This window comes from Euleptes europaea, chromosome 6, assembly GCF_029931775.1.
Source record: "Euleptes europaea isolate rEulEur1 chromosome 6, rEulEur1.hap1, whole genome shotgun sequence".
Classification (NCBI taxonomy): Eukaryota; Metazoa; Chordata; class Lepidosauria; order Squamata; family Sphaerodactylidae; genus Euleptes; species Euleptes europaea.
Window position 1 is genome coordinate 81,007,230 of NC_079317.1, and position 256,681 is coordinate 81,263,910.

Genomic DNA, 256,681 nt, shown 5'->3' on the forward strand with positions numbered 1-256,681 from the left:
ACTATGCAGCAAACCAATTGAATGCTTGTTTACCATATTGACAGGCTGATCCCACATTAAGCAGGGGGTTGGACTAGATGGCCTGTATGGCCGCTTCCAACTCTATGATTCTATAGAAAAACCATAGTTTTGGCAAATCTTAGAGCGGGCCCATATTGCTACTTCCAGTTTTCACCAGAAGTGATGTCAGTCCACTGGTGCAATGCTGATGCATGCCCCTACTTCCTCCTTGATGCGCCAGCAAGAAACAAACTGGATTAATGGAAGACCTGGTAACCCTGGTTTGCCAAGACCCCTAATTGTTTGGACAAAGCTTACATACATACCCTTGCACATCTGAGAGATCTCATTCAAATACTAAAATGGCTGCTGTAATTGATAGGTCAACAGAATATTTCTGGGACAGAACAGACTATGCAGGTGTGATATGAGTTGCTGCTATGACTGAGCTCTTCAAAAACCCATCACTTGGGAGGCAAAGCACTGAGCTTTACTTCAGCATCCTACAATTAACAATAAACCTGTGCTCTAATAAACAAATATTCTATTGCCTGTCTGACTAAACCTAAATGTATTGTGACATCAAAATTGATACAGCTCAATATTGATACAAACGTTCTAAAGGATTGATACAAACGTTACAAAATAGTAGAAACGAGTTCTGCATGCAAATGCAGCAAAAATGAAAGTCCATTAAGAAATGAAACCAAGGACATCGTCCTATAAAGTAAACATCTCCTAAACTGGAGAAAATTAGTGTGGATCAGCAGTTGCCCATATGGTCCAAGATATGGGAAGGGAACCTCCTGTGCTGGAGATGGCAAGGGCATGTGGTCGATCCCAGTTTATATGTTTCAAACTTTCTTCAGCTTGCCAGTTAGCATTTATTTTTCCTTAGGAATAAGACTGCTCTTCCACGTTCTGAGTCAATTTAACTTAGTCGTTCTGTACAATCACGCATTGTGCTGCTAGTCTGGCTGCTGCTCTGTGCGCTGTAAGAATAAACACCTTCCTAATATTTGTGTGTGTCTGTTAAGTGCCGTCAAGTCACTTCCGACTCATGGCGATCCTATGAATGAAAGTCCTCCAAAATGTCCTATCTTTGACAGCCTTGCTCAGATCTTGCAAATTGAAGGCTGTGGCTTCCTTTATTGAGTCAATCCATCTCTTGTTGGGTCTTCCTCTTTTCCTGCTGCCCTCAACTTTTCCTAGCATGACTGTCTTTTCCAGTGACTCTTGTCGTCTCATAATATGTCCAAAGTACTACAGCCTCAATTTAGTCATTTTAGCTTCTAGGGTCAGTTCAGGCTTGATTTGATCTATAACCCACTGATTTGTTTTTTTGGCAGTCCACGGTATCCGTAACACTCTCCTCCAACACCACATTTCAAAGGAATCTATTTTCTTCCTATCAGCTTTCTTCACTGTCCAGCTTTCACACCCATACATAGTAATAGGGAATACGATGGCATGAATTAATCTAGTCTTGGTGGCCAGTGACACATCCTTACACTTCAAAATCTTTTCTAGCTCCTTCATGGCTGCCCTTCCCAGTCTCAATCTCCTTCTAATTTCTTGGCTGCAGTCTCCCTTTTGGTTGATGTGGAGCCAAGGAATAGAAAGTCTTGAAACATTTCATTTTCCTCATTGTCAACCTTAAAGTTGTGTAATTCTCCTGTAGTCATTACTTTTGTTTTCTTGATGTTCAGCTGTAGTCCTGCTTTGGCACTTTCTCTTTTAACTTTCAGCAGTAGTTGTTTCAAATCTTCACTATTTTCTGCCAATAATGTAATGTCATCAGCATATCTCAAATTATGAATGTTCCTCCCTCCAATTTTCACTCCACCTTCATCTAAATCTAATCCAGCTTTCCTAATTATATGTTCTGCATATAGATTAAAGAGATAGGGAGATAGAAAACATCCTTGTCTGACACCTTTGCTAATTAGAAACCATTCCGTTTCTCCATATTCTGTTCTAACTGTGGCCTCTTGTCCAGAGTACAGGTTGCGCATCAAAACGATCAGATGTAGTGGGACACCCATTTCCTTTAAAACCAGCCATAGCTTTTCATGATCCACACAGTCAAAAGCTTTGCTGTAATCTATGAAACACAAGCTGATTTTCTTCTGAAATTCTCTCATATGCGCCAGTAACCAGCGTATATTTGCAATATGATCTCTAGTGCCTCTTCCTTTTCTGAAACCAGCTTGAACATCAGGCATTTCTCGTTCCATATATGGTAACAGCCTTTGCTGTAAGATTTTGAGCATCACTTTACTTGCATGAGAAATTAATGTGATGGTCCGATAGTTGCTGCAATTTTTAATGTCTCCTTTCTTGGGAATTGGAATGTAAATTGATCATTTCCAGTCTGTGGACCATTGTTTTGTTTTCCATATCTGTTGGCATATTCTTGTCAAGATTTTGATGGACTCCATTTCTGTGGCTTGGAATAGCTCTATTGATATCCCATCTGCTCCTGGTGATTTGTTTCTCTCGATTGCTCTCAATGCAGCTTTCACTTCACTTTCTAAAACTGTAGGTTCTTCTTCAAAAGATTCTTCTTGGAAAGAATCTTTTATCCTTTCATCTCTTCTGTATAGTTCTTCAGTGTATTGTTCCCACCTTTTCTTTATTTTGTCCTGTTCAGTTAATGTATTTCCATGTTGATCTTTCAGCATGCCTATCCGTGCTTTAAATTTCCCTTTGATTTCTTGGATCTTGTGAAACAGATCTCTTGTTCTTCCTTTTTTGTTCTCTTCTATTTCTTTACACTGGTTATTATAATAGGTCTCTTTGTTTCTATGTGCGAGTGGCTGGAACGTTGCACTTAGACTTTTGATTCTATTTCTGTCACCTTCTACTTTTGCTTCTCGTCTATCTCTGGCAATTTTAAGAGTTTCCTCAAACATCCATCGATGTTTTTCTTTTCTTTTGGCTACAGGAATAGTCTTTGCACATTCTTCCTTGATAATATCTTTAGTTTCCACCCATAGTTCTTTAGGTTTACATTCACTTGAACTCAGTAATGCAAATCTGTTCCTTACATGGTCTTTAAACTCTTCCGGAATATTGCTTAGATTGTATTTTGGTGCTATGAATGTTTTGGTGTTTTTCTTAAGCTTTATCTTGATTTTCGATATTAACAATTCATGATCTGTACTGCAGTCGGCTCCTGGTCTTGTTTTGGCTGAGAGAAAAGAGCTTCTCCATCTTCTGCTTCCAATTATATAATCTATTTGATTTCTATACTGGCCGTCTGGTGATGTCCATGTATACAATCGTCTATTTGGTTGCCTGAAACATGTGTCTGCAATGAACAGACTGTTGTCTTCACAGAATTCTACGAGGCATTCTCCTGCTTCATTCCGTGCTCCTAGCCCAAATCTGCCAACAACATTTGATACTGCTTTGTTTCCTACTTTTGTGTTCCAATCACCTATGATTATCAGCATATCTTGTTTAGGTGTGTGATCAATTTCTTCCTGAACACTGGCATAAAAACGTTCAATTTCTTCCTCATCAGCATCTGTAGTTGGGGCATAAACTTGAGTGATGCTTATGTTGATAGGCTTTCCCTGAAGTCTGATTGATACTATTCGGTCAGACTTTGCATTATAGCTCCTGACTGCCTTTGCTACATCTTGCCTCACTATTAAAGCAACTCTGTTTCTTCTCTTTTTGTCATTCCCTGAATAAAACCCTTTGTAATTTTCTGATTGAAAATGTCCTAATCCAGTCCACTTTAATTCACTTACTCCCAGGACTGAAATGTCCATACGTTCCATTTCTTGTTTAACAATTTCAAGCTTACCCTGATTCATGCTTCTCACATTCCATGTTCCTATTATATGCATCGAACAGCTTCAGACTTTCTTTTGCATCTATTCATGTAAACTACTGAACGTCCTTTCGGCTTTAGTCCAATCGCATCATTAAGAACAGCGCTACTCGTGCTTGTCCTCTGCTCTACCCCAGTAGCAGATTGAGTGCCATCCGACCTGGGGGTCCCATCTTCCAGCACTATATCTTTTTTTCATTTTGGATTGTCTCATCATAGGGTTTTCAAGGTAAAGGTTGGTCAGAAGTGGTTTACCAGTGCCTTCTTCTGCACAGTACTAACCAGGGTTAGCTGTAGTGGCACTGCCGTTGTCTACGAAAGATCCATTGCCAGTGTCACCTTCCACTACTGCTGCTGCCAGTAGCTAACCTTCAGGGATTCCTCTGCCCCCATCCCCACTGGAACTGCCTGTTCTCTTCTGTGGATGTGGCCATTGATCCCTTAAGGATCCTAATATTTACACAAATAAAATAATTTTTACATAATTACATACTGACTATGTAAGGCTCACTTACCACACTTTTCTGCATTTGCATGCAGAACTCGTTTCTACTATTTTGTAACATTTGTATCAATCCTTTAGAATGTTTGTATCAATCTTGAGCTGTATCAGTTTTGATGTCACAATACATTTAGGTTTAGTCAGATAGTCAGGCAAAAGAATATTTGTTGTGATTGATTCTGTTTAAGAAAAATATAAAATTGAATACACAGTAAGTGGTTGAAATTAGTTCAGCACCCAGAAGATGTATTTAGCAAACCAGTAAAATTACTGAGACAGCAATATTTCCCCACACAATCAGTATAGCTGGTTGGTTTGCAAGTTTGCTTTAGCTGGTACTTCTGAGAAAAGCGTGCTACGTTAAACCCAAAATGACTTTTCAGAAACTCAATCTGAAAAAGCAAGACTCTTGAGAATTGACAATAAATAAGGGCTTATGGAGTGTTATTAACATTTACCTAGAATATGTTTAATTTGAGAAGGCTGGTACTCAATTAACCTGAAGTATAACAGGGCTGGGAAATGCTAGTTTAAACAAGGCAAAATAAAAGAAAGGTTTTTGAAATGTGGAAGTAAGTCATAGAAAGTCTTTATGCTTAACTAGCCACCCCCCCATTTATATGGAAATTATTTCCTCAATCCACTTATATCACCAAAATCCTCCCATTTTAGATCTGTACTTATTCTGAATACTTAGGGTCAAATTCTAGGAGCCCCGTGGCGCAGAGTGTTAAGCTGCAGTACTGCAGTCAAAAGCTCTGCTCACGACCTGAGTTCGATCCCGACGGAAGTCGGTTTCAGGTAGCCGGCTCGAGGTCGACTCAGCCTTCCATCGGTGAAATGAGTACCCAGCTTGCTGGGGGTAAAGGGAAGATGACTGGGGAAGGCACTGGCAAACCACCCCGCAAAGAAAGTCTGCCTTGGAAACGTCGGGATGTGATGTCACCCCATGGGTCAGGAATGACCCGGTGCTTGCACAGGGGACCTTTACCTTTAGGGTCAAATTATGTGTTATGGTTTTTGACGTGTTGTGTCTGGGTTCCCCGACATGACTTTGGCCTTTTATACATGACTGTTTCCCTCACTGTCACCCAACCGACAACTTAGGTCAGAGCTTGCCTCCCTCTCGCCCTGCATTTCCCCGCTTTTTGCTCTCGTTTTCAAATTCGAGATAAAACAGGTCTCTGAAAAAGCAGGTAAAATGCAGGGAAATGCAGAGGGAGTGCAAGGCAACCCCTGACGGTCGGAAACGGCATGCATAATCACAACAAAGACCCAAAGTCGTCAGAGGGCATCCAAAATACTTGGATGGGAGACCACCAAGGAGACCACTGAAGCGGGTCGTGCTGTTCAGATGACAGGCTCTTAGAATGTTTCACTTACTGAGAAGTGAAGGTATCTTATTCAGCCAGTCATTGATTAAGCAGGATTCAACAACTTTACTTACTTTTAAAAAGCAAGTCTTTTTATCGATATACTTCTAGTAAAATATGTGTAAATGCAGATTATCAAGTCTTTAACACTTCTATAAAAACTCTTGTCAAATTAAAGGTATGTATTACAATGTATGCAGTAAAAGCAAGCAAGTCTTACATACTATTCAGTTTCAAAATCCAACTTCTAAAATATAACAGTCAAATTATTCTGATTCAGTTCAAAGTATCTAATTCACAAAGTCTAGAGTAATGTATTTAAGCCATACATACCAGTCAGCCTTTTCTGAGAGCCTTTTGGAAGGTTCTGATTCTCTGGCTGTACTGTGGCTGTATTTATACTGTTTCAAACTCATTAAGAGTGAAGGGGGATTTTTATTCCCACTTTCAGACAACATTTTCATCCATCAAAAGGAATACCTTTTATTCCCTCTATCAGATATCATGAGCAGTGCAGTAATACCATAGTTACAGCTGCTCAGCTCCCCATGACCATATATGGGCTTCAGTCTATTTTGCTTAAAGTATAAACACTCATTTCTGAGTTTCATGATCACATTATATACTTAATTTTTAGATCATCCTCTTCGTTAGGACAATACGCATTAAATGAGACTACTTAAAAATCTGTAGCACAATATTTAACTATATAACTCATAAAACACAATTATTGCTTACATTGTCACTTTGTGACCATCTGTTCAGTTGAGCAAGGCTACAGAAAGCAAGAAAGCTTATTATTCATGATAAGGACTGCAGGAATCTTTAATGCCTTTAAGTTATAAAAAGCAAAGTTTAAGCTATTAATGCACTCTCAGTACATTAAGATATCTTCAGTAGACCTTGAGAAGGGCAAAACTGTTCTGCCTTTGAGATTCAGCTGACAGCTGAGTCAGAAAAGGTGATTTTAGTTACATCTTACTGACAGATAATGAAAAGTGCTCTGTTCTTCTCCCTTCAAGGACAAGACCAGTTAGTTATTAGTTAGCTCTTGAAATAGCTGACCTTGAGAGAATTCTGTCAGCCTGTTCTAAGGACATTTGCATTACACAGGCTTTTCATTACACAAACCTCTGCAGCTTGTGGCTCAGCTTGCATGATGTGTTCAAGCTCTACAGGGAATCAATTCTGCACATGTACACAAAATACCATAATTATGTCAGAGACCGTGACACCACCATCTTCAAGTACTTGAAGGGCTGTCATATAGAGGATGATGCCGAGTTGTTTTCTGTTGCTCCAGAAGGTCGGACCAGAACCAACGGGTTAAAATTAAACCAAACGAGTTTCCATCTAGACATTAGGAAGAATTTTCTAACAGTTACAGTGGCTCCTCAGTGGAACAGGCTTCCTCGGGAGGTGGTAAGTGCTCCTTCCCTGGAGGTTTTTAAGCAGAGGCTAGATGGCCATCTGTCAGCAATGCTGATTCTATGACCTAAGGAGGTTCATGAGAGGGAGGGCATCTTGGCCATCTTCTGAGCATGGAGTAAGGGTTGCTGAGGGTGTAGTGGGGAGGTAGTTGTGAAATTGTGCAGGGGGTTGGACTAGATGACCCTGGTGGTCCCTTCCAACTCTATGATTCTATGATTCTATGGGGTGACCATGAGGGAAACAGCCATGCATAAAAGGCTTTTGAATCAGTCAGACAGACACGTCTCTGCTACAAGTTTCTAGCTGGGAACTCACATTCCCTCAGCCACTCAAAGAGCCAGTTATTCATCCCCTACTTAAAAAAACAACAACATCCCTACAGAAAAATGATGTGGCCAATTATCGCTTGGTCTCTAATCTACCCTTGCTGGACAAAGTGATTGAGAGAGCAGTGGTGATGCAACTCCAAGTCTTCTTGGATAACTCATCTGGCTCAGACCCTTTTCAGTCTGGCTTCAGGCCAGGCTATGAGACTGAGACAGCTCTCTTGGCTTTAGTTGGTGACCTCTGTTTGAGTGTAGACAAAAGCCTCCTTGTTGCTCTTATTGGATTTATCTGCAGCCTTTGATACAGTAGACCATGCCATCTTATTGAGGGGCCTGGAGGCAGAAGGAGATAACAGGGGATATGTGTTGAACTGGTTCAAATAATTCCTTATGGATCGGACTCAGAAGGTTGCTACTGGAAACCAGTTGTCATCTGTGTGGGACCTATCTTGTGGGGTTCCACAGGGCGCAGTCCTACACCCCATGCTTTTCAATCTCTATGTAAAGCCCTTACGACAAATCATTTGTAGCTTTGCTGTTGGTTGTCATCAATGTGCTGACAAGACTCAGCTGTATATATCCTTATCCAAATCTCCTGGTGATGTGGCAGAAGTCCTGAATCACCGTGGTGGTTAACTGGCTAAAAGGGAACAAGTCGAAACAGGGGTAACGGCTGGTGGAAAAGAAAAGGTCTTGAAGGACATTATTCTCCTCACTTTTGATAGAGTTCAACTGACCCTTGCTGACTCATTCAAAAGCCTTGGGGTCATATTGGATCCAGCTTTATTACTGGAGAAGCAAGCAAAAAAAGTCTTTCTACCAACTCAGCCTAGCCTGTAAGATGGCCCTTTGCCTTGATACAGCTGACCTGACCAACTGGATTCATGCCACAGTAACATCAAGAAAAGACTACTGTGATTTACTGTTCATTGGTCTCCCCTTAGAATCAACACAGAAACTCCAACTAGTCCAGAATGCCACGGCCCAACTATTAATGGTTGCTAGACGGACCGTGCATATCACTCCCATTCATTCTGCTGTCACTCCGTTGGCTGCCCATCTGTTATTGAGCTCAGTATAAGGTATTGGCAATCACATACAAAGCCCTTCATAGTCTCGGCCCTCCCTCGTTTTTGGTCTGCCAGCCCGAGTCCCGCCCCCTAGCCACATCAGGCTGCACCTGATTGGCCTGAATGGAGGGGGGGGGAGTGCTGGGGAGTCCTCGCCACCACAGAGGCTTCCCCTGCCATTTCCCAGCTGCACAGCCAACCCCAGCGGCCAGCAAACACTGTGTTGCCCTCCTCCCGTTCCCCATGTGCCCACAAATGGGGCCCCAGGTAAGGAGAATAATGTCCTTCAAGACCTTCTCTTTTCCACCAGCCATTACCCCTGTCAAAGCCTGTGTGACAAACTTGCGTGGATAAATGATTAGGGACTGTGGTCTATACTGCTGTGTATAGCTTATTGTAAGTAGGATCCTATTATGTAATTTCTTTACTGCCTAATGTGTCATGTGAATACCTATGCTACGCTTCAGTTATTTCTGGTGGTTCCAGACTTCTAAAATCCTAACACATTGGTTACTGAATGCCCTATTTTGTTGATTAAGGAGCCCCATGTGGTAAGTCACAGTACTGCAGTCCAAGCTCTCTTCACGACCTGAGTTCGATCCCGACGGAAGTCGGTTTCAGGTAGCCGGCTCAAGGTTGACTCAGCCTTCTATCCTTCCGAGGTCAGTAAAATGAGTACCCAGCTTGTTGGGGGAAAAGTGTAGACAACTGGGGAAGGCACTGGCAAACCACCCCGTAAACATAGTCTGCCTAGTAAACGTCGAGATGTGACGTCACCCCATGGGTCAGTAATGACCTGGTGCTTGCACAGGGAACTACCTTTACCTTTTTATTTTGTTGATTGTACTGACTCACTGTGTGTAATCCACTTCAAGTCCCTGTGAGAAAGGTGGACTATAAAGAGCACAAATAAATGAATAAAACACTGAAAACATTATAGTAACATTATAGAAAACATTACAGTAACATCAATATAATGTTATTCTAGTGCCATTTAAAAAAAAAAACAGTGGCCAAGGGAAGAAATAGCTGCTGCAGGGACAGTGTCAGGGGAAATGGCTGTCATTTGTGTAGGAAAACAGAATTTTTTCCACACATACACACAGCACTACAATTTTCCACAAAGCTTTTGAGCATAGCAGGTTTGAGAGAGAACTGAGAAAAGCCAGAGCAACTCCGGGAGGTGCACCATGATGCTGTGGGGAAGCAGGAAAAAAATCCCGCTTTCCAATAGCATTGATACTCAAACAGATAACCCAGGTGGAAATGGCCTAAGAAGGTGGCCTAAGAAGGCCTAAGATGGTGCACCAAACTAAATTTTAATATACAGAATTGTATCTCTATGCAATTGAACATATGGACACAAGATGGAGCCAAACACTTCATTTTCTAGACTTCCACAGTTCAGTCACTTATTTCAAATTCAAACAACTCAGGGATGATGTGTGCTTTTGTTTTTGGTGAGAAAAAGCTACTGTGAAAAATTAAGAAGCCAAAGTATTCCTTTTGCAGGAAAATGTCCTTTCCCCAAAATTGCAATCCCCCTCCCCCAGCATTTTCACTGCCGTAAGGATTGATACATGGAATACAGTTACATCAGTACCTTGCAGAACAATGGGCGCTCCTTGCATGGTGTCTGCAACTTGGCTAGTAGCAATTGGCACGGTTCCTCTCCAGCCGTTTTCACCGTTTCATGACTTTTAAAAAGTTTCTTTTTTAAATGCTCATCCAGTTCTTTAAATAAACATTAAAAGTTGCCGGTATAATTCAATCTTTCATCTAACTGCAGCAATGCACTTTATTTTTTGTTTCATTTTAGAAGCTCTGTGCATCCTTACCCAGGGCTGCAACCAGGACAGGTTCGAGGTATGCCTGCTGTCTCATTAGGCCACCCCAAGCAGCTTCTTGGCTCCAGCTGCCTTCTCAGGCTTTTCTTGAAGAGACCAGTTTGTATCATTATGGTGGCCAACAGAAGGAAGGTGCAAAGTAGAAAAGGTGTGTGTAAGGACTGATATGTATTTTTCAGCATTGAGCAGAAAAGCCCTTCGATATTGCACTTGTTTTCAGGGTTTGGGACAGAAACCACTTTAATTGTAAGGTTGCCAACTGGCAGGAGGTTTTTGGGGCAGAGCCTGAGGAGGGTGGGGCTTCAATGCCATAGAGTCCAATTGCCAAAGCAGCCATTTTCTCCAGGCGAACAGATCTCTATCAGCTGGAGATCAACTGTAATAGCAGGAGATCTCCAGCTAGTACCTGGAGGCCTTCTCAGTTGTGGCTCCTACTCTGTGGAATGCCCTGTCTGATGACATCCATGCCCTGCCAGACTTGTTTAGTTTCCACAGGGCTTGCAAGGCCGAATTGTTTCAGTTGGCCTTTGGAGTGTAATCCACAAGTTTGGGGTGTTTTATTAGTGGGATGGTGGAAGCTACATATTTTAATAGTTTAATATTTTAACACTAGTATTTTATATCTGTTAGCTGTTTTAAGTTGCTTTAAACTCATTTATACTATTTTAATGTTGTTGAGTCACCACGAGATGCTTTGGGTTAGTGGCGACTAAAAAAATCAAATAAATAGATAAATAAATAATGTCAGCAATGGGTCAACAGAATTATGGTTTGCCTTCGCAGATGAGATAGTAATAATTATAGCCAGTATGGTGTAGTGGTTGAGAGCGGTCTTCTACTGTGTCGTGGTGGGCCTTGCCTTAGACAAATAAATGGTCCCATCCCTGTTTTATCTTTAGCTATGGGTGGAGGGAGTTACCAAGTCTGCCCTGACTCCATCCTGGCTAGATTTGCCTTGGCAGCCATTTCAGGAGCTAGCACTGCCTTGCTTTGCAAAGGTGAGATCAAGGCTGTCCTTAGGCTATGCTAAGCAGTGGCCAAAACCTTCAGTGCGAAACTGATTCACTGAGGAGACATGAACATGCCTACCTATTGCTGCAAGGGCTTGCAAAACCATGCACCAACATAATTTCATCACCAAATGCAAAATCTAATTACGATCAAGCAGCCAGGTGATTACCTTTTACTGACCTTGCCTGAATGTCTCCTGGCCCACCAGCCTGCCTCAGGCATGGGTGAAGCCTCCACCCTACCAGCCTTTTGTCCACCCTGCCTAGATGCAGTTATCTTTTGTTACCTTTCTGGGAGTCGCTCCCTCCACTTGAACTCAGTCAGAGCCAGGAAGTCCATGAATTCTCATCCTGGACTCACCATGAATTCCTGAACCTTACAATTATTTCTTTGATATTTTTTTGTGCTAGCTTTTCAGCACTGCCAGCCAAAACTGTGCAGTCTCATTTTCTCTACTTGTGCATAGGCTGCCAACTCAATTTTTCTTTATGTGTTCGGGACATTTCCCAGCCTCACAGAAGTATCCCTCTGCTGCCTTACCTTCTTATTTTTTCCTTGAGACCTTGGGAAGGTCTACCTAAAGTCCCTGCTCTCAATGTGTTTGGAACATCAACACATGAACACATGAAGCTGCCTTATACCGAATCAGACCCTTGGTCCATCAAAGTCAGTGTTGACTGCTCAGACCAGCAGCGGCTCTCCAGGGTCTCAGGCAGGGGTCTTTCACATCACCTACCTGCCTATTCCCTTTAACTGGAGTTGCCAGGGATTGAACCTGGGACCTTCTGCAGGCCAAGCAGATGCTCTACCACTGAGCCACAGCTCAGCAGACTGAGGACAGGTAAACCCCTTGTCTCTGCTCAGTCCTTTTCTCTTACAAAGTCTTCTCCCTGCCTTCTTTAAATCCTTCTCTCTCCCATTCCTCCCAGCAGCTGTTCCCTGGCACAGAATTTCATTCAGCCAGAGGCCTGACTCTCTTTTTCTTTCTCTCCTCACGCACACCTCCTTCTGAACACAATAATTTCACAATTCCTATGCTTGAGTATCTTTTCGATTCCTGGACCCTGTATTTCCCTAAATAAACTCTAAACTTTGTTTTGGAAGGTTATTTCATGGTTACTGGTAGCCTAATAGAGGTTGTTGGAGCTGCACACTATCCAGGTAACGGGCCCTAAACCACATGTTCTGCTCCCCCCCCCCCCATGACAACTGTGACAGTTTTCTGAGTTAGTCAGGCTGTAGAAGTGGGAAGAGGTTTACCCCTGTCACTGAGCTTAATTCCCCCAGATTGGTTGGGGTTCTGGGTGAGTGTCCTCACCTGAACCCAAAGTAGAGAGTCCACATGCGTTTGAGGATATACACGAAAGGAAGCACATGTGGTAATGGGGGGGGGGGACTGGTTCCCCAAAGGTGGCAAGGATATTCTATTACCTTCTTTAAATAAAGCAACATTTGTGTTGTGTGTGTGTTGGGCGGGGGAGCAGAGGCCTCTGGTTCAAATGGTGGAAGTTAAGTTGATTTTGGTACCCTGAAACATGCAGCTTTAGAGAATAAGAAATGGAGGAGATGGAAATATTTCTGTCTTTAGCCATTTTTTTGTCTCTGTGTCTGTATATGGGGGAGGGGGAGATAAAGCTGGTTCCCCAAAAATGGAAAATTAGGTGATTCTGCTCCCCTGGATCCTACTTCAACCAAACAAACGCTCCCATATTTTCAGGCCAGGGTATCTGAGAAGCCAGTATTTACTCTGGATTCTGAGATTCATGTGGAGGTTCACACTGAATGTCCAATATGTTAGTGTTGTAGATGTTAGAGTGTTGGTCTAAGAATGGGGAGACCAGAGTTCAAATCCCCTGTTCGCCGTGGGCCAGTCACACACATTCAGCCTAATCTGTTGTGAGGAAAAGAGAGAGAAGGAAGAAGTATTTCCTTTCATATCCAAATGAGATATTTACTCTATTTGTCTCAGTGAAGTTTGTAATGTCTTTCCTCTCCTCTTTCTTTGACAGATTTCAGACAATTCCAAGTGATTTTTTTTTAAAAAAAACCACATGATTCTTGATGGCAGGTGGTATTTGGTAATATAAATAATGTCATATTGAAATAATTTAATATAGATTACTAAGTATGGGCCTGGGCCAAGTTCAAACCCATGCTTCCCCCCTCCCCACCACCACCCCAGGAAATTGAGGAGTGTACACCCCTGTCCAATGATGGCTCAGCTAAAATAATTTTGCTCCAGACTGTGTTCAAGATGCTGGCTCTTACCTTTAAGCCTCGTACAGGCTTTATCGTGTATCTCACAAAGGGACACCAGTCATGGTTCCTCCTTGGATTCTCAAACCCGCTCAGTTTATTTTCCTTTAGGGTGGTTTCCACACAGGGATGGGCTTGTGTGGTTTCCCCATTGCTGGTGTGGCTGCAGATAAATTGCAGTGGTAACAAGGCTTCCATGTGGCATATTTTCCCACAGTTTCCCCGTTTCAGTCCACCAGTAATGGCCATTCCCCCTCCCATGGGAATACATACACAAAACCACAACAAGATATGTAATAGAATCTCTGGATTTCCAACTTTGTTTTTAAAAAAGTAGGTCTCTAGTTCCTTCCGTTGCAGAGATATACAAGGGAAAGAGCTAGAGACTTACTCCCCGCCCCCAAATCTAAGCTGAGAGTTCAGAGAACACATATTGTTAGCATATTGTTATAATGGTATATTGATATAACAATGTTCTAGTGCCAATTTAAAGCATAAAAGCCCTCCTGTAATGGGTGTGTGGAGGAAACAGTTGCTGTAGGGACAGTGACAGGGAAAATGGGTACCATTTTTGAAAGAAAATCTAATTTTTTCCATCAATACAGCAGCCACTCAGGCTTTACTACAATCTTTCTCAAAACTCTAGAGCAAAGAAGGTTTGAGAAAGATTGGACAATAGCCAAAGAAATTCTGGGAGGTGGACAAATGAGCCATGATACTATGGGGAACCAGGAAACAAAATCTGCTTCCTAACATCATTGAACCTGGGGCAGATAACTTGTGTGGAAATGGCCTAGAGCAGTGACACCCAACATGGTGCCTGTATTCATTTTTTTTCTTGTGCCTATTTCCTTCTTCCCCAAAGCAAAGAGCCAGTCCCGGCTTTCTTCTACCTCACTGCAACAGAAAGCATTTCAACCACCCAACAAGACTTCCCAGTTCTCTCCTGTGACAGATCTTGGTTACATAAGGAAGATATTTCCATAAGCTATCCCAAGTTGTGACAATTTATTTTGTTTTATGGATCCTGATTTATAAACTAATTTTCTGATTTTAACAAATGTTTTATATTACCTTGTAAGATACCTTGAGGTTTGGAAGAGAAGGTGCCCAATATAGGAAGCAAATGAATAAAAATGTAGAAATTTAATTTATTTTTTAAATCCTAGAGACATCGCTTAGATTTTCTTTTGGCCACCTGGTTATTTAACAGTAGAATTAGTCTAAGACAGGGGTGGGGAACCTCTGGCCCATGGGCCATTTAAGGCGCACGACATCATTTGGTGTGGCCCACGGACTCTCCCGCGGAAGCCACTGCAATTGCCGCCGCAGGGCCGCGCGCGTGCATGTGTGTGTGTGGAGGGGGGGGAGCCAGGAAGGCATGTGTGTGTGTGTGTGGGGGGGGAAAGCCTCCCTCCCTCTCTTTCCTTCCTTCCTTCCCTCCTCTGAATAGCCTCTCCTAGGGTTGCCAACCTCCAGGTGGTGGCTGGAGACCTGGCAACTCTAGCCTCTCCCCCCCCCGCCAGGAGATCTACACCTGGTATGGCCCCCGAATGATGTTATAAATGTGCAAATGGCCCTTGGCAGGAAAAAGGTTCCCCACCCCTGGTCTAAGATGTAGTATGTAGTTCCGCATTTCACTGTAAAAACTAACTTTTTGCACAACTTAAACTCCAAGATATAATTTTTAACAACTAAAGAGAAATGTTAATTGATCAGGGAAAGGGGGGAAAATTTTGTCAGTTCCAGTCTGTTTCTCCCCCTGTCTTATAACTCTCCTTAAGACTGAAGTCTGCGTTCTAAATATGACCCATAGTTACTGGCAAAGAACAGAGTTCAAATACAGAAGTGTCTTTGTGACATTATTGTGTCCACTAAAACAAGCCATTCTTTGTGAATGGGAAGGGATTTCCAGCATGATCAGCCAACAGTCCAGGACAGCTGAGCGAGTGGAAGGTCGAAGGACAGCTGAGCCTTTAATCATCGATGAGTAAAAGTGTCATACTTGAGTACGTATTAAACAACAAGCTGATTTCACCACTATGGCTGGGCTTCTACATGTCAGCTGCGTACATTGTACACTGAACAAGAGAGTGTACTGCAATGCATCACTGGATCTCTGCCAATGGACTCACAGAATTACAGAAGGGGCCACTCCGCCTCTCCCAAATGTGAGCTTCAGTTAACCTAAGCTCTTTCAGCCAACTAGCAACTGAACGAGGACAGTATTCTTATCTACCAAAACATGGTTTGATAACCTAATGCAAATGCTTGGGAGGGAGCCAGAGCTTAGCGGCAGAGTACGTATTTAGCACAAGAAGATTCCAGTCATGAGTTTAAAAAGGGATATTGGGTAACACGGAGGGAAGGGCCTCTGTCCGAAAGCCAAACTAGATGAGGTCTGCAAATGAATCTCATGTTTTGTTTTCTTTGGTAAATAGAGCTGTGGGTTTGGATAACAGGAAGGACAAGGGTTAACAAACAAACATACATACACAGCATCTTTTCCCAACTTCATCCTTCCAGAACGACTATTTGCCCTGTTGAGCATACCAACAACATACAGTCAACCTGTACATTCAGCTGGTCGGTGCAGGACGAAAAGTGTTGGTGGTTGTGGTGAGGTAACAGACAATTTGGAAGACCTTTTGCCATGCTATATACCCTTAACGGTTTTATCCTGACAGATTTTACCCTTACAACCTTTTTGAGCCTTTGGGCTCATCTAGAATTCAGACTTGGCATGGTGGGTGCAGAAACAAAATGGCTGCCACAGAATGGCTGCTACAGGAGGTAGTGCCAGCCGCAAAATGATTGCCACCGCTTAACTTCAGTAACACAGTGGAGATTCTTGTGCTGTGGTGGCAGCTGCTGCCAAAGCAACATTAAAAAAAAAAAAAAATCTGCACAGCCAATCAAATCATTAAAAGTCAATCCAGAAACCTTGCTGGGCAAAAGCCCTACCTGGACCCACTCACTTTCCCAAAACACTTGGCCGGCACCACAAAAGTTACCAGCAGGTGCTATGGTGCCCATGGACACCACACTGGGGACCTTTTCTCCAGTTTATGGCTTTTCAGAGCAATTCATGTCTTACCCGCTTAAGAATCCCCTTCTTCATCTTCACTGTCCAGAGGAAGGTAGGAAGCTGATAACTGTGGCTTAAGTTGAGATTACTTTTAGTACATGCTTTCGCCCTGCTCTGTGCTCCTGGCCAAGAGAGATCAGCCACTACCTTCCCTACCACAGGAACTCCTTATAGCCTTCTGCAGCTTCTCCCCTCCCCGCACACATTTATTCAAACAATAATTGGCTTACTCTGGCAAAATATTACTTTTGACAAGGCAATATCTGATCTGCAGTGAATGGTTAGCAAAACAAAAGGCTGGTTCACGTCTGCTTTAAGATTCTCATTTGCTGAGTGCTCCGAAGTTGGTTTCCTCATCCGAGATTAAGCTCATTGGCTCCCTCAGTTTAGGAGGACCTGATTTTCAGTTGAAAATATTTTTCATAGTGCATTTCTAAAATGCTTCAAGGCTGCTCAGAAGCATAATTAAAAACATCATGCATCCATAAAAGCCCAGTAAAACACGGGTGCACATTAAATTAAACCCATACAAAGTGGAAGCAGAAGTTGAGTCAAACATCCTGACTGACAGCCCACCTCCCAAATTTGTATCTTTACTGTAAAAAGCTTGTTTTAAAAAGTGGCTTTGAACTACTGCCTATCACCATGCTGGTTCCTGAAGGACAGATGCAGTCCCTTTGGCACCAAGCCCTCCCACTAGCTAACAATAACAAGAATTGGTTTTTATACCCTGCTTTTCTCTACCTTAAGGAGTCTCAAAGTGGCTTACATCACCTTCCCTTCCCCTCTCCACAACAGACACCTTGTGAGGTAGGTGCTGGGGGTGGCAGGGGTATCTTTATTTACTTCATTTATACCTCATCTTTCTCCCCAATGGAGACCCAGTGGCATACATCGTTCTCCGCTCCTACATTTTATGTGTTACACAAGCAAAACAACAGATGGCTTGCAAAAATATAAGGGTCGGTGACTTCACCTTTCTTCCAAACACTAGCAAAATGGGTTGGAACTACTTAATCTGTGCTAGCCTCAGCCAACATGAAACTCCTGGCAAAAAAAAAGTCTAACATGAATGTGTTAGAATTTGCTCTGTGAGTAGAAGAATGGGTATGTTGGACCCCCTCTGAGGTTCCTGGGAAAGACTGGCCCCACAACAGTGAGGGGAAATGACTCCTTGGTCAATCTGCATGCCATTTTCATGGAGTTGGTATACAGGAGAGCTTCTGCTGCCCCAAGGCACTTGTGGCAGCAACCAATGGAAATGGAATGGAAATGTTTGCCTAAGAGTAGGCGTTGCTACTCCCAGCGAGCCTCACAGAAGAACTGTGTTCTTCTCTCCACCAGTGGTATTGACTCTGATGGCCTGATATTTATTTGTGAATGTATATCTTCCTTGTCGACCAATGCCCTCCAAGTTATTCTTTATATCATATTTACGTCATATTTTCATTAACGCCTCCAAAGATGGACCCCCTGGAGTGAGTTAATAGTGACAGAAGAGGGGGGGGGGGAGAATCTACCGCTTCCATTTGCTCTGCCTGTACACCCACCACAAATTACTATTTATTTATCCCCTTTTCTTCGCAATGGGAACCCAAAGCGACTAACAACATTGTTTTTCTCTCTTTCATTGTATCTTCAAAAATCACCCTGTGAGTTAGATCAGGCTAAGCGAGTATGACTGGACCAAGTACACCTGATAAGCTTCTTTGGCAGAGTGGGGATTTAGATCTCCCAGAACCTAGTCAAGCACATCACTCTAACCACCACTCCATGCTGGTATGTAGAAAAGAATATTAAATTGGCATTAGCCTGAGGGGACCAGACAAATGTTCTGAATTGTAGAGTTGATGAACTGATATGAATGGCCTCTTGTCTGTTTTTATATATTAAAAAGTAATACTGCTGCATACCATAAAATAAAGCTCAGACACTGTGGCTTTTAAAAATTATTGTTTTAAAATATTGGAGGGAAGGTGTCCTATTTTTCATTTTATTTGACACCAGGAAGCCTGCTTTTGTTCTGATTAGTGGCACTTCCAAGCATATACAGGAGAGACTGTCTCACCTCAATAATCATTCTAGATGCTGTGTATGTATGTGTTTGTTTGTTTGTTAACCCTTGTCCTTCCTGTTATCCAAACCCCACAGCTCTATTTACCAAAGAAAACAAAACAGGAGATTCATCTGCAGACCTCATCTAGTTTGGCTTTCGGACAGAGGCCCTTCCCTCCGTGTTACCCAATATCCCTTTTTAAACTCATGACACCCCGATTTATATGCCAATCCCAATCACCCAGAGCCACTCACCCCAAGTCCGTGATTGGGCGGTTGTGGTCCATAATCCAATAAGAATGCAGGTGAAGCCAAGTCCGTGATTGGGCGGCTATAGTCCATAGTCCAATGAGAAATGCAGGTGAAGGAGCCTGGGGAAAACTTCAAGCTCACATGAGCCTTGCTTCCAACTGCATACATTACACAGGTAACTTTTTTTTTGTATTTTATTAAAACGACACCTGAAACAAATTACAAATTGTGCCCCTATTTATACACAGTGTTGTAGAGTGGTTAGAGTGTCAGAAAAGGATCTGGGAGACCCAGGTTTGAATCCCTACTCTGGCCCTGGAAGGTTCCTGGGTGACTGGTCACACACTCTCGGCCTAACCTACGTCACAGGGTCATTGTGAGGATAAAAAGGATGAGAGAACAATGTAAGCCACTTTGGGCCCCACTGGGGAGAAAGGCAGGGTATAAAAAGTAAATAAACAAATAAAAATCATATTTGCATCCACAGAGACACAAATTACCATCTTTAGCATATTCACCAGAAGGTGAGTTCTAGCACAGGTCAAACCCTACAAGAGTAAAACATCTGCTAAATAGCAATGAAAGGCTATTGTAGCATCAATCCTAAGTATACTTACTTGGTAAAAAGGCCTTTTGAAATCAATTGGACTAGCTTCCAAAGCCCTGTAAGAGTCACACACAGAGAGACACACACACAAAATACCCCAAAATTGATTCCATTTTTTTTTAAAAATGCTTCTTTTCCTAGAGTCCTAGTTGAACTTAGTTTAAGGGACATTCTTGTCACATTGCTTAGCTTTGCTTTTACAACCACAAATGCTTAGGCAGTAATTTTACTTTATTTTTAACTGAAATAAGAGATCCTTATGATCTCAGCAGCTAGAATTTAAGAAACCATGTAAAATGGAAAGGCACAGTTCGAGGAATTGGCATTTTCAGCTGGCAACATTTAACTATAAAGTCAGTGGAATTTTTAGTAACGGTGGATTGTGCTTGCTTAATGACAAATGGATGCTACTTCTTCCAAGCAAACCCCGTGGACTTCACAGTCACATAACAGTTCGGGTTACCTAGTTCACAGTAAAATCTCAAACAGTGTTCTAAATTCATTAAGTCTATTAAATGCTTAGAAGAGCGTAACTGTGTTTCAGACTCTTAGATTACCTAAGGCCTGCGAATGCTTCCTTGGGAATAAGCTCCTCTGTGGTCACTGGGACTTTATGGCCATTTATGCAGGGTCGATTTTGATGCTCGCTCAAAGCTGCTTTTTTAAATCCGGCTTTTAAAATGACTATTCACAGTCCCGATGCAAGACAAGAAAGTCAAACAAATTCCACCCCCACTCGCCTTCTCCTTTGTTTGCATAGCCATTAGCAATGACTGTTTGCATAGCTAAGTGGCGGCGGCTGGGGGGGATATATATATATATATATATATATATATATATATATATATATATATATATATATATATATATATATATATATATATATATATATATATATATATATATATATATATATATATATATATATATATCTGGATGGCCCAGGCTAGCCTGATCTCGTCAGATCTCAGAAGCTAAGCAGGGTCAGCCCTGGTTAGTATTTGGATGGGGGACCACCAAGGAATACCAGGGTTGCTATGCAGAGGAAGGACTGGCAAACCACCTCTGTTAGTCTCTTGCCATGAAAACCCCAAAAAGGGGTCGCCATAAGTCGGCTGCGACTTGACGGCACTTCACACACACACACACACACACACACATATATATATATATATATATATACATACACACACACACACACACGGGGTACTTCAGCCTGCAACATGCTGCTAATTACCAAACATAAATGGCCTATGAGTAAGCAAGACTACCTCTCCAAATGTACCCTGCTGTGGCAGCTCCATTCTTCAGATCAAGCCTTGCTTAAGGTGCCATCACGTAGGCAGATTTGGTCATCGTCTGTCTGGCAGCTTTTTCTCTATTGGCCCCTGCATTGCAGAATAGCCTTCCTGAATATGCCAGGGAGGCCCCTACTTTGTAAGTGTCACTTTAAGATAGAGTTATGTAGAGCAGCTTTTCCAGTTAGCAGCTATTAAGGGTACAATCCTAAACAGCTTTAACCTGAATTGTAAATCCCACATTTATCAATCCCAGGAAAGTGTCTTTAGGACTGCAGCCTACGTACTGTATATTGTATGGGCTCTGATTGTTTGAACCACTTTTACTGTTGTTGATGATTGTATTTGTTGTATTGAATGTATTTTCAAATAACACTGGAAACTGCCTTGAGGAGAAAGATGGGCCAAAATGCCATAAAGCTAAAGATAAAATGCCATAAACGCCATCATATATTATACTATTATTTGAGCCTCTCTGAGTCCAGCCTAGGACAGGGTGGGCGGGCCAGAAATTTAATAAATAAATAATATTTAGCATTGGGCTGCAAGTCTGCAATCCAAAACACATGCTTGTAAAAATTCAAGTTGCAAAGAAGGGAAGTTATCCCCAGCTGTAGCATTTTGTTATGCAATGCTACAATTCAGGGGAGAATCTGCACCTATTAGAATACACCTTTCCATGGATCACTGACAACCTCTAAGAATTCAATGGGACTCATTTTCAGCGGGACTTACAGTGCAATCCTGTGCAGAGGGACTTTTCTCTAAGCCCGCTGAAATCAATGGGTCTGTTTAGAGTACCCCTGTACAGTTAGTATGTATGCTAGGGTTGCCCACTCTGGGTTGGGAAATACCTGGAGATTTTTGGGGCGGAGCCTGAGGAGGGGCGGGGTTTGGGGAGGGACTTTAATGCCACAGAGTCCAATTGCCAAAGCGGTCTTGTTCTCCAGGGGAACTGATCTCTATCGGCTGGAGATCAGTTGTAATAGCAGGAGATCACCAGCTCGTACCTGGAGGTTATCCAAAAGTATGGCACCTCTGTGTTACACAATGGGTAGCAACCAAATTCAACACAGAAGGGCTTACAAAAAAATCACAGGTAAAGATTCGCAACAAATGTACATTACAATTCACTTCATGCATAAATACATTAAAATTCACTTCACATGAAAGAATCACTACAATACTTCTTTTTATTTTTTCCAGTGATGAATTCAAGTAGAGTCCCTTATAACATAGGGAGTATGCCAATAACAACAAGCAGTCAATAGTTATTTTCCTTCTTCCATAGGATCGGTTTGATCCCATGGAAAAAGGAACAGAACTATTGACTCTGCTTGTTGTTATTGGTATACTTCCTGTTATAACTTTATATTATAATAATATATTATATTATATAATAACTACATATATATGGTTTTATTTATCTATTTTAACTTTATATTATGTGTGCATGCATTATATGTTGTTAGCCACCCTTTGCCAGGAAAGGGTGGGGTATAAATCAAACCAATCTTTTTTTTTTAAAGTATATTGAGGAATTTTCTTAGCCATAGTGGCTTTGATTTCCATACAGAAATTTCACTGGCAGCTCAAGTTGTCAGTACCTGGAGGTTGGCAACCCTACTGAGACTGCCTATAGCACCAGCCAGGGGGTTACCACACTTGTATTCCCAGCGACTTATTAAGAGTTTGAAAATGGGGGTTACCGCACTTGTATTCCCAGCGATGTATTAAGAGTTTGAAAATGTTATAAAAAATACTGTTCGCACTTTCTATGAATTCCCACCGATTTATTAAGAGTTTTTTACAACATGTGCAAACTCTAATCCATCGCTGGGAATACAAAGTGCGGTAACCCCTAATGTTATAAAAAATACTGTTCGCACTTTCTATGTATTCCCGCAATGTATTAAGAGTTTTTTACAACATTTGCAAACTCTTATCCATTGCTGGGAATACAAAGCATGATAACCCCTAATGTTATAAAAAAAATACTGTTCGCACTTTCTAAGTATTCCCACCGATGCATTAAGTTTTTTACAACATTTGCAAACTCTAATACATCGCTGGGAATACAAAGTGTGGTCACCCCTAATGTTATAAAAAATACTGTTCTCACTTTGTTTGGCCCCTTTAGCTGCGAAGACATCTTCCAACCATTTATAAGCCGTGGTATCCAAAAAACCTTTTAAAGCGATGTTTTTACAACATGTGCAAACTCTAATACATCGCTGGGAATACAAAGTGCGGTAACCCCCCCCCCCACACACACACACACCCAGTCAAAGGGATGTCCCTGAGATCGCCGTGCGTGAGAAAGGCGGCCTACGAACGCGGGGCCAGAAGCAACAGGCAACGGGCAGCAACGGTTTATAACCGCCGCCGGGACTCTCTCCCGCCCCCCCCCCCCGGCCTGCCTTGCCAGTCACGTGGGAGGCCTGGCCGCCTGCCGGCCCCGTCTCGAGAGCCAATGGCTGCGGCCGCTCTCTCGCTCGGCCAGGGGCTCGGGGACGGCTAGCGGGGCACGAGAGGGGTTGGCGGCAGGCACAGGCGGCGCGGATCCCTCCGCGCTGTCCTTCCCCGTCCTTTTTTTCCTTCCCTTCGCGCGGCTCAGGTCAGTACCTGCCGTTCGGCTTTCCGCGGCGGAGGGGCAAAAGGTTGGTCCTGAGGGAGCCGCAGGTGGGGGGCGAGCGCGCTGACGGCTCTGGCCTGCTGGGGAACTGGGGAGGGGGGGTGCGGCGGCGAACGAGCGCGAGGTGTCCCTCCGCGCGGCGGAGGACGGAGCCCCTCTGCGCACCTGAGTCGCTCCCCGTCCTTTGGCGAGTCGCGCGGCGCGGCGCGGAGAAGAGGGCGCTCGGTCCGCTCCTCTTGCCTGGCGAGGGCAGGGAAGGAGGCACCTGCTCCAAAACGAGCGGGAGGGGTTCGCCTTGGGTTCGCCGCTCTCTAGACGCGCGTTTTCCCCCATCTGAATTCTCAAAACTCTGCATGGGGGGGGGGGGCGCGGGGGGCTTATTTTTGAGTTTTGAGAATTCGGCTGGGGGGAATGTGCACTGGAAAAGCTGCAAATCCAAGGCCATTTAGGCATGGGTGGGTTTGTGTGTTTTTTGCCGCTCTCTAGATGCACATTTCCCCCCATCTGAATTCTCAAAACTCTGCATGGGGGGGGGGGCAGGGGGCTTATTTTTGAGTTTTGAGAATTTGGCTGGGGGGAATGTGCACTGGAAAAGCTGCAAATCCAAGGCCATTTAGGCATGGGTGGGTTTGTGTGTTTTTTGCCGCTCTCTAGATGCACATTTCCCCCCATCTGAATTCTCAAAACTCTGCATGGGGGGGGGGGGCAGGGGGCTTATTTTTGAGTTTTGAGAATTTGGCTGGGGGGAATGTGCACTGGAAAAGCTGCAAATCCAAGGCCATTTAGGCATGGGTGGGTTTGTGTGTTTTTTGCCGCTCTCTAGATGCACATTTCCCCCCATCTGAATTCTCAAAACTCTGCATGGGGGGGGGGGCAGGGGGCTTATTTTTGAGTTTTGAGAATTTGGCTGGGGGGAATGTGCACTGGAAAAGCTGCAAATCCAAGGCCATTTAGGCATGGGTGGGTTTGTGTGTTTTTTGCCGCTCTCTAGATGCACATTTCCCCCCATCTGAATTCTCAAAACTCTGCATGGGGGGGGGGGGCAGGGGGCTTATTTTTGAGTTTTGAGAATTTGGCTGGGGGGAATGTGCACTGGAAAAGCTGCAAATCCAAGGCCATTTAGGCATGGGTGGGTTTGTGTGTTTTTTGCCGCTCTCTAGATGCACATTTCCCCCCATCTGAATTCTCAAAACTCTGCAGGGGGGGCGGGGGGCTTTTTTTTTGAGTATTGAGAATTTGGCTGGGGGAAATGTGCATTGCAAGAGCTGCAAATCCAAGGCCATTTATGCATGCATGGGTTTGTTTGTTTTTTGCCGCTCTCTAGATGCACATTTCCCCCCATCTGAATTCTCAAAACTCTGCATGGCGGGGGGGAGGCTTATTTTTGAGTTTTGAGAATTTGGGGGTTACCACATTATGTATTCCCAGAGTTTGTAACTTATAAAAAATACTGTTCGCACTTTGTTTGGCCCCTTTAGCTGTGAAGACGTCTTCTGACCATTCTTTAGCTGTGGCATGCAAAAACCCTTTTAAAGCGATGTTTTTTTATAACATTTCCAAACTTTTAATACATCGCTGGGAATACATAATGCGGTAACCCCCTTTGGCTGGGGGAAAATGCGCGTTTAGAGAGCGGCAAACCCAAGGCAAAACCCTCCCATGCGTTTTCGCCCTCTCTCTCTCTGTGGGGTTGCACGTCTTTAAACCGTGATGCCAAACACTTCCGTAGATCCCTTTCAGACCACAGGGCTGGTTGTTGTTCTGAATGTTATTTGTGTGTGTGTGGCCATTTATGCACGAGAGGTTTTGCCTTGGATTTGCCGCGCTTTCTAGATGCACGTTTTCTCCATCTGAATTCTCAAAACTCTTAAGTGCCTCAAGTCGCTTCCAACTCATGGCGACCCTATGGCCATTTATGCAGAGGAGGTTTTGCCTTGGGTTTGTTGCTCTCTAGATGCACATTCTCCCCATCCCAATTCTCAAAACTCTGCGCGGGGGCTTATTGTTGAATTTTGGGAAGTCGGATGGGAAAAATGTGCACCTAGAGAGCGGCAAACCCAAGGCAAAACCTCCTATGCATAAATGGTCTTAGTAAGCATGTTTAGGATGCACCTGTTGAAATGGGCTTAATTTCTTGAAGGATGAATACTGGAGGCCAGGTCTGCCTGGAGTTCCCACACTTGTAAACATTTGCTTTTAACACCCAGCGTGTGGTGCTGGTGAAAGAAGTCCAGTCTGCGGTCTTAGGTTCAATACCGGGCTCTTCTTTTCTGAGCATTGTAATTCCTTCTTCTGGCAATGATCATGTTCCAGCAGTAAATGCTGATGAGGCTTGACTCGAATTAAACTCTGTTTCAAATCTTTTTTTTGTGTGTGTGTGTGGGCTTTCTTTCAGATAAACATTTAGGTAGAAGGGTGCTAAAAACTTTAAACAAGTAAATGTTGCAATCTGCCACTTAATCCCGATGGAATCTTAGGGAAGCGCTGTTTAAATCCACCAGTCTGCTAAGTAAATCAGGTTTTCTCCATTATGTCTTTGGGAATTGTAGGTAGTAATCCCATGGGACCGTAATAAAACCACCTTTACAGACTGTGTTAGCTAGCATGGAACAATTAAGTTGATTTGGGTAATTTGCTTTCAGAAATACACCCCCTTGGGTGGTATACCTTCGGTTGCTTGTACTTAGATGTTCTAGGACGCCCCCCATAAACTAAGTGCTGGTTGTCTGAGAACATCCTTTTTTTAGTGGCATCTTATAATGGCATAATGCAGGCTGTGAATTTTACATGTCCTTGCAGTAATTTTTGGTTTCAACAGTTGCAACTGGGTTTTGAAGCCATCTGGCTTGTGCAGAAATCACAGGTATGGATGCTAATCATGTCTGCATGGCGTCCTCTCAACCAGGGAAGCTAAATAAACTGGTAGTCAAACATTTAAATGAAAGTAAATTGCATTGATGCTAATGGAACTTGATTCCTGAGAATGTACTTTGGCTTTCACTCTCAAGGCAGATTTAGACAACAGCCCAATCCCACTGTGTTCAGTAGTGTTTACTCCCAGAAATAAGTGCAAGGCTGGGATCCTATGTTCGCTTATTGGAACATTGAACACAATGAGTCTTGTGTGTGTGTGTGTAAAGTGCTGTCAAGTCACAGCTGATTTATGGTAACGCTAGCTAGGGACTTTCAAGGCAAGTGAGAAGCAGAGGTGGTTTGCCAATGCCTTCCTCTTCAGAGTCTTCCTTGGTGGTTTCCCTTCCAAGTACTGACCCTGCTTAGCTTCCGAGATATTGGGCTATACCATGCCGCCTTGCCTCCCACAGTAGGTCTTGTTTACATGTAAATACATGTAGGAACAAGCTGCAAACTTATGCAAGTATAAACCATTTGGAAGGTATTGTTTCTTGATTTGTCGTTGGTCTTTCTGCGGTATATAATGCTTTTCTAAATGGTGTATGCATTTTTAAACAGTTTTTAATTGAACTATTATATGGGCAGTTTGTATTCCAGTAAACTTGTTTAAGGTTGTGCTATTATACTAGTTGCAACTTGACTGAGAAATACAGGTTTAAATGGTACACAGTCTGTTGCTTGTAGCTTTAAATATAAAAATATCTACAATGGTTGTATATTTCATGGATCTCATAAAGTGAGCTGTGACTCTTCGACGCTTATGCTGCAATTAATTGTGTTGGTTTTTATTGTGCCACAGATCTGTTGTTTAATTTTGCTGCAACAGAGTAACATGGGCACCCCTCTGAAATTAATGCAATAGAGAAATACAGGTTGAGTACCCCTTATCTGGACTGCTTGGGACCAGAAGTGATCCGTATTTTTGATCTTTCCGTATATTGGAATATTTTGGAATTTTTGCATATACATAATGAGATATCTTGGGGATGGGACCCAAATTCGTTTATGTTTTATATGTTTTATTTACACGTTATTCACATAGCCTGAATGTAATTTTAAACAATATATTTAAAATAATTTTGTGTACATTGAACCATCAGAAAGCAAAGGTGTAACTAACTCACCAGAATACCTATATCAACTGTTAAACGAAATAAACAACAAACAAACAATGGTAGGCTTTCAGTTTCCACCTATGATGCAGTGTACACTGTATTTTATTTTTTTAGGTAAGAAGAAACATGGAAAGCAGTCTGCACAAATCTGCCTGCATGCTGGCTCGAAGTGCCCGATTTTTGGATCAATCTGGACATTGGGATGTCTGGATAAGGAATACTCTACCTGGAGCTCTTGTGCTGCCAATTAATATCTCTGTAGTATATGGGCAATACATGTGAAATTTAGTTGTAATGTATGTGAAGAGATCAGGTATATGCCTAACTTGAACATAGTGATCGGGAGAGGCAAAATCCACTTTTCAATTTTGTGAATGATGACTTCTGGATACCTGCATTAAAGTCTACCAGGAAAATTCCAGTTAAGGCTGGTAGATCAACAGTGCAATCCTAAACTGAGTTATATCCTTCTAAATGCATTGAGAGCCAATGTGGTGTAGTGGTTAAGGTGTCGGACTAAGACCTGGGAAACCCAGGTTCAAATCCCCACTCATGCCATGGAAACTTGCTGGATGACCTTGGGGCAGTCACACACTCTCAGCCCTGACCCTGGCTAGTATTTGGATGGGAGACCTTCAAGGAATACCAAGGTCGGGATGTGGAGGAAAGCAATAGCAAACCACCTCCGGACATCTCTTGCCTTGAAAACCCTACAGGGTTGCCATAAGTCAGCTGTGACTTGACAGACCCCCCCCCCCAAAAAAAAACCCCATTGACTTCAATGGTTGTAGAAGGGTGTAAATCTTGTTTGGAATTGCACTGTTAATCCAGCATTTTAGATTTTATGTAATGTTAGTGGTACGTTTTGTAAGGAATGTGCTTTTCACCATGATTTTATTACACTGGTATCAAAGGCTGCTAACATCACAGAAGTCAATGAACCTACAGTAGTAAAAGCGAGTTGCTGCTGAAGTGGGCTCTCACAGTTTTCAAATGTTGACAATATCCTGCACTTCTGGAGTTGTGGTAATGGGATTTGTGCGTTAATGACCCGTGAAGTGTACTTTTCTCAGAGCTTGCTTCAAACAAGGTCATGAAGTGTTTGTGGTTACCACTTTAATCTCTAGCTAGCTAGTTAATACAATTTGTTCTTTGCTAGAAGAATGCATATCTGTCCCTAGCCTTTTTCTTACGTAGGTTCAAGGAGCACTTCTGCTGTTTGGTAATTACAACATCAGTGCTTTGGTTTTCTCTCTGTCCAGACTTTGTGTTCCTACGTGGCTCCTGGACTGTGAATGGAATAAAATTGAAAGAAATCTTTAATGCGTGTATATACACCTTATCTGACTGTGACATTTTTGGCCTTTATAGATAACTATATCACAACAAATGACGTTCTTAATTTGTTGTAAAGGATCCAGATGTTTTCCATTAAGGAGACACTTCTGTTTTGGTGAATAACTTGTCCTAATAATTCCTAGGAGTCAGACAGCAGTACAGTGTTAATTGGAAAATGTATTCCTTACCCTAGTTGTTGGATCTATTGCAATTTGTAGTGGTGTCTTGAATTTGTATCAGAGGGGTCTCGTAGATGGTGCCTACTGTAACACTGGTAGCAAGTAAAGTGACAAAACTACAATCACCATGCCTATCTCGTGTTGTAACCCTACGCATGACATGGAAAAATGTACTGAATAGCTTCAGCGTTATGTCAGTGTGGTATAGCTGTTGGAATGGAACTGGGGAGATCCAAGTTTGCATCCCTGTTTGCCATGGGGCTTGCTGGCTGACCTTGGGCCAGTTATTTTTTCTCTGCCTAACCTACCTCACAGGGTTGTTGAGAGGATAGTATGGAGGAGACAAGAACCGTGTACCTTGCCCTGTACTTCTTAGAGAATGGGTTAGATAAAAATGCAGCAAATAAATAAAGCAGGGGTGTCTGTCCTTGTACCTGAGACTAGTTCATTTCAGGTCTGCATGATGTGAATTCGTTCTTATGATTAGTAGCTTCTTCTCTGTGCACTGGAGTATGTACAATCCATCCTTTTCTTTTAAGGAAAAGGGAGAAGCAGTACTTACTTTATGTCTGTTGCAGCAACATGGTTCTCCCAACTTCTCTTAACTCTCTTCTCATTTTCCTGAATGCTGCCCTCAAGAACAATTTTCACATTATTAGGGTACAGCTGTGTTATTATTTCACATTATTAGGGTACAGCTGCTGCAACTGGATTTGGAATCAAGGGGTAGGCAGGCAGGTATAAAAGCATTTTGTAGGACCCCTCTCCCATGTTATACATTCTAGCTCCTTCAGAAAATGGTGTTATCACATCTGGCAAGCCTGGGCCTATACACATCCTAAGATGCTCACCTCTTCAGGCTGCCTGGTCCTGAGCGTTCAGGTGATGGAAGAGATATTGTAATCACCAGTGTAATATTGAATTAACAAGTAATTCAAGTGATGCCTCTGTGAGTGACCATGTCTGTGCATGTGTTTAGTGCAGTCAACTCACTTCTGACTTACGATGAATTAATGACCCCCAAACGTCCTTTCATTAATAACTTTGCTCAAGTTTTGCAAATTGAGGGCTGTGGCTGTCAGAGTAACAAGTTGCCCATAATAATCTGACAGAGACAGCTGACAGATAGCTGCCAGATCAGAGGCATCTAGGATGATGCAAGAGGCAGCAATAGCCTTGCAGGTTCTAGGGTGAACTGCAGCTAACCGGTTTAAAGCAGTAAGGATAATGTAATATTGTGGCCAGGTCTGCAGGTGGCCTTATTGGTTTCAGGTGCTGAATTGTATATAAGCCTATGTAACTGTAACTGTGTTGGGAAGTTTGGTGGAGAAAGTGTACGTGACAGTTTGTCTTTTGTATCTGTGCACTGTAAATTAAACAACACTGTTTTCTATAAAGCAAGGAGTTCTGGTGGTGTGTCCTGGATAACTGCTAATCCACCTGCTTCCATGTCAGTGGCTTCCTTGATTGAGTCAATCTATCTCATGTTGGGTCTTCCTGTTTTCCTGCTGCCTTCAACTTTTCCTGGCGTTATTGTCTTTTCCAGTGACTCTTGTCTTCTTATAATGTGGCCAAAATATAATAACCTCAGTTTAGTCATTTTAGCTTATAGGGAGAGTTCAGGCTTGATTTGATCCAGAATCCCCCCGTTTGTCTTTTTGGTGGTCCATGGTATTCGTAAAACTCTCCTCCAACACCACATTTCAAATGTATCAACTTTCTTCCTGACAGCTTTCTTCACTGTCCAATTTTCACACCCATATATAGTAATGGGGAATTCTATAGTATGAATTATCTTGATCTTGGTCACCAGCAATACATCCTTACGCTTACTGATCTTTTCTAGCTCCTTCACGGCTGCCTGTCCTAATCTCAATCTCCTTCTGATTTTTTGATCGCAGTCTCCCTTTTTGTTTATGATTGAGCCAAGGAATAGAAAATCTTGAAAAATTTCAACTTCTTCATTCTTATGCAACCTTAAAGTTTTATAATTCCTCAGTAGTCGTTACTTTTTTCTTTTCTGTGTTCGGCTGTTAGCCTGCTTTGGCACTTCCTGCTTCAAACTTCATCAGTAGTCGTTTCAAGTCTTCAGTATTTTCTGCCAGTAATGTGGTATCGTCTGCAAATTGTTAATGTTCCTTCCACCAGTTTTCACTCCATCTTCATCGAAATCTAAGCCAGCTTTCCTTATGATATGTTCTGCATATAGATTGAAGAGAGAGGGAGATAAAATACTTCCTTGTTCTGACACCTTTGCCAATTGGAAACAATTCTGTTTCTCCATATTGTCCTAACAGTAGCCTCTTGTCCAGAAGGACCGTAAAACCAGTCTAATTATAACACCATGGGTGGAATAAGAGGTGGGTAAAAGTAAGTTAAGTTTCTTGCCAGCATTGCAGCTCTCATGGGGTTCAAAGTGGAAGATCAGCCACTTCGGCCATTTTCTTATCGGTGCTCAGAACTGGTTTTCTTTTATCCTTGAATTAGAGACAGGTCTCCTAGGACCTGCCCCTGGGACATCATATTGTTTCTGTCTAGGGTACAGAAAAGGGGAACAGCTCTGTTACTACCTATCAGAAGGTATCTCATTTGCCATCAATTTGGGGGAGCTGGCTGAGTCTTAGGTTGCATTATGTGCAAATAATGCTTGCCTGTGAGTGGCCTGGAGTGAGAGCACATATGCAATATGTGATAGTGTAAGTGAGAAATTGTTCCTGTATTTCTGTGACTGGAAGCAAGAATGGCCATGTACAGGACCCAGAGTGTTCCCAGGTTCAAAGACGTTGGTGATGAACATGAGAAGCAGCTTGTAAGCTCATAATAATGTCTGAAATTGTTGTAATACACCTTCCTGCACACAGAAAAAGTTAATGACACCCCAGCAACATTATTTGGCAGGATGTGAAGTTAAGATTACACAGCTGCATACCTGAATCCTTGCTTTGGCAATGACCAGTCTTGCCTACACATGGGATTCTTATTTTAATGTGGAAGGTGTAGATTGTACTTGAATATTTGTAGGGAATGATTCACCCATAATAAGGAAGCATGCATATTGGCACAATCCACTAGAATATATGCTACTAGGGGAAAACCTAATGTTAGAGTGTATTATTTGGGACTGGATGTTAGAAACGTTCAAAACCAACTGGACCTGACGTTATTGTCAATGAAGGTTATTGTCAATGAAGACCAAAGTGGCATGAAATGTGAATTTCTCTGTCTGAAATTTCAAGGCAGCGTTTATGATGGACTTTGCCAATTTAAATCTTCAGAAGCACCGAAGCTGAGCAAACTTTACCTCTATATCCATCGTTTCCTTAATTTGCTGTTTTGGGAGTGTGAATTGATAATCCTCATTAAAAAGCTAAAAGTCTCTGATTAGTCTCACCCTCCCTCTCCAAAACAAATGAGTGGTGGCACTCTTTTTGAATATTCAAACTGTATGTTTGAACATTTTCAAGTATGTGGTTTGAGTGTGTGTCTGTATGTAATGGGAGCATCTGTTTTGGAATCTAATTGATGTACCCAAGTCTGACTCATTGCACTAATTTTTTAATATAATTTAATCTGATGATGAGTTATACTGATGGTAGATTGTCAGTTGAAGCATTCTAATGATACCTTTTCCACAAATTATACCACAGAGCAAATCTGGTTTATTGAAGAGATAGAGATGAACATCTTGGAAATAAAAGGTTGTGTTGTCTGTGCTCTGTAAAATACAACAGCACATTTAGATGCGTGCAGAGAACTAATGAATGTTTTCCATCTTGCATCTGAGAGAATGAGTTCTGGCTCATGCAAGTTTATGTTGTGTTCATTGTTTTTCTGGCTTGAGTTACCCTTATCATCCAGTATAGATGTGCAGTTCAAATTGTGCATTCCTGTTTAGTAATCATTAGTGTCATTGTCTTTTGATATAATCTTGACAAACCCAAGGCTGGCTTAAAAGAACCGTTCATATTGTTTAAGAGAAGAAAGCTAGGTCAAATGAATTTAATTACTAAGCATACAATATAAGGATGACCATTCCACTTCCTTAAAATGTGTGTGTGTGTTTGTACAAGTTCTATGAATGTTCAGAATTTCCCATTTTTTTTACTAAAATGAAATCGACAAATACAGTAACATGCCCCCCCGTTCTTCACACAACATCTCTAAATTCGTTAACATTTATAACCATATTAATATTTCTGACAACCAGCATAAGATCTTAAAATCCTGAAATCTGACAGATTTTTTTTTAAAAAATCTATTTTATGAGTCTTTCTTGTGTCACAAATAGCAGAAAAAACAAATGGACAGAATTTGCTAGTCCTATATTCCACATTACATTCTCCTTTTGAGTGTCAGAAGCTAATATTTAAGAACCAGACTAGACATTGTAATATTCAACCTCAATTCCTAACCCCACATTTGCTGATATGACAGGAATGTAGGAGCTTGGGGTCTTACAGGAGAAGGTCAGCAGTTGGGAATGAAGAACACTTACAGAACAATCCTAACGGGGTGGGGGGTGGGAAGGGGATAGGAGCCAGCGTGACCTCTGCACCAGAGTTAGTGCCACTTGCACCAGCTAAAGCGAAATAAATAATAATAATAATAAATAATTGAAATAATTAATAAATAAATAAATGCCTGCGCAGGGACACTTATGTTGGCTTTGGGGATCCATGCAGCACTGCTAGCTGTGGGCACTGGCTCAGCCTCTCTGGCAGCGTTTTCCCGGCGCAGTAGCTCACACCAGCAACAAAGGGGGTGTTCCCAGGGGCGGAGCTGACTTTAGTCTGCTCCCTAAGCCCTTTTGGCCCAGGAACGCTCCTTTTAGTGGGTGCCAAGTTATGCCTGCAAAAAGGTAGGCATAGCCTTGTGAAACTCAGTGGAGAGTTCCACAGGGTTTTCTTTTAAAGTACATTTTCAGCTTGCGGTGGTCAGCAGCAGCTCAGCTGTGCTGTCCCTTGGCCTTCCGTAACTCCCCCCCCCCCATTAGGGTTGCGTTCTTAAACTCTCTAGAACCTTTCTTTTCTCCCTCTCTAAATGCTCCCCCCAAATTAGCCCTCTCCCCAGGCAGGCAAACCTCTAGAATTTAAGCCTAGCAGAGGGAGAAAAAAATTCTAAAACAACTGGCAGAAAAGAACTTATGAGCAGGGGGATGGCTGAGCATTCTCCGTTACAACATATCCCATACTTCTGATTTAGTACTGCAAGGTGAGGGGCTGTGGCTCAGTGGTAGAGCATCTGCTAGGCCTGCAGAAGGTCCCAGGTTCAATCCCCGGCATTTCCAGTTCAAGGGACTAGGCAGGTAGGTGATGTGAAAGACCCCCCTGCCTGAAACCCTGGAGAGCCACTGCCAGTCTGAGTAGACAATACTGACTTTGATGGACCAAAGGTCTGATTCAGTATAAGGCAGCTTCATGTGTTCAAGGTCAGTACAGAGGTGGGAAGTCTGTGTTTCCTGCAGTGTTTGGCTTGGTCCTAGCAAATATTTGGTTTAGATTTCAATATAGGATGTGTGTGTGTAAAGTGCCGTCAAGTCGCATCCTACTTATGGCGCCCCCTTTTTGGGGTTTTCATGGCAAAAGACTAACAGAGGTGATTTGCTAGTGCCTTCCTCTGTATAGCAACCCTGGTATTCCTTAATGGTCTCCCATCCAAATACTAAGCAGAGCTGACCCTGCTTAGCTTCTGAGATCTGACGAGATCAGGCTAGCCTGGGCCATCCAGGTCAGGGCTCGATATAGGATAAGTTGCTATAAATTAGGTGACGAGAAGTAATTTTGTTTCTTTGGCATAAATGGGGGAAAGCCTTATGATTTGTGGGATTTTTGAAGCAACACAGAACTAAACAAACTATTGTTTTTTATAGAGAACAATCGACAAAGTTTAATACACATAACCATTCAATACCCCTTCAAAAATACCCTTCTAATAAATGCTAACTATATTTTATTCTTTTTCATGCAATTTCATGGGTGATTTGCCATCTTTTAAAATCCCTTTGTTCATGAATTGATGTGTTGTGAAGGAAGCTTGTATACTGAGTTAGCTTTATGAATAACTTGATGTTGATTTACTCTCTCAAAAATCAGAGGGTACATGGCATAGCAGTTTCTCTTTTTTCATCTATCTTAATATTTAGCCCCCATTATCTCTTGATCTCAGCTCCCAACCATGCAATATAAAGATAATATGTGGTTGTAAGGATTCCTGTGGTAAATTATGTGGAGTGCTAAATATTTATGTAGGTTTTTTTAAAAAATTGTTCCCAGGCCAGAGTGTGCCTGATACAGTGGTTAAACTGCGTGATAGCCACAAGCAGCCCCTCAAATGCAGCTCCCAGCTAGTTCAAGAGAATGAATAGAAGAAGCCTTTGCTGTCTCAGCATCAGCCAGTCAATCTTTTTCTGTGCCTGTCCTGGAACCAAAGATCCTGGGCAGGGAAAACTTGTGTGGCAGACGTAAGTTGGCACAGTGTTTCTGTGTTTGTGTATAACTCAGTGGAGATGTAGAATGCGACCAACCTACAGGTGACTTTTCCAACTAAAATCAAACTGGCATGAACGGGTTTTACAGCTTTTTATTTTACCTGATCAATGTAGCATTTGCTTTAATTGCCGAGCACCTATAGAATGCAATTTTTTTTTCAAAAGCTGTAAATTATATGCAGATTACTTGTAAGCTGATGAGCCATTTCACTATAGATCTGTATTTGCTGTTCAAAGTTAGGCTGAAACACGTCTGTCAGTTGCTTACCATAATGGTCTCATGACCGGCCAGGTAAAATGGCTACTATGTTTGTTTGTTTAAATTTATTTTCTAACCATTAAAATACAAATAAAAATAACATACAGCACAACAAAACCCACAACACAATACAAACATTTCAACAATATACCCAAACAGGCTTTAGTTGGGTGAACATATAATATTTTGTTTTCATCCTAAATTCTTACTTATAATATACTGTTCTAATTTTAGATTATTATACAACCTTTTAAATGATCATTTATCTCATAATATATATTATTTATGTTTGTGTAATAAGGCAAATCTATATTAGATCATGTTAATCCATTTATAATTACCTAGAACAAACTACCAGTACAATCTTGTATCTAACATTTTTCATTTCTATTAGCACATTAAGCCTACATAATAAGTCTAATCAAGATTAAATGTTATGTCGTTTGCTTTTGCGTATTAGCTTGTATATGATGACTGAATTCCATAGTACACATTTCCAGTAAAACCTTGCAGCTAAACCTTGCAGCTAAACATATTCAATATCTTTATAATGGCTACCATGTTTGAAGGTAGGGTTGCCAGGTCCCTCTTTGCCACCAGCGGGAGGTTTTGGGGGCGGAACCTGAGGAGGGTGGGGTTTGGGGAGGGGAGGGACTTTAATGCCATAGAGTTCAATGGCCAAAGCAGCCATTTTCTCCAGGGGAACTGATCTCTATCGGCTGGAGATCAGTTGTAATAGTAGGAGATCTCCAGCAAGATCCTGGAGGTTGGCAACCCTATTTGAAGTGCTTTTAAAATCCTTCCACTGGTCTCAAAGCAGCAAGCTATACTGTTTGCCTTGTGGGTCATGAAATTGTTTTGTTTCTGTTCCCACAACACACACACCCCGTCATTGTAGGGGCATTGAGAACTCCTCACCCATCTCTATGGCTGTTGCCGTACGCAGACAGCTTGCATTGGGAGAGATTTTGTATATTCTATTATAAGAAGAGGTAGACAACATGTATACTCCCAGGATTGAAACGTCTAAGTTCAAGCTCACAGACAACATGTTGCAGTACTGAAAAGATAAAAATAGGACCTTAACTGTCTTTTAGATAATATTGCTAATACTTGGAGCTTATACATTGGTACCTTTTGTTAGCGCTTGGGGCTCTCCAGTATTTATTGCCTTTTATTTGGTGGACATGATATTTAATTACATGCAGAAATGAAGTGTGGTAAGCAGCCAATTACAATAGTGAGAAGCTAACAGCACAGATGAAGACTATGTTTTCATCCAGATAAATCTTTTTTTTTAATTGTAGACGGAAAAAGAAAAAATACTGTGCTAAGGGAAAATAAATTTCATTTCAGTCAAGAATTCCTATATGTTTCACATACAGCTTCATCATGGGATCTGTTATAAGCTGCCTTATACACTGGGAAAACTCTAAGGGGTGGTTGCCTTCAGATCTCTTAACAAAGCTGCATGCCAAACATGTAGCGATCCTTGACTGAAATTAATTTTCTTGCCCCACTGCAACATTGCTTTCCCCCCCTTCTTCCTTGATTCTGCAATGGTGTGGCCCTCTTTTCTGCATATTCATTTGTATGTGGTCATAACTGAACACACTGTTCTGTGCAGAGAGGAACGTGCACAAAAATGGACCAAAATCCAGCAGTCTCTAACTGTTGAATTGACAAAACACTGTGGTTATCAAACTTATTGAACAGCTTTTACTGTTGATCCTAGAATATGTGTGTTGGTCTTATCGCAAAGTATGCGATGATGTATATGAGAATCTCTTGTGTGCATAAACACACTGGAAAATCTTGTTTGTGGTGGCTAAGAACCTAGGGCATGGGGGTATCTGGCCGATAAACAGCTCTATATATAAACAAAAGCATTCCAGTGTTTCTCATGTCATGATATCTGATACAACAGACTATTTACATCACAGTCAGCCCTTCACAGTTTTTGAATACTTTTCCTCATGCTGTCTTACACAAGAAAATTAGGACCCAATTTTCCACCCCTGAAAATATCATGATCTCTTAAACTTGGGGCAGACGAGACAAGGTTTCTGAGGATTCTTTTTCTATCATTTTGCAGTACTTTCATGACAAACTATAGTTAACATGTTCAGTATGTTCAGTATAAGCATGTGTCCTGCAAGCCCAATGAGATGCTGGTTCATGCGCTACCCAGAAGCAATGAAAGAAAAAGATGTGTGGGGAATGAGCTCCTGAGGAGCAGACAGCTCACATACCATTTCATACCAGTTCACCTTTGCATGAAAGCTAATCTATGTTTATATGCATTATGAAATTCTAATGACTGCTGCTTCTAGAGAAAAACCAGTTGTGGGAAAGGGACGCAGCAGGCAGAGGGCATGCCTTGTTCTTTCTTTACACACTGCTTTTAATTTATTTTAGAAAATTTATGTCCTGCCTTTCTGTTTTTACTATACAAGGAATCTCTCAACAATACACAAAAACCAAATTCAATTAATAATATTATAGAAACAGTAGCTAAACTAGTAAAAGGCAATTGATAAAATAGCAGCAATACATATCAAGAGTAGCAAGTACAGAAATCAGTCAATAAAATCAGTCAGTAGAAAAATCAGAAGCAGAATTAATATCCAGTAGATTTGGAGATAAAATCATTACAGGTAGTGATGATGACATGGAGTTAAGTCAGGTGCTCATGTTAGGTATAATTTTGGGTCTGAGCGTTCCTTGGAGCTGTTCTACCTCACAAGAATGGCCTGCAGTGGATGGACCCGCCAGTTAACACTGCTACCCAAGGGGAATTCTCCTTGAGGTCAGATTTACACAGTACTTCTATCAGAGGGAGGGGTATCAGGCCCCACTCAGAGAGTAGCAGGATCATGCACTGTCTGGAAATTCTCACTCCACCTAGAGATTCACAGAAGCAAGTTGTCAGTTACAGCACAGTTTATTAAGCAAGAGATAGTACTGTTTGCAAGTCCCCTTCTAGCTCCCCAAGGCAAGAGAGCAATGCAACGGACTCCCATGCACAGAGAGAAGGTATACCTGACTGTGCCCTTAAAATGTCCCAGGGTCTTGATGGTAGGCCAGCAGATACTCCTCTACCAAGAGGAAGGTCGAGCCCGTCCTGCTCTAAAGACTCTCTTTATAGGGTGTTCAAACATACAGTCCATCCTACCTGCATTACATCACTCTGGTCATACATAATCTCGTGCGTGACTACATGTGCTACATGTTCTGTACACGTTGCAGGTGTTTTGCCGGATGGAACCTTTGCTAAGATTTTTTTCTGGACCTTTTCTAGTATTGTATATTCCCCTAGGGTGGGCCTGCAGAGGGTCTTTTCTTCTGTAGCAAAAACTGACCTTCAAGGGCAATGAGCCAGTCTTCTGGCTATCTTTTGCTGACACAATAAGATATACTTCCTTTGGGAAGACAGGCCATCTTTGTGCTTCTAGAATGGGCAGAAAGGCTCGAACGATTCTTAAGATGGCTGAGCTCTGGACAGTAGCAAAGCCTAGCTAAAGCTTAGACGGCTCAGGAACTGCAGGAAAATGGCTCAGCACTGTGGGGTTGGTTTCCCATCCTTCACTCTCTCATTGGTCTTTTATGCATGGGTTGTGGATCTCCCTGCTTGGACCCGGGTTCATCGCACATTAAAGTAACCCGGGTTGGGGAAAACTGGATGCATTGGCTTGAATGATTAGGGACGAAACTGTGTGCTAATCGAACCATGAATACAGAAAAACAGTCTCCCTAGCTCAAATCATTTCCCACCCCTTTAAATGCTGCTCTGTAATTGGCTTACCGTGAGAGAAGATTTCCTTCCCCCCAAACCCAGCTGCCGCATAAAAAAGCATTTTAAGAACAAAAAACAGAGCAATCTGAAAGAGAGGGGGAGAAGTCCAAGCCTGGTTTTTAAAAAGCCTTTCTTTTGCTCAGAAAGAGCTCCGAGGTAGCAGGAAGCACTTGAATCCCCGCCTCTTTACACACTGCTTGGTGATTGGCTGTGAGAGAAGCCAATCTTCTGTGTTTCCCCCTAATGGAGTATGCACACACTGTGACTCCGGAATGAGCTAGGATCAACGATTTAATTCGGGCCAGAAGAGGAATGGGAAAAGCTGGGTTTGTTTTGCATCGAAACAGAGTTGCTTCCAAGGAATGGGATAGCATGCATACTGAAAAATTTGATCCTGGTTGAAACAGGGAATAAACAAGGTTAAAGTGACCATGCATAAATAACCATTGTCTCTGGGCTTTACACATGAGAATAATGGCTGAAATCGTACCATTGTTGTCCTTTCTTATTTGTCTTGCACTTATGTGGTTCAAAGTCATGCAACTTTGAATTCGAACATCATAATTCCCAATTAAACCAAATTTCTAGTCTTTAGGGTCACAGGCAAGGATTGCTAAATGATTATGGGCAAGGAAAAGTAAGTAGAAGAAATCTGAGATTTGAAAAACAAATCAAGATTTGGGGCACACATTTCTGAATAAGAATGTTATGGAACAGGTGCAATCTATCCCACTAGCAGTGGTAATGGAACTTCCAGGATAACAAATGTAAGCCATTTGTTGTATGCAAGTAAAATGACTAGCTTTGACCTTCAGGATACTTCAATACAGTTTGACCTTCATTGCTGAAAAATAGGGTTGAGCCCACTTTTGGGACTTAATTGGTTCCATTTAAGTGTTGGGAGCTTGCATGGGTTCTTTCAACCCTCTGGCAATCTATTTCACCAAGCATTGAATTTTATGTGATGTTCAGGATTTTGGTATTAAAAGTAGGGTTCTTTTTTCCACTAATGATGCATTTGCTGGCTGGCTATTCCTTTGTTATATTAATGACTCATGCTTTGTAAAGCAAAGAAAGGGCATACTCTCTCCTTCATGTGGAACCAAAAACATGCTTTTACAGTCTGAAAGACAAAACATTTTAAAATATTTTAGAAGTAGGAACTGATTATCTAACAGCTGAGATCACTCAGAGGTTTGAACAATAAGAGTAATTGGATAAGAACAATAGCACACAAATGGCCAAATCGCACATTATTGTCACAGAAAAGTTAAATAGACATCAAAACTGAACAACTGAACTCATATAATTTTGGGGAGAAATTTAGAGGGCAGAACATGGATTCCAAGTAGTTAAAACTACAAAAGAACCAAAAATATATATGATGGTGCATACCAATTAGTGAAAAAAGAGAGATTTCTGCTGAATGGGGTTCACTTTCTTAAATCAGCTCTACATGTAATTTAGGGAAAGGAAGCAGTAATTCATAGGGTTGCCATGTCCCTCTTCGTCACCAGCAGGAGATTTTTGGGATGGAGCCTGAAGAGGGAGGAGTTTGGGGAGGGGAGGGATTTCAATGCCATAGAGTCCAGTTGCCACAGCAGCCGTTTTCTCCAGGTTAACTGATCTCTATCGGCTGGAGATCAGTTGTAATAGCAGGAGATCTCCAGCTAATACCTGGAGGTTGGCAACCCTAGTAATTTATCATGTGCTTCCATTCATGATTAAGTACATGTTGATTTGAATCTACTCTGTTCAGGAAAATTGCACATGTTTTGGGAGTGCATGTTTTGATTATGCACATGTAAAGTGCCGTCAAGTCACAGCCAACTTATGGTGACCCTGTAGGATTTTCAAGGCAAGAGGTGGTTTGCCATTGCCTTCTTCTGCATAGCAACCCTGGCATTCCTTGGTGGTCTCCCATCCAAATACTAACCAGGGCCAGCCCTACTTAGCTTCCAAGATATGACAAGATTGGGCTAGCCTGGGCCATCCCAATGAGAGCTCTGGCATCTATTGTAGTTCAGTATTGAATCATAGTCTTCTATCTAAGAATAAACGTATAAGTATTCAGTTGGCAATACCAGCTTTAGAAACAGTTTCTATTTATATTCTTTGTGAAATAACATCTCTCTAGTTCTTAAACTTTAATCCTGCAATATTAACAATTGACCTGGTGGCACAGTCTATATTTAGGCTATCTATTGCTGAATACCTGCAACAGGAAGATTCTTGGAGTATCTTCTCTAGTATTAATACCTTATATTTCTCTCTTTGAGACTCTTTCTCTTCTGATGTTCTGCTGGGATTCTTCCAGAGGAAGGGGATTAAATATATCTTTGAAGTTTGCAGTAATGGGGCATCTGGTCCATGTCTTCTGCTTATAATGTCAAGACAGAAGGGTGATAGTTGATCTAACTGGAAAGCTCTTTCAAATTAAAAGCCTTTTTGAGGTGACAGCTCAAAAAATTACAGAACTCTAGTCTGATGGTATTGTTGCAAGCATACAGGGCAGTGATCCGTATGTGACGCTGGGACCCCATCCTGCGTCCACAGCAAGACCCCGACTCCCTCAATTCGCTTGGAGCTGGGGACCCTGCAGCAGCTTGGCTGCTGTCACTCATCCAGAGGCAAGGACCCCACGAGGGCTCAGTGGTGGTGCCCAGGCTTGCTCGGCTGACCTGGAAGTAGGAATGGGTAGGCAGAAGGAGGTGAGGAGCCAGCATCGGTGAAGGGAGTGCTAAGCACCAGTGGCTGAGCATGTCAAGAAGGGTGGGGCCAAGGAGGAAAGGAAGGAGAGAAGCCAAGCATGGGAAGAGACCTGACAGATTCCCCCCTTCTGTAGCTACACTACCAACATTTTAAACTTGGACAGCCCACTGTCCCCAGAGAGGTTGGAGCAGACAGAAAGGTAAAAGTTTAGTTGTTACCATTCTATGGGTATATGTGTCTTTTTGTATTCTCAAAAACCCTCACAGCATAATTAATTCATGGATAGTGTATGGGCTTGCTAAAGGTATTAAAATTCTGCAGGCTTTCCTTGATAACACACTTACTGAGTTCTGGATTGCTGCAAAAGGAAGCTAGATTTCTTTGTAGCCAGTAGAGAAGGGGGACCAAAAAAAGTGAGTAGCAAGCAGCTGTATGGTTTAACCAAAAACAAGACTTACTGGGAAGGATGAGAGTGTTTACGATTATGGCTGCTATTTAAAGCCTCAGTCCCGGTGAATCTTGCTTACCTTTCTTGTGCACAGTCCTCTTCTTACCAGTGTATGTTGTAGTTGGGCAAACGGCACTCAGAAGAACTTGTTGCTCGTCATTCTGACAGAAAGCTGTTGAGTAATTATTGTAAAATAGATCACAGCATTTTATTTGTGGGTTGGGTTTTACATTATTGTAAGCATTTTATTTATGGGTTGGGCCTTTATTATAATCATGTGGCTTTAGGGTGGTGGTTGTAAATGAAAGCCATGCACTGCGCTGCACTGAGGCAGTGATTATTAGCCATGAGAGTTTTCACAGGCAACAACAAGACCGAACTTTCTCCCCTTGGGGACCTGTAAAGGTGAGTGGTGCTTTTATGATGGGGAGGGGGGCAGGATAGGCTCTGCCTACATCAGAAGAACCTCCCTAACAGAAGAAACTGTCTCTTTAATATGAAAAGTTAACTCCCTCTCCCCTTCTTCCGAGAAAGGTTCAGTTACAATTGATGAATCTTTGCAACGTCTCCTATGAGATGTCATCCTTTTTCTTATATTAAGTGTGTTTTTACCCCAGAGATACTTGAGTAAAATGTATGTAGGTATCTGTTATTATAATACTAAAAAAAGCACAAGTTGTAAGTCTGGAAATTCCCAGTCAAATCTTAACACAGCTAAGAGTTCACTAGGTGGCCTCAATGCAAGAATGATCTTCCTTTCTCCTCACAAGAATTACTGTCAAAATGAAGTGAAGTGCTTTGGACATTCTAAAGTTCTATGTCCTGCTAAGTATTAGTTTTATTGGGCTTTGTCTGATGGAGGGAAGGTGCTGTTCTTTAACAGGCTTTGAATAAAATTAAGGGATGCTCTTCTATTATTGGACCATAACAGAGACTGTGCAAGGTCTCCATTCATTTTTAGGTGGATTTACAGGGATCAAGCAACACGCTTCCTTTCTGTTAGCTTCTCTTTCTCCCAAAAGGTTTCTTGGAGAAACAGATTTCTCCACCAGAAATGCACCTTACATTGAGACCAGAGTGACAGGATGTCAAACAGCCCAAAAGAGTATAAACTGACAACATAAGGATATAGTGTGTTGCTCTGAACATTTATGATTAGCCTAAGCAAACAGAAGGGAGTGTCTGGGAAAAATTGACTTGCCTGAAGCTGCAGCAACAGGTATGACTAGAAAAAGATGCAGAGCCAGTAATATTACCTTATATCACCAAAGCAGAATGCACAGTGTTCTTGCTACTTTCTTTTTTTAGACTTGCATTTATTGTTGTATTATCTATGGAAAGTCAGTGTGGTGTAGTGGACAGAGCGGTGTACTAGGACCCAGGGTGACCCGGGTTTGAATCTCCACTTGTACCATGGAAACTTGCTGGGTGACGTTGAGCCCATCACAAACTCTGATCCTGGTCTTGCTCACAGAGTTGTTGTGAGAAAATGGAGAAGGGGAGAAAGATGTTTTAAGCCATTTTGAGTCCCAACTGGGGAGAAAAGCAGGATATAAATAAAATCTATAAATACAGAAAGGTACTATCACCATTACTGTCAGTAGTTTGCAGTCAAATTACTGTTTGCAGACAAATGGTGGTGATTTGCTATGTTGTTGGAAAACTGTATATAGAAAACACAGCTTCTCCTTGTACCTAAAGCAGGTAAGTGTATGCGGTGCTGGGTGTGTGTGTGTTCAAAAGGCTGTATTTTGCATGGAAAAGTTGCTGCCTCACATATGTAAATATAGTCTGTTTGCCAGGGCTGTTGTGCTACAAATTGATCGTGTTAAATGGTCAAATGTGGGATATGATGCTTTTACAACCCCCAGTGCTTGTATATGGTGTATTTACCTTCTTTTGCTAACACTATTCAAATATTTAAACATTTAAATTGGGAAATTTTGATTCATTTTTTTCCAGAAAACCCAAGTGACTGAGTATAAGTCATACCTGCAGCAGTGAAACAGCTTGCTATGCACCCTGTAGGATTTTTAACGTGGAGTGGGGGACTTTTTGTATGCCACTATATCCTATCTGGATTTTGCAATAAAAAATTCCCTCCACAGTAAGTTACTGTATGTGGAGTCTACTGTCATGGTGAGGAACAGAAAGAAATGACTACATCGGGGCCATTTTGCATATATTTTCTTTGTGCTGGCTTCTTGAGCACTATCATGGGCCACTAAAATTACATGTTTACCTGTAACTGCAATAGGAATGTTTGTGTTAATGTATGATAGAGTCTCCATTGTGGGCATCTCTCATGCATTGAGCCATGCTGTGTATATACTTCATAGTTACTGTATGAAGACAGCAGAGTTTACCTAAGGTCGTGGTGATGCAACTCCACTAATGTTATCATGGAAACATTCTTGTACACACCACTTATGCACAGATTTGTCCTGTCTTTAATTTTTTTTAAAAGCTCAAACATGGATATATGCACTGGGGTGTTCACTGACTGCGGTTAGCTCAAACCTTAGTTGGCAATCAATGCCAACTAAGGTTTGGATAAAACCATGGTTAGTGAAAATGCCAGTGCAAGTGTAATGCTAACCAAAACACCCAAAGTGAGTGAGGGGATGTGCAAGCCTGAAGGGCACCATTGTAATGGCCATGGACTACACACCTATGTTTAGCACTTCTGTTTCTCAAAGCGCAGCTTATAGTTAATATTTTATAAAATAAAAGCATGACCTGGATGTGACCAAAGCCTTCAATTCTTGTGCAAAAGCTCTTGGCCCATGCCTCACAGCCTGAGGCCTATGATAGGCAGCCCAGTAAGTGAGGACCTGCCCAGGATGTATATACCGTACGTTCTTTGTCTTGTTTAATTCATAATACTGTACTTAGGGTTCCCAACTGCCCGCTTATGGTGGGCAATCTACCGCTCATTGCTTCTGTTGTCCACCCACTCTTAGCTGTCAGCAGGCAGGGGAAGGGAGGGGGAACCATCGGCGTCACATACGCAATGACATCACGAGCCCAACTGGAATCGGGGAGGGGAGTTGGATGGAAGGAAACAAGGCGGGGTCACCTTATTCCCCCCCCTCCAGCTACTCTGCCTGCTCCTCCCAGAGCCTCGCTGATGATCAGCTGTTCTTCCCAATCAGCTGTTTGGCTCAAGGCAGGAGGGCGGGGGGCTGCTAGCCAGCCTGTTTTGCCTCCGTGGCTCCCCATGTTGAGGTGGTCCTCTGGGGCTTTTATTCCTCCGCCATCCCAGTTGGTGCTGCTCTGACAAACCGGACGTAATATCATCACATCAATGACGCTGATTTCTGCCCCCAACCCAGCCTCCTGCTGGTTGCAAGGAGGTATACTGGGAATTTCCATAAGGCACTTTGGATTTCGGGGGTGGCGGGATGCAGCAAAGAAATACCTTAATAAAATATTTTATGAATACTTTCTTCCTGACCTTTTAGCATTTTTGTTTGTGAATCTAGGACATAATACTGCTAAGGGCAATGTCCCTTTTGACTTATGGTTGTGTGGATGCTTCTGTTGCAGGGAAGTGATGGGACACGGCTTTTTTATGGGCTTTTTAGTGTCCATAAGGCAGTGCAAGCACACTGTGACACTGTGAGCTCATGAGGGCTCACAGCTTTCTACCTTCTAAGTCTTTACCAACCCTGTGATGAACTAAGTGCTGCCAATTGTGTTGCTTGTTTTGGGGCTTCATCTGTTTGAGCAAGGAAGCAAACAACATGTTGCAGGCTTTCTAAGAAGCAACAATGATCCCTAGATGTAAGCCTTTTTGTTCTTTAAACTGAAGAAGGTTGGTAGATTTTTGACAGCCCATCATGTATACATCAGGGTTAAACATTCTGGTGATAAGTTCATGTTTGAACTGCCAACATCTTTAAAAAAATCACCTGTATGTCTTGCCAAAAGAAATATGAAATATATGAAATAGAGAGAATTTATTGCAGTTGTATAATTTTAGAGGAAGGCACTGGCAAACCACCTCTGTTAGTCTCTTGCCATGAAACCCCCCCAAAAAGGGGTCGACATAAGTCGGCTGCAACTTGACAGCACTTTACACACACACACAATTTTAGAGGGAGGTTTGCTGTCTTTCACAGACTGAGCACAAGACAGCTGCTTATCTTATTTTTAAATTGAGATGGCCGTCTTTTGATCCTGGTGTGTGTAGGAGGACATACTTTGGAGAATGCCCTTCATTGACAACTGGAAAACAACAGCCAGCACTTGACATTGACTCCCCCGCAGACTACAGACCCTTGTAGTTCTAATTTTAAAAATTAAGCTCCTATTCCAGATGATGTAACCCTACAGTGTGGCCATAAGTTGGCTGTGATTTGACAGCACTTTCCACCACCCGCCAGATGATTGAGGCAGGTCACAAATTTACCATTCACCAACATTTGATTATTGCACAACCAGCTTGAATGCTTATTTAACACACTGGATGATTTGAAGTGCTGAGTAGGGGAGTGCACCATTTATGTCAGTATTTTTTGGGTTTGGGTTTATCAAACTCGGAAATTTTCAAAAAAAATCTGGAAACTCCAGACTCTGGAAAAGCAGCAAAAAATCCAGACTCTAGAGAAGTGGCACAGGCTAGATTGGTGTGAGGTCTGTCCCCGGGGCTTCTCCTGGGTCTGGAGAAGCCTGGGGGACAGATCTGACACCAATCCAGCCTGCACCACTTCTCTGGACTCTGGAGAAGCGGTGCGGGCTGGATCACTGTCAGAGGCAAGTAAGTAAGGGGAGAGAGAAAGGGAAAAATGGTGGTGGGGCCAAACAGCCCAAATAATGCCGAAAAAATTGGCATTATTCTGGATCTGCTTTTTTCGGCTCCATTGCTGCCTTTTTCATATTGGTAAAAAAAAAAAATACCGAAAAGGAATTTTTTGGGGTTTAAAAATTTTGGGATACGAATATGCACACCTCTAGTGCTTAGGCTATATCAAGACCATTTGGCCTTGTTTTCTTATTCTTTTAAAGTCTGGGGAGAGTAGAGGTGGAAACATTTCACTGTGCTGGCATTCAGTAGGGGGGCTGAGGATCTGCCTGATCCATACTCTCAACCTCTGCATTATATTCTAGAATTTTGAAATGCTAGACCTTGCATTTGTTAATTACTGGAATTACTTGAATTCACATCCTTTCTTTAGGCAGTACGAAGTTGCTACATATTTTGTAAGGAAAATAATTGTTGACATGCTACAGCAGGAAGATATTTTTCCTACGGGGAAGGTTGTTATGCACATTAAATGAAAAGGAGGGTCCTTGAAGGCACTGTTATCTCTGCCCAAATAAACAGTCTTTGATCAAATTAATATTCTCTGAGGAATGTACCAGGGATTTGTCAGATCATGCTGGCTGCAGTGGTTGTTTTCTGCATTGACTGAAAGATTGAGAACTGTTCAAGCACAATTATCTTAAGAATGTTTGCTCAGATATCACCAAGCTGTTGATGTTTAAGCAGATATTCTAACGTTTAAAAATAGGTACCACTGCCAATAAAATGAGGCACTAACATTTTAAAAGCTGCCCAACAACAACAATATGGTAAAACCTGGCATAAGATACTAAGTAGACTCTTATTCTTATTGATGTGATGGATTTTTGCTTGTTTTTAAAATAATTTCCAAATTAACTGATTTTGTTGAAAGAATAGAAGAGGAAAACAGTTTTCTGGGTCCATAAATCATGAGAATAAAATTAAGAAGTTCATTCTGACATACGATATACAAATTGGCCTAGTTTCCATATTGATGTGGTAATCCTGCGTTTGGGCTGTGCCAGGCATACTACAGGTGGAAACTCACATTTGAATGAACCTCCATACAGATGATTTCTTGTATATGTAGATACCCTGTTAGATACCCAGAAAGAGGCTAGACAAGGTTTTTCTTTGACATCTTTTTTTCAATGTGCAAGGAATATCTGGTATGGAACACCATTCAATAGCATACACATACATTGCAGCCCAGATAACAGGTTTACGATCTCTGTTTTGATGTTGAAAGCAGTTATGAGTATCTGATTATGGAGACTCCCAACTGAACTGGGTGCACTGGAGTATATATATTTTATAACCCTCCTCAAACTGCTGAAGTATCAGGGCTTACATAGACTGCTTGCTTTTGTGACAGTAATAACAATCATCATTGTACCTTTGTACTATGATGAAGAAAACCAGGCATTCTTGTACTCTCTGACATCAGTATATCTATTTCTCAGTGTGGCCAAATCTGTGAATACTTAAATCTGGAGCCTGGAGCCATGAACAGATAAAACAGATTTTCCTACAAACCAGAGAAAAGCCCTAGGTTTGCAGAAAAAACTGAAATCTTAACAAAGCACTTGTGGGTTGTTGTTTTTTTTTTAAGAAGCAGCACCTTTGCTAGGCAACCATGAAGTATTGCCAGTTAAAGCCTTGGTTTCTGTCAGTAAAATGCAGGGGAGGAGGCAGGGCCATTTGCAGGGCTGCTTTGGCCTCTGAGGAAGGATGTATCAGAGCCAGGCAACCATATGAGCTGGAACACACAAGAAGCTGCTTTACACTGAATCACAGCATTGGTCCATCACTGTCAGACTGCTCTCTTGTCAGTCTGAGGTTTTCCAAGGTCTCAGGTAGAGGTCTTTCATATCACCTATTGCCAGTTCTTTAACTGGAGATGCTGGGGATTGAGCCTGGGACTTTCTGGCACCTTGATTCCACATGGCTTGCATGACTCACCCATGCTCAGCTGCTTGCTTCTGTTCAACAGCGGTTACCCCACAAAAGCCAGTGTGGTGTAGTCGTTAGAGATTCAGACTATGATCTGGGAGACCCAGGTTCCAATTCCCACTCTGCTATGGAAGCTCACATGGTGACTTTGGGCCAGCCACATATTCTTAGCCTAACCTCTACTTCACAGGGTTGTTGTGAGGATAAAATGGAGGAGAGGAGAATGGTGTAATTTGCTTTGGGACCAGGGCAGGCAGGCGAAGGTAGGTTGGCTGGTGAGTGGGAAGAAGCAAAGGAAATAAAATGAGAGGAGAGAATATAAGGGGGCTTTCAGGGAAGGGAAAGAGGGAATAGTGGGGGAGGGGAAATGATACCCCCCTGCAAGTCCTTGCGTGTCCCCTGCTTGAAATAGCTGAATATGAAGTACTGCAATAGCTGGGAATGGACTGAAAGTTCGCTGGTATGTCACTTTAACCCATCCCCCACAATCTTGTGTTGCTACTTCCTCTAATAGATATCTTGATAAGTTGCTAATTTCTTTAAAGGTAGAGAGGGTCTTTTCCTGGTGAAAGTGTACTGAATTCAGTTTCAGAAGTGGTGGTAAGAATTATTGGGAGGGCTTCTTGTTGGTATACACTCACCCCCAGTGGTCAGGTGCATAGGGGATTGGTGCCATTGAAGAATGCACCTCTGTCTGTCTCTCTCAGCTTGAAATTGTGAGATGCTCAGTGCTGCTTACCATATTTTTCGCTCCATAAGACGTACTTTTTTCCTCCTCAAAAGTGAGGGGAAATGTCTGTGAGCCTTATGGAGCGAATGTGCGCACAGAGCCGGCTGGGCGCCCCGGAACGATGCGAGCTGGCTCTGTGCGCCCCGTTCCAGCGCGCCCAGCTGGCTCTGTGCGCCCCGCCCACTTCCCAGCTGGCCGTCGGGGCGGGGAAAGCCGGCTCGCGTCATTCCAGCGCGCCCAGCCGGCTCTGTGCGCCCTGCCCGCTTCCCAGCTGGGAGGCGGGCAGGGCACACAGAGCCAGCTCGCGTTGTTCCAGTGCGAGCCGGCTTTCCCCACCCCGACGGCCAGCTGGGGGGGCGTCTTATGGTCCTGACGCGCACGCACCCAGCCGGCTCTGTGCGGCCCCACCCGCCTCCCAGCTGGCCGTCGGGGCGGGGAACGCCGGCTCGCACCGTCCCGACGTGCACGTGCCCAGCCGTCATTCGCTCCATAAGACAAGTTTTTAGAGGAAGAAAACAAGATTTTTTCTTGTTTTCCTCCTCTAAAAACTAGGTGCGTCTTATGGAGCGGTGCGTCCTATGGAGCGAAAAATCGGTACTTTTTAGCAGTAACTTATATCCTGTGTTTACTGTAAGCAGCATGATGTCAGGTTAGGCAGTTTTGATGTTAATTTGATAGAGATTTGCCAAATTTCAGACATAGCCTAAAGTTATTAATACTAGGAGTTCCCTCTTTGGGGCAATTTAGGGTTAATAAATGTAAGACTGACATTATGAAGTGACCATAGATACTGAATTGTTTGAAGAAAATGGAACGGGGAAATTTATGTACCTCTATTTATAGTCATATTTAAAAATTGTGCAAGTGTCTAGTTACATGCATGCACTTACTTGGAAGCCCCTGCATGTAAATGTGTGTCATAATACGCACTTAACCATGTTTGTACATGATAGCGCAAGCTGTGTTATATGTGTATGTTCAATTGAAATGCTTGTAGATTACTTCTTAATGAAGGTGTTTTTTTTAAAGTGAATAACATTCATATTTAGCACATATTTTTATGTTAGGATCTTTTGTACAAAACCAGGTTAGGGCTATTTTTTTTTTTTTTAGATTTGTTTGAAATAATCCTATTTCCTGAAATGAACTATAAATCCTCTTATGAGTGGCAAGAGGTTTTGTTAAGAATGTCTAGTTTGAGCCAAAATCCCTTTGTAGACTTTACCACCTGAGGAGCAATGTGGAGCTGAGCAAGTCTGCGAGTGTTGAAAAACATCAGAAAAACTTCAGTTAAATATTGGCTGGTAGTACGAACCAAAATATGTGAACTGAGTTAAGTATGGCGTTAGAGAGCATGTTTAGTCAATTTAACAGTATCTAATGGGTCAGATTTTGCAATCTAGTCCATTCTGTTTTTAAGTAAACTGACTTTTCTCCTTTTTGAGGCTGGAAAGGAATTTTCTTCGATTTGTGTTTGCTGAAATAGTAACTACTTTAATTTCCAAGTGGTAAATATAGAACATGGTTCCCACCACCAGACAGAACCTAGTGTGCAATGGCCTTTTAAGGGAGGGGCCACAGATTAGTGGTAAAGCATGCAGAAGTCCCTCCTACATTCAGTCCCTGGCATCTCCAATTTAAGCAATCATGTGCATGTGAAAGATCTGAGGCTCTGTAGACTTGCTAGGAGGGAGAGGAAGCAGGCAGGTGGCTGGGGGAGCCGCTGCTGCTGCTGGGGGGGGGAGAAGCATGTGGGAGACTGGGAGAGTCATTGCTGCTGCTAGGGGGAGAAGCAGAGGGGAGAACAGTCATTGCTGCTGCTGGGGGTGGAGAAGAAGCAAGCAGGCAGCTGGGAGATCAGTGGATGGGTGGCCTGGAGTGTGTTAGGGGCTAGAAAGCCCCTAACACAGCATTCCAGGCCTCCTTATGTTTACCAGCACCACACAACTAGGCCATAGTTTTCCTAGGTAGAAACTGCTGGTGGGGACACAGGAAAAGCTGAAGACATAGGGGCAGATAAGCTGTTGGATGGGAAGGAGAGAAGGAAGTAGGAAAGGGGGAGAGGCTATGTGGGCTTTCAGGGAAGGGAAAGAGGAAGTAGAGGGAGAGGCAGAAATGAGATGCCCCTTGCAACTCCTTCTGGGTTCTCACTTGTAGAGTATTAAATGTTACAGAACCTACTGTTAAGGTGTGCATAATTTTGCAGATTCTTTTGATCTGTAAAGAAATACACCGCAGAATACTTAGCAAAGATGGAAGAAGGACATTCAAATATCCTATTGGAATATCTTCTTCTTAATTACTCTTTTCACATCAAAAGTCATAAATATCCAGCCATCACACACTAAAAGGGAAGCCTAAGGTTTACGACTTGAGTTACATGATTTTACCATTGAAATATTGTAACAGTCTCGTAAACTTGATATAGTAAGAGAGGAGAAGCATGTTTTTTCAGTAAGCGTACTGTCAATTCTTTTAGAAGAACAACTTCCACATGATTCAGACTTTTTAGCTCTCTTCTGTATCAAATATTCATGAAGATAAATGGAAGGTTTACCGTATTTTTCGCTCCATAAGACGCACTTTTTTCCTCCTCAAAAGTGAGGGGAAATGTCTGTGCCTTATGGAGCAAATGTGTGTGAATGTCTTATGGAGCAAATGTGTATGAATCCGGCCCCCGGGGAGGGCAAAGCTGCGAGAGGCCCTGGGAGCCACGGCCGACCCCCGGCAGCCCAGCGCTGGGGTTCCCCCGGAACCCCCCCGCTGGGGTTCCGGGACTCCCTGGAAGCCGGGCGGGGGGTCTTGAAAGTGCTCTGTGCTGCCTGGGATGGCAGCGTGGAGGAGTTTAAAGACCCCCGCCGGGCTTCCAGGGAGTCCCTAGAAGCCGGGAGGGTCTTGAAAGTGCTCTGCGCTGCCTGGGATGGCAGCGTGGAGGAGTTTAAAGACCCCCGCCGGGCTTCCAGGGAGTCCCTAGAAGCCGTGAGGGTCTTGAAAGTGCTCTGCGCTGCCTGGGATGGCAGCGCGGAGGAGTTTAAAGACCCTCCCGCCGGGCTTCCAGGGAGTCCCTAGAAGCCAGGGGGGGGGGTCTTGAAAGTGCTCTGTGCTGCCTGGGATGGCAGCGGGGAGGAGTTTAAAGACCCCCCTGCTGGGCTTCCAGGGGCAGTACACCATTTGATTCAGAATATATTTTTTCCTGTTTTCCTCCTCTAAAAACTAGGTGCGTCTTATGGTCAGGTGCGTCTTATAGAGCGAAAAATACGGTAACTCATAGCTTTAGACACTAAATCCAGTCATATTAGTCTGCTTTTATGAAATCAGAGGGAATCCTATGACACAATATGTACTAAAGAAACAATGTGTACTAAAGAAAAAGTGATGCTCATAATAGTTGAGATTTATATGATTAATTTTATGGCAGAGTGATGTTGATATGATTTTAATAAACATTAACTTATCTCCCTCCTTTATAGACCAAGAAAAGCAGATCTAAGCAAGCCAGAAAACCATGGCTTCTGATGCTAGTCACATGCTTGAAGCTGCTCTAGAACAAATGGATGATATTATTGCAGGTATGGCAATGTTTTATGTTTACAGAATGTATAGTATAGTGGTTAGAGTGCCAGACCAGGATTTGGAGGATCCTTGGAAGCTTGCTGGATGACCTTGGGCCAGTCAGCCTAATTTACCTCACAGGGTTGTTGTGAGGATAGAAAGGAGAAGGGGGGAATGTTATAAGGCATTTTGGGACCCTTTTGGGGAGAAAGGTTGGGTATTAATGAAGTAAATAAATGAATAAGATCATCCTGGTTGCAGAATGAGTGCCTTGAATCCCTTCTATGAGTGTGGAAATGGAGGATTCATTATTCTGTTTGGAATCCTATGTTTGATCATGTGAAGCTTTCTAAATATTTTTGTATCTCACAATGGTTGCAACTGCAGAGCTGTTTTAAATAGTACTAAGTGAAATTAATTTATGAAAGTATGACGGCTATGCTAATCTGTTTCAAAACTCAGATGAATCCAAGATCTTATGTCTGTCTTGGAATAAAAGTGTTAACTAGGAATAGACATAAATTGACTATAGAAGATATCTTTGGATTTCAGGAAAAGAAGTACAGAGACATGGGGATAGTTTAAAATTAGTTAGCTAAGTGTGTAGCAATATATTCCTTTAAATACTGGAGCTGAACCATCTCCACCATCTGACACAGTTTGATTTAGGTGATGCTCATGTTTCTGAAATGTACTGGTTGCTCATGTTGCTCATCTTCACAAGTCAACTTGGTTTCCAGGCTTGTTAAGCCTCTTGGCTTAGCTTGCATTTGGTACATTCACATAGGTGAAACGTTTTTTTTAACTGAAAAGAAACTGTTTGGGAGCTGAATATGGATGAGTGCAGCATTGCTGAACATTTCTCTTTGGCCAGTTATCCACATAAAATCCCCCTTCCACAGCTATATTTCCATATTATGTAGAAAAGGTGATATCCCCCCTTTCCCCCCTTTGGGGAGAAATTAGGGTTGCCAACCTTCAGGTGGTGGCAGAAAATCTCCTGCTATTACAACTGATCTCCAGCCGATAGAGATTCATCAGTTCATCTGGAGAAAATGGCCACTTTGGCAATTGGGCTCTATAGCACTGAAGTCCCTCCCCTCCCCAAATCCCACCCTCCTCAGGTTCCGCCCCAAAAAACCTCCCACCGGAGTTTTTGATCCAATCAAAGTACAATAATCTGTAGTCTGGTATCTAGCCAAACAGAAAAGAGTTCTGGATATCTTGGCCTGTAACTAAAGGAGGAGAGCCAGCATGGTGTAGTGGTTAAGAGCGGTGGATTCTAACCTGGAGAACCAGGTTTGGTTCCCCACTCCTTCTCATGAAGCCAGCTGGGTGACCTTGGGCCAGTCACAGTTCTCTCAGAACTCTCTCAGCCCACCCAACAAGCTTCCGTATCATGAGTGAGGATTTGAAACTGGGTTCCCCCGGCCATAGTCTGATGCCTTAACCACTATACCATCAATCTACGTGTTAATATTTTTTACATGTGTTGTGGTAGATGAGAAAATGGGAGACCTGGGGGTTTGAGTCTCCACACTACCTTAGGCCAGTCACAGTCTCAGCCTAAGCTTCTTCACAGGGTTGCTGTGAGGATATAAATGAAAGGAGAAATGTGTGTTACCCTGAGCTCCTTGTAGAAAAGACAGGACAAAAATGAACTGGGTAGCTGTACACAGACATGGAATCAATTTGAATCAAGATCTTTTGGAGTTTCTTCTCCATGATATTTCAGTAATGTGTGTCTGGCCTCCTCTTTTAGTTCTTCTAGATTGCATCGGGAGTTTCCATGCCAGTGCAAGCCTCTCCAAGTATGATGCCAGTAATGACACTTTGCACACATTTGGGCAGAACCATGTAATGAGCCTTGCTACTTGCTTATAGTGGCATGGAGAAGGCATCATGGGGACGATATTTGAAGCTGGCTCCATGTGATGCTGGTCCTATGTAAAGTAGTCTTCATAGCAAGTTCTTTGTTCAGCAGTTCAAGTGCCTTGCTTTTATGTATACATCTCTCAGAGGACTTGGAAGTGTTTTTTTTTATCATGCATTAACCTTATCAGTCTGCACAGCAGTTGATTTTTTTTTTTCTACATTTAACTTTTTGCCAATGAAATTCATTTCAGAAGCATAGGATTGTTGCTGAGCTGGAAGGAAAGAGAGGAAATAACATTCTGTACGGTTGCTGCTTCATTATCATTACATTTTTCTCTATTTAACTTGCTTTGTAGATTTTTTTCTGGTTGAATAAATTCGCATGCGAAGGTGAGTGAAGGGCTAAAAGAGGGAGCCACTTTTGAATCATGTTTACGATCATCTGTTTATATGGGAAATGGTACTAAAAGTGTTTGACTCATTCCTAGATTTTCTATACGGTGTTGTACATTCTTCTGCAGCCAGTATCCTTTTTCTTCCTATTTCCTTCTGGATAGCAAGCAAAAACTTAAAAAAAAAAAAAATGAATGCAGCAACTGTAGCAAGTTAGATTAAAAATAACATGACACAAAAGAATGGCATCTGTCTGTGGCTGGAAATTAGAGAGAGATAAAGAGAGATACTGTTCCCTCCTTGATGTGCTGAAGCATTAAATGTCTTCTTGCTACCATCCCCACCCCGCAAACTATCTCAAAAGATCTGCATTTTATTTACTTTGTTTATTAAAATATTTATACTTTGCCTTTCTCCATGACCCAGGGCAGCTTACTGATCACAATTAAAAACACTCCTTTAAAGATACAAAATAAAATCCCAAATACCTCCCCCCAAAAAAGATGTCTGCTGTCCGTATCTTATTTAAAGCCCTTGCAAATAAAATGGTCTTGCAGCGCCTTCTCCAAAAGCCGCACACCTCTCATCAGGGAGCCTATTCCACAATGTGATGCCGGTTAGGCTACTTGAAAGACCAAACTAGACATTGCATTAAAAAAAAAACCCAGATACAGGCTCCTCTGTCTTACATCACTTTCCTGCAGCCAGATAGCAGCCGTAGGGAATTAATTTGTGCTGCAGGGGCCCAATTCAGATTAGACTATGGTGCAGGGGGAAAGGGTCTTCAGACTCCCCATGCCATTTTCCCAACCTGTAATGGCCTCATTATTTCTCATTTTGGAATTGCAGTTTTGTGCTGGACACTTAGTTGGCACTCATGAATATGTGTAATGAGAGAGTCGTTTAGATATGTGATTTCTAGGCCATAAAGGGTGTTAAAGGTCATAACTGGCACCTTGAATTGGACTCTGAAACAAACTGGCAGCCAGTGTAGCTTTTTTAAGATGGGCAAGGTGTGTTCCCATCGGCTACCCCTTGACAGTAGTCAGGCTGCCACATTCTGAACCAGCTGAACTTTCCAGATTGTCTTTAAGGGCAGCCCCAACATAGACCACATTACAGTAGTCTAACTGATAAAGTTGCAAAAGCATGGATCAGTGTAGCCAGACTGGTTGAGTCTTAAGAACAGAAAGAGTTAGCAAACCAAGTGCAGCCAATAAAAGGCACTCTTGGGCACTACACACCAACTTACCTTTTAAACAGCAAGGCCAGGTACCACCAAGCTCTTAACCTGTTCTGCATATGCCAGCTCCATCCTCTACAAGTGGATCCAGCTCCCCTAAAACATCAGTCTTTCTGACCAGCATCACCTCCATTTTGTCTGGTTTCAGGCGTATCTTGTGGTTTAAATATGCTGCTGATTCAGTGTGTGCTTCAACTTTACCTTGAAACCAAGCGAGTAAATTACAAATTCACCTTCAAGTAAGGTGCACAGAGGCAGAATTATTCTTTTTTGAAATCCAATGTGGCAGTACCCATTCTTGAAAGGTTAACACAAAATGAGTGGCTAATTCTTCAGGTGATAGGAAGAAAATAGATTCCTTTGAAATGTGGTGTTGGGGGAGAGTGTTACGGATGCCGTGGACTGCCAAAAAAAAACCCAAAAACAAATCAGTGGGTTATAGATCAAATCAAGCCTGAACTGACCCTAGAAGCTAAAATGACTAAACTGAGGCTAATGCACTTTGGTCACATTATGAGAAGACAAGAGTCATTGGAAAAGACAGTCATGCTAGGAAACGTTGAAGGCAGCAGGAAAAGAGGAAGACCCAACAAGAGATGGATTGACTCCATAAAGGAAGCCACAGCCCTCAATTTGCAAGACCTGAGCAAGGCTGTTAATGATAGGTTGTTTTGGAGGACATTGATTCATAGGGTCGCCATGAATCGGAAGCGACTTTACGACACTTAACACACACATACACAATTCTTCAGTAGTATTGCTGCTGCAGAATGCCCAAGGAAGTCTGTGCTGCACCCTTACCCATGTGTCTGTTACAACATTGGATCATAAATGTTGACTCCTAACCAAGGGGTTTGCTTTTCCAGTCAAAATGGTAGACTTCTTTTTTCCCCTGTATCAACACTTATTGCCGGTGGAATGATGGCCTGCAAACAGATCAATTTTATTTTATTAGATGTGTAGTTTGCTGAATCAAAATAGCTGTAAATGGTCCCCATATTGTTAATAAAATTACTAGAAAGAAGGTCTCCAAGTCTTTGGTAAACGTAGTAGGTTTTCCTAAGGGATGAATGTTCTGGCCTTCTCAGTTCTAGCTTTTTGATTACCTTCAGTACTTTCCGGTTGAAATGGGTAAAGTTATAATGCATTTGCCTTGACACTAGAAAACTAATTTCCTTTGAAAGTAGTGTAAATAATGAAGAGAAATTAATGCTTTTGAGCACTAGTTCAGTGAATATTAGGAGAGCATTGCATATTTAACATTGAGTTATCTGCTCTGTGTGACAGGTTAGTGCTATGGTTTGTATGCTCATTTTGGACTAAAGCCAGTGGTGGACTGGCCAAGGTGTCAGCTTGCCCGATGGTAAGTGGGCCCTATGGGGCCCTGTTGAAGTGGGCCCCCTTAAACATTAGACATGTTTAAAATGTTAATGACCTTTTAGTAGCTTGAAAATATAATAGAAAGTCCAATATTATTACTGTATGCAACTAAAATTTATGTTGTATTACCATTTTAATAATTTTTTTAATAAAATCATTTTTCAAGGATACTTTATATTTAAGAAAATAATAAATAATTCTGATTCAGGTTATGTGAGGTCGACGCATACGTTATATAGGCTCGGATCTTTATGACTGCAACTTATAGTTGTGGGTGGGCCCCCTTTGTCTCCTGGCAACCAATATTTTTAGACCCAGTCCGCCACTGACTAAAGCTTCCCACTTGTCAGCAGTATGCCCTGTATTGCAGCAATGCAATCTTCTTCAATCTTTTATTTTGTTTCAAGACTTAAAAGAATTATACTTTAATAGATCTCCTTCCAGATGATGAGCAATCTAGAGCCAGAGGCGTAGCTTAGGTATTTCATCACCCAGCAAGTTCAGAGAGAAAAATGTGTTCTTCCTCACCTGTTACAAAAGACAGCCAATGAGAGAACAGGGCTGATTTAAAAAAGCTTGGGGATGACTAGTGCTGGTGCTATGAGTCGGACCCAGGGCCGGTGCTACCATTAGGCGAACTAGGCGGTCGCCTAGGGTGCGTACCTCAGAGGGGTGCAGAACTGGCTTGAGGGGCACAGTTTTCAACAGATTAGTTTCTTGGGAAAAAATGCAACTGACAATTTATATATATTTTTTTATTTTAAGGTAAGTACCCCAACAGTGCTATGGAATATAGTCAACTATAATGCTTTATAAAAAGTGTTGTGCTTTTATTTTTCTACAACATGTCTGTTTTTGAAAATTGGTTTGCAATTTGGGGGGGGCACAAGTAGTTAGCCTTGCCTAGGGTGCAAAAATGACTGGCACCGGCCCTGATCGGACCAGCAAACCGGAATCTGCTGGGCTGCTATTGCCAAGGCTACATGCTTCCTCCCCTATCAAGCCACAAGCCTGATCAGTTCAGCTTCACTCACTGCTTGCCTCCTTGTGCTCCAGCAACTGCTGAAGGGATTAACTGTTTTCCCCACCGACTGGATATACTAGAGCAGAGGTTCCCAAACTGTGCTCCAAGGAGCACTTGGTGCTCTGCGAAACATCTCTTAGTGTTCCATGAAGAGATTGGAAAGAAAAATACTACTGTCATTTGGTTTAGTATGTAGGTGCTTGGTGAAAATTAGTGCTCCGTGACAAATTTCTCTCCTGAAAAGTGCTCCATGACTCAAAAATTTTGGGAAACTCTACTAGAGCTTAATTAAATCACATGACGGCTTTGAGGAAGCAGTTGCTCCCCCCCCCACTTGTTCAATATTGTGTTCCCCCCCTTCCTCCAGTGCCCTCAGGCCTCCCATTGTAAATATAAAACACGTATACATTTTAGAGACCTTACATTGTTTTTTCCCTTGGCACTGTACCATGAAGAATATATGTTTTGGGGTAGGTACAAAACAGCTTGAAGTTTTTCCTACATTCATTTGGATAAACTGTAGGACTTCAGCCTATTTCTTACAAACGGTTGTCTGGACTGTGCCAGTTCAGATTGCAGGTCAGTGATATCATTGAAGTTCTACCACAAAAAGATATTCCTTCCCCATTTAAAAAAAACAGATAACAGAGGAAAACCAAGCCTTTCCATTGATATCTAATATTTTATGTGGAATATCTATTTGTGGTAGAGTTCCCGTAATAAGATCTTCCACCTGTAGACTGTGAAGTGGTACAGACTAGACACAAGTTTGTCATCTCTTTTACTGTGTGTGTGTGTATATATATAAACCTTCACCTAGCTCAGAATATGGCTGTAGTTCTTTTATCTCAAGGTGGTGGAACAGGGCATGTTCCCAGCATGGAGAGCAGTTTGGGAAAGTCCTTAAAATATGTATGTTTATGTGAGCTGTCTTAACCTGCTGTGGGTACTTGTGTATAAGTAATCAAGGTGACGTCACTGCCACAGGAGTATTGCTCCATAATTCAACAGCTGCCTTCATCTTACCCCCAATGGATTTTTGGTAATGGTTATCACAGTCTGCTCTGTCCCTTGTTAGATTTGGTGACCAACTGTTACCACTTAAGTTTACAGCTAGCTACAATTTCTTGTGGCTACAAACATATACTTGAGATGAGAGATGCAGCCCTCAGGGTGAGTTAATGATTTTACAGAAGGTTAACAGAATTCTGTTTCAGGTCATGAGCTGCGTGCATGTGCAACTGATGACTTGTGTCTGGCAAAACTGAAATAGCATGGATTTTTTTGAAAGTATTGTGACTTACTTCGCACTGTATGCCAATGTAATGTGAATTGTGGGGGGAGCTTTCTGTCTATCAGCAGTAAGCCAAAGGTAAGAAAATCCGTTGGTTGAGCTGCCTTTAGGCCTACAAGATTCATCAGGGCTTTTCGGCTGGTCTGTGTAGCTCCCTATGCTTCCATGGTGATACACATTGACCATTGGCTAGTCATTCTGTAGGAAAAGGGGCAAAAACTTTTAGACAGAGGTAAGATGTCTCCTCATGAGTCATGCTGGCTACTCCTGGCTAAGAGTTTAACAGGTCTGACAAGGTATGACAAGAAAACAGAGCAGTAAGAGACCCTGGAACATTTCCCTTTTTACTGCTGACTATTAGTGATTTCCCAAATAAATGCAATATAAAATGTATCTGCTGGGTTTATCACTCCATGGAGTCATAGGGTATGATAACATTAGGATGCTGAAGACATGATGCTGTATTTATTCTTATTTTTTTCCAGTCAGGTCCAAATGTTGTAATGGTATTCCTGAGGGCTGGTGGACTGGATGAGGGTAATAAAACAAGACAGATCTAATGGTTGTGGGGAGTCAGTTGACCTGGGGGCATTCATATTCTTGATAAGACCACACTCCCCCTAAAGTGGCAGGTTCATAAAGTATGGATACTCCCAAACCCAGTATTACCCTGTGGCTTCCTGGAAAATGATTGTGGCCTGGAGTGCCTTTTACTAGCTTTGGTTAGTCCACCAGCTATTTTGTGTTATTTCTTCTGGGTTATAGAGACCTGGCTAGTATAATTTATGCCTTGTTGGCTTTCAAATTAGAATATTGTGAAGCAGTCTGTGTTGGCTTGCACTTGAGGACAATCCAGAAATGTTGGCTGGTTCAGTTGCCACTACTGGTTTGTCAGCATAATCTTATTGTACTTGTCCATTTTTTTCTGATCTCTGGTTAGGGTGCTACTTTAAGAACATAAGAAGAGCCCTGCTGGATCAGACTAGTGGCCCATCTAGTCCAGCATCCTGTCTCATGCACTGGCCAACCAGTTCCTCTGGAGGCCAACAACGGCATGGCGGTCTTCCCTGATGTTGCCTCCTAGATTCAGAGGTTGACTGCATCTGAATGTGGGGGTTCAATTCATTAAACCATGAATTGGTTGAATTCTGATTATCTTGAACATCTTCCATATGATCCTCTATGTAGTTTATCATCTAATGGAGACCAGCTAAGAGTATTATTTCTCCTAGATACTAGGTAGCATTCACAAATAGCAGGGCCTTTTCTTTAGTAGCACTGGAAAGTGTCTCCCACCAGACATTTGATCTCCCTGGCAACTTTTTGTAGACAGGTGAAGACTTTTTTTTCCTACCGAGCTTTTGGAAATTACAGGGCATTCCTACGGAGAGTTACTCCAGTCTAAGCCCATTCATTTCAGTGGGCTTATACTGGAGAGTAACTCTCCTTAGGAATGTACTGTGAGTGCATTTAGAAGCATAACCAGTTTCTTTCTTTGTCTTGATTTTATTTTATTCTGAATTGTTTAATTGTTGTTTTAGAATTGTGTTGTCTTAATTTTGTGAACCCTGAGAACACTCATAGAACGTCTGGGGGCTTTCCACATAGATCCTGCAGAGTAATTTATTGGTTAGATCAAATCAGTACTGGCCAACAGTGAAAGTATAATGTAGTGGTCTCTTAACAGTAGGAGCCAGCTACTAAATAAAGCCTCTGTGGTAGTTTTTTTGAGAGTCCCCTAAGAAGCTCTGTTTCAGTAACTAAACTGTTCAGAAAAACACAGTTCTCGTCGAAATGCCCCTTTGTAAAGTAACACTTGTGAGGAGAAATAGTTGAAGGTATTCTGTATTAAACTTTGTTGAAAGAAACGTGGTAGTGAAACACATGTGAATTTCTAGATTACATGCAAAACTGTCCAAAGCTCTGTACATGTGTTTTTAAATAAAGCATTCAGCGGTGTGTCCCTGAAAAGGTAGTGACATCTAATGGTTGGTAGGGACAGCTGCAGGCAGCTAACCTCATCTGTTTTGTTTTTCCTAAGAATCAAAGGCACCCATGCCTATCTACCCTGAAATTAGTATCACTGTTGGGTTGTTACAATCAACTTAATGAAAAATTGTACAGTAATGTAACCTTGCACCAAAAATATCTTATTATCAGCTACTGGAGCTTTTTTCTCTGTATCATGTGTGAAGCATTTTGTGGAAAAGAACTTGTTTCATTTCGTGCATTTTATGTCATGCATTCTGTTTTGTCATTTTCACCTTTCAGTTTCCTTAACAAGTATTGTGACCCTTCTGTTAAGTGGGCCTTCCTCTGCAGGAAGGAGATTGTAAGACCAAATCCATCATTGAGAATGATCGGGAATTATTGATTTTCAAGAACGTCGATAAACATTTTTTCATAAGAATGATTAAGCCAGTTCTGTTAATATTTTTTGAACAAAACAGATATGTTGACAGAGTTTTATGTTTTCTTTATGAAATGTTTTCATTGGTAAGACGTATCTTTTATTTTTAAGAGTTGATGACTTACATATTGAAAACTTCTAAATGGCATAGTACAGACTATCCTTACTGATTATATGCAACTGAATTAATATTAACACAGTAATCTACCTTAGTTGAATTTTTTAAGTAAAAATAAACATCCCTTTTCTCCAATGGCTTGGACCCCAACTAAAGTTTCCATGGGCGCAGTGAGGGGGAGACTGATTTCCACCAATTCCCCCCTTCCTGCAGCAGCACAAAAGACCCTCCCAAATGGTGCTTTTGGTGGATGGGGAACCCCAAGAATGGTTTTTATTTTTTGGGGGGGAATGTAAGATCTCCCATGGGAAGGGGGAATAGCCCCCTCCCTGAAAAAAAAAAACCTCTGTGGAAATTCTAGGGAGGATTTAAGCCCACATAAATATTTCTGAGGCAACTAATAACATAAATAATAACACATTGAACATAATAAAATATCATACAAAATATTTGAAATAGAGTTAAATTAACAGCAATTAAAGCAAATCAAATTAAATGTCGAATCGTGATCTAAAAGCATCCCAAGAACAGCACAGCATGAATCTTCTAAAATCCTAATTGCATAAATGGCATAAAAATGAGATGGCTAAAAACTCCTTTATGGAGCCCTGTTGTGCAGTGGTAAGCTGCAGTACTGCAGTCAAATCTCTGTTCAACCTGAGTTCAATCCCGACAGAAGTCGGTTTCAGGTAGCCAGCTCAAGGCTGACTCAGCCTTCTATCCTTCCAAGGTCAGTAAAATGAGTACCCAGCTTGCAGGGGGTAAAGTGTAGACGACTGGGGAAGGCAAAGGCAAACCACCCCGTAAACATAGTCTGTCTAGTAAACATTGTGATGTGACGTCACCCCATGGGTTGGTAGTGACCCGGTGCTTGCACATGGGACTATCTTTACCTTTACCTAAAAAGTCCTTTACCTTGGATGTTGTGGGGGGGAGGAGGAGATTTCTTAAAGGGATTTCTTAAGCACTTGAAAAAAATTAAACATGTCTGGGAATATGATTTCAGAGAGACGAATAATTTTAGTCCAGTTGTTCTGATTATATTAAAAATAATTTTTAAAAAGAGAAATTTCACTTTTTTTTTTTTTTTTTTTTTGCTACATCAAGTATTTGGCAGTATGACAGACTATTTTTCCAGTTGGCGTTGGGAGTTATGATCAATGATACTGATATCATTTCTGACAGAGTACATTTTCAATGTAAATGAATGATACAAATAACAAAGATTGCATTTAGACAGGAGGGTCTAAATATAAGAAATCCAGTAACTTGTTTTTGTTAAACTGGTTCTCCAGGTTTTCTTCCAGCTGACCGTATTATTTTATTTCAGGTACTAAGGTGGCTGCAGAGTATACAAATGGTGTCTATGATATTGTGTCACCTGCTCAGTCTATGTACTTTGGCACATTCCAAATCCTGCACCTGTTAGAAGACTTGAAAATGGCATTAGAGATGCTGAAGGATCCTCAAGAGAGGGAAGCTTTAAGGAATCAGATTCCAGGGACTACTGTAGCATGTATACGTGCCTGGCTAGAGGAAAATCTGGTGAGTAGTTTCCTGTCTGATATGTATGGGAGAAAAAATGATACCTGTATTACGTATTTGTGTGTGTCTTTGTGCATATGATTTTGTTTGTTTGAAATATAAAAAGCAGCAAGATTGCATGTTGGAATTACTTTGCCTGGGCAATGTTGGCTTTAGGATGGTCCCATAGCCCTATGGGAGCAGAAAAGGTTCCTGCGTGGGAACCAAACTAGATGTGATGGCAGCAAATCCATGTTAAACAAAAGTCTTCCATAGTCATATAGATAAGCACAGTATTTATTTATTCAGTGCATTTTACACACACCCCATCCCCAGGAACTTAGGATGGTAAACAGAATTTACCCCTCTTTCAGTGTGGTGTAGTGGTTAAGACTGGTGGTTTGGAGTGGTGGACTCTGATCTGGAGAACCGGGTTTGATTCCCCACTCCTCCACATGAGCAGCAGACTCTAATCTGGTGAACCGGGTTGGTTTCCCCACTCCTACACATGAAGCCAGCTGGGTGACCTTGGGCTATTCACAGTTCTATTAAGAGCTCTCTCAGCCCCACCTACCTCACAAGGTGTCTGTTGTGGGGAGGGGAAGGGAAGGTGAATGTAAGCCGGTTTAATTCTTCCTTAAGTTATAGAGAAAGCCGACATATAAAAACCAACACTTCTTCTTCTTCCTCTTCTTCCTCCTCCGTGTGTGCGACTGAGCATCCAGTAAGCTTCATAATAGAGTGGGGATTTGAACTTGGGTCTTCTGACTCTACACCACTCTGGCCAGCTGAGATGTCTGAATTCAGGGGGAAAATAAGAGATTGATTGAGCAAGGTAGAACTTTTGTCTGAAAACCACTTAGCTTGCTACAGTGTCTCTCCCCTCCCCACACCAGCTAAGCCTAATTCTGGCATTAGAGCCAGATGAAAGAAAATAATAGTACAGGGCAGACTGTGTGTGTGTGAGAGAGAGAGAGAGAGAGAGAGAAAGAGAAAGAGAGAGAAGCTAAGTTGCAAGCTTTGTAAGGGTTCTGCACTCCAAACCCTAGTTCTACTTTCTCTGGCCATTTATGCATGGGAGGTTTTGCCTTGGATTTACTGCTCTCTAGATGCACATTTTTCCCATCCGAAATTTCAAAACTCTGCATGGAGGCTTATTGAGTTTTGAGAATATGGATGGGGGGAAAGTGCATCTAAAGCGTGGCAAATCCAAGGCAAAAACTCCCATGCATAAATGGACTCTGTGTTTTCAGCATTTTTTTCATATTTAAATGTACATAACGTGTGCCTGGCTTGACTCGGCAGCACATAACTTAGGTGGAACAATGTCCTGATGAGCAGCATCATAATTTAGTGTCACGGCCATCACCAAAGCCAGCCCTCCAGGAGAGCAGAGCTGCTCTCAATGTAGATATGGGGAGGGGATGGGGTTAATGGATGTTTAAGCTGCGTCTGCATGAGAAGAAGGCAGTTGTAATAACTGGCTTCAGTCACTGTGGGAGAGAGAGTTCCTAGACCTTGTGCCTTGTAAGTTAATGTTCACTAACACTTTGGAACTCTCAGTCAGTTTGTTATTAGCAAAGTGACCTGTCTTCAGATTGCATGCCCTTCAAGTATTGCGTTGCATTTGAGAACTTTACACTGGGAATTGACGACGGGTACCAATTTCAAAACATTTTACTTCAGTCTTTTTATGAAGTTTGTCAAAACAACAACAACATGCTTTGTAATGAAGTTGGGGAAGGTTGGCATGTGATTGTAAATCCGACTTCCTTAATGTCCATCAATCAGTTCTGAAACTGGATACAAACCACATTTAAAACTATTCTTCTGTTGTTGTTGTTGTTTTAATGTGCACCAGCTTTAACTGATCCATGTCCATTTGCAGTAGAAGAGAGCAAGAGTCCAGTAGCACCTTAAAGTCTTAACAAAATTTCTGGCAGGGTATGAGCTTTCGTGAGCAGCAGTTCACTTCCTCAGGTGCAGCTGTATCTGAAGAAGTGAGCTGTGGCTCACAAAAGCTCATACCCTGCCAGAAATTTTGTTAGTCTTTAAGGTGCTACTGGACTCTTGCTCTCTTCTACTGCTATTTACAGACTAACATGGTCAGCTACCCATCGTGATCTCATGTCAATTTGGTTATAGTGGACCATCTCTTCAAGGTAGATTTGAAACCAGTTTAGGGTTTCCACTTATGCAATGGTAGAGGATGTTAATATTTTGACCTTTGTGAGCCTTTCTGAGCTTGATGGAAGGACTAGATATAAATATTTAAAAATAAATACACTGGACAACTTGTAGAGAAAATAACCTTTTTACATGGAAGATGCACCCTGTGGCAGGGCTCTTAGAATTTGCTGTAAGGCATGTTTTAAACAATTCATACATCATCTTTTTAAAACAGTGTTTTGTTTACAACTAGCACTGAACCATAAATCCAATGGCATTGGATTGGTTTTCATCCCTTGTGCTTCCTCTGTATTAATATTAATTACATGGTTAGATGTAGGAAATTCATATCGTTCCATTTGATGTTAGACTTTGTTGTTCTGAAATAATCTTGTAAGTAAATGAATGTTCTCTCATTAGTACTTTCATGTACAGGAAATTGACTAGTATTGGAAAACCACAATTTCTCTCCTCCTAATTGCTATGTGTTACTTTTTAAAATTCTGTCATTAGCTGTATTGATCTTGTCCAAGTAGCGCACTTTTACAAATGTAGAGTAGAATTTAACTTGTATTTTCATACAATATATATACATATGTGTACATATATCCCACATCTGTGGGCACCAACATATACAAAGAGTGTCCTAACATTACAGTATGATGAAACTTACAGTGTAGTTACAAAATAAAAAATTAAAATATTGGGCTAAATTCTGTTTGGTAAAGGAGACTAGTCTTTTGTGATTGAACCACTTGGAGAGCTTCTTTCAGCTAGTTAGACAAGTTACAAGCAAGTCTGAAATGTTACACTGAGTGATGTCAAGAATGTTATACCTCATTAGAAAATATTCCAGATATGTTGATCTCTAGGATTTTGGATCTCCTCTAATACCAACATATTGGCAACCCTCATTATTCTGGAAATGCATATAAATATCTGGGTGCTTTGGCAACTGGACTCGATGGCACTGAAATCTCTCCCCTCTCCAAACCCCACCCTCTTCAGGCCCAACCCCAAAATATCCAGGTATTTCCCAACCTGGAGCCATTTTCTCCAGGATAACTGATCTCTGTCACCTGGAGATTAGTTGTAATAGTGGGAGATCTCTAGCCATCACCTGGAGGTTGGCAACCCTAGCGGAGACTGTACAGTAGTCTCAAGCAATGCCTGTTTGCTGTTGAACTGAGCACCTCATGTGATGGCCTCAATGATTTCCTCACAATTCAAAGCAAGAAACATTTGAGTAGTTTTGCATCTGTTCAGCAGCAGCATGGTAGCTAGCTGAGTAGCCTTTGACACATACAATTCACACAACACAGATTGATCAGGTTTTAAAGTTGTACAGTTGGCTGCATTCATGAGTCAGTGCCATTCGCCAGACTGGCTGTGCATAGAACATACAGGATCAAACTTCAGCTCCCAGGTGGCAGTGGAAGAACATGCAATACTTTCAGCTGAACACATTTAATGTCGACAGGCAGGCATGCAAAACAAGCAAAGTTATTTGCAGCCACGCTGGTCTGAAATTAAAATCCGAATACAAAGTACATCCATACGATACCTTTTACGAGGACCAGCCGGTGTGCCACAAAGCTCTAAAGCTTTCAAGTTCACCAGAACTCTTCATCAGCCAGGATGTTAAAATAAAAATTGAAAAATGGGTGGGGAAAGATACTTTACGCCATAATTTTAAGGCCTGTTCTTGCCAGCATTAACTCATGCTGTTGTTGCTGGGTTGCACCCTGCAATATAGCAATATTGTAATCTCTCAGGCACAAATGCGGGCATCTGAAAAAAGCCGCGAAGAACTTTTGCAACGGAGGAAGGTCAGGTTCAAAAAACCTCCCGGATCTATTCATCTTTACAGTTTACGCATCTTACTAGCCAAATTAAGAAAATAGTGCACCGTCATTGGCACATCCTTCAGAGTGTGCCAGGATGCCAACAACTCCCGCTTTTTGGATTAAGAAGGACTCAATCTTTGAGAAATCACCTGGTAAGAACTGATCTTCTTCCCGCTAAACAACGGGTTAACATTGTGGGCCATTTTAAATGCGGCGCATGCACAGTTTGCAAATATAGTCTACCTGTCAAGGAAATCAGCTCCACAGCCTTCAAATTCAAATTTCAGTTGAATCATTTTAGTAATTGTCTTTCTCATAACATGATCTACGCGATTATGTGCCCGTGTTCTCTTTTATACATTGGCTCCACCTCTAGACAATTAAAATTACGTATAAGTGAACACAGAACTCGCATACGCGCACGCATAATGGACGCCCCTTTAACAGCTCATTTTCTGGAAAAAGGACATACTGAGGTTGATCTATTATTTTTTGTTCTGTGGAAATATGAACATAAACCTTATCATAAGCAAGACATCAGTCTAATTTTACACAGACAAGAAATGAAAATGATCTTCCTGTTCAAAACAATGGGTCCCGCAGGCTTAAACAATGAATTTGATTTGGGATGTTTCCTTTAAACTTTTTTACATTCGTTCTCTTTTGACGCTGCGGCTAGGTTCCTCAATTAGGCACAGCTGTTAGCAGCCAACTGTAACTTGCATATCAGTGTAGGTAATTTTGCCTTCTTACAACCTCCTTGGAGGGTAAAAGAACCGTGTTGGTCCATTTTCATTGTGAGAAGGGTAAGCTCTTTTGCCTATCATTGACTTCTGATTCCATGCCCCTTTGCTCTTTCAATGTTTTTTCAATGTTTCCATATTGATTGTATTCTAATATCTTTACAGAAGCATTTTGCCCTATGAATTGCATGTTATTTTTGGAAGGAACCCTAGTGGTCTTTTGCATATGGCAGTGGTAAGACCATTTCTACTGGCCCCTTTTTAAGATGAATATAGAAAAATTCTTTATATCAAATATATTCCTGTGTATCCCCACAGAGGCTTTCTGCCCACTTATACGAGAAGAATAACTGAGCCCTGTATTTGCGAAACGACTACCAAACTCGAGGAGTCGTCTTTGTTGCTGTTGAAGAATTTTCTGCTTTCTGTTGGTTTGATACTTATTGGGTGAATTTACCTAGTTCCATTTATGTTGGACTTGATGCACAGGACTTTTCTTGAATAGAACTCTGTTCTTTTGTTTATATGCCTGGACTGTTCACCTGAACACAACTTCCTTTGGAAGTATTTTCGTTTACTTATTGCCTTTTCTGATTTTGTGTTATTGTGGTATTATATTGCAGAATTCTACTTCAGTAAATTGTATCATTTATGTGAGCCCTTGGGTTGTTATTATTGTTAAATTCACTATTTTCAGCACAGGTTTTTTGTAACCTCCAGGTACTAGCTGGAGATCTCCTGCTATTTCAACTGATCTCCAGCCAATAGAGATCAGTTCACCTGCAGAAAATGGCCGTTTTGGAAATTGGACTCTATGGCATTGAAGCCCCTCCCCTCCTCAAACCCTGCCCTCCTTAGGCTCCGCTCCAAAAACCTCCCCCTGGTAGCCAAAAGGGACCTGGCAACCCTACTGACAGCATTAAGCACATGATTGCTGGCAAAAACAGGCCTTAAACATCTCCATTGCCCCTTTTATTTTGTAACATTCAGCCTTATGAAGAGTTCTGGTGAACTTGAAAGCTTGCACATTATCTCGAAGTTTCCAGACTTGGTTAGACCTGCCTTCTCTATAAGAATAATGACCCCATTATTCTTTACCCCCAAATCTCCAGCAACTCAGAACGATAGGCTGGAGATGATTATTGGTTACTTACTGGTGGTGTAATTATTTGCTAAATATTTCAGTAGTGTGGTATTGTAAAATGGGTAGTAATTTCAGCATTAAAAATTAACCACTAAAAGCAATTTCTGACTCGGTTAGCTAAACCATAGATACTTAATTACCCTTTTCCCCCCGACTTGAAATTCTGCATGGATGCCATATGTTTCTTAATTAGAGACTTATGGATTCCACTGCAGCTGCAAAAGATATTTTTTCATGTTGCCATATTTCCATAACGTTCAGCATATTTTTAGAAAGGCTCTTGGTAATGCTGCAGTTTCCTGATGAACAGTAAAAAATGGGGGCTTGTCTTTTTAAGGGTTGTCTGCCTTAGAATGCAGAGTGGCTTTGTTTCCCAAAGAGGAAAGAAACCTTTGGTGAAAACGTATACTGATTTATTTGTAACATCATGCGCAGGAATGGGGAAAAAGCTGTAGATTTTGGCCATGTGTTGGTATTTTGAACCAACGGGGTTCTCACATGAATAACTGAAGTAGGACATGATTTGGGAAAGGGGCAAATTACTTTGAGAAACTGCAATATAGAGGCAGACGCACCAAAAAGCTATGTGTAGGCAGATGCACCAAAAAGCTATGTGTACAAAAGAAAAACTTTTTACATTTGTCTGGCTTTATAAAACAGTAGTTTCCCAAAATGGTGTACTGAGACTTCTGTCATCATTTAAGTATCTGATAGTTCTGCTTAGAAAAGCTAAGGAAGCTGTAGTTAAGTCACCTTCCTAAAAACAATTCCTTTGCCCCTTCAAAATATTCCTCCAGTGGTTTTGTAAATCAAAATGTTTCTAGTAGGTTAAGAAAGTTAAGGTTACAAATACTTTTTTTGCCTTACTGAATGGTAAATGTCATGATATATATCATCTCCCTTTACTGCAAGATGCTTCCTTTTTTTGGTCTCCTGCACCTAAGGTTTTGTTTTTTGACCAATTATCTTGAAGCCTCAATTCCATGATCTTTCTATGATGTACACCTCTAATTTTACAAGTATTGATGCTGGCTTGTGTGAAGTCTTAATGGAACACATAGCTAAGAAGGAACTTCCAGAGAAAAATTAGAGTTGACACAGGTAGATATAATGGCTTGGACTCAGAGTGCTAGGTCTCCTACAGCAGTCCAGATGTTACCTGGGTGACAATACTCGGTGGATACTCAGCAAACCTATATGGATAAGATAGAGTGGGTTGTGTGTGTGTGTGTAAAGTGCCGTCAAGTCGCAGCCGACTTATGGCGACCCCTTTTGGGGTTTTCATGGCAAGAGACTAACAGAGGTGGTTTGCCAGTGCCTTCCTCTGCACAGCAACCTTGGTATTCCTTGGTTAGTCCATGAAATAAAACAGGTACAGTTTGTGATGCTTCTGTGTAGAATTCAAAAGAGCAAGATCAGCACAGTAACCATGTGCATCAGCTGTAATGAATGATAAAACAGTAATCTTAGTTGTATGTGTGAAGAGTGCCGTCAAGTCTCAGCCATCTTATGGTGATCCCAGCAAGGGGCTTTCAAGGCAAGTGAGAAACAGAGATGGTTTGCCATTGCCTTCCTCTGTAGAGCCTTCCTTGGCGGTCTCCTTTCCAAATACTGACCCTACTTAGCTTCTGAGACTGAGCTATACCATATTGCCCTCCAAGGCATTTGGGCACCAGTGGTCACCCAAGGTATCAGCCTGGCATGAGCCATCCAACTAGCTTTCTCAACCCTTGGAAGGGATTTTCTTTCCCACTTTTGATTCAGCTACTGCCACCACCTGGCCTTTGTAGGAACTAGCTGCTGAGAGGACCAGGGCTCCCAGCTTCCCTTCCCTGAGTTGCTATTCTAAAGCCTTTCCTCATGCCTGTGTCTCCCGCTATCCAGTGGGGACAGCTTACGGCACTTGCGCACCACTAGGGAAATAACAACGCCAATTGACTGCCCTTCCCTTCTCCTGGTGCTCATTTTGAATTAGCATGTCCGAAACATTGGAGTCTGTGTGGTACAGAAAACAGCTGTGTGTGTGTGTGTAAAGTGTCTTCAAGTCGCAGCCGACTTATGGCGACCCCTTTTTGGGGTTTTCATGGCAAGAAACTAACAGAGGTGGTTTGCCAGTGCCTTCCTCTGCACAGCAACCCTGGTATTCCTTGGTGGTCTCCCATCCAAATACTAACCAGGGCTGACCCTGCTTAGCTTCTGAGAACTTATGAGATCAGGCTAGCCTGGGCCATCCAGGTCAGGGCCACAAAAAACAGCTACCAGTGTTAAAAATTATAAAACATTTATTAAAAATAAAATACCCACACATATACCCTCAGTATAGCAACAGGTTGAGCAAGGGATCTAAGAGAAAAATGTAAACATACAGTTCCTCTGTTCCTCCCTCAATACATGCCCTAGCTGATGTTTACCTATGGTAGGCTCCTTAAACTTAAACGTTACAGAGGTTCTAAAATGTTCCTATTACCTTGGAGCCTCTGCTTGGGCCTGCAGTCCCATGTACGGCAATGGCCACCTTCAGCAGGAGCTCGGGCAGGAGAATTCTGTCAGCCTGGATGGAATCAGCACAAGAGAGATCCCTCCTTCTTGTGCCAAGGAATTCTATCAGCTCTCTTTGGCCACCTCCAGAGGCAGATAACATCATTCTCCTCTCCTCCATTTTATCCTCACAACAGTCCTGTGAAACAGATTAGACTGAGAATGTGTGACCGGCCCAAGGTCATCCAGCAAGCTTTCATAGTGGAGGGAACTCCCAGATCTAATCACTAAGCCACACTGGCTCTATATAGCATTATAACTATAGCATGTAATGTTACAATGATCTGATGCAACAGTGTACTAGTTCCCAGCTTTTATCTTAAGAAATAAGTCTCCAGCTCTTTAGATTGTAGAGTTATAAGTTTTTAAATGAAAGCTGGTAATTAGTACATCATTGCAATAGGCTGTTATAATATTGTAATACTATAGTGATACAGTGACATAGGATTCTTATCTCAGTGCAGATGCTAATTTTCTGCCCTCAAGTATTTCCTCTCTGTTCTAATCAAGCTAATTACTATGTGCATTGTACCTGTGCATCCGGAGTTCCTTCTTTGCAATACCTCTCCCACCTTCTGACCGGGATATAAGGACTCAGCAATCTCCATTCCAACTCATATCTGATGAAGGGAGCTTTGACTCTCGAAAGCTTATACCCTAAATATCTTGTTGATTTCGAAGGTGCTAATAGACTTGAATCTAGCTATTGTGATATATCTGAAGAAGCCAGCTGTGGCTCACGAAAGCTCATACCCTGCCAGAAATTTTGTTGAGTCTTTAAGGTGCAACTGGACTCCTACTCTTTTCTACTATTGTGATATAATTACTAATGTTTTTTTAATCTGAAAAAGCCCTCAGGGGGAGGGAATGGCTGACACAGGGATTGTGGTAAGGAAAATGGAAATCGATGTGGGCGGGTCTCGTAAAAATGTGTCCCTTTCCATCCACATAGCATTCAAATATTCTTTGACTGTGATCTTTCCAACTAGATCATACCACGTCAGGCTTGGGAAAGATTGTAGGGGGAAACACAGAAGCAAGACATCGTGTGGATGCTCCCCAAATCAGTGCTGCTGCAACAAAGCCAAGGCAGAACAAAACCTCCATGTAGAAACAGCCCATGTTGTGCAATTCAGGAATGAATAGGGGTGAGGGGTGGTTGTACCTTCCTTGGGGTGATGGAATTCTTTGAATCAGCTCTTGAAACTTGAAAAGCCAAGCTTTGATTTGTAAACATAGATAAGACAAATCCTGAAACAAACACTGCTGAAACAAACACTGCTGGTAGTAATGGTCAGGTTTACATTTTTTTATACACTTCCTGTTGTATCTCATTATCGTCAGTAAGGCTGGATGTAAATCAGCTGGGCTGGGCTGGGAGACAGAGCTGGAGTTGCTGGCAAGGTGAGGTGAGTACTGGTTTTGCCTTTCCTATTACTGCTGAGAAGCTGTTGCTGTGAGAGGACTGTGTTTGAGGGTGAGTGGGTACTTATAGCCTGCTTTTGTAGCCTTCTAAAGAGGGGTTTTTGATTGGTGCTGGGTGAAGCTGTGTGTGAGAGGCGGGGGCTGAGAGCCTGGGGATTGAGCCCAGGGACCCTATAGGGTGGGGAAAGAATCATGTTATCGGGGTAGAGTAGATCTGTGTGACCTGTATGAGTATGTGACCTGAATGAGTTAAAATCGGTGTGAGTTAGAAGCCGGGCAAGAAAGCCAGGGCACTAGGTCCTTATTCAGTTATGAATATAGAAAGACAGCAGGGGCCGGGGGACTATCCAGTGTGCTGCATGGAGTGTCACATGTATGACTGTCTACCTGCTAGACAAAAGTCATGGGTGTGTGCTCATTGCAGGGAACTCCTGGCTCTCACGGAGTAAGTTCATTTCCTTGAGACCAAGGTAGCTCAACTAGAAGAGCTGAAACAGGCAGAGAAAGAGGTGGATAAGGTCTCCGGGGATGAAATAGTTGCATCCCAGTCCCAGGGTGACGACTCCCTGCCAGTCACGGAGGATGGAGCCCTTGGTGAAGGTCGTCTCTCTGAGGTAAAGCGATATGATACTTAGAAGGGACCCCTTCCTTGGTGGAGGAACAGATATCCTCTCGTACTGAGGATATGCCTCTGAGGGGAGGGGGGCTTCTTGTAGTGGGAGAATCAATCCTTAGAAATGTAAACAGCTGGGTTTCTGGTGGGCGCATGGACCACATGGTGACTTGCCTGCCTGGTGCAAAGGTTGTGGACATAACTGGTAATTTAGATAGTCTGGTAGATAGTGCTGGGGAGGAGCCAGTGGTCGTGGTGCACTTTGGCACCAAAAGTGTGGGGACGTGTAGTCTGGAGGTCCTGGAATCCAAATTTAGGTTGCTAGGCAGGAGACTAAAAGCCAGAACCTCCAAGGTAGCTTTCTCTAAAAGGACCAGCTTGGCAGCCACAGTTGGGGATTCTCAGTGCGTAGATGAGACAGTGGTGTAGGGAGGAGGGCTTTAGATTTGTTAGGAGCTGGGCAACATTTTGGGTCAGGACAGGCCTGAACAAAAGAGATGAGCTCCACTTGAACCAGGATGGAACCAGACTGCTGGTGCATAACATTAAAAAAATGGCAGAGCAGCTTTTAAACTGAACCTGGGGGGAAAGCCGACAGGAGCTTAGAAGCTTCCAGTTCGGGCAGACTCGAAATGGACAAAGGGAAAATTGCTTCTGATTGCCCACACTGGGATGGGGTAGACATGAAAGGGGATGGTAAAGTAAAGGGGGATAGCCTCTTGAAGAAGACCAAGGACACATGCCAGGCAAATCAAAAGAAAGAGATTGTATGAAGGTGTTTCTATGCTAATGCTAGAAGCCTCCAAGCGAAAATGGGGGGGGGGTTAGAGTGCATGGTTTTAAGGGAAAACAGAAATATAGTGAGCATTACAGGACATTACAGAAACCTGGGGGAAGGGAGAGAACCAGTGGGATGTGGTCATCCTTGGATACAAACTCTATAGAAATGACAGGGAAGGATGTATTGGAGGGGGTGTTGCATATGTACATCAAGCAAGGCATAGTGTCTAATAAACTAGAAACCATAAGAAGGGTAGACTCCTCCACAGAATTCTTGTGGGTGACAATTCTGGACCCCAAAGATAATTTAGTACAGGGTGATCTAGAGATGGCGAATGAAATCAGGGAAGCATCCCAAGGTGATGAAGTAGTAATAATGGGAGACTTTACCCTCAAATTGACTGGATAAATGCATTCTCCAGTTAAGTCAAAGAGATAAAATTTCTAGACATCTTCAGTGGCTGTGCCCTCGAACAGTTGGTCATGGACCTAACCAGAGGGGAGGAGATCCTGGACTTAATACTCTGTGGTGCTGCCAATGACTTAGTGAAGTATGTGGATGTATTTGAGCCAATTAGGAACAGTGACCACAATGGCATCAAATGTAATTTACATGTATGTGGGAAAGTGCCTGGGTAATCTTACACAATTACTTTTGATTTTAAAAGAGGTTCCCTCTTTTAGAGGTTCTCTAAAATGAGAAACCTGGTAAAAAGGAAGTTGAAAAGAACGGTTATGAGGGTTAAATCTTTGGAAAAGGCTTGGAGGGTTACTCAAGTCCACAGTACTAGAGGCTCAGCTAGATTGTATACCGCAGGTGAAGAAAGGTGGTGTTAAGTCCAAGAGGTCACCCCCATGGATAATGGGTAAGGTGAAGGAAGCTATTCGAGAAAAAAAATGCTTACTTTACAAACTGGAAGACTTGCCCAAACGAGGCAAACAAAAGCAAACACAAATTTGCACAAAGAAAATGCAAACAATTAGAGATGCAAAAAAAGATTTTGAGGCACATATTGCTAACTACATCAAGACCAACAAAAAAAAATTCTTTAAGTACATTAGGAGCAGGAAACCAGCTAGGTAAGCAGTAGGACCATTGGATGACAACGGGAGTAAAGAAACAGTAAGGCAGGATAAAGCGATTGCTGAGAGACTAAGTGAATTCTTCTCATCTGTCTTCACTGTTGACGATATAGGGCAGATACCTTTTCCTGAATAGATGTTTTGGGGAGGGGACAATGAGGAACTGGGGCAAATAGTGGTAACAAGGCAGGAAGTCTTAGAACATCTAGACAAACTTCCAACTACAAGTCACAATGACCAGACAGTATTCATCCTAGAGTTCTTCAAGAACTCAAATGGGAAATTGAACTTCTAACAATGATATGTAATATATCTGTTAGATCAGCCTCTGTACCAGAGGACTGGAGAATGGCCAATGTAACACCCATCTATTAAAAAACTGTTCCAGGGGGGACCCAGGAAATTCCAGGCCAGTTAGCTTAATGTGTGTTCCAGGTAAATTGATGGAAAGCATTATTAACAGTAGAATTGTCAAGCATATAGAAGGGCAAGCCCTGCTGAGCAAAACCCAATATGGCTTCTGTAAACGTAGGTCCTGTCTCACTAAGCTTTTAGAGTTTTTTGAAAGTGTCAGTAAGCATTTGGACAGGAATGAGCCTGTGGACAATGTGCATCTGGATTTCCAAAAGGCTTTTGACAAAGTCCCCCACCAAAGACTGCTAAGCAGTCTTCATAGTCATGGGATAAGACGACAAGTCCTCTTATAGATTGAGAGCTGTCTGAAAAATAGGAAGCAGAGAGTAGGAATCAATGGTCAGTGCTCACAATGGAGGGATGTGAACAGTGGGGTCCCTCAGGGATCTGTGTTGGGACCGGTGCTTTTCAACCTGTTCATCAATGATCTGGAGTTGGGGATGAACAGCGAGGTGGCCAAGTTTGCAGATGACACCAAATTATTTAGGGTGGTTAAAACAAAATCGGACTGCAAAGAGCTCCAAAAGGATCTCTTCAAACTGGAGGAATGGGTAAATGAGACTCAATGTGAGCAAGTGTAAAGTGATGCATATTGGGGCACAAAATCCCAAATTCACATATACACTGATGGGATCTGTTCTGGCTGCAACAGACCAAGAAAGGGATTTTGGGGTGGTAGTGGATAGCTCAATGAAAATGTCAACCCAGTGTGCAGCTGCTGTGAAAAAGGCAAATTCCATGCTAGCCATAATTAGACAAGGAATAGAGAATAAAACTGCCGCTATCATACTGCCCTTGTACAAATCTTTGGTGAGACCACACTTGGAATACTGTGTACAGTTCTGGTCACCACACCTTAAAAAGGATATTGCAGAGCTTGAGAAAGTGCAGAAAAGAGTGACCAAAATGATCAAGGGGTTCCCTATGAGGAGTGGTTAAAACACTTAGGGCTTTTTAGCTTGAAAAGAAGGTGGTTAAGGGGAGACCTGATAGGGGTCTATAAATTATGCATGGTATGGAGAGAGTGGAGAGGGAGAAGCTTTTCTCCCTCTCACATAATACTAGAATGTGGAGTCATCTGCTGAAGTTGGAGGGTGAGAGATTCAGAACAGATAAAAGGAAGTATTTCTTCAATCAACGCATAGTTAAATTGTGGAACTCCCCGCCCCAAGATGTGGTGATGGCTGCCAACTCGGAAGGCTTTATGAGGGGAGTGGACAGGTTCATGGAGGATAGGGCTATCCATGGCTCCTAAATGAATACTCGTCATGATGCATACCAATTTTCTCTAGTGTCAGAGGAGCATGCCTGTTATATTAGGTGCTGTGGGAAACAGGCAGGATGCTGCTGCAGTCATCTGTGGGCTGCCTAGAGGCACCTGGTTGGCCCCTGTGTGAACAGATTGCTTGACTTGGATGGGCCTTGGTCTGATGTTCTTAATTGCAATTCATTATTTTGGTCTTTGGAAACTGTAGAGCAGGAAGATGATCTAAACTGTCAAATGATGATTTTTCCATGTGTGTGTAGACACATCCTATGTGAAGCATGTGTACTAGAGAGTCAGCATGGTGTAGTAGTTAAGAGCGGTGGTTTGGAGTGGTGGACTCTGATCTGGAGAACCAAGTTTGACTCCTCACTCCTCCACATGAGTGGTGGAGGCTAATCAGGTGAATCGTGTTGGTTTCCCCACTCCTCCACATGAAGCCAGCTGGATGTCCTTGGGCTAGTCACAGTCTCTCAGCCCCACCTACCTCACAGGGGAGGGAAAGGAACGGTGATTGTAAACTGGTTTGATTCTTCCTTAAGTGGCATAGAGAAAGGGGCATATAAAAACTAACTCTTCTTGTTGTTCTTTTGGATAGAACTCAGCAATGAATTAAAATTAGAACATGGTTCTAATTGTATGCCCATCTTAAATACCAAGAAAATATTTATAATTTCACATTGCAATGTGGGTTCTCCTTTTTTGACTATGAATTGGACTGAATAATTGCTTCAAATTATCAAGAATATGTCAGTATCTGTAAATGATCAAGAAACCCTGTATTGCCCTGTGAGCCCCACTGGCATATTCCCTTCTTGCATCCACAGACAAAAATCAGATAGTTCTGTGAATATTGGGAAGGTCTAAATGGTGTTTGAGTGTTGTGGTGTTCAATGACATGCAAAGGATAGATGCACCAGCTAGAGGAAATTTGTTTTTCTTTCAGGATATGCAAATTGAAGCTGCCTTAGTCATACTGGTTTTGAAAGGAAAAGAGGCTCAAACCCAGATTATAGTAGGCCTTGCAAATAAAAATTCATATGTGTTTAATATTGGTGCTAGTTTATGAGTCATGAAACATTGCAGATTGCACTTCCAGTCTGTAGTATCTGTAGCAATGCAGGTAGGAATATTGAAACAGAATCCTCTAGCAAATTGGGATTGAAGTAGAAATGACATCACATGCTTGTAGGGTTGCCAGCCTCCCACTGGTTTGTGGGAAAAAGGCACCTCTGTGCTAGTACCTGAGTTTGGAAATCAGCATAGATGCGAAAAGATTAAACAAAGTGCAAAAAACTTTATGGTGCTACACACTTATACAAACCACAAAGGTGATACAATGGATGAAAACATGATAAACGTGAACAGCAACTGAACAAAGAAGAACATACAAAAGCAGAACATACAAAAGCAGTTCATACACAAACCAAAGGCAAATACCTTTTGAAAAATGGAAGTCAACAGTCGTTAGTAAGGTAAGTATTCATAACATGTACAATCCAAAGGCAGAAGCCTTTTGAGAAGAAAAAGTCAACAATCCTTAATAAGGTAAGTGCTCATGTTTGCTAATGGTCCTTCGAAGGTTGCCAAGTAGTGAAGATATAAACTGAAGGGGAAACGGCCGTTTCACTTTCTTATATTAAACTCCTTCTTCAGTCCCCCTTAAATATCATAAAATTATTTTTAATGCATTTTAATATTTTTAATACCTTTTAACATTTTTTATATTATTTTAACATTTTAAATTGCATATATTTAAAATGATAATTCCTTAAAAAGAATTCATACTTACAAAACAGCTTGTCTATAGTTACATTTTACTGGAGCCCACATAAATTTTTCCGCAGGGACATAAGAGGCAGTAGACACAAAATTTGGTTTCACAATTGGTGAAACTCTGTAACCGGAACACAAATTGCGAATCAGTTCTTTTGAATCCCTTAACTTCAAGGCATAAACTACATGCCAAACATTTATGGCATTTAAAATGCCCTTTGTTAGCTCTGATGCTATCACGGGGCATGATATCAGAGTGTACCAACTTGTCGCGAAAAGAAGAAGTCTAACAGGTGCCAGTGTTGCTTGACAATTCTGGTAATATGTCCTGATAGATGGGTGTGTTGGAAAGCAAAAGTAAATTTGTTCCACTCTTGTTTATTGCCTTTGTTATATAATAAATCTTGCCTGTTAACCATATGCACGCGTTCCCAGGCTTTCTGTATGATTTTTTTCAGGATACCCTCTCTCTGTAAGTGTTCTGGATAGGTCAGCTTCAGCCTTATTGTAGTCAGCCTCATTTGATACCACATCTCTCAACCAGTCACATTAGGGCTACATCATGATGGCACAAATCCAAATCAGAGTGAGCATGCTTCCTGCCCCTCTTCCCCTTAAAAAAAAAAAGTGCAATGAAGGGAAGATTTCATTTAGTGGTGTATGTAGCCTTATATCTTGTGTTTGTCACCACTTGATCATAGCAGGTCAGAGCTGTGATTCATGCACACATTTATTCATTCCTAAACTTAATTTTGTGTATCTTGCCTTTCAGCCAAGGAATTTGGAGAGGCATATATAAACCTCTGAGGTATGAGGCCTCACTAGGGTTGCCAGGTCCTTCTTCACCATCGGCCGGAGGATTTTGGGGCGGAGCCTGAGGAGGGACGGGTTTGGGGAAGGGTGGGATTTCAATGCCATAGAGGCCAATTGCCAAAGTGGCCATTTCCTCCAGGTGAACTGATCTCTATCAGCTGGAGATCAGTTGTAATAGCAGGAGATCTTCTATTACCTGGAGGTTGGCAACCCTAAGCCTCACACATATGTTGTTTACACCTGCTCTTAAGTACAAAAAATGCAGCACCATCTCCAGTCATCTCTTCTAGGTAGATAATATCCCGAGGGTAGAAGGAGGGGATATTTAGATCAGAACAACACGCTGCCTCTTCCCAAGCAAGCATGCACGCACATTTGCAGTAGCAGATCTGCCCTCATGAAATGTGCTGCCCTTCTGGAATGTTCATCAGGAGGAGTTCAGACTGCATAGAAACGTGCTACATGCCTGTATAGAAACATGCTACATGTCTGGGGGTGTGGAGTCTGAGAATACTTAAACCCTGCACCACATTAATTGTTCTTCCTTGCAGAAATCAGAATTCTAGTCATATTCTAGTACAAGTTGTAGATCTTCAGGGAGAAATTAAATTGTTAATTGCACCATAAGAAACTGCAGTATAAGTTTGCAGAAAGACTCGTCAAAACAGAGGAAGAATGAGCTCATTAATACAAGTGAGGAAGGAAAGGATTTTGTTCCACTCACTGTGTAAACGCAAGGGTTAACTCTTGAGATCATGTTTCAGGAAGTTATATTCAGTCTCTACTGGGGGTGTTTACTTTTATTTTCTGTAGTGGAGCAATGTCACACTCTGTGTTTTTTGTAAGTGATTTTAAACCAACATACCCAGTGGAAAAAGACTGACCCACCTTCAGAGGAACTTTGCATTTGTAAGTACACTGATATAATTAATAAATGTGACGGCTGCATTTCAAGATTAGAAGTACGAGCTCCTTGGTATTCTGAACATGAGGAATGAATGGACCCGGAGGGAAATAGCTGTATTAAAATACAGAACTCTTACAAGCTCTGTTTAGATAACATTGACATCCTGTTTGTTAAAATAAAAGAGGGAATGTTTTACATTGAAGCAAGCGGGTGTTTCACTGTGTGAGGCCAAAGCTCAAACATGACATAAAAGTAAGACGCAGGTAGTTGGCAGCATGTGACTGTGGAATGCGCCTCGTCATCATTCCGTACCGATAAGCCCCTGACAGGAGCACATGATAGAGACCTCTAAATGTCCAATTTCCGTTTTGGCTTAGAATAATGAGAACAAAAAAAAAACCTGAGGTGCAGTTACATAAAAATCTAGAAGGAATCGTTGAACCAGAAACAGGTACGTCAGATACTTTTAAAGCTGCTTTTGACAGGGAAGCGAATATTCACATGACCAAAGTTTTAGGCAGCCAGAAAGGATAGTATAACTCGTGTATCCTTCGGACTTCATGGAGAGTCTGGGACTTTTCAGATGAGAAAAGAGATGGCTAAGGGGGGCATGATAGAGGTTTATAAAAGCATGCATGGGGTAGAGAGAGGACAGAGTTTTTCTCCTTCTTCCACAATACTAGAACTTGGGGACATCCAATGAAGCTTATGGGCAATAGATTCAGGATGGACCAAAGGGAAACTTTATTCAACTAGTGATTAAAATGAGGAAATTCATTGCCAGAGGATGTAGTGACGGCCACAGGGATGGACTGCTTTAAAGGAGGATTAGACAGATTCTTGGGGGATAGGTCTAACAGTGGCTACCAGCTATGGTGATTAAAGGGATCCTCCACATTCAGTGGTAATGAAACCCCTGAATACCAATACCAGGAGGCAACTTAGGCCTCAGCCTCTGTGCCCTGTTGTTGGCCATTCAGAGTAACTGATTGGCCACAGACAAGATGCTGGACTAGACGGACCGCTAGTCTGACCCAGCAGGGCTCTTAGGTTCTTATGACTTCTCCAGTGTCCTGCCTGTGGGCTTGTTTCTTATTAAGGCAACTGTATTTAACTTTTTTTGTTTAAACTTGCTTGTATGTAAATGCTAGGCCAATCAACTCCTGGCAATCAAATCTTTAAAATTTCCATTTAGTTACGCACAGAATATATAAAGTACAATCAGACCCAGAATATCACTTCAATGTAACTAGATTGTACATATTCGCGTAACCTAAAGCATCTGCATATCTTTCTCAAGTGTGGCCCTCATTTGTAGATATCTAAACCTGCGGATCAGGGTCACACTGACACTAAACAGATGTTTCTGCAAATTTAGCGCACTCTCCAGGTTTGCAGAAAAATCTGACTTCTTTAAAAATACGTTGGGGGGTTAAATTCCCCTCCCAAATTAAAAAAAAATGTCTGTGCATGCGCAGACAACACAGTTACTTTGCTTCTGTAGAGCTGCTGGTGCCAGGCTCAGGGAGTTGCTCTGAGTTCGGCCGCTATAGCGGTGGATGCCAGGGGCCACACTGGGCTCAACTTCTGTGGCGGCAGACACTAGGGGCTGCTCGAGGTGTTACTGCCATGGCAGCAGACACTGCGATATGCTGTGGGCCTAGCTATGGTGGTGGCAGACACTGGGAGATGCTCCTTGCTTGGAGTGGCTCCCAGGCACTGTAGTGGCAGTGGTCAGGCTAGAAGTTGAGTGGTGGGGCCTGGAATCATGCCGGGCTCATCTATGGGGGTGGGGGGGAGATGGGATTACTCCTCATGAATCTCGTGGGCCATCCATTGAGCTAGCAAGGAGGGAATCAAGCAGGGAGTGTGTAAATCCTCCTTCCTCCCCCTCTCCCACAAGCTGACAAGGAAGCATTTGGGTGTGGGGGTATGGGATTCCTAGTTTCCCCAGCCAAGCCAGCAAGCCCACCCACCCACTGAGCCTGCAAGGAGGGAATCAGGCAGGGGGTACAGGACTCCTCGCTTTCCCCCTGCCAAGCCAGCAAGCCCCCCCCCACACTCCCACTGAACCAGTAATTAAGGGAATTAGGTGGAGGGGTGTGTGCGAGTCCTTGCTGCTTCCCTCCCACTCAGCTGCAACCAGGGAGTTGGTGGGGGATGCACAGCAGTCCTCACTGCCTCCTCCCAAGCTAGCAATTAGGGAACCGGGTGGGGGCACCAACAATGGTGGGGGTGGCTGAGAGCTATGCTGGCTATGCTGAACATCACCACTGGCAGTGTTGGTGATGAGGGTAGAGATCCCCCCCCCCCCAAGTATCACGGGTCCCTACTTGTCTTATATTCTAATAGCAAAGTCGGCCAAATCTTTGGATACTTAAATCCAGTCACCGGAGCTGTGAATGGGCGAGACAGATCTTTCTGTGAACCTGAAAAGTGCCCCAGGTTTGCAGGAAAATGTGACATCTAAAAAAAAATACATGGAAGGGTTCAAAAACCTGAAAATGATAAAAAGAGTGTCTGTAGCTTTAAGCAATAGATTCCTTCAGTGGCTGTTTCTAGGCAACCACAGCATTCCAAGGCTTGGTTCTGTCAGTAAAAGGCAGGGGAAGGGGGCAAGGCCCTTTCCTGGTTTATTTTGGTCTTTGAGGGAGGACTCATTGGGGCCAGGCCTGGTTAGGGTTGCTAGATCCACTTTAGGAAATTCCTGAAAGAATTGGGGTGAAGTCTAAGGAGGGCAGGGTTTGGGGATGGGAGAGGCCTCAGCTGAATATAATGCCATAGAGTCCCGCCAAAGCAGCCTTTTTCTCCAGGGGAGTTGTTGAAATTCTAGGAGATCTCCAGGTCCCACCTGGAGGTTGTCAACCCTAGGCCTAGTAGCAACCTCTGGGTGACTTGATATCGCCCAGTTTGCATGACTCAGCTAGGTCTGGCTGCTTAGTACTGTTCAACAGCAGCCACCCTATGAAAGCCAGTGTGATATAGTGGTTAAAGTTTCAGAGTAGGGTCTGGGAGACCCAGGTTCAAATCCCCATGTTGCTATGGAAACTCACTGGGTGATTTTGGGCCAGGCACATACTTTTAGCCTAACCTAGCCTCACAGGGTTATTGTGCAGATAAAAATGAGAACAAAATAATGTAAGCTGCTTTGGTTCCCACTGTGGAGACCGGTGGGGTATAAATGAAATAAATAATAAATGTAGCTGAAGATCGGAGGAAGATAAAAGATAGACTGGTGAATGGCTGAGAAGAAGAGACTGAGGCAGGGAAAGGGGAGAGGATATGGAGGTTGCTGGAAAGAGGAAATAGTGTGGGGAGGGGGGTAGAGGGGAAAGTGAGGTGCCACCCCACAAGTCCTTCAAGTCCCTATTATGCAGATGTTTCTGGCCCAGTGGCCGGCACCACACAACTGGGCCACAGTTTTCCTAGCTAGAGGCTGCTGGGGAGGAGCGAGGGAAAGCTTAAGACAGAGGGGCAGGTAATGGTAGGTTGACGGTTGGGTGGGAAGGAGAGAAGAAAGCAGGAAAAGGGGAGTGACTTCTGGGGCTTTCAGGAAAGGGAAAGAGGAAATAGTGGGGGAAGAGAGAAACTAGAAGCCGCCCACAAGTCCTTGCTGGTTCCCGCTTGTGCATATATATTAATACAATGTGGTATGTAATTAATTAAAGCAATTATATCAATAACCCAACTTCATTTAAAATTTTACATCCAAATGGTACAGTTTTTAGGGAGAGAGTTCTCTTTTCTTCAACATTGGCAGGGTATGCAGGGTCCTCCCCCCACCAATATATGAGCAATCAAAAACTTGTACTGTTTTAATTCCTGATCCCTGTTTACATTACATTTTTTTTCTGTTGAGAGAGTAGCAATGGATCTTGGTCTGTCTGTTTCCACTCAGCCTCTTTCTCAGTCCTGATGGGGAAACGATCAACCCACTGGGGGAACCTGCATTTATCTGAATGTGGAGTATTCCTGAATAGGTGAGAGTAAGAGTGTACAGAGGAAGAATACATGAACCTGAGGCCTCCTGCCAATTTTACCACTGTTTCAATTGCTAAGGAAAAATATGTTTTCTGAACAGGAGCAGTTTTGAGTATCAGTAGAGTGAGCTGTAACCTGGGTGCTCAGGTATCTTTAAACTTTCATTCCAGGAGGCAGCTTGGTCTGTGGGTGGCGACAGTCTTATATTTTGGCAATCTGCCAGAATAATACTCTCCTGTGGGATAGAAATTAAACCTTCAGGCACATTGAACTGATGATTTAATTATTGAAGTAGAAGGCAATATGTGTGGTCTCAAGATTTGAGCAACCTCATGTTTGTTTTCCCTCCTATCCCATGGCATATTTGCATATATGGTTACGAAAGGGACAGAATTGTTATGAACCACCTGCTGGCTATGCCTCACCAATTTTTTCACCTTCTGTTCTAGCGTTCTGTGAATTATAGCTGCCAAACAGTAGTTCTCTGCCTTCCCATATTATGATTCCCAGATAATTTAGTGTTTCCTAGAGGAATCCCTGACCTGGATGGCCCAGGCTAGCCCAATCTCGACAGATCTTAGAAGCCAAGCAGAGTCAGCCCTGGCTAGTATTTGGATGGGAGACCGCCAAGGAAGTCCAGGGTTGTTACACAGAGGCAGGCAATGGCAAACCACCTCTGAATGTCTCTTGCCTTGAAAACCCTACAGGGTTGCCACAAGTCTTGATGGCACTTTCCACCACCGCAAGCAAAATTTTGATTGGAGGAAGAAGTGGTCAGAAGCGATCTGCAGTTTTTGGAGCTAGAACTTGTTGCTAGATTAAGCAGCACAAGGTTAAGCTAGATAAGATAGAAGGCTGCACCTTCTGCCCCTTGTTCTTGGTGTTTTCTTTTGTTGTGCCATCAAGACAAAGCTGACCAATGGCATCTCCTGGTGGGGTTTTCAGAGCCAGCGTGGTGTAGTGGTTAAGAGCGGTGGTTTGGAGTCTGATCTGGAGAACCAGGTTTGATTCCTCACTCCTCCACATGAGTGGCGGAGGCTAATCTGGTGAACTGGATTTGTTTCCCTGCTCCTACACATGAAGCCAGCTGGGGGACCTAGGGCCAGTCATGCTCTCTCAGCCCCACCCACCTCACAGGGTGTCTGTTGTGGGGAGGGGAAGGTAAGCCGGTTTGAGTCTCCCTTAAGTGGTAGAGAAAGTCAGCATATAAAAACCAACTCTTCTTCAAGGCAAGAGACATATGGAGGTGGTTTGCCATTGCCTGCCTCTGCATTATGCCCCTAGTATTCCTTGGAGGTTGCCCATCCAAATACTTATCAGGGCCAACCCTGCTTAGCTTCTGAGGTCTGATGAGATCAGGCTAGCTTGGAGCTATCCAGATCAGGGCCCTTGTTCTTGTTACTGTGTGCCATTCTTGGACCATCCCAAGACTGTAACTGGGGGGGGGGGGTGAGGAGGGCAGCCACCACCCCTGTGGCAGGCAGAGAGGGTGGCAGAACTGACTCTCCTACCCAGCCCGCTCCTCCTGTAGGAGAAACAGTCCTGCCATCCTCTCTACATGCCACAGGGCGGGAAGCTGCTTTCTTGCCCCCCAAGCTACAGCCCTGGACCTGCCCTCATTTCCTTGGGAACCATAGTGATTGTTGTGAAGGTCTGTTACCAGACCCAAGGCCATCCTCACTGCAGTCCCAACAACCCCTTTGCCTTGGTTGGGCAATGGGTAAAATCTCCTGTTGTATGCAATAGGTAAAATCTCCTGGCAATAGGGCAATAGGTAAAATCTCCTGGTGTATTCCACATTTTGTGCTTGTGTTGCATGTTCTTGCATTTCCCCATCCACTCAGCAGAATGGAGAGGGCATAGTGTAAGCCACTGGGGGGAGACTGACTTTAGTCTCCTCATTTTGTTGGATAACTACAAAGATGCTACTTTCTCTCTTCTTCCTTGGCTTTGGGGAACGTCTGTGCTGGAGTAAATCTTTGTGGCATGTCTGGAAAATGAAGGGCATAGCAGCTGGTCCATTGTGCATGGCAAGCAATAGCCATTCCTGTCCACTACTGACAGCTATCCTTAGTAAGCGTGTCTGATCTAAGTGGATTACGATGCATGTAGAACTTGCTCAGGGACATTCTGCGCATACCTATGCAGAATGAACACAATTCTGCCTCCAGAAATTTTTTGAGCATTTAAAACATTCATCAGCTTAACTGAAATAGCACAACAGGCAAAATCTTTTGGAATGTAAAGCTTGTTTGTTAATCACGTAATATGTTCAACTGAAATTTTCCCTGCGAATCTCTTTTTATGTCTTATGCCCAGCAGATGACTCCAAATGATGAGTCGAAAGCCAAAATTAGTGATATCTCTTAGATAGAGTTGCCAACCTCCAGGTACTAGCTGGAGATCTCCTGCTATTACAACTAATCTCCAGCCGATAAAGATCAGTTCACCTGGAGAAAATGGCCGTTTTGGCAATCGGACTCTATGGCATTGAAGTCCTTCCCCTCCCTAAACCCTGCCCTCATCAGACTCTTCCTCAAAAACCTCCCACTGGTGGTGAAGAGGGACCTGGCAACCCTAACCCTGTGACAGAATTCCAAAGGTACTCTCAGACTCAAAAATATTGGAAACCCCCTGCCTTAATGTCATACATTCATTGGCTCCACCCCAAAAATCTCCAGGTATTTCCCAACCCGGAGCTGGCAACCCTACTCATAGACGAGCAAAGGGTCAAAACCAAAATCAAGAACAGGAACCCATCTAAACAGTACTCGTGTGACCACAAAGTATTCAATTCTGCAACGCTGAGGAACTTTAGCTGCCGCAGCAAATAACATAAAAAAAGCTGAACTGAGTATTTATGATCCGTTTAATGCATTGGCTCTTCTTGAAAAACCATATGGAATACTCAGGCGGGGGGTGGGGGGGCTCCTACGTCTTTGTGAGAACAGGGTAGCTAGCAGTTCTCAAACGGCAGGGCTTATTTTTAGGCTTTAGTCCCAGCCTGAAATAAACTGGGAAGCTGAGGAGCGTTCCGATAAACACCGAGTAAAACAGAGACAGGAAATAGAGGGTCTTGGGGTAATGAGTTCCAGCCAGTCTTGAAACAGAAAGCTAGACAAGGCATTACTTGAAATAGTTTCTGTATGACAGCCCAGCAATTTTTAGCTTGTTATTTTACCATTAGAAGAGAACACTCTCACTGCAGAATTCAGCTGTGCTAGAGAAGCTTCCTTTTTTTTCTTCTCACTTTCCTGGGACCATCTGGCATTATGCATCTTTTGAAGCCTTTAGAGTGATATTACTGCCTGTTGCTGACTGATCTCCACTTTAAAAAAAACAAAAAACCAGATGCTCTGGTTGGGGAGGAGGGCATGCAATCCAAAGTTTATACGGTTGTGTATTAACTCCCAGCCGAAGAGTTTAGAATAAGCCCGAGGGACAATTTAAAATCAAATATATGCAGAGATTCAGCTTACTAGAAGTGGAGCAACAAGCAGGCGGGAGTAGGAGGCAGCGAGAGAGAGAGAGCAAGAAAGAAGAAAGGTTGCGGTCTCCAGACAAAAGCTGTTATTGCTCTGAACCCAGGAGATATAATTGCTGAAATGGGCCCAAAGCATGGAGAGTGAGATTGATATTTACAAACATTTCACGTGGCTGAAGAGGGTAAGTGACTCTCTTCATACTTCTATTACTTCACTAGTTTGAGGAAAGAGAAAATATCCAGCACTGTGATGGAAATAGTGCTTTATCCCCTGGTCTGAAACTTGTGCTCTTTGAGGGAGGGAATTGCAGGGGAGGAGAGATATAGTTTTGCCTTTTTAAAAATAATGAGGTAGTTTTCAGCAAAATGATAATGTATTTTTACATTTAGCATCAAAATGGAATTTTCCAAGTGGCATTTCAAAATAAATCCTACTTAAGAGCTAACGGTTTTTTAAAAAAAAAAAAACTATTGTGTTCAGTTTTCTTAAGTGCGAGTAACCCTTTCTTTACAGATGGCATTCCGAATATAGATATTGGACAGTTGTGTATTTTCACAGATTAGACAAGATTTGCTTACAGCTCAATCAGCAAGCAAACCAAGTTCTTGGATATTCAACCAGTTTAATTTAAATTGATTCAATCCTGCCGGGATTAATTATATACTGCATTCAGCAAGCACACCGATCATACTGACCATTGGAATTTCTATGAACCCACTACTGATATGTACCCTGCTATATTTTAGGTTATTATTTTCTTAATTATTACTTCTAGCAGCTATCATATCTACAGGGAAGGTGGGGACAGGGAGAAATATGTAAGTAATGCATAAAATATACTTTTTTCTTTTGAAGTGTTTCCCACACTTTCATTATGGTTCTGCATAACAGCCCTTCCTGCTGCAGTAAAAATAGGCATTTCTCATAAAACGTATTCAGAGGCACTGCACTAAATCTGAACAATACTAATTAGAACTGCAAAATGTACCTTCCAAATGCCTTTGAATAAAGAAAAGAAAGTATAGCATATGCACTTTTAATAAAGTTCTCCAGCATTATCTTCAACTCTGTTGCCAATTGAACTTTGCAAAAACTGGGATCATGTGTTGATGAAAGCGGGTGCCTTAGATTTATTATCCTTTCATTGTGAGTTTGGGAAAGGGGGATTGGAAGAACAAAAATGGTGCATAACTGCACTTTGCAAGGCTTTGCTTTTGATGATAAAAACAACATTTTATTATTTGAGTAACAATTGGAGTTTTTAAGTTTTAAATTAAGTCATTAAATCTGTGACTTGGACACATCATGCCTTTTCAAAGCCAAAGCAATGGTGGCAAGACTTAATCTCTAGTTTCCTATGGCAAAAGAGACCATGACACTGTGTAACATTCCTGTAGGAGAATTCATTCTTGAAACTGCAGGCGTAATTGGGATTATTTCCAAATGAGACATGCCGTGCCTAATAGGAATGCCCTGTTAACACAGCCTGTACAGACTCTGCTGTTATTCAGAGGAAACGGAAGTGTGATGGAATTGCACTACCTGGGAGTCATTTCTCTTTTAGTAAAGGTTCTAGCCCTTCAGCTGACCGTGGTTCTTAAAGAATGGGGTATGGGTTTGGGGAGAGCATATGGTCAGTTGAGAATGATGTCAGGAAGAAGAAGAGGAATTGGTTTTTATATTTTCTCTACCTTTTAAGGAGAATCAAACCGATTTACAATCTCCTTCTCTTCCCCTCCCCACAACAGACACCTTGTGAGACAGGTGGGGCTGAGGGAGTTCTGAGAGAACTGGGACTAGCCCAAGGTCACCCAGCTGGCTTCATGTGTAGGAGTGGGGAAACCAACCCGGTTCACCAGATTAGAGTCCACCTCTCATTTGGAGGATTGGGGAATCAAACCCAATTCTCCAGATTAGAGTCCGCCACTCTTAACCACTACACTATGCTGGCTTCACACTGAAGTGCAGTGAGAGAGAACTCCAGACTCTTCTGGATTCCTCCCAGGGAAAACTCTGTTTCCATTGTGCTCATAAACCCATTTGATAAGTAAAGATTGGTAGAAGTTTGTGCGGTGAACTTTTTCTTCAACGCACAGTCCCATTGCCATGGCAAGTTTGGGCACCAGTTGATGGTAAGATGATGCTCTTTGGCTGGTCAAAAAAACACAGCTTCCTTCACCATGGGAGGGTAGGATCTGGACTTCCATCAGCTCTCAATGGCAAGTGCCAAACAAGGTTCCAATTTCCCTGAGAGGAGGGAGGGGGGGACAAAGAGGACACAGCATCAGCTTTGATTTTGCATTTGGCTACATAGCATAGTTGGATTTGTGGTATAATATAGTCTCTGAATTTCAATTGAGAGAGAGGAGGAGAGTGAATATAAAATTGACAGTCTCACCCACCCCCACATTTTCTCACTGGCTCATGCAAACTAAATCTTAGAAAAAAGTTAATTGGCTTATATTTACTTTACTTGGACCAGCTGGAAGTCTCGTGTATGGCTTTGTGGCTCTTGTTCAAACAAACGTCCATATCAAAATACAAGCCTTCCCAAAGAGTTCAAAGGACAACGTCAAAAGAGGCCCATGTGTGCACTAAGGCAGCATGGTGGAGGAGGCTAGTAACTTGAGCCAAAACAAACAGCAGTCTCTCTTCTTTCATAAAAGAGGCACCGTTTTTAAAAGGGAAATTCTCATATCAAGGAGACCTGGATTTACAAGGAGTGGAGGGCTTGATTATACGTGTTCCTTTATTTAAGGTAGGTTGCATGGAATGTGAATTGGCCCTAATGAGTACTTTCTTACTTTGTTTTGAATTATGTGTATGCAGCATATGTTTTGTTTTTATTGTCGAATCTCCTTCCCATTAGATTGATTTTCTAGTGAGCAAGACAAGATAACTGTGTACTGGATTTCAATCATATTCATACTTAGAATAGGTTTGCTTCCCCCCATCCCCAGATAGGGTTGCCAAGTCCCTCTTCTCAACCGGTGGGAGATTTTGGGGGCGGAGCCTGAAGAGGGTGGGGTTTGGGGAGGGGAGGGACTTCAATGCCATAGAGTTCAATTGCCAAAGCGGCCATTTTTCTCCAGGTGATCTGATCTCTTATCGGCTGGAGATCAGTTGAATTAGCAGGAGATCTCCTGCTACTACCTGGCAGTTGGCAACCCTACCCCCAGGTCTGGTGTGAAGAAACTTCTACCCTGACTGGGTTCACTTTCATTTGAACCCAGTCTACCATAGTGCTGCTAAATGCCATGTGCCCAGTTCCTTCCCTGTCCACATAAAGTTAAAGACTAACATTACTCTCCCCAGATGGAGGCCTTAAAACTAATGTCTCCACCTGTGGATATGTAAAACAAGCCCAGTAATAGAAGCATTAATGCAAGGATCCCCAGTGTGGTGCCCGTGGGTGCTGTGCTGCATGTTGACACTTTTCCAGGAGCCCGCCAAGTGCTTTTAGAAAGTGGGTGGAGCTTGGTGGAGCTTCTGCCCAAAAGGGCTTCTGATTGGCTGTACAGATTAAAAGGCATCCTGTTCAACAAAACTCCTGCCTGAAATGTTGAAGAGGTACTACTAAAGTTATATATAACCTCAATTCCTGACATTTAGTTGGCTCTGCCTCCTGTGGCAGCCATTTTGTGATTGTGCCTACCACTCTGTGACAGAATTCCAAAGGTGCTCTCAGACTCAAACATATTGGGAAGTCCTGCCTTAATGTAATACATTCAAATATGTAGGACACACAAAGATGCTTTGTGTGTGCATTATATACACAGTCCCTGAAATGCCTTAAATATATATTAATTGCAAAGAAATGATGAAACTAATAAGCACCCATGTGGTGATGGTGCAGATAAGGTCCAACAAGTTGTCCATAAAGATCAGTTGTGGTTCTGGAGTAACCTGGATCTCAGTTCTCCCACTGTTATCCTACATGCACCGCAAAATCCAATCAGGTGCTGTTTGGTATCTCCAAATATAAGTTCAGGTTTCCCAGGTCTGATGTCTTCAAAAAGGTCTGTGAGGCTGAGCTACTGAACAAATAGTTGGATGACCACATTCTCTTGTCTCTGCTTTGTTTCCATCTGCCACTTCTCATTTCTTTTAAAAAGCCAAAATACATTGGACATGTCTTAATTGCTATACTTTTCTGCACAAGCAGTTGCTTTTATGGCCACATGGATTTTATTCAGTATTCCAGATGGAATATAATGACTTCTCTTGAACAAGCAAACAATCCTTATGATAGCTGCAGTTTATAGACTGGTAAAAATGCAGCTGATTGACATTCCACATTGAACATTATTTTTTTTTGTGTGTTTATTTAAATAGCTTTTGATTGCTTCTTCATAGAAGTGAGACAGCTGTTAACACAAAACTATGTAGGTCTACCAATGGGATGGAAGGACAGCCATGAAGGAGCTAGAAAAGATTCTTAAGTGTAAGGATATGTCACTGGCCACCAAGATCCAGTTAATTCATGCAATTGTATTCCCTATTACTACCGGTATGTATGGGTGTGAAAGCTGGACGATGAAGAAAGCTGATAGGAAGAAAGTAGATTCCTTTGAAATGTGGTGTTGGAAGAGAGTGTTATGGATAACGTGGACTGCCAAAAAACCAAATCAGTGGGTTATAGATCAAATCAAGCCTGAACTGATCCTAGAAGCTAAAATGACTAAACTAAGGTTATTGTACTTTGGTCACATTATGAGAAAACAAGAATAACTGGAAAAGACAATCATGCTAGGTAAAGTTGAAGGCAGCAGGAAAAGAGGAAGCTCCAACAAGAGACGGATTGACTCTATTAAGGAAGCCACAGCCCTCAGTTTGGAAAACCGGCTGTTAAGGATAGGACGTTTTGGAGGGCATTGATTCATAGGGTCGCCATGTGTCGGAAGCAACTTGATGGCAATTAACACACACACACCAATGGGATTGTTGAGGCTTGCTGTAGGTGTTCTTCCTTCACTTACTCTGCATGTCTCAGTCTGTTACCAAGTTATGTTCTGTATTGTGTAAATCTGGTTCTTTTTCTCTTTCCCCTTGACTAACACTTATTCATAAAGTAACCTCGTTGAGTATTCGTCTCTGGCTTTTCCCTGTTGTCACACCTCAGCCCTCTCACCTGTGTCCAGAATTATTTTGACAAGACCATTTTAGTGGCCATTCAGACCATGTGATACCTGTCCTCAGATCCCTATCCTACCTTTCTGTAGAATTGTTCAGTCTACAAGTGGAGGGGAGATAAAATCATGTGCATTTGGCTGTTGTGAACAGAGCCCGTGCTCGTACAATCAGTTCACTTTATTTTTGCAAGTTATCATGTCCTACATACAGAACACATTTCATTCCTTCCTTTGGACATTCTCCGTGGCCGCTTCTCACCACCAAATATCTCTACAATCTATTAAAATATATCCTTGCCCTCACTCTTTATTCTTCCAACTATATCATCCTCAACCACTTGAAGATCTCCTGATATCATAAACAACTCAGTCCATTCTCCCTTATTGCCCCTTCTGTCTGAAATTCAAATCCTGGACACCTATATGATACAACCTCTCACTCCAAAACTCAGCTCAAAACCTACTATTTCATGAAGGTTTGGCTTGAACCCATAACCTTCATCCTGTATTTGAAATTAACCCAGTAGTTGCTCAACCTGCTCACCTTAATATTCCTTCATTTTATTGTTTCTTGTCTGCATCTAACCCACTCATTCTGTTTGCCCTTGGGATGTAGCACCTTTAGATGGCACTATATAAATAAGAGTTAGAAATGGAAAGTCACAGGATGAATAAGTGAAACCAAAATATTGTCGAAGGCTTTCACGGTCAGAGTTCATTGGTTTATGTAGGTTATCCAGGCTGTGTGACCGTGGTCTTGGTATTTTCTTTCCTGACGTTTCGCCAGCAGCTGTGGCAGGCTGTGGCAGAGAGACACTGACCTTTGCCAGCAGCTGTGGCAGAGAGACACTGTCCTTCAGTGTTACTCCTCTGAAGATGCCTGCCACAGCTGCTGGCAAAACGTCAGGAAAGAAAATACCAAGACCATGGTCACACAGCCCGGATAACCTACAAAAACCAACTGAAACCAAGTTAAAAGTAGCACATTTGCATGTCTCTGCTTTTCATCCAGCCAGCTTGCTTCATGCAAATTGCAGCATACCTCTGAAGTAAGTCCCTCCATTAACATTCTGTGTGCGTGTGTATATTGTGTACATCTTCAAGGAGCCCAGAGCGCAGTGTACACAATATACACACACACACAGAGTGTTAATGGAGGGAACCACATTTGGACAATAATACTAATTATTGTTTAATTAAATCATGGTTTCATGTGATGATTTAACCCAGCCTGTATTAACAGATTCAAGGTTGACCGAAGAGCTTTAGGGCCGGGTAGATTGATTTAAATCACTTTCTATTTATTATTCAGATAACTTCTTAAATAAATTCACATACTCATTGATTGCTATAACCATAAGAACGTACTAATTGAATTTAAACCTGAATGCAGCTTTTATATTACCTTGGAGAGTACTTTATAAGTGCCTTATTATTTAAGAATTGTTGCTACTTTAGAAAATGTGTGTAAAGAGTAAAGTGCCATCAAGTCGCAGCCAGCTTGTGGTAACCCCTCATGAGTTTTTCAAGGCAAGAGACATGCAGAGTATGCAATAAATTGCTTCTTTTTAGATATCTTACGGCTTACGATTCCAAATAGTGTGCTCCTTTACTGTCTTCAGCCTTGACAGGTTTTTGTAAATAGATGCTGGTTGTAATCATCATAAGGGTTCAATGACATACAATGTACTAACGTCTACACAACGCAGGCTCATTTATTTATGACTTTCACCCCTTCCTCCCAGCAGCCATCTCCACTCTCACTTTTGAGTTTTTGAGTCCTGGATAGTTGTTCCAGCTGCCCGCATCACCCACCCCCTGAAGCTCTTAAGCCATGTCTAAAAGCTTGCATGTTGCACTGGAAAAGTGTGGATACCTCTTAGTAGCTTGAAGAAAAATTCTACACTGAAAATACGACATTGTTTCAACCCAGCCAGTGAACAGCTGCCAACACTTGAAAAATATGAAAGTGCAAAAACCAGATGTTGCAGAAGCTTTCTATCCTTATAACCCTTAAATGACTATGAGAAGATCCTGATGTGTAGCCAAGACAGGGTTCGCTTCCAAGCGCATCCACATGCACATGCCCTTGAGCTATATTGTTAGGTTTTATTTTCTTGTTACATTTGCACGAATGATAGGCAGCAGCTTAAAAGAGATGGAGTGAAACAGAGCAGCTGTTTGCTTAGTAGGTGAGCTTGTCTGGACTGCATCTGTCTGTTCTTATTACAGCACACTGTAGCTGATGTTCTGGCAGAGCTGATATTTTCTCCTTGAATTACTTTTTCTGATGTTGATATTGGCTAATGTAGTTTCAGCCTAGAAGCATCAATCAGGGCTGGAAGAACTGTAGTACATTATCTATTTATGACTTTATGAAGGTCTTCTAATTTGTTTAGTTGCAAATTCTTTCTTCTAGAATGAAATTATTGGTCCTGAAATGGGCAAAAATTATTGCAACATGCAAAATAAGATTCTGTCCTGTTAGCAGGAGTTTCTAACCCATAGATATGTCCTAATACAATCCACCCACTTGATCCATGTCAGCTCAACATACTTTGCTTCTTGGAGAGATAGAAGTCAAAGTTCCGCAGTGGAAATTTAATCCATACATAATACTTTTTATTGAGGATAGGACCTAGGGTTGCCAGGTCCCTCTTCATCACCGGCGGGAGGTTTTTGGGGCAGTCAGAGGAGGGCGGGGTTTAGGGAGGGGCTTCAATGCCATAGCACCCAATTGCCAAAGCGGCGATTTTCTCCAGGTGAGCTGATCTCTATCGGCTGGAGATCAGTTGTAATAGCAGGAGATCTCCAGCTAGTACCTGGAGGCTGGCAACCCTAATAGTCTCCACCGCTGAGTTGTCTAGCTGCTGTTCTCAGCATGCATGCAAAGAGACGGGTGGCATTCTTGCTCTCTGCACAGCAGGCCTTTCCACAAGGCAGTTAAAGAAAATGGTAGCTCGATAAAGGCCCATGATCCAGTAAGAGGGGGCTCCTTGACACCCTTGAAGGACCTGAGCATAGGTTCAAGGCTGTTGCTCTAACTGGAAGCAGTTGCCAAGGCTATGAATACACTTCAAAAGGTTAAAATGTGGTTTGTCTAATTTTGAACGTGACTGCACACTGTGATTGCAACAAACTTAGTAAGAGTGTAAGTAATCTACCCATGAAAGTGTCGGGGAGGGGGCAGAGTGAGGTGGCATTCATGTTTTCGGCACATTCATGATCTCAGGCATAGTTTCATGACGAATGTGATAATTAGCCCTTATGATTAAATAGTAAGACGGATGAGGCATCTGTGTATTGGCCTGGCCAGCCTTCTGGCTTTGTCTGGTGAACCCAGAAGAAGTTCTTTCTTGTTGCGCTTCATGGTCTAGTTTAAGCCCTAGCTAAAGTCCGAGTGGCACACTTTAGCTATGCCGTGGGAAGCAAGGTAGGAGTGGTAGAAGAGTTCTTCATTAATTATAAAGCTGTACTGTGCTTATAGCTTATTTTGAGTTTGTTTTAGTATTCCATTGCTTTCTTGTGGTGGTTTAACTATGTGTGTGTGTTTTACTTTTATTGTCCATTATCTGTAGGGTTGCCAACCTCCAGGTGGTCAGCAAACTAGAAACAGCACTTCACAAGCTAGACACAATGATTATAAAGTAGTGGTATTTAATAACATATCCACCACTGATAGTATATAGGCAAAAACATGTATTGTTGATTATTGCCTTAAAAGTAACACCAAAGAGAGGACTATGCCTTGTTACAAACAAATAGCAGTATTATAGGTAAGTCCATGAAAGGGGGTGCCAACCTCCCTTTCTTCCACAGATATGCTTCTTGAGAGTAGCAATTCAGTAGTGCAGTTGTTCTCAACAGAAGCCCGGTGATCTTTCTGTTTCAGCAATTAATGCCTTCTTCAGGGACCACTATATCATAAATTAGTACATAATGCTAATTAACAAATAATAATTAATATAAATATGCTAGCAATTGGCTTAAACAAGGGAGAAAATAGAGAGAAGATAGAGCATCATACTCACACGCTGGCTGTTATTAACATTCTCTGCGTTGGCAATTTACCAAAGATACTGCCCTTAATTTTAAATGGTGCAGTCACATGTAAGAATTAACCATTAAAGAGACAGTTACATTTTGCATTACAGAAAAACTGAATTCAATTAAAGAGACAGCTGTTACATAAATTATGTTACAAATAGCATGCTAAATCCATCGAGGTGTTCAGTCCTTTAGGATACAAAGTATCAAACATGTGGATGTATTTAGATTCTTGACGCCTTAATATGAGATCCACATCAGACCTATCATATTTCTGTTGATTGAATCGCCATAACACAAAAAATGAAAGATCCTCATCAGTGTGATTATTGTCAAGGAAATGCTGTGTTAGTGGGGCCTCCAATACACGTTGCCTAATCCTGGACCTGTGTTCACTTATGCGATATTTGAGTTGTCTATGGGTTTTTCCAATGTACCAAAAATGGCAAGCACATTTTATCGCATAAATTAAATGTTTGGAATCACAGTTATTAAAACTCTCAATCATGAACTTTTGGCCAGTAGCTGGATTAATGATTTCTTTGACTGTTAGCATGAACCTGCAACTTTGGGTTGTTAGACTCTAGACCTGATCCACAGCCCCCAACTTCATTTTTACTTAATTTGTTGGATATTGTCATGGAGAAAAATTATTTCATGTACAATGAGGAATTTTTTTTACAGATTCACGGCGTTGCAATGGGCTGCGCATGCGCGCCGTCAATTGCAAACATCTATATGGTTGCTTTTGAGCAAGCCTATATCTATCATAATAACCCATTCAGTGATAAGATCCATCTCTTCGTTAGGTATGTTGATGATGTTTTTTTGGTGATGCAGGATGCAGAATCCTTCAAAGAATTCCTTATATGGATCAATGAGCGTGATCCGAATATTAAATTCAGTGGAGAAAACAACAGCTTGGAAATAGCCTTTTTGGACGTGCGTGTCTTTAAGACACAGGACGGTAAATTGGGAGTCCGTCCTTATAAAAAAGAAATGGCACGCAACACTCTGTTGCATTATGAATCTTTTCACCCACCCCATTTAAGGGATAACCTACCTTACAGCCAGTTACTTCGCCTTAAAAGGAATTCTACAAATGATGAAGATTTCTCACAGGCTGCAAATCAGCTTAGTGTTGAATTACAACAACGTGGGTACCCGAATAAAATTATTAAGCAAGCCATGTCCAGAACACGAGATAGATCTAGAACTCAACTATTATCTCAATCAATGGCACAACGTTCGGATCGCGTTACTTGTGTGTTGCAGTACACTTCATTATCTCCTTTAATTAGACAGGTGATTCACAAACATTGGCATTTAGTCCAACATTTGCCTGGCTGCCAGTCTTTACCACGAATGGCATATAAAAGAACCAGGTCTTTCCGAGACATTCTAATAAGCAATAAAGCATGTGAGGAGTCAGTTGCCAACTTACCTAAGGGTAATTTCAAATGCGGTTCCTGCCAAAGTTGCAGGTTCATGCTAACAGTCAAAGAAATCATTAATCCAGCTACTGGCCAAAAGTTCATGATTGAGAGTTTTAATAACTGTGATTCCAAACATTTAATTTATGCGATAAAATGTGCTTGCCATTTTTGGTACATTGGAAAAACCCATAGACAACTCAAATATCGCATAAGTGAACACAGGTCCAGGATTAGGCAACGTGTATTGGAGGCCCCACTAACACAGCATTTCCTTGACAATAATCACACTGATGAGGATCTTTCATTTTTTGTGTTATGGCGATTCAATCAACAGAAATATGATAGGTCTGATGTGGATCTCATATTAAGGCGTCAAGAATCTAAATACATCCACATGTTTGATACTTTGTATCCTAAAGGACTGAACACCTCGATGGATTTAGCATGCTATTTGTAACATAATTTATGTAACAGCTGTCTCTTTAATTGAATTCAGTTTTTCTGTAATGCAAAATGTAACTGTCTCTTTAATGGTTAATTCTTACATGTGACTGCACCATTTAAAATTAAGGGCAGTATCTTTGGTAAATTGCCAACGCAGAGAATGTTAATAACAGCCAGCGTGTGAGTATGATGCTCTATCTTCTCTCTATTTTCTCCCTTGTTTAAGCCAATTGCTAGCATATTTATATTAATTATTATTTGTTAATTAGCATTATGTACTAATTTATGATATAGTGGTCCCTGAAGAAGGCATTAATTGCTGAAACAGAAAGATCACCGGGCTTCTGTTGAGAACAACTGCACTACTGAATTGCTACTCTCAAGAAGCATATCTGTGGAAGAAAGGGAGGTTGGCACCCCCTTTCATGGACTTACCTATAATACTGCTATTTGTTTGTAACAAGGCATAGTCCTCTCTTTGGTGTTACTTTTAAGGCAATAATCAACAATACATGTTTTTGCCTATATACTATCAGTGGTGGATATGTTATTAAATACCACTACTTTATAATCATTGTGTCTAGCTTGTGAAGTGCTGTTTCTAGTTTGCTGAGTATCCTACAGCACGCTAACCTTTGTTTACCAAACCTCCAGGTGGTAGCTGGAGATCTCCTGCTATTACAACTGATCTCCAAGCGACAGAGATCAGTTCCCCTGGAGAAAATGTCCATTTTGGCAATTGGACCTTAAGTCCCTCCCCTTTCCAAATTGCGCCCTCCTCAGGCTCCGCCCCCCAGATCTCCAGGTATTTCCCAAACTGGGGTTGGCAACTCTAATGATCTGAGGTCAGCTGCTTGGAGCTCTACTCTGTATGAAGAGAGGAGCCTAGTGAGAACACAGAATATGCCCTCCAAGCCATGGCCTTCACACTTGGGAGCTCCCTCTCCAAGGAGGCTCTTATGGCTTGCTTTGGAGATATATAAAGGCTATTTGGTAATAGGTGCAGTGAATTGATTCCCTAGCATGGCATTGGTCTTTTTGATTTGTTACTGTTTTATAGCTATAATTTTGGTGCTGCTTGGGTTTTGTTTTTTTAAACAATTTTTTTACTTTTTATATATAGGGGTACAGAAAAAAGAAAACCAGGGAAAAAAGAATGGGGGGGAAAATCAGAAAAAGATACATGTCTGTGTCCAAGCTTCCATGTGATAATACAGGCATGCACCCTTCATCAACTTTGAACTTAAATTGTTGGTTTCTAATCCTAATTATTAGTTTATCATTCTTCTATATTACACAATAAAAGCAAAAATAAAGGAAAATTTGGAAGCACTTATTTGGTGATTAATAATAAGATAATAGCTATTACGATAGAATTCATACATAGACATTTCTATATCCATTGAACAAAAACAACAAACTTCAAATGCTAAATACTGGCTTAGCATACTGCTTTCTGCATATTAAAAAACAAAAGCACTTAACACACTTGAATATTTATCATATAATGGCTGCAATTTCAACTTGAACTCATCTATTTTGTTTTTGGTTTGTTGCTTTCTTTTTATTATTTCATATTGTGAGTATTTTACTATGCTTTTAAATTCTTTTAAGCCACCTTGAGTAGTATTTTAGTAGAAAAAACAATATATTTTTGGTAAAAGTACACAATATGCAGCCTGATTTCTCCCAGATCTTTTATTTATGAACTGCTGATAGTTGTACAGCGCACTTAGCTTTAAATCCCTCAGCACAATGGGAAATAAGGCAGCCCTAGCTTTTCCTTTCTGTCCAGTCTCAGGTCTAGTGTCCATTCCTAGCCCACTGTGTAGCACATCTGGTCTCATCATAACAGGTGAGGGAGGACAGCAGACAACCAGATGGGGAAACAGTGGTTCTGAAAAGCATGACTGATGTGTTGTTCACACTGGCAGATTTAAAGCTATGTTTCTTTTACCGGTATCTAGTTTGCAAGACAGGCTTCCTAGACCAGAACATTGGGTCTGCCACATAATACTTTGCATATTTTCTGTTCAGGGGAAGAGGTTATTGACAGCATATCACTTACCGGTACCTGGTTATGGCTGAATCTGTATTTTATCTTTCACAGAATTCCATTATGCAGTAGGTGTTGTAATATGATCGGCAGTGACCTGACCTTACAGCTGGAACCTATTAATGACCCTTGCTGCATCTGTCTCAGAATGATTTTTAGCTTTGTAGTAGGAAGATGAAGAAGTTCAAAATTAAAATGCATTTTAAAACCTTGTAAAATGAGTGCTTACTAGGCTTACTTGGTAAAATGTTAAAGCATGTAGTGCATTCATTATATTTTGTATTGTATATGATTATACTGTATTTTGGAGTTTAATATAATCATATTTCAACTTAATTTCTTAGCTAATGCTTCTCTTTAGTCTCAGGTGAATCATCCTACTGTCAGTAATGAAACCTATCAAGAACGCCTGTCAAGATTAGAAGGTGACAAAGAATCTCTCATATTGCAGGTATGTATTATACAGCACCATCAACACATTCTGGAATTTGTCAATGTGCTCGATATTTATTTTGGACGTACATTAGCAATGGAAGAAAAGACACATCTATAATACGTGTACTCTTTTTAAAAAAATTGTCTAGCTACTGAATGAAAAAAAATTGGAGCTATGAAATCCATATATTTTATTCTTTTTCAAGTGTTGGATTGAATTCAGACTAAATTTTTCATAAGAACAGAACTTTCTTGCTCCCCTCTCCCTACACCAACCCCCCTGATTGCCATGAAATCTATCTCCTGGAAGAAAGGGGACCTGGAAGAATGACATGAGGTCTGCAGCGGGGAGGGGATTGGTGAAAATGGCCAATTTAGTCTGGATCCAATCCATTGCTTGGAACTTTTGAAATAAAACAGAGTCTTGTGCTACACCCCTCATAACTGTAATGATGTCTGTAGTCTGACTTTGATCTAAAAGCCCAGTATGGTTATTTAATTGTTCTGGATTACCTAGCCTGGATTGGAAGTCAGAAAGGAGTGTGGTGAATGTTCTTTGAGTTTCTTTTTATTGGACAGGTGTTGGAGCAGTTGGGGGGGGGGATCTGTATTATGGAGGATCTACTGCTAGTTCTACTTCGGCACTTTTTAATAGGTTACTTATATGTGACCGACTGCAGTATGGTTACAGCTGTCTCATGGCTGCTCCCATGTGAGTCCCATGTGAGAAATTGTGACTATTTCTGCTATTTAATTTTGCTATACCTGTGTTATTGATGAGGTAAGTTTAAAATAAGTGGTAATTAACCCAGAATACAGATTACATATTACGGAACTGAAGAAGTTGGTCGTTTACAAATAGACACATACCCCTCTGATGGTTGTGCTGTTGCTCTCCCAGCTATCTGTTTTATTTTGCTTTTGCTAGGGTTTTGACTGTCTGATAATTCACTATTCTGCAACCTGTCTTTTAATTTCCTTTTAATTCACTTGGTTGACACAAGAGGCAGGGGAGAGATCAGTTTACAGATATCCAAACCAACATATGCATTAAGTCTTCCAGGAGCCTTCTCTGCTAACTGAGTGAAGCTCTCTCTTCAGAGCAAGGCCAGTGTCAAAACATTTTCATTTCCAGACTTCTGGTTATATATTGCAGGTAGAATTTGTCTGCATGTAGAAGTTTGCAAATCACCTGGGAGATGCTGCATTGCCCAGTTTAGATGGAGCATGTAAGATTCCTACAAAAACAGAATGTATATGTCAAAGTCCCTCAAGAGGTCATAAAGCATGCAGGTTGCTCGGAAGAACAAACAAGTCCCTCTCTTCAAAGCCCCTCACCCCAGCCAGGTACCTGATTAAATGCAATATGTGTTTTTAAAATTTAATCACACAGAGTAATCAAAGCTGTTTATATTAATACGATAGAAAAATTCATACTATAAAAATGATGACACATAGGTGCAAAACATCTCTCTCACTAACCCTGCCTTCCAAAAGAAACTTCATAAAATAACCCTACCATCTTTCATTTCTGCTCACGCTTCGTGTGATTTGACATTATATTACAGATAAATGAGTAAGATTATGCAAGCAATCATTTATTACTGATAAAACAATATTTTAATTATTTTGTATACACGACCATAATGATCTGTGGTATGCCACTACTGTTTGTGTAAAGTGCCGTCAAGTCGCAGCTGACTTATGGCGACCCCTTTTGGGGGTTTCTTGGCAAGAGACTAACAGAGGTGGTTTGCCAGTGCCTTCCTCTGCACAGCAACCCTGGTATTCCTTGGTGGTCTCCCATCCAAATACTAACCAGGGTATGCCACTATTATCAATACTAAAATGTATTGCTTGTGAAAAGAGGAAACATATGCATCCTTGGAAAGCAGAATCTACATATTGAATTAACTGTATGTCTGAATTAATTGGATGTCTTTACGTCTGAAAAAAGATACTGACAAAAGCATAATTACTACCATGTTTTTCCTCTGCTCTTAGCCATAGGGATAGCAAAACAATTGATCAACTGCTGATCAACTGTTTGTAGGTTTTCAAGTGGAGACTGCTGTTTCCCCTCCATCTACACTACTCTGTTTGAAGGATAAAGGTGTTAGGATCAGCTAAACGTATTGACATAATGGAAGATTCATTTAGATGATGTACTAGGAAAGAGCTAGTGGGAGCCAAATTGGGTAATGTTACCTAGACGTAGGGGGCAAGAAGTCCCATAAGCACTGTTTCATCTCAGATCATCTTCCCCTAATGAAAAATCCTTTACTTTGATAAGAATCTGCAGATAAAGGGGCCTTAAGCATGGCCTAAAACATTTATATCACTCCTCCCTCCCACACACACACTTTAATAAAATAATATCCAGGCTGAGGAGAATTTCTGGAGAATTCAAAAGTTTGCATGCTGTTGATGTTTTGGTTTGTCCTACTAAATTTATTATGTGGCTTTTATGTTTGGATTTTTCTTTGTACCAGCCTAATCTCTGTCTATTTTACAATCAGCAGTTACTATTAAATTTCAGCAAAAATGTTCCACAGGAAGTTCTTTACAGCATAATACTTTGCTGACACTATATAAATTATCTCTCACTCTTTGGTTTTGCTTTGCAAAGCCACACATTATTCTTTGAAAGAATTTTGCCTACAACTGTTTACAAATACTTGTGTGTGACATAGGTATCCTGATATGCGTAGGAAAGCCCTCTTTATTCCAGGTTACAAAACCTTTGTAAATCACTAGAGATGATTCGTACTCTCCATAGGTGAGGAGTCACATGAAAGCCTGTGTTTAGATATGACTTGGCTGGCTTTGCAGCGGCTTTCTTCCTAAATGTAGCTTACATGAAAAAAGCCTACAATTATTTACTTTCCCCAAAGTACGAAAGGTGTGCCTCGCATGACTCATACCTCTGCAATGTTTCTTTTCAGATTTTTATTAATACCAAACTTTCCATAAAAGAAGGAAGGAGACATGCATCCTTGGCAGATTTTTGAAGCTTTAAATTTACAGTTTAGAATAAACTTGGTTTAATCAGACAGATTTCTGGAGTTGGTGGTTCATGTGTTTTGCTACCATACAGAACTGTTAGACAGTATAGTTTTACAGAAAGTGTGCAAAGGTCAGTGTCAGGGCCATCTTAACAGCATTGTAGGCCCCCGGGCAAAGCAGCGCACTGGGGCCCCTACCTACTCAACCACTCACAGGAATAAAAATGTAAGTGGTCGATAAAATTAAAGATATATTTATTGGTGCTTCCATAATGAATAAGTCCTTTCTTACATTATACTTTGGTATTTATTCTTAATCCAAACCCAAATTAACATAAATATTGTTCATTATCTTTAGTAAAACACTTGCTAAATATGCAAGTCACAACATACCGTACATAGATTAGCGTGGGGCCCCTATACTTATGGGGGCCCCGGGCAACTGCCCAGCATGCCCATGCGTTAAGACGGCCCTGTTCAGTGTTTTCACCTTATATTTTAGCTGATTTCAAGTAAGGTTCATTTGTTATTTATTCTTCTATATGACATAGTTCATGTTGTTTTCTCTGGCAGTGGATGACACCATTCTTACAGCTTCCTAAGAGCTCATACTAATTCTTTCTTTCACAGCAATTTGTGGCCTGAACTTTTCATTCATGTTTTAGCTTGTAATGCTTGGAGTCTGTGAAAAGGAGAGCGTTGCCAATGTTAAAACATGTCTTTTGCATAATAGGTTTTTTTAAATACTTACAAAAGCTTCATTGATAGGCGAGTTATTCTCCTGTTCCTGTAAGAAGTAAAGTAATTGGTTGGCTTCCTGAAGAGTTCTTTCGTTGATTTTGTCCCTGTTCAAGGAAAGAAGTACTGGCAAACTCTGAAAGGGTTGTACCTGTTCTGAGTCTATTTAAAATATTCTTTTACAAAGGCTTTTTTTCCTTCAAAGGTTATTTATTGTAAATACTAGCGCATGACCTTCAGTGATCCTTTTCATACACGTTTTTCTAGCCTCTTTTAAAATCCTTTTTTGTTTTAAAATTGGTGCAAGAAATGCAGACAATATCTTCAAAGCATAATATAGTGGATATTTCAAGGTAAGAATCATATTGTCCTTTTGAAAATAGTCAAGTATTTAATAGCCTCTGATGACCCAGTGAATGTAAATGAGGTGTGTTCAATGAGAAAGCCACTGTGGAGTAGAGGATAGTGTGTTAGGATTGACCTGGGGAGACCTGGGTTCAAATCCTTGCACATGAAACTCACTTGGTGACCTGGGTTCATTTGCTCATTTTCAGATAACCTACTTTGTTGTGAAGATGGTAAAGGGTTGCCCCATATCCACCACTATGAGGTGTTTGGGTGAAAGGTGGGATGCAAAAAATGATTAAGGGTGGGCATATGAGTTTGTTCTTCTAAAATGTTATCTCTCTTTAATTATTAATTTCCCCCCAATTACAGGTGAGCGTTCTCACAGACCAGGTGGAGGCACAGGGAGAAAAAATCCGAGACCTTGAAGTTTGTCTCGAAGGACACCAGCTGAAGCTTAATGCTACGGAGGAAATGCTTCAACAGGTAGAGATCTGGAACTGTTATGGAACTGTGTACCAAATCTTTTGAGTAAATGGCTGGAAATTATACATGTCTCCAGCCTTCATGCAAATTGATTTTAAAAAGCAACAACCGTATTTACTTCCTTGGGGTGGGATATGTTTCAGTTCTATAGCCCTATAAGCAGTAGGTATGTAATAGGATACCGCTGTGTGTATTATTCATTACAGCCTGACAGAGAAAAGCCAACAAGCAGGATCAATGTGGCTGGAAACCTGTTAGACTGGTTAGTTCTCTAGAGGTTAATTCGGTAAAGTTGGTGGCTTAGAAGCAGTTTCTGTGCAGTTTGGTTTGAAACTGAATAAACTTTCAAGGTTAAAATAATCAAATGTAGGAAGTTATTGATATTAAGAGCTCTCTGTGCTGCGAAAAATGTGTGTCAGCTGGTTCCTTTCTCGTAGATACGGGCTGCCAAAAGCTACAGCTTTATAGGAGATCTGGATTTGCTTTTTTGCTTCAGCAGGCAAAGAGGGAACAGGTGTGGAAGTAAAAGTGACTTTCTGAAGTGTCAAGGATTGGCTAGTTGATTACAGTTCTTGGTGCCTGTAAGCTTGAAAGTTTAGAGGTGCCCATTGAACTTAATGTAATTAAGTGCCTGATCTTATCCTTTGTTGAACTGAGCACAAGGCTTTGATCTCTCTCTCTTGTTCTGGCACTGATAGCCGAATGTGCAATAGTGGGAGCTCCCAGTCCTGTTTTCCCATGCATTTCCCCCTTCACATTTGATAGACATATGTAGTCAGAATGCTCTGAAACCTTTTTTCTGTAATGTATGAAAGTAGCCTTTATTAATGAAAGATCACACAGTTGAAGGAATTCGATAGTATCCACTTCAAGAGAGCCAGCGTGGTGTAGTGGTTAAGAGTGGTGGTTTAGAGCAGTGGGCTCTGATCTGGAGAACTGGGTTTGATTCCCTACTCTTCCACATAAGCAGCTGACACTAATCTGGTGAATTGGGGTGGTTTATCCACTCTTCCACATGAAGCCAGCTGGGTGGCCTTGGGCTAGTCACACTCTCTCTGCCCCACCTATCTCACAGGGTGTCTGTTGTGGGGAGGGGAAGGGAAGGTGCTTGTTAAGCTGGTTTGATTCTTCCTTAAGTGGTAGAGAAAGTCGGTATATAAAAACCAACTTTTCTTCTTCATTTAAATTTGTGATGGCAATCCCAAGTATTGAGGATAAGCCCCAAGAAGTCTGTTTGCCTTCTCTGAGTAAATCCAAGCTTCTTTCCCTGCTGTGAACACACCAGATAGCCTGAGAAAAGCCACATTCTGTCTGCTTTAGTCCCGTATCTATAATACAGGGATCATAATACAAAACTATTTTACATGGGGTTGTAAGAGCCATAACAAGATAATGCACGTGAGGTACTCTGAGCATTCTTCAGGGTCCAGCATGGAGCAGTAGTTAAATGTCATTTATTTATTTGTTGGATTTGTATGCTGCCCATTCCTGGACTAGGTCAGGTTCTGAGCGTCTCACAATACCTCAGATACAATTAAAATAAACATAATCTACAATTAAAATTAATTTCATAATTTAAACTTAAAACCAGGCACCCTCAACCATAAGCAGTATAAATAAGTAACAATGACGGGAAACCATACAGAGGGAGCAATATAATCCAGGAGAAAATGACCAAAAAGAACAAAAGGGAAGGGAGGGGAAGGGAAGGGAAGGGATGGGAGACCAGCAGATGGAAACTATTGCTGTCCTCAACCATATGCCTGGCAGAACAGCTCGGTTTTACAGGCCCTGCAGAACTGTTTCAAGTCCCGCAGGGCCCTGATCTTGGTTGGCGAGGCATTCCACCAGGCCGGGAGCAGAGCCAAAAAGGTCCTGGCCCTAGTTGAGGACAGCCGGATGCTATTCGGGCCAGGGATCGCCAGTAAGTTCTCTCCTGCTGAGCACAGTGCTTTTAAGGGGTGTATTGGAAGAGGCGGTCCCACAGGCACGACAGTCCCAGACCATTTCGGGCTTTAACGGTCAATGCCAAAACCTTAAACCTGATCCGGTACTCACTCTGGAGCCAGTGCAGCTGGCAGGGCACTGGTTGGACATGTGACTTCCATGGGGTCCCCGTAAGAACCTACACTGCAGCATTCTGCACTAGTTGAAGTTTCCGAAGCAGCCTTCAGGAAAGCGTGGAGCGAGTTACAGTAGTCTAATCAGGAGGTGATCGTTGCATGGATCACAGTGGCTAAGTCAGGGCGGGAGAGGTAGGGCACCAGTAACCTAATCTGTTGAACTAGAACAGGGCCCCTGACCTGGTAGCTCAGGCTAGCCCAGTTTTGTATAATCTCAGAAGCTAAGCAGGGTCAGTCTTCGGTAGTAGTTGCGGAAACAGGGTTGCTGCGTGGAAACAGGCAATGGCAAATCACCTCTGAATGCCTCTTGCCTTTAAAACCCTCTGGGGTCGCCATAAGTCAACTGCAACTTGACAGCAAAAAAGGAGGGGGAAGTATAGGGGGACACCCTGCCCTTCTCTTTCAGCTGAATTTGCCTCACAGGGCTGTTGTGAGGTTAAAATGGGGAGTGGGGAACCATGATGTCAGCTTTTCTGCTCCTTTAAATACAAGTCTATCAGCTTATTCCACCAGGTGTGTCTGGGTGACACCCGCCTTCCTGTTAGGGGGCACTTTTTAAAGAAATGAATGGATTACATTTCCCTACAGTCACATGTCTTCTAGTACTATGTGTTGAATTCTCATAATAAACTATTGTCCTGCCTTTTCATGTATCCAAATCAATACGGTTTTGCTGCCTGTAACTTACTGTCAACGGGTTCTTCACAACACTTCTCTCACTTCTTAATTTGCTGTTTGATCATTGCATATTTATGCAAGTTTGGATTGTACATTTTAATTCTGGCTGTTGCCAGTTTAGCTACTTCTTTCTTCCTAGTTGCATAACATTTGAACTAAGCAAGCAGAAATTAAAGAGGTCTCCAGAATGGCTAAGCACATGTTTTATTTTCATGTTCTAGTTTGAACTAGCAAGCTTTTGTTTTCAGTGTAGTTCTTCGAATGCAGGCTTCATCTATCCTTAAAACCCTGTGGGAACTCAGAATAATTTCTCTTGATCACATGAATCTGCCTTATACCGAATCAGACCCTTGGTCCATCAAAGTCAGTATTATCTACTCAGACCAGCGGCAGCTCTCCAGGGTCGCAGGCAGAGGTCTTTCACATCACCTACTTGCCTAGTCCATTTAGCTGGAGATGCCAGGGATTGAACCTGGGACCTTCTGCATGCCAAGCAGATGCTCTACAACTGAGCCACAGCCCCTCCCCTCTTTTGTTTGATAATACTGGAAGTAGAAAGTATTTGCAGTTATGAATGTTCAGCATGTTCGTGCTGTTCTGTTTTCAGTATGGTGATTCATATTTCTGGAGGCTTGTGGAGAAAAGAAACCTGTCTTCCACTATGTTTTTTTTTCTTCTTGTTTGCCTCTGTTTACAGCATTTGCTCCATCGATCTGCTGTTACTTTAGTATTAAGGTTGCCAGCGGCGGGAAGTTTTGGGGCGGAGCCTGAGGAGGGCAGGGTTTGGAGAGTAGAGGGACTTCAATGCCATAGAGTCCAATTGCCAAAGCAGCCATTTTCTCCAGGTGAACTGATCTCTATCGGCTGGAGATCAGTTGTAATAGCAGGAGATCTCCAGCTAGTACCTGGAGGTTGGCAACACTATTCAGTACTATTTTTTTTAAACTTGGAAGGCTGTCTTTACTACATGATCCCAGCCAATTAGGAATCACATAGTAGATGTTATTTCATAGGTCCATGTGGCAAATAAACAAACAAAGTCTACCATTGGCCATCAGAAGGTAAGGGAGGGAGAAAATTAAATAAAATTTATGGAAAGGGAATGTTGATGGCTGGGGCTGCCAAGCCCCAATTAGGTGTGGGGAGTCCCTCACCCCCAGGTCTTGGTGCCTGCTGCTGCTCTGCATGGCAGTGAGGGAGAAATAAAGGGAGGAGAGCAGCCTTTTGCATACTTGTCTGAAGTTGATACGGGAAGTGCCAAGTGTAGCTCTAGGAATTGCCTGGAACTGCATGGTTTTACAATTGCCTGGAGGGAATGGAGAACCAATACCATGAGATAAGTGGCCATTGGTACAAAATTCATGCTGGGCTGGGGAGAGGCAGTGAAAATAGCATCAGAAGCTGTGAATTGGCTTGCAAACCTCAGTATTGCCTGCTGGCAAAATAACTTCAAATTCGGAAGGGGGCACGTGCTGGCATCACAATGTGTGATGTCACTTCTGGAAAAATTTGGAAGTGACATCATGGGGTGCACTAGGACTTGCAATAAACTCTATGGCTGGCACACCTGTCCTTGCCTCCCAAATACTCCTTGTTATTGTAAAGTTGCCAGGTCCCTCTTGGCAACCTATGGGAGGTTTTATGGGCAGAGCCTGAGGAGGGTGGGGTTTGGTGAGGGGAGGGACTTCAATGCCATAGAGTCCAGTTGCCAAAGCGGCCATTTTCTCCAGGGAAACTGATTTATCTCAGTTGGAGAACAGTTGTAATAGCAGGAGATCTCCAGCTAGTACCTGGAGGTCGGCAACCCTATGTGATTGCCAGCTGTAGCCTGGCAACTTTCAGAGAGGTGAGGTGTGGAGGTAGGAAGAAAGACTGGGAAGGCAAATTGTACTTTAATGCATTGTAGGTGGAGAGGGAGTACGTTACATATAGAAAAAGGATTGATTAGTTTGTAAGGAAAGGGGGGAATAAAGGGAAAGGGAGATAAAATAATGCAGCGAAGAGCTAGATAAATGGATGTGAAAAGGAATTTTGGTGTACCATATGGTTTGTCTTAACCCAGACTTTGGAATTCTGTTTGCTTCATTAATCTTGGGGTTAATTCTTCTTTGTCAGTATACAAGTATGCAAAACAAGTGGCGTCTCAGCCTTCCCTCCCACATTAAAAAGGAATGTTAATTAAGTTGTCCTAAAATATCAGAATCCTGTTTAGCATGTACTGGTTTTATTGAAATGATCAAAATGTTTGGAATGCTTTGAGTTTTTTTCATTATTGACGGTTTTCCTTTTAAGCAAGTGTCTGAATATAGTCAGCTAAGTTTTATTTTGGTGTTCCTAGTGTCCTTCCTAGTATAGACTTTATTAACATTCTTCCTCTAATAAACCTTTCTATGCAATGTAGTTGTGGAACAGTTGGTGTGACTAAATTTACAGGGTAATTTTGGGATATGGCTACTTGCCAGGTACTACAAGGGTCCTTTCCTCTTTTGCTTTCTACAGCCTCCTTTTCATTCTCATATACTTGCGGCAAATATCTCTCACATGGTTTGAAATCTGGCACTGAGGCTATAGGAGAAAAGTAGCGTCTCCACCTGACTTGTAGAACTTTCTCCATAGCCCACAGCAAGCACTATAAGGTTGCCAACCTCCAGGGGGTGACTGGAGATCTCCAGCTATTGCAACTGATCGCCAGGCGACAGAGATCAGTTCACCTGGAGAAAATGGCTGCTTTGGAGGGTGGCCTCTACGGCACTTTATGCGGAGGCCTCTCCTCTCCCCCAAATCCTCCCTCCTCAGGCTCCTACCTCAAAATCTCCAGGTATTTTCCAACCCGGAGCTGGCAACCCTAAAGCACCAGCATGTCATTTGCATGGTCTATGGAATTTTTTCCTTCAGATGGGGGGGGGGGATGCTTAATTACTCAGCAAAGGAGATTGTTCTGTTCCCACTGCACTTGCAAACACCCTAGAACATGTAGAACTGTGTTATTCTGTTGGACCACTGGATCGATGGTAGCTATTTTGTGGAAATGGTAGCAACCAGCAAGAGTCTGGGGGGAACAGATGGCATGATGGTGATTATCACTTCTGGGAAACCCCCAGAAGTGATCTCATGCCCCTTTAGGAGCTGCTGGCAAAACCATTGAGTTTCTGACCATTTCTAGAGCAGCGTGATGTCACATCTGGGTTTTCCGTGGAAGTGACATAATGCCATCCTACTGATGGCAATTTTTAAAACTTTTTTTTTTTTTTTGGCAGCTGACAGAGTGGTGACAGGCAGTGGGGGTTGCCAGCAGGAGACCTAGCCACCCTATAGTGCCCACTGTTCTTTATCAGAAGTACCCACAGGCTGAACAGCATTGGGTCTAGACCAGGGGGTCCCCAGACTTTTTCAGCCTTTGGGCACCTTTATAATTCTGAAAGAGGGTGGTGGGAGCAACCTAAAATGACTGCTGCAGGAGGCACAGCCAACCCCAAAATGGCCATGGTGGGAGATGAAGACACACACGCCCAGATGAAGCGCAAGTGCAGAGGACAAGCAAAGTAATTAAAACAACAACAACACTGGGAAAGAGGAGTGTGTGAGAGAATAAACTAATACTGTGGTGGCAGCCGCTGCCAAAGCAATGCATGGTGTAGAAAGCCAGCGTGGTGTAGTGGCTAAGAGCGGCGGACTCTAATCTGGAGAACCGGGTTTGATTCCCCACTCCACATGAGCGGCAGACACTAATCTGGTGAACCGGGTTGGTTTCCCCACTTCTGCACTTAAGGCCAGCTGGGTGACCTTGGGCTAGTTGCAGCTCTCTCAGCCCCACGTACCTCACAGGGTGCCTGTTGTGGGGAAGGGAAGGAGATTGTAAGCCGGTTTGATTCTCCCTGAAGTGATAGAGAAAGTCGGCATAAAAAAACCAACTCTTCTTCAATATTACTTTAATCTGCACAGCTAATTAGATGCCCTGCAGGGCAGGAGCCACATCTGGCCCTATCCACTTTCTAAAAACATTTGTCAGGCACCAGGTTGGGGATTCGTGGTGTAGACCAGCACTTTCTGCTCTGATGAGAAGCAGTTCTCCAGTATCCAAACACAGAATTACATGTTGTGCAGACTGGATCTTTGAACACTTTTTTTTAAAGACTTCAAAGCAGCCATTGGCAGGAGATGAAAGAATTGGTTCCGGGGGGTTGTGCTACTGAAGTCGTCTTCTACTACTGCTACTGCTACTACTACTACTCTTTTTTTACATGTTGCAATTACTATATTGGATCCTATGGTACAACTACACGGGGGATGGGCTGTGGCTCAGTGGCAGAGCATCTGCTTGGCATGCAGAAGGCCCCAGGTTCAATCCCCGGCATCTCTAGTTAAAGGGAATAGGCAAGTAGGGGATGTGAAAGACCTCTGCCTGAGACCCTGGAGAGCCACTGCCGGTCAGAGTAGACAGTACTGTCTTTGATGGACCAAGGGTCTGATTCAGTATGAGACAGGTTCATGTGTACACTAACTGAATGCCTTTTCATCAGTGAAATGAATCCCCCCCCCATGCAGCCTCCACCTTTGAAAACAGAATACTGATAGACCTGTGTGTGAGTTATAGTTCTGAACACAGAAGCAAGTGTGTGGGGATGTATTTTACATTTGGTTCAGCAGTAGTGCATTATACACACAGCGCCAAACATGAAAACTCCTCCCACACGCATTGCTTCAGATGCAACAGGAAACATACAGTTTTCTGGAAACGCTGTCGAGTCAAAGTGCATTGTGGTCTGTGATGAAATGTGGGCCTTGGTTTTTCACTCTGGTCTGTAATCAAGGCTCATCATATTCTTACCTCTGCGTTGTAACTGAAACGTCGCCAATAATTCTGAGGTTGTAACTGATACTTTGTGTGGGACTTTTATTTCCTGCTTTCCAGCCAAAAAGATTCTGAAGCTGGCATTGCATCGAGTTTAAAACTTGCACTGAATCCTGTTAGGATCTGGCGGTATTTGAGTGATATTTTAGGAGATGAAGGTCTTTTTTTCTTGTACTGTTTGTGTGATGTTCCCTTTTTACTTGCAAATCAGGAATAGGGTACTCACTCAGGTTTCTGCTGTTCGCTTCACCCAGCAGAGACAAGTGTGTTCAAAACAACATCCATTTATTAGCAAGGATATATACAGGGATGGGAGCAACTAGTTTCGGGACAAGGAAGCTCCTGCAGTCTGCAGTTCTAAATAACAAATAAAACTGACTGAACAGGGACTCCACCCCATGAGACTAAACCAACACACACAATTATCAGAGGGGAAAAAACAATTGTTCCATTGAAATAGATAGAATAAATGCACCTCGGTGTATTTACTTCATTTATACCCTGTCCTTTTCCCCCAGTGAGGACCCCAAGTGGCTTACCTTCTTCTCCTCTCCTTGATTTTATGGCAACTAGGGTTGCCAACTTCCAGGTAGTTTATAAGAATAACTCACTCTACTGTAAGTAGTGTTGATCAAACAAGACAGTAGTAGGCAAAAATAAACAAGCAATAGACGAAGATAGCAGTTAATATAGACAGCAAAGCAATCACTGTAATACAATGATTGCAACAAACATAAGCAAACAAGCTAAGCAACCGAGGTTACAAAGCGAAAATAGCAAAAACAATGTGGCAGAAGCTGATAATAAATATACAAAAGTTCGTGTAAGGCATGGAGTTGCGTTCTAGTCAATTTCAAATTCTTCAGGCAACGGAGATAAAGGTGGTAACACAGCTCCGGAAGTATTCCAGCATTTTCACTACAAAAAGTAGCTTCATCAGCCACAAGGGCTTAATTGTACAATTCCTATGATAAGTTTGGAGCTCCCAAAATGGGCTGCTATCATTTTAGGTTGCTCCCACCTTTATCTCCGTTGCCTGAAGAATCTGAAATTGACTAGAACGCAACTCCATGCCTTACATGAACTTTTGTATATTTATTATCAGCTTCTGCCACATTGTTTTTGCTATTTTCGCTTTGTAACCTCGTTGCTTAGCTTGTTTGCTTATGTTTGTTGCAATCATTGTATTAAAGTGATAGCTTTGCTGTCTATATTAACTGCTATCTTCGTCTATTGCTTGTTTATTTTTGCCTATTACTGTCTTGTTTGATCAACTTCCAGGTAGTAGCTGGAGATCTCCTGCTATTACAACTGATCTCCAGTTAATAGAGATCATTTCCCCTGGAGAAAATGGCCGCCTTGTAAGGTGGACTCTATGGCAGGCCCCGCCCCCAAATTCTCAGGCCCCGCCCTAAAAATCTCCAGGTATTTCCCAACCCGGAGCTGGCAACCCTAGTAACAACCCTGTGAGGTAGGTTAGGCTAAGAGTGTAGCTGGCCCAGGGTCGCCCAGAAAGCTTCCATGGCAGTTTGGGGTATTCAAACCTGGGTCTCCTAACCTCTAGATTGCACTGAAACTGGATATTTTTTTCCAGGGGCTGTACATGTTTCTCAAAGGAAGTACATGTTGCTCAACTGAAGTAGTTACTGTTGTCATAATTGGCTATGTGTGTACCATTGGGCTTAGTTTCTGTTTGGAACCATGTCTGGTCTGAAGGCAGGTTTTGTGATGCTAAGCAGGCTTGAGCCTGATCAGTGCCTAAACAGGAGAATTCATTGATATATCGCCTTGGAACTTCATGTAAAATAAATCAGCTTTGGGGTATATGCTTAATTTCTCAAGTCATGTTTCCTGACTAGATGCTACATCTTCAGTTATGGAAGCCCTCTCCCATCCCTACCCCAATATCTTAGGCTGGTTGAAATTATTCAGTGGCAATGCACTTTGCACATATTCAGGTCTCTGTTGTGTTATCTCTAGGGTTGCCAGCCTCCAGGTGGTGGCTGGAGATCTCCTGATATGCAGGCGACAGAGATCAGTTCCCCTGGAGAAAATGGCAGCTTTGGCCATTGGACTCTATGGCGTTGAAGTCCCTCCCCTCCCCAAACCCTGCCCTCCTCAGGCTCCACCCCCCAAATCTCCAGGTGTTTCCCAATCCAGAGCTGGCAACCCTAGTTATCTCCAGTAACAAAAATAGGTTTGGGCTTCAGCCCTAGTGAGCTATGCCTGAAACTAATCTTTAAGTTATATGCCAACTATTCAAACAGCCAGTCATCTTTCAAGTTCAGCGTGTTCTGTTTTTCCTTGGCTTCCTCATGTGTAAACACTGAACTGAAAGCCTGTAAAGCACTGCCTATTACGATGCAATCTTGAAATGGTGCAAGCCAGCCACATTCTCAGCTGTGTTTTGACTTAAGTGAATATCCTGTTTCTACTGCAGCTGACATACAACTCTTGTAAAATGCTGCGCTTGTACTACGGGTGATCCTTGCCGAATTTTGCTAATCAGGTAGTACTCTCTCCTTATTGTTTCCGAGTTACTTTAGCTAAGGGATGAGAAGCACCAGCATTGTCAGAAGTATATTTCCCACCGAGTATGCGTGAAATGCTGCTGTGTAAAGAGGGAAATCTTTTAGGACTCTTCTGCTTCATTATACGTCACGATTTTCTGCTTGTTGAAAGGGGGATTGGCCTGTGTGTGTGTTTAAACTATGATATAAACTATGCTTTTCAAGCTATAAGGCTACAATGATTAATTAACTTCCTCAAAAAATGTAAATGATTCTATTGTTGAATTTTGAGGCTTTGCTGCTGCTCAGTTATGTTTTCTTTTATGCTCAGATACCATTGGGAGTATTAAATGTTCTTTCAATTTAACAGTGAATGTGATAACTTTTTCCTCTGTGGCTGAGAAATGAATCCATACGTAGTAATATGATTCAGACTTAATACGTGGCAAGATTTTTGCTTGTGGTGTATGTAACATAATGTTTTGTGTATGATTAATAACTTTGGATCTGCACATTTTTAGGAAGGAATTTTCTACCTACTTTTATCTTCTAGAAAATAGCACATGTACAGTAGTAAAAAAAAGGTAAAGGTCCCCTGTGCAAGCACCGGGTCATTCCTGACCCATGAGGTGACGTCACATCCCAACGTTTCCAAGGTAGACTTTGTTTGCGGGGTGGTTTGCCAGTGCCTTCCCCAGTCATCTTCCCTTTACCCCCAGCAAGCTAGGTACTCATTTCACCGACCTTGGAAGGCTGAGTCAACCTTGAGCCAGCTACCTGAAACCGACTTCCATCGGGATCGAACTCAGGTCGTGAGCAGAGCTTTTTGACTGCAGTACTGCAGCTTAACACTCTGCGCCACGGGGCTCCTATGTACAGTAGTAGGAATGATAAAATGGTATCCTTAAAACATAGTAAAAAATACAGATTATATTTTGTATGGCTTCCTTTTTGCTGCATCAGTATCCAACATTCAGCTCTGCACATGACACGTATTATCTCTTCACTTCAAAAGCAATAATGCAAACCTGAACTTTTTCTTCTTACAGTCCATATTTATTCAAGCAGCTTTTGCATTGCATCATACTGCTGAAATACTCTGTAATATCCCCGTAACAAAGGGGGTCATATTCTACTTATGAACTCCTCATCTGCTTGAAGATGGAAATAATTACTCCCACATGTTAGCGAATGCACTATGTTATTTTCTTCAAGCTGTACTTTTATATAATTTTAGTTCGGTATACTTTCAGGACCACAACCTAATCTGTTTAAAATTAGAACAGCACCACTGAAATATAACTTGGACCTTTCCTTCTGTTTTTAAGTCAGTGTTTGATTTGTGATGGAATGACATGCAGTCAAGTGTGGTCCAGACCCCAGTGTTAAACTTCTCTTATTGCATACATTTTCATCATTGACAAAGCAGTACTATGTAGAGTTACTGCAGAAATCAATGGTCTTATACTGGAGTAACTCTACTCTGCATAGGATTGCACTGAAAATTCCACAGATGTGCTGTTCATACTTGTTGTATTGTTTCATGATGTGCATTTCTGTTTCTAGTAGAGTTGCCAGCTCCAAGTTGGGAAATACCTGGAGATTTTGGGGCGGAACCTGAAGAGGGTGGGGTTTGGGGAGAGGAGGGACTTCAACGCCATAGAGTCCAGTTGCCAAAGCAGCCATTTTCTCCAGGTGAACTGATCTCAATCGTTTCGAGATCAGTTATAATTGTGGGAGATCTCCAGATAGTACCTGGAGGTTGACAACCCTAGTTTCTAGGGCTTTGATGAAAAGTGAAACTGGGGACCAATCCCTGGATGAATGTAGAGTTTAAATCACATTTTCATATGTACATGTGTTGACTGTAATTGAGAATTATCCAACTTTTATATAAAGAAAAATCAAGTTTGTAGCTCATTTGTATGTTCACTGTAACTTGTGAATTATATCTATAAGGCTGCCAGTATTAACCCAGCTCTTTCATTCATTACCCCCTTATTCCCTCTTGCTGTAAAATCACCAACTTTTTCCCTGAAGGAAGAAAAGCAGCTTGGGAGTGGAAAGACAGCTGTGAAGAGGATGGGGTTAAGCAGTTGTGCTTTCTGTGTTTTGTTTTGGTTTTTTAAGAAGAAGGGGGGACATGCTGGCAACTTTGTAACACACGGTTTCCACTTGTCTAACTTATAGAAGAGGAAGAGTTGGTTTTTATAGGCTGACTTTCTCTACCACTTAAGGGAGAATCAAACCGACTTACAATCACCTTCCCCTCCCCACAACAGACACACTGTGAGGTAGGTGGGGCAGAGAGAGCTCTAACAGAGCTGTGACTAGCCCAAGGTCACCCAGCTGGCTTCATGTGTAGGCGTCCGCTGCTCATGTGGAGGAGTGGGGAATCAAACCCAGTTCTCCAGATTAGAGTTCACCACTCCAACCCACTACTCTTAACCACTACACCATGCTGGTAGTAAAGTGTAGGGTAACAAAAACTCAAACCTGCTTACAAATGTTTTGAACAGCTATCAAAGTTTGCCTCAGCTTCCCCCCCCCCCCAAGTGCTAAAAATTGGCATACAGTGAAGTAATTATTCTGCTGCAGCAAAACTACTCTATTCTGGCTTGGAAATGCCTTCCCTTTTGATGTTTATCTCTCCATATTCTCCCAAAATCTTACATAATTATTTTTCTTTATGGTAATAAAGACAGACTTCATTGTTTCCATAAAATGTGGCAGTGTAGCTCTTAAATCATATTTTGTAGATCATTGAATGTTGCAAACAAATGGTTAAATGGGGGGGTCCAGGGGCCTTTTCTGTTGATGGCGGAGTGAGTGCACGTGTTCTCTTTTTTTCAGGAGCTGCTGAGTCGAACATTGCTGGAAACTCAGAAACTGGACCTAATGGCAGAAGTTTCAGATCTGAAGATTAAGTTGGTTGGGATGGAAAAGGAACAGAGCGAGTACGAAGAGAAGCATAGCAAAGCGGAGGTAAGCCCTGCTTTGTTGTCTTTGTGATTTCAACTCATTTCATTTCCACTTTATGTCTTCAAAGCCTGGCCTCTATCCTACCTGTGCAAAATGGAGCTAAGAGTACTGGATTTCTGGCACAGAAGTAGTGAAAGGGCGCTTACTGTTCCCTCCAGCCTCTTCTCTGTTTCCCCTAGCAGCCCAGGAACTCAGGATATGCTAAGAACAGCAAGCCCCTGTCTAGGCTTGCCAGCTCCAGATTGGGAAATACCTGGAGATTTGGGGGGCAGAGCCGGAGGAGGGCAGGGTTTGGTTAGGGGAGGGACATCAATGCCATAGAGTCCAATTGCCAAAACGGCAGTTTTCTCCAGGGGAACTGATCTCTATCAAGTGGAGATCAGTTGTAATAGCAGGAGATCTCCAGCTACTATCTGGAGGTTGGCAATCCTACCCCTGTCTAGAATCTTTGCTGCATGGGAAACAGATGGTGGTGAAGCATTTGTGATTTTTAAACTTAAGTCCGCTCTTTTTCCCCTGTGAGTGTAATGGCCATGTTAAATCAAGTAAGATGTTTCCCACACACCTGTACTTACATAGTATTATTTAATTTGTTCTACTCATTTTGGAGTTGAAATGGTCTAACTGGCATGTTTTACTTCATCCTTTTTGCATGGTGACAAATGTGTGGGTCAGTTTTATGTCTTCCATGCACCCATGTAGGAGTGACATGTGATCAGCACCACAGCAGACCGTTTGGTCAGCCCCAAACCAATTCTTAACCAAGCTGTAACCCAATGAAGTCTGCTATGCAGTCAGGCCATCCCGGTGGTCCTAAATGTTATCATTCCCACAGTTGTTGTTTGTTCTTAAGAACTAGGTGTGCTTCAACTCAGTGTTCAGAGAAAAAGAAGTGGGATGGTTTTTGGTCCACCTAAAAGTAAGTTGAGAAAGCATCCCAACCCACTCTGAGCATTTAATTGGCTGCTGCGCTTGTTTCCTGAGTGATATTTCAAGGTAGTAAATAATAGTAGTTCTTCTAGGTATTTTCCATTCTGTGGCAAGTTTGTGTGGTTTCCCTGTTGCTGCCACAGCTGCTAATACAGCCCAAAAGCAATGGGATTTCCACATGGTAAGTTTCTCTGTAGTTTTTGAGCCCTTGTCCCTTGGCAGAAGATGTGTGTGTGTGTGTACACACACACACACACACACACACACACAATGGGCCTTTTCAGGTTGGTTGGATGTTTTTTTTAGGTAGAAATTGAATATCATTATAACAACTTGTGTATCAGATTCTGTGAATTCTCAGCTTTCATTTTTTTAAATTAAAAAATATGTTGCCTTTCATTGTGGAGATATAAGGGGAAAGGCATACATGTGCAGCAAAAGGAGAGGGAGACTTGCTACTTTAAAAAAAACAATGCTGGGAATTCAGAGAAGCTGATACAGACTCTTATGCTATAATAACATAACAGTATTCAGCTGCTGGTTTTAAAAAACAAAAAGCCCCCTGGGGAGGGGGAAAACGGCTTCCGTGAAAAATCCTAACTTTTCCACCCACGCAGCAGCCATGCAAGCTTTGCTCCAGCCTTCTCAAAACTTTGCATCAAAGTAGGTTTGAGGAAAAAGCTAGGGGAAACCCAGGAGATGCACAAATGCACCACAGTGTTGTGTGGAAGTGGGAGAGAGGACACCACTTCCCAACAACATTGAACCCAGGGAAAATAATACATGTGAGAAAAGGTCCTAGTTAATTTTCTAGCTGTGAATGCAAAGTGATACTATAGATGGTTCGATATTACAAATTTGGGATAAGAATAGGGATAAGAATTTGATTTCATTGTTACAAATGGAAATGGTCTCATACCTTGTGGTTGTTGTCTTTTGCAGAGTTCTCTTTTCCATACCCAGTGATTATAGATGTTCGGTCACCTTCTTTGCTTTCTTCCATGTCTCTCTGTAGTCTTCATTTTCTTTCTTCCTTTATTTTTATAGTCAGTAGTAAATCTGATCAGTGAACTGCAAGAACAGATGTGTAGACTGCAGTTGGAGATTAATAGTAAAATCCAAGAAAGAAAGTCTCAAGATAGGAAGCCAACCATGGCGACAATCGGTCCTCAAGACAGCACTGAATCAATGGCAGAGATCCCTACTCAGAAGAATTGCTCTTGGTGTGATGTATGAGAAGCAAATGCTTTGCTTGAGTCTGTGTTTTGCCCTGTTTCAGAGAGCAAACTTAACACTACTAATTGGAGACTTGCTGTGATCGATTGGCATTAATTTGTGTGCTTTTATTAGGCGGTGTTTAACCAAAAGGCAGATTTTGCTTGTCTTGGATCAGCATGGTTTAATCTGGACAGCGTAGCAGAACTGATCGTGCCTCCAGTTTTAAATCAGTTCTTACTTTAGAAGAATTTTATTGTAGGAACATAAAACTTTCTCCCTATGAACGACTACACTTCAGACAGAAGAACTGATTTTCCTGTGCCTACTCTTAAAACAAAAGATAAGTCTAGATTGTTATGGTGGTCCACTTTGATTTAGATCTATTCTGGCATTTATTCAGTGAGACTTTGCTGTCCTAAATGGAAGTAGGCTTGTGGATTGATTGTGTTGTTCTGTGGTGGTGTACTCAGGATGTAGCTTATGGTCTGCACAGAGGATTTGTTTTAATACACAAGAATGTTGATATCCATGCTCGGTCAAAACCCAGGAACCTTAGGAAAGCCGTGGCAGTGCTTTTGCTGAAGTCCTTAAAGTTCAGAGTTACAAAATGTTCAGAGTTACTAAAATACATGCTCACAGCACTTAAAAACATATTTTCCACAAAGGCCCACATTCTGCAGACACCAGAGGGCGAGAGGGCTTTAAAAGGAAAGGGTGGAAGTTTCCTTACTGTTTGGATTCTCAAAGATCAACAGAAGATCCTCAAAATCTGACAGAAGATTATCTAATTGAATTTCAAAGGGTAAGAAGACATTGGATCCCAGTTGAGATGAAAGTGTGGGAATCTAATCGTCGCTTGTTCCAGGTCCCTTCACTGATTTTTCAGCTTCTGTTTAATAGCTCAAACTCTTTTACTTGTGGAAATGTAAGAAAAAGGAAGCAAGAAGTACTTTACTGAGCTTATCAGCAAGATGTGACTATGCTTCTGCTTTCCAGTACACCTTTAAAACTAAGATTTGATTCTGTGGAAATTATTCAATATATTAAATAATATTTTTAGAGTAGGTGTTCTTAGGATGACCCTGTATCTTTCAAGCCTTGGTAAAAATGTCTGCCTACAGGCCTGCATATAAGAAAATCTTAAAATCACAGGCTCCTGTTTTTTGCTTACTGTGTGCCTTCTGAGATGATCAAGTGAGTGAAAAAGCCACAATAAAGACTGCATCTTGCATGTTTAAATCCCTTATGTTTTGATCGCTTACCATTTAAACAAGCTTTTCAGTAAAGGCTTTCTGGAATTTATCAAACAAACCTTAACTGTGTTTGTTCAAAAAAAAAAAACACCACTTCACATTGTCAGACTGCAAGCTGCTTTGGTTAAGCTGATGAAGTTGAACAGAAGAAGAATGACACTGCTATGCCCAACATAAACTCACTGTAAGGCTTGTTTCTAGCTCCATTTAAGTTGCAACCTTGTCTTCAGCACATTTAGCACCGCATTTTACAGAAGCATATTTTAATAGGCTCATATTTGATTATTATTTTTTAAAAAAACAGTATTTTTTCTGTCTTTTCTTCCTTTATTATTTTGCCTGCTGTTAAACGAATCGCTAATATTGGCAGCATAATATTGACAGAGGAACCAGGATGAAAATAGATTCACCTCCCCCCCCCTCCCAAAAAAAGTTATATTCCAGCACATATTAGTAGCAAACTCCATTGTGTGGTTGTGGTTTGTGAGACTTTTTTTTAAAAAAAATCTCCCCTTCCCCCAGCTTCTATTAGTTCTACTATTAGCCATTCTTTGTCAGGAAAATGGCAGGTGTGTGTGTGTGTGTGTGTGTTTGTTTGTTTAAAGGGACTGTGGCTCATTCACCCAACTTCCAGAGCTGTCTGCTTTTAACGTCTTTTTTAACTCAGTGGGAGTACAGTTCACAGCATTGATTTGGCTTCTGCTCTGTCCCAGTTAGTATTTAAAGTGGCTCCGCAGTGATGTTTCAAGTATCCATACTAGAGGTGACAGGAGACCCACATCTATTTATTTGCCAATCCTATCCATTCGCATGGTCAGGTCAGGTCAGGTCTCAGTGGCTGAGCGTCTGCTTTGCATGCAGAAGACCCCAGGTTCAGTCCCTGGCATCTCCAGATTAAAAAAAGGACCAAGTGGTGATGTGAAAGGTCTCTACCAGAGACCCTGCAGAGTTGCCGCTGCCTTTCAGAGAGGTCGGTACTGATTTTGATCTACCAGTGGCAGCTTTATGTGTTCAAAGGGTTTTAAAAGAAAGTGAAAGCATGAGTGGAGGGTGCCAACTATTGCCCCCTCCCATCACTTATGTTGCTGCACTCTATATCAGCTCAGCTCTGATCCTGGAAGTGAACCAGGGTGGAAGAAAGATGCTCAAAGCAGCAAAGAGAGGAGGCAGAGTTTAGCATCCCTCAGACAGGCATGTGTTATATTTTTTTTATAACAAATAGACCCACTGCCCCTGCTCTATGAGCTCATAAAATACAATGATTCCCCTTCCGGTCCCAGTTATTTCTCATTTGGCCAAAAGTCTGAGCATTGAAGTCGCAGCTTACTTTTAAAGAATGAAGGAACAAAATTTCAAGTATTGGCTGTATTGAAGCAAAAGTTACCATTCTGAGGAATCAAATGCAGCACTTGTCATAAATGCCATTCTTTGTGTTCTTCAGTGTGTCTTCATTTATTCCCCACCTTCTCCCTATTTATGCACGACCTATAATGCAGCAAAGAAAATCTCCATGTAGAAATAAGTCTCTGCACACGGATTGTCCTTTTGGATACAGTCAGCATGCACAAAAGAGTTCTGCTGAGACCGGGGGTGGGGGGAGGGGACACAAAGTATTCTGTGTACTAGGAGCACTTTCAGACAGATGACCAGAACTGCCCACTTTTAGGTCCCCCCTATGTGGGGACTGATGTCAGGCACCCCTTTTCCTGTGTAAGTGCGCAGGTAATGTGCCCTTGACAAGAGCCCCATGGCGCAGAGTGTTAAGCTGCAGTACTGCAGTCCAAGCTCTGCTCACTACCTGAGTTCGATCCCATCAGAAGTCGGTTTCAGGTAGCCGGCTCAAGGTTGACTCAGCCTTCCATCCTTCCGAGGTCGGTAAAATGAGTACCCAGCTTGCTGGGGGTAAAGGGAAGATGACTGGGGAAGGCAATGGCAAACCACCCCGGAAACATGGTCTGCCTAGTAAACGTCGGGATGCGACATCACCCCATGGGTCAGGAATGACCCGGTGCTTGCAAAGGGGACTACCTTTATCTTTAATGTGCGCTTACAGCAGTAGCTGTCTTTTCAGTGTGGGAGTTTCTTGCAAGCAGCTCTGGGGCCCTTTCTGACTCATGAGGAAACCTGACTCTACAGAGCTCTACAAGGTGTCCCTCTGTAAGAATTAAAGAGGAGCAGAGCTGAATCACCACCACCACACTTCCCTTTCCCACTGTTTCAAAGTGCTACTTCATTACGGTGCTCACAGTCAGCACATGAACATTTGTGTTTTTTCCAGCCTCGTAGTGGTAAAAATAACCAATTTACAACAAGGAGTCAGCGTCACTTTCCCAATCAAGTTAGCAGCCTACACAGATGTTTTGAAGTTGTGTTTTTTTTTTTAGAAAAAGCAAAGGATTCTGTTCTGTCATGTCTAGCTTAGCCCTTACAGATAGAAAGCTTACAGGATAATACTGTACACCCATTGTTTATATACTGTTTGCTGCTACTGTAGCTGTACATGGAATAAACTACATCACTGGAAGGGTAAGTGAGGACAAAGTGATGAAACTGAGGCCTCTGGGTCCTGAAAAGCAAGGACTACTTTATGAGTATGTGCAGCCTGCGACAGCAATGTGGGACAATGGTCTAAAAATGTATGCATGATCTTCGGCGTTCTAGCCGAATGAGCTTTCATGCACTTTTTGAGGAAGAAGGGGAAAGGGTATGGCGTTATATCCCTTGGCCACAAAGTGACTGGGAATAGTTCAAAGGGCAGTGCCCTGTTCAAATAACGTGTTAGTCTGTTTTGGAGAACTGGGAACGTACCAAGAGCTCTCAGTTTCTCTTCTACCTTCTTGTGCATCTTGTACAAACTGGGTAAACTACTATTAGGCATAAAAGGATCAGAAACTATGATTTGAAGGAAATCCTAGTTAACGCTAAGTTAGTCAAGCCAAGAAAGGGAAGAAGAGATTGGTTTGGAAAACAGGGAAGAGAGCTGTGGCACGTTTCCAATTTTCCGGACAATTTGAAGATTGCTAATGTGACACATGGGTTAAGCTTGATTTGAGTCCAGTAGCACCTTAGAGACTGACAAGATTTTGGGGGTATAAGCTTTTCAGCTAAGAGCCCCGTGGCGCAGAGTGATAAGCTGCAGTACTGCAGTCCAAGCTGTGCTCACGACCTGAGTTCGATCCCAACGAAAGTCGGTTTCAGGTAGCCGGCTCAATGTTGACTCAGCCTTCCATCCTTCCGAGGTTGGTAAAATTAGTACTTAGCTTGCTGGGGGTAAAGGGAAGATGACTGGGGAAGGCACTGGCAAACCACTCCGTAAACAAAGTCTGCCTTGGAAACGTCAGGATGTGACGTCACCCCATGGGTCAGGAATAACGTGGTGCTAGCACAAGGGACCTTTACCTTTTTAAGCTTTTCAGAGTCAAAGCTCCTTTCATCAGATATGTCTTGAAGGGAGGGTTGACTCCCAAAAGCTAATACCCCCAAAATCTTGTTGGTCTCTAAGGTGCTACTGGACTCGAACCTAGCTGTTCTACTGCAGACCAACATAGCTACCTTCTGAAACTGCATTAGGCTTGTGTTTCTTTTTTTCCATTTCTGTGGAGATCTGCTCATCTTCTTCTGTTTAGCTTTCCTTGAACACTGCCTGGAATTACAAAGAACTTGTTTTAACTGGATACCAAATCGAGATCAGTCTTAAGGCCTGTGATAGCTTCATTTTTACAGAGATAACAGTATTCACTGGTGTATTTTGTTCCTGTGTCCAGTGTGTGAGTAGATTAATGTTGTTGTCTCTTTTAATTCCCCCCCCCCTTTATTTCCTTTCCAGAGTTTATTGCAGGAACTGAAACATCTAAAAATTAAAGTTGAAGAACTCGAAAATGAAAGGACTCAGTATGAATGGAAATTGAAAGCAACCAAAGTAAGTAGCACAGGACCACGTTGCATTAATTTGCCATGAAGTATATGTTCAAAAGGAAGCTGCAACTAATTAGGGTTGTCAGCTGTACGATGGGGAAAATCTGGAGATATTGGGGGGTGGAGGCTGGGTAGGTGGGGTTTGGGGAGGGTATAATACCATGGAGTCCACACTCCAAGGCAGCCATTTTCTCCAGGAGAACTTATCTTGGTCGTCTTGTGATCAATTGTAATAGCAGGAGGTCTCCAGGTGCCATCTGGAGGTTAACAACCCTAAGCAATATCCTAACAAAACAATATGTGAAGTGACACTGTGCCAGTCTTCCCACCTCCACAAGGGATTTAACGTTTGCTTGCCATTGTCCATTTTGCCACATTTAATGTTGACTTTCATTTAAGGTATTTGTGGAGGAGTGGTCATAGTGAGCACCAATGGATAAAATAGCTGTTCACATTGGCTTTTTTTTTTTTTTTTTGGTTCCCTAAAACATATTATTGCCAACAATAGGATCCATAGACAAGCAATTGTACATACAGGTAGCAGTGACAAAGTAGTAGTGTGTTATAGTGGTTAGAATGCTGGACTGGGTTCAGGGAGACGCAGGTATAAATTGCCACACTGCCTTGAAGTTCTCCAGTGACCTTGTGCGTTGTGTTCTCTGGTGACTTGGACTCACAAGGTTGTTGTAAGAGTAAAATGGGGATGGGAGAAGGGAGTGTGCCACCCTCTGCTTCTTGGAGAAAGGGTGGGATAAAGAGAGAGGGGGGGAGAGAGGGGGGAAGGGGGGGAGAGGGAGTTGCCAACCTCCAGGTACTGGAGATCTCCTGCTATTAAAACTGATCTCCAGCCGAAAGAGATCAGTTCACCTGGAGAAAATGGCCGCTTTGGCAATTGGACTGTACAGTATTGAAGACCCCCCCCCTCTCCAAACACTGCCCTCCTCAGGCTCCGCCTCCAAAATCTCCAGTTATTTCCCAACCCGAAGCTGGCAACCCTAGACAGGAGAGATACCTCTATCACCTCTGTATTCACTGGTTCTTTCACTAACTTTGGGAGGTGCTTGTGCAAAGAAAAACGCATTCTGCTCACCTTTCCCAAAGGAAAAAGAATGTTCTATTTTGGTTTAGGGCAGTACAGAAAATTCATTGCTTTAGGGGGGAGGGTTCATTTTTTTTCTTGTTTTTGTCTTTGTTTAAAAAAATTTCTAATGAAATAGTCTATAATAATTCATTTCACTTCTTTTTCCAGGTAAGGGTTGGTAAGCAGTGGAGACAGAAAGGAAGCTAATAATGTTAATCTGTTCTTTCAGGCTGAAATAGCACAGCTGCAGGAACAGCTAGCTCTGAAAGACTCAGAGATTGAGCGATTACAAAGTCAGATCTCAAGGACATCAGTAAATCATGAAATTGCAGAAAGAGGTAAAAAATAGGAATTTCAAAAAAAAGCAAAGTTGCAATCAAAGCATGTGTATATTTCTTTCCAGAATTGTTGCTTCTGCTTTCATTCCCCTTAATAAGTATCTGCCACACAAATTCATCAGAGGTGTTTTCAACCATATTCTTCTTTTCAATTATACAAATACAGGTTGTTAAATACTTTCATGCAAAATTGTTTTCAAGCATCCCTGAATTTACTCCTGGCACAGTCTCATCCCTTTATCTTTTGTGTTTGTGTAAAGTGCCGTCAAGTCGCAGCTGACTTATGGCGACCCCTTTTGGGGTTTTCAGGGCAAGAGACCAACAGAGGTGGTTTGCCAGTGCCTTCCTCTGCACAGCAACCCTGGTATTACTTGGTGGTCTCCCATCCAAATACTAACCAGTGCTGACCCTGCTTAGCTTCTGAGATCTGATGAAATCAGACTAGCCTGGGCCATCCAAGTTATCTTTTGCATTATCTATATTTTCTATAGGAATTTCTAAACATAATTTTGCAGTACCACCCCTGAGAGGTAACTTGCTATTGTACCCATGTTGCAGAACAGATGCTAGAGTTACCTGAGGATTTAGCCCATAGGAGTTATAGCAGCTGTATGGAGTCTTCTTCATTATTTAGTTAAATATTTTAATCTACTTTTCACCTGCAATAGGGTCACAATGTGGTTTACAATATAAAGTACACGTAAAAAGTACAAATTTAAACTAAAATACACAACACAGTTTAGTGCCCATTCAAACTTTACAGAGGATGATCCATGAGGGTATTATGGGCTGGACCTGGTTCCACTCGACCTGGTTCTCTTCGGAACCTTTGTCAAAGGTTTCATCTCTGCCCAAGCCCAAGTTTTGACTGATCTGCAAAAAAGAGATGTGGAGATGCTCAGCCCAGGTTTATTCAGCTAGATCAGATGTTCCCTGCTTGTGCCTTTGATGGAGACATGTGAAACCATGTGATCCTGCATTCCTTTGTATCTTCCTTACGGATGCCACAGATTTCACTGTTTGGCAGTCAAACTCAAGATCAGACAATGAGCTGGTCAAGATATGTTGGCTTGCAGAGATGCCTGTGAGTCACAAGATGTGAGCCGAAGCAGCGGGCGATCAAGCGTCCCTAACCTTTCCACCATTCTGTGTTTATCAGTCATTATTGTATTAATTTTATGGCTTTACAGAGCTGCAACAGGCTTATGCTTAATGTGATTAATAGCCGGTGCAGAACAAAAAATCAATAGCTACAGGCAGCGTTTACTCAGGCTGCCCTCTTTTTTCAGCTGCCTCTTCCTGAACATAATGATTTTTGCATCTAGTACACAACCTTCAGTTTTAATCCCTATTTTTTTACCATTTTATTATGAATCGTTGGTACTCTGTTCTCTTGAACATGCTTGGTAACAACTGGGCAGTTTCTGTTTCAAAAAGGGTAAATGGCTGTTTAGGTGGAATGTTGTCACAGATGTCTTGACGCACGTTGGGAATTACATTATTGAGTGGCTTTGGTATTCGTTTCAGTAATTCATAATATTTTTGCATGTTTTAGTGTAAGAAGGCTTGCATGTATTATTAAGTTACTTCTCTAACAGTAGTTAGAAATGTTAACAAATTTGTTTGCTATTGAAGTTTCCTAAAGGCCTAGTATTGGGTTTTAGTTGATCTCTTTAAAAAACCCAAGTATTTTAAATGTTCTTGAAAGGCAACTATTTTAGTATAGAGGGGAAAGGACTTAAAGTTGTATTAACAACAAAACTTCACCATCTTTCTTGTCACCTTTTGAGGGCTCATAAGGGATTGATCTCAAGGTGTATCAAAATTCTTGAGTGCATCTTCTGATGGAACTGCCTGTAATCTAATCTGTGCTTTTTCTGCGTATTTTATTTGACTTTCTCCATTTCCCATCGTAGAGGAAGTATATAGGCGAAGGCTAAAAGAAAAACGTAAGCCCTCAAATTTCGCTTTACTATTTTTCACACAAATTATACCTCGATTGCTCTCCTCCAGCAATAATCATTCAGTGTGACTCTATATTTGGCTGCTGTTATCTTAACACACGGATGAATATTTTACTGCTTTTAGCAAACAGACCACTATTAGCATTTCGTAAATACAGTCAGAATTGGAAGGAATTTATTTTAAACCCTCAGAAATCTAGTTCACTAACAGGACATTTTAAAACAATCTGTCAAGGTTGGTAGATTCCAGAAAAGACTATTTTATAGGGTGATGCAAAAGAAGTTTTACTTGTTTTTTTTTTATCCCTGTTTTGTGGAGTTTTTAAAAAGGGCCTGGGTTTGATGATAATATTTAAACCATTTATAATCATGGCAAGAGAAAAACCAACCGATTTAACAGATGGCAGAGTATGGGGAAGATGTGTAAAACCTAAGCCTTGACATGGTTCTTTTAAAAGTCTAATTGTTGTGAGTGGAAACGTAATAGAAAATTTAAAAGCACCAAATGTCTTGCTCTTTTCTTCATTTTAAATCTGTCTAATTGCTTGCACAATGCTTGCTGTTTTGTATGGTTTGATTTTTGCATTTCACTAATTGTGTACATGCCAGATAAACATCAATGAAATCTCTTGTAAAGTAACTGAGTTTGCAGTACATTGCACAGTTAATCCACTAACTCTCTCATCAGTATATTTCCAGTACTTAGATATTAATTAAAAGTGGCTATCCAGACTTCAGCACTTGTTTTTAAAAATTAATACTAATGTTCCTTCCTCGCTATGATTTGCTTTATTTTGTTACAAGTTCTACTGATCATTTTTTAGTAATAACCCATTATTTCTGTTGTTCTTTCCTTGTGTGTCACATTGCCATCTTTGTAAAACTTCAATGAATTCAATCACTTCATTTAAAACTGATTTTGGCCAGTTATGCCAAAAGTAAATAGGAATGTCTGCTGCTTGGACAACTGCTGTGATTAAATCAGACTGTGCATAAAGTGTCAGACGTACCTTTCAAAAGTTCAACTGCTTATTAGCTCGAGTTATTTCAATGTCTGCATAAATACAGAACATTAACTACTTGTCTCCAGTCTTGGATGTCATGTTTGAAGGGATGCTTCTGTCTACAAGCTGTGTAATTCTGGTGGGCTGTGGCATGTTAAGAAAACCTTCCTATGATGATTCCTTATGAACTAAAATTTTGAGTTTTCATAGTGGGGAGGGACTTACATGATCAGTGGGGGATGAGGTGAGGGTAGGACCAGAAGGTTTGCCAAGGTCAAAACCTAAGATTGTCTTGTAACTTAGTTTAGTTCAGGGATCCCCAGCCTTTTGGAGCCAGTGGGCACCTTTGGAATTTTTGCAGAGTTGGTGAGAGCTGCCACAAAATGGCTGTGACAAATTGTCTGCTGCAGGAGGCAGCGTCTGCCTCAAAATGTCTGCTGCATTTTACCTTCATTCACACAGTGAAAATCCTTATGCTGTGGTGGCAGCTGCTGCCAAGCAGTGTCTTTAAAAATCTGTGCAGCCAATCAAATCTCCACTGGCCAGTAGCCTCACCTGGCCCTGCCAACTTTCTAAAAACACTTGGCGGGAACAGGAAAGGTATCAGCATTAGGGTTGCCAGATCCAGGCTGGGAAATTCCTGGAGATTTGGGGATGAAGCCTGAGAAGGACAGGGACCTCAGTGTGGGACAATGCCACAGATTCCACTCTCCAAATCATCCATTTTCTGCAGGGGAACTGATCTCTGTAGTCTGGAGATGAGCTGTAATTCCGGGGGATCCCCAGATCCAACCTGGAGACTGGCATCCCTAGTCAGCGTGCACCATGGCACCCTCAGGCACCACATTGGGGACCCCTGCTTTACTTAAATTTTTAGGAACTATTGCATAATTTGGTACAATTTGTCAATTGGTAAATATAAGAACATAAGAAAGGCCATGCTGGTTCAGACCAAGGGCCATCAAGTCCAGCAGTCTGTTCACACAGTGGCCAACCAGGTGCCTCTAGGAAGCCCCCAAACAAGACAACTGCAGCAGCATTGTCCTGCCTGAGTTCCAAAGCACCTTATATAGTAAGCATGCTCCCCTGAGAGATTAGGTATGCATCATCACTTGCATCCATTTTTACTAATAGCCATGAATAGCCCTCTCCTCCATGAACATGTCCACTCCCCTCTTAAAGTCTGCCAAGTAGGCAGCCATCACCACATCCTGGGGCAGGGAGTTCCACAATTTAACTATGCTGCTGTGTGAAGAAATATTTCCTTTTCTGATGTGAATCTGTCCCCCTCCAGCTTCAGCAGATGACCCCGTGTTGTAGTATTATGAGGAAGAAAAGCTTCTCCCTGTCCAATCTCTCCATGCGCAGAGTGTTAAGCTGCAGTACTGCAGTCAAAAGCTCTGCTCACGACCTGAGTTCGATCCCGACGGAAGTTAGTTTCAGGTAGCTGGCTCAAGGTTGACTCAGCCTTCCATCCTTCCGAGGTTGGTGAAATGAGTACCCAGCTTGCTAGGGGTGAAGGGAAGATGCCTGGGGAAGGCACTGGCAAACCACCCCACAAACAAAGTCTGCCTTGGAAACGTCAGGATGTGACGTCACCCCATTGTCTGGAATGACCTGGTGCTTGTACAGGGGACCTTTACCTATCATGTCTCCCCTTATTTAGTTATTTATTTTACCTCATTTATACCCTGCTTTTCTCCCCATTGGAGCCCCAAAGCGGCTTATGTAATTCTCCTCCATTTTATCTGCACAACAACCACATGAGGTAGGTTAGGCTGATACTATGAGTCCCCCAAAGTCATCTAGGAAGCTTCCAGACAGATTTGAACCTGGGGATTCCAGATCCTAGTCTGACATGCTAACCATTGCACAACACAGTCTTTGATGGTGAAGGAGAAGTGAAGGCACACATATACTAGGGTCAAAGAGAATCGGTAGTCTTCACCTGCTGATGGAAAACAATGATAGAAGGGAACAGCCAAATCTTTCTAGGGATGGAATTCCATAATTTTAGTGCCATGACTAAGAAGGATCTTTCCTGGGTTGCCACCCATCTAGCCTCAGGTTGCAGGGCCACCCAAAGCAGGGCCTCCAAAGATAGCCGAAGTGGTTGGCTAGGTTCATATGGTAATAAGCGGTCCACATAGTGACTGGCCCAATGTCACTCAGTAAGCATCATGGCAGAGTACAGATTTGAATCCAGTACTGGGCCAGTACTCTGTTACATCATGTTTGTACTTCTGAAGCATTTGAGATTTTAGTTTTACAAAAATGTACATTAATTAGTCTCGTTCAGAGGTTGATCGAGAATGTGATAGACTGTTTAATTAGATTTTAAGATGTTAAGTATAATTCCGATTACTTCTCTTAACAAGGGACGTGACTCAAACTTTTGGAGAAAAAAAAAATTCTCTTCAGGGTGCGATAAAATGCCGAGTGGCTTATTTAATGCCATATGTCACGTCTATTTCCGTTGTTGATGCCATACTTAAGTCTTAAGGCCAGTGCACACATTATAGCCACTGATTAGAAGTTGCTTTGATGCATTCAAAGAGACATCTGCGGTAGTATGAAGAAAAATCACCTAATTAAAATGATGATCAGCACACAGAAACTGCCCTGTGGAGGCATCCACCACATGGAAGGAGTTAAGACAGGGGGGGAGTCTCTTATTTGGCTCTGATCCCAGTTAGTCTTTTTGTTGTGAAGAAGTCAGCCAAAAGCAATGCCCCATTGCATTCTATCCAATGTACTTATGTATGCTATGTTAGCAGATGCCCAACATGGACATTCTTAATTTGTAACTTCTTAAAATTTTGTTTAGATCAAGAGGTCCAACGTTTGAAAATGGGGATGGAATCGTTGTTTACTGCAAATGAAGAAAAGGTAAGAAAACTAATAAAGAATCATTTTTGTTTTAACAATTATGAGAAGTATTCCTGTACTGAACTTCTGGGTGTGTTTTGTCACACACATGAACACACATGAAGCTGCCTTATACTGAATCAGACCCTTGGTCCATCAAAGTCAGTATTGTCTACTCAGACCCGCAGCGGCTCTCCAGAGTCTCAGGCAGAGGTCTTTCACAACACCTACCTGCCTAGTCCCTTTAACTGGAGATGCCGGGGATTGAACCTGGGACCTTCTGCATGCCAAGCACACCACACCACTGCTGCTCTCTCACTGGTTCCCAGGCCTAGCAACCCTAGGCACTTTCTGTTTGGCTGGAAAGTTCTCTCAGGTAGCAGGAGGCCACGCATCCACTGGTTCCCTTGTAATTTGAACAGTGGATATTGAGCAGTGCAATGCTCTCTATGTTGTACAGCAGGGTTGGGGAACCTTTTTTCCGCCAAGGGCCATTTGGATATTTATAACATCATTTGCGGGCCATACAAAATTATCAACTTAAAAATTAGCTGACCAATACGTTTCTCTATGGCCCGGGTGGGAAAAGGTTAACACAGTTTCTTGGGCGGTCCTAGCAGCTCCATAGCTAACGACTCTTCTGCAAGGGGAAAAAATGGTTCCTTTTCTCAGCAAAACAAACTCTCATCTGCCTTGAATAGAGACTAATCCTGTCCACAGGAGGGGCGGATCGCCAGTCTTAGATCTTTCTGAGCTAGAGATCTGCCAGGACCCACGAAGGGCCAGACCAAATGATTCCGCGGGCCTTAAACAATCCCTGGCCCTGACGTTCTCCACCTCTGTTGTACAGAAACGTTTGCAGAGGAGGAACTGCTGTTGGGTAATAATAACTTCAAGAGCCCCGTGGCGCAGAGTGGTAAGCTGCAGTACTGCAGTCCAAGCTTTGCTCACGACCTGAGTTCGATTCCGACAGATGTTGTTTACAGGTAGCTGGCTCAAGGTTGACTCAGCCTTCCATCCTTCCGAGGTCAGTAAAATGAGTACCCAGCTTGCTGGGGATAAAGGGAAGATGACTGGGGAAGGCACTGGCAAACCACCCCGTAAAACAAAGTCTGCCAAGTAAACGTCGGGATGCGACGTCACCCCATGGGTCAGGAATGACCCGGTGCTTGCACAAGGGACCTTTATCTTTTTTTAATAATAACTTCAGTGTGCATATCCCCAGACTCTATTTTCATCTGTAAGCTGGATCCATTGTGAGTGGAAATCAGGGTTGAGGGCATGTGCTTCCTTTCATGACCCTAATATAAATATGAGGAGGAAGGGTAATGATAACAATCCAATGTAGAAAAGAAAAAATACTCCAAATATTGAAATTATCACATATTATTGTATAATGCTTACACATCCACATCTGTATGTAAAGTAATGAAAATCACATATATTGTTCAGGCATCACAATATTAAACTGTGCTTACAAAAGATGTTTTAAATACAGACACTGCAATCACACAAAATAATAATGTAACTGGTGTCGAAATGTCAAAACAGTTTAACAGCTGTGACCTTGTTCCAATTAGCGGCATCTGACAACAGTCTTGTTTCTCTCTTTTTAACAAGTACCTAGGTTTCCTAACACTCGTTTTGTCAAAAAACTTCATCGGAAGTCTTGCAGTAAGCTACAATTATATAATCAAATGAACACATTATTTCATTATAGTCAGAACTAGACCACATAATAGTATTACTGTTCAAAAAAAACATTTATTCAATCTCAAACATAAATTGTTGAAGAGAGGTTATCCCCAATATGTATAATTGCAATTTCTGTATTTAAAATATCTTTTGTAACTACCGTTTAATATTGTGATGCCTGAACAATATATGTGATTTTCATTACTTTACATACAGATGTGAATGTGTAAGCATTACATAATAATATTTGATAGTGTCAATATTTGGGTTTTGTTTTTCTTTTCTACATTGGATTCCTTTCATGACCCTGGCAAAATGTGCCTCTGTGGTGCCTTCACACTGCCAAGATCCCAAGGCGTTGTGCAGTCCTCTTTCTGTCTTTGGGAGGGTGAGTTGGAACTCCCATATTTCTCTGCATACCTGGGGGTTCCTCTAAGGTATGGTGAAATCTTTCTCTTGCTTGTGGGTGGCCCGCTTAATATCTCAATGACCATCCCAGGCCACCTGCTGTGCAGTTAGAGGAAAGATGACTGAAGCTCTAAAGCTGAGAGGAGCTCGCTGAAGGCGAGAATTGAAGCAGGGATATCCCGGTTCACACCTCGCTCTCTTTCGTTTCTCAGTCTGTTTGCATAATCTTTTATATTTTAATTTTTATTGTATTGCAAGGTTATGTTTGTAAGTCTCCTCATGAGCCCATAAACGTGACCGTGTGAGATATGCATAAAAACTTTAATTTTGGTTAACATGTGTTTAAAAATGTAAGGGTTTTTTTCTGGAAAGATTAAAGAGAATGAGTAGCTGCCTGGTTCCGAGTCAGACCATTGGTATATCAAGTTCAGTACTATGTAATGTGGCTTGCAGCAGCTTTCTGTGGTTTAAGCTAGAGGTCTTTCACATCACCTACTCTATGAGAGTTTCACCAGGTTATGCCAGGGATTTTGGCATCTCCTACCTACAAAGCAGGTACTCTACCACTGAGCCATATGCCCTCCCCTTCTAAAACTAAAAACAGAATTAAAATGAAATTATTGCACATTGATGTAATTGTTTTACCTGGTACCCCTCACTGTGTTCTGAAGGCAGAAAGGCACTTCCCTCTTCAGAAAGGGAGATTTTTCTGCCTCCTGTTGTGGAATCCTAACTTTGCCTCTTGTGCTGTCCCCAAGGGTACACTGACCTCCAGGAACAAAATTTCAGGGGAATCAGTGGGTTACAGTGGGAAGGGGGAGCAGGAAAGTCCCATTCTGTGACATCCATCCCACAAGCAGATCTTATTGGCTTCGAGCCATTTTCTCTCCTAAACGTTTGTGAAAATTATCCAGTTATTTGTGGAAATTTATTTATTTTATTTATTTATTTTGTGATTTATAACCCGCCCGCCCCAGCCGAAGCTGGCTCAAAGCGGGTTGTCCAGTTATTACTCTGACCATAAAATGCTGCACAGGCTGCAGGCTAGAAGACTTTTTAAAAATTAAAGTGGAGGTGGTAATATGTGAGAGATTTTGCTTTTTGCCTATCGTCAGAGAAATTGTGGCTATATAGTGTGTCTATCCAGTGCAGGAGTGTAACTAGTTTTCTTCAGCTATGTTCCCTGGTGTCCTAAGCTTTCCCATGACTCATATTTTCTTGTCACACCTCTTTTTATGAAGGAAGTGTCGTGATGAGAATCTCATCATAAGATAGCCTTGACCCCTCTCAACTTTCTGTGGCTGGAAGTGACACACAGCAGGTGGTGTCCAGTGTTTTTTTTTAATGGCTGTGTGTGTGTAAAGTGCCATCAAGGCATGAGGCTAACAGAAGTGGTTTGCCATTGCCTTCCTCTGCATAATAAGCGACCCTGGTATTTCTTGGTAGTCTACCCTCCTAGTACTAACCTGCGCTGACCCTACTTAGCTTCTAAGATCTGACGAGATCAGGCTAGCCTGGGCCATCCAGGTCAGGGTGCAAATACCCAGGCTGGACATCACTGGAGAATATTTTCTACTTAGGAACGAAAAAGAGAGAGGGGTGTGAGAGAGAAGAAGTGTGAGAACAAAGAGCATAACAGAGGCCTTCGTATATATGATGGCTTTGAAGGACTGAAGGCATCATGTAAATCTTTAAGAACTTACAAGCTACTAGGGTTGCCAGGTCCCTCTTCCCCACCGACGGGAGGTTTTTGGGGTGGAGCCTGAGGAGGGTGGGATTTGGGGAGGGGAGGGACTTCAATACCATTGAGTCCAATAGCCAAAGCAGCCATTTTCTCCAGGGGAGGTTGGCAACCCTACAAGCCACTGTATCATGAGTTCTTACAGTGATGACTTTACATTTTAAAAACAGATATAAAGGAGGAGAGTGTGTTCTTTTGCCCTCTGGTTACTGTAGCTGGGGGATATTACAGGAGGCTTACATTACTGCCATATTTCTAATACTGCCATTTGCATTACAGATGCAAGCTAATTATCCCAGGGGGGCCACAGGAAGGAAAAAGGTTGAGAACCACTGACGTAGACTATGGTGACAGTGAAATAGCATAATGGTGTCGTTGACATGTTTAAGACATACTCAGTTTTTCTGCATAATTATTCCATGATGCTTTATGGGAAACAGCAAAATAAATGTATGGGCTTTTTTTTCTTTTCAAAATCCTATGCAAATCCTTATCCAACTTCATTGATTAGTAATGTATATTGGGGACAGGCAAGTTAAAACCCACAGACACCATGTAGTCAGCGAAGGTTTAGCTTTCCCTCCAGCTGAAGAGCTGCCATACGAAAGTAAGCCTGAGAAAGCAGAAGGATCTTGTTATGTTGCCGTCCTTATCAATCTACTGTCTTACAACTGAACTTTTTGATCTTCTTAGAAGCTGTCTGATTTCTCTTCTCTCTTTCTTTTTTAGGATCGCCGAATAGAAGAGTTAACCGTTTTGTTAAACCAGTACCGACGGGTGAAAGAGATAATGATAGCGGTCCAAGGTATAATTAGTGGATATGTAGGACAGATGTAAGGCCTTTCAAAAATCGTGTGAACTGTTTAATGAATAGCTTTCTTTAACAAGCAAAAGTGGTGTCATAAAGAAGCAGCCCACTAAAGGCTAAGTAGCAATTGCAAACGTGTTAAGGATAGAGACCAGTTCTCTGAATCAGATGTTACTGAAGTAGTAGAGCTTTTCCAAGATGGGCTCATGTTTCCTGTGGGCTTGAAAGGATCCTTACCTATTCCTGCCCCACTATTGGAGAGGCTTATCAGCTTTTGTATGCCATGTCATTGCCATGCTAGTTCTGGCCACAGCGCAATGCTGGCTGCTTCTGCGCTGGTGGCTAGACTGAGATAGGTTCTAAGGTCCCACCCCACCCCTGATTTTTTCTCTTGGTTTTATGGGGGTTTGGAATACGGCACACCCTGCTGTGGCCTAAATATCACATTAAATCCACTATCTGGAAACACATTATTGCTGATTTATTGATTTTACGGGGCTGGTTTTAATCACTGTTTTAACCTTTTTTTATTGTGTTTTATGGTATAATTTATATTTATATGAGCCGCCCCGAGCCCGGCTTTTGCTAGGGAGGGCGGGTTATAAGTTTAATAAAATAAATAAGGGCTGTTATAAGAACACCGGTGCTGGTTCACAAGTGAACACATGAAGCTGCCTTATACTGAATCAGACCCTTGGTCCATCAAAGTCAGTATTGTTTACTCAGACCGGCAGCGGCTCTCCAGGGTCTCAGGCAGAGGTCTATTCATATCACCTACTTGCCTAGTCCCATTAACTGGAGATGCCAGAGATTGAACCTGGGACCTTCTGCATGCCAAGTTGATGCTCTACCACTGAGCCAGAGCAGACTCAGCTACCTCTTGCCTACTTGCCTCCCATCTCTCCCAAACTACTGGCCCGGCAGCTTCTAATTTATATTTACTTGTATTATTAATCTTTAATCCACAACCCATGCACTAAGTATGCAACCTTATCATCGAGTGCTCCCCAGCCACAAGTGGTAAAATTAGGACATAAAAATTGCACTCCAGACAAGGCAATATGATATATGTTTATATTATATGTGTATGACAGGCAGATCTTAGGCGTTCATTCAATGAGACCCCTGTGCCTGAGGGCCATCAGCTAGTTTCTAATGTGAGGTTGTGATGTGTATTTGATGTGTGCTGCTTTTTAAAGAGAAATCTAACACCTGGGATTTTATACTTAGGCCAGGGTAAGTCAGATACAACAACTGTCTTCGGGTGGTTTTCAGGAGCCATTGCAAGTGGGGTGAAGAGATGCCCATCAGGGATCTTTGTGAACAAAGTGCAGACTAAATGTGGTGGCTGCAGTGAGGAGGGGGAATTGGACAAAATCACTGCCTCCTCTTCTTCTGGTGACTTGCACCCAGAGACAAGGGACAAGGAACTGATTTCACCCAATTCTCCCCCCTTGTACTATTTTCATTTTGTTAATGAGGGTCCCTGATCCTTAAGTAGGGTTGCCAACCTGCAGGTGGTGGCTGGAGATCTCCCGGTATTACAATCGATCTCCAGGCAACAGAGATCAGTTCACCTGGAGAAAATGGCCGCTTTGGAAACTGGACTGCATGGCATTATACCCCATAGAAGTCCTTCCCCTTCTCAAACCCTGCCATCCTCAGGCTCTGACCCCAAAATCTCCAGGTATTTCCCAACCCAGAGCTGGCAACCCTACTCTTAAGGGAGATGTTCAGGCCAAGAAGCATAGTGCTGTGGCAAGAGGAAAACGGGAAAGTATCTGCTCTGCCAGTTTCTTCCCTGAGCTTTTCGGTTGCATCCAAACTGTAGTCTTTATTATCCTGGGCTACATGAATTTTTTTTTTAGAAATAAAAAAAATAGTATTTTAGTTCTCAATCCAAGAACATGAAAGCTGATTCCAGTGCATTAATTTTCATAAGATAATGTGCAAGGAAATGAAGACAAGGTATCCGAATATTTTTTAACAATGCTGTTGTTTGCCCTTGGGGATGCTTCAGTCTCTAGGGTCTGAATGAGGTTAGTCTGCCCATTCAGGATGCAAGATTGGGGGTGGGGGATGGGGGCCACTTTACCATTTCTTCCCTTGTTTCTGGTTTCCAGGGGATTCAGGAAGACACACAGTGACATTCAGTTTACCACCTAATAAAATTTAGCCATACACAAGGCCTTTTATCCTTATTAGGTTATACCAAGTTTCTGTCAGGTTAAAGAATGAATATTTCCTAGTTAAGAAAACTTTTTTTTTAGAAATTCTGCCTGCTAAGGCATATATCCTTGCCTGACCAGACAACCGTATAAAACATTATATGTCCTGTCTGCGTTTAGAGTATCTCAGCCAAAAAGATAACTGAACATATATTAAAAGCTGTTGCTCCAAAATAACAAGTTTTAATCCTGTTTTCCTATACCAGAAAAATCCAATATGGTTCAAAAGATATCCTAACACTTTTTTTGATAATCTGTGAAAACACCATAACCTAAACAGGGATATTAAAACAAATCACAAACCTGGATGATAAGATAAAATCCCATCTGAAGTAAGTCTTCACTTGCTTGCTATATACGCAAATGACAAGCCTACCCTAAACAAGGTATTCCATGAACACATGAAGCTGCCTTATACTGAATCAGACCCTTGGTCCATTAAAGTCAGTATTGTCTACTCAGACTGGCAGCGGCTCTCCAGGGTCTCAGGCTGAGGTCTTTCACATCACCTACTTGCCTAGTCCCTTTAACTGGAGATGCCAGGGATTGAACCTGGGACCTTCTGCATGCCAAGCAGATGCTCTACCACTGAGCCACAGCCCCTCTCCATAAGACAGGAACTCACTCAAAGAAGAGCCCATTCCTAAACCGTGCAAGCAGTGCCATTCCAAGAGCTGGAGTGCACTTAAGAGGAGCCCTGATGGATCACAGCAATGGTCAGTCTAATTCATCATCTTGTTTTATACAATGGCCAACCGGATACCCCAGAATGTCTGCAAAGAGAAGCACAAAGGCCAAATCCTCCCCCTCCTGCTGCCCACTGGCAACTGGCAGTCAGAGGTAGGCTGCTTCTGAAAGTGGCTAATAACCACCGACGGACCTGCATTAATCTGTCACATCTCCTTTTAAAGTCATTTAACTACTGCTTGTGACACGGAGGCAGGGCATGGCAAACCACCTCTGAACGTCCCTCACCTTGAAAACCCCACCCAGGCGCCAGCATAAGTTAGAGGTGACCTGATGGCAAACCCGCCCAACCAAGAAATAACTAGTGCTCACCAACGCATCCCAAGGCAGCAAAGTTCCACATGTTGTGTAAAGAGTTATTTCTTTTGTCTGTCCTGAATCTATTACACGTCAAATTCATTGGATGTGCCTGATCTGGTATTTTGGGAGAGTGTGTGTGCCCTTCTGGCATTCATTTCTCTGAGCCCATTTTGACACCCCACTCCCCAAAGCTTCCTTTAAATTGCAGCGGGTGTCGGCCCTTCTACCATTTCCATAATAGTGGGGTTGGAGTGAGGCGGAACTGACTTCTGAAGCCCATTACTATCCCTTCGCCTGTGATTTTTTTCTTATGTTCCCACTTGTTACATTACACATTTTACTAAAAAAGTGGGGTGTTGCCAGTGTGCTAACCTTTTTTTGCTGTTTTGTATAAACAAGTCTAGTGGAAAGGGAACATTGCAACTAAATTACTGATCTTTTCCATATTATAAAAAAAAATGAAAAAGCTGGATGTGATTTTCTTGTTTTGTAACCAATTCTGCATTTTTCTGAGCACAGTATTTGAACCTGATGATTTTGGACAATGTTATATTCTACAGTTATATTTTCCAATGACATAGTATAATCTTAAGGGCTTGCCATAAAATTCCACAGCGGCCCTAATTAAATTCAGTGCTTTTGGCTAATGTGTGTAAAATTATGTCTTTATAGCACAATGTGAAAAATAAGTTGACCAGATCGCTTTCGTTTCTGCACATCTTATAGACTTGATCAGATTTCTTAAGTTTAACGCACTGGTCTTTAAGCTGCCAGGAGAAAAACTTTAACACTACAGAAACAGTAATCTACTTCCCCCTCCCTTCTCAAAATAAGTTGTTTGTGTGTGTTTGTGCCCTCAAATGGCAGTCGACTTATGGCAACTCCATAGGGCTTTGTAGGCAAGTGAGGAGCACAGGTGGTTTGCCATTGCCTTGCTTTGCACAGTCTTCCTGGGTGGTCTCCCATCCAAGTAATGACACTGCTTAGCTTCCGAGATCTGACATGGTCGGGTTATATTATACCATTCCACATCCCCCAAAAATGAGTTGTATGTACCAAAATGCAATATTTCCTAATCTGAGGGTCATCATGAATAAAAAATACCATTAACTGCAGCACAACAAACCTGGTCAATTTTTACTACCTTAAAAGGTAAAGGTCACCTGTGCAAGCAACGGGGTCATTCCTGACCCATGGGGTGACATCACATCCCGACGTTTACTAGGCAGACTTTTGTTTTACGGGGTGGTTTGCCAGTGCCTTCCCCAGTCATCTTCTCTTTACCCCCAGCAAGCTGGGTACTCATTTTACCGACCTCGGAAGGATGGAAGGCTGAGTCAACATTGAGCCAGCTGTCTATAACTGACTTACTACCTTACTCGTACATATTAACTGATTGATTAATATGAACACTTTTATTTGCTGATGATTAATGGAGTTAGATTTTAAGCTGCAACCTGGGTTAATCATCAATCGGATAACTTTAATCTTCAGCAAATCTTCCGATGTTATTTTCTTTTCACACATTAATTCCTGATCAATTTGTGGGTCTGAGATGGAACAGTAGAGAGACAGCCACGTCGGCTTCTCCTCCTAGTGCCAGGTTTTATAGAAAAAGAACCTTTAATAGCTTTCTTTTGCAGTTAGCTCACATTTCAGGATTATTTCTGGAAATACAAACACAGGCAATAGAAAGTAACTCTGTTCACTTAACTGTCATAATATCTTAAATCTTAATTTTTCATGAAATTTGAACATGTTTCGGGGTTTTGATTTTTTAATGTGATTAAAGGACAGATTATACCCCTAGGATTGAAGTCTCAATGCAAAATGATCAATTGAAAAATGAAATATGTTAGATGCTAGGAATCATGCATATGGAAAGAATTAAAATTTTCATGATTAGTCTTTTCAGTTCACCCCATTTTCTAATCTAGTTTCTGACTTGGAAACCAGAACCAATAGAAGTTGTATCAGACTCCAGTTACTTGCAAACAGCTGGTTAGTTCCAGCTGCCCCATTTTTCAGGTTTTAAAAAAATACACATTCTTCTCTGTGTAGTATCATCCAGCAGAAGGCATTTTACAGAACCTCTTCAAACTAACGTTTTAAGTATAACTAATTCTATTACAAAAAAGACAGTAGTCACTATAAAAGAACTTGGGACATCACTTCCCAAGAATTACTTTTATTATTCCAGTTGTAAGGTTAGTTTTGTTCATTTTTAGATATATAATTAGGCATAGTTCCTTTTATAACATGTCATGTAAATTCAGCTTGGTTCAAAATACTGCATGCTTAAAATAGTATGTCGTGTTAAAAATACTATCCAGATATTTTGTTTTCAGGGTAAAACAAATTAGGGATGGCTGTTGGCGACAGCATGATGCTGCTTCTGGGAAAACCTGGAAGTGACATCATGCCTCTCTAGGAATCGTCATAAACCATAAAAGAGTTTCAGGTGATTCCTAGACAGATGTGATGTCACTTCTGGTTTTCCCCCAGAAGTGATGTTACACTTGTGGCCCTACTGCCTTGTTGTTGTTTTTTCCTCCCACAGCAGGAAACAACAGGCAGGGTATGGGATCTGGCAACCCTATTATTCCATTTTCCCAAAATAAAGTTAAAAATTTATTGAGTCCGTGTCATGCCTGGATTGCTCAGATATAAAAAGGATTGTGTTATGTGCAGGCCGGCTCTCAAGTAAGCCAGACTGCATGTTTGACTAGATGAGGGGGCGTGAGAGAGAAAGTGAGAGGTGGAAGTGAGCCTGTCAGATTCTGCCTCAGATCTTAAAGTGACAAGTGTTCTTTAAGTGAATCTTAAAATTTCAGGGGCAAACAATAGCCAGATGATCCTGTTTCATCCCAGGAATGGTTTTTGTCCATTTGTTTTTTTTAAAAATGGAATGGTTTTAGGTCCAGCTGAAATGAAATGGGATGGCAGCCTACCCCACCCCAAGTACTGGTGGCAGCTTCTCTCAATGGAGCCAAATATAATCATAATGTAAGTCTTTCTTTTTAAAAAGAATCATTGATTTGTATACTGTGCTAACTTTCTGTTCTTTCAGGAACATCGGAAAGAGCTTTGGCTGGTTGCAACGAAGATGATCTCGAGGCAACTTTAAGAAAGTGGAACCCCATGAATAAGACCCCAATAGAGCTATATAAACCTGAGGTAGGTTGATTGTTCTTTTTGTACATTTGCAACAAATATTTTTCCCCATTTTTTTTACCCACACTTGCATGCTTTTTACATAGGTACCTCAAGGGGAATTGACCCAACTGATGTTGCCACTTCCACCTCAAAAAATACTGGAAATCAGGCAAGAACATGTGCACTTCTGTTTGTAAATCACCATAGAGCTAAACATTGACTTTCTGTTGTAATACTTCCTTTGAAAAACCTGCTTTAGTCGTAACAGTATGTGGTCAGATGGGGTGAAATATATAAGATATGTAGGTTTAATGTGCTTCTAAAAATTTTCCCTTTAAAATCTTTTTGTGCTTAGCAATGTGTTTAACAGAGGAAGCTCTCCAGTTCCTTCAAATAACTTACTTTCTACAAATGGGGAAAGCCTGGAACCCCGAAATAGGTAAGTGTATGCAATGAACACTTTTGAGTAGTGTTATACATGAACACATGAAGCTGCCTTATAAGTGAATCAGACCCTTGGTCCATCAAAGTCAGTATTGTCTACTCAGACCGGCAGGTCTTTCACATCACGTACTTGCCTAGTCCCTTTAACTGGAGATGCCGGGGATTGAACCTGGGACCTTCTGCATGCCAAGCAGATGCTCTAACCACTGAGCCTCCCGTTCTTTTAATTAGCCAAGGCTGACTATATGAATTACTCTTGTTTGCACCCCTGCACAAGATGCTGATTGCTGGTATGCTAGTGATTCACACTAGTGGGCCAGTGCGCATGGGAAGTGCTTTTAATCGTGATGGTATTAGGTTCATGGATTGTGTCATTTATAAGTCAGGCCTTAATACTGCAGGTTGTAAGTGATAGAAGGTTTTTGAAATGTCCGTTTTCATTTTTACCTAGATAATCCTGAAAAATGTGAGTTTGTTAGTTGTGACATAGGCAAAGGTCCTGCCCCTTTCTGGAAAGCAACAATCCCATTTAGTCCTGTTTGGTGTATGAGCAGAGCAGCCAGCAGCCAGTCAGGATCCCTGGAAGCCAGGTGGGAGCAGGAGCGAGAGGAAAGCTTTTACACTGTGAGCTCAGATTACACAGGGTCTGAACCTCCAGAGAAAGAGAGACTGGGAGAGATCCTGTGGCAGGGTCTGCCTTGTGTTTAAGCAAGCTAAACCAGTGAATGTGTGGATATAGGGTTTGTGTCTCCAGAGTGTTAGTCGGAAGAGAACCTGTCTCAGGAGACTTTGGAAATCTCAGAACTTGTCTTTTGTGATAAAGAAGGGCTAGCTTGAGGAAGAGACTGAAGTTTTCTGCATGCCCCAGTTTCTGAGGGAACTAGTAAAAAGAATTATTTCTTCTGAGAGGAGGTCACATTTACACTGTAAGAGTCCTGTGGTTAAGGAAACGCCAGTATTCACCTCAAGGATACAAACTTTGCTGCTAACTGTTCCCTACACTGCTAAATTGTCCACTATAACCTTATGAATGAATGAGCCCAGCAAGACTGTGTGTAAATAATGTCTATCCTGTAAATAATGTCTATCCTCTCTTTTGAACCACCTTATTCCCTGGGAATAAATAAAAGTTATTGTTCTTTTTCTGTTTCCCTTAACTGAACTTAATTTATTCAGAAGCCATTTGGGTTAAGTCTGTCAGGTAGAGGGCGAGGGACCACAGCTTTACATCGCGCTACTTCTGTTTAATTGTCATTTTTACAACTCTGACCATCACATGTGTTTTACATTATTTATCACCTTGTCTTTTCAAGGGTCTTTCAGAAAAAAATATCAAGTAGTCTAGAAGACTTGCAAAGTGAATCTCTGGAAAAGGTTGGCTTGAAACATTTTAGCTTTTGCATAATAAATGTGTGTTGTATATTTCTGTATGTACTATGCCCAGCAAGTAGAAAGTTGATGTATTCTCATGCTTTGAGAAGTCTGTACAAGCTGAATGTATGGTATACCCCATACTTTTTCATTAAAAGACAATCAATTAAATAACATGGATTTATACCTTAGAGTATCTTCTAACTGATCCTTAATATTTGTGTGTCTCAGATGTTATATTTCTAGCAAACTCAGTTGGAAAGGTGTGATCAGAATAATGATACCCAGGGGCTGTATGCCTAATCCCAGAATTTCTTATGCTGTTTCTCCAGCATGTTTCCTCTCACATTTTGATTTTATGCTTGCAATATATTTTGAGGTACTGTTGATGTTACATATAGCAAATTAATCAAGGACTAATTTAATTTTGTTTAGGTTTATTTTCTCCCTTTTCTGTATACTCTTATGGGGTATTTAGTGCCTATGTATGTTTCTATCTGATTTGTGTGTGTGTGTGTGTGTGTGTGTGTGTGTGTGTGCTATGAAGTCACATCTGACTTATGGCAACCCTGTAGGGTTTTCAAGGCAAGAGGTGGTTCGGAGATGGTTTGCCATTGCCTACTTCCGCATCATGACTCAGGTGTTCCTTGCAAGTTGCCCATCCAAATACTAAGCGGAGCTGACCCTACTTAGCTTCTGAGATCTGTTGAGATCAGTCTACTCTGGGGCTATCCAGGTCAGGGCCTCTATCTGATTAAGAAACTATTTTGTCACAGTGCAGTAGCAAACCTTGCACTTTGAGCTAGCCGTTGAGAATAATACAATGCCGAGCATTGCTGTATATAAAGCAACAATTGAGTTCAGCAACAATTGTAGTGCTGCTTAAATTTAAACATATTAGTTAGAGGAATGAGTTGGACCGAGTAGATCCAAGAAACTTGTTCAAGATTATAATAGTTTGTAACTTTAGGCAAAATGATATCTTTGGCACTCAGTCAAAATTTATGGTGCATAGGAGCTTATTAGTATTGTGACTGAATGTGCCCAGTCAGAATCCTATGTGTATTACGGGACACTGGGATCTGTCCAGAAGACTTATCAGGAGTTCCTCAGTGAGGAGATTGGTCATGGTAGTCAAGTTCCTGGAAACACAACTAGCCCATCACTTCCAGTCTTTATCTGCAATGAACAGAGTCGTTTTAGGTCATTTATGCTTAGTAGAACTTGCCAGTACTGCATGTGAACTGACTGCACCCCAGGATGTGATCTTTCAGGGTATTCTTAGGGTCCTATGCAGAAACTCAGTTATACTTGAATTAGGGGAGGAAAGGTAAAGGTCCCTTCAATGAGTCATGGACAGATCATGCCCCAGCCTACCCACATTCTGCACTGATCTCAATGTGGAAAGAGTTTCCTTGAAGGTAAAAACTGTGAACCACAGTTTGTTGAATAAAGTAGCCTATCTGATTCCATGTGGAAAAGAGGGTATACTTTATGGTGGTCAGACAGCAGTAATGCAACATCTCCACTTGTTCAACCTAACATCAAAATGGCACGTATGTGGAATGTAATATAAATAGGCCCAACCCTGGTGGTCCCTTCCAACTGTATGATTCTAGGCCCAACAGCACATGTTCTTTAACCCTCACATTTAGGGTGAGGGTGGGGTGGGGTTGAGTATATCAGATCATAAGCATGTTATACTCTCTGCACATTCTTGTCAGGTAGATGTGGCATTCTGGTGTGCAGAAGTAAAGGGAGTCTGGGGACTCCTTTTATCCTGACATGCCTTGAGTATGATCATGTTGGCTAGCATGAATAACTTAGTGTAGTTCAGTGATTCTTGTGGTTTTATAATCATTTCAGTGAGTCGTTAAACATCTGATTTATATCCCTGAATTTCAGTGTACTTGTTTGGATCCAGTAGAAGACACAAATTACATAGACTTCAGTAGAGGCTGCATTTGGACTGTATTTGTAGAAGATGTGGTACACACATCATAATTAGTGTTGGCATGATGCTGTATATTGTGGAGAAAATAAACCTCCTAGTGTCCTCACAGAGGTTCACTAGACTAAAATGTCACTTTTTGTTTGCACTAACATTTGTTTGTTATTTTCTTTCCTTACGTGTTTTGAAATTACCCTTCCTGCAACTACATAGCATGTTGATGAGAAGCCAGTAGAACGTGATATAGAACAAGAGGTATATTAACTGTTTAACTCCATTTTAACATTGAAATCATTATTTAATATTGTGATTATTTTTTACTCCATGTTTCCCTTGAATGCCTCTCTTTCTGAACATTAATAAAACAGTGTGTTGGGCAGATTAGTTAAAGGCTTCTCTTTTTGTTTTTCTGTAAGATGTTTATTTTAATACTTTTTTTAAAAAAAAAGCTTCCCTAGATCAGTAGAGAAAGGGAAGTTGATATTTAGTGTCTTGTGTTTGGCTAAATATCATATGGTCTATCCACCAGTTAAAATGGTGAAGCCATTCGTTTCCTTTCCCCCTCCCAAGTACAAGGACCACAGTGTGACACAAGCAGAGAGCAGGTGCACTGGTATATATACTGCTCCAGGTGACTCAAGCAAGTGTGACCCTACCCATGTGTATAGTTCCAAGTGCAATTCTTGCTTGTTCCATTCAAAATCTTATTAGTGACTCAAAAAGTAGGTTTTAGCAGAGGAACTAATATATGTATGATTCAGATATAACGACAAACTCTGGTAAATGGATGCTTGATGAGCCTTTTTGGGAGGGGGGGCTCCTTGAGCTTTAGGGCTTCCTCCTCATCCTCTTCATAGTTTCCCAAACAACCAAAAAAGCCTGACTGAATTTGGAAAGTTGTTCTTCTCCTTGGGAATCTTGATACGTCAACTGGAGGGGAAAGGATGGAGAGCTTATCACCAAAGCTCAGCACCTGCAATTTCAAAATTTCAAAATTGTGGAACTCGCTACCCCAGGATGTGATGATGGTTGCCAACTTGGAAGGCTTTAAGAAGGGAGTGAACATGTTCATGGAGGAGAGGGCTATTCATGGTTACTAGTAAAAATGGATACTAGTCATGATGCATACCTGTTCTCTCCAGGGTCAGAGGAGCATACCTATGATATTAGGTGCTTTGGAACACAGGCAGGATAATGCTGCTGCAGCGTTTGTGGGCTTCCTGGAGGCACCTGGTGTGAACAGACTGCTGGACTTGATGGACCTTGGTCTGATCCAGCATGGCTTTTCTTATGTTCACCACAGAGCACCAAGTTCAGATAGGGAAAAGAGTTCAGTTTGAAATAATTGCAGCAGACTGTAAATGTAATTGTAAGATTTGTGTTGGGTTTTTTTTTTTTTAAGGAAAGCAAATCACATGTGAAAAGCAGCAAGTACCAGACTTTGCCAGGGAAGCTTCTTCGCCCTGCACATAACGGTGATGATGTGCCTGCTTCCCCGGATGCATGCTGTGTGAATGGCAATGAGGACAACAGCATACTGAGCCTGAGTATGTATTTCAGGGAGAAGAATGAAGTCATTGTGTGTAGTTAACATGCCTTAACATTGGATGAAATTTAGCCTGCAGTTGTTTTTATGGTATACCGTATATACTCGTGTATAAGCCGAGTTTTTCAGCCCAAAAAAAGGGCTGAAAAAGCCGAACTCGGCTTATACACGGGTCAATACGGTGGGAGGGGGGAGGAGGAGGGAGGGAGGAACTTACCGCTCGCAGCCTCGCCCGGGAGCCTTTCTCCTGCCGGCAGGGGCCTGGAGGAGCCGGCAGGAGGTTCCTGCCGGGAGCTCCGCCGCCGCCCAGGCGGCAGGGAGCCTTTCTCCTGCTGGCAGGGTCCTGGAGGGGCCGGCAGGAGGTCTCTGCCGGCTGCTCCGCCGCCGCCCAGGCGCCTGGGCGCCTTTCTTCTGCCGGCAGGGACCTTCCTGGGCCGGCAGGAGGCCCCTGCCGGCTGCGCCGCCGCCATTCACGCGCCCAAGCGCCTTCCTCCGGCCGGCAGGGGCCTGGAAAGGCCTCCTGCCGGCCCAGGAAGGCCACGCCGCCGATTCGCCGCGTCTCCCGGTAAGTAGGGGGTTCAGGGGCTCTTCCCCCTCCCCCCCTTGGATGGCACTGGGGTTGGGGTGGGGTGGGATGGGGTGGGGCGGCCGCCATTCTAGAGCGCAGCATTGCCGGTAAAGGGAATTTCTTATTGACCCTCGGCTTATACGCGGGTCAATAAGAAATTCCCTTTTCTGGCCTCAAATTTGGGGGGTCGGCTTATACTCGGGTTGGCTTATACCCGAGTATATACGGTATGCTATAATGTGGTCTTGGAGAAGTAAAAAGGGAATCTTGTCAAAAAACAGTCGTCCAAGGGATTATTCGGATGGGCGTACAACACACAAAATTTAAAAACCCTGGGGTATGAATCCTCACATCTCAGTCTTAGTAGCTGCCACCAGCCCCTTTTCACTTCAGTCCAGGGGGCCTTGTTTTCCAAGCATACAGACTTGTGATTTGGATCAGGACTGGGGCATGGCTAGTGGAGAAGAGCAGGTTAAGCCTTCTTCTGTTACCATTTTTCCAATCCAAAACAGGCCGGGGAGATGCTGTTTGCCCCATTGGGGGGCTGTGCAAGTAGCCCATCACTGCACACAGCCAGCCTTCCAAAAGGAGAAATAGCACCCTGGGCCCATTTTGGGCTGGATAAATGGCATGGGGGGGAGTCTTCTCCCCCTGTGCCTCAGTCTTGATCTGAATTGGGGCCCCAGGTGCTTGGATAACAAGCTTTCCCCCTCCTGACTGTCAGAGTCAAAGTCAGCTCAGGGGAACCCAGATGCTACACATTACAAATTGTACGGTGTAGTTTAGCCCTTACGGTGTGCCTGCAAACAGCCAAAGCCAGGCATTTGCAGGCATGTGCCAAAACTTTAGATATACAGAATTCTGTATGTGAAATTTCTCCTTAGACAGCTGCCCCCCTAGCAGGAACTCGCTGTCAGTATAACCTAGTGACCATCATGCCCAGGAAGGGTCTGTAGACATTGCCTTCATCCTAAACACATCTCTTGGAATTAAGCTCTGGCAATTTTCAGTGGAACTTTAGGCAGTTTTCCTTGTATATTTTTTGTACATCTTTTGTATTTCTATGTTATTAATGAGGCATTTTTTCACACAATGCATAGTTAAATTGTGGAACTCCCTGCCCCAGGATGGGGTGATGGCTGCCAGCTTGGAGGGCTTTAAGAGGGGAGTGGACATATTCATGGAGGAGAGGGGTATTCATGGCTGTTAAAATGGATATTAGTCATGCTGCATACCTATTCTCTCTAGTATCAGAGGAGCATGCCTATTATTTTGGGTGCGGTGGAACACAGGCAGGATGGTGCTGCTGCACTCGTCTTGTTTGTGGCTTCCTAGAAGCACCTGGTTGGCCACTGTGTGAACAGACTGCTGGACTTGATGGGCCTTGGTCTGATCCAGCAGGGCCTTTCTTATGTTCTTATGTTCATTAACATGCTAGTTGCAACCCAATGTCTGTTGTGCTTCTGCACCAAGCTTCAAAATTGTGATTATACAGGGTAGCTTTACATTGAATGAAATAACTTTGCCTGCAGTCAAGACCCATATTTAGGAATTTATTTAAGACCATTTCAGTCAGTGTTGGCGTATTTATGCCTATGGAATGGATAACAATAAATACAAATCTGTAGAATAACAGCCTAATTGATAGCCTATAATCCTACCTACCAACAAACCCCAAAAGAAGGAAATCAAAAGAAAGTTTCACCCAAATGCCCTCTGAAACAATGTTGTTTTGACCAAGTATTGCAGTCTTAAAAGAACTAGGTCACGCTCAGGATGTAGCATTTCTCTGCTGGCTAATGACCATGTTAAGAGGCTGGCTTGAGGACATCAACCTCTAAAAATAATACTTTCCACATGCCATGGACTCTCCTGAGAAAAGAGAGGTTCTCTGACCTCTCATTATAAATAAAACTGGTACTTGAGCCCTGAGAGCGGACCGAGCACTTGACAAACAACTGTGTTTCCCTGGGATGACTGTTTGCATTCAACTGAGAAACAGGAGAGTCCTTGTTCCTGTGTTCTGTCTAGCGTAGGTGTTTGCTCGGGGATATGTCCAACAGAAATGGAATTGTTTTTTGGACAATATAAGGCTTAGAAAGTCTTCTTTGGAAACGTACCGTTTCAACTAGGATGGTTTTGATCTCTAGTTAACCCCGCCATTCCCTGAGGGCTCACCTTCACCTGCTTTGGTACTTTTGCTTCCTGTCAATTTTTTAATTTCCTGCCTTTCGGCTGTTCATTTTCTTTGCTTTTCTATAACTTTGTTTTGCTTGAATTTCCCATCACCTTTGCTTCTTCATATGGCTTTCTGCTTCTTGGAATGATTGAAGATCGCGTCAGGAGTGTCAGTGCGCCAGTATTAGGTACCGTATACCCAATCAGTGCAAAGCGACTACACTAACTATAAATTGGGGGGGGGGGTTAAATTCTCAGTTGAACATGATAATATGTTGCCTAAATTTGATTTGTGACCCTTGAGGCTATTTGTACAATGAAATTTAGACAGACCAGATTTTGTTCTCTGAATTAGTCAGCAGGAAACCTGGACCGAGATGATTGACAGTGCCATCTTCAAACCACTTTCCCAGGACTAAGTCCCATTGAATAGGCCTGAGTAGGATTCTGAGTAGACCTGCTTAGAGTGGGACTGCAAGTGTGTGTATGGTTGGGCAAAATTAAAAACCCTTCTATTATCTCATGGAATTACTTATAATACTCAGACGTTTACCTTTTAGTTCTTCAAGAACAATCTGACCACTGTGCAGTGTGCTTACAGAGCTTGGGATATCTTGTTTTCCTCCACCTGGTCTTCCCAGCGTGTTATGTTTTGGTTACATTTTGATGAGATTTTTCCATAGCTGTTAATGGAAACTCAATATTAGAATGTGTAAGATACCCGGTGTATAAATTTGAGAGGATGTGTGTACCCTGAATTCAAGAATATTCTGCAGCATGCTTTAATTCGATTAAATTTTAGATACTTTAGGCCAGCGGTTCCCAAACTGTGCTCCACAGAGCACTTGGTGCTCCGCGAAACATCTAGTGCTCTGTGAAGATTCGGTTTGCTATATAGGTGCTAGGTGAATGTGACGAATTTCTCTTCTGAAAAGTGCTCTATGACTCAGAAAGTTTGGGAACTGCTGCTTTAGGCTGTATCAGAGCTTTACTTTCTGCAAAGTGGCGCCTTTTGCATGGGTTTGGTACTTTTCATACATAATCTCAATCACATTTTTAAATCACAGGAGATTCTGAGAATATGGATGGTACATTGGCTTCAGATGATCTTTCGCCCTTGTCATCTGGAACAGAGTCAGGCGCACAGTCTCCACTATCTCCAGAAAACAAAAAAAGCCCAAAAGGGATAAAGAAAATATGGGGAAAGTAAGTGTCTGTATGTTTTCTTTCGGTCTTCAAATAAGCAACATTTCTAAGAGGGCAACTAGACAGCACACTGGAGATTCTTGACCAGACATCTTTTATTTTCTTTAAAAGTAGCTGCTGTCAGGGATGGGGGATTTGAATCAGAGTTCTGTCTAAGAGTGCCATCATAAGCAAAGTTTCACCCTTCTAAGCCCATTGATTTTCAGTTGATTTAAAAGGATGTAATTCTGTTCAGGATTGTACTGTAAGTTCGTTAACATGGCTTCTGTGCAGTCGCACATGGGACTGCGCAGGCCAGCCACGGAGAAGATTAGAAAGCTTCTGGAAGAGTTAGCTCCCTAGGAGCGCTCCCCTCCCCCCGTCCGTGACCAAGCCTTAACGGCTTTTCCCGCCCATGGGTCACATGACGGGGGGTGGGGAGCACTCTTCCCCCAGTTCTCATTCTGCCGCCGCGGAGAGAACAGCGATTTCGACGTTTTCCTTGCGGTCGCCTGAGGTAAAGTGAATCGTTTTACAATTCAATTTTCTTTCCTCTTACCGCGTTGGGAGGACTTTTTTCGGAAGAGTTTTTTTTCTATTTTTATGGATATGGCGCCCTTTAAAAAATGTCGCTCTTGAAAATGGCAGCGTCTGATGAGCATCATGATTGCTTTTTTTGTTTGGGAGAGGGCCACATTGTAGCCTTCTGTAGGCCCTGCTCCTTGTTTACAGACAAGGGCTGCCAGGATTGCGCCAGAAAACTTAAGGCGGCCTTGTACGAAAAGGCCTTTCGGCCCGATATGGGGACGGCGGGTGGATCTCTGTCCAGAGTGTCGTCGGAGCTGCCTGCTAAAAAGCATAAGGAGAAGAAGAAGCATCTTTCTTCCCCCAAGAAACGCTCGGGCTCCAAAGGAGAGGGCTGTGCACCCTCGGCGCCGACAGCATCGACTTCAGCTGTGGCAGTGTCGATTCCGGGCTCGGCGTCGACTCAGACACGGAGACGAGCGTCCTCTTACTCACCTCCGCCCCCGATACCGGCGTCGACGGCTAATTCGCCAAGGCATAGGGCGCCCTCCAGAAGAGGCTCCAGGTCACCACAGGATAGATCAAAGTCTCCCCTGTCTAGGTCTCCTGGTGAGCGAGGCCGTAGCCCTCACAAGTGCCTGCAGAGTGCGGTAGCACCTGCTACAGGGCGTCCTCTCACCCCCTCACCCTTGGGGGTAGAGGTTGATTTATCGTCTTCGGAAGAAGACGTCTTAGAGGTGGATGAAGTCTTCACTTCTGACCCGGAAGACCTACCCGAGAGGGAACCCCTCCGTATGGAGTATCGGCCTCAGTTCCAGGACTGGAGCCCTTACGGTTTTTGCCCGCCACCCTGGTATCTGCCGTTCTCGTACGGAGGTCACCAGTACGCCTATGGGGACCATTGGCGCCATGCCGACTTCGTGTTTCAACGCCATATGGAGGGCGACTATTCACATCATATCGACACCGATCATTGTCGCTGTACCGACGCTGACTATTATACGGGCGCGCGCGCGCGGATTCCAACGGCTCCGGCCGGCGCCGAGCCCAGACGGCACGCAAAGCAACACACAGGCTCCATGCCAAGCTTGGGAAGGGAAGATCCCATTCCGTCAACGTCGACAGCTGCCGTCGACGCCGAGGCTCGATTTCTAGTGGCGGCGCCAAGGCAAGTCCGTGATGAGGAGGAGGTCGAGGGCGACGCCGACTTGGGCTCCGAACAGGATTCAGAGGACACTTCCCTTCCCTCCCCTGATGATACGGTGGGGACCCCACCCCAATATCCCCTACGGAGGATTTGAGGATGTTTTCAGAGCTTTTGCTCCGTATGGCTAAGGCCTTGGGTCTGCTGACTATCCAGTCGGACCCCAGGCCTTCTGACCCCATTATGGGGGTGCTTTTTAGCCCTGACAAGGGCCCCCCTAAGTTACCCATGGTACAAGGTATCAAGGAGGTGGCTATGGCAAACTGGCACAAGCCGGCTTCGGTGGTGGCCTCCATCAAAAAAGTTGAGAATTTATATAAAATTAACGAAGAGGAATGTCAGTTCCTCTATAAGCATCCACCACCTAATTCCATTATTACTGAAGTCCTGGCTGCCAAGTACAAATCTGGATCTCACTCTTCTCCTCTAGATAAGGAGGGCCGTAAACTGGATGGCCTGGGGCGTAAGCTGTACTCCTCCACCTCTTTGGGTATCCACATAGCCAACTATGGTGCCCTTATGGGGCACTACCAAACGTTCCTTTGGGACAGGGTCGCAGAGGTGTTTGATTCGTTACCCGAGGATAAGAGGGTGCTCCTTAAGTCCATCCAATCGGAAGGCCAAAAGCTGGGCAAGAACCAAATAGCTACCTCTATACATATGGCTGACTGCTCGGGTAGAGCTATTGCATCTAGCATAGCTCTAAGACGCCACTCCTGGCTGCGAGCTTCCTCTCTCGCACCAGATGTTAGGGTGCACATCGAGGACATGCCTTTTGATGCTAAGGCACTGTTCTGCGAGCAGACTGACGAGGTGTTACACAACCTCAGAAAACAAAAAGCGACGGCCAAGTCCCTGGGTGTCACCCACCAATCAGGCCCCTCTTACAAGCCCCGACTATACAACAAGCAGTCCCAGTCCTATTACCAGGGCAAGTTTAACAGGTCTCAATCTTGGGGTTATCAGCACCCTCATTCTCAACCATGCTACCAACCCAATCCCCAGCAGGGAAAGAGGTACACCCCTAGGGGAAAGGGCAGGAAGGGGAACTATTTTCCCCAGGAACAATCTAACAAAAAGGGTTCTGCATGACTAACCGCAGATTGTGATAATGCCATGTTTGGAGATCGGCTCTGTCATTTTTTCAGTAAATGGTTGCAGATTTCTCACGACTCCTGGGTATTGAATATAGTTCAACATGGTTATTTTATTGAATTCCTCTCTGTTCCTGAGTATACTCCTTATACCCTACCTCTGAACCCAATATCTGTCCAAGAGGGACTGTTGGAGGAGGTCTGTTCTCTGATACAGAAAGGGGCTATCCAGACTGTCCCGCCCAATGAGTTTCCTCGGGGTTCTACTCCAGGTACTTCTTGATTAACAGGAAGGGAGGAGGGAAAAGGCCCATTTTGGATCTGAAGGACCTGAACAAATTCATACGGTTTAGAAAATTTAGAATGCTCTCCTTACCGGAGATTTTACCCCTTCTTTTGGGTTCCTTGTGGTTTGCCGTCTTAGACCTGAAAGATGCTTATTTCCACATCACCATTCATAAGAGTTCCAGGAAGTACTTACGTTTTTGGTGTGCAGGTGTAGCTTACGAATACAGGGTGTTACCTTTCGGGCTGTCCTCAGTACCATGTGTGTTCACCAAGGTTATGGCCGAGGTGGTAGAATACCTGACCTTGCAGGGATGTTGTATTTTTCCGTACCTCGATGACTGGCTGCTAGTGACCAGCTCACAACAAGAATTGGCACAGTCAGTAGCCATGACTACATCTACCCTCTCGGAATTGGGCCTGATTATCAATTTCCAGAAGTCACGTTTAGTCCCTACGAGGTCTATAGAATTTATAGGTGCTGTTTTATGGGCGGAACCTCACGCCGCCTTCCTTCCTTTTCCCAGAATCAGGGCCATACAGAAACTGGTTAGATTTTTCACATTACAAAGGTTTCAAAGGGCTGTAACAATACAGAAATTGCTGGGATTGATGGCCTCCGCCACTGCAGTGGTTCCTTTTGCGAGTCTCCACATGCAACTACTCCAAAACTGGTTCTTAAGGTCCTTCATAATGAATGTTGACCCCCAGAGTAAAAAACTGTCTATCCCCAGATGTATCGTCAGATCCCTCGAATGGTGGGGTGACGAGCACAAGTTACTTAAGGGAGTGAATTTTGGAGTCATTACACACGATGTACAACTCTTTACTGACGCCTCTTTGGGGGGTTGGGGAGCACATACGGAGTCCCTGACAGCAAAGGGCCATTGGGCTCCTCGTGAATCTTCATTGCACATTAACATCCTAGAGATGAGGGCAATTAGATACAGCCTTCTTCTTTTGCAGAGTTCCTATCAGGCAAGGTCGTCCTCATCGCTACGGACAACACTACTGCAAAATTCTACCTAAACAAACAGGGTGGAACCAATTCCCTAGCTCTTTGCAAAGAGGCTACCCTTATTTGGGAACGGGCGATAGAGCATCAGGTGTCCCTCTCAGCCATCCACGTGGCAGGGTGCTCCAATATACCTCTGAGGATCACGAGTGGGCTATCCCTCTTTTTTTCTTTCAACCCATTTTCCTAGAGTGGGGCTGGCTGGAGATAGACCTTTTTGCCTCAGCAGAAAACGTAAAATGTGGACTGTTCTGCTCCAGAGCAGCGACAGAGCCCAGTTCCTTGGGGGACGCTTTTCAAATCCCCTGGGTAGGGAAGTTGCTGTACGCTTTTCCTCCAATCCCCCTAATTCACAGGGTAGTGGGGAAAGCGCTGCAGGACGGGGCAGACATGATCCTGATAACACCTTTTTGGCCAAAGAGACCATGGTTCGCCACCCTCTGGGGCATGTCATTGCACCGGTCAGGGAACTTCCAGACACCCCGTACCTCCTAGAAAGGGATCAGTGCTGCATCACAACCCCGCATCACTCCACCTTGTAGTCTGGAGGATCACAGCGTGACCTTCTGGTCAGATGAGTAGCCCACATCCTCCTTTCTTCCCACAAACCTTCCACTAGAAGAGCCTATGCTCTCAAGTGGACAAGGTTCTCCACTTGGGCAATGGGTATAGGAATACAGCCACAAAGGGCTACACTACCTGTTGTTTTTGACTACCTTTTATCCCTAAAGGACAATGGGTTATCGAACTCTTCGATAAAATGTCACCTAGCAGCTATTTCAGCTTTCCACGATGGTATAGATTGTGCTACTTTATTTTCCATTAAACTTTGTAAAAAGTTTCTTAAAGGACTGGACAATGTATTTCCTCCGATTCAGGCTCCAATCCATCAGTGGAGTCTCTCTTTAGTCCTTTCCCACCTTATTTCTAAACCTTTCGAGCCGATGGCCTCAGTGGATCTCTCACTGGTGTCTTATAAAACTGCTTTCCTGGTGGCTGTCACATCCGCTAGGAGAGTCAGTGATCTCAGAGCCCTGAGAGCGGATCCCCTTTCACTAAGTTCTTTCCGAATACGACCTAGTTTGTCCTATCTCCCGAAGGTGGTTTCCAAGTTCCACCTTTCCCAAGACATCACCTTACCAGTGTTTTTCCCCGACCCTACCTTTCCAGCTGAGAGACAACTCCATTCACTAGACTTACACAGAGCTCTACTTTTTTACTTACAAGCAACCAGATCGTTTCGACAAGATAACAATTTATTTATTTGTTTTAGTGGCCCAAATAAAGGGAAGGTGGTATCCACACAGACCCTCTCGGTTTGGGTTGTTTCGGCCATCAGATTGGCATACCAATCAGCAGGGGTAGATTGCCCTCTTCACCTGCATGCACACTCCACTAGGGCCCAGGCAACGTCAGCGGCTTTCAGCTCAATGGGTGACATTGTGGAGATCTGCAAAGCTGCGACGTGGTCCACGCCGATGACCTTCATCCAGCACTATGCCGTGGACGTCGATTCAAGAGCTGACGCAGCTGTGGGAAAAGCAGTGTTGAACACGTTATTTTGTTGAGCACCACACACCCACCTCCACAGTAAGTGAGCTTGCTATTCTCCCGTGTGGGACTGCACAGAAGCCATGTTAACGAAAAATAGTTTTGCACTTAACTGTAACTGTTGTTCGTTGAATGGTCTTCTGTGCAGGCACACATCCCTCCCTCCCTCCCCGCTGTGGGTGGTCACCGTAATAGAGTGTACTCCCCGCGGCGGCGACTGGAGAACTGAGGGAAGAGTGCTTCCCACCCCCCGTCATGGGACCCATGGGCAGGAAAAGCCGTTATGGCTTGGTCACGGACGGTGGGAGGGGAGCGCTCCTAGGGAGCTAACTCTTCCAGAAGCTTTTTAATCTTCTCCGTGGCTGGCCTGTGCCTGCGCAGTCCCATGTGTGCCTGCACAGAAGACCATTCAACAAACAGCAGTTACAGGTAAGTGCAACACTGTTTTTATCTTTCCTTCAAGGTGAAGCACAATACAACAGAATACCAAACATGTTTCAGCACAAAACCTTTATAACCATAATTGGCACAGTCATATCTAACTGTGAGGGACATAAATCACAAGAACCAGCAAGATAACCAAATTAAATAACTACCACCCTCCCCAAATGAAAGTGCTCTGCTGGAATTCCTCTCATTCCTGACCAGGTCCCGACCAAAATTTCCTCCTTTGAAATACTGTTAGACCCTGTGGAAAATGGTTAGTCTCTTAGAATCTTAAAATTATAGAGTTCGAAGGGACCACCAGGGTCATCTAGTCCAACCCCCTGCACAATGCAGGACATTCACAACTACCTCCCCCCCACACACACACACACCCAGTGACCAGAAGATGGCCAAGATGCCTTCCCTCTCATCATCTGCCTAAGGTCACAGAATCAGCATTGCTGACAAATGGCCATCTAACCTTAAAACCTCCAAGGAAGGAGAGCTTACCACCTCCCGAGGAAGCCTGTTCCACTGAGGAACTGCTCTGTCTGTTAGAAGATTCTTCCTAATGTCAAGACAGAAACTGTTTTGATTTAATTTCCACCCGTTGGTTCTAGTCTGACCTCCTGGGGCAACAGAAAACAATTCGGCACCATCCTCTCTGACAGCCTTTCAAGTACTTGAAGATGGTTACCATATTCCCTCTCAGTCTTCTCTTTAGGCTAAACATACCCAGCTCTTGATGGGTTCTGATGCTACAGGAGAAAACTCTTGTTCCGTCAGCTAACCCACCATTAACATGCCAGGCTGGCTGAAAGGTAACTGGAGAAACTGGTTTTCATTTGTCCAGCTGGGGAAGCTATGTTAGACTAGCCTTTGAGCATTAGCAGAGTTCAAATTAAACATTTCTCTTGCAAAATCACTCATGAGATATGGGATCCATTCACAATATACATACGGAGGTTGAGATCTTGCGTTCGAAATGATATTGCTTGCATTTTAATGTCTGGCAGGATTATTTTTAATGTTTTTTAATCTCTTCCAAAAGAATACGCAGGACTCAGTCTGGCAATTTTCCAGGAGAGGATCTGGGCTTGGTTGAGTTTCGGAGAGGTGGCCTCCGTGCAACAGCTGGCCCTAGGTTGTCTCGATCAAAGGAAACCAAGGGGCAGAAGAGGTAAATGCAGGCTGCTTACTCTTCAGTACTTCAGAATGGAGCATTTTGTTATAGTTAATTGACTGGTGTCCAGTGAAGTTCACTACTTAGTTTGCAACTGTCTAGACAGGCTTCCTAACAAACAGTTTTTCTTTCTTCCATTAGAAAAATAATGGTAAAGATCTTATTGCTGGGGTTGGGGGAGAGGGGTAGAAGAGTTGGTTTAGAACTTTGAAATCACCTTTAATTTGGTAAAAGCAAGTAGCCCACGGTCAGATGAAGGCAATATGTTGTAGGGTCGCTTGGTGGCAGCACCATCCAGGATAGGGGCAGGTTTTGACTCCTCTTCCCACAGTGTCCCTGATAGCAGTCTGTTTACTTAGTGGAAACCATCAACAGCTGAGCTTGTGTAGCTCTTGTCTCCAACTACTGTTCCTCACCTTGGGTTCTGTTTCTTGGCCATGCCAAATTGGGAGGGAAGGGGAGACCCGGGCAATATTCTGGGTGAACTGAGGACGCACATGCTATCCTTTCTGTTCCCCCATCTTTAATATTCCACTTCATTAATGATCCAGCCACAGTGACCCATGGTCTGATTCCGTCCAGGTTACATTGCTGTAATGCACTGTATGTGGGGCTGCCTTTGAAAATGGTCCAAAATGCAGTAGCCAGGCTATTATCCAAGGTGGGATACAGGTATCGTATCACCTTGGTGCTAAAAGGTCAGCACCGGCTGACAATTTGTTTCCAGGCATGATTCAAAAGGCTAGTTCTTACCTTTGAAGCTCTAAATGGCTTGGGGGCTGCCTTATCCCATACTGTTCAGCCTGCTAGTTAAGATCAACCTCACAATTCCTGCTCTCTGAGCCCCCATCTTCAGATGTGAGGTGGGTGGCAACCAGAGACTGGGCTTTCTCAGTAGTGGCGTCTTGCTTCTGGAATGCCCTTGACGCTCGCCTAGTGCCTATGTTGCTGTTTTTCAGGCCCCAGGCCAAAACGTTTCTGTTCACCTAGGCTTTTAATTAAAGGGTTGATCCTTTAATACCATTTTAGCGAGCACTTTTTATCTGAAAATGGTTATTATAAGTTGTTTAATGGTCTCTGCTGTTATGCTCTGGCTGGGTTTCTTAATTTTTGGATTTTAATTCACACCTTTTAACGTGTTATCTATTATATCTATTATATTTTATTCTACAAGCTGGCTCTGCCAGTTTTCCTGGAGAGGGGCCAGAACTGTTTTCTAAATATAAATGATAAATGATAAATATTAACATTTAATAATATCATACAAACTAAAGCAGTTTATACAGAGCAAGCAAATACCTCAGGCCTTGTGTGGATAAGAGGCAACGGAACCAATGTATCTCTGGGCCCTGACAGGTGACAACGAGATTGGCTGAGCTGTACCAGTGGGTGGAGGGTACCCCTGCTGCAAGCTCAATCTCATGCCCAAGGCTCGTTGGCCCTCAGGGAAGGTGTGAGGGCCCTGGCAGTTGCGTTGCAATAACCAGGCTCAATAATGCCAGGACAACCGCAGAGGCCTGGAAAGCCTCAGACTTTCTTTTCCCCCAGCCCCCAATGACTGCAGGGTTATTGTGAAAAGAGAGTCTGGCGGTAAGTGCCATGGAATCTAATGATAACATAAGAACATAAGAAAGGCCATGCTGGATCAGACCAAGGGCCATCAGGTCCAGCAGTCTGTTCACACAGTGGCCAACCAGGTGTCTCTAGGAAGCCCCCAAACAAGACAACTGCAGCAGCATTGTCCTGCCTGTGTTCCAAAGCGCCTAATATAATAGGCATTCTCCTCTGATCCTGGAGAGAATACGGATGCATCATGACTAGTATCCATTTGTACTAGTAGCCGTGGATAGCCCTCTACTCCATGAACATGTCCACTCCCCTCTTAAAGCCTTCCAAGTTGGCAGCCATCACCACATACTGGGGCAGGGAGTTCCACAGTTTAACTATATGTTGTGTGAAAAAATACTTCCTTCTGTCTGTTTTGAATCTCTCACCCTCCATCTTCAGCAGATGACCCTGTGTTCTAGTATTATGAGAGAGGGAGAAAAGCTTCTCCCTGTCTACTCTCTCCATACCATGCATAATTTTATAGACCTATATCATGTCTTCCCTTAACCACCTTCTTTCCAAGCTAAACAGCCCATATGATTTAAATCTCATGCTCTTCTTTGTGCTTCCTAGCGATCATAATGCTCCCTTTGCCCAATGGGGCAATGAACGAGTTTGTAACTGGCTCGAAGACTTTGGTCTCGGTCAGTATGTCATTTTTGCACGGCAATGGATAACATCTGGCCATACGCTTTTAACAGCGACACCACAGGATATGGAAAAGGTAAGGGACCGAGAATGTAGGTATTACCATTTACACAGTAATTCAAATCAGTCCGGTTTTTTAAAAAGCAATTGTAAGGTACAGTATTTTTAAAAAGATACAAAATAAACGCCTTGCTTATCACTAGCCACCAGATGCCTGCTTTGATGATAACTGAATGCATTCCCTGCTTAGGCAGCAGTTTTGGCAGGACTCTAGGGGAAGGAATTTCCAGAAACAAAGAGCAATCACGTAAAGAGAAAAATCAAATCAGAATACTGGGGGAAAGGCAGTTTGTATCATCCTTCCCACCCCCACTCCAGTGCCTGCATCTTTCACTGCTAGTGGGAAGAGCCAGAAACTGTGGTCTCTTCATCTGCCTGGGGGAAGAAAAGCCTCCCATCTCCTCCACCCCAGGGCAAAACAAATGGTGCTACCTTGCCTTGGATGCTAGGTAACATCGTTTGGAGGCAGGACTGTTTCTCTCATAGCCATCGGAGAAACTGTTAAAGACTATCAGTTGTAGCAAGAGAACTGGGGAGAGGACGTTGTATATCATTGTGTGTGCGTGCCCCTTCTTCATAAGTTAAGGTAAGGTAAAGGTCCCCTGTGCAAGCACCGGGTCATTCCTGACCCATGGGGTGACGTCACATCCCGATGTTTTCTAGGCAGACTTTGTTTGCGGGGTGGTTTGCCAGTGCCTTCCCCAGTCATCTTCCCTTTACCCCCAGCAAGCTGGGTACTCATTTCACCGACCTCAGAAGGATGGAAGGCTGAGTCAACCTTGAGCTGGCTACCTGAAACCAACTTCTGTTGGGATCGAACTCAGGTCATGAGCAGAGCTTTTGACTGCAGTACTGCAGCTTAACACTCTGCGCCACGGGGCTCCTCTTCATAAGTTACCATGACCTTTTTTTAAAAAATGTTAGTTATTTTATATACGTTTTTGCCCCTTGTGAGCTGCCTTGGAGTACAGTTACTAGGCACTTCAGAAAATTAATAGTAAGTACTTCTACACCTGACTCCTGCCCTTAACTCATGTGGGGGGGGGGGGAAGACTGTTTAGATTTGAGAGCTTGTTGAGACCATTGTTTGAATATTGGTGGAAAGCCAGCAAATGTGGCCTATCTCCAAAGATGTGTATCCCATGCCTGGGCTGGTTACAAAATGTTTTGACACTTCGGTGTCAGAAGACTTCTGAGCTTGTAGTCAGTAGTTACAGTCCAGGGATACACATATGACAGATGCTAACACTCCTCTTATTGGATCACAGTTCTTCTAGCAATTCACCTTATGAGAGCCAGCATGGAATAGTGGTTAAAGTGTCAGGATCTGGGAAATCCAGGTTCGAATCCCCACTTGTGCCATGGAAGCTTGCTGGGTGACCTTAGGCCAGTCACACACTCTCAGCCAAACCTACCTCACAGGATAAAATGGAAGAGAGGAACATAAGAAAGGCCATGCTGGATCAAACCAAGGTCCATCAAGTCCAGCAGGCTGTTCACACAGTGGCCAACCAGGTGCCGCTAGGAAGCCCACAAGCAAGACAACTACAGCAGCATTATCCTACCTGTGTTCCAAATTAGAATGATATAAGCTGCTTTGGGTTTCCATTGGAGTGAAAGGCGGGATATAAATAAAGTAAAATTAAAATGGAAAATATGCTTTATGCTTCCCTGAGGTTTAGAGTTTCATCACCATCTTCAGAAACTCCCAGTACTAAATACAGCAGCTAGTTCAAATGACACAGTTTCTTTGAGGAAACTAATCTCTAAAAGATATGGGTTCTCTGCTTGTACAATCTGCTTTTTCATGATCATTTACTGTCCTTTCCTAGGAGCTTGGCATAAAACATCCTCTGCACAGGAAGAAATTGGTTTTGGCTGTTAAAGCTATAAACACAAAACAAGATGATAAATCTGCGCTGCTAGATCATCTTTGGGTGACACGTAAGTGCTAAAAATTAAATGAAGCTCACAGATTGGAGGGTCTTCATTACTCACTTTAGATTTTGTGGGAGCTTATTTCGTTTTAGGTGGGGAGGGGTTTGAGCCAGGAAGGGAGTTGCTGAAATGAGGGCATCAGGAAGCAGTGATTCCAAGTTAGTTTGGTTTCCCTGTTTGCCGATAGGCTGCTGACCTAGAGTAGATGCAAGTTCAGTAGCATTGCTTGGATTTTGTAGCACCTCTGAAACATAGCGGAAATGGTTTCTTGGCTTCATCTTTAAATGACCGCTAACAGCAAAAGCCTTTCACTGAAAACAATGGCTGAGGATAAATAAGCTTGTGAGGAGGCAAAAGGGCAAAAGTTGTGTAAAAGAAGGCATTTATTATCGTGTGTGTGTGTGTAAAGTGCCGTCAAGTCGCAGCTGACTTATGACGACTCCTTTTGGGGTTTTCATGGCAAGAGACCAACAGAGGTGGTTTGCCAGTGCCTTCCTCTGCACAGCAACCCTGGTATTCCTTGGTGGTCTCCCATCCAAATACTAACCCTGCTTAGCTTCTGAGATCTGACGAGATCAGGCTAGCCTGGCCCATCCAAGTCAGGGCATTAGCTTGTATAGAAAATGCAAAAATCTTTATATTTTTATTTATCATTGGTGCTTATTTTGCAGGGTGGCTTGATGACATAGGTCTACCTCAGTACAAAGACCAGTTTCATGAATCCAGAGTCGATGGCAGGATGCTGCAATATCTGACGGTGGTAAGATGGTTTGACCTGTGATGATACAATTTCATACTTTCCCAGGCTTTCTTTCACACTGACAGTGGGTGAAGTGTATAAACCATCTTGACACAGGAATTTTTTTCTTTATAATTTGGTTTTTATGTACACTTTGTCTTTTTATATTTGCATTCCTAATTTGTTCTTTTATAACTTTCCAAAATCAAATATAAAACATAGCAAAAGGAACTGTACTTTTGGTGGCTCTGTAAAAAAAAGTGTGGGTTTGTTGTCCTTCTCAGGGAGCCTCCAGAGGGAAAGAAGCCATCTGCTCATAAAATTTTGAGACATGTAGTCTCATAGTGCAGACAACTGAAGAGAACAGGAAATGGGAAAAGATGTAAGCCAAGAAGTCAGGATCAGCAACAGCCATTGTTGGCCTGGGTGGTAGTAGGAAGCACAGAGGCTAATGAGACCCTCTGTACCATTCCGCCTTAAAAATAGGATGATGTCCTGCAGGTCAGTTGCAAAGCCATTCCACTCCTTTTCCACTAAGACCTGTCCACAGCCCCCAAGGGTTGATTTCTTTGGTGTGCAAAGCTGCTCCAACTGCGCTGTTGCCCTAAACAGGAGTAAAAGTCCAGAGGAAGAGTATGCTCCTTGCAGACTGGCTGTATTACTATGCACTGGATGGGTCCATGGACTCCACTCGGTGAAATTTCTCATGAGAACTGACCCCTAAAATGATGCAAATGGAAGAATCAGTGGTTGTGGAGAAGATATTTTTAGATCCTGATGGAAGTTGTGACCCAGTTTACTGGAAGCAACTGTGGAAGTTCTGGCAATTGCTGCTGCTGCTACCCCTGCCCTCACCTCTGTCTGGGGGCCAGAGCAGCTGCTGCTTCTTCTCTGCTCACTGGCGTAGGGAGAGCCAGTGTGGTTTAGAGAGCCAGTGTGGTGTAGTGGTTAAGAGTGGTGAACTCTAATCTGGAGAACCGGGTTGGTTTCCCCACTCCTACCCATAAGGTCAGCTGGGTGACCTTGGGCTAATCACAGCTCTCTCAGCCACACCTACCTCACAGGGTGTCTGTTGTGGGGCGGGAAAGTGATTGTAAGCTGGTTTGATTCGCCTTAAAAGGTAAAGAAAATCGGCATATAAAAACCAACTCTTCTTCTTAGACATTAGGTTGCAAGCTATACATATACCCAATGCGGCTTCTCAAACTATCACAAGAATTTGAAAAGCCTAATTGGGCATGCTTAGCTTGCCATGCTGTGTTTAAAGATGCCTGGTGGGGAGAGCATTAGCTGCTCTGGTTGGAGATGGTAAGAGACAATGGACTGGCGGGGGGGTGTGGTAACCCAGGTGACACTCCTTGTTAAAGTCATCACTGTTTTGATGTTCTATTCAGCCAAAAATGGTGATTGGCTATCTTACATGAATTTTTCCAATCCCCTTTAAGGCCATCTTGGTATTATATTTTCTGTTATATTTAGTCCCTCCAACGGAAGAAAGCGTTTTTTTCCAGATTTCCTTTTGCTTTTTTAAAGATACGCAGTAGGTTGTTCCCCCTGAATCGTAAGCTCCAGCCTCCTCTTATGAGTTGCGAAGTAGACTTTATCTGACAATATATGCTGCCAATCAGTTTCTTGGTTTATTTTGCAGAATGACCTCCTATTCCTCAAGGTCACCAGCCAGCTGCATCATCTCAGTATAAAGTGTGCCATTCATGTGTTGCATGTGAATAGTTTTAACCCTCACTGTCTACGGAGGAGGCCAGCAGATGAGGTGAAAAAAACAAACCATCCATTCATTCTGTGACCATTAACTTCCTAGAAGCAGTGCCTCCTTATATCCCATGACAGAAAGCAATGTCCTGTGCCTTCTTCACCCCTCTTCTTCTCTTTGCTCATGTGCAGACCGATGTGCACAGGGGGCAGCTTGAGAAATCAATAATAAACAGTCCTTGCAGATAGAATAGATCTACCAGCAGACTGGACCCCTGCCCTGCTAGATGATCTACCTATGTGGAGTATAATTCCAGTCTCTAGAATCGGGGGGAAAAACAGGAGTCCAGTGGCACCATAAAGACCAATAGTATTCAAGCATAATCTTCATCTGTTAGGCAAAAGTATTTATACTCAGAAATGCAGAGGTGTTACCAAAAGAGTCCAATAATCAAATCCATGCATGGTAGATTAGTAGGGTTGACAACTCTGGGTTAGAGTTTGGGGTGGAGTTTGGGGAAGGGAGGGAGCTCAACAGGTATAATACAATAGAGTCCACCTGCCAAAGCTACCATGTTTACTAGGGGACCAGATCTCTGTTGTCTGAAGATCAGTTGTAATACTAGGAGATCCCCAGGCCCCACCTGGAGGTTGGCAACCCTATGATGAGGACCCCCACTCCCCACTGTTAATTGATGGGTTGGGATAGCTAGTTCAGACTGGTCCTCAGACACCCTGAATTTACTGATTATTCTTTTGATTGGACATTGTTTTAAAATAGCTTTTCCCCACTTCTCCATTGTCTGCAGCAATACTTCTGCCTAATGGCACTTTATGCATCTGAGGAACTTTGTGGGTTACCGCACTTTGTATTCCCAGCAATGTATTAAGAGTTTGAAAATGTTATAAAAAACATCGCTTTAAAAGGGTGCAGCCAGGACGGTTCTTTCTAGAACCTGGAAACAAACTTACATACCTGAAATAGAAGACTGGAAAGAAAAGCTACTGGAATACGCCAGTATGGCTAAGATGACTTTCGAGTTAAATCTAAAGTCTAGTGAATCTACAGAGCAATTTGCCGTTAAGTGGAAGTCATTCTATACTTATATGAACTCTAGTTAATTGAATGCAATAGGTTGGTTATGTATTATTTAATTAGCATCAAACAATTGCTGAGTAAATTTTAGACTTTTACAAAATAGAACATCAACATAAGCAGAATAACTGACTGAATGACACTTTGTATTAAATTTTTTCTTTTTAATTTTATTTTTATTGCTGTATAGATAATGTCTTTTAATATACAATTGAGCTTATTTCATAACACTGTATTGTTTTTATATTTACAACGATTTATCCCTCCCCTTTTTTCCTGTACCCTTTCACTTATACAAATAAAATCTTATATATATATATATATATATATATATATATATATATATAAAAAAAGGTTTTTGGATACCACGGCTAATAAATGGTTGGAAGACATCTTCACAGCTAAAGGGGCCAAACAAAGTGCAAACAGTATTTTTTATAACTTTTTCAAACTCTTAATACATTGGTTGGAAGACGTCTTCACAGCTAAAGGGGCCAAACAAAGTGCGAACAGTATTTTTTTATAATGTTTTCAAACTCTTAATACATCGGTGGGAATACATAGAAAGTGCGAACAGTATTTTTTATAACATTTTCAAACTCTTAATACATCGCTAGGAATACAAAGTGTGGTAACCCCCTGAGACTAACGAAAGGTTGTGCTGGAAGTCTTTAAGGCACCACTGGTCACACGTTTTGTGTTGTTCAGAGGAGCAGGTTCTCTTTTGTAGTAAGCCGGATGTGGACTTGTGTTGAAGTGCAAGAGGTGATTTGAGCAGAAAAATACCTCTCATGTTTTTGTAAATGATTGATTTACTTAGATATTGAAGCCTGTCTAGCTCAGTGTCTATTTCTATATGTCTTCTTGCTACTGCTCTTAAATTCATGTCACTTGTATATGTTTATTTTTATGTATCTTTTCCATAACAGAATAACATTTCACCATCTGAAGTTGTTCAGTGGTCCAATCACAGAGTGATGGAGTGGCTTAGATCTGTAGATCTGGCAGAATACGCACCCAACCTTCGAGGAAGTGGAGTTCATGGTGGCCTCATTGTAAGAAAACAGATCTTGGATTTTGCTTCTTTCTTTGATATAAATATAAAAATTCAAATATGTCTTCCAAAGCATATTACAGAACTCCACACTACACTTCTATGAACTGAAGAAAAGGGAAATGTATCTCTTATGATAAGAAGTGTGTTCATTCATCAGCTTTCAACTCTCTTATGAAAAATAAATTTGACCATGTATAAATTAAATTTTATAAACAGCCATGTCTAAAGTCTTTGGCATTTTAAGATAGGGGTTTGTGAAACTGTAATTAGAGAGCGGAAATTACTTTCAGATCAGTTATTGATAAAGCATCAACAGATACTCAGTGAATGCATGCAATACCAGGAAATTGCCACAGAGAACAAATTTATTTCGACCTAGCATATCCTTTCCAAAATTGCAAATGTCAGATTGCTTAGATTGAAGATGAACAATTGTTAACAATTTACTAAAGGAAGGATCTTTTTGACATGCGTTCATATAAAGAATATTTTTCGATTCTTAGCTTTCTCTTTGTTAAATAAGCAGAAAGTATTCTTTGCCAAATTAATTTCTAAGAGATGGCTCTTAGTCAAAGTGCACAACCAAGGCTGATGGCCAAATAGTCTGTTGACATGTACATCCCAGAGACACTTCTGAACTGATGGTCATCGAGATTTGTCCCAAATTATCTGTTCTTGTTTCCAAAGTAAAATGCATTCAAAATTCTACCTTGTTTTTTTAAAAAATTATTTTATAGAGCTCTGAGTGCATACTCTTTTCAGTATCTTTCACTTCCTTTGTTCATTTGTCTCTTCCATTCTTCTGTATCACTGATGCATTGATAAAATACTGCAAAAATTGAATCCTGGTGTGATTACTTGTATAACATTGAGGTGTTTATTCTACAGTGTATTACTTATGTGTACTCCTGTACATTGGTAAAACACCACATAAAATAATCTACAGGCAAAGAACACACTCTAACCACTGAGCCAGAGCCCCTCTCCACTTTTAATGAAGATGGGGTACATATAGGTGCATCCATTCACATGTATCCCTTAGTTATTCTTCCCTCTCTTATTGATTTCTGCACCATCAAAATTCAGTGGCAGGAACCTTTTTTCCCTTGGTTTCTTTTTTTTCCTCCAAGCGGACCATGAACAATGGTGGTGCTATATAAATATTAATATGCTATGGAATTATAATGGTTATTATGCAGGTTTTGCCCTGACCTAGATGGCCCAGGCTTGCCCAATCTCATCAGATCTCAGAAGCTAAGCAAGGTGAGAGACCACCAAGGAGTACTAGGGTTGCTGTGCAGAGGAAAGCAATGGCAAACCATCTCTGTTAGTATCTTGCCTTGAAAATCTGACAAGGAGCCACCATGAGTTGGCTGCAACTTGATGGCACTTTACACACACACATATGTGTTCATGGAGGAAAGGGGTATTCATGGATACTAGTTAAAATGGATACTCATCATGATCTCTCCATGGTCAGAGGAGCATTCCAAACATATTAGGTGCTGTGGAACACAGGCAGGATGGTGCTGCTGCAGTCGTCTTGTTTGTGGGCTTCCTAGAGGCACCTGGTGAACAGACTGCTGGACTTGATGGGCCTTGGTCTGATCCAGCAGAGCTTTTCTTATGTTCTTATGCAGGCTTAATTGTATCCACAACCACAGAAAACACATTAGTCCCTAGAATTCCTACTGAAAATTGCAGATCAGGTTTTTTTGCTAATAGATCTGAGTGCTGGAAATTATTATAATGGCTATAACTTGTGAGGAGGAGTCAATTTCCTGTCTGCAATAATGTGAAGTGCTGTGGAGAAATATTAAAACCCACAAGTAACTTGATACTGCCTCTTGCATGCTTAATTACTTAACGACCATGTACCGTGTATAAAGCACCGTGCATCTGGCTGTGTTTCCCCTCCAGATCCTTGAACCTCGTTTCAACGGTGACACTCTAGCAATGCTTCTCAACATTCCTCCTCAAAAGACGCTGCTAAGACGCCATTTAACCACTAACTTCAACGTGCTAATTGGACCAGAGGCACAGCAAGAGAAACAGGAAATAATGGAATCTACTGCTTACACTCCTCTGACTACCACTGCTAAAGTTCGGGTAAGCATTGTGGCAATTCTGGAATAGTTCAGAAAGGCTGTTGGTTTCTTGGCCTGTGGTTTAAATGACCAGTCTTACAAGGAGCTGGTTTTTCTTCTTGTAAAAAAAAATGTACCCATGGTATATTTGGACATGTGTACATGAAAAGCTTCAATCCCAACGGAAGTTGGTTTCAGGAAGCCGTCTCAAGGTTGACTCAGCCTTATATCCTTCCAAGGTCGGTAAAATGAGTACCCAGCTTGCTGGGGGTAAAGGGAAGATGACTGGGGAAGGCACTGGCAAACCACCCCGTAAACACAGTCTGCCAAGTAAACGTCGGGATGTGACATCACCCCATGGGTCAGGAACGACCCGGTGCTTGCACAGGGGACCTTTACCTTTTTTACACGAAAAGCTTATGGGTTGGATCCAGATTAAAGTTTCCACTAACGGAGGGGGAGGTGTCATATTTGCTAGTTCCCTCTTCCTGTAGCAGACTCCTGATTTGCCTCTCAGGCCATTCCTCAGGCTCCCCTGTCCCCCAGAAGCATCATTTCTGAGAGGTCTGTGGGTGCAGTAGGAAGGGGAGAGGCAGGAATGTTCTGCTGACAAAAGTTAGCAGAAAACTTAGTCTGGATTCAACCCTAAATCTGTTTTATCACTTTAGCTGTGTTTTATCACATTTAGCTGCCACCACCCCACCCCATCCCAAAAAAAATAATGATGAAGGTGTCGTTTGGTGAGGGTGCTAAGAATTCTTTATGTCGCTAGAAAAAAAGGGAATGGTTCTTAAATAAATGTAAGGTTATAATGCAGGCAAGTGCCTTGAGACAGAATTGTGTAAATTGCAACATTAAAATATAGTTCACAGTGTGTGTTACAGGATTGTTGGGTTTATGCAAATACATTGAGGCTTCTTTCTGAAAAGCAGCACCTTACTTACACAGAATTCCAATCTTTAAAAATTGTGGTCGGTGTGTGTGTGTATGTGTGTAAAGAAATGTTGAATGCAACACTAGGGAGAGTTCAGACTCTTCCTCCAAGTTAAGCGGAGCCACTTTAGAATTGGAGAAAGATTCCTTGGACTGCAGGAACCTTCAGGTAGGATACCACACATTGATTTCAATTTTGGCTGGAGTAACTTTGTGGAGGATTGCACTGTAAATTGCTCTTGTCCCGATATCTGTTTATCTTATTCTTTTCCCACTGTGTTTCTGGCTCTATCAGAATCAGGCCCTTGTGGCATTTTTAAATAATCCATTTTTGGCTTTTAAATGGCTGCAGTGTCTTGTTTGGCCCTAAATCACCTAATTTTACAGGACTAGGGTTAGCCTTTTCGATCATTTTAATTTTACTACTTTACAGTGTGGCCTAGTTTTGTAATTCCCTGCGTACATTACATGCATTTCTGACCAAGCTTACAACTTTTTTCCTCCCTCTACTTAGCCAAAGAAACTTGGATTTTCACATTTTGGAAACTTAAGAAAAAAGAAATTTGACGAATCTACAGATTACATTTGTCCTATGGATGCAAATCTAAATACAACCAATGGAACTCAGAAGAGCTATGGTGCATACAAAGTACATAATGTGCTCCCTGACAAAGAATTAGATAAACTGGATCAGGTGCGCTCAGGGAATTGATGTCATTCTCCTCTCATCATCTTCATGCATTCCCAAGCTTTCCCAATAATCTTCTGTTACAATCCAATCTAATGCATTTGCATGGATTTAATGTATTGGGCTGAGGCTTGAAGGATCTTGGAATGTCATCTGAGGGGTGTTTGTTTTTTTCCCTGTTTCCAGCTATGTATCACCCTACTCATCTTCTCAAGCCCTTTTTCAGGAATACAAAAACTTTACACTAAGTTCATGACCGATATAAAAGCAGTTGAAAGACTTGACTTATCATAGGTACTTCTTCTGCGCTGCTGCCATGGCTAAGATTCTTTGGATCTGGGCCATTATTTTTTATATTCCGTAGGTATGGCCCAAAGATATTTTTCACTTTTTTATATGTAGTTTTACTGCAAGGGGTTGTAAAGATGTGTCTAATATTTTATTCTGAAAAATAAAACGCCTGGATTGTATTTTTAATAAGACATGCTGTTTCAAAGTGTGTAGCCTTTTGCACCAAGCTGAATGTACATGACACGTTATGAAAGGAGCTATGTCCAAACATATATCTAAACATGAACAAAACCAACCTTACCACTGGAACAATAAAACTAGTTCTTGGGAAGGGAAGTCCCACGTTCTTATACAGTGACTGCTGTCTTTTTTGTAATAGAATTATTTATACTTAAAAACATTACACAGCTTGAAGAGGTTCTGTAAAATGCCTTCTGCTGGATGATACTGCACAGAGAAGCGTGTGTAAAGTATTTTTTTTAAACCTGAAAAATGGAGCAGCTGGAACTGACAAGCTTTTTGCAAGGTATTTGAGTCTGACGCAACTTCTGTTGATTCTGGTTTCCAAATCAGAAACCAGATTAGAAAACTGGGGGTTTAATGCCTTTCATATGCATGATTCCTTGCATCTAACACATTTCATTTTCCTTCATCCAAATGCAAGTTATTGCATATCCTGTTTTCTAGTATTAGATTGATCATTCTGCATTTAGACGGCAATACTAAGGCATCCATAAAATGAGCAAGGGAGATAGGTGCACATCCCAAATGGGTTTTGAAAGTGGTGCATTTATCCTCCTTGTCAGCAGAAGCTTCTGCAACAGCTTATAATTAAATCAATGCCCATACTATCCTGCCCCACCTCGCCCATCTTTGGCTTTGATCCTGTTTCATTGTAAGGCAAGCCACTGTCCCCTTTAAGATGAGTTTAAGAACAGTAAGAGACCTTCCGGATCAAAGTAAGGGTCTAGATTGCTTTTGGAAGCAGAATCCTGATCAGATGATTTTAGGAAGCTGACAATCATGTTAAAAACACAACAGTGGTAAGGTACCCAGTCAAACCAGCCTGTTCAGCTGATTGAGTGGAAAACCATGGTGGGGGGATTCAAAACTGCTCCCACCTGTGGGGAAGTAGTTCTCCACTAACCATGCTATTTCCTTCTTGGAACATGCCCATGAATGTCCTGGTAAAGAAAACTATTGTAGTATCAATATACTTTGGAAGAAGAAAACATGGTTTTGGACTAAACCTTCTTTTCTGCTGGCAGATGTGCCCTTCTGCTAGCAAGGGGGTGTGGCAATTTTTTGCTGATTCTTTCCTCCTACTGCAAAGCAGCCAGTGCTGTTCCTGGAGGTCACCCAACCCCTAAGAGAAGCACTGCAGGGGGTGTCACTGGCTGCAGCAGGAGGAGGTGACAGGAAAGGCCCATTCCTCTGGCTGAGCTCCATTCAAGCTACTTTGGAATCAAGACTTGCTTGAACTGCTGAACACCAAATGGCATCTCATGCAATAAGGTGAATCTATTTGTTTAGCTTAAAGCAAGCTGACCTCTTAACTTGACTGAACATTATTTAGTATTTGCTTGACAAGGGTACTTAACCCTGAATAACAGCTATATAAAACAATCAGCCTCAGGTAAACTTGGCAGTCCTCAAACAAAGAAATTTCAAAGGGAAATTATAACGTGAGATTGCTGAGTTAATTCACAAGTTCAGAACAATGGAGCCCAACCCGGGCTGAATAGGGACCTAGGATTCTTATCTCCCTACAGATACTAATTTTCTGCCCCCAAGCATTTCCCCTCTGCTCTAATCAAGCAGATTACAATATACATTGTACCTTTGTACCCTTTACAAACATTCTTCACAACACACACCCCATCTTTTGACTAGGGTAAAAGGGCTCATCTACATTTCTACACTATGATACAGGAAGCTTTGACTCTGGAAAGCTTATACCCTGAAACTCTTGTTGGTCTCTAAAGTGCTAACTTTTGTTAGCAATGGTTCCTTATAGGCACTGGGAACTTTCTTGCATTGGAAGAAAGAGCTTTGCACATAACTTTCTATCCTCTGAAGTAAATAAGCAAGCCCTTGTTGGGGACTTTATAGCTTTGAACAAATGGAGTTACGAGTCGAAGACACAACCGTATATTGCTACTGTTTTAAACTTTAAATATGAAGTTGGTGAAATGGAAGGAAAGGCTGATCTACATGTTTGGGTGCCTAGGTGGTTCCTTTTTCATTCAGGTCAACTTGAATTTGTTGCTGGTGATCGTCTGAATAGCCCACTGCCAACCCCAGATTAACAGCAAGTCCGACAGGTTGTGTAAGAGGATGAAAAATCACAGAGCCCACTGCAGATTTGCTGGAGTTTCTGAAAACTTCAATTTGCAAGAGAGAGTGGGGAAGAATCAGCCTGGTTTTGAAAGCAAGTGCACACAAAAATTTTCTAAACAATCAGGTTCCAGATTACATGGGATATGTTTTAGGAATTATAGTGAAACGCTGAAGCTATTGCTGGTAACATTCCCTCAGGTTTAAAGCATGTTTAACTATTAATGCAGCATGCTTGATAATGTGAACTTGCATGTGTGCATAATGAAATGCTTTTGACTGCTGGAAAATGGGGTACTGATCTCTTTAAGAACATACAGAGTTTATACATCATTTGTTTAATGAGCAAATAGTGTAACATTTCCAGTACTCAAAACAGCATTGGGTTGGATCCAAAGGACAAGCAAAACTTCACTCATTAAATGGATCTTCTCTGCTGCTTTCTGCTTGCTATAGTCCCCGAAATATGCCTCTTGGTGCTTCAGACTGCCCTTGGCAACCATGAGATGCCATGTAAGGGGGCTGCAGTGGAATTGGGGGTGGGGAGAGGGGTCAGCAAAAATGGCAGAAACACCCTTCTGCTTCTGGAATACTACTTAGGATCCAACCCAATATAATTGAACTTCATTTTGCTAAACACAGAAGCATCTCTCATACATGCATGCAGTAACTGAATAATGTTGTAGCGATCTTGATTTCATCTGGTTGCTGAATGATTTTACAGATGGAACATTCTGAAGGGACAGTAATGCAAATAGGGGAACTTTCTCAAGGAATAAACAACCTCACGGTATGTAGTATTTCTTTAAAACAAATTAGGCTGTGTTGTAAGTAATCTTAGATTATGTATATTCAAAGGAACTACTATTTTAGATTTTTTAATAAACTCTTCTAAATAGGCAAAATAAATAAATACAGACTTGCTTGAAGCAATGAGTCGATCTTCATGGTCTTGGTGGTGGTGTTCGCAGCTGACTTATGGTGATGTAAGTCTTGCCCTTAAGCAAATTTTCAAGTCACTGTTCACATACATCACTAAAATGCTCAAATGCAATCGGTCCAACTAAGGGAAGTAAATTATCCTGCATGCAGCTGCACAGTAGGGCCCCACCCCACCCTGCAGCATGCATCTGATCCTACTGAACTGGCTCTCCAAGGTCACTAGTTGTTGTGCTCTCCTAGAATTGGATAAAGTGGCCGGTCACTATACCTCGTGCAATGCCATTTAGATGATGACTGAACAATGGAAAAGAGGTGAGGCAGGGAGGCCTGAGGGCCAGCTATGCTTCCACCTCCCTGCCAGCTGTACAGTTTGTCCAGTTAAACCTAATCTCACATCATGTTTTAAAGTCAAAAATTTGAATACATGAAGCTGCCTTATACTGAATCAGACCCTTGGTCCATCATAGTCAGTATTTACTTAGACCAGCAGCGACTCTCCAGGGTTTTAGGCAGAGAAAGGTCTTTCATATCACCTACTTGCCTAGTCCCTTTAACTGGACATGCCAGGGATTGAACCTGGGACCTTTTGCATGCCAAGCAGATGCTCTACCACTGAGCTACAGCCCCTCCCCTTAGTGTATAGAGGAGAGAAGTTAACACTTTTTAGATTAAATTTTGTTTTAACACAAATATGTTTACAAACTGTTGCTACTGTTTCTAGTTACCTTGGTAAATAATTATCTATGAAAGTGTATTTGACATGGGCTGTTCATAATTTATGGGCCTGTATATTTTTATAGTAGATTTTATTGTCTACACCACTGAGCCTAGTGTAGCTTAATTTTTATGTATATTTTTGCTTCCAGACTATGTTAAGCCAAGATCAGATGCTGAACGATGATAGATTTTTAACATCAACTTTTGACGAGTGGAGATGAAGATTCCATGTGACCAACACCACTCTAATACCTTGACTGATTTTTAGAGAAATGGCTGGTACAGGCTGGGTGCTATATTTAAGAATCTGCCACTGAAACTTAAAGCATTTAAATGCTTGTTCTCATGTACCAAGTAAGGATTAAAACAAACCCTCCAGAGTCTAGATACTTTAACACCTGCTTTCAAAAAAATCTATGCAACACTTTCTAGAAATGGTGGGGAAATTAGGGTATGTGTGTGTATATATATAAATCATAGTAAGCCATTTTAGTGGTCAGTGATTCATTTTCTATATTTTGTACTTCTGAAGACTTGGCAATCATACAAACATTACTTTTCTAAGGCACAATTTCTTCATGAGTTATTTTTTTCCCTATGCCGTAAGGCTCATGGTATAAAAGCAGATATCTTCCTAGGATTAGTTATTTACCAGTAGTGGTAAAGCTGCAATTAGTAACCAGAAACTCCCAACAGAAGTAGTAATTTCCAGCCTGCACTGTGTGTCTGCAAAAAGAAAGCCTCTATCTATGAAAGACAGTTAGATGCAGAGGCAGTCTTGATGACTAGGTGAGCTACAAGATATACTTTCCATATGGACTTTTAAGTGTTCCAGCCTTGTTCAAGAGAAAGGGCACCCATTAAACCATATATACCTGAGGCCACCCTTTAGAATCACATTTGCAATTCCTTTATAATGAAGTGATAACGGGACACCAGCATCATGTTTTAGTTTCATTTTACAAGTGAACTCAGGTTTCCTACAGCAGAAAGATTCTGCTCTAAAAGACATTCCAAACATCCTCTATTATTTTAATAAAAACGCCACTCTGGTGTTCCTGTGCCAAATTCAGTCCAACTGTCAGAACAGCAAAAGCCAGGCTGCCAAATGGATTGTTGGACACTTGTACTGGAGGAAGACTAGCAGCTTCTTCAGACCCTTCTAGCACATTTATAATGTAATGCCATTCTGGATCTAGCATGCGAACTTTAAAAGCATGTCAAATTTTGCTATATGTCATTTTTCTGGAGAGCCGCAAGCATGCATTGTGACGTTTTACCACAGGCATCCTGTGTGAGACGGAGTCTTGTGAGGATGTTGCTGTCTGGCTAGAAAGCCAAATGACCTAGCAGAGCCCAACTGCCAATGGTTAGCCCTCAAAGCAGCTACGAGGAATTGTGCTTCTCCATTAATGTGAATATTTTAAATCTGAATAGGTCATGACAGCTAAGGTTTGCATGGGGAAAAAAATGTAGCTCGAATACCATGTATATTTATCTCCTGACGTGTTCCAATATTGGGTAGTTAAAGAGTATTCCAACAAGTGTTTAAAGTTAAATATCCTGTCAGTTTGTTAAATGTATGATTAGCTAATAAGCGGTTGATCTCAGTAACCTTTTTATGGGCAAAAGTGAAGGACTGGACGATGCGAGTCTCTCACAGTGGCTGCATGTAGAATTACTGGGGGAGAGGTGCTACGTGTGTATTTTTATGCTAAGCTCTGTGCTGGGGGCTTGCAGTAGCTATGACCTGGACACCCCCGCCCTCCAGCCAAAGATTACACACCTAAACGCTCTCCCTTTTTTCTCCTCCCATAGTTCTGGACTTGAGCTGGAAAGAAGCACACCACAGAGTTGCTGTACAAGCAACCAGACAGGGTCAGAAGAGAGAGGGGTACCGACCAGAAGCCGCCTTTGCCTCTTCCACCCTCTCCCTACTGGGGTGACACAACCACCATGCATTTTCAGGGTCCTTAAGATGTTGTTCCTAGACCTACTTCTGTTGCTCAGGAACAGCAAGCATAGTTAAATTGTGGAACTCCCTACCCTGGGATGTGGTGGTGGCTGCCAACTTGGAAGGCTTTAAGAGGGGAGTGGACATATTCATGGAGGAGAGGGGTATTCATGGCTATTAGTTAGAATGGATACTAGTCATGCTGCAACCTATTCTCTCCAGGATCAGAGGAGCACACCTATTATATTAGGTGCTGTGGAACACAAGCAGGATGGTGCTGCTGCAGTCGTCTTGTTTGTGGCTTCCTAGAGGCACCTGGTTGGCCACTGTGTGAACGGACTGCTGGACTTGATGGACCTTGGTCTGATCCAGTAGGGCCTTTCTTATGTTCACCGTGTTGGCCTTCTTTCATGCTAATAAAGAGAGGGACCAAACAGCTCCAGCCTTTGTAGGTCATCACACATCTATACAGCGAAGGCTGTACGCTGACAGGGTTCAGCTTTATCACAATTAACATGTGATGTCATAGTCGCTACGTAGGGATCAACTACATACTAACCCCCCACCCCCAGGTTCTAATTGCTTGGGTTTCTGAACAAAGTGGAACGTGCAACTGCAGAAACCCTTGGAGCGGCAGAGCCTCATTCTCTTAATCATTATGAATTTTAACCCCCCCCCAAAAAAAGCCATTCACAAGTGTTCTGGGTATTTATTTATTTAACCAGAGGGATGAGTACCACTTCCGCTTCAATAAGCAAAAGTGCTCTCTTTGGCATACCCTAGTTTTTCGAGATTAGGCTGACAAGCAAACTGAACCATAGGTGGAGGCCCGCACATCACAATCAGAGTGTCATCGCCAGGGGCAGGGAGGTGATCCTTTATCATGTCGGCAGTAACAAAACCAGAACTGTACTTCCATCCTGAAAGGAAAACAAAGAAGAAAGCTAGATCTTTGCATGCCAGACACAGGAAAGATCAGATATACATGATATCCCAATAGGGCAACTGGAAGGGTCTCTCTAGTCGGTTCAGTGAAAGAGACACATGCACGCATGTATGCGCGCGCACACGTACACTCTTGCAGGAGCTAGCCTTAATATTAACATCAGGTTAACTCCTCACTCACAAGGGCAGTTAGAATGCTGTTGGAAATCCTCTCTACCGTATCTTTAAGAAAATCACACTCATCTAGGATTATAAAGTTGCAACCGCTTCACATTAGCAATGTAGGCTCCCACTGTAGAGTACTTTCAGTATGCTGCACATGGTAATTCTCTCACAAAGCAGGTGTACCTTTCCCCATTGGCTCAGAAGACAGTGTGAAGCAATATGAAACATGTGCCATCCATGTTGCTTAGGGAGTCTTAGCAACTGATGCTCTTACTTTACTTGTACAATGACACTTCCTTTGCTATCACTCCTAGGGTGCATTATTGACAACAAATACTCGTGGCAATCCTAGTTCACGTATTTTAAAACTGTGAGAGTGGCTTCCAAGCCATTTGTGGCTCTTCTGAGCATTGTTCCTCTGCATGGCACCCACCTCACATTTTAAGAAAGTGGGCAAGGCCATTGCCTGGTTAAGCATGTGGTTGGCAGGTGGTCCCTATCTTGAAACGGCTACCACCAGAGGAACTGGAGGGCAGGTACAGTGTGAGCCTTCCTGGGGTTCAGGCCTCCTGCCAGGGAATGGAAGCAAAGGGTTCATCCTCTCCAACAACAAGAGCAAGCTGGCAGCAGAGAAGAGAGAGTGAAACCATAGCCAAAGCAGTCACCGAGGAAAAGAGGAAGATGGCCACATGTGAGCAGTGGTGGTTTTACTCCCCCTTTCTCCATGGCCAGGTTGCTCTCTGGGCATCTTAGAATTAGCAGTCTCGCCCTCTTGCCTGAGCGGCTGTGCCTCACCCTGGAGAGAGAATGGGAAAGCAAAGGGCACCCCGACTTCTTGTGAAGAGAGGCTTCTGTCGTGGGAAACCTGGGCATCCTTGACTTCCCTCACTGCCAGCGTGGTGTAGTGGTTAAGAGCAGTGGGCTCTGATCTGGAGAACCAGGTTTGATTCCCCTCTCCTCCCTGAGTGGCAGACGCTAATCTGGTGATTTCTCCATGCTTCCACATGAAGCCATCTGGGTGACCTTGAGCTAGTCACGCTCTCTCAGCTCCACCTACTTCACAAGGTGTCTGTAGTGGGGAGGGAAAGGGGATTGTAAGCCGGTTTGATTCTTCCTTAAGCAGTAGAGAAAGTCAGCATATAAAAACCAACTCTTCTTCTCCTCGCTGTCTCCCTGGCATGAGGCAGAGCAGCCTTGACTGTCTCGCTCTCACCAGAGCTGTAAGCCTTGTCCCAAGGAGAGAGGAAGATGACAGCAGGAGAAGTGTGCACAGATTCAGCAGTGATGGGGGAGGAGACACCTTATATGTCTAAAGGCACTCTGGTCATTTCAAAGGTTATAACTGCAGCTATTTATTTGATGTTGATAGTTATATTATTGTGTATTGGATGGACTGGTGCCCAGGGGCACACAGTCTCCATGTGGCTTATTTGACTGGTTGTAATCGCAGACGTGGCTTTTGTGAGACCCAGGGTGAGGACCATTGTTTTAAAAGCATGAAGTGCTCAAAGCACTAGACAGACAGTATTTATTTTACTTCTACCCCATCTTTTGATACAGAAGGATCTCGAAAGGAGATTACACAAAGTGATACCATAACCGTTTATTTGGGGATGCTTCTATGTCCTCCGACACAGGAGTGCACATGAACACATGAAGCTGCCTTATTCTGAATCAGAACCTTGGTCCATCAAAGTCAGTATTGTCTACTCTGACCGGCAGGGGTCTTTCACATCACCTACTTGCCTGGTCCCTTTAACTGGAGATGCCAGGGATTGAACCTGGGGCCTTCCGCATGCCAAGCAGATGCTCTACCACTGAGCCACAGCTCAGGGACAGCATCCCACCTGAACCCTGGTTCTCACTGAGCCCTTCTGGTTGCTCCCTGCCTCTTCTCCCCAGGCTCATTCCCAACAGCTGGCCAATGGATGGTGAGCTGGCAGGCTGTGTTATTGTGACTCCCTTCCCCTACGGGTTCCCTGCCTCCCCCCACAGCAGGACCGTGCACTAATGAACCTGAGCTTACATGATTTACACACAGCTTCCTTTGCCTTGGAACACCTTACCTTGAGGAGGTCTGTCCAAAGTATACCAGAATTTAAATTGGTCCGGGTGATTTGCAGCTACATCTTCAAGCTCCGGTCTCAACAATATATCTTCCTCTGTCTACCAGTAGAAGACCAATGGTTAAAGATCACTAAAATCTCAGTAAACAGTATGAACAACAACAAAAAGTGTGACTTGGTTAGGTGACTTTCTCCCCTCTCTGTCCCCAAACACACACACACGGTGGCTTTCTCGCTGCACTGGTTACTTCCTGTCAACCTCATTTATTTATTGGAACATTTATACCCCACCTTTTCCTCATTAATCTCACGACCTCTGTAGAGGTTAACAGTGGGATCTTAGTCATTTCATAGAACCAACAGACCACCACTACTGGGCGTGTCAGGTGAACTGTCTTCCCATAATCCCAGCCCACCGATTAAAACTGCAACCCACTTTTGGCAGCAAGCGAGAATCAGCCCAATAAACAGGGCAATTAGAGTGCATTTACTTCAATGAGCTAATATGTCCTTTCCTTTTCTTTCCTTTTATCCCTTAGAAGCTCCTTGATCAATTGATCTTGAGCAGCATATATCTAGTGTTGGAGGGATATAAGGACTGAGCTAATATGTCAGAGAACACAACAGTTACGCACCCACAAACCTAGCCTGAATGCAGAAGCCTTTTGCATACCCAGAGAGGGATTCTTTTCCCAATGCTCACAAGCGGTTCTGCTGCAACACATCAAAAGCTGTTTTTCCCTTTGAAACAGGATGGTTCCCTCACACCAAGCGTGTCACTACCCCTGTAGGTACAGCTCTTTCCATTCATTTGCCAAACACTTATCACAGTGCTCTAATGGAGAAATCCAACTGTTTCATCACATATATATGTTCATCTGAGCATATGAAGCCCCCCATTCCAAGTCAGACCATTGGTCTGTCAAGGTTGGCACTGCCTACGATGACTGGCAGCAGCTGTCTAGGGAGATCCTTCACTAACGAATCACTTAAACTGGAGATGCTGGGGACTGAATCCCGACTTCCATCTTGGATACGTTCTTTAACTCTTGTTGATATTCCACAGCATATCGAGCAAGTATGTTTAGCCCATCCCAGCTTCGATACTAGTTTCCATGCAGGAATCTATCCCTCCTCCCTCAAATCATTATATATATAAAAAAGCCCTCTCCTCAAGAAAACTCAACAAACTGTTTTTCACAACACCATACCAAGTTTTTATTAAAAGAGGGTTGTTTAATGTATTGAGAGATGAGAAAGGGAAGACAGTATGCGTAAGAGATCAGTTTACCACCCAGTTTACCACATCACTAGCTTGGCTTATGCAAAGGTAAAACAGACATTTTACAAGCCCATGATTTATTGTCATCAAGACAAAAGTATTCAAGGTGCTCCTCTCTCAGCATTCACACTGTTAGTCCACTTACTGTCACAGTCCCATCCCTATTTGGCATTCTTGCTGTGATCCATGAAATGTGTGTGTGGGAGAGAACGAGTCTACCTACCTGGTTGGCAAAGAGAAGGTAACACTGTGTGTTGTCCGTGGGGTCCTTTGTGATGTGCCGGATCAGCTGAAGCATCGGAGTGATCCCTATCAAAATTAAAGTCCAACGCTGCAGCTCAATATGCCTGATTATACCTTATGCTAACCTAACTTTGATAGGAGGTTTGATTAAATCATTCCAGTTTCTAGTTTGGCTAGAAAATAGGGGAGGGGGAACCTACAATAACCTAGATAGTTATTCTGCATTTCCAATTTGACTATAAAACATGTGTGCGTGATTTTAAAAAAAGCAGTATCCTTGATTATTTATCCTGCACTTTCCATACTAAAGGTTAAATAAATTAACACCAGAGCAACTTCTTCTATAGGCAGCATTGCAGGCAATCCCGAAGTTCAAGGAAGACGTACAAGTCTTCCAATATGATCCCTATTTTAGAACCACTTGCAGGGCCCTGAAGCGCCTGGGCTCAAGTCCACATTTGTCCGCTTCTACATTATGCAATCCTGCCACAGAATTTGCAACAGACAGCAGCAGACAGGCCGTTCCTGAACCAGAACCGCCTTCTCAGTTGCAGTCTGACGAAGGATGATGCAGCCAAGTGCTGCCTAACCCCTCACCCCATTTTCTGTTGTGGGGCAAAAACAAGACTTTGTTCAAACAGGTCAGAGTGGAGGGTGGATGATGGCACCGAGGAAAGAATTGCAAAGGGAGAAGCTATAGGTCTGCTAAAGAGACACCAGAGCTCCGTGGAGTATGTTTTAGCCTGAATGAATTATTTATTTTCAGTCACAGACTATCAAATAGAGCAAATTAACATAAGTAAATAGTATAGGGTAAAACAAGTATAGACACTCAGATAGAAGAGCCCGTGGCGCAGAGTGGTAAGCTGCAGTACTGCAGTCCAAGCTCCGCTCACGACCTGAGTTCGATCCTGCCGGAAGTCAGTTTCAGGTAGCTAGCCCGAGGTTGAATCGGCCTTCCATCCTTCCGAGGTCAGTAAAATGAGTACCCAGCTTGCTGGGGGTAAAGGGAAGATGACTGGGGAGGGCACTGGCAAACCACCCTGTAAACAAAGTCTGCCTAGTAAACGTCTGGATGTGACATCACCCCCATGGGTCAGGAATGACCCGGTGCTTGCACAGGGGACCTTTCCCTTACCTTTTTAAAACAAGTACAAAATACAACTGAAATTAAAATGGTTAAGAATGGCAAAGGTTACAAAGGTACCTAGCCAGTTAATATCAAATAGAATGAATAGAGAATATAATTAAAATTGTAATGCTTTTTAATAGCAAAAAATTGCACAGGAGAAATCTGTCAAAAATAAACATTCTGTAGGTTGCAACCTGCCGAAGATAGTTAGTGAATGGTCATTTGGGGGCATTGCAGATTCACCAGGAGTGCAGTACGTGCTGGGAAAAGCAGACAAACACCCTGCTTGGTTAAACAGCAACTGTGGCAAACATTAACCTCTTAAGGTTCAGTCTGGCATGCAGTAAAATACTACATGTATACTTGTACTGTGCAGTGCTGAAGTCATAATGTTCCAAAGACTGACAAAAGCCCATATAAAGTTGCAGAGAACGGATGCTGGAAGTATCTACTCTGACTGGCAGCCATTTTTAGAGGTCTCAGCTTTTGGTTTTTCCTAGGGATGATTACAAAGTTTGGTCAGATCAGATTTTGTAACTGAATCAGGATATTCCCTATCCTCACCTTTCCCTTTGGACTGCATATTGGACCAAAACATGTTCCATGGGATTTCCAATTCGCAGTCGGAACAATTTTAAGGAAAGGGGGTGGGGAGGATCACATAGATCACAGTCACTGTGGGAAAATCCATTTTTAGTACAGTGTTTGTACACTTCTGTAATGTCATATTTTAGGAATCATGGCTAATGTACTCCCAATGTAAATGTAAATTCATGCCAGAAGGACTGCTATAGAATAACTGGGAGACCAAATAAGCTACTTGGTTCTTGTAGGCTATCCGTGGTCTTGGTATTTTCTTTCCTGACGTTTCGCCAGCAGCTGTGGCAGGCATCTGCAGAGGAGTAACACTGAAGGCAGTGTCTCTCAGTGTCAAGTGTGTAGGAAGAGTAATATATAGTCAGAAAGGGGTTGAGTTGAGCTGAATCAACGATTAAGATGATCCACTCCGGTGGCCTGTTTTCAGACAGCACATGGGGATCTTCCTGCTATGGTCAGTGTTCCTGTCGATTCCCTGGGTGGCCTCTAGAATGAGGAAATGACCTTGGCAGTTGACCCAACTGCACCTGGGCACCCTCTCTCAGGTTGAAGAGCTCGGGCAGCCCCTTGGTTTACTGAGGGGCTGCAGGCAATGACAAGACAGGGGAGACGGCTAGAGTGATGGTGGAGAAAGACTCAAAATGAATTCGACAATACATGGGCTAGAGTTCATTTGAAAGCCTACTCTATGGCGGTAACGGTGGCAAAAAAGCAATACGTTTCCGCCACCATTGTGTCCGCACAGCGTAGACCTGCAGAACTCTTCTGGGTGGTTAGAGGCCTAGTGGGATCTGGCAGACAGGGAAGAGGAGGACTGCTCTGCAGCCCGCTGAGATAATTTCACTAAGCACAGCACTTTGCAGATAAAATCTCTCACATCTATTCCAACTTGGACTCTACATTAGCAGCAACAGGAGCGGGTGATCCCAGGGTGCTGATTGGACCAGGTGTGTGGGATAGCTTTCAGCTCGTGCAGACTGAGGATGTGGACAGGATCCTTGGAGGTTTGAGACCTACCACCTGTCTGTACCACTCCTGCCCCTTCTGGCTGCTTAAATCGGCCAGGGGAAGGGCTGATGGACTGGGTCCTTTAGATAGTAAATGCCTTCCCCTGAGAAAGAGGGTGGTCGCCCCTGCTTCGATGCAGGAAGCGGGGCATCCGCTACTAAAGAAACCTAGGGCCGTAGCTCAGTGGTAGAGCATCTGCTTGGCATGCAGAAGGTCCCCGGTTCAATCCCCGGCATCTCCAGTTAAAGGGACTAGGCATGTCGATGATGTGAAACACCTCTGCCTGAGACCCTGGAGAGCCACTGCCAGTTTGAGTAGACACTACTGACTCTAATGGACCAAGGGTCCATTTCAGTATAAGGCAGCTTCATGTGTTCATGTGTACTTTGGTCTCAGGAGAGCTGAATAACTACCGTCCTGTCTCAAATGTACCATCCTTGAGCAAGATGACTGAACAAGTGGCAGCTGGCCAACTTTGGAGATTCCTGAATGGGGTGGATTGTTTAGATCCATTGCAGTCTGGTTTCAGGCCTGGTTATGGGACTAAAATGGCCTTGGTCACTCTGGTGGATGACATGCACTGGGAGATGGATAGGACAAGTGCAACCCTGATAATTCTCCTGGACCTCTTGGTGGCTTTAGATACCATCGATCATGGTATCCTTCTGGATCACCTTTCAGGACTGGGACTGGGAGGCACTGTTCTGTTGTGATTCCAGTCCTACCTCAAGGGTAGGTTTCAGAGTGTGGCGCTGGGGGACTGCTGCTCTGCCCATTGGGCTCCCCAAGGTTCCATCTTGTCCCCCAAGCCTTTCCACACCTATGTAAAGCTGCTGGGAGAAGTCATCCTGAGATGTGGACTGAGCAGCCACCAACACACAGACAACACTCAGCTCTATCTCACACTACCAGCAGATCCTGGGGAGGCTGTGGAAACTGTGAACAGGTGCCTAGAGGAAGGGAGGAGGGCTAACCAGCTGAAACTCAATCCCGACAAAACAGAGCTGCTAATGGTGGGGAGAAGGTCTGATCCAGGAAATGGGTTATCCCCCCGTCCTAGATGGGGTTGTGCTTCCCCTAAAGAAGCAGGTTTGTAGCTAGGGGGTGCTCCTGGACCAGGGCTTCCTGTTGGATAAACAGGTGGCAGCGGTGGCCAGGGGTGCCTTTCAGCAGCTTCAGCTGGTGTGCCAGTTGCAGCCCTTCCTGGGCCGAGAAGATCTGGACTGTGCAAGCCCTGGTAATATCTAGATTAGATTATTACAATGCATTGTTCGTGGGGCTGCCTATGAATACTGCCTGGAAGCTACAGTTGGTACTGAATGATGCGGCTGGAGTGTTGACTGGAGTGGGTGGTAGGGACCATATCACTCCAGATTTGTTCCACCTAAAGTGACTTCCAACTTGCTTCTGGGTTCCGTTCAAGGTACCGGTAGGGAACTTTAAAGCCCTGTGTGACCTGAAACCAACATAGCTGAAGGACTACCTTCTCCCATACAAACCTACCCACTCGCTCTGGTCATCCTCAGAGGCCCTGCTTGGTTGCCCCGCCATCTGAGGCTGGATGGGTTGCAACTCGAAAAAGGGTCTTCTCTGTCATGGTACCAAAACTTTGGAACTCCCTCCACAGGGAGATTCATCTGTCTCCCTCTACTGGTGTCTTTCATCAGCAGGCGAAGATCTTTTTGTTCATCTGGCATACCCCCAAAAATGGTATTGGCCCTCCTTCTAGTGCTGTGTATTTATGTTCTTTAATTGAATTTTATAACTGTATTTTTAATTGTTTAAATGTTTTAATGTTCATCGCCTTCTGGACCCTGACTGGGTAGAAAGGCAGCATAAAAATGTTTTACATAAATAAATATGCAATCCACCCTTCAGATACTGTCTCCCTTCGTTTTCTGACCACAAGATGATTTATACAGGTTGTTATACCCAGGACATATATTCAGCCCTACCTATTCTCTAAACAATGCACACTATCAGCAAGGAATACGGCCTACCTGTTCCACCAGCTATCATTCCAAGATGTTTTGCAAATTTTATCTTTCCTTCAGACTTCTTATCCAGCTTGATAGTGAATTTACCTGTGTGAAACAAAGGAATTACAGACGGCAGCACAAATAAAGCTACCACTTTGATCACCGCGACATTTAACCACTGTATCCTGCAATATGTTTATTTAAAACTACAGCAGCTTATAGGAGGTCACCCACATGAAGCCTCACTCAATCCGCTCCATAATTCTGCCCCACAGAAGTCCAGCCAACTCTCACTGATTCAGATTTTTAACACGGCATACGCCAACAAAACAACAGTACATTGATTTAAAATAAAATCAAGAGACACTTAATTCGATCAGAATTAAAACAGTTCCTATCTTAAAATAAAACATTAAAATCTTAATTTGAAATCTTTAAATAAAACATTAATTGTGACACTTTAAAATTTGGAATTCTTAATTGAATTCAACCTTGCAGAGCGGACTTTGATCGCTATTGAAAAAAATTTGGCTACCTGCTTTAACCTCTGAGAGTTCACTTCCCATAAAAGGTTCTTAATTCTTTCTTCTTTGGATCTGCTGGATATTATAAAAGGGAGCTTTTCCTCACCCAGGCCAAGGATGATATGACAACTCTAGGACTGTGTGAGCTCTCCAAGATTTGCAATCCAGTATTAACATGTTGTCTGTATGCATTTCTTTTGAATTAATTCTAGTCTGGCTGCCATAAGAAGTTTTCATTCTTGCAATAAATAGTCAAATGCAACAGAAAACAGTGAGGAGGAGAAGGTATTAATTTATCTCCATTTAAAAGATGGTAGTTGGCAACGATCAACTTGTTAATGAAGCTATGCCAGTTTCATCGGTGCCCATAATAGCTCAAACAATTCAGCATCAGCCAGAATCTGGCCAAATATCTTGTATATTACGCCATGATTTTTAAAGCCTCATCTCCCACACAAGTTTAGTGCAGGTCAGTGCCAGGCAGAAACATAACAAAGATATAGCAGCCAGCATGGTTTAGTGGTTAACAGCGGTGGTTTGGAGCGGTGGACTCTAACCTGGACAACTGGGTTTGATTCCCCACTCCTCCACATAAGCAGCGGATGCTAATCTGGTGAACAGGGTTGGTTTCCCCACTCCTACACATGAAGCTAGCTGGGTGACCTTGGGTTAGTCACAGCTCTCTTGAGAGCTCTCTCAGCCCCACCTACCTCACAGGGTGTGTATTGTGGGGAGGGGAAGGCAAGGAAATTGTAAGCCGGTTTGATTCTTCCTTAAGTGGCAGAGAAAGTCAGCATATAAAAACCAACCAAACTGCTTTGTGAGTGCTGAAGATCCATGAAACAACAGCCTGCATCAATTATGAACTTTTTATCTGGCAGACTTTCCAATTTCCAAATATTGAATGGATCATGAAATCATCCTGATCCATTGGAAATCCTGGATGCTGCTACAGTACGGAAACAGCACTGAGAATACCTTCTTTCAGAGTCGCTGCAGCAGATAATTTCAGTGAAGGATACAAACAATGCCACTCCTCTCTCTCCCTCCTCATCTGCCACTTCAGACCATCTCTATCAATAAAGGGCAATATCACAACACAGTCTCCCTCAGATGTCATTACATTTCCTCCCAAGCCTTTTGAAGGATCTCAAAACATGCTACGACATGTTTTGCCACACACTCTCCCTTCATAAAGTTGAGCCAAGGAGATACTTCAGTCACTGAAAACTGGCCTGAAAGTTAAATTGTCCTTCACCACATCAACAATGGGAGAGAAGGTGGCATGGTATAGCTCAATCTCATCAGATCTCAGAAGTTAAGAAGGGTCAGTACTTGGAAGGGAGACCTCCAAGGAAGATTCTGCAGAGGAAGGCAGTGGCAAACCACTTCTGGTTAATTACTTACCTTGAAAACCCCTTCCTGGGGTCACCAGAAGTCGGCTGTGACTTGACAGCACTACACAAACATACAGACATACACCAACAATGTAACATCTGGATCCTCTGCCACTGTAATACCTGATCCATTATATACCAGGAGCCCATTAGGTCCTCTGAAGTCTATGGTGTCACCAATTTCCATGCTGTCTAAATGTTGGGACATCTTCCCACCTTCTGGAAATTTGGGGTGAGCATTTTTGTAGTAAACCTGGAAGAGGAAAATACACAGCTGGCAATACATTTTAGCCATTTTGCTTTTAGATGACAGCGATATGCAATGGAGAGGAAAAACAACTGCACAATTGTCTATTGTTACAGGAGCAAGCAATAGGATCCAGAAAATCCTCTCCCTCCCCCCATGGTTTATGCTCAGCAACAGAATACCATGGCAGCATTGTGAACAAGCAATATAATATCACCCTGGCATGTATCTTGCCACTCTACCAAACAAGTTTGAAGTCTTGCTGCAGCCTAAGGAGACTTTCTCCAGTAAAACAGGCTAGCAGAGCTTCTTCCAGTCTAAGGTAGGATTCATGCCGCTGCCTCCTCAACTGCTGCTATTAACCTTTGGCCCATATGCAGATATGCTTTAAGCATCTTCCAGTCCAGTCAAGAGAAAGAGTCTGCCCCCCAACACCCCATTACAGGCCTTCCACCATACATAGTCCTTCAGCCAGTGCCATTTTTATTAAACGGGCAATAAGTTTTATTTAATAGGGTTTCTGTGTTCTACACTGATTCTGTTCCCGTACTATTAACAACAACCTAATAATATACAGATATTTAGCAGGTGAAACCCCTCTCACCCCTCCGCCTCTTAGCTCCAAAACAAGAGCAGCTTCACCTACTACTCTTCTGTGTGACATGTTCCTATTAAAGGCTCAGATGTCTAGCCAGCTAAAAAAAAAATAGCTTATTCTTATGCTTCTATGTATATAGAAGCATTTTGATCCTTACAAGAATATTCCAGGGCTAGTATGTTAAATATTTATATGAGAGGGTAGAAACCTACATCAGAGCAACAAGACAAGGACAGCTTAGGAAGAAACTCCAGTTTCTCTAACTGTCAAGGATTCTTCCTGCAGAGGTTACTGGGGCAAGAGAGTATCTGGCCACGAAGAGGCTCTGATGCTCTTGTAGTAACATATGAATCAACCAAACATTATTTTACAGCTAAAAGACTCAAATTACAACATTGGAAAGATAAAAGACCACCTCCAGTAAATCAGTGGATTGAGGACCTTAGAACTCTATCAATATTTGAACACATGGCATATAGACAACAATTGTATATTGACTCATTTTTAGATCTCTGGAAACTATTTATAGATACTTATGTGTAGATCTGCCACCACGGTGTTATATTTTTGATTTTATTTTTTGTACATCTTTTTTTCCTTTCTTTTAAAGAAATCTTACTAAGTTGCTGGATTTTAAGGTTTCCCCCTCCCCTTGTTCTTTTCCTCTCTTTTTTTTTTTAAATAAAGAAATTAATTTTTAAAATGGAGACATTCGTACATTGTTGCAAAGAAGGCCACCCCACCCCACAAAGATCCCAATGTCTGTGTACCCCTCAAAGACCCTCTGACAGCTGCCAGAGGCCTGGATAAAAGAATTGAGTTTAATACCAAGGTAGAGGCCTGTGAATTAGTGGGAATTTCCCCTGGATGTTCTCACATCGGAGTAGCCCGCCTGCTGGAACGCTCCACAGAGCATATTGATCAAAACTCTCTTTGCTCGCAAACTTCAAACACAGGAGAAACTGACTCAAATTTGCTGCATTATAACATGATGCCATAGAATTATCCTCACTATACAGCCTGTCCTGCAATTCAATCCCCAAACCAGGGAAATGCCATCAAGCCACTGCTCAGCCTTTGTCAAACCAGCCCACCGCCCCAATACCTTAATCTCTTCACCTAAACATGTACCCTCTTGCACCTCATCCTCCCAAACCTATAGAAGGGCACCATAAATTCCCCAACTCTGTAATTGGTTCTGCACCCAGCCCTCCTTTCCTCACGCTCCCATACTTCCTTTCCTCACTTGGGGGATTTGGTTTAAAAAAAAAAAATTCTTCCTTTGCCTTGGATCAGCTTTTCTTTCTGCTGCCCCAAATCACAGTGTATCACCCTCTTCTCTTCAGGACAGCCATCATATGATCCCCCCCTTATTTCCCTTTAGACTCCCCATTTGCACTCCAATTAGGCATCAACCAGGGTAGCCCTGCTAGGATTGTACTGCTGCACTGGAATGTTGTTTTTTGCTTTTGCCTTCCATTGCATTTCATTTTTCCAATGTTGTACCTTGTTCGGGGAATAAAGATGTTTTTTATTTTAGATGCTCTCCCTCTCTGTCTCATCTTTCCAAGGGTCTTGTTCTAGAAAGGGATCTGTGTGGACAACAGCCAGGAGCAGCCCCGAATAATTATCACAGAACACGTGTGTGGTTCTGCACATGTAGAAGCCATCAACACGTGACAGGCCAGGCAAAGGGGCCAAAACAACAACGTTCCCTTCTCCACTCTCTTGAATTCTGCAGAACACGTGCACATATTCAAGGCTCAAGGAGAGAGAAACATGCTCAAAAGTATCTGCACAAACGCACTAAGGTATTAGTTTCATTTCCACTGCCCATCTAAATGAGGTCAACAGGTTTTCCATCCATCTTCCAGCTCAATGTACTATTCAAAACTCACAAGGGGGAGGGGTCGAGAGAAGAAGTGAATACTGCATTTGTAAAATTTTGTAAACGGCTTTGATATCCTTCTGGTTGAAAAGCAGGATATCAATCAATCAATTAACCACCAGGCACACAGATGCTGCTGCAATAAAAAAATCACCACCCAGAAGCTACTTCCTGGTACATGTCCCCAACCAATTCAGATTCTGGTTGAAAAAATTAATTCTTTACCATTGGACCTCAAAGGTGTATTGAAATTCTTCCTCTTCTTGTCATCCAAGCACATGTTATACACTTTACAAAAAATGCAAGCACTAGAATAGACAGATTAAGCTTTATTTCCTTATTAAATCAGCTTAAACATACCTTTATAATTAGATCAACATAGCCTTTCACTTCGTCACTAGAAACTGGAGTGTAGGCCCGGATCACAAGGTTGCCAGCAACTTTGGCAGAGAGATATACATGCTGACCTAGAAAAAGATAGTTATCTTTCCATTGCAAATTTCAAAATATATCACAAAGTTAACAGGCAAAAGTTAGGCAATATTCAGTACAAGACAACATTTATTTGTAAAGGCTTTGCTTAAGACTCTTCCTAATGTCATATCTCGCTCACATTTAAAAAAAACTGATTTGAAAAGTGAGAAATGAAAAGGCAACATACAGAAATTCATATTGTGCCTTTAAATACTTATTTTCAATTTAGCATCATAGTTTTGCCTTTGTTCGCCCTTGTTCGCCCTGGTTGCCCTATTATAGGGGAGTGTTCCCATAACCACATATATAAAGAATAATTCTCCCACGGCCAAATTGTTAGTCTCTACTCAATAATTTCTGTTCTTTTTATTACTACTTTTAAGATGCAGCCATTCATCATCTTCAGGATGATATGCTGCTATCTCAAAGGGTCTTCACTGTATTGTGACAGTATAAGATGGGAGCAGCAACTCGCTCTGCTTCATGTCACATAACGTACATTATATATAGCAAGACTGAGGAACCAGAAGGTTATTCACCTTAAACACTACTATCAAGGATAGATCAATGGCTACTGAATTCCTTAATTTAAGTAGTCGGTGCAGGTAAACATCCCTCCCAAGAGACTTCAGTATCTTGCAGAGAACACTAGAACAGTGTCCTTCCTAGCGTGCTTTGCAGAAGCAGCATGAGAAAAAGTCACGCTATTTCTACAAAAATCATACTGGCAATTGGACAAGACCCTTCTTCCACCTTCAGTCCTCTGACCCTTACTGAGGACTCAGTGGATGGTGGAACCTGTATCAACCACACATGAAGACAAGCTAGTAACAACAACAAGTTAAAATATACAAAACCAGAATCATTAAAACAATATGAAAATTAAGAAATTAAAATACGCCCATTCGGCTCTATCCAGCTTTACCACCTTTTGTGATTTCCTTCGCCCTGATTTTCTTGGCCACCAGGCCAAACAGTGCCATTTTTCGGGAAATATAAGGGTCCATATCTGATAACAGATAGACTAATCTGTCAGCATCAGATGATAATGGTGATGCTGAAACAATGTTTGCCAGAAACTTGTTCCGGGGCTCAGTATATAAAGGACAGGCCAAAACATAATAGGGGAGATCTTCTACTGAACCACCACATATACAAATGCGTTGAGCCAGAGGACATATTTTTATGCTGTGCCCCATTCACATGTCACAATATTGCATCCATACGTACCCACAGGCAAGCCCAATACATGCTCTGTTGATGGAAGCCCAAACCGAAACCGCTTGGTATCGTGGCTGATCTCCTATTAAAAGCAATAGCGGTATGCAAACAATGAAACATGATAGTCGGAGAAAACTAAGAGATCCTAAAACATGTTAAAATGCTGGAGCAAACCACCAAGCACACTTCCACAACACACTTGCAGAGGAACAAGATGGCTGCTTCACAGTAATGGCAATGTCCATGTAGGGCTGCCAGTTCTCCCCTGGTCACTGGTGAGGGATGGGGGGAGGTTAGTGTTCATAGAATCATAGAGTTGGAAGGGACCACCAGGGTCATCAAGTCTAACCCCCTGCACAATGCAGGAAAATCCGAACCACCTCCCCCCCCCCCACCCCCATACTTCATGCCCAGAAGGTGGCCAAGGTGCCCTCCCTCTCATGATCTGCCTAAGGTCATAGAATCAGCATTGCTGACAGATGGCCATCTAGCCTCTTCTTAAAAACCTCCAGGGAAGGAGAGCTTACCACCTCCCGAGGAAGCCAGTTCCACTGAGGAACCACTCTGTTAGAAAATTCTTCCTAATGTCTAGACGGAAACTCTTTTGATTTAATTTCAACCCGTTGGTTCTGGTCCGACCTTCTAGGGCAACAGAAAACAACTCAGCACCCTCCTCTATATGACAGCCCTTCAAGTACTTGAAGATGGTTATCATATCCCCTCTCAGTCTTCGCCTCTTCTGGCTAAACATACCCAGCTCCTTCAACCTTTCCTCATAGGACTTGGTCTCCAGACCCCTCACCATCTTGGTTGCCCTCCTCCGGACCCATTCCAGCTCGTCTAAATCTTTCTTAAATTGCGGTGCCCAAAACTGAGCACAATACTCTAGGTGAGTATTGGGTTGCCAGATCCAGGATGGGAAACTCCTGGAGATTGGGTCGAGCCTGGGGAGGACAGGGGTACAGTGCCATACAGCCCACCCTTTAAAGCAGCCCTTTTCTCCTTTTATAGGCATGTGATCCACTTCTGTTGTAATGTGGGGAAGCAGAGAAAAGGTTCCATAAGTTTGTGCATGATGGTAAGGCTATGATTTAGGAAACTATATCAGTACCAATCTCATGTAATCCAACACACCCCTTTAAAAGACAAGCAGCTCACCTCTTTCTCTATCAAACACAATGGATATTTGATGTCCGGGTCCTGCAAAGTAACCAAATTGCAAGGTAACTTCTTTTGAGAGCCCATTGCTTTAAAAAACAGCAACAGAACAGATACAGCACCAACCACCAAGGCTATCAACGCAGTGATATCCTAGAAGAGGAACATACACAGAAAAGATTTGTAAGCACAGACTAACAAAGCAGCCTATCGATTTCATTTGCTACAGCTAAAAGTCTCTGCTACAAAAATTGTGCTAGTTTAGGATATTTCTATAGCACTTTTCAGTATAGAAAGTGCCTAGTCAATTCTCTCTTATCCTCCCTAATTCTACGACTGGTCTAGAAATGGAGGGTTGCTCACATCTATATAGTTCGCTTCATGGCCATGTGAGAATTCAAGCTTTCTTGAAGTTCTCAAGGACAGCTGTGGAAAAGAGTGAATTAATTGGATAATTGAATGCGGGATGAAGTATAAAAGCACGCAAAGGGAGAACACCAGCTACCGAAACCATTCTACAACCATTCTAGAAGCCTCCGCCTGTATTCCATACAGTTCTGGAATAACTGCCACTCTGTACTTTTGTTCACAAATGACTAACATGACTTAGAATCTGAATGCTAATTTTGCACCCAGACCACAAGGTGATACTTTGAGACAATACCCATATTAATGAACAGTAATTTTCATTGACTTGTTTCAAGGCTTAACCTAGAGGCAAGAGCTCGGGTCAGGCCAGCTTTTCCTGCTAAATGGGCAAGCCTGATTAAAATCCAGACTTTGCCCACAAAACATTCCCTGCAAAGATGGCACTGAAGTATCCTTTGATGCCTCCAGAAATGTCTCTGTATGGCCGAGGTGTTAAGGGATATTAAAGGCAGGTGGCATTTGCGGCAGGAAATTTACTACCGCACATCCAGCTTGAACCTTCCAGAACTCTTTTTTAAAAAAAAAATGTATATATATTTTTGCTTCACAGTGGTTTAATATGAACAAATCTTGGACATTACATTAGACAGTAAACCAAAGACAGTTTGCTGAATTATAAACCCCACGTCAGCATATAAGCACAGCAGTAACAGCCTTTGAGCTTTAACCTTGTGCACCAATGAAGGGTTCAAAAAACCCTTAGCCAAAGCTGGTCCAGGAAGAAGCAGCAGGTGGCTTCAAACAGAAAAATTAGCAAGGTTTGACTTAATTTTTTTTTTTGATGGGTTGGGTTACTATTACTGAGTAATAGATGAAGTCTAAACTTACAACTTACAAGTTTCTTAGTATGCAATAACTGATAAGCAATTTTATAGTAAAGTAAGATGAACAATGACAATGTTTAGAAAAGTGATGGAATTTCATGAATCAATATTTATCAATGACATTTTGTATTCTTATAAGAGAGTATAGCCGGGGGTAAGCTTAGCAAAGTGACTTATTAAGGGCACGGACAAAGAAGGAAATGATATGTTTTTCCCCCTTTGATCGCTTCCTTTTTTCTTACGTACCCCATAAAAAAAGAAAAGTGAGCAAGGTTCCACAACAGTTAGCGCCTCTCCAGCAACAGACATGACCGCCCTGTGCTGGGGCAGATTTTTCCCCCTGGTGTTTTCTGCGGCAGCCCAGAAGAGATTTGGTCCCTCTACCAAAGCCCCCCAACATGTTCACCCTAAACTGCTGGCTTCCGCTTACTGCCCAGATCAATACAGCTGAACGCGGTTTTCCTTAGGAACCCAAGGCCGCGCCAGGCCAGGGACATGAACGCATGCCTTCTACTGAACCAGACCCTTGGTCCATCAAAGTCAGTATGGTCTACTCAGACCGGCAGCGGCTCTCCAGGGTCTCAGGCAGAGGTCTTTCCCGTCACCTACCTGCCTAGTCCCTTTATCTGGAGATGCCGGGGACTGAACACATGGACACACGAAGATGACTTATACTGAATCAGACCCTCAGTCCATCAAAGTCAGTGCTGCCCGCTCAGACCGGCAGCGGCTCTCCAGGGTCTCAGGCAGAGGTCTTTCCCATTACCCACCTGCCTAGTCCCTTTATCTGGAGATGCCGGGGACTGAACACATGGACACACGAAGCTGCCTTATACTGAATCAGACCCTCAGTCCATCAAAGCCCGTGTTGCCCGCTCAGACCGACATGGCTCTCCAGGGTCTCAGGCAAAGGTCTTCCCCTTCACCCACCTGCCTAGTCCCTTTATCTGGACACATGGACACATGAAGCTGCCTTCTACTGAACCAGACCCACGGACCATCCAAGTCAGTACTGTCTGCTCAGACCGGCAGCGGCTTTCCAGGAGTCTCGCCTCGTCCCTTGAACGGGAGATGCCGGGGATCGAACCTGGGACCTCCTGCGTGCCAAGCAAGGGATCTACCCCTGGGCCACAGCCCCTCCCCGGGATCAATACTGCCGAACGCGCGTGTCCTTAGGGCCCCGAGGCCGCGCGGGGCCAGGGACGTCCCGGGCTCCCCTGCACTGCAGCGGCCAACCTCTCCTCCCCACCCCGCCAGCGCTGCGCCTCCAACAGGTTGGCTCACCCAGTCGGACTCCATCGCGCGCGCCAGCCGCTCTCTCCAGGGCTGGAGACGCTCCCCTTCCCCCCCCCCCCCAACCTTTAAACCCTCCCCTCCCCTGCCCTGCCCTCCCCTCCGCCGGCACGCTGACTCCTCCCTTGCCGCCGGCCAGAAGCCCAAGGGTGCCTCTCGCTTTGCTCCAACCAGCGGCCAAGTTGCAGTTGCTTTGGGCACCCGGGCGGTCCTCGCTGCCACCCTGGGCGGACCTCCGCCGGGCTGCTGACCCTCCCCTCCCTTCCCCGTTGGCATGGCCCTTTGTTGGTGGCGGCAACGCCCGGGATTGGATGCGTTAGGGGCTCGTTCGAGATCCTCTTGTTAAGTTTGCGCGTGTGTGTGTGTGTGTGTGTGTGTTGAGTGTGCTCGCTTCGGCAGCACATATAGGCCATTTATTCATGGAAGGTTTTGCACTGGAGTTGCCACTCTTTAGATGCACTTTCCCCCCATCCATATTCTCAAAACTCAACAATAAGCCGCCATGCAGAGTTTTGAGAATTCAGGGGGGGGGGGGGAGTTCATCTATAGAGTGACACATCCAATGCAAAACCTTCCATGAATAAATGGCCTATACTGAAATTGGAACGATGCAGAGAAGATTCGCATGGCCCCAGCGCACACTAACCCTTCTATGGTAACGCAGGGCAGACTTCTGACTATACCCTACTCAGACAGGATCTGCCCTTGCTCTTCTGGCTCTGTTGACTCACTAGCCCATGCCCTTTGGGAATGCCGCTTTGACGAACTTCGATCGCACTATATTTCCCCCCTTTTAATATACAAATCCAATGCCTCTGTGACTGACATAATGCCTTTTTTACAAAGCGATAGGGACCCCAAGGCTGCATTGTCAGTGGCAAGATTTGCTTCAATCCTTATATCCCTCCAACACTAGATATGTGCGGCTCAAGATCAATTGATCAAGGAGCTTCTAAGGGATAAAAAGGGAAAAGGAAAGGTGTGTGTTGTCGAAGGCTTTCACGGTCAGAGTTCATTGGTTCTTGTAGGTTATCCGGGCTGTGTGACCGTGGTCTTGGTATTTTCTTTCCTGACGTTTCGCCCGCAGCTGTGGCAGGCATCTGCAGAGGAGTTACACTGAAGGACAGTGTCTCTCAGTGTCAAGTGTGTAGGAAGAGTAATATATAGTCAGAAAGGGGTTGGGTTGAGCTGAATCATTGTCCTGCAAATAGTATGATTAGCACATTACCTTTGATACTTTTTGCAGGACAATGATTCAGCTCAACCCAACCCCTTTCTGACTATATATTACTCTTCCTACACACTTGACACTGAGAGACACTGTCCTTCAGTATTACTCCTCTGAAGATGCCTGCCACAGCGGTTGGTGAAACATCAGGAAAGAAAATACCAAGACCACGGTCACACAGCCCGGATAACCTACAAGAACCAAAGGTGTGTGTGTTAAGTGCCGTCAAATCGCTTCCGACTCATGGCGATCCTATGAATGAAAGTCCTCCAAAGTGTCCTATCTTTGACAGCCTTGCTCAGATCTTGCAAACTGAGGGCTGTGGCTTCCTTGATTGAGTCCGTCCATCTCTTGTTGGGTCTTCCTCTTTTCCTGCTGCCCTCCGCTTTTCCTAGCATGACTGTCTTTTCCAGTGTTAAGTTAAGTTTAGCCCCTAACTTAACTAAAGCTAAACGATGCATGGGGTTACACATGATAACTGCTGCTAGAATGGCTTTTGCCAGACACTGGAAACAAAAAAACTCCAAAGATAGAAGAATGGTTGGTTAAAATTAAAGAAATATATATATTAATTAAGTTAACAACACATCAGAAAAATGGTGATACAATGAGTCTAGATGAGCTATGGTTAGGAGCTGTAAATAAAATGGAAAATCTTATAATCGAGGGTGAGAAAGGACAATGTGCAGCGATGATAGTCTAGCTAATTTACAGAGGACTAAACCGTGTATTCGGTGTGGCAGTATGAATGAGGATAATGAAATAAGTTATAAGATAGAAATTATGTTTAAAAAATTATGTTTACACATATATAATGTATTTTAAACTATGAAGATTGTTGTATGTTTTTTGTTGTTTGTTTTATTGAATAATTTTTTTAAAAAATAATAATAATAATAATAATTAGGGGATCTTTCCTAGCCGGGCTGCTGCTATGCGTGAGGCTGGTGTCCTCATTTACCGTTCAAATTTACGAGGAGAAAGGCCATAGAAACAGCCTAGCACATACGCTTTGACGGCTGTAAGTTGTTTTACCTACTTATAATGAATACGCTTGCCAGCCTCCTACAGTTTTCCAGTAAGGTCGGACAGGAAAGGTTTCCATATGGTACCTCTGTTTTAAAATGGCTTTGAGCACTGAGTGCTCCCAGATACTGTTGCACTACTGGCTCCACAAGAGAGTGGATGGAAGGAGCTCTTGTCAATTTCACTCCGCCAGCTGCAGCTGAGGAAGAAACAGTTCGAAAAGGACTTTGAAGCCGGCTGTTCCTTTTTGCTGGTGATCTGTTCAATTATTGAACTCATCCCATGTTGCGTAGTAGACCTTGCGAATAATTATGCAGTGATGTACAGTGGACTTCTTTTTGGCACATTGCCTTTGTGATAATTATGGGCACAAAGTGCGTTTGAAAGCATGCATTGTAATATTAACACCGCATTGATTATAGATGTATAATGTATTCTTATTGATTGTTCACTGTGTTTATCGTGTGTGTATTCAACATATGTCCCATGTATTGTTATTAGTTATTCTTCATTGATATCTGGCACACATTTTGTGTAAAATATTGTTGAATTAAGATATACCTTTAATAGCATAATTGGCCACCTTGCTGTTCTTTTCTCTAACCTCCAGGTGGTGGCTGGAGATCTTCTACTATTACAACTGATCTCCTGCCGGTAGGGATCAGTTCCCCTGCAGATAGGGTTGTCAGCCTCCAGGTAGTAGCTGGAAATCTCCTGCTATTACAACTGATCTCCAGCCAATAGAGATCAGTTCCCCTAGAGAAAATGGCCGCTATGGCAATTGAACTCTATGGCATTGAAGTCCCTCCCCTCTCCAAACCCCACCCTCCTCAGGCTTCACCCAAAAACCTCCCACCGTTTTCAACCTTGGTGTGCCGGGAAGAGAAGAAACAGCACTTCATGATTGGGACGGTACCACAAATGATGATTTCCTGTGGAAGTAAAAGCTTTTCATAACAGAGCTATGTGCAAAGGGAGTGTGTGAAACTGAAGATCTCCCATGCTCATTCCTATAATGAAGAACCATGGTTTGTTGTTACATGGTTTGTTACATGGTTTGTTGTTACAGGGAGGGCATCTTGGCCATCTTCTGGTCACTAGGGGTGTGGAGGGGGGAGGTAGTTGTGAATTTCCTGAATTGTGCAGGGAGTTGGACTTGATGGCCCTGGTGGTCCCTTCCAATTCTATGATTCTATTCTATGATTCTAGGTGAACCAAGCCACTGTTATCTGGATTTCTGAATGGAAACTTCTACATCATAAAGTTTTATGTATTGCATTCAGAAATGTATATCAAGCATGTCACTTCTAAAAACTCATAAAAATCCTTTTATTTACAGCTAATATAAACATGATAGTATTATTAGCAATGTTAGTTAATTTTTGTCACGAGAGTCAACACTGAGTATCACAACAAGCATTAGCATAATATATACACTTGCATGTACAAAATCCCCCTGGCCTTTTCCCCCACTTAAGACATTTATCCTGCCTCTTTTCCTGGGGCAGTTTAGAATGTACAAATACTTGTGAATCCATTTTCAATACAAAGTTACTTTTATTATAAAGCTGAGTGTAATCTATGCAAATACAAATCTATTAACCATACTTTGTGTACTGAGTAATCACTAATACATACAAAAACTGAAACAGGAGTTAACTACCTAAATCCAGATCAATGGAAACTTCTGACTTTTGGATACATCCCAGAACTGTAAAAAGAATGTGCTTCCTCTCTCACTGTTCTTTTTAAACTACCGAAATGGGTAATAACATCTGGGGTCAGATTAAAGCATATTAATGTGTTTAAAAGTAACTTAAAAGCAATTGCACGTTCTAACATAATAATACATTCCTTTGAATGTCTCATTCAAAGGAATGTATTATTCATGCATTCCTCTAAATGTAAATGGACTATCTCTGCTCACACAAAAACCAGGGTCCAGTAAATATGTCCCCCACACATACTGTAGTCACAGTGGCAGGCTCTGCTCCAACCTCCTTGCAGTCAGCTAAAGACATGCATAGGACAGACTCTGTCTGATTGACTGGAGACCATGGCCTTATATACATGGGTTGGATCTCCCTGGTTGGACCTGGGTTCATTGCACATTAATATAACCCGATTTTGGGGAAACTGTATGCATTGGCTTGAATGATCAGGGACGAAACTGTGTGTAATTGAGCCATGAATAGAGAAAAGCAGTATCCCAAGCTCAAATCAAGTCCCATCCCTTTAAATGCTGCTCTGTAATTGGCTTACTTTGCAGTGCTCACCGTGAGAGGAGATTTCCTTCCCCTCAAACCCAACTGCTGCATAAAAAAGCCTTTTAAAAACAAAAAACAAAAAATGGAGCAATCGGAAAGAACGGGGGGAGAAATCCAAGCCTCGTTTTTAGAAAGCCTTTCTTTTGCTCAGAAAGAGCTCCAAGGTAACAGGAAGCACTTGAATCCCCGCCTCTTTACACACTGCTTCGTGATTAGCTGTGAGAGACGCCAATCTTCTGTGTTTCCCCCTGTTTAGTCATCTGCACGCTGCTTTGAGCCAGGCTGAGCTCAAGGGAGAGGGGAAAGTCTGATTAACAGAAGAACGGAAAGACCCGGGTTGGTTTTGCGTCAAAACAGCGTCGAGCCACCAAGGAATGGGATATTGTGCATACTGAAAAGTTAGATCCTGGCTGAAACAGGGAATAAAGGAGGTTACAGCGACCATGCATAAATGACCTATGTCATTCAATCAGGGACTGTAACATAAAGCTGTATACACACAGGCAGACCAGGATCATGGATAGCAGAGGGGATCCCTGTTCCACCATCCACACACTTCACTAATTAGAGAGCTACTTAGTTTTCAAAATGAAATAAAACTTTATGTCCAAAGCACATAGTATTGTCTACTCATATAACATGCAGCTTTAAAACTTAGGTATGAAACATGTGATCCATAACTCCTAGGTACAGGATTAAAAGAGGTGATGTAGAAGAACCAAATGATGCTCAGAACTATGCCATCAGGTATTTTAAGTGCTGCCTTGAAAGCTTCACTGAAGATTTTCACACTTTGTTGGATGAGTCTGCAAAAGTAGCAATACTGTTAGTCTAGCTATTCCAGGAAACAGTAAAGAAATCATCAATAATTATGCCACCATCAGCATTGCAATTAAATACGACATAAAGCAGCAGGCACCAGGAAGCTATTAAAAGGTGTTGGGCCCCATGTCTTGAAAAGATCCTGGAGGGCCATTGCTAGCAGCTGATAGTATTTTGCACAAGCGTTCCAATCCCATTAAAAAAGCAAGTACAGCCACATGAACCTTGGGAGTCCAGCCCAGGTCACCGTAGGAAATTGGAATGCTACATAAAGAAGGTGGAAAAGAATGGAGAAAATGGAACACAAGAATATTCAGAGAGTATTCTTAGGGTTTAACAGAGACACATTGGTCCAAGGAAATATCTTAAAAAGCCATGTAAGATCTTCCTAGCTGGCTCCCGGGGCGTATGGGCTCTGCCCCGGGCTCCCGCGGCGGCGGGGGGTAGGGGCCTCCCGCCCCCCAGCTGGCTGGCTGCTTTAAAGCCGGCTCCCGGGGCGCGTGGGCTCCGCGCCGGGCTCCTGCTGGGCTGCCGTGGCCGGGGGTCGGCCGTGGCTCCCAGGGCCTCTCGGCAGCTTTGCCCTTCTCCCCGGGGGGCCGGATTCACACACATTCGCTCCATAAGACGCACAGACATTTCCCCTCACTTCTGAGGAGGAAAAAAGTGCGTCTTATGGAGCGAAAAATACAGTAATAAGAAACAATGTCCAAGCATTTATATCGGGGCCCCCAACATGGTGTCCGTAGGTGCTATGGCGCCCACTGACACCTTTCCTAGTGTCCACCAAGTGTTTTTAGAAATTGGGAGGGGCCAGGTGGGGCTTTTGCCCAGCAAGTCTTCTGATTGACCATTGAAGGTTTGATTGGCTGTGCAGACTTTTAAAAACGTTCCTTTGGCAAAAGCTGCCACTACAGCACAAGGATCTTCACTGTGTAGCTTGAAGGTAAGCTGCAACAGCTATTTTATGGCTGGCTCTGCCTCCAGCCCTATGGTGCAGAGTGGTAAGCTGCAGTACTGCAGTCCAAGCTCTGCTCACGACCTGAGTTCAATCCCAACAGAAGTTGGTTTCAGGTAGCCGGCTCAAGGTTGACTCAGCCTTTTACCCTTCCGAGGTCTGTCAAATGAGTACCCAGCTTGCTGGGGGTAAAGGGAAGATGACTGGGGAAGGCACTGGCAAACCACCCCGTAAACAAGGTCTGCCTAGTAAATGTCAGGATGTGACATCACCCCATGGGTCAGGAATGACTCGGTGCTTGCACAGGAGACTACCTTTACCTTTTACCTGCCTCCTGCAGCAGCTATTTTTTTTGGCAGCCATTTTGTGTCTGCACCCACCATGCTGTAGCAGAATTCCAAAGGTGCCCACAGGCTCAAAAAGGTAGGGGATTCCTGATTTATATTCTTCAGAACTATTCATTAAGCTGGATGCCAAAAGAAGAAAGGCATGGGAGAGGGAAGATGTTTTAGAGTCCATTGTTAAGGCCTCTTGTCTGCCTCCTGTGTAGAATGTCAGGCAGATTTGAACACAAAGGTGGTGCTACCTTGATCTGGTTCCAAGTTGCATCTTTAGCCTTCGGTCAACCAGAAGATTCTCATGGTTTGAGACCTTCTAACAAAATAAAGGAGACCTGAAAATGTTCCCTGTTTAATCCTTCATGATGATTCAATCAAGTGCCCAGAGTGACACAGGGGAAGGTGTGGGGAAAAAGAGGATAAATCCTAACTAGTCTTCCACTGATGGAAGACATTTCCACCAGTGGAAAAGGAGGGGTGATTTTCACTGATTCTTCCATCCCACTCCATCCCCAAATTTGCCCCCTGTAATTCCTTGGGAGGGTCTACTGTTCCTCTGGAGCATGATTCTAGGGAGGAACAGCAGGCAGCAGTGGGAAGGCAGGTAGAAAGGTTTACTTCTGTGAACATCACTCCATTCATGCTACGCAGGATCCATCCCATAAAATTGGCCCTCTAGTCCTAAATCACAGTTGGCAATTCTGTAGTTTCAAGAGAACAAACATCTTGCACAAATACAAATTAAAAGCAAGTACAATATGAATTCCAAAATAACGGGCCAGGGTTTCAGGCATGAATGCCTGTTTGATCTTCCCGCGACACCTGATTCCAAAGCGACAACAGTATCTATTGCAGCAAAAAAAAAATGTTCTGGCACAAATGTATTGTGGCTTATGTTTTCATCAACAATCTGCATCAGATGCATGAAGTATTATTTTCAGTTGAGATACACACAGGTACAGAGAAAACATGTAAGCAGTGGGGCCAAAAGGCCATGAAAGATATGGAGTGTGTCATTTCTATAACGGGCCCAAATGTGAATGGTGTGACTTCTATTCCTGAAAATTGTGTCTCCTAAGATGACAGGCACCCATACTACATTGAGCAACTGCTGTTGTTAGAATGAATGTAGAGGCTTACTGGTTCCAGAAATGTGCTGATTGATCCAACCTATGAAAGAAGCTACATTTGTATATACGCCTGGATAGTCTTTTCTTCCACAGCCAAATCCCCAGCTTATTATTCCATTCAGCGTGTAGTAACTTGAATCTTCTGAAAGGCAAACTAGTGGTCCTCCAGAATCACCCTAGAAAAAATGGATATTATTTGAGTTGGAAAAGAATAGTATTTTCATAAGGCACAGGTGACATTCTTGTGTCTTAGGCATTACAAGAAAAGGAGCCATGAGGACTTAAGGGGGAGATCTCATTTTCTCCTCCCTTCCCATACTATTTCTCCCACACACACACACACACACACCCAGCTTCTTCCCTTCCTCTGCTTCCTTCCCTTCCTCCCATCTTTTACCTTTTTACCTGTTACTACCCGTATGACTGACACTAACTGAAGCACATAAGCTTTGCAACCCCAAAATGGCCACTGAGGTTTCACAAAATATCTTGCAAGTTCTCAATGAGCATTAATTTCTTAAAGTTTCTGTGGGGGGTTAGCCCCCACAATGTATGTTTTTTAATTTTTTTCTGTACACATGGGGCTTCCCCTCAGAGTTTTTTTTTTAAATCCCATTGTGTACATGTTTTGGTGGGTACTCTGGGGCTTGGTTCAGAAAAAGATAGATAGACGTCACAGGTATACACATTGAGATGTAGGTTTGCCACAGGTACTATATGACATGATTTGCTAAATATCAAAGCACTGTAAAGCACAAGGTTATTGTTTCTTCACCCTTTCTTCACAACTGTAATTTGAAAACTACAATTGATGCTGGCAATCTGCGTGAAGAAGAAAATAACCATTCCTGGGGCCATCACTGATGTTCCTCTTACTATTTACCTACCCTGAGAAATTGTGATAGGAGTACAAGAAGAAGAAGAAGAGTTGGTTTTTATATGCCGACTTTCTCTACCATTTAAAGCAGAATCAAACCGGCTTACAATCACCTTCCCTTCCCCTCCCCACAACAGACACCCTGTGAGGTAGGTGAGGCTGAGAGAGCGTGACTGGCCCAAGGTCACCCAGCTGGCTTTGTGTGTAGGAGTGGGGAAACAAATCCAGTTCACCGGATTAGCCTCCGCTGCTCATTTGGAGGAGTGGGGGATCAAACCTGGTTCTCCAGATCAGAGTCCACTGCTCCAAACCACCGCTCTCAACTACTATACCACGCTGGCTGAAGTAATTACACATAAAGAGACATGATGAAGTAAATCCATATGCATAGTTAATTTGGTGTAGTTATTTAGTGTGCTGAACTTTGACTGGAGAGAGCCACGTATAGATTCCCTGGTTAACTGCGAAGCTTCTCTAGGGGCCAATTCACACATTACAAAGTCCATGTGTCCTCCATGTGGGCTTGATGTGAATTTCCCCATTGGGACAAATGGCAGTTCCCCAGGGCTGTTTCAGGTTGGAAAATATGGTAGGGAGGAAGAGTATGGTAAAAGGTGGTAGGCAACCATATTTATAATGTCCAGATCTCCTTGGAAAATGGACAGGATAAGTGTGTAACAGAATGTGCTAGACGGGGAATAGTATCTCAAATTCTAATGAAACAGCCCTTCATTACCGAATTGTTCTCCCTTATAAAATGCCCAAGAAATTATCTGACTAAAAATGACCAAAAAACTCCCTCAGAGGAGCCCACTTTAACCCCACTAAAAACAATTCCACTAATATCACCTCAGTATCCATTTAAAAGTTTCAGACCAAGTGAGCTCCTGGCTGTTCATAATGCATGTACTCTGTGACAGCTTACTGAACATGAATCCTTGTCCTTTTCAGTAGGGAATCCAGCACAGAACATCTGCTTGCTCACTCCTCCAGAATGGTTCATGTAATAGTTATGGCACTCTTCAGAATCCAAAATGGGAACTTCGAGTTGTTGGAGTTTTCTTGATTTTGCTCTGTCTTGAGAGGGGGGGGGGTTACAGTTTTAAAAACACGGTGCTTTTCATAGCTAAAAAAAAATATTATTTCTAAGAATGTTTCTTGATATGCATCAGCTAACTTTTGCACTCCACATTCTCCCTTTCTACCACACTCTTTGACGATCAATCAATCATTTTATTTGCAGTCATAGACCATCAAACAAACTGAGTTTACATTACTGAATAATATAGAGTAAAACAAGTACAAAATTCAATTAAATTTAAATGCTTAAAATGTAAAAAAAAGTGCAGAGGTACATAGCAAATTAATATCAAAGAACAAATCTGTATATTATTAAAATTGGAATGCTTAATAATAGCAAAAGCTTGGTAAAATAAGTCTATCTGAAATAAGTCTACTCATTCTCAATTTCCTCGACTACTGTATAGACTTAAGCGATCTTTGCCTTATTTTCATTGCTAACCAAGCAAATCTGGCCATGCTAGTAAATAAGTTAGCTATTGTGTCTGATAGGAGGAGCGCTAGACATTGTTTTCTCAGAGATCTGGGGCAGTCCACTAATAATGGAATCAATGAACCTGTGCAGATATGATCATACAGTTTACACTCAAATAGCACGTGTTCAGTGGTTTAAAGAGCATCCTCTTTGACAAAAAACAAGGGTCCAAGAATTATTCTTGTTGGTTTTTAAGGACAATTGAAGATGAACGTGAGCATACCTTCATTCTGAACGCCCCAGCCTGTGATGACACAAACCCTCGAAGGTTCAACCTTTTCATCTTTCTCAGGCAGGCACACCGGACGAACGTGATTGAATTCTAAAGGTTCAGTCAACTGCACCAGTGCAATGTCTGAATCCATAGTAGTGCTGTTAAAATCTGGATGTATAATGTACTTCTTCACTGATCTTTTCTATAAATAGAAGGATGACAGTACATTAAAGGAGAAGATGGAAATCAGGAGCTTAAGCAAATTCAAAGACATTCTTTGCCATTCTTCAGAGTTGAGGTAGCAGGCAGCCTAGCTGGATAATTGTTCTAGAAAATACATTGTGTGTTCATGACAGCCAGTGGTAGACTGGGCCACCAGCCTCGATGTAACAGAAAAATTTAGGCAAAAGTCTCTCACACAGACTTCTCAAATATAGCACCGCTAAGACCACAGGAGGTCAAGAAAATGGCATGGCCACTGAATTGAGTACCACATGAACAGGAAATGGGGAGAATCCATAACTTACATGTGTCTACTATGCAGGATTCAGACCCAGCCTGTGTTTTCTGAAATATGTAAGATAGGTGATAGCCCCCGCCCCCACCCCGCCAAAGAATGGAAGGCTGTTTGAAATACAAATTTATGCTTGTGGTATACACACTCATCTTCTTTGTATTTAGGGTTGTCAGGTCCCTCTTCGCCACCGGTGGGAGGTTTTTGGGGCAGAGCCTGAGGAGGGTGGGGTTTGGGGAGGGGAGGGACTTCAATGCCATAGAGTCCAATTGCCAAAGCAGCCGTTTTCTCAGGGTGAACTGATCTCTATTGGCTGGAGATCTGTTGTAATAGCTGGAGATCTCCAGCTAGGACCTGGAGGTTGGCAACCCTATTTGTATTGTTTGTAAAACCTTTAAGACCTGTTCAGCCAGAGGTGATAGTAGAATGAAAGAACTGTGTACTATGGAAGACAAAGCCTCCTCAAAGCACTTTTAACTTTGAAACTGCTATACTGAATAATGCTTTTTATAGGATAGGGTAGGGGGCACTGGGGATTAATTTATGGAACCAAGGGGGCAGTGGCCCAAAAAAACTTTGGGAACCCCTGGGTTAGAGGATGAAAATATTATTCTTTTAATTATGAGGAACAGTTTGTACTGACCTGACTGTTTGGCTCTTGAGCTTTGATATCATGGACTCCAACCACCACTCTCCATAGATTTCTGTATTGTTTCCTTGACAGAGCATATAGTGAGAAGGAAAAAGACCTCAGAAAATACCAGACAAACTGTACAGACAAACCAGACAAATACCAGACAAGACCTCAGAAAATACCAGACATACAGAGCACCCCCATTTATGCTCAAGCATAAGAATATCATTTACTTCCACGCGAATTTCTGAACAAACTTATACTTAATATTTGTCACAGTTGGACAATTAAAGGGCACGAAATTGAACAAGTGAAGCAATTTAGATACTTGGGCCTGAATTTCCAATACAACAGCAATTGGACAACTCACAGGAACTATGCTGCGTCCTCAGCTAAACGTAATAACGAGGCCACAATTCGTTTCTTTTATGTTTATGGTGGCCAGTTAGTTCCTGCTGCCTTACGAATGCTTAAGGCTAAATCCATCTCCCAACTCCTATATTGAGTTCCTATTTGGGTAAGTGCCTTTAATCAGGACATTGAGAGGATTCAGTCCATCTTCTTACGCCGCATTCTTGGTGTCCCCAATTGCGTAGGGTATGCAGCTCTGTGCCTTGAGACGGGACAGGGTTTTTTGGAGACCAGAGCTTGGATCCAGACCATTAAGTTCTGGTTACGTCTTTCTAACTGAATACCCTGGCTATATTCCTGCATTGCTGGGAGATTCTTACATAAGCCAGTGGTTGAAATTAATTATCAGGAAAATCAAGTCTGTCAGTATCCCATTTGATTCTCTTTTGATGCTTGGGAAAGAGCAAGCATTTAGATTGATATGTCAGCGCCTACTAGATATAGAAATGCAGACCCTAACCTCCCTAGCTAATAGACACTGTTCCCCCATGTTTCATGGTATTACTCCGGTTTATGGAGCTGCAGTTTCCTACTTGTCTTATTTGGAGTCACCGGACATTCGCAGAGCTTTCATGCTCGCTAGACTTAACATTCTTCCCTCAGCTATCCTACAAGGAAGATACAAAGGAATCCCTTTTATTGATAGGTATTGTCCATGTAAGACTGGGGACCCTGAACACTTAACCCACATGCTGTTGTACTGCCAGCTTTACATGAGGCCGAGGAATACTTATATTAAATCCCTACTGCCTAGTGATCAGAGTCTTTCAGATCAGCAGTCGGTGATGTACCTTTTATCTGATAGAAACCCTACCGTTACCCAACAAGTAGCTAGTTTTCTCCTGTCTGCACAAAGGATTTGAGAGCAGTTTGTACGTACATACTTCTAAGTAATTTCCTTTTAATGTAATCTGTTTTAACTGATTTCGTAATTCTGTTTATTGTATACTGATGTAAATGCCTAATAAAGGTAATGATTATGATGATGATGATGATACTTAATATTTATTCTCTGACTTTTTCCCAAACAGGACCCAAAGCAGATTCACAAAAATAGGAAACAAATACAATTTAAATAAAACTGGAGGTGGGGTAAGGGTGAAGTGTTGGTATGGATACAGAATGTCTGTGTTACTGAACAACCTTGTGCTTAAAATAGTATTGTTTGGCTGTCTACTTTGCTGCTGAAAGTGCATGGGGACTCAGCTACTTTTATCCCAGCCACTGACGTTATGAGGACTATATGATTGTTCTACTGGCTGGGTCAGACTCCCTATTGTGGGTCCAGGTATGTAAAAGGTAAAGGCCCCCTGTACAAGTACCGGGTCATTCCTGACCCATGGGGTGACGTTACATCCCCACGTTTACTAGGCAGACTTTGTTTATGGGATGGTTTGCCAGTGCCTTCCCCAGTCATCTTCCCTTTACCCCCAGCAAGCTGGGTACTCATTTTTCTGACCTCGGAAGGGTGGAAGGCTGAGTCAACCTTGAGCCGGCTACCTGAAACCAACTTCTGTTGGGATCGAACTCAGGTTGTGAGCAGAACTTGGACTGTAGGACTGCAGCTTACCACTCTGCGCCCCGAGGTATGTACCTTATTCTAAATACTGCAAAATCCTACTCTGCAGTCAGAAGAATCAGGGATAGTTACTTTACCGATGCACAAACAAGTGGACTGGACTTAGCAATAACTTACTGAACAATGCATTTCTTATTTTGTTATTGAATGAACACTATGTAAATACCAATAGCATTCTACATATTGTATTTACCTGTATGTGAAGCAGTGAGCAGCTGAAACCACCCACATATTTGTGAGAACTGCTCCTCCACAGATGTTTTCTCCTGAAATCTGCATACTAGCCTGCCAAGGCCAGGAATAGGGTACAGCTTCCTCGCCTCCAGTTATCCGACTGAAAAGAAACCTTGGCTGATTTGCTGCTACTCCACAAATGTTATCTGAGTACACAGAATGGAGGAAAAAATAATGTAAATTAGAAAAGCCTCCAAGGACATCATCATATTGCCTATGTTTTGTTCATCCTGTTTATTATTTGGAAGTTCCTTGTATTTAATAAAGCAACCTGATTCAGACGGTGCAATCCCAAGGGAGGTAGTTGTGGTGGGCCTGGGAACGGCGTAGCCGTGCCACCTCCTGAGCGGCTTGCCGGCCTGATGCCGCAAGCTAAAAAGGTAATTTCCTTAAAAACCTGTGAAACTGCTCTATTCAGTTTCATGGGGCTATGCCACCATTTTTGCTGGCGTAACTCAACACCGGCAAAAATGGGCATTCCCAGAGCGAAAGAGCTCAGGGAGCTGTTTAAAGTCAGCTCCTCCCCCAGGATCACCCCCTTTGGCACCAGCATGAGCCCTTGCATTTGGAGAAACGCTGCCACCAAGGCTGTGCCAGTGCCTGGCACTGCCGCTAGGCTCCCCAACGCTGGCGTAAGTGGCCCTGTGGTGGCGTAAGTGCCCATTTGGACAGCACAAGTGGCACTTAGGCCACCGCAGGGGTCACACTGCATCCCAACCCCTTTCGGCCCCACCTTCAAGATTTCACTGTAAGTATATCTCCTTTGAAGAGTATCCGCTATCTTCAGTGGGGTTTACTTCCAATTAAATGGTTACAGGATCGAACCCTAGTGCATTTTAATGATGTTTCTGCTTAGCCTTATACCACCTCCTCCCAATGGATCCCAGTGGCACAATTGACTCAGGATGGCTTTTGTACAAGCCCCAATGAAATTAAGTATACCTACAATGGCCAATACCATGCTGCATGCATAAATGAAAAAGAGAAAGTTTGTTTATAAAAGGCACAGAATATTTTGGACTTGGCCCCAGCTGCCTCATTAGGAAAGCATACTATCCACTACTGTTACTCTAGAGCCCAAACTTTGCATAATTTTTACAATTTTGATGACGATCTGATGCACATCGCAATCACTCCAAGAATACAAATCAAAGTCTAGACTCTGCAAATCAAAGTCTACAAATCAAAGTCAAGACTCTCTTCTATATTCCTCCTCCCCCTTTCCCTCTTCTTCCAAAGAATTTTTTGATATAAGATAATTTACCAGGAATGCCAATTGCATCTTCATGGTCATTTATTTGTTCAGGAAGGATCACTTCACTGCTTGTATTTGATATATTTAAATCTAGGAAAACCAAAAAGAATAGTCATTTATCATTTTGTCTCCAGTGAACTTTCTCCTGTATTTATCTTAGAGAATAAAACACAGGGAATTTCTATGATTTATATCTAGAGGTTATTCAATGGTCTCTTAATTTGGCCATCTCTGTTTAATTACATTTATGTCTTTTGTCTATATGTTACAATACAATGGATATAAAAACTTAAGAACAATCTGCTAAATCATATCACCTGGATCATATCATACTAAAAGCCCATCCAGATACTTCCAGGAAGCCCATAAGGTGGACATGAAGTCAAGCACCCTTCCTTACCATTTGTCCACAACAACTGGTATACTGAAGAACAGAGAAATTCTGTTAAGCTATCACAGCTAATATTCAGTGATAGACCTCTCCTTCATAAAACTGTCTAATCTCCAACCCCATCTGAACCAATGGCCATAAGGGCCTCAGAAGGTATTGATACAAACATTTGGTGTGATCAAGATTAAGAGTGGTCCTTGGTTATCATCCTCTATTCCTCTTAACAAATGCACTTTACATCATCTAAGATCCGTCATGTCAGGTACCAACAGAGAGTCAAGTTTTAGAGGTGAGCTTGAATACCAGATCAGTCTTGGGTTTGTTATGATCTATTACACTCCTACTCAGTTCAATGTGTTCTCTTACTTTGATGTTACTGTGAACTATCCTATTCCTACAAATCATTATCTTGTTTTTAAAACAGCATTGCTTAGATGGGGAAGCTGAGCTGTCCAAGATGCTGTTAATTGCGGTAGAGATGGAGCTTTAACCCAGTTCTCCATATCTAACCCCAGCTTGTTTTATTCAGTGGACTATAGTGGCTATATCGCCATACAGAAAAAAAACAGCTGAAAATTCAATGGGATTGGATCCAGATGATGTTTTCTGCTGACAGAAGGCACTTTCACCAATGGAACGGAACTTTCCGGCATCTACCCCTCCTGCTGCAGCCCACTGATCTGCCTGCAATGCTGCCCCCAGCAGACAGGGACCCTCAGGAGCATCATTATAGGCAAATCAGGGGTCTGCAGAAGGAAGGGAGAATTGGCAGAAATTACATCTCCCCTTTTGTCAATAGAAAATTTAGTATGGATCCAGCCCAGTACACAAATTATAAATACTATGAGTAGGTAATACATGTGTAAGAGGGGTAGGGACTTACTTTTGTATTTTCTTTACCTGCAAGGGGGATGAATGAAAATGTAGCTCTGAATCCACCAAATGTCTCTGATTCATCTGAATGAAACCTGATGAGTATGGTACTAGAGGAACTCAGAACTGGTGCTGGGATAGCAAATCCACAGGACCGAGCTAAAGAAAGAAAGCGGAAATATTGACAACAGAACAGATTCAACTGTACCATATTCCAAGAGTCTTCCTCATTCACCCTGAAAAATTAAATCATCACATGTTTTCCATGTTTGGCTTCCTCAATTGTAGTAGAAGAAGAAGAGTTGGTTTTTATATGCCGACTTTCTCTACCACTTAAGGAAGACTCAAACCAGCTTACAATCACCTTCCCTCCCCCTCCCCACAACAGACACCCTGTGAGGTAGGTGGGGCTGAGAGAGTGTGACTAGCCCAAGGCCACAGCTGGCTGCAGGTGTAGGAGTGGGGAAACTAATCCAGTTCACCAGATTAGCCTCCACTGCTCATGTGGAGAAGTGGGGAATCAAACCCGGTTCTCCAGATCAGAGTCCACCGCTCCAGACCACTGCTCTTAACCACTACACCACGCTGGCACTACACTATACCACTCTCCCTGTGTAGGTCACTACTTTTTTCCCCTTACATAAATTCCAGGTATTTGAGGAATGGAGAAGTGTTGATAAGTGATTATAATTGCAATTGTCAGTTACAATTGAAAGGTTTTCATTGGTTTGTTTTTGTAAAAATCTTTAAGAAAAAATAGTTTTGTAAAAAAATGACTAACCCCCCTTCCCTGCTCAAAAAAGCCAGAAAGCACACAAGGGATGGCAGCAGACTTATTTGATTAAACCCAGTCCCTGTCACTAAGCATGCAAATTGGGAACAAGTCCCAATTCTAAAAGCAAAAGTCACCATAGTGACTAAGAGACTGATCATTCAGTTTGACTCTCTCATCAACTCACTAAACAGCCTTTTGGGCAATCCACCCTTGCAATATGAGGTAATAATACTGATCTGCCTTGCAGGTTTTGTTGTTGTAGACTACATCAGTATAATATGTGTAAAGAGAATCATTGGATCAGACTTGCTGGGTCCGTCTAGTCCAGCATTCTTGTTTCACACACAGTAGCCAACCAGATGCATCCAAGAAGCCCACAGACAGAGCACAAAGACAACAGCTCTATGCAGATGTTCCCCCACCACCAGTAACTGGTATTCAGAGGTAAACTTCCCCTGAACATGAAGGTTCTATTTAGCTAACATGGCTGATAGCAGTCAATAGGCCTATCATTGAATTTGATTTTTTAAGTCAACCAATCAATCTTTATTAAAAACAGCCATAGACCAGCACAGCACAATTTACCATTAGATTTTTTAAGTCACCAAAGGTATAAATGCTATTAATAACAATAACCATTTATACAGCATTTTTAAATGTTCAGGGCATTCCACAGCTCTGTCATTATTTTTACCCAACAGGGGGCCTCCTGCATTACCAACACTGCTACATCCATTTTTTAGAGAAGAAAAATGGGATATTTTTCTTTTGCATTAATTTTTTTTTCACCTTTTCTTAGCTAGGAGAGAGAGAGAAAATGAGCGGAATGAAATGGTTGAATTTGAATTTGTTTTGATCCAGTGGGATTGCTGCGTTCTTCAAGAGTTTGAGTTTTGTTTTTCTTTTAACATGGATAGAAATCATGTGTCAATTTCACCTTTTCTTGTGCCCCTTGAGGTCTACAGAAGGCGCGTGTTAGACCAGGTCTGGCTGTGTGTGTTGTAAACCCCGGGATGAAGTTACTCCCAAGAAGGTGAGAGGGCACATTGCTGTGAAGTTTATGGCATTATTGTTCCAGGTATGAAAACAGTCTCAGGACTGCCACTCCTATACATCCCTGCTCCTAAGTCATAACAGAGGTGGGGTCCAGCTGTGTTCTCATACAAGCTATCTTTTCTCATAAAATTGGGTCCCTATCCCTGCTTCAGCAGCCTGAATAGACCAGATTAGCCCAATCTCATGACAACCTGGAAGCTAAGTTGGCCATGGTTAGTACTTGGATGGGACACCACCAAGGAAGACTCTGCAGAGGAAGGCATTATCAAACTGCCTCTGCTCCTCTCTTGCTTTGAAAACCCCGTGGTCCTGGATTCGCCATGAGTCAGTTGCAACTTGACAGCACACAATTATTATTTACCCCAGCTTTACACATGTTTCTGGGTTTAAACAAATGGATCTGGTGCCATCATGGGTAGTTTGAACCATACCTGCTCATGCTCTTCAGTATAAGGACGCCTTGTACTCTTCATAATGATATACAAACATCAGCATCTAGTGGCAGGTGTTTGTTATTGCTAGCTCAGTTATGGCTTTTATAGAAGTACAAGGTCTAACAGGGCCACGATATCATGTAATCGAGACCCCTGCCTTAGAGTTATCACCATGTTTAACTGCATCCCAGACCCCTGAGCTGCCCGCTCATTCTGACTTTGTTGCTGATAACAAGCTAGCGAGATGAAGGAATAGTTCAAGAAATAATAGTACAACAGGCCTGTAATGAAAGTTGGTCTTATCATTCCTGTACTAAAGATGAGGAACAGAAGATAAGAAATAATACGCCATTTGAGGCCTCCAAATACATTAATGGCTGAGGGGAGAATAGAACCAGGGACCTCAATATGCCACTACACCAGCTCTCTTAATTTAGTTAAAAGATTAGGAAAGAATCCAGAAGGATTGAGCTGGGAGAACAAAAGAATCACAAAGGAGATTATACTCTTTTTTTGGAACAGTATAAAGCACATTTCATACAAATTCACACTTTTCAACATCTCTTGAAGACTGCATATTGAGCAGGCAATTCTCATGTGAACGGGCACTATCATATCTATGTATGTGTTTTATGTAATTTAACTGAAACTACCCTCAACAGCACTACAACCCAGCGTCAATTTATTTTTAAAAATCATAACATGTTCTTTTCTTTATTAATGTAGCTGTGTTTTGAAACCACTGAAGAATTTTTTGCTTTTCAGATTTTTCCAGGGAAGCTGCTTTGGATGACTACGGACCCTGCCTTCCTTGACAGGAAATTAAATCTAATGGCCTATTTCCCACTACATTCAAAAAAATTAAGGACACAAATTTTCTTCAGGGAGTGGCAATTTCTAGTGATTTCCCCTTATACTGGAGACCACCAGTAATCGGTCCCTGGGAGGGAGGGTCCACTGACTCCCAGACAAAATTTCTGGAGGGCTCAGTGGGCTTCCACACAAAGGGGAAATCAGCAGAAATGGCCTCCCACTTGGAAAACTTGAGTCTTTTATGCAATGCTGTTTCACTCGCCATCACCCTTCCAACAACTTCGGGTCTTTGTATGGATTGTGCATGCCGTTTTCCACCATTAGAGGTCACCTCGCTCTCCCCCTTTGTTTCTCCACATTTTCAAATTCGAGATAAAACAGGTCCCTCAAAAGGCAGGGAAACTCAGGGGGAGAGCGAGGCCACCTCTGGTGGTGGAAAACGGCTTGCACAATCCAAACAATGACCTGAAGTCCTTGAAGGGGTGTCAGCGAGTGAAACAGACATGCATAAAAGACCTTAAGGGCACTTGTGCTTTCTTAATTGCATGGGCGAATAACATATAGCAGATCTGATTACTGTAAGCCACATACCTATTTCTTTCTCCACTGCAACATTTTCATACACTGTCACTGAGTCATACGTGCAGTCTTTATTTTCTTCCAGATTAAAATTTTCATAGGTGAGCTTTAGAAAAAAAATAAAGCAGCCTACAATTCAATAAAATAAAACATTCCTACAATTCAAGAAAAGTTATGTAATCCTGGAATTCTGCATTTGATGACACACAGACACCATAGCACATCTCTCATTATTGTTAATACATTACACTACATTGTACTCATTGAGGAAGTCTTCCAATGAGGGCAAGGGATGTAGCTCCATGTTAGAGCACCTGGTTTGCTTGGAGAAGGTGACAGTTTCAGTCCTTGCTATCTGATCTTAGCTAGAGTGAGTGACTGGAAATATAATTCTCCACCTGGAGAGCCATTGACCATAAGCATAGACAATACTGAGCTAAAGGAACCAATGGCCTAACCTGGTAGGAGGCAGCCATGCCTAAAAGGAGAAATTGATGATAAAATAACATTGAGATGCATATATGCCCTAAATATTGGAAGCAGTAGCCTTTTCAGACCTAATTAAAAGTACTGAGGACTTCAATGGTGTGTGTGTTTTAAGTACCATCAAGATGCTTCCAATTTATGGTGACCTTATAAATTAAAGACTTCCAAAACATCCTGTCATTAACAGCCTTGCTCAGGTCTTGCATACTGAAGGCTTTGGCTTCCTTTATTGAGTCAATTCATCTCATGCTGGGTCTTCCTCTTTTCCTGCTGCTTTCACCTTTTCCTGGCAACGGGGTAATTACCCTAATATGGATTGGATGTCAGATTTTCAGTATTTATCCAAACCTATCCAAGGTGATTAAAAAGTAATTAAAGGTGTTTGGAGACGTTTTGCAAGAAAGGTATTGCTCTTTATTTTCTAATGTGCAGAATCCACATTTAAGAACACAAATTAAATACTGTGGGTCTTAGGAAAAAGAGAATTATGTGCCTATTTTATTCTCTCCATCCAATCTGCGGGGGGGGGGGATCTTGAAAAGCAGCGCAGAGACACTGGAGGCGCAGCACGGAACATAAATTAGGCCAGCGCCACAGAGTTTGTCACAGCAAGATGCTGCAGGCAGATCATGAATGAGGTTGAAGATGGACAGGCTCAAGGGGCATTCCAATATGAATAACCACTGGATTTAAACAAATGTAAAAGAGATTTCTCATTTATGAGTTATGAAGCAGCCTGGACATAAAATTGCCTCGGGGTGAAATGTTATGTTGCATGCAAAAGTTTGGACAAAACTAAAGTTTTGTTTTTGTTTTTCAAAGAAAACCCTTTGAGCAGATGTTAGTAAAAGTTCCCCACATTGTACCTTGACTACATAGTTCTCTGGAGCATGAATTATCCACTGACAATCTGCCAAGTTACTGTATGCCTCAGGGTAGTGCATGCTTTGTATTGTTCCTTCCTCAAAGAGTATGGCTAGAGATCCGCAGCCAGAATCTGGAAGTTCAGTGAAGCAAAATTAAAATGAGACTAATTAAAACAGCAAATCCGCAAATTCCAAATGATCAGAAGCTCTCATAGACATACTAATTTTTTCCAATAAAATATATTTTCATCTGTAATGAAGACACAGCATAAGAAGAGTGGGGAGAAGCACTTAGTCACTCCTCTGTTGGGCTTAGTATGGTTATAAAAGCATGGCATTAAATCAAATTGGTAAATGTGGACTTGGGAATTCTCAGCTGAGACAATTATTACTATCGCCAATTATTAGTATTGTGAATGATCTCTGTACTTTACTTGTTCACATTCAGAGTTTTACATCTCATCCTGTATTACTTGCATTGTATGGCCCTTTGACCCTGCTATTTATGCCTTTACTTCATAATAACATAGATAAATGTCTGCCTAGTGAGGACCCATTTTAAAGAATAACAAGATTTCACTCCAGCATGAACTGGAATAACTAATTTGTAAGCGTACCAAGCCCTTCATGGCCTTGGACCCTCATATTTGCAGGATCACCTCTCCCCCGATGCTCTGCTACAGCAGCTTCACTCATCTGAGCAGGGTCTTCTGTAGGTGCCAACCTGCAAATGGGCAAAATCAACAACTGCCCATGCACAAGCCTTCTCCGTTGTGCCCCCACCTTGTGAAATGGCCTGCCTCAGGAGGTCAGGAAGGCTCCCACGCTTAAGGCTTTCCGCAAACTATGCAAAATTGAATTATTCGAGATGGCTTTTCTTCACAGGCGATAGAGTTGCACTGTACTAAATGATTCACACAGTTACGTGGGAAAATTAGGGGCTGTGGTCTACAGTGCTGGGCAGTTTGCTGAAATTAGGATGCTACTATGGAATTTTGCATCATTTAATGTGCCATGTTAACACTTATGCTTTGCTTCAGTTCGGTTTTTAGACTTTTGGTTGGTTCTACAACCCTAATCCCATTGCATTGTTTACTGAATGTCCCATCCATCGATTGTATTGATTCACTCTGTGTAAATCCACCTTGAGTCCAAGTGAGAAAGGCGGACTATAAATAACATGCCCAAATAAATGTTTAGTCTGTGTTATCCCTCTTTAGAAAAATATCTGGCTTCATGCCACTGCCACTTCTCATGTTCTACATGAACCTAGAATCTTTAGAATACCTCTGATTTGCCAATGTATGAGAAAGTACTAATACTTACCTGGAAGCATAGCTGGTGCAACAGCCTGGTATTTCATGGAAAATCCAGTCCCATGTTCCTTATTATCAGAGACAAATGTAAGCCTTACACTATTTGAGCCAATCAATATAGGCAACGGAGGATCCATTCCACAGAATTTCCCTGAAAGGCATTCATTTACACATTTGATTTAACTAGGGAATATTTCCAGTGATGTCAAAAGAACTTGCTTCTAACATATAATATGATGGCTATGTTGTAGAAACACTGTACATTTGTTTCCTGGAGGAAGAGAGAACTGGTGACCAGTCTAGGAATCGCCAAACATTTGCCATGACCTTCACAGATGATTTTTTTTAGCCTTGTTCAGTCATTATGATTTTTGCGCTCCAACCTCACTTAATGGGAGAACTCTCTATCCACAACCCACCGAATACATACAGCACCCATTTCATGGGAATAGGCCAACATGCATATTTTCTAGCTTCTGTACACATGAACACATACCCTGAAAAATCTAGGTTTCTAATCACACACCCCAAAACTAGAAAACATGCTTGATGCCCTATTCACACAGAATAGCAACCAAGTATGTAGAAAGGGTCACACATAGTATGATTTCCCCTTACTCTTAGTTGCATCATCAAAATCATAATGTCTGAATAGAGTTAGAATACCCATACTTCAGATTAATTTATCCACAGGTCAACTTTATAGCAAAGTGTAATTTGGATGTCAGTACCTTTGAAATCCCATTTCTAATCCCTATAAACTGGTAGCAACTCTTCAGATTCTCAAACTAAAGGCCTTTCACATCACTTACTGCCTGGTCCTTTTAACTGGAGATGCAAAGCAGATGGGCTACTACTGAGCCACCACCTCTCCTTTTCCTAAGGATAGCCCTAATTACTACCAAACCCAAGATCAAGAGAGGCTAGTCAGCACCTAAATAAACATTAAACATGGAAGTCTCTAACAAAATTCTGACAGTCTCTAAGGGGCAATCTGTAGTGGAGAAGCAGGAAGGGAAGAGCGAAGCCAAGTGCTTAACACTTTTCTTGGCTGCTTCTTCTGCGCTCCAAACCCTTCCAAGCCAATTCCCCTCCCCTCCTCAGGGTTCAAAACCATGCATTGACTTTGAAAAAGGAACTCACCAACAAGCCTATCATCCTTAGAAATCACTGATAGGGAATCATAGTCACAAAATGTATCTGGCTCCACATCAAAGTGGGAAAAGTTCAGCAGAATATGCATTCCTTCTGGTACAAGCAGAGTCCAAACACATAACCTAGATTGACATACAGTGAGTGACTTCTAGTTGACAATTAGCAAATCATGAACCACTATAGCATAACACTGTGTATAGTGTCTTAAAAAGTCCTTGTATTTCATCTACTCACTGATTATCCAGATAGAAACGCTTGGGGCTTTCAGGAAAATGTAGTCTTCCTTCGTTGTCAGGGAGTCTACCGTCTTGAACACTGCATGATGCTGTAGCATAATTATGGAAGTTTATATTATGGGATAACAGGATTAAACAAATATTGGTCTAACATATATCAGTTATGAGATTACAGTGATAAGCCCCCCCAAATTATCTGTGTCATGAGGTTAAGTAAATATTATGCATTTTAAAATAACCAGAAAACAGAAGATCAGACTAATGTACACCTAAGTTAAGGAAAACAATTCATGTCTACATTTTAGAGTAAATAGGGTCGCCAACTCCCTAGAGAAAAAAAATGTCCTTTTAATAGAAGCTTAATAGAGCATTATTTACCAATTGATGCTATTTACCTCCATCATGCCATGAAAAGCTTCAGCTGCCCATTTTTACACGTTAAGCCTCTATTAAAAGGACAGGACATTTTTCTCCGGGCCTGTTAGCAGCCCTAGGTGGTAATGCTTCTGCAGTACTCCAGAAGAGGAAATGGCGTTGTAAACACTACTTCCTTCTTTCATCATAAATTGCCTGTGTAAGAAAGATCACCTGGAATGCCCAAGAACAAATGGTTACCAAACAGAGTTGCCAACCTCCAGGTACTAACTGGAGATCTCCTGCTATTTCATCTGTTCTCCAGCCGATAGAGATCAGTTTACCTGGAGAAAATGGCTGCTTTGGCAATTGGACTCTATGGCATTGAAGTCCCTCCCCAAACCCCGCCCTCCTCAGGCTTCTCCTCAAAAACCTCCCACCGATGGTGAAGAGGGACCTGGCAACCCTATTACCAGAGCACTTTCATGTGGTTTGACCCTTGCTCTTGGTTTGCAATGTTCTTGGCTTGAAATGGCAAATTAGAATGAAGCCACATTTGGGCTAGGCTTATTTGTCTGGAATCAGAGAAGGAAAAATCCCTAGCCTAAATATTCATTAACTGGTTCCATTTCATTTTGACCCGGAGAAGGATCTCAGGATTCCCCACCTCACCCCAGCAAAACCCTGTAAAACTCTAAAACAACTACACTTTGCACCTTTTAAAAATAATTTTGCATGATTTGTGAAAATAAATGAGTGAATTACAACGCCAGCCTAAAGAGAATTATACTAAACCCATTGACTGCTTTAGGATGGCACTGCTAGGACATAATCCGAAGGCCATTCTAGAAACTGCTTAGGATGGCAATTAATCCTCTACATTAGCATAGCACAAAGATATTTTGACTTGTAGCTTGTTGATTGACCTTTGTTGCCAACCTTTTTTTTTTTTTTTTTTTTAGTGAAAGCTACTTCTGAGTAATGAAAAATATCCCAAGTTACTTACTACCTGGCATGTTACTGAGTTTTGGTCTGTTCTAGAAACAGAACATGGAATTAGAGGATCACCAGAAAAAGCTATCAACTAAACAGCACAAAGAAAAATCCTGGGGAATAAAAGCTGTTGTGGGGTGGAGCTGAGAGCAGATCTTTCCACAATCTTATCCTGGGTTTTCTAAGGGATGAATGAATTATTCTGCAGCAGTGGGAGAGCTACTGGTAGCTCATGAGCTACGTGTTAGAGACCCCTGATTTGACACCTAGCATGATAGTTTACTGGTCAAGAAATGCATGTCCAAAGCTCCCTTGGACATACAGAACTAGCTGTTCAGTTTTTTGGCCCCCAGACTAGAGTTCATACATGTCTAGCATAAATTAAATCATTTTATACTTTATCAACTACTATACTTACCTGTAGAACTTTTCATTCTGACATCTAGTTGAAAAAACAAAACATATTTTAGGATTGTGGCAAATCAGAACTATAATGAGGTACTTTAAACACAAAGTATTAATTGTTATCTTTGGAACTGTCCATATGATAATATGGATATCATTAACAATTGCACTGGAACCAGTCTAAGCAGATGTTGAAATCAAACTGATACTAAGGCCCTTTCACACATGCTGAATAATGCACTTTCAATCCACTTCCAATGCACTTTGCAGCTGGATTTTACTGTGTGAAACAGCAAAATCTACTTGAGAACCATTGTTAAAGTGCATTGAAAATTGATTGAAAGTGCTTTATTCAGCATGTGTGAAAGCACCCCAAGTGTGTCAGTGTTATCCTACGAACACAGCAAAACCTACAGCTGCTGTGCTGCCACTCGCCACTGATTTAGAAGAAGAGGAGGAGGAGTTGGTTTTTATATGGTGACTTTCTCTACCACTTAAGGAAGACTCAAACCGGCTTACGATCATCTTCCCTTCCCCTCCCCACAACAGACACCCTGTGAGGTAGGTGGGGCTGAGAAAGCTCTATCAGAGCTATCAGTAGCCCAAGGTCATCCAGCTGGCTTTGTGTGTAGGAGTGGGGAAACAAATCCAGTTCACCAGATTAGCCTCCACCACTCATGTGGAGGAGTGGGAAATCGAACCTGGTTCTCCAGATCAGACTCCACTGATCAACAGTTCCAAATGCCCCTGCCACATCATCATCCTGCAGTGCCCAGAGAGAAAGGGGCGGGGAAGCTGATAACCAATTCAAGCTCTATACATTCACTTTCAACTTCTAAGATGGCCTGGCTCCTTCCTAATACACATGCGTGTACTGCACCCGTGCCGTGAACAAAGAAGGTGTTTTTTTTTAAAAAAAAACCAGACATAGTAAACTTACATTTACTTTTATTTCAGTTGGCCAGAAAAGCAAAAAATTAGGCTAGATGGCTGTTTGTTTTTCCTCTGCCTTGTTGGCAGATTTGGTTTAAGAAGGATTTTTACTAGAGGTTTTTTTTTTTTTTTTAAACAAACTCAAATGCATCAAACCTTCCCTGTTTTTGGACTTTCTGTAGACATCTGGTTGACTCTGCTAAACTACATGGAGCATTGGTCTGATCAAGCAGTGATCTGCATGTGAATCTTCAAGTTCTAATTAATGAGACATCAGGATACTAATACTGATGTAACAGTTATACTTCTATAATTTTGTTACTTACCAGTGGCCATATATTGTTGAATCCAGGGGAGAAGCTTGATAAGATCAGTAAAAACTCCTGGAGATCCTCTTCTGTGGTACTTTTTTCTCAGGTTATGCACCCAGCCACGAGCACACCCCATGCCCCATGAGGTCACCCCAACCAGGGTCCAAGAGCCATGTTCACTAATGCACACAAGAGGGCCTCCAGAGTCACCCTGCAGGGGAAAGAAGAATGTATCCAAAAACGAGATACATTTAAAACAGCAAGTACAAACATTTACACAACAATCCCTCAAAAGTACATGATGTCATTTGTATTCAGTTATGGATCTGCTTCTTGTCTCCATTGGTGAATAAGTCCATAGAAGCTGAAACTGGAAAAAATATGGCAGAGTATAGGGAGGAATAGCTGCAGTACTGCAGTCCAAGCTCTGCTCATGACCTGAGTTCGATCCCGACGGAAGTCGGTTTCAGGTAGCCGGCTCAAGGTTGACTCAGCCTTCCATCCTTCTGAGGTCGGTAAAATGAGAACCCAGCTTGCTGGGGGTAAAGGGAAGATGACTGGGGAAGGCACTGGCAAACCCCCCCCCCCCCCGTAAACAAAAGTCTGCCTAAGAAATGTCGGGATGTGATGTCACCCCATGGGTCAGGAATGACCCAGTGCTTGCACAGGGGACCTTTACCTTTATAGGGAGGAAAGAGACATCTCTGATCAGCAGACAGCTATGACCTCTGCAGCCTGTTCCACTTTGTGGGGGGTTTCCAAAGGGAGAAAGATATAGAGATGACCCAAAAACTGTGTGTCGGGTCTATCTTCTGAAGCTTCAGATCATTCAAAGGAAGTCCTAACGATAGGGGGATGTGAGGTGCACAGCACTTCATCCTGTTTTCATAATGCTGGGGACTGGAATGACCCTCTCCTTTTCAGTTCTCTGTGCATTCCCCCACATCACTGCCCACTATGGCTTATTGTCATGTCCCCATTTCTTGCCCTTTCAACCCTCTGCGTTTTAGGCTGGAATGCTGAGAAGAACTTGAATATCATTTCAGTAACCTGAATAAAAGCTGTAAGTTTTATTTACTTTTGAGGCGAAAACCTTTTTGTGCCTCATGGATGCAGTGAACAAACAAAACTGTCCCGTCGTCCCCCCTTCCCGCATATCTATAGGTCATTTTATTCAAGACATGAACCAAGTCTGTATGGTCCTGGTAAGTGCTTTAGCATCATTGCTCTACACATTCGAGCAAGTTTGAAATGGTAGATGATGATCTCAGAACAGGGATGGGACACATTAGAACATTCCCTAGATTCTTTTACAGTCCTCTGGAGTTTTATGGCAGATGCGCAATAGTTGCTCATGCAGAAAAGGCTACTGAAAGAAAAAACTGGAATGCCACTGTCATAAATCATGGTATCATGGTATCAGTCACTTATGAAGCAAGTAGAATGAAGCTTATTTCTCCAATAATAAAGTGATGGCATGGAATTACCGATGCCGAAATAAGCCAGAAACTATTATTTGAGACAAACCCGGAGTTTATATTGAATTGTGCTAGATTTTTAGCTATAGCCCTTAAAATTCACAAAGATAAAGTGGTGTCCTAAATGAAGGGCTACCTAGTAAAGATAACTTTATTTAGGTGATTTGTTGGGCTTTATATGTGTATTTTATATTTATAGTCAGCTTTAAATGTTATTGTGTAGTGTTGTATCCCATTCATTGCATTTGGATGGCTGGTTAGATATACCTGTGTATTAGACTTTTTGCAACTTTGCAGGTTATATACCGAATAAAGACTTGGACTTGACTTGGTATCAGTCACAAGGGCTATGAACACATGCTTCAAAACAAAACAAAAAATGACTGAGTCCTGTGGCACTTGGTTATTTTCTGTAACAGGCTACCATCACTCTGTAATGAGCTGAAGAAAATAGCTACCCATTTTTAAAATCATGAATATTGAGCTAAAGCAATATGTTAAAATTTCTTATTTCCAGAGCTATTCACATTACCAACCTGGCAAGCATCTTTTCCTCCATCTGGAAATCCAGCACACATTAAAGTGTCACCTTGGACAGGTTTCTGTAATGTTAACAGTGCTCTAGAACATTCATCCTGGTCTAAAATGGGCAAATCCACTTCATATAAGACTTGAGCGAGGATTCCATCTGAATCACAAGCAAAACATTTCATCATTGCTTCTTGAGTACAAAAAGTGCCATTTCTTTAGTCATTCATTTATGTGTCCACCACATAAAGTATGTATACTTGTATCAAAGGAAGCAGAACCAAGCTGAATGGTAGGATATGTAACATGCCTGAATATCCTGGGGGAAACAGCACCATATATTCCTGTTCTTAAAAAGTATGCAGAGAATAAAGAAGGAAAGCACAGAGTTGTGAATCTCCTTAATGTATTACCATTCCATTTATTTACTAGCTCCTTTGACCAAAGGTCTTGAGCTTAACCATAACAATAATACATAATACATAAAATAAAACAACACCAAATAATCAATTTACAATACCCAACATAAACTTAAAGTTAAAACACAGTAGGAGTGTAGTTACTAAACATAGCATCACCAATACCATAACAATCAATGTATTCCCCCTGAACCAGCCTCATTGAACTGGGATCATTCAAATCATAGAATTTAATCCAACATTCATCTTGAAGCCTACGTGCTTATTTTATTTTGACGTTTAAGCGACATCACCTCCGCCAGAAATCTTGCATCAGAACTAGTTATATCAGGGTGAATATCTCCCATTATGTGGGATTATCACCTAGGACTCTAGTGGAAGTTTGAGTTTAGACAATATTGGAGTAATCCAACGCAACCTAGGAGCTGACCAGTGCTGGCAAAACAATAAAAGATGGTGCAGAGTCCCAATATCTCCAGATTTACATTCACAAACTCGGTTAGAATACAGAACTTTCGCAAAACGACCTGACAACTCTGCAATTGGATAAGCATTTAGTCTGGCAAGCATAAAGGCACGTCTATGGCCTGGGATTGTCAGCAAGCTCACATAGGAGGGCATGGTCTCAGGCGGGGGAATCCCCAAATAAATGTATTACCTAACATTAGATTATGACTTCAGTTTCAGACATATTAGTACTAAGCTTAAATTTTCTCCAATTTTATAATTTTATGGTTGAACGTAGATCTTCGGGTAGAGGGAAGAAATATTTCCCACAAAAATCCTTAATGATGAGAACGTTCGTTGATGCTGTTTTACTGCATCTTCTTTTACATGGCCGTTCCCAGCCAGTCAGCAATTATGTTATGAATGGATCTGTCCTGTGGCAAGATGGAAAGAGTAAAAACCACCCAACAACTCAGTAACCCATTAGAGCAGAGCTCCAACATCCAATAGGTCCTGTGTACTGAGAAGCAGAGAAGCAGTTATGAACTGACTGTTGAGTTGTGACAGATGAAAATTGTCAGTTGGAGATGAGAATTAGTTGGCTAGGAAAAATATTCATAAGAACATAACAAAAGCCATGCTGGATCAGACCAAGGCCCATCAAGTCTAACAGTCTGTTCACACCGTGGTCAACCAGGAAGCCCACAAACAAGACGACTGCAGAAGCACCATCCTGCCTGTGTTCCACAGCACCTAATATAATAGGCATGCTCCTCTCATACTGTAAAGAATAGGGATGCATCATGACTAGTATTCATTTTGACAAGTAGCCATGGATAGCCCTATCCTCCATGAAGATGTCCACTCCCTTTTTAAAGCCTTCAAAGTTGGCAGCCATCAACACATCCTGGGGCAGGGAGTCCCCCAATTGAACTATGCGTGGTATGAAGAAATACTTCCTTTTTTTCTGTTTGGAAACTCTCACCCTCAAGCTTCAGCAGATGACCCTGCATTCTGGTATTATGAGAGAGGGAGAAAAGCTTCTCCCTATCCAGTCTCCATACCATGCATAATTTTATAGAACTCTACCATGTCTCCCTTTAACCACCATCTTTCTAAGCTAAACAGCCCTCTAGCCCCCTGATCATTTTGGTTGCTCTTTTCTGTACCTTCAAGCCCTATACAATCCTTTTTTTAGGTGTGGTGACCAGAACTCTACACAGTATTCCAAGTATGGTCTTACCATAGATTTGTACAAGGGCAGTATGATAGCAGCATATGATAACAAGGGCAGTGTGATAGCAGCATCCATAATTAAAATAAATATACCACCAAAGCTAACTTTCTTATTTCAAATGTTATTGATTTATATAGAAGAAAATACTTCAAACGAATGGCAGAGAATGATTAACAACTTTGTCTGGAATGGAAAAAAAGCCATGAGTAAGATTTAAAATATTACAAGATGGGGAGGGGGGAAAGAGGCGGCTTAGCAGTACCAAATATAAAGCTGTATCATCAAGCAGTTGCATTAGCTGGTTGACAGATTGGATCATTGATCCCAACCAAAGGACAATAAAATTGGAAACAACAGATGTAAAAGAAAGTATTCATAATTATCTATGGTTTCAGAAATCATTAGGGACAATTAAAATCCAAGACGGAAAACATGTTTTGAGAGATGATCTGCTAAGAATGTAGTATCAGTGCAGAAGTAAAATAAGTCCTCCAATCTCACCAATAATATTTCCAGTTGATGCTTATTGTGAAAGAAGCATAAGAAGGAAAACTGATCCTATAACTTATAAGAATATGATTGATAAACAAGGAACAATAAAAACTTGACAAAAAATTAAAGAAGGAAAGAATTGAATAATGGCTCTGTCAAATGGAGACAAGATTAAAAGACCATATAGCTGCAGAGGGAGGCCAACTAAGAAGGAAGATGGATTTTGAACAATTAATAGCTACAAATTCAGGACATTTGCTAGGAAATTTTTACAAAATTCTGTTGCAAATATGATGCTGAAACAGTGCAGGTAAATGACTGTATGATAAAATGGATGCAACGTTTTGGAGAAAAAAATACATATGAAACAATGGAAGGATTTATGGACTAAAGGAATTAAGTTTACAGAATGTCAAACATTAAGAAAGAACTGTGAGCTCTAGTCCCATGATAATCCCATAAACAGACATCCACAGACAAGCAGTCCAAAGAGAGTTGATTTATTGGAAAATCCACAGGTTTACAGAAGCTAAGAGTCAAATGGACACTAATGAAAACTACAAGCACAGTACAGGGCATATATGGAAGAGCATAGGGCAAATCGGGGTAGATCTGGATGCCATGGCAACCCCCCTCCCAGGAGCTGTCAGGGAGGTAGGATTCTACCGGCATTCCCACAGAGTTCAGTCTAAACACGTTTGCAGGGCTATAGCTGGCCTTGGCCAGCAGCTGGAGAAAACCACAACATTCCTTTCTCAGGCCAAGCCTGACAAGAACTGGTATAAAATGTTCTATGGATGGTATATTTCATCCAAATATATAGCGAAAACAAATAACAACTACAGGAGGAACTGTTGGAAATGCCAAAACAAGGATGCATCCTTCTATCACAGGTGGTGGTCATGCAAGAAATCAAGAAAATATTGGATAGAGATCCATAATGAAATGCAAAGGTTTTTTAAAACTAAGTTTATGATGGAGCCTACAGCTCATTCCTGAGGTTGGGGGCTGAATAGGCTTAGGAGGCGCCGTGACCCCTACGCCGGCGTCCGTGCCACTTGCGCCATCTAAACTGGCCCAGAAGCCAGCATTGGGGCACTTAGGCTGGCCCCCTGGACTACCATGGCAGCATGGCCCTCGGACACCAACTCAGCCTCCCGCCAGTGTCCTGCCGGTGGAAGTCTTTGCGCCAGCGTCCCAGGAGGCATTCCCAGGCAGCTCTGGGGGTCAGAGCTGCTGTTAGGCAGTTTCCTATCCCCTTTCAGCCCGGGAACGCCCCCTAAAGCTACAATGGTGCTGTGCCACCTTTTTGGTGGTGCAGCATCGCTATTCTCTATGCGGCTTTCCCCTCCATTTTCCATTTTTATTTTTTTAATAGCCCTTTTTTTCTTCCCAGAGCAGCTGCAAAACTTTATTGGAGGTGTTGCAGCGGTGCCGCAGCCACACTGTCCCCAGCCACAGCAGCTCTCAGGAATGGGCTGTCAAAGTAATACTGCTACAGTATTTTTGGGGGAGGGTTTGTTTATCTCTAGCCAAATGCACACCCCTATATCTAAATTATTAATACCTTAATATCTTAATATTTTATACATATTTATACATTTTGTTGGTTTTTAATGTATCTATTAGGATACCCTTGGGGTGAGCAGCAACTAAAAAACCTAATAAATAAATGAAAATAAATAAAAGATGCAATATGCTGGGATGTCCCATGGCAAACATGTATAAAAAGCAACACCTTGTTTGGCTCATTCTAGGTCTCACTAGTGCAAACTATCCCCTTCATGGGTTGATCCTGCTGGGCTAGTGACTCTTCTTGAAGAAGTTGATTTAGATATATTCTGTACTAGTATTCAAGAAGGATCACAGTGATCCAGCATAATAATAAACCATGTTTTATTTTCTACTCACAAACCAATATATTTTTTATTTTTAAAAAAGTTGGTTTGCTAAGGAAAAGTTTTTAGAAGTAATGACAGAGACTTACTTTCTCGTAGACGACCCCAACCGCATGTGCTGCATATATAGCCTGGATCAAATCTTTCATCTGGATTAGGAAGACATGCTGGCCAAACTTTGGGACCTACCATAGACATGGATCATGGTTGTTAAATATTGGAAAGAATAATGTTAGTTTGGGTTGTGTCCCAAATCTCTCTTCCGAGAAAACATTTAGCTGCAATTTATAGGTACATTTTGCAAAATATTTTAAAAACTTGATTTCTAAAATATATGACAACAATTCATGGAGATTTTTTTCCTGGGCAGATACAACTGAAATGAAGAACAACATCAAATATATTCTCTCTTTGTTCTGGACTGTTTGTTTCTCAGTTGTTTGTAGCACAGAAAATTATGAATTCAAACCTTTCCCCCTCACTATATAATCACAATAAAGCTTCTAATGCAAGACCCATACACCACTAAAGTCCCAGTTGTATATACACAAGAGGCTGTGTGGCAGCTACTTCCCCATGGAACAACCCTATCTGGCACCCTGCCCACTCCCTCGCCATTAATATCCGGTTTCTCCACGGAAAGGAAGAGCAGAAGAGATCAGAACACAGTGGACTACAGCAATGACCACAGCGACATCGGGTGGTCAGAGAAATTATAACATCTTCGCTATTAAATATTACCCAGTGCTATTAACTTTGAGCCCAGCTAAAAATCCTTTTTTACCCTTACTAATCATTGCAAAAGATCTAATCTGTTTTTAACTAAATCTAACAATTTTAACTTTGGGAAAATTTATATTAAAAAACAATTAATAAAAACTAATTTATTAATTCTATTAAATTCTGGGAATTTTTAATTTTTCCCCTTTTTCTTAAACGATCTTAATTAACTTGACTGGGAAACGTATTGATTAACTTAATCAAATTTTGGAAATATATATATATTTATATATATATATATATTTATATATATATTCAAGTGTTGAATAAAGTGCTTCTGGTTATTTTTTGAGATTTTGACGACTCTAACAATAAAATTGATTGTAAGTAAATTGAATGTGTAAAAATCAATTGTAAAGAATTGTACCTATTGATGAATGGTTTAAAATAATATGAAAAAATATTTTAACTCTAAGAAAAAGCAAGTTGCATCAAGGATCAGCCTATCTCAGAACAATTCAATAAAAGAGAAGAATTTTGTTAAACAGTCTTGCGAAGAGGACCTGGTACAGTCTTGTGAAGAGGACTATACACCATCTTGCAAAGAGGAATTGTTGCACTCTGTACCACAAACGGAAATGACAAGGGGGGGAAAGGCCAAAGCAGAAGAAGAGGCCCAAATGAAAGCTCTAAAAAATTTCATGCTAAAGCTGAGTGAAGAAACTAATAAGAAAATAGAAGAAACAAAGAAAAGTCTTCAAGAAAGTCAACAGGAAAGCAACCAAAAGTTGCAGGAAACACTAGAACGGATTGAGAAGAAAATAGATGATAACACAAAAAAAATTAAAGCTCTCCAACAAAGACAACAAAAAACAGAAGTTGAAGTTTCAAGCTGCCACTCTAACAATTCATGAAGACAAACACGAACAAGCAAAATAACATTTTGACCTCCAGGACATTATTAATCATGAGAATAATTTAAAATTTAGAGGTTTTCCGGAAAGTTTTGGATCTATTGATTTGGAAGGAGAACTACAATCACTGTTACAAGACACATATGATCTTAAAGAAGAGTTGCTTCAAGTTGAGAAAATATACAGGATAACCATAGCTTTCACAAGAAAACATCAAGCTCCAAGAGACATTTTAGTCAAATTCTCACATCAAAGAAGAAGAGATGAAATACTAAGACTGCAAAGACAAAAGAGATTAACATACTAAGAGAAACCAATCCAAACTTTCACAGATTTGCCACCAGCAGTTATCCAGAGACGGAAACAATTGGATGAGCTGCGGACTATACTACACAAGTATGATATAAGATTTTGCTGGATAGCTCCTTATGCAATAGATATTTGTCAGACGGAAGGAGAACAGTTAGAAATAAAGGTGAAGCAGAGCAACTAATAGAAGAATTACTGTACTCTCCCCAATATTGCCATTACAAGAGGAGAGGAGGCCAAGAAGGTCCAACAGAAGAAGACAGACAAGAGAAGGAAAGGAAAGAAAAGAAAAAGAACAAACAGGAACTTATTGCTGACTATAGACACTACATCTGAGCAAGTTAAAATATTATGGTGAAGTGGATGCAGAACTTCGGGGAGATGATCCCGATGCAAACCTGGGAGAAACTGTGGAAAACAGACATTACGTTTACCAGATCACAAGCTGTAAAAGAAAACTGGTATAAGATGTTCTACAGATGGCATTATGCACCAAAAGATCTGCAGAAGATGTACAAAGCTAATCAGGCAAACTGTTGGAAATGTTCTGATACAGAAGGGACATATTTCCACCAATGGTGGACATGCAAGAAAGTACAAACCTTTTGGAAAATGATACATAAAGAAATACAAGACCTAACGAAAATCAGCTTTCAACCAGAAGCCAAATACTTCTTATTGGGTATTATTCCAACTCAAATCTCACCCAATCAAAGAGAGCTGTACCAATACGCACCAACAGTGGCGAGATTGTTATTGGAGCAAAAATGGAAAGATAAGGAGATACCAGTCTTAAAGATGTGGATTACAAAAATGCATGAATATGCAATGATGTCAGAACTCTCCACCTTGCTACATCATGAGATGATCAAAGAGCACAAGCAGAAATGGCAATCTTTTTATGATAAATATGATAGTTCATAAGTATATACTTTAGTTAGTGTTGTCATGAAATTTGTGATTGTTCTTTGCAATAGATTAAAGGGTAACATTAAAAATATCAAAAATGATATTAGACAAATGATGTACGAATAATATAATAGTAATAATAGAATAAAAAAGTAAAATTATGATAGAGATAATGATGAAGAAAGCCCGTATGCCGGTATAATAGAAATGAAAATGAATGTAGTCCGATTATCCCTTTCCCTGTTTCCCTTTTCCCATGTCTTGTAATAAAAACAATAAAAACTTTATTTAAAAAAAGACCAGTTGTTTGCAGGGTGCTCCTGTTATTTATTGTGAGACCTTCCTAATAAAGGATTCACCACAACCAGTTTTTAGGTTGCAGAAACGTTATGTATTATTGATCAACTCGTCAAGTATTAGTAATGTTAAGCAGTATAATTTTATTTCTGCACATGGCCCCTGTTATACTGGCTGTTTGTGGATCCCTTTTGTTTTGACTGTTGACATAGTTTAGCTCTGTAATTACAAAAGGTTGCTAGCCCACTTCTTCAAAACCAAATGAATCTATTCATGCCATAATCTTCTCACCAACTTGATCATGTAACTGTACTTGTTGGTTCAATCATGTCTGTCGACGGGAAGGGAGGTCTTTTGGACTCAGGTATGACTGTGTTTACAGTGCTATCCTAAGTACACTTCCCTAGGAGTAGCCTTCAGTAGGTTCCTGAAAACGTCTTCTTAGGATTGCACTGGTAATTGGCTATAAATTATTTCCCCTTGAGTGTTACTAACAATGTTTATAACAACTTAGACATAAACTTATAATTCCCCCCACAATTATTATATTTTACTACGATATTACCATATTTAAAGTTACCATCCACTTTCAGAAGGGCAATGTCATAATTCATTGGCTTCCTAGGGTCAAATTTTGGATGACTGATGATATATTTTACAGGTAGTGTCTGTTCTTCCACCTCTGTCAGACTCAGATCATGTTCTCCAGCAGTGACAGTCAAAGAACTGAGCAGGTTTCTGCATGGGGGTGGGAAATTGTTGGAATGGCGGGGGGGGGGGATAAAGTTCATTAAAAAAATTTATACACAGAACCATGAGTGCTCAACAAACAATATATATTTCTCAAATCATAGCTTTCTACTGAAATATCCATACCTGCTTTGAACACAGTGGGCTGCGGTGATTACCCATTGTGTAGAAACAAGAGTTCCTCCACAGTAATGACTATTCGCTTGTTTCAAGGACATCTGTGAAAGAAAGAACGCATACCACACTGTGAGTGTGTATAGGGCTGCCAAGTCACAGCCAACTTATGGTATCTCCATATGGTTTTCAAGGCAAGAAACTAACAGAGGTAGTTGGCCATTGCCTGCCTCTGCTTAGTGACCTTGGACTTCCTTGGTGATCTCCCATCCATGTACCAACTAGGATTGATCTTGCTTAGCTTCCAAGATCTGACAAGATTGAGCTATCCTGGGTCATCCAGGTCAGGACACACTCCATATTAGCAAATGCAAAATGGGTGTTCTAACTATAGCTACAGAAATCTCTTTTCGGCTGCACAGAAAAGGATGATGACAATAACATTTAGGTGACAGTCCATAATCATACAAATCTCTGATCCTCACTGATTTTTTTCTGATATTATCTGATAATTGTTCCGAAGGAGAACAAGAAAGAAAGAGTGCATGCATAGAGCTTGGCTGCAGTGGTTGCAGGCTTGCTTAATTAGAAAATATTAGATATTTATATGTCCAGTGTTTTCTCAGTTTATTTACTGGACAGAAAGGGCAGACCCAACCTGTATATTCTGCGTAATGCATAAAGAGGTTGTCACTGTACATTTTCACTTGGCCAGAAGGGGGGGGGGGAGAGAGAGAGAGAGAGAGAGAGAGAGAGAGAAGAGTACAGGTTGAGGAACCTTCTCCCACCTGATCAGAGACCATCCTTAGAGGGACCATAGAGATTGCAGGAAATCAGTCAAGACCCTGACCCTAAAGAGGCAGGGCATGGGAAAATCTCCTACAAGCATCTATATTTGCCTTTCTTAATCTTAACATTGTAAACTGGCATAGCAACTCATTATTTTAACCTGACAATTTGGTTTTATGTACTTCTGCATGTAGGTCATATGGTTAGAATCATAGAATCATAATCATAGAGTTGGAAGAGACCACCAGGGTCATCTAGTCCAACCCCCTGCACAATGCAGAAAACCCACAACCACCTCCCCCCTACACCCCCAGTGACCCCCACTCCATGTCCAGAAGATGGCCAAGATGCCCTCCCTCTCACCATCTGCCTAAGGTCATAGAATCAGCATTGCTGACAGATGCCCATCCAACCTCTTCTTAAAAACCTCCAGAGAAGGAGCACTCACCACCTCCCGAGGAAGCCTGTTCCACCGAGGAACCGCTCTACCAGTTAGAAAATTCTTCCTAATGTCTAGATGGAAACTCCTTTGATTTAATTTCAACCCATTGGTTCTGGTCTGACCTTCTGGGGCAACAGAAAACAACTCAGCACCCTCCTCTATATGACAGCCCTTCAGGTACTTGAAGATGGTTATCAAATCCCCTCCCAGCCTTCTCCTCTTCAGGCTAAACATAATTTACAGTAACCTTTCTCCATGCTCATACAAACATACCGTCCACCCATTAGTGTTTTGATCCCTGCTTCTAAACTCTGCTGCTACTGGCTAAAAAGCACAGAATATCAAGAGGCAGACACAGAAATCTTATGGTTGAAGAGTATTATTTTCCAAATCAGTAACGCTGTCTCTCTCAGCTCCTTACTATGAAAACAAAATAATTAATTGTGTCAAAGCTTCTGGGAAGCTAGATAAAATTGAGATTGTCTCTTGCTGGTGGCAGAACTGTGCTCAACAAAAGGACCTTCATTGCAGCCCAAAGACATGCAGTTCATGTTACCTCCATGATACACTGCCATTTAGACCTACAGCTATCTTGGTCAGGGAGTGCTCACCTGCCATGGGTGTGAGCCTTGTTGCACCTGGTTCCCACCAACAATCCTAGAGAGGTAGTTATAAAAACTCGGTGTACTTGATTCTAAGGGTTTCTTCCCACATTTAGCATCTGAAAGACACAAAGAAAAAAGAGCAAGACACTTGTCATTTTCCACATTATCATTTTAAAATACAAAAATCTTCCAACTCTCAGAAAGTCCTAAAATAGTTAAGCAAAATATTTGCATGCAATTAATAAAACAGGTTCCGTTACTTTTAATGAAAAAAGAAAAGTACAACTACAGAATAAAAATATGAGCAAGTATTATCATGTTCGGGTTACAGTTTGAGTTTTTTTCTGAAGAAAAGCACTGGCTTTAGTATAAACTATGCTTATATGCTTAACAAGCAAAACACCACGATGTCAATACTAGTCTAAATACAAATGACATTTAAGATGAAAAACCTTCATGCATTTCCCCCTGGGAGGCAGGGGGGAATCAAAGCAGCCCTTCATCCCCCAAGAAGGCCACCAGAGATGAGACTGTGTTCAGTTTTGGGCACCACAATTTAACAAAGATATAGACAAGCTGGAACGTGTCTAGAGGAGGGCAACAAAGATGGTGAGGGATCTGGAGACCAAGTTCTATGAGGAAAGGTTGAAGGAGCTGGGTATATTTAGCCTGGAGAGGAGACGAGTGAGAGGTAATATGATAACCATCTTCAAGTATTTGAAGGGCTGTCATATAGAGGATGGTGCTGAGTTGTTTTCTGTTGCCCCAGAAGGTTGGACCAGAACCAATCGGTTGAAATTAAATCAAAAGAGTTTCCAGCTAAACATTAGGAAGAACTTTCTAACAGAGCAGTTCCGCAGTGGAACAGGCTTCCTCGGGAGGTGGTGAGCTCTCCTTCTTTAGAGGTTTTTAAGCAGAGGCTAGATGGCCATCTGCCAGCAATGCTGATTCTATGACCTTAGGCAGATCATGAGAGGCAGGGCAAGAAGGGTTGCATCAGTGTTTGGGCATTGTTGCCTTTCTTACACACACAGGGAAATATCAATTGCCACTTTGAGGTCAGGAAGGAATTTTTCTCCAGGCCAGATTGGCCAGAGATCTTGTAGGGTTTGGGGATTTTTTGGCCATCTTCGGGCGTGGAGTAGGGGTCACTGGGGGTGTGGGGCGGAGGTAGTTGTGAATTTCCTGTATTGTGGAGGGGTTGGACTAGATGACCCTGGTGGTACCTTCCAACTCAATGATTCTATGAGGAGCTGCTTGTTATTTGTCTTTTTGAGTTGTAGAGAGCAACACACCCAGCTGGAGATCTCCTGCTATTACTACTGATCTCCAGCCTATAGAGACCAGTTCACCTGGAGAAAATGGCCGCTTTGGCAATTGGACTCTATGGCATTGAAGTCCCTCCCCAAACCCCACCCTCCTCAGGCTCCACTCCAAAAACCTCCCACCAGTGGTGAAGAGGGACCTGGCAACTACATGTCATGGGTATTTTTCTTGGATTACCCATAATTGTATTATATAGTCATCAAAAACACATGACAGCAAATCTTCCCCATATACATTGAATGACAGGATATAGAAGCTCAGTGTCTTTCACTCAATGAATGATCCAGACAGCTACTTGGAGCAACAAAGACCATACGATGTGGGCTGGAGAGGGGATCTAGCCACATGCAGAGTAGCTGTGTAGACCTACCCTTACTGTACTGACAGTTACAACTGAAATGAAAGGCAGAAACATCATTGGAGTAACTGAAGGCAACATCCACATGACAGCCAGTATCCAAGCAAACAGTTGAAAAAAAATTGAGGGTAATGCCAGCCCAGCGCCCACTTTGCCACTTATGGTGTTCTGGAGAGTCCACTTTTGGCAGGCTCGGTGAGCTGCAGCAAGAGGGGGGCAATCTGCAAAAAAAAACTGACACCCTGGGTTGCCAGGTCCCTCTTCACCACTGGTGGGAGGTTTTTGGGGCGGAGCCTGAGGAGGGAGGGGTTTGGGGAGGGGAGGGACCTCAATGCCACAGAGTCCAATTGCCAAAGCGGCCATTTTTCTCCAGGTGAACTGATCTCTATCGGATGGAAATCAGTTGGAATAGCAAGAGATCTCCAGCTAGTACCTGGAGGTTGTGTAGTCACAATAAGAATTTGTTGATTTCTAATAATATTTGCTCCTGTACTGATTTTCTTATCCCCTGGATATTTGTACAGAGGTGTCTTTTTTCCTCCTCCAGTAACTGGAGGTTGGCAACCCTACTGACACCCCTTCCAAAAACAAAAGTTCCCCTAAGTTTCTGTAATGCACAATTAAGACTGACATGATTTAAACATATATAGGCAGACAAGATTTAAACATCTGGATTTTGCTTTTAGAAAACAATTGGAAAATAATATGAAATCTTGGCCATACCTTGCTGCAGCGACATCGGTCTAGAGCTTCCCTCTCTAAAATAAGTCGTCCCAATCATAAGTAGGAGCAGATGGCCTAAGGACGCTGGCATTTCCAAGCTGCAAGTGACTAAATTTTAAAAAGAGAGAGAACTTTATACTGGCAAAGAAGAAACTATAACACAGTGGGAGAGCAGCTACTGGCTAATTCAAATGCAGGTTACTCATTAATCAGGCTATAAAGCTTCAAACCAGGAGCTACTAAATTTCCCCAAATTTAACCAAGCATGATTCCTTTCCAGTTCGAAACAGACTGATGCTCTGCATTGCTGAATTTTTTTTAAACTCAAACTTTTTTTTAAAGGCCAGCCTATATACATTAACAAGGGCAATAAAGCCTGGTCCCCTGGCTAGCCAGCACACAGAGCTCTCTGCCAATATAACAGCATCACTCCGACGATTAACAACTCCAGTTTAATTATAGTGGTTTCCAAGGTTATCACATGGATTTTTTAAGAAGTTCGTCTCCTGGACTTTATAGGTCTGACTGCGCAGGAGCCATGACGACATATGTTAGGACCGCTGTCTAAATTAACTTACTGGGGAGGACATTTTGTTGAATTCAGGTTATTTTCAAACCCATGTGGTCAGGATCTCACCATAAATCATATTTGAAACAAAATACCATTTGTTTTCCTACTGTGTGCAAACATTATGCCGAATGCAAAAATTAATTCGGGCTCAGTCTTCACCGAGGCAGAAATTGTAGACTAAATAAAGAAAAATAAAATAGAATATTCTGTATATATTTTTTTGTATTAATGTTTTTGTATTCGGTGTGTTTCTTTGCTGTAACTTTTCTGTATCTTTTTGTATTGATGATTATATTATAAACTTTTTTTAAAAAATTAAAAAAGAAAAAAAGAAAGAAAAGAAAATAGAATTTATTGAAAAACCCAAGAGAGAAAAAAGTTAAAAAAATATTGAAGGGGCCAAACTTTTTTGCCAACCTGTGATAACCTATGTAATGTATACTTTCCTTTGGGAATGCAGTGAGGAATGTGCTGTTGCAGGGAGTTCCATAGTCTTTGCACCAGGTTGTGCCTTCCTAGCACAGACTGCACTTGGAGGCTGGTGAACCTCTTCAATTAAGCTGCATTGCTGTCTGGTGGTGTGAATGTCCTGGACATCCACAGTCCCTTTGACATCACTAATGACAAGGGACAGACAAGTAGGAGGGGGGTGCCCAAATCTTAAAGCCATCTGGGCCAATAAGGACTGAGATGAAATTATTCCAACTCCCACTCTTCAAACACTGAGTTGTAGTTTGCCGCAAGCTACGCGCTGCACAATATGTCCTGCAGTCACCCGCTGTGTTTTCTTTAAGATCACTTTCATGTATTTCCCATGTCTAAAATAGCCAAAACGCTGTGCCGCTTTATCAGTGTGTCCCTCTGCTCTTCCAGAATACTGAGATTAGGCCTCATCGATACCATCTTTCAAGACCATAAATCTTCAGTTCTGTCTTAACAGAGTCTTAGAAGGGCGTAATTCTATGTCGGATTGCACTGCTCGCTTGCTAAAGTTATATTCAGTCCCACTGTCACACCTTGTAATGTTTTGCATTCTCTGTCATGGGATACTGTCATTAGACTATACATCCTAACGAGGAAGAGGGAATAAATCCATCAGAATTTCTGATACAGAACAGAAAGACTTACTGAGTAATGTCTCTGGGTGCAGGAGGGGAACAGCGAGCGACCTCAGAGCACCATGTTCCATGCATTCCCTCATGGGAACAGGATGGTGTGGTGAGTGGGCAGGGCAGCGCTGCTCTTTGTTCTTTCCCTGGGCTATTCATTCTTCTCACCCTTGCTGCAAGGAGAATAAAGCCCTCCCCAAGCTCCTCCAAAGGCATTCATCATACTCCTGGCCTCCTCCATCGGTTGTCAGCAAGTGTTGCCTTTCCCAAGTCCTGCACCCTTAACTAAATGAGAGATACATGGAAACAATCTATGAATCCGAAATCTGTAGTTTGGAAATATATGGTAAGTGGCTATAAATGAACTGATGACTAAGGGCAGACATGACAGAGGTTAAGAAAATGGCGCATTGGGTGGTAACAGTCATAGGGTTGCCAACCTCCAGGTACTAGCTGGAGATCTCCTGCTATTACAACTGATCTCCTGCCAAAAGAGATCAGTTCACCTGGAGAAAATGACCGCTTTGGCAATTGGACTCTATAGCATTGAAGTCCCTCCCCTCCCCAAACCTCACCATCAGGCTCCGCCCCAAAACCTTCCACCGGTGGCGAAGAGGGACCTGGTAACCCTAAACGTGTGTGTTAGGTGCCATCAATTCGCAGCTGACTTATGGTGACCCCAGCAAGCTGCTTTCAAGGCAAGTGAGAAGCTGAGGTGGTTTGCCATTGCCTTCCTTGGCAGAGTCTTCCTTGGAGGTCCCCCTTCCAAGTACTGACCCTGCTCAGCTACAGAGATCTAATGAAATCAGGCTATACAATGCCGCCGCCACTACCTGTGACCATCAATACAGAGAACTTTTCGTCCTTCTCCCATTACTCAGGGACACCCAAGGAAGGTGATGAGCAGCAAATTCAGGACAGACGAAATAAAGTAACTTCTTCACTCAGTTGTTCTTCACTAAGAACAGCTAATGTGTGGAACTCGCTGCCACAATATGTTACAATGCCTTCTAGTTTATTTTAGTTAAAGTGGGATTAATAGGGTTGCCAGGTCCAACAACTGCCAAAGTTTTCCTAGCATTCTCTGCTGTTCAGCTCAAGCACTCCCATTTGTTGCAATTCCAGTGGTTTTCAATGAGACCCAAATTGTGTAAAGCAAGTGGAAGCAAGCGCCATAGCAGAGATTGCCTCCGTAGGGCCCAGAAAGAAGTGCCAGAAGAGAAAAGGTAGAGGATCCAAAGCCCTTGTGTTTTGTATTTTGTTCTGCTTGATCTGTTATTTTTAAAAAACCATTCAAGGTATGTTTGTGTCTGTGTCGCTAAAAATAGAAGTTTTTTCATTGAACCCCAACGTAAATCTTCGCTGAATTTGTGATTCATCCTTACTGAGACTGCACATAACAAAGATGTGGCAACAACAAGAACAACGAAGCAAGAATTGCTTCATCGCATATTCCAGAAGCAGGAAAAAAGGATGTATGCACTTGTGCATCCTCTGGCAATGCTTCCTTGCAATGTGCAAAGTCACTGCTTTGGCAATATTTTTGCCTTTGACTCATCATAGTCTGAAAGGCCGCCACATAAACGGTACCCTTTAAGCCTGGAAAGATGACACGCTGACCCTTACGAAAGGGTGCCTCGGGTTTCGCCAGCAAGAAAGCGCAGACGGGTGGCGCTCTGTATGCACACCGAGGGCTTGGCTTCAAAAAGATCACATTGTTGGATGTCTTTACACAACCTCTCTCCAAAAGTATGCCCCCGTTGGGAGCCTCATAAAGTAGATATGAGTCAGGACTGTTTCCAGCTGGCCACAACAGGGCAGCCGAGGCATGCCAAGTTGTCTTGGTGTTCCCAAAGAGGAAGAAGAACTAAAGCCAGTTCATTAGTGCATTCTCTCTTGGTCAGCCAGCAGTGACGAGCTTTGGCTAACATAGGTAACAGGAACACATCCTGGAAGGTGGAAGAGCTTGCCAATATTGAGCCTTTTGCGAATAAACGCAGCATCAGTGCACTGCTGGGAAAACTCTCTGCCTACTCTTTTTCCACAGCCATCGCTTTAGCTCAGTTGTCCCATCCCAACCAGCCAGCGTGGTGTAGTGGTTAAGAGCGGTGGTTTGGAGCGGTGGAGTCTGATCTGGAGAACCGGGTTTGATTCCCCACTCCTCCACATGAGCGGCGGAGGCTAATCTGGTGAACTGGATTTGTTTCCCCACTCCGACACACGAAGCCAGCTGGGTGACCTTGGGCTAGTCACAGCTCTGTTAGAGCTCTCTCAGCCCCACCTACCTCACAGGGTGTCTGTTGTGGGGAGGGGAAGGGAAGGTGATTGTAAGCCAGTTTGAGTCTCCCTTAAGTGGTAGAGAAAGTCGGCATATAAAAACCAACTCTTCTTCTTCTTCTTCTCCCCCCCCCCACTTGTTAATGGGGCAATTTATTTTCAGTTCTTCTAGGCCCTTGATAAAAAATTATCACTTGATGAAGGGCTGAGAACATCAACAAATATATTATAGTGACCCACATTCCAACACTCTATCTGGCTCTTCCTCGTAGCCCCCTTTGCTAGTGAAGGTAGGTGAGGCACTGCCTGAGAAAAAAGTACTAAATTACATTTAGGGAGTGTGCACATTTTAAACAGAAAGAGAGGCTCCCAGATACTCCTTCTCTAGAAACAACATAATGTAACTTTCCACTGCTTATAGGCCTTTGTGCCACCAGCAGCCCTTACTCCAGTCTGGAAACAAATGAGCGAGAATTAAGGAAGCAAGAACACATTCTTCAGAGTTTCCAGAGCTCTTCCCCTACATATTATGTAGGGACTGCCCTGTTCCTATACATATGCCCACCAAAATGCTATGTCGCTCATGACATAGAAATGAATGGAAAAAGGCCACCCATCAAAGTTCAGACCAGACAGGGGTGAGGGTCTCTAAAAAAAAAAAGCAAGAAGAAAGAAGGGATGCAGAAAAAGAAAACCAGATAGAAAAAGACACTGAGATTTACAGTCACCCACTCATGTTTTATAACAATTTTAAAAATGTATGTTTCCATATTTACCAGTTGGTGGGACTCATCAGTATTCATAACAGCATTGCTCTGCTTTGTTAGTGGTTGGCTATCAACTGAGATAGGACTTTGGAGAGGCTTATAAATGATCTGATAAGGAAAAATATAGGAATTAGATTCACAGATAGCCTCTTCTTGCTTTAGAAGTTGATATTAACTTTTGCCATACACTTACATAGGAGACATGTTCAAACAGCAAAAAAAAAAAAAAAAAAAAAGGCAAGCAGAGTGCCTGAACAGCCAATACATAAATACCGAAGCAGGGAGTTGAACCGTTCATGATTTTGGGCTCAGTTCCGGTTCAGATTAATCAAGTCTTCTTAACAAGGACCGTGTCCGCACTGCGCATTTGCAGCTCCGATTTCTGCAGGGTTTCCTTTCATTTTCGCACTTCATCTCAACTGAAGGATTCCAGAAACGTCTCCAGAGCACAATTTCTCCGTGTTAAGAGCATCCGCTTATACGGCGAATTAATAGAAATGAAACGTTTTCCTTGCCCGGAGCCTTAAAATGGGCATGCGCGGCAGGCTACCACCCCAGCCAATCACAATGCTCCTTCGAGCTGGCGCGTGATTGCTGCCGCGCATGCGTGGGAATTTGACAGCGGTCATTACTGTGATGACGGAAGCGCCACCCCCGTTTCTCTTCCAAAATATACGCTCTAAATCGGGGAGTGCGAGGGGAAAACATTTGGATTTTATCTAATTCAGCGGAGGAAGGCGTCACGGTGGGAACAGAAATTTTAAGTCGTGTTGGATGCTTGTGTACTGGACGCGTTTAAATTGCGAGGTAAGTTGCTAGTGCGTTCACGGGCCAGGTCAGTTCCAGTTCTGAAATTAACTGGCTTGGTAACTCTGAATCAGTTTGGATTAAATCAGCAAAGATACAGGCTTGGATCCTATGGAGCAAGCAGACAGACACAGTTCTAGTGAGACTCATGGTGGGAAGGAGCTGCCAGGAGCGGGGAGAACCTGGCAAGCACACCTTCTGTACTAATAGAATATCTTCCATCAGCAGACTGTTGAAAGAAGAGGGCGGAGAGGGCAATTCTGCAGCACCCAAGGCCATACAGCTCTCAGTCCATGAGAAACCTACACCAGGTGACTGCTGGAGGAAAGGTGAGGACAGGAAAGAACCATGTTGTGGGCACCCTTACACATAAGCCCCCTAGAAGGCAAACAGGGTAACATACCCCTTTCAGTAACCCTATAACTCCTGTGAAACAAGTACAGTGATCAATATTTGTTTATTTGGGCACTTTTTCTGCTCAGTGAGGACTCAGAGCAGCCTACAATGTCAATAACAAGAATAGAAAACCATCAAACACAGCAAATGTTTAAACCTGGATTACATGAGCGGCGGAGGCGGAGCAGCGGATTTGTTTCCCCACTCCTACACACGAAATCAGCTGGGTGACCTTGGGCTAGTAACACTCTCTGAGCCCCACTGACCTCACAAGGTGTCTGTTGTGGAGAGGGAAGGGAAGGCGATTGTAAGCCAGTTTGATTCTTCCTTAAGTGGTAGAGAAAGTCGGCATAAAGTTGGTCTTCTTCTCTCCCAGGTACTTTCTTTCAGACTGGAGGAAAGGGTAGTAACAGCTCTCCCTTGATGGCAACTGTCTCACCTAGCACTTTTAACACAGCAATAGTATTTTCAATATGCTTTCTACCTGTACTAATACCACTTCAATCAAAGGATCTTGCCAAATTTCTTATTACTGAACCTCTTCCTTTTTGAACTGCTTAATGCTTTTTGCGTTTAACAGTTCAAAGCTCGATTAAGTGGAAAGCTGCTGAGTACTCTTTTGCTTCGGAATCATGGGAAGAACAAAGCAAAGTAATCTGAACTAGTCCTATCCCTACCTGTAGACTCCCTAAATTCAAATGCTAGCTATCTCCCAGCCAAGAACATCAGATCACTGAAGAACTATGCAGAGGCATGGTTATGATTATTATTTGTATAGCGCCATTGACGTGTATGGTGCATTGGTGCTTTATAGGGAACAAGGTCTCTGATCCATAAGGCATATACCAAAGATTTGACATAAGGGAAACAGCAGAGAGAAAGGAGGGATAAACCATCGGGGGAACAATATGCATTCATTGACATTAAATGAAATGTGATATTTTGTTAAAAGCCGGTCTAAGAATGTGTGTGCTTTACATAGTGTTCTTCTTTAGAAAGATTTTTTTTTATTTCTACATTTTAAAAGATAGTTCTTTTCACTATCTTAAGTCATTAGAATCCAGCACTGGGGAAAGCATCACTACCTATTCGACAGTGCAGATGAAGGAAAGGCCTCGCCCTTTATTAAAAGTTTTATACCTTCACAATCTCCATGAGATGGCAGTAGTACGCTGTCTCTCGCATTGATTTACCGTGTTGGTAGGCTTTCAAGATTGTATTCCCTTGCCTTTTATTATATTGAAACAAAATGCAAGAAGATGAACTATAACTGCACAAAATATTTTAATTTTTGAAGCACATCACACACACACACACACATTTATGGACACAAACTAGACGAGACACTGGACATCTGTGAGCGGATCTCCAAATACCTTTGGTTTACTTTAAAAGCAGCCATGGAGTGGGAGGGTGAGATTTGGATCAGGTCATGGTGCTTGTGTTGGGGGATTAACTCTTTCTGCACTAGTTCCCCAACAGAAATCACACACAAACACATGAGATGTTATCCCTGGTAGGACAGTATCTTTTTTCCTTATTGGATTTAACAGTAGTTCAAGAAGAGCCCCGTGGCGCAGAGTGGTAAGCTGCAGTCCTGCAGTACAAGTTCTGCTCACAACCTGAGTTCAATCCCAACAGAAGTTGGTTTCAGGTAGCCGGCTCAAGGTTGACTCAGCCTTCCATCCTTCCGAGGTCGGTAAAATGAGTACCCAGCTTGCTGGGGGTAAAGGGAAGATGACTGGGGAAGGCATTGGCCAACCACCCCGTAAACAAAGTCTGCCTAGTAAAGGTCGGGATGTGACATCACCCCATGGGTCAGGATTGACCTGGTGCTTGCACAGGGGACCTTTACATTTACCTTTACAAAAAAAAGAGAATTTAACTTGGGGAAATGGCCAAACCCAGCCAGTGCCAGCATTAAGGCCATAATTCTAGTCAGGGTCTCCTGAGGCAGCTCTAATGGGAATGAAAGTCATTCAGTATTGCATTTTGTCTAATCGCTGTTACCCCAATCGGTCCCTATGCCAGGCTTGCCACATCAGTGCATCCCCTACATGTGTCCATCCAAGACACAAGACCCAGGGTAAAACTGTATACATGACTCCCCGTTTTGTACACCAAACCAGAGAGAAGGGACAGGTGATGTGCTGGCCAAACTGGGACCAAAAGGTATGGTGAGGAAAACGGGAACCGAGCTTAGGATAAGGGGAAAGGAGTTTTTAACCAGGGTGCAATAGGAAAGAGCTGGCTGTAGTAGGACAAGCCAGTCAATAATGTTAGGAGGAAGAGATAAGACAGACTGGGAAGACTAATGTGAAAGATTTAATTTGGGAAGGAAAGCAGAATAGGAGAGAAGGAGTCTTGCTCTCTGCCTGATTTTAGAGTATATTAAATTATTAATTTATCATAGGGATACATATCAGATACATAGACTATAAACATATTTGCTGCATATCTAGAATAAATACATACATGCTTAGGGGGAGGGGATAGTACCACCATACCTAATAAAAAATCTTACGTGCATTCTTCTTGAGATCATGGGTATTACATCTTAATTTTCAAAACATTAATACAGCTATTCAGTACCTCTGACATACTGGTTCCACAACAAATATGCAAGATAATCCTGCATGAAATACTATCATATTTAGGCAAAAGGAAGATGACTCGAAATGTAAACCAACCCCAAGCCTCAAAATAAATAGGGTTGGCAGGTCCCTCTTCACCACTGGTGGGAGGTTTTTGGGGCAGAGCCTGAGGAGGGCAGGGTTTGGGAGGGGGAGGGACATCAATGCCATCGAGTCAAATTGCCAAAGCGGCCGTTTTCTCCAGGTGAACTGATTTCTATCAGCTGGAGATCAGTTGTAATAGCAGGAGATCTCCAGGTACTAGCTGGAGATTGGTTGGCAACCCTACAAATAAAAGGTTATACAACAGGTTTCTTATTACTGTACATTAGGGTTGCCAGGTCCCCTCCAGCCACCGGCAGGGGATGGGGGTTACGTAGGGTTGCCTGGTCCGGGTTGGGAAGTACCTGGAGATTTTGGGGGTGGAGCCTGATGAGGGTGGGGTTTGGGGGAGGGAATTCAATGGGGTCTATTTTCTCCAAGTGAACTGATCTGTGTCGCCTGGCGAACCGTTGTAATAGTGGGAGATCTCTAGCCACCCCCTGGAGGCTGGCAACCCTACGGGTAGGGTTGCCAGCTCCAGGTTGGGAAACTCCTGGAGATTTGGGGATGGAGCCTGGGAAGGACAGGGACCTCAGTGGGATACAATGCCATGAAGTCCTCCCTCTAAAACAGCCATTTTCTCCAGGGGAACTGATCTCTGTAGTCTGGAGATGAGCTGTAATTCCGGGGAATCCCCAGGTCCATCTGGAGGCTGCCATCCCTACTGTACATATTTTTGCCTTTTACACAAATTTAAGATGACACTGTCTTTTTCTTGTTAGCACGCATGAGAACATAAGAAGACTCTGCTGGATCAGACCTGCGGTCCGTCTAGTCCAGTATCCTGTTTCACACAGTGTCCTGATGGTTGCCCTGGAAGGCTAACAGGGCAAAGAGCCCGAGGCCTCTCCTGCTGCTGCCTCCAAGCACTGGTATTCAGAGGACTGCTGCCTCTGGATATGGAGATTCCCTTCAGTCACAATGGCTAGTAGCCATTGATGGACATTTCTTGCTACAGGCTTGTCCGGGACACAGCTTTTTCTGTACACATTTCAGCCATCTGGAGGGAATAGACCAGGGCTAGAGAAAATGGCTGAAGTATAAGATTTCTGCATCCCACTAAATTCAGAAACAATGGGTTCTCCCAGGTTTTATATGCACAGTTGGTACTATTTTAAAATGGTTTATTTATTTAAAAGAATTGATTACTGTTTTTCCACGCGGACATTTCTGAGGCACAGAGCAGGGCCTAAGTGCCCAGGCTGAACTAAATGGGAGTCATCAGTACTTAAATGCCCTGCTTCTAGGCTGCGTAGGGCTTTATAAATCACCTTGAGTTGGTCTACCAGTTAAACAACACAGACCCCTGTCCCAGTTATCCTTGCCCAGTTGTTCTTTGTGGATGTATTTTCAACCAGTTACATACTGAACAGGAAAGCCAGTCAATCCACATTCCAATGGGGTTGTGGAAATTGTGACAAACCCTTAACAATGCTGTTACAAAAGAAATTTATTGGTTTTCATTCATAGGAATGCCTGCAAAGGCTTTTCCTGTTACACACGTCAGTGTGGGATGGAGTTATGTGGGTCTCAAATGCCAAGGCACAAGAAGCAGATCAGTGTGACTACAGCTTTCTTTTGTAAAATGCAAGTTAAGATAAAGGAACAATTTAAAGGAAACTACACAGATGAAAATTATAATCTATATTATAACTGTTCTATGACCTCCCACATTCAGGAAATTAAAATCAGAAAGGGGAAAATGAGAGTCTGAATTACAGTCAAATGAAGGATACACACAGGGGATCTGCCAAGGAGTTGTGGGAGGTTTCTTCCCCCCTTCCTTCATTCCCTTTCCCAAAAACCCCCATCGCCTCCTCCCCTTTTCATGTTTCCTTCTCTCCTTCCCAACCACCAGCCAATTTATCTTCAATTTTTCTTCCTTCCCTCCCCTGGCAGAGGACGATCAGAAGGGGTGTGTGTGTCATAGGGGGCTGCTGGTGGGAGGGGACAGCTGAAAATGACCCACGCACAATGTGAATGCTTAGGATCTGATTCCATTTTCACACCCTGGTCCAATAGCTGCTAAAACACTCTGTGTTGCCTGGATTGTTATCCCAAAACTACATCCCAAAAGACACTGGCATCTTGGTCATCTTTGTTATCCCAAAACTACATCCCAAAAGACACTGGCATCTTGGTCAAGCCAAAAGAACTTCGGCTGATCCTTGAAGGAAATAAAAATAACCCAACACTGACTCGCTGTCAGGAAACCAAGAAGTTGTGAAATCCTGCAACCTGAAGGCTTGTGACCCAGTGACATCATCATAAAGAAGAAGGCAGAATGACCAGTGTCTGTTGCCTATCTATTTATTGTGTAACATCCAGAAACATCCCAGAGCTATCTGATCAAACAGCCTTCCTGAGTTAACAAAAGATAGAGCTATCTCTTGTCACAGACTAAAATCTCCTTAGGGAGATTTTCAACAAGGTAATCACAAATCCTCAGAAACCACAAAACCAAAAAGGAGGGAGTTCAGAACTCCAAAGCTGTCAGCTTCTCCCCAAGAGCCACCTTTCCACCACCATGTCGCTGAACGGGACACACATTTTGTAAATAAAATAAATAATTCTTGGGTTACGTTCAACTCATGTACAGCTGGATGTGTGCTTTAAACCCCACCTTTATCCAGGTCCCTGGTTTCAATTACAAAGTGAGCATGTGTTGGCTCTTTCTTACTAACAGATGTACGCACGTGCATGCAGTGTATACGTACATTCACTGTAACACACAAACAGGGCTAATGCAAGCAGGAAGAGGTTAATTGCCCAAGACCACATGGGTATAAATTCTCCTCAGTAGATGAGGTTTTTGGGGCGGAGCCTGAAGAGAGCAAGGTTTGGGGAGGAGAGGAAGTTCATAGAATCATAGAGTTGGAAGGGACCACCAGGATCATCTAGTCCAACCCTCTGCACAATGCAGGAAATTCACAACTACCTCCCCCCCTCAATGCCATAGAGTCCAATTGCCAAAGCAGCCATTTTCTCCAAATGAACTGATCTCTATCTGCTGGAGATCAGTTGTAATAGCAGGAGATCTCCAGCTAGTACCTGGAGGTTGGCTAACCTACTTACACATGTGTCACTAAAACCTGGCGATATCAACATGGTGATGTAGAAAGAAGCAGGCAAGCATGGACTGTGGATGCTAGAATATCCACTCATTTTCCAATGATCAAAAGATATACATTTTAATATATTAAAAGTCAATAAAAATGTTGCTGCCTGGAAGTACTGTACTTGGAATCAGTTTTCAAAAGCATTATGCCTCTGCTAACTATGGCAGTAGTTGACAGCAGAGATGAGGAGGAGGAGACTCAAACAAAAGATTAAGTTATTACCAGTGTTGATCTAAGAGTTTGAAGCCAAGTCATGCAATTCTGTTACACCAGTCAAGCGTGCTAGAGCCAGGTGCTGGTGGCACAGAGCTCATTTTACGAAAGAACAACAAAAATACAGGTGCTCTTAGGAAAAAAAGCATCAAGTAATTATCTGTAAAGAGCCCCGTGGCGCCGAGTGGTAAGCTGCAGTAATGCAGTCCAAGCTCTGCTCACGATCTGAGTTCGATCCCAACAGAAGTCGGTTTCAGGTAGCCGGCTCAAGGTTGACTCAGCCTTCCATCCTTCCGAGGTCGGTAAAATGAGTACCCAGCTTGCTGGGGGTAAAGGGAAGATGACTGGGGAAGGCACTGGCAAACCACCCTATAAACAAATTCTGCCTTTTAATTATCTGTACCCTTCCTATTCCTTTCAAGTAAATCTGTGTTCCTGTTCCTCCCCAGAATTTCTGCCAGCTCACATTCTGTGGAGAAGCTGCAATAGTAGCAGCTGCACTGAAATCAGTTGCATCAGCTCATTGACCTACTCTGGGGGGTAACCATCTCAGCTGTAAACAGTCACTTCAAAGGTTAAGCTGTATGAACACAACATACCTGGCATCTTTAACCAACTGAGGGTGGGGGAACAGCTTGAGGGGATGAGATTTTTAGCGGAAAATCCACTGGGCAGAACATCACAAAATGCCTTTTCAGAAGAAGCTTGGAGGCCTTTAAGAGGGGAGTGGGCATGTTCATGGAGGAGAGGGGTATTCATGGCTACTAGTAAAAATGGATACTAGTCATGATGCATACCTGTTCTCTCCAGGATCAGAGGAGCATGCCGAATATAATAGGTGCTGTGGAACACAGGCAGGATAATGCTGCTACAGTCGTCTTGTTTGTGGGCTTCCTAGAGGCACCTGGTTGGCCACTGTGGGAACAGAGTGCTGGAATTGATGGGCCTTGGTCTGATCCAGCAGGGCTTTTCTTATGTTCTTAATGTAAGCCCTCAAAAGAATAAGTGTTCAAAGTTGAAAGAACACATGATTTCATCCAATCAGAAACTATAGACTTTGCCAGTGCAATGTAACATTAAGCCA

General features: G+C 42.5%; 3 protein-coding genes across 3 annotated transcripts; 1 reads left to right on the plus strand and 2 right to left on the minus strand.

Annotated features, from left to right (window-relative positions):
• Positions 1 to 53,784: 53,784 nt before the first annotated feature.
• PPFIBP2 (PPFIA binding protein 2) lies at positions 53,785 to 180,776 on the plus strand. Its single transcript, XM_056852133.1, has 28 exons — positions 53,785 to 53,883; positions 64,934 to 65,148; positions 103,586 to 103,675; positions 108,120 to 108,233; positions 121,250 to 121,381; positions 128,606 to 128,698; positions 130,005 to 130,113; positions 132,030 to 132,062; positions 135,909 to 135,970; positions 140,523 to 140,598; positions 146,947 to 147,053; positions 147,137 to 147,201; positions 147,388 to 147,471; positions 148,790 to 148,850; positions 151,012 to 151,053; positions 152,201 to 152,345; positions 155,246 to 155,278; positions 156,158 to 156,296; positions 163,427 to 163,555; positions 165,740 to 165,890; positions 167,707 to 167,818; positions 168,484 to 168,572; positions 170,200 to 170,322; positions 172,287 to 172,412; positions 174,335 to 174,523; positions 175,949 to 176,128; positions 179,475 to 179,540; positions 180,559 to 180,776. Exons 1-28 carry the CDS (start codon positions 53,820 to 53,822, stop codon positions 180,628 to 180,630), a joined length of 2,901 nt encoding a protein of 966 aa, XP_056708111.1. The 5' UTR covers positions 53,785 to 53,819; the 3' UTR covers positions 180,631 to 180,776.
• A 2,334-nt stretch (positions 180,777 to 183,110) lies between these two features.
• Positions 183,111 to 199,389, minus strand: LOC130479726 (NADH-cytochrome b5 reductase 2). Its single transcript, XM_056852132.1, has 8 exons — positions 199,288 to 199,389; positions 198,139 to 198,211; positions 196,795 to 196,901; positions 193,825 to 193,954; positions 191,802 to 191,885; positions 187,045 to 187,130; positions 185,540 to 185,639; positions 183,111 to 183,283 (listed from the first exon to the last, which is right to left on the minus strand). The coding sequence occupies exons 1-8, from the start codon at positions 199,372 to 199,374 to the stop codon at positions 183,111 to 183,113; spliced, it is 840 nt and encodes a 279-aa protein (XP_056708110.1). The 5' UTR covers positions 199,375 to 199,389.
• A 10,197-nt stretch (positions 199,390 to 209,586) lies between these two features.
• On the minus strand, positions 209,587 to 243,694 carry OVCH2 (ovochymase 2). The gene is made up of 20 exons (XM_056852131.1): positions 243,604 to 243,694; positions 241,203 to 241,312; positions 239,373 to 239,464; positions 239,062 to 239,234; positions 235,437 to 235,532; positions 230,863 to 231,014; positions 228,864 to 229,059; positions 227,618 to 227,641; positions 225,851 to 225,941; positions 225,605 to 225,738; positions 224,472 to 224,612; positions 223,146 to 223,276; positions 221,806 to 221,899; positions 218,164 to 218,295; positions 216,882 to 216,962; positions 215,577 to 215,763; positions 213,403 to 213,475; positions 212,255 to 212,447; positions 211,402 to 211,553; positions 209,587 to 209,775 (listed from the first exon to the last, which is right to left on the minus strand). Exons 1-20 carry the CDS (start codon positions 243,692 to 243,694, stop codon positions 209,587 to 209,589), a joined length of 2,532 nt encoding a protein of 843 aa, XP_056708109.1.
• Positions 243,695 to 256,681: the final 12,987 nt, after the last annotated feature.

What these genes read in the sequence shown, in the direction of transcription:
- LOC130479726 (XM_056852132.1), bottom strand. Translation starts at nt 199,374, where the DNA reads ATGGGCTCTCAAAAGAAGTTACCTTGCAATTTGGTTACTTTGCAGGAC. An exon ending in TGTATTGGGCTTGCCTGTGG is followed by an intron (nt 196,902 to 198,138) that starts GTACGTATGGAT and finishes ATCTTTTTCTAG; the next exon opens with GTCAGCATGTATATCTCTCT. An exon ending in CCTGGTATATAATGGATCAG is followed by an intron (nt 191,886 to 193,824) that starts GTATTACAGTGG and finishes TGTTTCACACAG; the next exon opens with GTAAATTCACTATCAAGCTG.
- PPFIBP2 (XM_056852133.1), top strand. Translation starts at nt 53,820, where the DNA reads ATGGCTTCTGATGCTAGTCACATGCTTGAAGCTGCTCTAGAACAAATG. An exon ending in TAGAGCTATATAAACCTGAG is followed by an intron (nt 147,054 to 147,136) that starts GTAGGTTGATTG and finishes CTTTTTACATAG; the next exon opens with GTACCTCAAGGGGAATTGAC. An exon ending in CAACAGCATACTGAGCCTGA is followed by an intron (nt 152,346 to 155,245) that starts GTATGTATTTCA and finishes GAATGATTGAAG; the next exon opens with ATCGCGTCAGGAGTGTCAGT.
- OVCH2 (XM_056852131.1), bottom strand. Translation starts at nt 243,694, where the DNA reads ATGCCAGCGTCCTTAGGCCATCTGCTCCTACTTATGATTGGGACGACT. An exon ending in TGCACCAGCTATGCTTCCAG is followed by an intron (nt 223,277 to 224,471) that starts GTAAGTATTAGT and finishes CTGAACTTCCAG; the next exon opens with ATTCTGGCTGCGGATCTCTA. An exon ending in GCTCACTGCTTCACATACAG is followed by an intron (nt 213,476 to 215,576) that starts GTAAATACAATA and finishes TGCTCTGTCAAG; the next exon opens with GAAACAATACAGAAATCTAT.